The sequence below is a fragment of the Alosa alosa genome, chromosome 5, assembly GCF_017589495.1.
Source record: "Alosa alosa isolate M-15738 ecotype Scorff River chromosome 5, AALO_Geno_1.1, whole genome shotgun sequence".
In the NCBI taxonomy this organism is placed as follows: domain Eukaryota; kingdom Metazoa; phylum Chordata; class Actinopteri; order Clupeiformes; family Clupeidae; genus Alosa; species Alosa alosa.
Genome location: NC_063193.1, coordinates 12,098,016 through 12,386,373, shown reverse-complemented (window position 1 = coordinate 12,386,373; position 288,358 = coordinate 12,098,016). Strand labels below are relative to the sequence as shown.

The following is a 288,358-nucleotide window of genomic DNA, read 5'->3' as shown; positions in this document are numbered from 1 at the left end:
CCCAACAATATTGTTCTGTCGTTATAGTTATAGTTTATGTGTGGACGTCGTCATTCATATTAGATAGAACAATATGTTTTGCTGTTATCGTTATAGTTATCGTTCTTGGTGTGAACGGCCCTATAAAAATAAACAAACAAAATACTCTGCAAAAAAGAGCTGATGAGTATTGCAGTGATCCAAGGAACGAGATCTCTGGATGCATTCCCAAGAGGTAAATAATCAAACTACAGAAAAGTAATATAAGCTTAACAACCAAGGCAAAGCAAGGAAAAAGTTTTGCTGTGCTAAATGGAAACTGTTGAAACAGATGATTGGCATGGAAAATCGTTTATTGTCATTTATCATCAAAAAAAGAGTGGTATACGGACGGGTTTTGCATTTTTGTGCCGGTAACAATTTGTGCCCTGCAGTATAGCCTTGATATAACTGAAATACGGAAATGCATGAGTGGCGCTTCACCAGCTTTCATTTAATCAAATAACTTAGTAAGTATTACAGGAGGTCATTTCACACTTGCTTTAGCATTGTTGGGATGCCAAGAGCTGCCTCACAGAAAGCGTCTCCATTAACAAAATAATGCGTCCACCATGGCGGCCTTGCTTGGATTTGTGAAAGACATTGTTAGCTTTGTTTCCAGTCAGTGTATACGGCTTGATATTTCATGCGGGTACACCTACACACAAATAAACAGATATACTGTGTGTGCACACATACTGTACACATTTACACACACACACACACCAAATCAGTTACACATACAGGCACACACAGACACACACACACACACACATACACCCACATACATACAAACTCAACACTGTACCTCCTAAACTAAAGTGTGTCATCCTGTTGCCCTGAAAGGGGATTGGGGGTGTTGGGGGTATTTCAACTGCACTCTGTGGCCAGGCTGTACCACAGACCATATGGCTCACGTGGTTATGGACCACCTAAGGCTGTGCTGGTAATCATTGAAGACAAGAGCCACTTGACACCAGTGTGACAGATGGCGTTCCTGGGAGCCGGCGAGCGAAGGAGAGAGAGAGAGTGAGAGAGACAGAGAAAGAGAGAGAGAGAGAGCAAAGCGAGCGCCGCTCAACCTCAGGGGCCGCTGGAGCGACAGTGGAGGTCCCGTGTCCTGCGCCGGTCATGGTGGAGAAGGCACAGGCGCGAGACCGACGGCATGTCAGGGACGATTAAACCTGATTGGCCGTTGGTCTTTCTTCCTTGTTTTTTTCCCGTTGAGTGCGCACCATGCCTGAGGCCATAGCTCGGAGTGGACTTTGACTCACGTAAGGGCACTTCTTAAAAACAAAACAGAGCCCGGTAGCAATGGCTTTTCAGAGAAGGCCCAACAGACAGCAGATGTGAGCGTCAACTCTAAATAAGGTGTCAAAGATGAGCTGGGCCGGGAGTGGACAATGCCTTTTTAGTCTGTGTCCACTCTTTTCCTGTGTGATGGAGAAGTCCCATGTTGCACGAGAAGTCCCATGTATCTGACTAGCTTGGTCTCGCTGCTTAGAGTCCCAGTTAATTATGCATCCATGAAGAGGTGCGGATTAAGCAACTCAGTCTGAAGTATATTTCAGGATCCTCTCAAGAACAAGTACCTAATCAACGCTTCACTTATCTACTTAGCGCCACGATACAGGTATTTTACAGGCCTTGCCGTGGAGTGAGGGTACTTACCTTCTGCTCAGATTCCTACCACACTCACCACTGACACAGTATTCAGCTGCAGGGGCCCAGATGAAAATATCATATCGCTCACACAACATGGAGCTCTTGCTGAGACTCAAGAGTTTGCTAGAACTATTTTCTTTTTCATTCCCGCAATGTGAAATGTATTTAATTTTTCTTTTGAGGTTTACTGTAGTGGAATGAAAAGTGCAGAGTGGAAAGGGTTTCACTCTCACCATGCCGCTTGCTTCTGAGAACAATGCTCAATCAGAGAACTCTAATCATCTCTGAAAGGATTCGCCTCCCACTGACACCGCTTGGCTGGAAATAGTAAATGATAGCCTTCGCATATGTCAGCTAGAGGAAATGGCTATGCATCTAGTGGGTCATTGTTCTAGCAGTGGTGCAATGCAGTCAGAATTGCTTGTTTAAGACACCCACAGCCAAAGTGAGATTGTGGCTGATTGACTGAATGACACCAAGGCAACACAAAAACAAGGTGCACTTCCGTTGCTTAAACTGGTTTGAACCGCAGCATTTAATTGAGACTGAACTTAGATCAGGACCTTGAGGCTCTGTTTGTAAAAAAAAAAAGGGGGTCTTCTTGAGCCAAGACTTCTAGTGTATGTGGGAGACAGGGGACTCTCAGGATGTAGGCCTGTAAGCGCTTCGATTCAAATAGGACAGCTTGCCAGAAGAGCATGGAGGAATTACTCAGCATTAATAAACAATGGAAATGATGGTGATGGGTTGTTCCCGTGCTCCCAGCAAGCGCTCTACGATGGCAAGCAAGAGTGTTTTCAAAACAATAATAGCTCTCCGGACATGTGGCATGTTAATATTTATGTCCAATATTGTCAGAGGTCCCAGGGTTGCATGGGAAGTGCTTTGTGGGTTTTTGGAAACAACACAGTTGAACAAATGGCCATTTGAGCAGGGACATGCTGCCACTTTAGAGTTGGCGATCGGACAATTAAATACATTAACACAATAGCATCATATCATATCAAACAGTTGAGCATGCAGGGAAGGGGCCCATTTGTCCAACCTTTGTTCAGTCAGGTCCTATTTCAAATCCAATGAGGTTTTAGCACAACAACAAATTGATTTAAATCGTTTTTTATTTCTTTTGTGAAATTCTCATCAAATTACACTCATAAATACATAAAACGGTCGTTCCATTATGAACAACAATTTCAACTGCCCTAATGTGGGTCTTAGTCAGTTTAATGCAAATTGATCTAATATTAGTTAGGTATGAATATCATTAGGGTGTCCATCTCTGTAAGCTTGCTCTTTCAGACCGTTAGTTTGATTTCCCTTATGAATATGACATATTGTTCCAACTTTGTATTTTTCCATTCCAAGGACTACGCTTGTTTACTGAATCAGGAATCAAACTGATGGGCCACATCAAATGGACAGTAAATCTGCCTGCTCCCATCAGATTAGAAGGGATTTGTTTTTTCGACAGTAAATGGGGGGTTTGCTTGCCATCTGACAGACAGGAAAGCAACGAAAGCTTAGTCTGCTGATGTATGGAGCCCTGGGAGTGCAGTGTTTGTCTTCTGGCGCCAAACGGCCCTCGGCGTTTGAGTGTCTGTCTAGCCATTAGTGGCTGGTCATCTCAGCAAGGTGATTTTTCAGTGTCAGAGGGAAAGATGAGAGTGATGTCTCTCTTCCCAGGTTGACTGCATTATGCCCATATAGCAAACACAGGTAAAAATGTGGGGTTAAAGTGATTTGTTGTAACATGAACCAACTCTAACATTGCAGCTTGACAGTGGAGTTTCATGTTACTTTGTGTCATGGTGTTTACATTTTATATTTTTTCCCTTCAGACAGAAATACCATTTTTGCTTCATAGCACATTTTACATGTAAAGCACATTTTCATGAACATAATCTTTTCCAGTCTTGTGTACATGGATTATGTGTGATTATTAAGTGTTGCACAAGTGCACTGCAGATCAATAGCTTGCAGGACAACAGCTCCTGAATTGTACAGGTTCACCTCAAAGAGGTGCGAGTATTGGAGAGATTGCTGAACTATACCATACATTGCTGAACCATAAATACATATTTACAGCATCAATAATTATCTAAATATACCACAATAATAATTAAAAAAAAAAAATTCATAAAAGTAAGCCTTTTCTCAATATCATCCAGCTGCAGCCATAAATGGGCATTACCATGCTGGTGGGGTTGTGCAAACAGGAACGCCCCCTTCTTCTTCTTTTTCGCCTCTTCTGCGGAACTGCTAACTGTCAACATCCGGTCAATATTAATAATATTCACTCATTAGCTAGCTAGTTAGATCAAACACATGTTTCAAAATAAGATCAAGTAGTCTATAGGCTACAGATAGATGTTAGCATTGACTAACTTTAACCGGCATAGGCAGAAGTTTTGCCGCTTTTCCACCAAGCTTCGTATCCGACTGAATGCCAAGTTACCCATTAATTTCAATGGGAACCTCTGTGAGAGCCTGTGACCGGAGCTCACACAGATTCCCATTGAAATGAATGGGTAACGTGGAGTTCACAGTCGGATACGAAGCTTGGTGGAAAAGAGCCCTTAGCTAGTATCGAGTAGGGTTGCCACATGCACTGGATTTCCCGGAATTGTTCTCTTTTTTGAGTGACTGTCCCGGATAATTAATAATATTTCCCGGGACACGAATTGTCCCGCTTTTTGGTGAAAATTAACTTCTCATTATAACTTCTGCTAGTTTCAAACAGGGTTGTTCTTGGTTGTGTTTATCGTACATCAAATCTCGTGCACCGACATAAAAGGCATGCTTTTTGGTGATTGCCAGCAAAAATAGAGTTTACATTATTACCTAGCAACTGCCGCGCAACCACAGACCCAGACCCCACTTTGTAGTTACACGCCTGTCCTACAGTAGTTGCTCTGTAGGCTAACAGTAGGGAAAGGAGTCCAAAGCGAGGGCTTGTGTCTGCGTCAACGAGTGCATCAGGGCAAAAAAATAGGTAAGAAACTATAGGAAATGTTTCAACATCGTATTCACCACGTGCATCACGCACAAGGGCACCAAGGGACAGAGGGGGTACCAAAATGTAGCCAATAAATAGCTTTACTGCTAACTGCTTTTCTCTTTTTGAGAATGTTTACGCTGTCAAAATGCACCAACTTCGTGTTACATGCAAGGATGATCATGCAGCAGCATCTAACTTGAACATTACTTACTCGGGAAACGCATCTTGAATGCGCACCAGAGAAAGAGAGACTGGCAGCAGGTGTCATTGTTGATATCCCCTTTTAATATAGGGTGACCAGATGTCCCGATATCCAAGCAGTTGTACCGAATCCCGAATCCTGCCCTAATTGTCCCGAAAATTATACTCAGAATACTTAGTAGTTAGTTTCTGATAAACATTAAAAACTGTCCGTACAGAGGTTGAGTCGACTGCATGCAGCCCCAGACGGCAGCTAAGTGTCTGGATGCAGCCCGCTACTTTGTTTCTTTTGACGCTCTATAATTAGGCTAAATATGCACTGATTTCGCCGGGCCGGGACATTGAATGTGCAGGCAGTGCAGCAGGCAGAGCCAGCGTGTGTGCAAAAAAAAATACGTCGGAAGTTCGGCCTAATGTCCATGTCGTTTTAACATAATCTACTTAATCTAACAATTATTTTGTATTCTTACTTAATGACCCATAATTTTGGCAAGGCTTGTTATTAGCGTTAGGCTATTATCCTTATTCTGAAAGGTCGGATTTGCACTGTTACGCAGTCATTGCTTTTTTTTGTTTTTTTTCCCACAATGACATTTTGAGTTCATGATTTTTCTGTTGTATTTTGAGGCAGACTTGATGTTTGAATAAAAATGTGTTTTGGTACAGGTTTGAAAATTAGCTGTAGGCGCCTACCATCCCAAACTCCCCCCCCTGTAGCGCAAAAATCTCAGCCAATCTCGAATTTCAGCCAATCTCATCTGGTCACCCTATTTTAATATATGAAACTTATAACTGCTTATAACAACTTAATATGCATAGTATAGTTAATATTGTGTTATGTGTTGTACAAATGGTTATCTGTTGAATCTAGAGCTCACCTAACCTACGCAAGTGGCCTTGCCTTGCGAAACTGTTTCCGATTGATCAATGAAACGCTACCAGAAACACCCATTGTCATAACAGGAACGCCCAAAACCACAGTTGGACCCTCCTCCCTTTTCTAAAGAAAATTATTATGCTTTCAGCCGCCATCTTTGTTTTTGCCATAGTGTGGAATCACAAGAATGGACGATTAGCATAGTTTTATGTGATATGTATCTGATATCTGTGTGATGAGTACTTGTTGGCCCCATAGGGATATGGAATGGTAAAACACTGCCTGCATCAAAGATTAATTAAGACTTGCATGATGAATCTGAGTGTTTATTCCATCAAACGCATCTGTTGTTTTGATATTTTCTTATGGTATGCACATCAATATTAGCGCCATATTTTCACCTGCAACCATGTTAAATTCCACACAAGCAGAACCATTCTGGTGACGTCACTATATGCCTTGATCAAAGATAGATGCAGACATTTGAATTAGTACCTTGCTTTCCAGCAAAACCACTTGAATTTCAGGTGTGACTGCAAAACTATATCTCACCCAGGATAAAAAGCAACCAGAAAATGCTTATATTGTTCATTGCTTCATCTCCACGTTTAAAGCAGTTCTCAGGGGATGCTGGGAAGACATAAAGATTTTTTTGCCTCTTTCGACGCCTGCCTCAACACCCATACCTGTAGACAAACAGAGCACCAGAGCAGAAAGAGAGGGGGAGAGAGAGAACGAAAGAAAGAGAAGTGGGGGATGGAGCGAGAGGGAAAAGAGAGTGAGAGAGTGGGCGACAGAGACACGGGAGCTGCGAAACAGAGGGGTTTAGATACTTGACAGCCTGAAGCGGTGCGCTGTCAGCCCATGTCAAGTGTCATGGAAAGTCAGTGTTGCATCCCAGTTCCTCTGTTTAGGAGAAGAAAGTGTGTAACGGGGGGAGAGCAAGAAAGAGAGGGAAAAGAAAGGGAGGAGGGTAGATGGTTACAGGGTTGTTGCCCCCTTGTTGCCCCCTCTCTCTTCCCCCCTTTGCCATCTTCCTAGTGAACAACAAGCAGCTTTCACGCTCCACGGACTCTGGGTGAAATCGACACCTTCTTCAGCAGAACGACTATCTTGCCCGGGGCAGTGTCCCTCTTCCGGCCCGCTCCCTTCTTTTGTGAGTCGGGAAGGAACTCACAACTCACCTCCCTACACGCACCCCAGCAGGGCTTGACTTCTTGTGGCTTACCGACATGATGGATTCATTCATCACCAGCTAGCCCTTGTTTGCACCCATGGTGTGTCATGTATGTGTTCTCCATGTTGGATACCTTTGGCTATGAATCATACAGGCTCTTGCTATTTTCATGCCTATACTGCCCATGGTAACTGTGGCTTACCCCACAAGCAAGTGTGTGTGTGTGCAAGGTTGTGTATGTGTGAGTGTGTGTGTGTGACTGTATGCACATGTCTGTATGCAGATATGTGTATGTTTGTGTGTATGCTATGTATACGTATGTATTTCTCAGGAACATCCTGTAGAAGAAAACAAATACCAAATTGATACATTTCATTACCGGTAATTAAAGTCAATTCAAATGTCATTCTAATCAAACAATTTCATGTCAGACATAACTTGATTTATGGCATCATATACGGTACCTGTATGATCTGAGAAGCTTAAGTTGGTCCTTTTAGTGATCTTATCAGTCAGGAAATGGCAGTGAAAAACTCCTAGGAGTTCAGAGGCCTTCAGTTTTTCACCAGGTATGTCCACATACCTATATAGTTGAATTCTCAATTTATGAAAGGTTATTTTCCCAATCATTGCATACATATTATATAATCATTATATGCATAAGAACAAAAAGACCACTTTATATTACACACAATGTATGACATTGTAACCATGTCATTAGGCACAACATAACACAGTAATTATCAATCTGTCACAGGTGTTTGATAGCATATGATTACAAAGATAAACAAATCAGAATGTTTCCAGAACTTAAGAACCTTTCACAAATTCAAATGAAAAGACAAATGTAAAATAGGACTGCAATTGCAAATTGTGTAGTACAGTCTTCAAAATGGCCTGCAAATGACCCTTCAATGAAATGTAAAGCATCATAAGTGTCTCATATCAATTAACCACAGCCTGACATTGCTCAGCTCAAGAAGTCAACGGAAGGCCAAGACACTACTCAACAGTCTAATACATCTATGTCTCGTAGACAATAGCAGAACACTGACACGATTTGACTGTGTTTTGGACCGTGGCGGAGATCTTCATAGCTTGAGTACAGGACAGTTCTGCAGCAACTCTCGAGTTGCATGCTAAATACACATGGCAAGAGACCCCTGTAACTCTAGAGTTTCGTTTGTGTGTTCTGCCTGGCGTCAGAGAGACCACACCACACAACAATAAAGGCATACCTGGCATTTTTCTCTGGCCTGCTCACTGAGGACAAGTGAATTGGAGCCTGCCTAGCACAACAACGGAGCCACTACGGTAATGAATGAGAATAGCCACCCCACCCCACCGAACCCATCACCTAGCCTCTTTGACAGACAATCCAAGTGTGAAGTTGCCCTTTGCAATGCCCAATTACCCGTATTTGAAGTCTGCGCACTGCTCCCACCCCAACCTCTTTCATGCTACAGTAACGCTACAAAGCGCGTCTTAAGCGGACGACCTGACCTTCTAGAAGAAGTCAGAGGGCACTGGGAGCCACTGCCCCCCATTTCTGCCACCACCACCCACTGGCCACCCCCCAGCAAGAGCGGTGTTTTCCTCTGCGTGGACGACAGATGAGGCCAAGGATCAGGCAGAGGTATTGAAAAGTATCAAGGCTCGCCGCTGCTTGGGCATGTCGAGAGAGACGTAGAGGAGCTTGGTCCGTGCGTGTAGTGTTACCAGTTTGCTTAGGCTGCTGAGAGAGTCGATGGTGTTTACATTTGACACGTTAGTAGAGTTCCGGATGGTTTCCCACATGCTGTGAAGAATGAGATCTTTCTGTCTCTCCATGGTGAATGCAAATCTAGAAAGAGTGAGATTTATATGACCGCAGTGCAGAAGTCCAGAGTGGCCTAATACATTCACGTTGTGATATTGACAACATCAACATCACAAGTATTGCTGGCTGGCATTCAATCTATGCATGGCTAAATATTGTCTCACTAAAAGTTTTCATACACAGTACCCCTTTATTGATAAATGACTGTTATTCTAGAGGAGTAGCACATATAAGTTATTTTTTGACTCATTATAACTGGGGATACCTACTAACAATTGCATTACATGTAATATCAGGAAAATAATGATTAAAACATAAAAACATAATTCAATCCTCAGCATATTTCATAGCATGTACCTCTCCTTGACGCGTGAAAAGCAAAGAGAACATTTGATGAGAGATCATGGTAAGGCTGTAAAATGAAATAATTAAAATGTGACATTTTTCCAGTATGGCAGAGCTGTGGGTAAAATGACTCTTTCAAGTCAAAAGGCATCGGGGCTGTGGCGATCAGAGTGCTCTACAGGGAGTAAGACAAGATGATTCTGTTTGCATGCGTTATATTCATCCCTCTGCAATTATCATGGTGAATAGTGCCTGGGGAAGGTAATTGCTTTGTTTTTTCAATTATTTGGTGGAGGCTCCGGCAATTTACTTCATTCTATGAAATATGCCAATTAGACATTTTAATTACAGTTTTCACTGTATCACTTTGCTCTTCTTGAAAGGCAGTAATACTGCTATTAGCTGGAGCTGAATGTGGGGAACGGTTTAATTTTTCACTTGCAGGTTGAAATAAAAAAGATTCTTTTCATCAGGATCCTCAGAACAAACCTAGTGGTGTTGATATGATTTTAATTTGTTTTATATCGTTATTGTTAAAAATAGAAAACAACAAATTAACTATCAATGTGTTAGGGTAGATGTATTTAATGAATACATAAATTGTATAATCATTCTCTGCTGTGCTATTTGCTTGTGATTCTGTGTGACTTTAGGTGAAAATATAAAACCACCCACCAAGACATAAAAACATGAAATAGCTAAAAACAAATGTATACGTCTGAATTCTTCCATAGCTTTTTTTATTAATTTCAGTACAACTGGATGCCAAGGGCCAAGCACAAGTTGAATTGGCCTTTTAACTGTACCACTCTCGTAATCAGTTGTTGCCTTGTCGTGGCACAAAGTCCTTTTACACCTTACATACTCAAAGAAATCCATTGTCCGGGCTTTGCTGGTAAACTGTTTGTGTCTTTTGAGTTTAAGAGACACCACGTGTCGTGCACACATACCTAAAAACTCTTTCTGCCTCTGAGTCCATCACTTGTCCTTGTGGCCAGTGCTTTATTTAAACTTAAGATAAAGTCCTCCATTTCACTCCATTTTGCACCCCCAACCCCCCTCCAGTGTTTGTTCTCTCTCTCTCTCTCTCTCTCTCTCTCTTCCTCCCTCCCTCTTTCCCTCATTCTCTCCTCTCTCCCTCAGAGCACTTAGCAGTGGGGGAAACAGACATCTATCTTGAATATGGCCATCTCTGCCAACCAGCAAGGGCAGAGGAGTGCATCATATGTCTTGAGGAGAGTCCAGAGCTTTTGTCTATACATACTGTAGCGGGCTGTGATAAATGATAAAAATCGCTGCCCCCAGTCATACATAAAGTCATCCCACGGTGCACCTTGCAGTAAATTACACTCACTCAATAAGGGCTGACAGGTGCGGGTACCGCACTGCTCCCTTTTATTTTCCTCAAGCATCAGATGTTCTTTATTCATCAATAGCCACCTCAGTGACTCCTTTCCTTTCTTTCTTTCTATTTTTTCTCCTCCCCATGCTTTTGTTTTTTTTTCTATCATTCTTTTTTCATATTTGTCCTAAACCTCTCAGAAGTCCTTGATGTTAGAGTCATGACACCATTAAGGGCCATAAGTTTGCAGCTGTATCAAAGACAATGTATATTCAGATAATTAAGAAAATGAAAAGGGAAAATGTAGCACCCCCCACCCCTCCATCCTACATAGTTCAAATTGAGAGTGGAGCCAGTTTGACAGCAAGACTGTGGTATCATTGTCAGTGATGCATTAGAGGAAATTCTGGATTAATGACGGCATAAACATTCTGCTAATCTCTGGAACAAGGTGATGGCTCAGACGAACGTTGTCTTCATGGACAACCTTTCACGAGTGCGATTATATCTCTTGGGCGCGAGGGGAAAGCTAAACTTTCCGTTAAGCACTGTCCATTTGACTCAATGGTTTATCCCCTACATGTGTTGGGAGCTATAAACATCCCCATCGCTGTGCTACACAGTGCTCAATTTGATTAATGTTTCTGAGGCTTTGGAGAACACAAAAAACTGTTTGGTCTGACAAATATGGCCTTTCACAAGAGCTGCTTTTAAGTTTTAAAATGATCTCTGAAATGCTGCTTTCCCTACAGCAGATGCTTTGAGGTATAATGTATTTTACACTTACATTTACACACACACACACACACACACACACACACACACACACACACAGTATCTTGTGAGGACATTTTCGCCTTGTGAGGACTTTCTATCATTTTACCCCCAGTATGAGAAAAACAAAAGTCATCATTCAATAAACACACCTACTAACTCAGACTTGTGACCAGTGAAGTCACTGTCCCTAGCTTTTTAAATTAAGAGTTTTATAAAATATAACCACATCAGTCTCCTAAGAAGACCTGTTATTTATTTGTCAGTGTGTGTCAATATTTTCGTCTCAAGCATTCCATTAAGGTATTTATTTGTTTTATTTGGAGGACAGACTTCAGAGGTGTACTCTCTAGAGCAGAGACTGTATCACCTTAATGACAGCCTGTTAACTGTAGAGCAGAGTACCTGACATCCTGGGCTTTGACAGGTGAGCTTGTGCAGGTTAAGACCATAACAACATCATGGAAAACAGTCCTTGGGGTCTTAATTAATCACTGCAGTGATTTGTGTTTGCCTTTTAGCCATCAGCTGTGAGCTAACAAGTCCTCACGGCCCTGAGGATTTCCTTTAGGAGCTAAGCAAATGTTGGCTCAAAGAGAATGGCAAACCAACAGGGAACACAAAAGCCCCACTTATAATGTGCTTACAGCCTGCGGTGTTACACACAAGGCCGTCTGGAGATATAGGCATGAGGGACTGTACTGATTCTTGGATAAATAGGATGAATGCATTTCCATTTTAATGTTTGACATAAGTGTGTTATACAGTACGGTACCCTCCAGAATTATTGGCACCCCTAGTAAAGTTCACTAAAAGTTCACACATTTTTTTAAATTTATTTTCTTTTTTACTTTTTATCATTTGTTGATTTGTTTGTTTTCTGTCTTGTAGGCCTATGTCTGTGCATCAATATCTTGTATGTAGAGCGCTTTGGGTTGCACATTAAAATGTGCTATATAAATAAAAGTGACTTGACTTGACTTCACTTAAAGCAACCGTATGTAAGAAATGTATTTCAATTAATCATAAAATGGCCCTGATATGTCACTAGACATTAAGAAATCATGTACATTTCAAATACTTATATCACTGACAACAGTAATCCGGCCAGGATATTGTCATTTAAAAAGTTGCAGCCCTCAACTGATGTTGATGTTGTGTTTTGTCATGTCATGTTGTGTTTTGGCCTGATGTGCCACCCTCTACCTATCTACTAAGTCAGTAGTGTTTCGGCATCCGGGTTGGCAACCTCAAGTCGGGGGAGGGTATACACCGCTCTACAGTAATTCGAAAGTTGCATGTAACCCTTTTTTTCCCTCCCCTATGTCTCAACATATACTGGAGTCACATTCATAAACAGACTAGACATAAACAGGACCCTAGGTTCTCAATTTGCTGGACTTACCGTCTACCATTTAAGTTAGGGAATAGTAACACTAGTAGAAAAAGGTAGAAGGAAAAAAAAATGTCAATAGAATAATTAACTGTTGCGGTGCCTCCACTGAAGAATTACTATACCAGTGCCCTGATATAAATGTGTAAATCCTCAGAAATGTAAAGTGATTAAAGTTACTTCTACCTATATGGCTTATCCTAAATGAAATACTATGCAACCATGTAAGGGGACTTGAAACATAAAACATTTATTGTACCCTTTATCTTTTAACTTTTAGAATTCAGTTTAATATGACATAAGAAAATAATATGGCAAAAAGTTTAAACCCTTTTTAAAAGTTCAATCACTATCTTTCAATTAAGTTTTAATGAATTATATGGTAGCCTTTCCTACAGCATACTTCTAAATAGTAATGTATGGTAATTCAATTCAATAATAATTCGAACTCTATGCAATACCAGTTAGTTTACATTTATTAAACTTTTACCCTGAACAATGCTACATGAAACACACCATAATACTGTCAATGACAATTCGTGTTACTCAATATGTGTCTTTGTTGCACAACAAGTGAACCTTCAAATAGGCCTATTAGTTAAAATAGTACCATATGACACTAAACCAAGCGCTTGGATTTGAAACTAACGTTGGGGCCCAGTCGTCACGTTGGTGCACATAATGTATAATCCAAGGAATGTCAGTAATCCATGTTAGTAAAGAAACGATTAACGCAGGCTGCTTTTACACAGTCCCATGTCGCTATCTTTCCTTGGCTTCACTTTGGTACTCACGCAACCTCGAACTGCTGCAAAATGGTGTGACCTCACCCGCTGGCCAGTAGAACGAAGTCCCAGCAAGCGTTTGGTATAGCTGGTTGAGCAGGCTACCTCAGCTTCACTCGTTGTCTGTCCGTTGCTTTCCTCACACACACACGGGACCGGTAGTCTCTGGCGAACCACAGTCCAGGCACACAGCAAGTCAGCTACTTAACTAGCCTCAGCTTCAAGTTAGCCTCAGAACTGAGTGGTAATGGAGACCACGCTGTTGCCGTTGGTCGAAGAGAAACAGTCTTAACTTCGATATAAAACCGAACTTGTTGGACTAAAATGCATAAACAACAAACTAGCTTTTAGAGTTATTAACTGTATACAATATTTGGGCCGAACATCACAGTTTCAAGTCTCCAAACATTACTTCTCCTCCCGAGTAGAAACGTAGCTGCTGCTTCACTTCCTCTAGAGGAAAAATCAGAGCTTCCTCCCTCCAGCGGAAACTATTATTTTTACCTAAAAAGGTAATCTAATGTCCTATTGATCTCTAGCCAACCACCATGAACAACATGAATTAGAGATTGGTTTAATCATAGAAAGAAAATATATATCTAGTGCAATTAACTGCTAGAAAACTAAATTAGGGGATTCTGGGAAATTGAGTCCTACACCTTAAATGTAGAGAAATAGGGAAATAGTGAAACGGGTCCAGTAACACATATTTCTAAAGGGTCCTACATGCAGTACAAGTTTTGTGATACGAGTTGAGCTTTTTTTAAGTTGCCAAAAGTTTGAACTAGCCAACTAGCTCCGCTGGTGGGAAAACGCATGGGACTCATGAGTTGTAGCGCTATCCTATTGCGTGCAGAGGGAGTTTGAAAGACAACCGATTATCCCGCCCCTCGGACTGAGCACTGCGAATGGTGAGTTCCCAGACCCTACATCTTGATGTGGGTCTGGCTCGTCAGGCTAATAAAACTAGGTATATGGTTGAAAATGGCCACATTTACAGTTAAAACAATAATTAAAAGGTTCTAATCAACCGGAAATATCACAAACATGCTTAGACTAAGACCTAGCCCTAGCCCAAGACCTAGCACACACAGTATGGAGGATGGTGAGAGAGGCAAACAAATCCTTAAGAACCACTGTTTGAAGGTTAGAGAAAAATGTGTCATCTCACCATGTCTCCCAAAAAAATCTTCAAAAGTGACCTCACTGCTAATAGATTATGTAGAGGGCATGCCAGGTTAAAGCCTTTCCTGTAATTTAATTTCAAATGTAAATGTAAAGTGACTTTGCCTGGAGTTGTGGTCTATTGTCAGATTAAAGGAAAATTGCGCTCATTGGCAAGAAACACTTTAGATGGGTTTGGTGTACATAGAAGAATGACTATACTGAAAATAACTCCATGCCTAATGAGAATTATGGTGGAGGGGCTGTGCTATTGTGGGACTGTTTTTATTCCCAAAGTGCATGGTATCATGAACCCCAAGAAAAACCTTTTCTATGGGAATCTGTCAATGGGGTGTCATAGGAGAATAAGAGTTGTTTTTTTGGCAAAGGGAGGCTTAAGAAGGTATCACAAGCAGGGGTGCCAGTAATTGTGGGCGACATTTTATATATATATCTTTATGAGATTTTTCTTTTTTTCAGAATACATTTGCTTCCTTTGAAGGTTGGATTTACAATAAACCAAAAATTACTTTTTATACCTGTTTTAGTCAACTTTAGCAGAGGTGCCAATACTTCTGGAGGGTACTGTATGTGTTTTGTATGTGGGTGTGTTGACGCAATTGTGTATGTGCATTTGTGTTTGGTAAATAGCATGGGCAAATACGGGAAATGTAAGTCAAATGCAGTGTAGACATGTAGATGGTAGAAAAAGACAAGGACAAATAAAACAACACATTTGATAAGACAAACAACACAATTTTTTTGTAGTTATACCGATAAAAGGCAAAAGAGACTGTTGACAAAGCCAATTACACTTAGGCTTGACATAAAAGCTTCCTATTGGCTAGCTCCATTGCTCATGAAAGGCGAGAAATAGCCTCGGAAACATGGAGACATGTCGGGCTATCCTCACTTGAAAGAGAGAGCAGGCCCACAGCGAAGTATGTCCACGCGTGTGGACAAATAGAGTGAAGAGTTAAATGGTAATGATATTATTACAAACTCGATTAATCTGACTCCATTTAATTAATAATTTGTATCACCATTCAGTTACCAAGTAACTAGTTTATCAGCTATGGAAGAGCATGCCATTAGCCTAGAAATCTAGACGCGCCCCTAGCGGCAGCAAATTACATTTGCTGCCAGGGCTAGTCTAGCAACTCTCCGTTGGCTTGTGAGCTCCAGAAATCGAAACTCAATCAGGCCAATCAAATTGTGTATAGAGTCGTTAGCTGGGCTTAACATAATGATTGATGGCAGAGTTGCATCGTTGCATGCAGAGTTGTTTGGCTTGAATTCCCTGCTGCTTGAAAACAAATAAGGTAATGTTGCTGTTGGCGAACAGTGTGACAGGAGTTAAGCTTTTATTAAGTTGGCAAAAGTTTGAACTAGCCAACTAGCTCCGCTGGTGGGAAACATGGGACTCATAGCGCTGTCCTATTGCGTGCAGAGGGAATTTGAAAGACAACCAACTATCCCGCCCCTCGGACTGAGCACTGTGAACGGTGAGTGCCCAGACCCTACATTTTAATGTGGGTCTGGCTCCTCAGGCTAGCATGCCATGGCATACTACGAGAATTAGAGATATACGATTGGTGAGCAAGTTAACAATTTATTTGGCACTAACCCTTAAAGGTAAATTTAACCAATATCACTTCAGTTAAATGTAAAAGTAAACTTACATAGTCTACTGTAACAAAGTAGTAAGTAAGTAAGTTTGTAAGTAACAAAGTCGCGAACAAAGTACAAAGGAAGGCTTATCAAAACACAAACTTATGCTTAACAAAACTAGATGTACCGCAGAGCGGTACAAAATATGACCGCCGCCCTGTCCAGCACATTTTTTACACAAAAATAAGTCACGCTGAAAGGCATATGATTCTAACTGTCTCACTAAATTGCATTATGCACACTCAATTCTCACTGGTATCTGCTAGACAACAAGTACCAAAACATGATTAGTTCATAGATTTCACATGAACAATACATTTTATACAACCCCACCCCCATCTTGCCTGTTCATAATTCTGAGAAATTCTTGAATTGTGCGCATGACTGTAACCGGAGAGTTGCCGGTTCGAACCCCGACTAGTAGGCACGGCTGAAGTGCCCTTGAGCAAGGCACCTAACCCCTCACTGCTCCCCGAGCGCCGCTGTTGATGCAGGCAGCTCACTGTGCCGGGATCAGTGTGTGCTTCACCTCACTGTGTGTACACTGTGTGCTGTGTGTGTTTCACTAATTCACAGATTGGGATAAATGCAGAGACCAAATTTCCCTCATGGGATCAAAAGAGTATATATACTTATACTTACTTATACTTATGTGTGCGTGTACATGTTTATGTTTATGTGTGTGTGGGTGTGTGTTTGTGTGTGTGTGTGTGTGTGTGTGTGTGTGCGTGCATGTGCTTGTGTGTGTGCTTGCGTATGTGCCTGTGTGTGTGCATGTGCATGCATGCGTACATATGTCTACTGTGTGAGTATGTGTCATACGTATGATTACTGTGAATGTATGTATGTGAATGTATGTGTGTGCATGTGTATCTGTTTATGCACATGTTTGCATATGGAATGGGTTAACATGACCCCTGGAGGCCTAATTGGTCATCTAATCAATTCTCAAGATATTCACAGAAAACTCTGTTGGTGTACGGTCACTAAATGTACACATAAATTATTTTATTGTATGGCCCCCCATGAACGAAAGTTCATGAAACTTGGCATGCATTCGGAGGGTGTCATAATGATCTTACACTTTCAATTTCATGCAGTTTTGACCATGTCAGCCAGAGATACTGTGATTAAAACACCTATTTTTTTATTTTTAATTTTTAACTAGGTGGCGCTATACATGAAATAAGTGGTAATGGGATGGGTTGACATGGCCCCTTAATACCAACATACCAAAAAAAAGTGGTCCTCCTAGGCCCTACGGTTCTCGAGATATTCACAGAAAACTGTCTCCGGCCACCTACAGGCCAGTTGGTGTATAGTAATATAAATTAATTTATTGTGTGGCCCCCCATGAACGGAATTCCAAGAAACTTGGCGTGCATTCAGAGGGTGTCATAATGATCCTACACTTCCAATTTCGTGCAGTTTTGACTATGTTAGGTCACAGATACCTGCTATTACAACACCTAATTTTTACTTTTTTGTTTTTAACTAGGTGGCGCTATACATGAAATGAGATATTCACAGAAAACTAAGGTTCTCGAGATATTCACAGAAAACTGTGTCTGCTCTACCCTGCTTTCGGGGGGTCCAGTCCAGCGGGGGCTTCGCTGCGCGGCGGTCATAATAATAAGCTGAGAATAGCAGATACACCAGAAACAGTATACCAAATTCATGAGACTACAAACCCATATTAGAGGATAGAAAGATAGAGGGAATGAGAGGAAGAGAGAGGAAGATAGAATGAAAGAAAGTAAGAGAGTCAGAGAGAGAGAGAAAAAGAGAGAGAGAGTGAGGAAGTAAAAGAAAGAGCCAGAAGAGCAGAGACAAAGCCACAAGAGCCAAGAAGAGAAGAGACCAAGACAAGAGCCTCCACTTTTGGGCCACCCCCGACTCATCAGAGCCTTTGTTGTCTGAGGGGGATGGGTGTGGCCCAGGTGGATATCATAACTTTATGCTACACTGTAGTTCTTAGTCTACAACTATGCACAGATACATTAAATTGTAGTAAAACCATGATCAGACTGTTGCCCACATTACAAGTATGAATTCAAGACCAAACATGAATGTATTATTCACAACATACATTTACAGACCAATACAGTATGATAACGAGGTTGGCCTAGTCCCCTGGGCAGTAAGAGTTTCTTTGTTCAAAACGGAGGTGTGGAAGAAGTGTGGTCTGCACACTACAATTGCTCCAAAGATATAAACTTTATTACTTTAAAAACATAGCAACGTTTCGATTACCCCTGGATCTTCGTCAGGCATGTGGGTAACAGGAAGAGTGTAGCCTACAGTATATGACATGACCATTCATTCAGCACCCGCTTAAGCAGGGCACCCAAGGGTGCCAATGATGATGACTGACAGGCGGCTCGGCCTATGTGTCAATAATAAAGAAAAAAAGCTGTATCAATCAAATATTGTATCAATAGGCATAGGCCTATGTGCAAAGTCATAATGTTCATGACAAAGACAAATAAAAAGAGAAAAAAAATACAAATAAATACATACAGTGGGCTAGTCATCATCCAAAAAGGAAAATCATAGAAAAGGCTTGAGATCAAAATACATATTGAGCCCCTTTGGTGAAATAGTGTTTAAGGGGTATATATAAAAGGCCTCTTTTCTTAGGAGTAAGTTGTCGACATCACTGCCCCGTGTAGGAATAGTGACCTTTTCGATCCCGATATACTTAAGGGTTGTGAGATTGTGTTTTACTTTGTTAAAATGGACTGCCACTGGATTCTTTTCATATTTGAGCCTTATACTGCTTCTATGTTCAGCAATATGTGTTTTAAGGCATCGTGTTGTCTTTCCAATATAAGCTAGACCAGTGGTTTTCAAAGTGGGGGCCGGGGCCCCCTGGGGGGCCGCGAGGGGGTGCCAGGGGGGCCTCAGCAAGTTGGAAAGAAAAATAAAAGCAACAAATAAATACATTTGAAAAAATTTAAATATACCCATTACTATGAGGGTTGTTATACAGTGCCATTAATAGTAATTTGTCGCATATCTGAACATTATTTTCCATGATAATGACTGGGAATAACAGTAGAGTGATAGCTCTCATATTGAAGAAAGCCCCAAATGTAATTTTACACACTGTATGCTCCATCACAAAGTGCTTGTGGCTAAAATAATTATTAGGATTAGCTTAATGTATTTTTAAATTTGCTGTAGTATTGTCGATGGGTTTAAAAACACATCAAAGGGTCCTTGGCCAGAACCTAGTGGTATTTGGGGGGCCTTGTCAAGGAAAAGTTTGGGAACCCCTGAGCTAGACCACAAGGTGGAGGTGGCCATGTGGCAAACCTCTTCCTGCTTTGTCCTGAAATATTGGCCATGGCAAAAGGCATTCTTTAGAAATTCAGAAAGAGTTAGCCAAAGGACGGGGCTTACACTCACAACACCATGACAGCTAATGTCAGTAACATCTGAGTGCCCACTGCCAGCATGCACTCACTTTTTATTGTATTCTTTTATTTCTGTGTGTGTGTGGGGGGGGCAATTATAGTTCAGTGCACTTCAGCCACTCTGGGGAACCTCTCCTCCATCTTTGGAAAGCGGGGGCACCTCCCGCTGCACCTGGTGGGGCTCTTGTGCGGCTGGTGGCAGAGCGAGGCCTAAGAGGCTGCTGAAGGCCTCGGCAGTGCAGCAGGTGTTTGCTCTGTTCTCTTGGCCACTTACTGGCCTTCAGGGATCTCCCTCCATAGCGAGGTGAAAAGGTCTCTTTACTCCACTCAGCTCTCTCCTCTCTTTCCTGTCCTGCCCTTATCTTTCTCTCTCTCTCTCTGTTCTCTCGCTCTACACCCCCCACCTCCCCCCCACCCCCACTTTAGCTGTGGAGCAACTATGTCAAATGGTTTGGAAGCATGTTGTGTTGTTCTCCCCCCCCCCACACTTCCTTGTCTTACCCCACCAGGAATGACTGACCTCGGTATATTAGCGTGGGCAGGCAGAGGCGAAGTTAGTGGCCTGGCCCTAACCCTACTGTCGTGAGTGCTTGAATATGACAGCACTCTTGTCCATTTCCCCTCAACCTCAGTGTTTTCTGTCTCTGCTCTGGATGGGGCTCATATGCTCTTCCTCAATGCACTGAAAGATGCCCAGAAAAAAGCTTTTAGATGTTTTGCCTCATAGTGTGGTCATTCCTGGAACTACCTACTGTATGAGCCATTGAGATCTTGACCTTGGTCATTTTTTTTTTTTTTCAAAATTCAAAAATGAAATTGGAAGTCAAAATGCCAAAAAGTGTCTGTTCGCAAGTAAGCTAGGAAGTGGAGAAAAATGTTGGCTCCACACTACACACAAACAATCTTAATCACTGGCCTTTATGATATTATCAGACCCCCCCTCTCTCTCTCTCACACACACACACACATAATTTTGTATATTTTTTGGGGGGATTGGGTATAGTAAGGGACTGTCTATGTATGGTGAGACTGTATGGTGAGTTCTTGCCATCCATCAATCATCCACATCTCTCTCTCTCTCTCTCTCTCTCTCTCTCTCTCTCTCTCTCTCTTTCTCTCTGTCTGTCTGTGCTTTCCAATATCAGTTATCAGGGATTTAATCAGCTTACATTCATCTTGACATAGGCCTATCAAACATGCCAAACACACAGTATGAAACACAGTATTTATCATGAAACAGACCTTGTGGCATTGACAGTCAGGTCATTCGTGTCCATCCTGAACTGAAACCCTTTCACTGCTGATCACTATTCAGGCCGTGTGCCAAGCATGACCGCATCAGTAACTGTCTCTGTCCTTCCATGTTACAAAAAGGGCCCTGTTGCTTTTTTTTTTCCACACGCCCCTCCACTGTCACACAACGCGGGGCCCCAGGGGGGCCGGGATGCCCCCTTAGCAGTTAGCAGGAGTGTCCTCTGGCCTCCGTCTGTGATTGCCCATATGGCAGCCCGCTAATCAGATGTGGCAGTGTCTGCATTTTGGGAGCAGGGTCCTCCCCCCTTCTCCTACTCCTCCCTATAGCACCTCCCAAACCTTCTCCCACTGCCCCCTTCCATCCCCGTTCTCTAACCCACCACCACCACTCCACCCCCACCCCTCACCTCCAACCCCATCCAGCCTCTCTGTGTCCTGCCCCGGTCCTCCTATCTTGGCTGGCCGGCCTCAGTGAATGACTGGGGGAGGACCACCATCCCACCTCCCTCAGCTCTGTCCAATTATCCCCGTCACCACCACCACTGCTGCTGCTGCTGCTGCTGCTGATTGCCTCTGCCGCGACACCCGGTGTGGTGTGGGTTGGGTGGGGTGGGGTAGGCACTGCAGGCGTGGGTGTGTCCATCGGGCCTCACCAGAGATGGAGCATTAAGATTAGACATCACTCGTCTCCTCCCCACACTTTAAAGAAGCCATCCACTCTGACCCGCTGCCTGTTCCTGAACTGTGGTATGTCAGAGTAGCATAGAGATAGTAGCATAATATGAGATAAGCATATATACAGTATTGTGTTGTTGCAATATTTTCTGTGGAGAAAGGAATGCAATAAAAAAATAACTTCTGTTCCGTACTGAAAGTTAAATGGCATCTGTATGTCTGTATGATTGATCATTACATTGCGGAATGGTGGCATTCGATGGAGGAGGTTCTTAACCACAAATCAAGCCTTGGTTAGGCTTTTTGTGCTTGTTATAGGTGATCATAGTGCCAGAATCCCTGTACACATGCTGTACACATTATCTATAGTACACAGTATGTTGTATACTTATTATGCCAAGCGTAACAGCTTTTCACAAGGCTTATATATCTTATAAGTTTGTTTTGATAATAAAAATCACAAAATAAGTTCATGGCAATGTTCCACTACTTTCTGATCCTACTGAGATGTTTTAAAAACTCCTGGGGTCTGTGTGTATATATATATATATACAGTACTGTATACACTTCCGGTCAAAAGTTTGGGGTCACTTAGAAATGTCCATTCCACTCCATTATAGATAGAATACCATCTGAGATCAGTTCCATTGTGTTTTTTTTTTTTAATCAGGGCAGCAGCTTTCAGATTACATTTCTAAGTGACCCCAAACTTTTGACCGGTAGTGTACAGTATAGTAGTGTATAGTAGTAAGCTAGTGTATATATAGATTTAAATATAAAATCAACATTTTAGAGTGGCCCAGCTAGAGTCAAGACCTCAATCCATAAAAAAGTGAGCACAAGGCCAGAGTGATGGCAAAGAATCTTTCCTGCCTTCAAACCCAGATTGCTGCTAATAAGGTGGGGTCTACAATCTTTGTGGAGACATGGAAAGGTTTGGTAGGTATTTTAAGATCCATTTTGAAAGCTGTGATGGCAAAGAAAGATGTTTCCATTGATTATTTAAAAGGGGTATACATAAGTTTGTACACTATTTTACACTAAAAAGAAGAAAACTTATTTTTCTGATTCCATGTTTCCATCACATTGTCTTACAAAACCTTTTGGCACGTGGCAGTATATGTAACACTGTTGTGAATGAACATCATTATTTTGAATTGCTAAATATTAAACCTTTGTTTATTTCATTGAGGTTAGCCCTCAATTATTTTCCAAAGTATGAGAAACATGACTACGGTATGTGCAAAATGATTGGATGAATACACACTCATCACACACCCCGATGCTAGGTATAAACTGGGTTGAGGCATTGAAAGTGACACTACTCTGACTAGTTCAAGTCAAAGTCAAAGTCAGCTTTATTGTCGATTTCTTCACATGTTCCAGACATACAAAGAGATCGAAATTACGTTTCTCACTATCCACTACCATCTGTACGATCCACTACGGGGAGGAGGGGTGGTGGTGGTGGTGGGGGGCAAATGGGCTAAGTACCCTGAATTTAGTTGCAGGTTGTACTCCGTATCTAATTGAATGTTGTAAAACAAAGTCCGGGCTTGCCTGGGCTGTAGGCCGCAGGCAGACATTTGGAGTGACCGTGCAGCAGCCTGCTCAGCAGCAGCAGCAACAGAAGCAACAGCATCCTATAACTTACTGACTGAGGGGGTACTTAATATATAATGCGATATTCTGTGCGGTGCCATTTGTCATTTGAACTGGGACACAGATTATAGCTCAGGGCAGTGCATCTGTGCATGTGGAGAGAGTGCTGGGGAGAGGAGATGGGTCTAAAAGCTCTCCCGGCGGAGCCCTCTGGAATCAGGCTCTCCATCAGAGGTCACCTGCCTCTCTCTCTCTCTCTCCCTCTCTTTCTCTCTCTGTGTTTCTCTCTATTTATCTCTTTTCTCTCTCTCTCTCTCTCTCTGTTTCTCTCCATTTCCCTCTCTCTCTCTCTGTGTGTTTCTCTCTATTTCCATCTCTTTCTCTCTCTGTGTTCCTCTATTTCCCTCTTTTCTCTCTCTCTCTCTCTCTCTCTCTCTCTCTCTCTCTGTTTCTCTCTATTTCCCTCTCTTTTCTCTCTCTCTCTCTCTCTTTCTCTCTCTTTCTCTCTCTTTCTCTCTCTCTCTCTCTCTCTCTCTCTCTCTCTCTCTCTCTCTCTCTCTCTCTCTCTCTCCCCTCAGGCTTCCAGCAAGCTAGATAAGCCTACACAGCTCCAGTTTTACAGAGCCCTTGTCTGCTGCCTTAGCTTTTGCTCCAGCCCACTCCACCAGCCACGGTTAGCATCCTGGACTAATTTCCTCAGACAATCCCCTGGTAGGGTGTTACCTCGTGGGTGTCTAAATGAAACATATTGGTGTCCCACTGGGGTGAAGTGCTGTTTGTTGTGACAAACCCTCTGTGGTCTTCATCAATCAGGGAGCTGCAGTGTCTGAATGTGTGTGTGTGTGTGTGTGTGTGTGTGTGTGTGTGTGTGTGTGTGTGGGTGGGTGGGGGTGTGTGTGGGTGGGTGTGTTAGTGTGTGTGTGTTTGTGTGGGTGTGTGTGTGGGTGGGTGTGTTGGTGTGTGGTTAAGGGAGTTTGGGATTGTGCCTGGTGCCTAATTCCAGTAGCTGCCAAAAAGCAAAAACAAAATCAAAGCCTCCCAGTCCAGCCCCTCTGAGGTTTATTGTAGGGTGTCAGTGCGGCTATTTAATTTGCACTGGTAAGCTGCCATGCTGATGCTCCACCCTCCTACACCAACGCCACCCACCTCCAAGGCCATGCCCCCAAAAACACAACACACACACACACACACACACACACACACACACACACCCCACCCAACCACACACACACATACACTCCTCTTCAATTTAGCGTGCACACGTCTCAAATCAAAAGAAACGGATCATCAGCCTTCAAATGCTGACATAAGTTACAAGCAAAATTTTAATTAGTGGGCCGGAAGGGGACTGATAATTCACCGTCTCTTTTGTCCGAGCCAGGGTGGGGGGTGGACAGCATGAAGGGTGGAGAGTAGAGGCGGTGGCGGTGGTGGTGGTGGAGGCGCTCGTAGCTCATTGTGTCCTCTCATTCAGTGGGGTCTGGCATCTGCATGCTGCGTGCGGGGAGAGAGGGGAGAGTGGCTGGAGAGGGACGGAGAGGGACGGCTTCTCCTGCTCTGCATTCATGAGGCACCGGCAGCTCGGGGCGACTCTATTTGCAGTGTTCATCATGGCGCTCGCAAATCTTCCACAAACAAGGGGCAGTAAACAAAACCTACTCTGCAGCAGAGAGTGGCAGTGCTTTTTTCTAGCTGTGTTTGTTTTGGTCAAATTGGCGATTTTGTGTAATTGTTTTTGTTTGTTTGATTTTTTTATTGTTAATAGTTACTTTTGACATTTGTATGCAATGGGCAATTAATCTACAAACAACAAGAAGAAAATAACACAAGGATGAAAATAAACCGGGAAACACTTTTAATTCTATTGTATTGTTCATACATGTAGTCATAGGAAAAATCACTGCAACCATATTGACCACAACATAAATCCATGTGAAATGTATTTTTGTACTATTCACACACAAATCCTTATATATATAAAGCAATCTAATGACCCATATAAAATCTAAATACTCTTGAAACCAAGCTAAACACTGTCTGTGCAACATGCATGCACCATTGTGGTGGTTCCATTGATGGTTGTTTTCTCCTCTCAGTAAATTGACTGTGATTGACAGAAATTGCAACTGAAATTGAATTAGCTCCATCAGGGCTGCTTACGCAGGCTGCCTTGGTCTTGTGTATGGGAGCCATTAATATCCCACAGACTCAAGCCTCTGTCCTGCACCAAAGCACAAAGCTAAACACACTGCATAAAATACAAAACACAAAATCCATTTTTCTCTTTCTTGTTTGATGTTTTTACTCACTGTAATAATTAGTCACTTTTCGTTCATTATGTAAATTGTGGTACTTCAAAAAATCTCAAGTATTTCCCCACACATATAATTTGATATCATTCACATAAAAGCAGAACGTATCATAGAGATCATACAATGTTTGCAGAAGCTGGTGTCATGTTGGCAGCAAGTAATCAAGATCATGAATATTTCAGCTCCCAGAGTGCTATCCCACTGTTTTTTCCCCTCCATCTAGAGTGAGCATCCTGTGCATCTCTCGCTATCGTCATCTTTTATTTACTGGTAAGTATGTCGGAGGGGCCCAGCAGTCAGCCTGTGTTACCCTGCGTCGCTGAGACGTTCCTATTAGCGACAGGCTAAGTGTGTGTGTGTGTGTGTGTGTGTGTGTGGGGGGTAGTTTGTGACTGGTGGCTAATTAGAGATGCGGATCTCTTGCCCCTGTCATGATGGAGTGCCTACATGATGGTGCATGCTCACAATGTTTTCTCTCTCTCTTTCTCTCTCTCTCGCTCTTTCCCTCTCTTTCTCTGCTTCTCCTCTCAAGCTGTGCCATCCAGCTCATGGAGAGAGGAGAGAGGGACAGATAGAAAGATTGAAAGTGAGAGATAGAGAGGATGTGAGGTGGGGGGGCTAGCAAGAAAGAAAGGGAGAGAGATGGAGAAAAAGGAGAGTGATGGAGGGAGGAAGAGGAACAATGTGTGAGAGAAAGAGAGACTGGGGAAAAGAAGGAAGAGGTAGGGAGGGGACATGAATAGAAGGATGGAAAGTGTGACTGAGAAAAGAGATAGATAGGGAAATAAAGAGGGGAGAGAGAGAGAGGGAGAGAGAGGAGGGAGGCCTAACTGCGTGCTGAATCACCTCAAGGCCTGGAGCTATGGCTCCTGCTGTCTGTGTTTGAGTCTTGGCTGCATGCAGGGCTGGTGTAGGTGACATACCGGCAGCCTTGTTAGCGACCCTGCCGCTCCCATAGTGCAGCAACTGTTGCCATCTGGCCCGCTGCCTGCTGACCGGGGAGGGGGCCTTTGTCTACTTGTGAACTCTACTGGGTGTCCTGATTTATCAAGGGTCCCCCATGCCCGGGGGCCTTCACCGGGCCCCACCAACCCACAACCCCCCCCCCCCTCCACGCCTCCCCTGGGAGCTTGCCTGCCTGCCTTTAAGTGTTTCTTTTAACAAAAATATATATGAGGTCAGGAGTGAGGTGCCCGTTTTTAATCATTATATTAAAGAATTTTTACCCAGTCGAGCCTGATGTTCTGAAACACATCTGGATCAGTATGGTGAATCTCATGTTTGCTCAGAAAAGCAGATGATATCCAAATGCTATTCATGGCCATGCTGAACACAATCAATGTCATGTAGCTAAGTAGCTTATTGTCAATGGTAGTTTGATGAAGGCCATTCGGTTTGGAAATGTCAAGTACATCAATTTCATGACCACAAAGCACAGACTGGCCATGAATGTCTGGCCAGCCACATTGTTCTCTTATATATTTTAATGGCTCATATCTCTGAATAAATACAAGTTTAATGGAGCAAGTAAGACTGGCAATATTTGCATACATTTGCTTAATGCAACAGTTTTTGTTTGCTCTCGAACGAATATTTTGTTTGTGTATTGTTTTGTGTTTGCCTTTCATCATGGCCTCCTGATGTTCACATAAAAGTCCACTCCTTTTCCCCTAATGCACTCTGAACATGGCATGGCATTGTTGGTCAATGCGGGGGAAATGCAATTTTGTTAGTGTGTATTCATTTATGAGCCGGTGTTTTTTAGGGGAGAGGCTTTGGAAAACAATGAAATATTCATCATTGGAAGACAAATGGCAGAGAAGAAGGGGTCGCTGAATTATACAGGAAAGGTTGGGATATAATTTAATTAGGTTGTGTGGGGTGCACGGGCTAGACGGTGGCAGGGGTCCCACCATTTCACACAAGTCTCCTCTCTCTCTCTCTCTCTCTCTCTCTCTCTCCCCCTCTCTCTCCATTTATCTACATACCTATCCTCCCCTCCCCCAGTCATTTCCCAGATAATCACAATCTTTCCTTTTTCTCTACCTCTCTCTTCCTTCTCTCTTTCTCAGATGATGCCCCCCATTACCATAATGTTTAATCATTTTGCATTTGATTACACTGAAATTAATGTCAGTTATAAATCACACTGAAATTAATCTTTGACTAATCTTTGTAACTATCCTTACACAATAGGTAAGACATTAAATGTATTTTCATTAATAACACAAACATAAATGCATATTTTATGTAATATATGCCTGCTTTCTCAAACACATTAGCCATTTTATGAAATTATGCCTTTTTATGAAATAAATTCCTTGTCATGTGTATGAATATAGGGAACAGCAGCAAACCAGGGGAGATGAGGCTGCCCACCTGGTTTGTTCCTTCAGATGAACCAGCGGCCCTGGGAGTGAAAGGACAGAGCAGGCCTGTGCTGGGCAGGGCTTTGAGGCACATGCAGGGGTTGGAGGCTCAGAGGCCAATAATCAGGGAGCAGGGGCTGGTCACTCCATTTCAGTATCAACCTCTGAATTTGAAGACGTCTGTGCTCTGTCTTGCATGTCATTTTGCACTGTTTTGTGTTATATAATTAAGCAATAAGCCCCGAGAGGCCGTAGGTTACACTGATTCTACAACAGCTAAGGGGCGTTGTTAGGCATGACGCACTATAGCGGAGTGCCTAAAACCCCCCTTAGCTGTTGTAGAATCAGTGTAACCTACGGCCTCTCGGGGGTTATTGCTTTTCTAAAACTGTTACTAAATACCTGGCAAAGTTTCATAAAGTGAAGACACTGCAACTAGAAATATAACGATTTATTCATAGATAATCATTCTTCCATCAAGAAATATATTTCCTCTATCTGAATGGTTGCCAAGCAACATCGAGACGCAGTTACTTTAACTTTGTTAAAGTTATGGTAGCGCAGTAATATAGAACGAAATGCGGTCAAGGTGTATGTTTATGCGGCATTTTACAACGGCATCGAACACGATTCAGTCAATTGCAATCAAGGACCGGAACTATCCGTTTTAGAAAGTGTAATTTAAAATATACACTGCCTTTTTTATTATATGATTAAGGTTTTGTTTTGTTTTTGTTTTTGCAGTGAATAACTCATTTGACGTTTTAGTGTTTGTATATTCGAAACCAAAGGATTTGTCATTATTAGGCATGACTAACAGCCAGGCCTGTTTATACTGTGGCCTGGTCATGTCCTATTGTGGTGCTGGTCAGTGTGCTGGACACAAAGGGAATAATATGTATATTCCTCAGGGATGGCACTTTTACTGGTTAACCTAATTGAGGAGGTCAGGGGAGCAGACTGCACCCCAGGAAAAGGAAAAAAGAAGTGAGGATCTCTCTCTGTCTCTCTCTCTCTCTCTTTCTCACTCTCTCTCACACTCTCTTGCTTTCTTTCTCTAACAGGTGGCTGAAAGAACATCAGCTGGGGTCAGTCTAGACCAAAACACTGACCTTGCCCACAATAAAGTGAACTTTCTCTCTCCCTCCCTCTCACTCACTTGTCTCATTTTTCATTTTCCCTCTCTCTCAATTTTTTCCTAGCTGTTGTCCTCACTTCGCTGTTTTACTCTTTCTTTTTTCTGTCACTCACTCACATTTGCTTTCCCTCTTCCTTCCTCACTCGTTCTGTGTACGTCATCTCTCCCTCTCTCTTTTCCTCTTTTCATTCCTGCTCCTCCCCCCTTCACCCCTCACATAAAGCACTTCTTTTCTCCTGACTGAGGACTGGAGAACAAGCTGAAAATTGTTACTGTACTTGCCGTGGCGGAAACAATTTGAGGATGAATAATTTCTCCTGGAGTCCCTGGAGGTCCCTTACACCCCCTTACACCCCTCCACACACACACACACACACACACACAGTCTCACTCTTTCTCTCTCTTTCACTCTCTCCCTGACACTCTGTTTTTTTGTCTACATCTTTTTTTTTGAGGGGGGATTAACATAAAGGAGCAGCAAGTGAGCGCAGCGTCCTGAAAGAGCTAACTGGTGGGAGGATTAAGTGTATCATTGAATGGAATTATGTTGTAAATGATGGGGTGGGGTGGAGGCCGCCGAGCGCTGCTCCCATCTGCCCCCCTTTTAAAGAGCACCTTGCCGTAATTACTCCCAGATGGCTTCGGGCTGTGTGCCGGACGGCCGTACGACCAGGTGCCTGCGGGCCCTGCTGGGCCGCGCCATTCACGGGTGGCACGCGAGTGGACCAGGCAGAGAGGCGCGGGGTCACCACCTGATTTTGGCAGGGTGTTAAGCAAGCACCCGCCCCCACCACCATCACCCTTTGTCACACAACTCCCACCCTTGGGTGTGTGTGTGTTTGTGGGGGTCTTGGAGTATGTCACAGACTGTTGTGGTCCATGGGGCCCCTTGAAGTTAAGAGAGGACACCGTTGTGAAATAGCAGCGGGTTAATGATGATGCCATCTGTGCATTGCTATATATACTGCAAATTATTTGGTATTATATTTAAAATTGCATTGATACCATACAGTGTGATTATAACAATTATAGAAAACACCCAGTAATAGCAACCAGTTCTTCAATTTCAGTTCATCAATTTCAGAAATGTTGTGGAATGATGTGCTACCTTCCAGTTTAGGAGGACAGCAATGCTATCGCTAACGGGAATGATTTTTGTTTGTGGTTTTCTCTCTCCACTTGTGGTGTGGTGGCGTAGCCTGCCTCAGGCACTCCTGCTTACCCGACGGAGCCAGTTGGGACGCCATTCTTCTCCTCCATCTGAAGAGTCTCTTCGCTCCTCTCTTGACCTTCCTGCCGTGAATCTCCGAGGAGAGGGCTCGATGAGACAGCTTCTTGCAGCCGCAGCGGGGATGGAGGGTGGGGGTGGGGGGCTCTGGTGGCTGGGGAAGAAGTGTGTGTGTGTGTATGTGTGTGTGTGTGTGGGGGGGTGTGTGTTTGGGGGTGGCGAGGCACTGTGCTCCATTGATTTAGTGTCCTCCGCTATCACTGGGACTTTAACCCCGGCAGCCCAATTTCGTTATCCATCCAGGAGAAAATGGGCCTCTCTGTCTTTCCCTTTTTTCTGTTTTTCTCTCTTTTTTTCCCTCTCCTATCTGTCGTCTTTCTCTTAACAATACACTCAGCATTGACTGCTAAGGGGGAAATCAAAGACCGTAATCACCGTCCCCGCATCACCCTCTGTGCACGGGAACAAAGCGCTGTTTAACGCCAACGCTGCCATTATTTGTGTCATATCAGCGGCCTGACTGTGAGTGCCACGGCTGTATGGATCAGAATTGACATGAGGCCTAATTATGCTGGTGATCATAAACAAACTACTTGTGTGCGTAATGATTTTTGATGTTGTGTATAATCGCACTTGAACATTATCTCAGTGAGGTGGGTAATAGTGGCACGATCGCACTTGCCACCGCGCCTGCCTGATTCCTGCACATCCCTGTCGAGAAGTCAAGATAATGAGTAAATAGATAAATATGTAAATAAACAAATAACGAGAGGGAAAAACACAACAGTGTTTGCTCTGGTCTGTCCCTCTTTTTCCGGCGAGCATGAAATACACTCTTTATTTATATAGGCAGCGGCTACTCTCATTATCGTATCTTTGCGGCACTCCAAATTGGCCGGCAGGCTATTGTTAGCACTTGTGTGCCCCCAAAGTATTTTTTATGTGCGGTGCCTCCTCCAAACACGGAGTGGCATTCAGCAGGCTGGTGCTCTCTGAATACGAGCGCTTCCCTATAAACAATAGGCGCTTGACCTCTGTCTCAGATGCACATAAAACTCCAGAGCCCCCCTCATCAATGGCGCTTGCCATTCACCGTTATTCATGGGCCTGGCCCTGACAAAGGTATAATGTGAAAGGGGGTCTCTCTCTCTCTCTCTCTCTCTCTCTCTCTCTCTCTCTCTCTCTTTCTCTCTCACACTCCATTAAAGCCTCCAGCAACAACTGAGTCAGCCATGCACACACACACACACACACACACACACTCTTATACACAGATACACATGGGCACATATAGATACAAACACACAGACAGACAGATAGACAGACAGAACAGACACAGACACACACACACACACACACACACACACACACACACACACACACACACACACACACACACACACACACGCATAACATAACACTTTTATACACTCACACACTTGCCCCCTTTCTCTCTGCACTTTGTGTTTTTCTCTATATAAATTAGATAATTGTGTTAGTAATACAATCTGTGAGGTAATGTTGCATGAAGAGGCAGCCCCATTCTGCCATGCAGACCTTGTGTTCTGGCAGGAACAGAAAAAAACCCAGGAAAAATAGGAACTGTAATACATTTTAAGTAATATTTGTATATGAATATACAAATAAAGACAAACAAACTGCATTACTAAATATTGTTATTCATTTTGTTTCCACACAAATGATTCTGGTAGCAGCACAATCATTGTCATGTTGTTCAGTAAAATATATTTGTAATATTCAAAGCATTATGGCAGCAAAAAGTATTTGAACTCCATGCAGATAAAAGCTACCCCCATCGCCACACATATACACACACAATGACACACACACACACACACACACACACACACACACACACACACACAGAGAGAGAGAGAGAGAGTTCCCGACTCACACACTCACACACATAGTATACACACCAATATACACAGGTCTACACACAAAAGCTTTCTGGATCAGGAACAAACCCCCATCCCGAACACAAGACGAAGCCTGTGAACACAAACAGAGGTGACAGCATCTCTGCATCTCGGGCCTCCCCGAAGTCTGTTCACAGCCGGCCCTGGCGGACTGCAACCTGGTTCAGTCATTAAGCCATTTGCTCCAGAAGCGTGCAACGCTTAGCCGTAGCAGGTCAACAGGGATGATACCGGGGGGTTTATTTCATCTGGGCAAAGACCAGAGGACAAGGAGGAGAAGGAGGAGGAGTACGCGGAAGAGGAGGAGGAGGAGGTCCGGATGCTGCCGAGCCAACTTCATCACTGTTGTGGAGTGCTATTGATTCTTTATTAAGCCAGTGAACGGTTCATAGCCGGAGCCCAAGGACCGGTGCTTACACGGTGAGCAGTCAGCCTTGAGGAGGAGGGAGTGTTTATCGAATGTGACAAAGTGCAGCTCGGCCGTGCGCAGGAGGGGGCCTTCTCCACGGGCACCACGGCAACCTACTGTCACTTATGACCCCCAACCCACCCCACCTCCATTCTCAACCCAGAACACACACACACACACACACACACACACACACACACATACACACACATACACACACATGCACACACACTCAAAAATGCACACAATCCTGCCAACAGCCCCACCCCTGGTTTCCACAGGCCTCTCCACTGCCCCCCGGCCCATTCATATTGTAACGGGTGTGATATGGGCCTGCTGGCTTTTGTTTATAGTGTGTCATCATGACAAGCTCTGTAAAACAAGTCATGTTTGTTATCATTTGTGACTAATAGGAGCTTCCTTGCAGACAAATCAGGCCATCACTTTCCCACATGGGCAGAGAAAAGACTCTTTGTGTACAGTAAGATGTAGGGAATGACACGTGAACTAAACAAGGCAACACCATGATCTGTGACTTGAGTGTTTGCATATGTGTAAACAGTACATGCAGTTAAGACAATGTTATTTTCCCCTCTAATCCGATGCGCTGTCAATATGTTCCTAAAAATACTCTGATACCCTTACCCTGCTGTTTTGCTTCCTGAAGCATTTAAGCTTTTTGAGGCTAAGCTTACACGGGGTAAGAGGGGATTGTGTTTTACGCAACAAAGTACGGAACAACCACTTCAATCTGTAGGGTTGAAGAGCTGAAATGAACCCCGTTTTTCTCTACAACTTTCCCACCCTGGCCCTCCCGTGGCCAGCTCTGATAGCCAAGCCCGCCCCAGAACTGACCCTTGTGTGGTGAGTCTTAGGCTCCAGATCTTGCCCAGATATGTTTCCCTTTGTGGGCTTTGCTCTTTCCACAGTTGCCTCACTATTCTGCTCTGCGCTCTGTTCCAGGCGAGGGGGTTTTAAAAGGCGGAGCCGGTGGAAAGGACACTATCTCACAGCCAAACTGAACCGAGACGAGGCTAATGTGCACTCAAGCAAGCTGATGAGCACAGACATTGTGTTGTGGAGTCATCTGGAACAGTGAGAGTTAGTGTGTGTATATGTGTGTGTGTGTGTGTGTGTGTGTGTGTGTGTGTGTGTGTGTGTGTGTGTGTGTGTGTGTGTGTGTGTGTGTGTGTGAGAGAGAGAGAGAGAGAGGACCTCCACACCACCCCACCCCCACCATCAAGCAAGGAGAGGAGGAGCAGTCAGCTAAAGTGTCGCCAGCTCACTGGTGTCCGAACATATGCCAGAGCAGGGGCCTGCTTCATGAGGCGTTCCCCAGCGAACGTGGCCACTGATTACTGCATACTGGAGTAGGACAATGAAGCACCGTGGAGGGGGGAGGGGCAGCATGTCATCCAAACAAGAAGGTGCTCAACGACGTGTAATTACCCTTCTCCAACAAGGATGTCAATTTTTTATGACAGGTTGGGAGGGCCGCGTGGGTGGTGCGGTGCGGTGTGGTGTGGTGGAGGTGGTGGGGGTGGGGGTGGGTCTGGTGAGCTGGTGGAGACCCTTGTTTGTCATTTTCTCACTCGCATTTTGCATTCCTGTCAGTAGCCAGGGGAGAAGTGCTTGGCCATTGATCCTCTAAAGAGGAACTTACACACAGGCTTTACACAGACAGGATTCTGTTGGTCCACTATAGACATTAGTTGGTTTTTCAGTCCACCTCCCAACCCCCACTTCACAGTTCTAAAAAACTTTGTATTTCGACATTAGAAAAAAAATGAGACAAGAGCTAAATGTATTAAACATGTTCTCGACAGAAAAGTACTGAAAAAATATATAAATGACTGTCGTTTTACCCTTTGCCACCTATTTTTGTTGCACCACATAGTGCTTACTAATTCATTCTGTAATGGCTTCCAGGTTCCTGTCTAAAAGCATATGCGTTTGGTCTGCAAATATAAACTTTGCTGTTGTCTTTACGCTAGCAGTGCTACACATTTAAAAGTAGGGTTAATTGACGGAGAAATATTCACTACAGCAACAGCTGTGGCATAATTGATAGAGTGCTATTTACCTCGCAAAGTAAAATTATGCATGCGCCACACTTAAAAATATACAATTATAGGCTCGTGGTAATGCTGAAAAGGTTGTGTCGGTTACATTTGCCTGATGTAATTAATGTTACTTAAACATGGGGTGATGCATTGTTTGCCAAGAAAATGGGGCTGGTGTTTGGGATGGTGTGGGAAGAGGAAAAAATAAAATAATAATAAAATGCAATTAATTTGGCAAGCGGACAGCTCTAATTTTCCCGGGGTTATTTTTGGCCATAAAAACCCCTGGAGGAAATGGATGGGCCTTAGCGCGGGAGAGAAAGAGGACAAGAGCCGCTCGCTCCGATGGCATGTTTTTTACACACTCACGTCTGCCTAATGTGCCCATGCCAATCATGGGTTTCCCAATGTTCATTAGCCCAACGGTTCACTCTGCACTCAGCGCAGCTCTCTCTCTCTCTCTCTTTCTCTTCCCTCAGCCGATAATTACACTGAGTAGGCTGGGGTTTGAGAGAGAGAGAGAGAGAGAGAGAGAGGGAGAGAGAGCAGGGAGGAAATACACCAGGAGGGAATAGTTGCTGCTTTAGCGGTCCGAATGCAATGCAGCCATGGCCCACTGGTTAGCACTCTGGACTTGTAACCGGAGGGTTGCCATTTCGAGTCCCGACCAGTGGGCCATGGCTAAAGTGCCCTTGAGCAAGGCACCTAACCCCTCACTGCTCCCCGAGCGCTGCTGTTGTAGCAGGCAGCTCACTGCGCCGGGATTAGTGTGTGCTTCACCTCACTGTGTGCTGTGTGTGTTTCACTAATTCACGGATTGGGTTAAATGCAGAGACCAAATTTCCCTCACGGGATCAAAAGAGTATATATACTATACTATACTATACTATACTATACTATACTATACTATACTATACTATACTATACTATGCAGCCGTTGTGGTAGAGGCTACACTTCGCCCAAGCCACGGCCCGAGATGATTTCCTGTCGTCTCTGACTTCCCCACTATGAGATTGCTCTACTAGAGGATGAAATGCTTTCCAAGATTGAGGTGGACATCTGTGAGATAGCAGAGCCAAATGATGATCGCCTCTCAGAATGCAGTGCATCTCAGAACTGTTTGGAAAAATGAGAGAGAAAGAGAGAGATACAGAAAGAGGAGAGAGAGAGATAGAAAGAGAAGAGAGAGAGAGACAGATAGATAGACAGAGAGAAAGAAAGAGAGAGAGCGGGAGAAAGAGAAAGAGAGAGATAGGGCCCTTTTTTCCAATCTGGCGCATGGCAGAAAGCGGATTATTATCCCAGCACAATGTTTATTCTTATTTTGCACATCTCTTTTTTTGAGCAATACGCCAAGGGGTGTGGCAATTAACAACCTAAGGGGGGATCTGGCACGTAGTCTAAAAATCGCTATAACACATTATGCCAATGACCAAGACAAACCTGGTCAGAAGTTTTTTATTTTAAGGGCGCATTATCAACAGTGATATGGGCGGGTGCACAACGCACCATGCTTCTTTCATCCACGAACACACACCAGAGCACATCATGCAAAACATTACAAATTACACGATTACTATGGGAAACATAACTAGAATAAAGATATTACGAAATACATCCCACAATGAGTAGTTATTCACCATCATTTGCAAATTGGTAATGACTTATTAAAGTGATAGGCGAGGCAAGAGGCAAATGTGAAGACTGAAGTCACGAGATGTAAGCAGGATAAATGTCCTTAGGTTTTTTAATCGGTCATTCGAACATTATTAGGGTAAGTGTTGTTTTTTTCAGGCTATGTTTTCGATAACCTTTCGGTAACCTATTTTCAGTCAATAGTGAAAGTAACTGTGTATAACTGTTTTGTCGTTGACTATGACACCACGGTGAAGTTAGTTTCACTTTGCCAATGAGTTCAAATAATAGACAAGTGCAAATGCATGTAGGTAGGCTATGCTCTGCTAGGTTTTAGTAAAGCATGATTTAGTGGAATAACTGTTCAATACAGTCTCGCTTATGGAACAGTTCTCCTTCAAATGCGCCGCTGACTATCAAAATACCAATGCACTGTTTGAAGTTGCGCTGAGCACTGTTAAAGGGAATGACAGATGTCATTCTCATTGGTTTAAATTATTTTATGCCCAAAACACACCCATGACTGATTAAGAAACATAAGGCCCACCTTCTTGCGCCATGCGCCGGACATTTTATCATACTATACATACTATATCGAACAAGTAAAAAGTTACACCTACCTTGGACTGAAAATTACTTGGTAATTACTGATAATTTCAACTTGGCCGTGAATGATTTGAAAAAGAAGGCAAGAAGGGCTTTATATGTACCAACTGCAACCAAGGTGCCATAGAAACAGAAATACACTTCATGGCTGAATGCTGCCAATAGAAAGAAATAAGATATCAGTTCTTTCCTAAATGCAGAGAGATGCACCCAGACCTTCAAAACTTTAAAGATCAAAGTCTGAGAATATTATAAAGAGAGGAACAATGGAGTGCAAGAGTCGCAGCATAGATGCTTGCCATAGAAAAAGGGAGGACTTCATCAGTAAAGCACACAAAAAAATAATTGAACACATACAGGGACACACACACACACACACACATACATACCCACACACACATTTACATGCACTCCCATCCACACATGCACACCATCACGCACGCACGGGAGAGAAACAGAGAGAGAGAAACAGAGAGAGAAAGAGAGATTGAAAGAGATAGAGAGAGACAGAGAGAGAGAGAGGAAGAGACACAGAGAGAGAGAGACCAAGAGAGAGAGACAGAGAGAGAGAGAGAGAGAGACAGAAAGAGAGAGGCTGCATTGAGAGTGAGGTTTGCTCTGCAGGCTGAGCGCAGGCCTCCGCCCTGTCCCCATGCCCTCGGAGATCCCTGCATGCTGACTGGGCCCCTTCTTTATTTTCATGTTAAACAATTTCACCCAATTTGTTGGATCATTTCACCCGATCAGAACAAAACAGCAGCCATCCCTGCACACTGTTAGGCCTGTTCATCTGCTGTTAGAGACGGGTGAGCTGCTGACCTCTCCCTCTCTCTCTCTCTCTCTCTCTGTCTCACTCTCTCTATTTCTCTCTGTCTATCTTTCCCTCTCTTTCTCCCTTTCATATTTTCTTTCAGTTTTTCTTTATCTTCAATTCTCTCCTTGTGCTCTGTCTCTCTCTCGCCCTCTGTCCTTTCTGTCTGTCTTTCTGTATTTTTTCCTCATCTTTCTCTTTTCTTTTCCCCTTAAGACACCCCCCACACACACACACACACACACAAAAGTAAAATAGAATGAAATAAGATGTCTATTGTAATTCTGAAAACTGAAAATCAAGGCCAGATGAAAAAGAGAATGCAAAACAAAAGAAAGGTAAAGACAAGGTGGAAGTCCTCTGCTGTGAGCACAGCAGTGAAGGGAAGAAAGGTGGTGGGGGTTTGGAAGAGGGGGGGGGGGTGAGCAAAAGAGAAGAAACACGGCAGGCATTGGTCTCTCTATTGATTCGCAGGGCGTTGAAAAGGTCTTTGGTCATGCCCTTACCAAAGCATACTAATTTGCTCGATCAAGTCTGTCAGAATATCGACTGGGAGGAGGCCCAGCACCCGCCATTGTGTTAGATGCGGCGGGGAGCCGCTCTGTGAAACAGGATTACCAGAGGTCATGCGGCCAGTGAAAGGATGTCCATCACTTTCTGTCTGCTGACACAAAGGGGCGGGCACCGCTACATGATTGAGATGTAGAGAAAGAAAGCAAAGAAACTGTGGCCACCAGAAAAAAAAAGGAGAGAGAGAGAAAGAGAGAAGAGGAGAGGAAAAATCACCCCCTCATATGCAAATGACAGGGCCATAATATATTCATGGCCCCCTCTACTGCTTGTAAGCCCCCAAATATAATCTTAGTCATGAGGAAACAGCTCACTTATGTTTTAGAGGAAGAAAGAGATCCCTAAAGGATTACTAATATCACTGTTTTAAGCACAGCAATGGTACCAGCCCCACGGAACAGTGGTACCCCTTAACTAGCCAAACTTTTCATGGTGAACTTCCAGTTTGATTTCTTAATAAAAAAACTGTCCATTCATTGTGTGATTAAATGCTGATCTTTTAATCTACATGTGACATCCAACCCAACACATACTTTATAATGCAGCCTCCTGTGTCTCACACAGGCATGTTTCACCAGACAGCATGTGTTCTGGACAGACAGCAGAAGCATGGGTTGCTACCTTCCTCCTCATATCTCAATCCCCCTCAGTGCTGGAAATGATCCTGAATGGGAGGCAAAACCAGAACAAGTGCCCGAGTACTTATGCACTTCAAACGTCACTATGTCTATCATTTCAATGAGCACCAATTATGTTTGGACTCCAGGATCCTAAAGTCCTGGATTATTGTCTATGCATGCACTATGCACTATGCATGTTATTATTTTCATAGTTTAATTATGGCAATAAACAGTACAATTTATGTTATAATACATACTAATATAAACTATCCCTATGATGGTAGGGACCCTCCAAATATTCTATATTAAATTAATTGCTTCCCTTTTGCCCCCTAATTTTTTAGGATTACTAACTACTAATTATTTACATGTTACAATCTAAAAATGCAGAAACAAATCATAATTTTATATTCCACCTCCTGACTGGAAATAAACAAATGATGGCTAATTATTACTGAAGTTGCATTATGGCTGTGTACTGAGCGTATCATCAGCGCGTCTGTCCTGAACATTCCTCAGTAACTGAGGTATCACTGTAAACAGACAAGCTAAGGGCGGCAGCGAGAGTTTATCTAATTGTGTTTTCAGACTGTATACTTTACAGTTGGCCGCTTCCCTGAGGAGTAGAGGGACATAGTCCATCATTGCACCTGACCAGGCACACTTAGTCTCCCCACCACGCCACTCACCCTACCTTGTGTCCACATTTGGTCTCTATGAAACTCTAGACCCATGTAAACACCAGCCCACAGACATTGTCTACAGTCGAATAGTTTTTTTTTTTTTTTTGTTTTGTTTTGTTTTTCTGTCTGGTCTGTTATGATCAGAATGTGTTATTATCATTCTAACAAATGTCCTATTAGCTATTATTCAGCCCGCTATTGTGTAACTTCTCTTGTGTGTGGATGAGGTCAAATGCTCTTACCTCCACACAAACCGGGACATCTGCCTGAGCTATCTGCCCTGCTGTGGCCCCCCCTCCCCGGGTCGGGGCTGTCGTGTCGTGCGGTGAAGAGAGAGGAGGGGAGTCCTTTAACCTGATCACATAGGTATTTCCCTCCCTCCAGCGTGTGCTGTGTTTGTTTTATGTTTTGCGGGAGCAGGTGTTTTACAACCATTAGAGACTCTATTACCAGCCCATTGCTGAGGAGTAAGCAAATACAACGAGCAGACAGTCAAGTCATGCAAGTGATTTTTCCCTCAATAGAACCATCTGGTTTGCTAAGCGGTGGCAGGGTGCGTTTGTGAGTGTGTGTTTGTGAGTGTATGTGTGTGTGTGTGTGTGTGTGTGTGTGTGTGTGTGTGTGTCTGTGATTGTGCTTGTGTGTTTGAGTGTCTCTGTATATTCACGTGTGTGTTTGGGGAGAAAGGGAGGGGGGTCAGATAGCTAATGTGCAGCCATGGCTGTTTACCTTTGGCCACATAATTGTGTTTCGAGGAAAGCCAGGAGACACTCGAGCGCAGCAATGGACGCACTGCAGGTTTTTTAACAGCCTTGCCAACGTCTTCATCTGGCCTGCCCTTGATTGTCCCCTCTCCAACCAACACGCTCTCCACATTATTTGAGCAGACTACAGGAAGAGCCATCGCTCGTTTGCATTGAAAAACAATTAACCATTTAGTGGCCATCACAACAAGAAAATGGTCGTCAATATGCACGCTCTGAAAGATGAAAGATGTCAGGGCCGCACCGGCCCAGCATCAGGAAGCGAGCGTGATACAGGCCCGAGGGTATGAAAATTTCATGTGCTGTCACAGACCATAAGTGTCTGAGAAGCAGAGAGAGAGAGAGAGTAGGAGGAAAGAGAGAGAGAGAGAGAGAGAGCTCATGATCAGAAAGAGGACAAGGTGAAGAGTGAAAAGGCTTGAAAAGGAAGCCACACTGAGACAAGCTCAGCTGACAGAAAATAAAGCAAGTGTTCCAAAGGTTACAGATTACCCTGAATGTATTCACTGACTTACACTCTCATCATTGTATGAGAGCACCAAAGTGATAGAGTTAAATATGTTATATATAAAACTGAGCTGAGATGGATCTATTTATTGAGAGAGAAAAAAACAAATGTTCCAGTATGATCACCCTGAAAGTATTCACTGACTTACACTACCGGTCAAAAGTTTGGGGTCACTTAGAAATGTCCCTTCCACTCTATTATAGACATAATACCAGCTGAGATCAGTTGCATTGTTTTTTTAACCAGAGCAGCAGTTTTCAGATTACATTATGTGCTTACATAATTGCAAAAGGTTTCTCCAATGTTTTCTCAGTTAGCCTTTTAAAATAATATCAGATTAGTAGAACAGAATGTGCCTTTGGAACATTGGATGAGTGGTTGCTGATAATGGGCAATATTGCATTAAAGATTTAAAGATCAGCAATTTTGTTTCTACAACAGTCGAGAACCCTTTTGCAATTATGTAAGCACATAATGTAATCTGAAAACTGCTGCCCTGATAAAAACAATGCAACTGATCTCTGCTGGTATTCTGCTTATAATGGAGTGGAATAGACATTTCTAAGTGACCCCAAACTTTTGACCGGTACACTCTCACTGCTGTACTCACTGTATAAGAGCATCAAAGAGATATAGTTATCAAACAAATAGATATATATATATGACTATGCCTGTATAGTTATATTATTATATTCTTATATTGCACAATTCTGTGTGTTGTCCAAACACTAAAATCTGCCCGTCCTACAAACTGGAAGGGGTGGTCTCTCTGGACTCTTATCTTTGCCACACTTGTATCACACTTGTTCAATTAAACGCTTGACACTTTGCCATGATGTTCTGAAAAAGGACAGATTGCTAACAATTTATAGCTATGCTACATCAGCATGTGTTATTATGACACTGATGATAATCACAGAGCTCCTCATTAGTGCCTCATTAAACAGTCATGTCCCGTGCCTAGTGGTATGCAAACGAGCCAATAGGCCATGTAATAGATGTTTGACAAATACAGGGAATGATTGTTAGCTTTGTTATAATAATAATAATAACCGATGCTAAGTCCTTGTGCTGTTGCTTGAAGATTTAATAATAACCACAATGTTTAACACGATGACAAACAAACATACATACAGGTAAAACTAAATTTTAAGAAGACAAACAGGTATTTTATTATCGCATAAGTCTCCATATAGTAGATGCATTATATCATATTGTGAAATTGTCATTGTTTAAAATACATTCATGAGTGAACAATTAATTGCCTTTCATTTTCTCTAAGCTGTATACGAGCTGTTTGGAATAAGTTTGAAAAATAAAAACGTATACTCAGTAAGTCTGCTCATTTTTTTTATTTTCTGATCAAAACATTCTATAAAAAATATCCGGGGTAAAACCAAGAGACAAAGCCATCATAATTGGCACCAGAGCTGAACCCTTGGCTAATTGATTTATTCCCACTGATCTGGCCTTGGTGGGAAGCCCCTTTCGTGTTGATTGATCACAGCTACATGCAGGAGATTAATACCACAACAAACCTCTTTGTACTAATAACTGTGGAGACATTAAAGTGCCCAGGAAACATTTCCATTCACTTGAAAGTGTGGATTTGCTGCTTAAGTGGGCAAGGGACTTGGTTTATGTGCTCCCAAGAAGCCGACATAATGAACTATTTCTTTTAATGGCAAATTATCCCTGTTTCTATTTCCTGAAGTGAAGGCCTTGCAAATTGATGTATCTGTCCTCTGAGGGCTTTGCCGAGGCATTATGGCATTTTAAAATATTAATATGAGAGTGCATTTAGCTGAGAGGAGCTAGCCGGGTATTCTCCTGTGACTTCCATTTAGGTCACAAGAGACCGGCAGCCTCTCACAGCACCACTGATTTACTCTAAATTTAACATTAAGAGAGAGACTTATATTTTGTGTGTGTGTGTGTGTGTGTGTGTGTGTGTGTGTGTGTGTGTGCGCGTGTGTGTGTATGTGTGTGTGTTTGTGTGCGTGTGATTCTCTGTTCTCTCTCTCCATGAAACTGCCGGTCTCATATGGCTCTGTTGTGTATTGATATTGATATTATGTTGTGTATTTATGTGAGACTTTGTGTGCTGTGTGTGCAATTGTAGATGCATATATGTGTGTGATAGTAGATGGGAATAGTTTTGTTTCTATGTGTGTGTGTGATCATGTGTGTATGTGTGTGTTTGTGTGCTCCCGTATAGAAGTGAAGTCGTTGTGTGTAAGCGTGTATTCGTGCATGTGGTGTGTGTGTGTGTGTGTGTGTGTGTGTGTGTGTGTATGCAGTTTCACCAACATTACTATGCTGTGAGTGACAGTGGGAGAGGCTTGCCCAGCCTCCGCTAGCTCACAGCCTCAAACACTGATTAAAACGGACGAGATGTCACATCCTCTTACAATATGACCCTTCCTGGGAGAATTAGGGAAAAAAGGGATGGAGGGAAAACACACATACACATGTGGACTCCAGTCCCAGGATAAACAAGAGCCTATTTAGGGCTAGGTGCGCTATCTTTACTTCCTTTAAAACGACCTCCTTATTGCAACAAACAGTTCCCCATTTTTGGCGGAGAGACTAGGAGGCTAATGTGGACTCTGTGCTCTCATATTCGCAACCTAAGGAGAGCAGATGAGCTCTTACTTTCTTCACTCAGTCAGTGTGTTCCCTAACTTAGTGTTTTTTTTGTTATTGTTCTCAATACTGTTAATGCTGCTGATGTGCTTTGCTGTCAATTATTAGGATACTCTTTAATTCACACACACACACACACACACACACAGACAGAGACAGACAGACACACACACACACACACACACACACAAACACACTGCTTTCTTATACTCTTATATTTCTATTTAAGCATATATTTGTTCAGCTTATGGGGTCATTGTGCTGTGATCTTCTTTGGATCAAATAAAATATTAATCTTTTAATCAGTGTGCTTTGTGATTCACTGTTGTTGATGCTCTTGTTTTGCTCCTGTTGTTATTCTCATCATCATCACTATTTTGATGTATGACAGCTTCTACATGTTTACAAGGTCCAGTAATGATTACTGCCCATCCATAATGCATGACGCCTGCTGTTGTATGAGCACACCCATCATCCTGCTGATCAATATGTCCTGATAGCCACTTCCTGTTTTGATCCCATTGTTGTTGTCTGCTGTTACAGTCTCACTCTCATCAGAGGCTGTTTGACTTGAGTTGAGAAAGCGCCCTGAGAGCATTACAGCATTGCATACAGAGTGCATGCAGCCATTGCTCAGTGCTGAGATGCATACAAACAGGCTGGGGGTGGCGAGGCGAGTCTTTATATGAAGGCTGAGAAAGGGTTGAGGGTCGTTTATGTTGATGTCAGATTTAAAAGCGTCGGCCCAGCGCCCATCACTTAGGGCCCCGTGTTTAGGTCTGATATTTCATGGCCGTCGTGCGTGGCCGGAGGTTAGAGAAATATAGACAGGTCAGCGGCAACCCCTCCCCGTCGGCGTGACAGTTGTTATGGTTTGTGTGAAACACTGTTGATAGAATTGCTCTGGCGCAATGTTGAAATATTGATTAGGGGGAAAAACTTTGATGCTCCACTCTTGACCACAGGCTTCTCCGAAGCCTTTTAGAGGGAGGTTGTCATAAATATTGTGCCAGCTTCTTCACCCCAGCTGAGGCAAGGGGGGAGGAACTGATTACAATATTGGTTATATGTTGCTCACAAAGGTATATTCATAGACTGTTTGTGCAATAAATCACATATGCTACCTAAGTGCCAGGATGGTTGGCCATTGCATTATTGCTTTTGCAAATTTCAGTGTGTTTATAAAAAAATATATATTATGCGTGTGGTATTAAAAACAGTTTTTAAATCACATTTTTAAAATACAGTATGAAGGAGAGCTGGAACTTATGTTGTGTTAGTATTATCATTATATCATATTGTGTGTATAATTATACGGAATAACAATAAATATTTTTTAGATCTATTATAAGCACCGATCTGTTGGGCAATATAAAAAAGAGTAATTTCATATCAAGATAACTGAATAATAGATGCACTGAGAAAAACATTTTCAGATATTTTTTTATTCAGGGAGCAGTAAACCTCAGTCACACAAATAGGCTGCATAATTTAAACTATATCTACAGAAAAATATAGTAATCCTATTCATCGAAAACATTTTCACCAATGTACATAATAACAGGCACCAGCATTGTTGAACAACAATATAAAACCTATAGATTAGTGTAACTTACAACAAACAACATATTCTCTGCAATATACATCTCTTCAACCACATAGATCTTATTTTTTCTCCTTTTTCTCATAGAACAGATAACTTACCCTCTTCCGGTGGACCTTATTCTTTTTCTCCTTTCAGTCAGGCTAAGAGGGGAATACAGTGACAGCACTTATAAATGCTACATGGTCCAGTTGAAAGGGCAAAGCTGCTCCAAGGTCACTGGCTCAGTTGATATGGAACAGGGATGTGAGTTTAGGGGGCAGGAGCAGGGACTTAGGGCAGCAGCTACACACACACACATATACACAAACACCCACACACACAAACAACATAGTCCAACAGATAATCATTCTCTCGAACGCTAGCGAAGAAGTGTTGGTGGCCATCGTCTCTCCCAGGTGCCGGTGTAGGTTGAATGGCCAGTCAGTGGTCAGGTCTAGGTTCTAAGGGGGGATTTTAGTAACACAAATGATTTTCACTGTTGGATGTCTGTCACATTCATATACTCGGTATATTTTAGCAAACAAATATTATAATCTTAAAGGAATGCAAGGAACATTGTTATCAGTAGAATCATATCATGTTTTCCATATATTGGCCTATAGGTATATAAAGAAATACTAATATATTCAGTATATCTATACAATGGAACGAGTTTATATTAGTGTGCACAGCATTGTTGTTTCTGCTCTATTTTTAATATCAGTTCTGTTTTCAGGACATTTGTTTTTACCAGTCAGATACTGGCAACAATTTCCTTCTTGATTTTATTTGTTTGTTTATTTGTTTATTTATTTACCAGTATGGCCCTCCAAAACAATCCCCTGGCAAGAGTGCAATCTCTTGCCCTGCCAACTCCTTTATTATATTGCATCCCTGTGCGCTGTGAATAGCAATCTAAAGCAGTGCTGTAAAACGCCAGGGTCTTTGATGTGCTGTGCTAATTTGATTAGCATGTTGCCTCTGTTTTTTTTTTATTCCTGTAATGCTTTGCCCTCTACTTAGCATTGTAAACACAAGATGCTTAATACAAGGGAAAACCCTCAAATGCTCCATTTAAAAACAATGGATGATTTGTAATACTTTCAAGGCTGTAAACAGACATAATTATATGCTTATTTATCTGTTCCTTTTTAAGTAAACAGTAAACTGCATTGACTGAGATGAATGACTTTACAAATAGTGTACTAATTTGTCCATTATAAGCTATTGAACTGTGATAGAGAAATTAAATCACAAGCAGGAATTATTTCAAAACAGCTCAGTGTTTGAATTTTCCACATGTAAGCCATGTTCATTAAATACATCTACAGCCATCCATTTACATAAAACAGGAACAAAGTTGACAGAGGGATTTAAAAAAACATTTTTAGAAAGTAAAATGTATATCATACAGAGCAAAATCCTCAACTTCCTCATTTCCCTCTGAATTTATGCATGAAAAATAATACATATTTAATATAACAATGGTCACAGTAACTTCACTGATAAAATATATGTAATCTCCTCTCAAGAAAGCATTACCTCCTGGTAATCAGCTATAATAACTCTTTCACAGCCACTCAAACAGAACTATAATGATACAAATTACAGTTATGCACAGCATTTGTAATTATTTTTTCAGGTTTTTTTTTTGTTGTTCTCTTACCAACTCATGTCCTGGTAACTTTTCTTCATTATTACTTTAAATGAGCCGCGGGCCATCCTCTCACCCCGGTGCCGAGTGATGCAGGGAGGAGGCCAGAAGAGATAAAGAGAAGTAAGGGCCATGGCGGTCCCAGGAAGCCCATGGGCTTGTTTTAGAGGTGTTTTTGAAGTGTCTCCTCTCTGACTCACACGTGGGGAGACAGGAGGGTTGGAGGGGGCAGACGCTGGGCCACACACACTAAATAATTGAGTGGTCATGTCGGACCAGGGTGGAGGGGGTGTGTGGAGGGGGGTAGTGTGTATGTGTGTGTGTGTGTGTGTGTGTATTGAGTGGGGTGGTGTGTGCGTGTGTGTGTGTGTGGAGGGGGGTGGTGTGTATGCGTGTTTGTGTGTATGGGGGGGTGAATTTATTTACAGCAGTGCTGAGCAGCTGGAGTCGAGCTTGTCATACAACGCAGTGGAGTGACTTAGGAAATTAGCGCCAGTGCTCATTACACTCTGTGTTCCAACAAGGGGGAAACAACCCCTCCCAAATCCCCTCTCATACACTCTTTCAGTCACGGATACACGTGCATGAACACACAGAGAGACACACACATATACACACACTCACATATATTCACACTCACACATATAAACACACTCACACATATAAACACACACACACACACACACACACACACACACACACACACACACACACACACATTCCAAACATTATCACCACCAACACCACCCCATCCTAATGCACGTACAAACACAAACATATACACATACAAATATTCATACATTATTCTCTCTCTCAGACACACACAAACACACACACACACACAGACATGCATATTGTGGTCTTCGCACAGCTTCATCCAAAGCGCCCAGAAGTTGTGCTTATGCTGTGTGCTATTCCCCATGCAGCCCTCCTCTGGCTGCCTCGCCCAGCGGCAGCCATTAAACTTTCAGGCGCTCCGAGCCACGGCTCCACTCTGACGTCGGGCCTGTTCGACACGCCGCCTCCCTGAAGGCCTACCGCTGGAAGGCAGCCATGGGCAAGCGTGTGTCACATGCCGGACATGATGTCTCAAGGTGAAGACGTGGCAAAGACACTTGTTCAATTAGACGCCGCTGAGACACACAGGTTTCCCTGCGAGTGGTGTTCGGCTTGTGAAATTAGCCTGATAGTCAGTAGGAATTAGATAAGAGAGGCCTTTTGGTGTCAACTGTCTCATACGTAGAACACATACTTTCCTATGTGTATGAAAGCCAGGGTGGATGGGATATCAGAATACCAGTGCTACTTACAAGGCATTCAGTCTACAGTACGCACTTAGACTCACTTAGTCTTGGTGAATACTTTTCTAGCGAAACCTCAACAGTCTCACCACAGCTGAATGAAGTACCAGCTGAATTGGATGGAATGCCGATGTCTTTGGTCTTTTCTGACTCCAGGTGAGCCATTAGTCAGATTGTATTGTTCGAGCCTTAGAATGGTACTCCGATGGTGCCAACGCAGAGCCACTTTGCGTTTTGCTGTTGTATCCGCAATGGGAAGAGTTGGCACCAGGACTTAATGGAATGTCTTAATTAAAGAAAGTCATGATTTGAAATGTGCTCTAGTGAATATATAAGAAAGCATCCCACACAAAATTGTGTTTGGGAGCACAAGATAAGTGAAGAGGCGTTGTCATTGAATTCTTGTTCAATGAAATGTGAGGTTTATTATTATGCAGTACCACACACGGTTGCTCAGTGGGTTTTTAATTGAAAGAAACTGACGTGGGCATCCAGGAAAGCGCGTACCTTTTTAACACTGGCACATTTAAAGGTTGTATCAGCGATAGCAGGGATACGTCACTTCTGTAAATGTTCAAACAAAACAGAGAGCTAGCTCGCTACTCCCTCCCCCTCCCGTGCAATTTCCTGAATTTCCCCTTGGGGATCAATAAAGTATCTATCTATCTATCTATCTATCTATCTATCAATTAAAACTCTCCTAAATGCGCATCTCCTCGGTTATTGGTTGAAACACTTTATTTTGCCTTTGAGTGGTTGCCAACCCTTGTTGGTGGCAATTGTTTTTGTGTACAGATCTCGGAGCCTAGGCTGCCTACAGAGACACGTTTTTTGGACGGCCTGCTTATGGGGCAGGCAGCGAGCAGATCGTTAGGAAAGATTAGATGAATTTTATAATTTGGGCCTGAAATCGCTGATACAACCTTTAAAGCTCAACATAACTATTACTACGGCTGTATTATCTAGGCCTCGAGCTGCTGTGTGAATGACTCAAGAAGTTCGAGTTCTCAGTCCTATTTCACAATAATACACCTACTGATATATTAGTTCTTGTGAATAAAATAGTTAAGTGTTGCCAATCTGTTGTTTTTATCAGAATTTTGTGTTTAGTATAGGACTTTGGTTCTTCTCCAGGATGTGGGGAAAGAGCTCTTTTCCTCATGGATCATTTCTGACAGCTTTATACACCGTCCGAGGCTAAAATGTCAAAAGTTTCTTGAAAAGTTACTTCCCATTCTACAAGCCATCATTAATTTCACAGCCGCTGGTGAGGGACAGACTAGGGCTGCTTGGCTCCATGTTGTTTTCATCTTCCACTGTCTTCTTTCATGCTTCTGAGGAATTTAATTTATGAAGGTTGCCATGGAAACTATCTCCCCTGATGACTTATCTGCCTAACATAGAGGCTGTCAGTAAGAAGGGAACTCCATTTAAAAAATGGAGATCCAGCTTGTTAAAGAGCATATATGTCTCCTATTGCAGGGGTCTGTCTAAACTGTTAGTCTAAACACTACATTCATCTACATGTCTTTTCAGCACCTCTAAGTGATGGCCTCAAGTTTTTCCTCGTGTAAAGTTTGAACTCGGGGAGTGACGAATGGGCTCTCTCGCGCTCCGGGGAGTGGGGGTCTGGTTTACATCACCCGCTACACCCGTCTGGAGGAGCATCCGGGATACCAGCAGCTCACAGTGAGTAATAGCAGAGTGGCTAAAGAGAGAAAAATGTGTGTGTGTGTGTGTGTGTGTGTGTGTGTGTATGTGTGTGTGTGTGAAGGGGGTGTGTGCTTACTCTGCATTTGAGAGGCAGCATAAAGAATACAGGGGTTTGAAGTCCAGGCAGGCTTTGCCTCTGGCAAGTCTCACAGTTTTTGTCAATCAGCAAAACTGACATATCAGTAGTGAGCCTCATTCATTTTTTCACGAAAAGAATGAGAACTATGATGACCCTGCACCAGTGTAACACCGTTTCCCATGCTTAATAGTTGCTTTCATAGCACTTACACTACGCAGATACAAATTGACAGTCAGAAACCCTCTGACAGACTAGCCTTTGAACAGACAAGTGGATCGCAAAAGAACGCGGCCTGTGTTTTCTTTTCAGTCTCAGCGTGACTCAACGAGAGCGAACCATCTCCAGCATCCGCTTAGTAGAGGTGACCGTACACCATGAAGCTCACAAAGACCGCCTGCTCTTTTGACCCACTGACCAAAAGCAAAGGCACTATCGGGCCAGCAGCAGTAGCAGATCAGCTGGCTTCCTTTCTTTCTTCTCTTTTCTGGGACTGAAATGTCTCCAACTTCCTTTCGTGCCAAAGGCGAGTTCAGCATGCAATGCCCTAGCAGCCAGGCAGAGGTTACTCAGATCACCTCAAAAACCAGGGCTGGACATAAAGCTGAAAATAAAGCTGCATTGTAAACTTTGCAGAGTGATTTTGTGTGTGTGTGTGTGTGTGTGTGTGTGTGTGTGTGTGTGTGTGTGTGTGTGCATGCATGCATGTGTGTGTGTGTGTGTGTGTGTGTGTGTGTGTGTCTGTGTGTGTGTGTGTGAGAGTGGGAGAGAGAGAGAGAGAGAGCTGTGTGTCACTGGCTGAAGCCCCAGAGAGCTGACATGAAAGCTTAGGCGTATCACTGCTGCCCACAGATCGCACCGGGCCAGTTGTTATGTCTGAGTCCCAGCTGTTCTGGCCATCTGAACCTGCCAGTGACATGCTTATGAGACTGCACAGCCTCCCACACCAGAGCACAAGCCCAGGACCAGCACACAGACTACTTTCTCAGGAGAACGGCCTCAACCGCTATGTGACACCATCACTCAGAATACAACCATGAGCTAGGGGTCAATTGCTAAGTCTTTTTTTTTGTTTGTTTGTTTTTTTTGTTGTTGCAGGGACTGAATTATTATTTTTTTTTGTGCTGATGTTAAAATGGACATTTTCAAAGTTTGCTTTTGAATATGGTAAAAGGTCAAAAGAAAAAGTAAATAAATATGGAGTGAGGGGTGGAAAAGTAACAATAACAACATGCAAAGACAGTAAAGGAAGTGCAACAATACACACGAAAACAAGTACGTTCAAGGTTTATATAAGCAAGGATCCATGTTCTATCCTATGTTTTACATTCATATTAGAAGATAATTGTTGATATCATATAAAGTAAAGAAATTTCGACAGATACAATGATTCTGTTTGAATAATGCATTTTGACACTGTACCTGCAAATCATGAGGATTTATGCCCATGACTGCTCTTTTTCAATATCCTATCATGACAAATGTATGTGTTTGCTATGTAGTCTGTAACTTTTAATTAGTCACTTCGCCTTTGATGAACAGACATGTTGGGATGCCAGTCATCCCCGTTGCCACGGTATCTGGCCTGCTAACTCTGTACGCCCAGTCCCTTGATAATAAATCCACAGGATAATGACATCTTCAACCAATTAGAATTCAAATAAGACGCTGATTAATTAAGATGGCTAACAGGACGTGCCACCCAGTCAGTCATGTCACCATTCGATTTTTAAAATTATGAATCTGTTTATTTATGCCATGGCCCGAAACACTAATTGGATGTTTATACTCTCCTTGGTTCATGTTTTCATTTGTGGGTGGGGAACTGAAGCCGCTGCACAACAAATTAAAGCCTAATTACTCATGATACAATGTCGCCTTTTAACCATTCTGCCATGAGATTAGCACTTACGCATTGTTTTTGAAGCTATTGATCATTGGTTGGATTTGCTGTTGCTGATCTGCTGATGATAACAGCGCATCACTGTGAAAACAAACAATAACAAACAACTACACAATGGGATCTGTGTTAATGCTATGGACTAGGAATATTTTTTCACATGTTTTATGTAATATGAATGTTACATACAGGAAGTTAAAAAAATACCTATGCCTACCATATCTAAAACTATGAAGAATGTATATTACTATTTTTACCACATATTATATATTTCAAGAGGACACCCCCTGATATTACTGAGTATTTTTCTATTTCAGCTGTGCCTGGTATGAGCCACACAGGCAACCACTTAATAAGCTGATGATTTTTCCTCAAGGCTCTACTCGCTGGAAGCTTGCTGCAATGCAACATTGTAAGTGCTGGTAAGTGGTGTGCACATAAACATAAATGAACACATTAATCCTGTCTCTCTCTCCCTCTCTCTCTCTCTCTCTTCAGCTTTGTACAGAACAGCCACCCTCTCCTCCAACATAACACAACCGGATGGAAAACTCTCAGAAGAAGGAGCACTACCTCCAAAGCGGTTTACAGGAGATTACAATATTTTAATATTCAATATAATATTCAATATAACAATATTTTATGTTAAAATTATTTTCAATTTTAAGCTAAAAACACAGGCTTCTAAACACACAGAGTTTCCTGTCTTCTCTAACAAATACATTTGGGTTATGTGTTTTATCCTGAATAAATATGACATTGAATTAATGTCATTTATTTTCTTTGAGCCAAGGCATTCTAGTGAACTGAGCTGGGCTGAGGGGCACTTTCAGTGTGCGGGAGTGTGAGAGAGAGTGTGTCTGAGGTAGGTGAACTTCTGCGCGGCGGAGAAGGTGAGGTACTTATCATCTCAGTATTTAAAAAGGTATATATTTATGAAAATTATCATCTCAGTATTTAAAAAGGTATATATTTATGAAAATGAAGCGGTGGCGGCGCTGTGATTTCTTTTGAGAGCTAAATTACACACGTGGTGGTGGCGTCGAGTGGAGGCCAGGCACTAACTGAGCTGTCAGTCAGACACACACACAACACACACACACACACACACACACACACACACACACACACCGTGAGCGCGCACACACACACACACACACACATAGCACACATACACACAGCACACATACACATACACACAGCACACACACAGACAACACTGAAATGCAGTGGCCACAAATGTGGACTCACTCGACCACCAGGTCTGTATGGCCCACAGCTCAGTTTTGGCATTTAATGGCTAAATAAAGTCCATGCTCTCAATTTACTATTGGCAGTATATGGATTTCTCATTGGAACAGAACAAGAAATATCTTAGCACTTTACATAATCCCTTGTCCAATCATTTCAATTAATAATTTAATTTTATGAACAGCACATGTTGGAAATATGTATATATTGGGTTCTCTGTGTTGCCATATAACAAGGTTAGCTGTTATAAGGTGAAATTTACTTAAAAAACTCCAAGGGTTCCTTCCCTCTTGTACTCTACATGTAAAACAACCTATATACCTTTATCTAGAGGCTGAAGTAATGTTTATCACATGTTTTATTTATTTTTTGGCCTTTTTATGCCTTTTTAATGACAGGACAGTAGAGAATGATAGGAAGCGAACAGGAGAGAGAGTCGGGGGTGGGATCCAGAAAGGACCACTGGGCAGGAATCGAACCCGGGTCGCCTGCGTATGGTGCAGGTGCCCCAGCCCAGCTGGGGCCACTATATCATGGTTTTAACAAAAAAGAAGAAGAAAATAAAGACAGACATTGCTTTCTGTTTTTCTGGAGATAAATCCATCTTTTTTATCTTGCCTTTCCTCGTGCTTACACTAAGCCTGTATAGTTCATCCCTGGGATATCTGAAACATCATCGGCTTAAAGACACCATTGTCTACAGAATGATATACCTCTCAGAGATCTCTTGCATGTGAAGGCTAACATATCGTATGGCTTCTAAACCAGAGCTATCATGTCTACCAAAATATGGACTCTCTAAATGCTACATAATGTAATGGCCAATGCAGCATTTTTGTCATTACATTTTTCAACCAAAAGTTGGGACTGTTTACTTTTAATAGTGGTATCACCCACTAGGTAAGACCTTCTTGGGCATCACAACGTCATACCAAAGAACAAGGTGTTTGGATGTTTACACGTCACAGTTGTAGCTGTTGTTTGGTAAATTACAGTATAATGTGTTTGGAGTTTTACTCAAACAGGTTAGCCTACACATTGGCAGCCGGTAATTAATTGTGACTGATTCCTAGTTTCATTTGGCTGCTAAGAAACTACATACCCCATGGATGAGGAGTCACAGAGACTGTACTGAATAAGGCTGTTTCACACATTTCTGTTTTACTCTGTAAGCTAGAAATATTTTAATATGATGACTCATTTTGGCAACAAAGACAAAGATGTCTGAGGTGAAAAGTAATTAAACCAACACCATTTTGACCTATACACACCAACACACACACACACACACACACACACACACACCACTACCACCACCACCACCATGCAAAAAACACACTCACATAGACACACACACACACACACACACACACACACACACACACACACACAGACGTACACACACACAGCAGCCACCCCCTCCCTACACCAGACACACAACCAGACACAACCTCCAACTATGTCATATTTAGATCAGATTAGTGGTGTTTTTACAGCGCTTGTTGTTTATCCTCCTGATAGACTTATATTGCTTGACAATCATATTTTCCCCAGCACTGAAAATCCCCTGTTACAGAACAGTAATGCAATACAGTTCAGATACAAGTTACAATTAACGCTCTAAATAAAAGTAAATAAAAGCTACCTCATGTGTAAGTGGGCAAAATGGTCTATGGGTTCACTATCTGTGAGAGGTCATTTGTTTACTGAAAGCTTGGTGTTGTTAACTCCAACACATTACAACAACAGTTTGACATTGCTAAATCATGCATCAAGATGTATTAGTAAAAGCTGTCTAAAGCCTATGTCTGAGAGTAAGTGAGTGTGTGTGTGTGTGTGTGTGTGTTGGGGGGGGTATTGCACAAACATGAAATGCTAAATAGGAAGAATACCAAATCTGTGACAAAAGGCTAATGGTATCTTTTGCATTTTCCATAGGCCCTCTTTATTTTGGTCAAGTTGCAAAGTGTGGGGGTGGTGCTGTGACTGCCACTTTAAAGAGCTGCCTGATCTCTTCCCTCCTCATCCTCGCTGTGTGGCCTGGATGCTTTAAAGCAGCCGAGTTTTCGTGAGCAGATTATGAATTGTACTTAATCCTCACTCGATCTGCCGCCGTCTTTTCTTGGTTCAATATTACTAATGTACATTCTATTGGCCGCATTTGACAGATGTCTAAATCTCCCCCAATCCGATTCCACGTAATACTTTCACTGCCATTAAATCCACACCAGTGGCCTTTCAGAGTGGAGAAGGGCTGCATAGTAGGCTATCCGCAGCTTCGGAGGGACATCTATTTGAAAAGTATAAACGCATATCCCTGCACCCTGCAGGAAGCTCTCGACACAAAATTCTGATGTCGTAAAAAGCGTTTGTGGAGTCAGCGGCTTGTTACCTACGAAACGTGGTGATTTCCAGCAACTTGTGAATCAATGGGGTAGGGGTGGGGTTACATAAATCTGCCAATATGTCAAGACGAATCTAAATAACGCCTCTCTTGCTGCAATCCGCGTGTTATTTCGATGTGTAGCCTATGGTATAGACCTACGATGGGATGCACGAGAAAACCAAACAAACAAACAAAATAAAAAACATGTTATTAATGAAAGGTTGTCAAAACCAACAGTGAATAATTAGCATTAAGCTGACGTTTTTAGGCGATCTGGACGTTCACTTAGTGTGTAGACAAGTGTTCCCGTGAGGTGGAGATGATAGGTGTCAAAGGGTTAGATGCACAATTTAGCCGACCCTCTCACCATGGTAATTTCCATCTCTATATTCTGGCTGAAATATTATTGTCGCCTAGCTCAGTAATAATATATGCTTCCAGGCTGAATACAATTTTTGTTTTCTGGTAGTAGGCTATAGGCTATTATCGCCGTGAGTATTAGGCATTAAGGCCTATTTAAAACAACTGTAAACAAGCATAATTTATCGTTTGTCTCATTTATTTTGTTCGATAAGACTTATGGTATCTGAGCATGGAATAAGAGCATATGTAGCCTATGCATATATTCTAAAGACCTAAAGTATTTCTGATTAGGCTATGTCAAAAAAGGTAATAATAATAATAATAATAATAATAATAATAATAATAATAACAATGAAAAGGCAACATTTATGATAAGACAAATGGTAAGCTATGAGTCATATCCAGTGGAATATAAGTGCAATATTCGAGGGAAAAAAGACCATTATCTATTATAGGCCTACTTTATTATAAGCCTAGTAAAATATCTCAAATTAAAAATAATATTTAGATCACATATGCTGTCCCAGCTGCCTATGCCCTGAGCGGCATATGTAGCCTACCATCTTAACCAATACTACAGACACTTTAATAACTTCTAGACTACTGAAACGAAACAAAAAGTTCTGAAATAATAGCATATATATCATAAATTAAATAATTATACTACTATTACACACGATTTATTTACATAAAATGTTTACGTTGATCTAAATATTTATGGCGCATATTGCAATTCAAACTAATGTAGGCTTATTTCTACATAGCCTCTTTTGTAGTGTATAAAAATGTTTGTTGACTTGGATTCAGCGTGAGGGGAACTTCACTTGAATGATCTATGCAGAAATTGAAAAGGAATAGGCCTAGGCTCTCTTTTGAGAGAAAAAAAACGTTTATCTAATTTAGTTTTCATCTGTCTCCAAAAAAAAATAGATTCCACATTAAATGCAAATATTAATATAGCCAGATGCATGCAAAGGCAATAATGTGATTAACAATTCATTAGGCTATAATTACTCTAATATAAATGGCCATTCATAATAGAACGTCAAGGTCCAAACGGAAATATAAATAAAATATTTTGTAATATTCTTAAAAGCATACCTGCTATAAAGTGCGATATATGACTTGACCTCCGTTCGAGTGTAAGATGGTCCAAATTCTGTAGGATCTCCTCTCGGGTGTATGGCTTTGTCATTGGTCTCTTTCAGCGTGCCGTGCTGCAGGTGGCTGATTATATGAATGTCCGACTGAACCGTTTCAATGGCAAAGTCCCATTCTTATTTGAGAGCCTTATAATCAATTTGAAGCAACTCGCAAAGAATCCATGCTAGCCTACTGAAAGCAGGGTTTTAGGCTACTCGTTGGAAACATTTAAACATTAGCTTTAATTTCCATTAGACCTTGCGTGCTGGCAGGAGGATCAGTATAGCCTAATCTATAGGCTACTCTGAAACACGTGCGTTTCAGACACTGATCAGTCAAGACAAAATGGATTTCTATCTGACATAAAATATGGTTTATTGGGATACAGTGCTTACAGTTGGTGTTCGTTGCGGTAGATTACTAAAGTAGAGATTTAGGTGGCCTATTGGAATCGCATGCGTATCCATAGCAATTTTATAAAAATAAATATCAGGTTTAGCCTACATTTCTGTTGGGAGAGAAGGTAGACTAGCCTACATAAACGATAAAGGCCTACATCGCCATCTAAGGGTGGTGACATAGCATAATACTTTTGCTTATTCTTAGATTAATAGAACTTTACTGACCTCTGGTGGATGGAAATCACATAGCCCACAAACTGAAAAGTGACATACAGTGCAGCAATAAATAAATGAAATCAATGATTTAAAGAGTTAAAGAATATTCTATAAATTAACAGTAACATCCTTAGGGTGTTTGCAATCTATTTGAGTTGTTTTCCTTTTTTACATTTTGGCTTGGACACAAAAAATCTGTAGGCCTACCTTAAGATCATCAGACATTTGAAGAGGCCTATATCACGTATTTTCAGAAATTAAACTCTCTGGCCATGCCTGAGCCCTGTAACATTACTCATGTGTGTATTGATAGCTTACTCTTAATAGCTGACAACAAATGTTGGTTATCTTCTATCATAATAGCCTAGGCCTACTCAGATAAATGTTTTCATATTATTATGCACTAGTAATAGTAGCCTACTGGACACATTTAGCACAGGCCAGCCAAGGAGCCTTTTAGAGCCCATGCATGTTAAGATTAGGCTATCTTTGTTGGACCAAACCATAAATAAACTTGGTTGAGACAAAGACTAGCCTATTTCAGGCTAACATTATTAAATAAAATTTAGACTAGGTTTGCATTTGCAAAGTTGATTTTAGATGTTTTAACCTGCACTATGCAGATTGTGCTGTTTAGGCTAGTTTGTCTAAATAACCGGCTGATGTTGTGGGAACAGTGTTCACATTAGCCTGTTAATCTGTGCCCTGTATGGAATAGGGATAGGCCTACTCCAAATGAGGCTATTTAGTAAGGTTTTTATTTTTTAAAACGTCAGCAGCATTATGTCAGTGTTGCAGGGTGGTGTATTTTGCATTTCATGCATCTCAAAGGATGCTTGAAGGTCAGATAACCATTTTGTAGCCATGGTGTCCGAAAATATGTTGAAAAACGTCTGTAACGTGGCCTATGATTTGATCCTAGTTATAGATAAGGCTATCAGGCGGCTTTTGCAGTCGACGACTAGTTAACTTACATAGACTGTCCATGTCAATGTCAAAGATGTGTTTTTCAAAAAACTATTAACAAACTCCACACCAGTCTCGCGGGCCAGTGCGTCGTCGTAGAGCTCCTCCCGCACAACTTGTGACCGTGACGTTTGTTATGAGTAGGCTAGGCTACTTCCTGGTCGTCGAAAGAAAAGTGAAAGTAGATTAACAGACTGTTCACATGACTGTTGAACTGTTTGCTACTCTGCTGAGCATATAGGCTAGGCATGTTTAATGTTTTCACAGTTAACGAATGGTTTACATTTGTGTAGGCTATTTATCCAAAAGTAGTATACGCTATGAGGCTTTGTAGCCTAGGCTATGATGAAAGTCGGGGGTGGGGGCAACACTAGTCTCCATAATCATCATCCTACATCGTTATGAGTACTGTAGTCTAGGCTACGGGAGGCTACACTGAACACAATGGCAAATGCGTCTGAGGTAGGTATACTGAGTCCTCATATTCGATATTGGGACCTATCTAATCCTATTGTGTCTCCATGACAGGTTTCAACGGTCAGGTGGACCAAGGCATAAGGGCTAAGTCTACATCATCACTTAGCATCACTAACTAACGTAGGCTAGTAGAGTCTAGTCCAGCAGGTGTCCTGCCCATACGCTACTAGACTACACTGTATTGATACGCTTTTTTGATACACTTTGAATGTTGTATAGGCTAACCTGTGCTACACAAATGCTTACCCAAAGCCTAAGTGAATTAGCAAGTGCCATATTGAATAATGGACAGTAACCTGATATTGTATCCTATAGGCCTAGGTAACAATAGGCTAGACCTGCTTTTGGCTTTATGCCATTGTGTGTTTTTTCATTAGCAGGATGTAACGAGCTTGATTCAGTGTATTATCACTTTCCAGGTGTTTCATAAACTAATTGTTGATGGAAAAACGTTTGGTTCATTTGATGAAGCTGAGAAAAAGACTTATGAGTTGATGGCCCGACAGAAAACTACAGGTGCCAAGTATGACAAACAAAAAGCAAATTATCACTCTACGGACCAACTTTACAAGAATGATTGTTCACCAGCAGGACCTGTGGAGGTGGACAATACAGTCATGGAATACATAAATAAAATACACTCTCAGGAACTAAAGAGAATAATCGGGGAGGATGTTCAGATGACTCCAGTAAAAGGAGGGAAAATAATGTCATTCAATTCAAAGCAGACAGTACTTGCCCAGTTTGCAAGACAGAAGTTCATTACTTTCTATCAGAAGATCGCCACAGAGTTTCAGATGAAGAGGTTTGATTATAAGCCATCGCAGGTGAAGTTGCTTGAAGCTGAGTTTCCAGATCTGCTGATTGCCCCCAATACCAATAAATCGTACATTATAGTGACGGGGGGCTACAAGAGCATCGAGAGACTGGAGCAACTTTTGAAAAATTATAAAAGTCCATCGAGAAGTGTTGGGCATACTACACAGCAGGTCAATGTAAAGGACTTTGTTTCTCCAGCAACCCAGGATTCAAAAGAAGTTGAGGAGGAAACCTGTACGATTTGTATGGACACCTTGACAGAAAAGGAAACGTTGTCCAAGTGTAAACATTCATTTTGCAAGAACTGCTTGAAGAGGGCATTTCACTTTAAGCCTGTGTGTCCAATCTGTGGTGTTTTGTATGGGGAGCTGAAAGGGACCCAGCCTGAAAAAGGCACCATGAGGGTCACTAAAGAAGACAAGTCACACTTGCCGGGATATGAAAGATATGGCACCTTTGTAATTGAGTACTACATTCCAGGCGGAATACAAGGGGTGAGTATCCAGCACTTAACACTGAGTTTCTTTAGTTAAGTTTTACCAAGTTCTGCCATGCAAAACCACTAGCAAGTGCCCTCCATTCAATGTGCTGTGCCCACTCAAACTACCTGGCTGTCAGGGATGGCGGATTGATTGAAATCTCTTGATTGGTTAATATAGCTATATTTATTTACTCAATCATAACAACCTACGAGAGGCCCAGAGGCAGTCTTGGCTGGATTTTAGTAAAAGGCACAAAGTATTGTTCTGTAGGCCTACTAGTTTACAGTTATCCATACTGTCTGTCTTCATCAGTTTAGCTGGTTCCCCGGAATGTTGGGGTAAAAGCAACGTGCATCATTGCTAATTGCCTGAGTGTCTCGCAGAGACAATTCCATTGTGCTCTCGCGAGAACTTTGGATTTCCAGGGTACTGTGGGGCAATTCCACGAAAAATTGACTTTTTGTCACATCCATAACACCAGTGAAATGCCTTGGCATTTGTATGATAACATTCATTTTTTGTGCATTTTTTCTCATGTACATTCAGCCAAAAATAGCAAATGCTCAAATTTCATGTAATCATTCACATCATACCATACAATCACATTTTATTGGCGTTATGGATGTTACAAAAAACGTAATTTTCCATGGAATTGCCCTGTGATTTAACATGCACTACCAATTAAACGGGAAGAGATCAGATCAGTGCCACTGATCCCCATATGGCAGTTATGAATTGCTGTTTAAGTTCAGTTGAATGAAACTGCCTGCCACAAGTTGATTCCAGTCAATTTTATGCAGTAGTTTCCTTTGAGCAGCATTAGAATTAACCAGAGGTGTAAAAGTCCGGCTACAGACAGCAAAAGTCCTACTATGTATTGGTTCTACCTCTGCACGCAACACAGGTGATTTCACTAATAGGCTCATCTACCTGGCTGAGGAATTGTGCCAATTAGAATCAGCTAGTTTAGTGAATGGTCGGAGTATATATGTGGTAGGACTTTTACTTTCTGAAGCTAGAATTAACCATGTTTGCTGGTGTGGTTCAGGAAGAGCACCCCAGCCCTGGGCAGCCCTATGAGGGGGCATCACGTACAGCCTATCTTCCAGACTCCTCAGAGGGCAGAAAGGTTCTGGGGCTGCTGCAGCGAGCCTTTGACCAGAGGCTCATATTCACCATTGGCCGGTCGTCAACCTCAGGCAGGAACAACGTTGTCACATGGAACGACATCCATCATAAGACCTCACGTAGTGGTGGCCCGAGCAGGTATGTGACTTGGAAATCCAACGCTTGTCTTTCATAGATATTCAGAATTATGATGGCAAATTTAACGTTAAGAAAGCAAATTTATCAGGGTAGAGACCTCGGCCAAGCGCCTCAGACCTGTAGTAGGTCCTCCATCAGGGAGGTTGTACTTGCACCCGTGTGTTCACAAACATGCTAAACCTAAGCAGTGTGTTCATTTCACTCTCAAAGTCTTCAGACTGTGTTGTAGCCTAGTGTTTCTGTGAGAATGGGTAATTGTAACAAATCCTTTGAAGATATGCTGAATTATGTACTGTGTTCTGATTCTGGTTCTGCAGCTATGGTTACCCAGATCCGGAATACCTCTCTCGGGTGCAAGAGGAGTTGAAGGTGAAAGGAATTATAAAATAACATGTTTTATGATCCATCAAATGGAGCATCTGATCCTGCATCTGTTAAACAAGGAAAGACATGGCAGCTCTACTTTCAGTTTCAGTTGAATATACCATAGAGATAATGCATTGTATGTTTTGCTGCACTATACTGTTTTGCATAGTTATATGAAATAAGAATATACTTTTCTATATTTCCAACAGTATTTGAAATATTGGATATGTAACTGACTGTACTTTCAGTAAGAAGTATGAGATACACTACACTAATGCACAAATGAGTTGCTTTAATCATAATAGAATGTAATCGTAAGTGTTCAAAGACAAATATGTTAATTGATTTTAGTGGTTTCTGTAGTAAAGATTGACAAATATGTTCATTTGAATAATTCACATGTCCAAACAGTGATACGAACTACTAGATCAATGCATGATGGGCCCAAATGTGTCTGCATATGCATTGTAAAATGGTTTGAGCCATCTACTTTTAAACTGCAGCAGGTTATATGAAAGACAGTCTAGGTAAAGGCATTTCTAAAAATAGACCAGAATACATTCTCTCGGTATTTAATAGGCTTGTCCAAATGTTGTGTAGCAAACTTTCAACGACATGTTTCGACATGTTTTTCTTCAGTAATAGAGTCATGCGGGGTGAGCATGCATAGAGGCCATGGCGGTGGAGTGCATTACCTCTTTTCTCTGTAACAATTGAACCTGCTGCCTCCAAGTCTTAGGCTACACTTCTGACTATTCTTCTGACTTCCTGGTCAGAAATCTTGTGAGGAGATCCTGTGCATGGCCGATTGATGATGCAGTGATGTTCCTTCCACTTGCAGATAATGGCTCCAATACTGCTTACTGGATGATTCTTAAGTTTTGAAATGCATCTGTAACCAGTTCCACTGATATGTTTTGCAACAATAATGTTGCAAAGGTCTTGGAAGAGCTCTTTGCTTTTACCCATTATGAAATGTTTATTGTGTGACACCTTGGTAATGAAAAACCTTTTTATAGCTCATAATATGTACTGATACATCTTATATTAATTTGCACAGATATGAGGGATAATTACTCTTTAACTGCGTATAGATTCCAGCTCGTTCCTGGCCATTCCTTGCCTTTGTGCACTGCTTTTTCTTAGCGTGTTCAATACTTTTTCCCTGTGCCATTCCACTTTTATAACTCATAACTCTACTTATGGACATTAATGTTTGGATTTTTTAACACGTGTGGATTATCTAAGTTAATACTTATGTCTGGGGAAAATTTCATGTGAATAGCCACACTGGAAGTATACTTACTGAAAAAAATGTTGACGTGTTTAATACTTATTTTCCCCGCAGTAATTGAGTCTCCTTTTGCAGAGTTAATTTCAGTAAATAGTCTACTCTTGACTGAGTTAATTTCAGTAAATAGTCGACTCTTGACTGCTGGAGGTCTGTGTGTTCAACACTGTTTTTACTTTAAAAAGGCTGTACAAATAAAAATGAACACTTTTCTGAATGAAATCATTTGCTTGTGTAATATGCAATGAAGCACTGCTAGGAAGTGATGTTTATAAGGAAATTTGAATTTAATGACCATAAACAAGTACATAAGCTACTATTTCCATAACTTGTAAAAAGCCAAAAAGCTGGACTTGTTTGCAAAATAAAGTAAAAGTAAAAACTTAATACAGAAAATATTTGGCCTCCATGTTGTGTGGCAGTATTTACATTATGTACAGTACTGTCATACATTTGCCATTGACCCACATCTGTAAGGCACCGAATGCAAAGTAGCATAATACATTTCCTTTAAATTGTGCAGAAAATATATGAAAACCATATAAACAGAACACTCTGTCACAATTCAACTAAAATAGTGATGCAAGTCCTACAACTGTATGCATGGTGGAACAACCGCATTTTAACTTTTTTCTACCTTTTATTTGGTTCTTCTGTCACAACACACAATTGCAATTGTCTTTAACGACAGACCATTGAATCTTAATACCATGTCAATAAATATTCCTGCCCCTTTTATTAAAAACAAGGTGATGAAATCTTTGAAGCCTAAGAAAGCAATTGAAAACCCCATCACTCTAGCCAACTTGCAGATTTTTTTCTCTTAACTATAGCCCATTTAAATACAATACAATTGCAATATAAGCTGATTTATTAAAGCAACTGAAACCACAAAAAGTTCAAAGTCCTTAGTATTTACATTAGATATCAGGTCTGTATAAAATGTGTTTGCTCTTAAATCTTGAAAGTAGTTGGGGGCGAACATCTTATGTTTTATCGCTGTATCAAGTATAAGTGTATTGTTATAAAAAAGAAACAACAAGAAATACTTAGTGACCCTTCCGCCATTGTCTTTCAAGTTCAAGCACAGTTTTACATATTTCTGCCATCTGAACACACTGTCGCCACATACTGAACTAAAGACTGTCTTACAAGCTGAGGTGAAAGAAAAATCTGACTATGCTTAAAATGACTTTTATCTTGTATCAAGAGATTGTATTCTGCATTAAGATTTTTTGAAGGCTATGGCTTAACTTATCCACTGTTAGGTCATTAGTTTTGCTTGATGGGAAAACTACCTTTTAAGTGAATGGTCAATATTGTGCAGATGTACTGAGTGTGCCAAAGTCATTTAGCATGTATTCTGGAGATTGTTAAGAGCACGGTGACGTATAAACAAATGCACTGCTTTCTCCATATTAAAATCATGTACAGAATATGGAATTAGAAACATCTATTCAAATGAACAGTCTCTACAATCAAAACTGGAATTGTATTCAATGTTTTTTTTTTTTGTCTTTACTTAATCTTAACCTTGTACCTCTGAATCTTTTTGTCAAACCTCAAGAATGTTCAGTCAACCAATGCTGCTTCATTCACTTCTTTAGTTTTGTCTGTTCATTTGACTAATATTTGTAGACTACTGAAATCCATTACACTGCATCTCAGGTTTTACCCGCTAGTACTGTGAACCTGCCATTTCTATGAACCAAGAACACAGCAGATACCTCAGAATTTGCCTCAGTCCAACACCTTGGCATGCAGAGCATTTAGCCTCAGGCAATGTCCACTTGTGCTTCCCCACAATTTTCATACAAGAAACCCAAATACTTTAGAGTTGTAAATAATCACAATTAAGTCCAAATGAAGGCATTTCAAGATCTAAAATAATACAAATAAAGTGCATATCAACACCCTCCTTATACACAAAATATTGTACTTTTGCAATGCGCAGCTCTTCGTAAACAAATGTGTACCTTGCAGTGTCACACACACCACTTCTTCCCAAAAGGCCAAATTACGTCAAATTCAAAATACTCAAAATCATTTCTAAGGTATGTCATCATTATTTTTATTAGAAAAAGAGAGTCACCTGTCAGTTAAACTGAGAGGTACTACTGTATGTCACCAAAAAGAAAAAAATATTATTTATAAACGGTAGTAAAGTGGACTCAGCTTCAATCTCAGAAAGATTTCTGGTAATCTTGGGGTATAAATACTTTAGCTCGTCCTCAACATAGCAAATATGTCTTAAATTATTTTTTAAATTTGTTGATTTTGTTGTTTTCAATGTTGCTTTTACCAAAAGAATACACAATTGTGTTGGCTCCCCCTTACTCAAATGGCCAGCTTTGAGATGGCGGACGACGGGCCAAGGCAGCAGTATTGCGTCGGGTCAGTTCTCATTCACCCAGTGGCTGTCTGATTGCCAATGACACGCAGGATCTCTCTGTGTATACTTGTGTCCTGGGTGTTAATGCTTGTGTCTCCAACTTGCCCATCCTCATAACTGTGAGAGAGAGAGAGAGAGAGACACTCACTGATTTTAAGTTATTATAAATGTATCAAAATTAAGATACAAACATTTGAGACGAGATAAAACTCATGTTTATAATCTTTTGATTATGAAACCATACAATTTACTGCAAATTACTGCCACAATTCAAACTGTTATAATATCACAACCACTAGTTGAAAGTAAACTGCCTAAACAGTCATCAATCATCAGTAAACAGATAAAGACCATAACAACTTGTGACGTGCGTTTGCTGTTGCCGGAGTACCGCAAGAGAAAGTGCACACATTGACAATTCACAGGGCTGCTTACTCACACAAAGAAAAATCTTGTACAGACATGGTCTGTGTTTGGAACCACCCAGATATCGCCATGTTTGTGCAGATCTTGGGAAGTGATGACTAAGAGTCAGAGGACCAGAAGACAATATCACTTAACTGCAACAAGCAACAAAACAGTGTCAGACTATTAAGCACTATGGGATGCTTACCTTCACATAAGGCTATGCACTTTAGGTTTCTGCTTTGCAGGAACTGTGGCTGCTGACCCTTCTTCTGTGACTGTGGAAGTATACAGAACATTCACATCACACCTTGCTACAGTGTTTGTTAAAGGCGCAGCCAGGGATTGTACACAGTTTCAAGCCAATAACATTTTTTGTCACATTCAGCAAACTACTTCTCACAATCTGCTAGCTACCCATCCTGTGAGTACACTGTAAAAAAAAACTGGTCTCTGTAAAATGTAAATGTAAATCAGGTTTCTAGGCCAAGTATACTTGCGTATACAAGGAATTTGGTCTCTGCATTTATCCCAACCGTGAATTAGTGAACACACAGAGCACACATTGAACACACAGTGTGGTGAAGCACACATTAACCCGGAGCAGTGAGCTGCCTTAATACAGCAGCGCTCAGGGGAGCAGTGAGGGGTTAGGTGCCTTGCTCAAAGTGGGATAAAGTGAGATGGTTGTTCACCTGTAAGTGGATGTTTGTCTTGCTGTTTGTGGAAGTTTCATCCTTTGATGTAACTTTCTGTTGTTTTTTATTCATCCCTGTGAGAACAAAACAGTACGTCTCACACTTCATGCGATTTTACAGTCTTGGTCCAAGCATCTGGAAGAAACATTCTTCAGAGAATACTTGCAAGCTTACCTGAGTAACCAAAAGATATGCTTGACAAAGGGCTAAGGTAAATTCCACTCCCATAGATGGCGCCATGGAGCTGCAGAGACAAGAAAAATAACACAGGCAGGCTATCAGAGTGTTGACTCACACTAGTTTTGTAAACAAATAAGCAAAATTTCATACTGTGAATCTTTAATGAATGCCCTGGGGCTGCATATTAATGCTGTGATTACACTGTGATTATGTTGTGCTGAAAGAGATATTTTTAATTATTTTTTATGATAAACAAGCCAAACAAGCCTTAAAAGGCACAGATTGGTGTGCTGTCAACAGTGCAGAGTGTGACTCATCTTGAATATGAGGACATAATCCTTTCTTTTAACTTAAACCCTGGCACCCCACATGGGGAACAGTGCAACACTTCTGAGGTGGCCCTTTAATTTTCCAATGGTCAAGCCATTGCTAAAAGACCATAGAGGCCAACATGGATCCAGACATCAGTGATGTTTCCACATCCTAATCGCTGTGTGCTGGCTCCTCTGTATCTTGTACTTGTGTTTTCCCCAGTGGTCCTGGTGGGGTCTGGTGCTAGAGGCTAAGAATGAACAACCACATGGGCTTTTAAGGGTATTTCTGGGCCATCTGCTTTGCAGGTGATGTAGGGTTATGGGTAACTCTAGGCTAACCCATCGTGGTTTAAAACAAGTCTACACAGCTGGAGAACTAACAGTCAAGTCCCAGAGGCCAATGTGAACAATATGCTGTAGTTTCAGTATGTGATGACCTAAATATAGCCCTCAATGGGGTTTTCTGTTGCCAGGTAGGCAAACCAGACATCAGCTTGTATAGAATTTAGCCCACACTCACCAGAGCAAGCATCTGACTCAACCAGCAGTTTGTTCAGATGCAGTACCACACTAACCTATGAGTGAAACAGCAAGGAGCTGTGTGGCCCACTCTGTTTTACACAGAGATGATGACATGCAGAAGGGAATTGAGGCCAACCGAGGATTCTTATGAAAAAGCAGTTTTCAGTGATTGATTTAAGATGCGTATCCTCATCCTGTTTTTTCCTAGCCTGACGAGCCAGACCCACATTAAAATGTAGGGTCTGGGCACTCACCGTTCGCAGTGCTCAGTCCGATGGGCGGGATAATCGGTTGTCTTTCAAATTCCCTCTGCACGCAATAGGACAACGCTGAGTCCCATGCATTTTCCCACCAGCGGAGCTAGTTGGCTAGTTCAAACTTTTGCCAACTTAAAACAAGCTTAACTCGTGTCACACTGTTGGCCAACAGCAACATCCATCTTCTTTGTTTTGAAGTAGCAGGGAATTCAAGCCAAACCGTTGCAACTCTGCCATCAATCATTATGTTAAGCCCGCCTAACGACTCTATACATGATTTGATTTGTCTGATAGAAGTTTAATTTTTCGAGCTCACAATCCAACGGAGAGTTGCTAGACTAGCCCTGGAAGCAAATGTAATTTGCTGCCGCTAGGGTGCGTCTAGATTTCTAGGCTAGTTTTTTCAAAAAATGGCTCCAAAAATCGAGGTTATGGTCAAAAAGTACACGTAATTCAAGTCCATATCTACTATCTACTCTATCCACTGTTAGCACTAGTATAGTTACTAGTGACACTTTCCTATGAAATAGATTACTTACTTGGAGTTTTGTGTTGGATGCTACAACCAGGCCATTCCTCACAATGGAGTGCCAGTTCTCTATGTGAGATCCACTGTGAGGGACAGAGAGCAAAATTACAACAAAGCTTTTCAATGACATGTCTTACACATTTCCACAGTAAGACATGCTAACCACCGTCAACAATTAGAGGTTGACCGATTGATCAGTCGGCCAATTAATCAGTTCAATTTTTGTTGTCACTCTAAAAGGCAGACCCCAGTGGATGTTGCCCAGTGCAGGCTACTATTTTTTATTATTATTTAGATTAAGGCCATTTTGGCAACAGTACCTCATTACTGTCAACAAACATAAACAAAAAGTATGCAGAGAAATTTGGGAAAGTCCTTAAAATGTTTTGAGCCATGTATTATTACAACCATTAACTACCATCATGCTACCTACTAACATTTGCCCAAAGTCCCTTAATCAACCCTCAACATATTAGATTGTAATGTGCATGGAATAATACAATCATAGAATAAATTACTTTGAAAAAATACTAACTGGAAAAACAAAAAATGGACCAACAGAAATCACCATCATATCAGGTATCATATCGGCTGCACGGATATCTAAAGACCAGCATTGACCATGGAAAAATCTGTATCACAAACAACGATCAATTACAAGTATAATACCAACACGGAGAGCATAATTTGTACTTTGATTATCATTTTTTACTGGTCACTGATCTCAGTGACAGAGTGACTTACTGGAAAGCGAAGGTGCTTCCAAAGTGTGTTTTCGCAGCTCTGAAGTTGGATTCTTTGGCAGGTGGGCTGCTGAGGAGGAGGAACTGGTGGGGGGTATGCATGAACTTCAGTTGCTGCAGCCACACACACACACACACACACACACACACACACACACACACACACACACACACACACACACACACACACACACGAAGAGAGAATGAGGTGGCATCTTCCATAAGATATTAAGATATGCATTATATATCTAATTGAATTGTACAGATGAAATCTAACCAAAATAAAATTTTGAAATTAAATGTGGGATCTCAATGACATGAAAAGTGAGTCCAATGTAATGGACAGTTTTGAGCATCAATCAACGAAATCCGTTGGAATGGGGTATATTACAGTGGCATCTCAACCAAAGCACAATTTGTGATGGGGTATTTAAAAACCTAGGTTGCTGATGCTGAGAATATTGTAGGTGCTGACAAATTTTTTTATATTAAAATAAAAAAATATATAAATAATGTTTATTAGAGACGTGTCCCTGCCAACACTTTTCGTGTTTCCGTGTATGCATTAGTCAAAACTCTAAGATGACCATCAACAAATGGAAGAATGTTTTTACAAAATGAACATCAGGTTTTCAAGAAGAAGAGAAGCTGACTTACTCTGGTTACCGGGAGCTTAACTATATGTGACCTGTTACTGGATATCACCCTGGAAACAAGAGAACATAGCTCACTATTCCAATAAAACAAACACAGACGATACACAGTATAGCACTTTATATTCAGCTATGCCATGGAAAAGCAGGCTGCTAAGGGAGCTATGAGTTTGAGGGTGCTGAGTGAAATTCAGGTAGTCATTTCCTGAGCTAAAGTGCACTTCTAACGCAATCCGACTGCATAAAAAAATTCATCACCTTGAGAGTGGAGCCTGCATGTCTTTTTTATGCATATCACAGTGTGTGTGTGTGTGTGTGTGTGTGCCTGTGTGTGCGTGCACGCTCATGTCTGTTTCTGTGTGTGTGTGTGAGTGTGTGTGTGTGCCTATGTGTGCGTGCACGCTAATGTCTGTTTCTGTGTGTGTGTGTGTTTGAACTGACTCCTTTTTCCTCTTAAAGCCCTAGACTGGCTTCCTATCTTACCACTGCAGCAGTGGGTGTGCCAGCGGGTCGTGCTTGTCCATTTGCTTCTTGATCTCCAGGTAAGGAGCCTGCAAAACAAGAACCAGCCACTTTATTTCCAAAGTTTTTAATCTGTTCTTCACTAAAAATCATAAACAAAGGGCATATTTCAGTCAATGGCCACATATTGAGGGTTACAACATGACAAAGAGAGCGACACCATCACAACATTACCATCCCAACAGTCTAGTCCACTAGAGTGTCTAGTTTACTAGGGCATCAGTGTACTAGAGTATCAGTCTACTGGAGCGTCAGTGTACTAAAGTGTCAGTCAACTAAAGCGTCAGTCAACTACAGCATCAGTCAACTAGCTCTAGTATAGAGCAGTGGTTCTCAACCTTTTTTCAGTGATGTACCACCTGTGAAATATTTTTTCAGCCAAGTACCCCCTATTCAGCGCAAAGCATTTTTAGTTGAGAAAAAAAAGACTTAAAACAGAGCACTGTGCCATCAGTGTCTAATTTATTAAACTTTGGAACCACGACTCCATCTCCATCCATAAACTTCAACCACGACTCCATCGTTTGAGTTTTGACAGTGATTGACAGGTGATGGCGGGCGGCATGTGACAGGTTGGGTCGAACCATCCTGGTATGGGGGGGACTCTGGGTTTTTAGGATAATGAAATTGAATAGCCTACTGAAATATAAAATTAATTTTGTGAACTTTAAATATTTTCCTGAAATATTTATTAAATAATTGTTTTTAAAGTATTTTTGCATGGATTCTACTTTTTAAATCTAGTATATTTTAACCCTAAGCTGTTTTTAGGGCATTTTCACTACCTTTATACATAAGGATTTATTCTGGTCATTGTAAGTGCCACACACACATATTATATATTGTTTTTTTTCAGCAGAGTCTAGGCTATCCAGATCTGCCATCATTTCATGTATTAGTACTAGCATTGAAATAGCATTAAAATATAAAAAGCGTATTATAAAAATTCTTATATTTTGACATGTATCTCACCACAGCAAGCTCATAGCTCTACATGCATTTATTTTATTTATTTATTTATTTTATTTAAGGTTTATTTAGACATGGACAGTGCACATTAATGAACATAAAAATGTAAATGCGCCAGAATTAGCCAAAATGGCTATTTTGCATCTGTTGTCCATGGGCCGATGTTAACAGGCCAGATTGGCCTACAAGAAACTCTACACACATCATTGCAGACCTAAAAGATAAAACAACACTTTACACATAAGATGTACTATAAAAAAAGACAAACAAGTGAAAATAAGTGATAAAATGAGGGAGGGAAAAGAAAAGAAGAAAAGAAAAGAAGAGAGAGCATGGGGCAGGGATGGTAAGTGTGCAGTCGCCTGGTAAAACTGGCAAGCAGAGTCAATAGCGGTGTGTTATTGTGTTTTTTTGGTTGCTGATTAGCCACTTCTTTAGGTTGGATTTGAATATGTCATACGTTTTCATGTCTCTCATATAGGATGGTATTGTGTTCCAGTCATGTGCAGCTCTAATAGAAAAAGCAGATTGGCCAAAACTACTTTTTCTCAGTTGAATTACACAGTCTCCTCTAACTGCACTACGTGTAGATCTGTAAGTGGGTGGATTTGTTTTTACAAACTGATTTAGAACGGGAGGAGCCAGTCCATTGATAATCTTATACACTAAACATGAGTTAGTGTATTTCACCAGATTTTCCCAACTTAATATCTTATATTTTTTAAAAATTGGACAGTGGTGATGATATTTGGGCTTTTTATCAAGGACTTTAAGAGTCTGTTTGTACAGTGACTGGACAGAGGTATAGGAAGTGGTACCTGACTGAGACCAGGTTGTTAAACAATATGTAATGTGGGAGAAGATCATTGAGTGCATGTACATTATTGCAGCTTCAGTTGACATACAGTTGCGGATGTGTCTGAAGTTTGCCAGATTGAACTTGACTCGTTGACAAACCTTTTTTATGTGAGGTTTAAATGATAACTGATTGTCAATACGTATTCCAAGATACTTAAACTCAGACACTACTTGCAGTCTCTCCCCTGCCACTAATACATCAGGTTCTGTAAAATGTTTTTTTGACTTGCTAAAAACACATTCACACGGTTTTGGATATATTCAATTGTAAACAATTTTGGTTTAACCATGCAGTGATATGTTGCATCAAGCTTGTTAACTGATTTGTGGCCTGAACTGCACTGCTGCTGTGCACAAAGATCACTGTATCATCTGCATACATTTGAGTGTTGGCATCGGGGCAGACATTTGGCAAATCATTTACATACAGTGAAAATAAGAGTGGACCCAATATGGAGCCTTGTGGGACACCTGTGGGTATGCCAAGCGATTGTGATTGATGGTTTTTCACTCGGACAAACTGTGACCTATTTGATAAGTATGATTCAATCCAATTAATGGCGCAGGAAGAAAAGTTAAAAGTTGATAATTTGGATAAAAGCACCCCATGATTGATGGTATCAAATGCCTTCTTTAAGTCTAAAAAAATAGCTCCTATTACCCCTCCTTGGTCTACTAAAGATTTAACTTTTTCTAAAAAAAAGCAATTAGCTGTTTCAGTTGAGTAATTAGCCCGGAAGCCAAATTGCATTGGGTGCAGAGGGGTGGGACATTCAGCAACCTTGGATACCACAGGAAGTATGCTGATCGGCCTATAGTTACAGGCGGAGAACCTGTCTCCACCTTTAAAAAAATCGAGAGATAGCTGCCAGTTTCCAGACCTTTGGAAAGATTCCTTCAGTAAATGAGTGGTGTAAGATTTTTTTGATGGGATGGACCAATGATGTAGAGAGCTCTCTAAGCATTACTGTGTTCATGCCAATTACATCCCTTGCTCTTAAGGATTTGAGAGATCCTACCACTCTCATGACATCTGCCTCAGTAATAAGTTTTGTATTGAATATCTGTCCTGTTGGTATGGATTTCAAGATATTAAACCTGTCTGGAGTGCCAAAAGACCTTCCAATCGTAGCTACTGAGTCAACAAAATAGTTATTAAGTACATGGGCTACCTCAACTGGATTATTTGTAGTCTTGCCGTCAACAATAAGTTCAAGAGTTTTTAAATCCTTGTCATTTTGTCCTTTTTTTTAAATCCTTTGTCATTTTGTCAATTGGCTCTAAATAATTTTAGCATTTCCTTTTGCTTTATTAATTATGGTTAAAAAGAAGTTTGCCTTAGCTATTCTGAGTTCTTTAATGACTTTGTTTCGTAGTGTAGTGAAGTTAAGTCTGTCATTTTTTAATTTGTTTTGAGAGCAGTTTTTAAAGCCAGGTCTCGTGCTTTCATGAGATTAACAATGCTTGGATTTATCCATGGAACTATATATTTTTTCTTTCTATGTCTTTGTTTACATGTGAATTTTTCAGTGATTTTTTTGCAATGTATTTGAAAACTGTTCACTGTCCTCTTCCACATTTTCCCCTGTCAGGACTTCCTCCCAGTTAATGCACTGAACTGTGCTTTTAAAGCCTTCGTATCTATTTTTAGGGAAACTGAATGTTACCTGTTCTTGAACTAGTGGTGTGAACCGTTTTATGGCAATGAGAGTCATATTGTGGTCTGATAGACCAGTCAGCAAGTTGAACGTTTTAATGATCCACTCTGGCTTATCATTGCCATGGTGAAGGAATTCCCTGGGGCTGAGCAATTTACAGACATATTTGGTGTGTGCCTTACAGAAATAAATGTATAAATGTATAATAAATAGATTTAATGACCTTTCTGCGCTCCATATCTGTGACACGAACTGATCTGATCAGACTTGACCCGAGTTTACGTGTTATAGCCTGTGTGTGCCTATGGTGTCTGCACTCATTATTCTCTACAACTTTTTACTGCATTGCCATGAACAAAGTCAAGGCAAAAATGGTGTTTCTTTGCCGAACAAATTGGGATGCAATATGAGCCTTGAATTGGATGCCATGATGCAGGAATTTGGTAGGATCTCAAAACCGGATTATGAACATTCTTTGCCATAGAGAAACACACAATAGTGTTGGATTATAAACATGCTTTGCTACAAAAACAGACAAAAACATGAGGTAAGTCGAGCTATATGCTTGCTGTCACTTCGTCTGTTTTATAACCCAGAAGGATGTACGTGGTATCAAATGATAGCTCCGTGTCTCCTCTTTCATCTGACATGCGTGGCATATCTATCCGATCACAGGTCCGCGAGTAATTCAAACGAGAGTAATGGGTGTGCAGCATTGGTTTTTGTATGCCTACATGACGTTATTATTTTGTAGTCACTTCGTCTGATTTCAAAAGCCAGAAGGATCAACATACTTGCTATCAATGGATAGCCCTGTGTCTCCTCTTTCATCTGATATGCTTGCCATATCTATGCGTTCACGGGTTCGCGAGTAACTCAAACGAGAGTAATGGGTGCGTAGGTGAACGCAGAGAAGTAAAGACTGTAAATATGGTGCAATTTAATTTCATGATTTTTTTTTATTTTCATACTTTAACGTACAGACAAGTGCGTTGTCTCGTTGGAAAGCCCCACTTCTGCTCTGTCAGGCAATAAAGGTTTCATCTCGCTGCGATGAACAGTTGCGGAGCAATGTAACAGAGAAGAAAGGGTGTGTTGTTTTGACACACTTTGCGTCAATCGGGTTTTAAGGGTTAAAATCTCACGTACCCCCTGGAGTGCCTTCACGTACCCCCAGGGGTACGCGTACCCCCATTTGAGAACCACTGGTATAGAGCATGAAGATCACAACAGTCTAGTACTCCCTGGGTCCTCTGTGTTTATGTTAAGAGTGAGAGTGGAGTGGAGTCATATTTATTTACTTTTGTTGATGTGACAGAAATTGCTTATACCAGTACAAATATTTCTCAACATTTACAGTCCTACAAACCCTGGCTAGGTACTATAACCCTGTTAATCAGAACACATTCCTACTCACACACATTCACATACATATATATAGGACACCTTCACTATAACCCATACTCAATAACACACATATATGTACAACTGCTGGATGCCACATATATAACGCCTCCATGAGCGCACATTAACAAAATTAAAGAATCAGAAATAAAAAAAAATCATGCACTTACACACACCTGAGTCATCTCTCTGATCGATGTAAGACTGTCCAGGGCTCGCATCACTCGATCGTAGTCTTTTTTCTGGAACATACCAAACACAGCAACGCGTTACGATGCAAAGACAATAACTGGAAGATGTAATAGCGTGGGTTAATATGATTCACACAGTTGAGCCACAACTCCCTTTTTTGTAGAGTACTGGGATTGAGGGCCTGCTATTTTGGGTCCCTGCTGTGAAAAAAGAAGCTTAGCTAATCACAAAATGTCATAAATCATAACAAGCACCATCTAGCATCAGTAGCCTACTGGAGATCACGTCTACATGTATGTCTTTTTCATATCTTATGGGCCTTTTTGGATTGCAAAGTATGGTGGAGAGAAGGACAGATGAAGGCATGGGCACATGGGAACTCCAAACCCACATGAAGGCTCAGTGAGTTATACACTTACACCCACAGTCAGCACCCTTATTCTGCATAGCAACAGTCCTCTTTAGCTGCCACTCACTCTCCATGTGTCATTACTTCTAATGAAGGGCCTCAGTTTAAGGGCTCCATTTAAATGGCTCTCTCTCCCTTTCTCTCTCTCTCTCTCTCTCCCTTTCTCTTTCTCTGCTTCCTGTGTGTTGTGTATTGTTCCATTTTATTTTTCCAGTTTTATGTCACTTGTCAGACATTTCCCATAGTGGCAGCTACAAATTTGAGGCTAGGGGCATGTGAATGTTTCCCTTTCCGGCAAACAAAACAAGTAAAGAAATACAAGATGACATGTTGGCTCTGATAAAAAAAAAACTCAGGGTACAGATGAGTGTGAGCACCACAGCGCCGAATGACTGTGTCAGAACAGATGCGCTCTCAGAGCAGGTTGCAATTCTGTGCAGATCTCTTGCGACATTCTCAGACAAAAAAAACTCCTCCTACACTACTGAGCAACTGCAGCACGAAGCATGGAGCCAGTGGGACTGAGCCTCTGTTAGGTGAGCAGTAATGAGAAGCAGCCATGGGGCTTGTGGGGTGTCAGGTGTACGGAACAGGACAGGACAGAACATACCCGTGGGTTGAAGGCCAGGGCCTGGGAGTCGTTGGGGTCTACCACTGATGGATATGGCTCAAAGATCACAACTTTCCTTGGGGACTCCAGTGCGGAGCGACACATGGACACCAGCAAATCCACAACCTGCAAACACAAACACACACACACACACACACACACACACACACACACCATTTCAGCTTCAAGGGGATTCATTTACCTCAACCATGTGACTTTTCAGCAATTGGTGGAAAATGGTGATATAGTGGTACAAACTGTGGCACCATGTTGAGATGCAACATTTGGGGTCTAAAAATACAGTGATGGAAATCTCAGACTCATTATGTCAGTGTTCCATCATCTCCTCCCTGCTGCTCTGCAGGCTGTATTGAGGAGAAATCACAGACCTTTAAGACTCTGCAATCAAGCACTGCCAATATAATGATTAAAATGATTATGACAGAAACTTTGTATCTGCTGCCAGATATTTCAGTTGTTGTAAAAGCATTCTTTGCTCCCTTTGGTGCGTAATCTCCCTTGTCTCTAGCCTATAATGAAGTCATTTAACACAGCAAGATGCTCTGAAGTGTGAGTGTGAAGGACTCTGAGTGTATGCAACAAGCAAATATGAATATATGTGTGTGTGTGTATATAGCTTGTGTGTGTGTGCGTGTGTGTGTGTGTGTGTGTGTATGGCAACCTGGCGTCCAGCATGGTGTCTGTGCTGAGACGGGTGTAGTGGGAGCTCCACCAAACTACCCCAACACAGCCCGCACACCCTTGTTAACTGCCGTCATTAAAGCAAACAGCAAGATGCTTCAGAAAACGTTTCTGATAGTGTGTTTACTGTGTGAGAGAGTGTGTTGAAGGTACCTGGGCTCCTGTGGCGATCTCATCAGCTGCTTCGTTCATAACCCCCAATGTTTGGAAAGCAAACACGCAGAGTTCTCTCTCACACACTGTGGGCTTTAGACACACACACACACACACACACACACACACACACACACACACACACACACACACACACCACAAAGTATTAAGTGTACAGATGGCACACAAATGCATCCTGATGATTCATATCTGAACAGTTAAGTGTGATGATGAGTGGGTGCACTGGCAATCTGGTCGTTTTGGTATCCATCTTCTGTGGCTGTGCGAAACGAACAGTATAAATTAGTCAACTCTTAGCCACTAACCGCTGATTTAATTTACCCCTTTGGTCGATAGGTTGGCCTTTTCAAAATGACAAAGCTAATCAGTGGCCCGCCGCAACGGGAGACTGAGGGAATTTGACATTCATTTCATAACCTGATCATTCTTTATCTGCCCATTTTAATCTGCATTCATTTATAAATCACCCGTTCACTCCATAACGTTACTGAAGACGAAAAAATAATAATCCTCCCTGAGGTTCATACGAGCGTTAGCCCTTTAGCGTGTGTGTGCAGTGGTATGTATTGGTTTGATATACTGTGAAGGGGAGCTGTTCATAAAGCACCGGATAATGAGATGAGTGCGGGAGTTACGGTACATCAGCTGGCCTTTGCCCCCGCGGAGATGGAGGGAAGATGGAGGGGCTAAGGTGGAGGCGCGCGCCGCACCTCGACCTCCCCATGTCATCAGGGAACCTTAGGTTGGGTGAGGTAGGGACGCGGGCGCGGGCGTGCCCACATTCATCGGAAACTAATTGGGGTCGCCTCGGGTCTGGCGGCAGACAAAGGGGAACAGAGGGCTCTAATGAAAGATTTAATTAAAGCCGCGCCAATCTCGGGGAGAAGTGACAAAGTCAATTAGAGCCATCACTTAACCCTGCCAGGCGAGCCAAAAGAATGAGGCCAAAGAGAATATTTCAAGGAGGCGCGGAGCACAGAGCAATGACACTAGACTACTCCTCTCCAAGTTAAGTTAGGTGAATGTACAGTTCTCCTCACACTTAGCTGCCCGACACAGACAGTACATAACGTTTGTAGCCCAGACTCAGGCATAGAAGCCTAACAAAAAGTGAACATGAGGAATTCTGGATAGTTCTAATGTAGATGTAGAGCGTTGCAGAATACAGAACATACACAGTGCAAGACAATCCATTACCAATGGAATGTCTGTTCAAACCACTTTTATAGCCTGGTGTTCAGCTCAGTTTCATGAAGGGCTGTATTTGATTTCATGTGTTCTTCCAGCGTTCTGAGATGAGGGCGATGAGAGGTAACAGAGCTGGGGCAAACTCGGACACTTACTCGGAGCATGGGTCCGTTCTGGAAGACGTGCGGCTCGTCGCAGACTACGCAGAACTCATTGAGGACCGGGATCCGCTGCTGGGCGTACTCCATCGTCTGCAAGGCGGAAAAGTGACAAGGAAAGAAATGTGTTAAGATAAGGCCCCCGCCCCGGGATTTAAATAGCCCAGGAATTAATTGCCTTGACAGCTTGGCAAGGGCAAGTTCATTCGATCCAGGCCCGGGGAGTGTAATGTATATGATGCAGCCACTGTTCAGCGGTTTAGTAATGATGAGCTGGCCATTGTGTGAGAGAAAAGCGCTGCGCTGGGTGAATGCAGAGAGCGTTTACCTGAACCAGGAAGCCTTTATCTCGCACTGGTATACACTTGGCTCCATTGTTGGGTGGCTGGAGGAGAGAAGAAAACACATACAGTAGGTGGTGCATTAAAATGACTGATAACAGTGAGCAGTTCCATGCAATGTACACCATAGATAATGCTGGGCCCCTCAAGTTATCGGTAAGAGGAAACGATCTAGAAAATGCTACGCTCATCACATTTCAGTCCCTCCATATCAATTAGCTGGTGCTGTTCTATGCAGAGAATGGTCTTTGTGCTTACACTACACACAGCCATGTGGACTCAATGTGTCAAATGAATGTCATGTTGACATGTGGCAAATGTTGAGATAAGGTGAAAGATTTAATCTGGTCTTTGAGAGAAAAACAAACGGTTACAGTATGACAGTTACCAATATTTTAAAGCATATTTCAAGGTTTTTTTTTTTTTTTTTTTAAATGTTCAAATTCAGAGAACTCCAATTCACTTGTCTATTCAAAGAACTCATTTTTTTCAGGCTTTTAAGACCATCGGAATACCTCCAAAAGTGTTTTCCAATACATATCATTTTAATTGACACTTTTTGAAGCTTCTAAGATTCTCAAGTCTGCATCAAGTGAAGAATGTTTCACAAATTACATGCCTCTGGTACCTCTGAGCAGGAATGGGAGAAAAAAAAACATTTTAATTTACTCCAGACCTGGGATGGTTCTGAGAACCCAATTTGTGATGGTTATGAAAACTTATTTTGATTTAATTGTACACATTTTTGGCAAAGCAGGGGAGATAAAACCCAGTACCAATAATTTTCATTTTCAATATATGTTGACAAACAACATGATCCCAACAGCATAACCTTGTGTGCTTTTGCCTGAGTGCCCAGTGTTTATGAGCCTTTACGTTGGTGTTTCTTTATCATGTTTGATTACCTCTATGTTTCTGTGTGTCTCTATAAGGTTGTACTGTATATGTTTCCGTATCTGTGTCTATGGTTGTGTATGTGTGTGTGTGTGTGTGTGTGTGTGTGCAGTTATAAATCTCACCACAGCTGGGGTGGAGGCCAGTGACGGCGCCAGGATTCCGATGAGGCCCGAGGTGAGTGAGAGCCTCCTACCTCCTCCTCCTCCTCCTCCTCCTCCTCCATCTCCGGCTGTGCCTGAGTCCTTGCCGAAGGGGTCGGCGCGGCCCACGCGGGTGCTGCTGGAGCAGGAGCGACTGAGCAGCCGGTGGTGGTGCCGCAGGCCGTCCAGCTCCTCGGCCACCCGCATGCTGCCGGAGCACGAGCGGCTCAGCAGCCGATGGGGCTTCAGCGCACTGCCCATACCACCTCCTCCTCCTCCACTTCCGCCTCCTCCTCCGCCTCCAGGGCTCTCCCCGAGGTTGTGGTCAGCGTGCGGGTCTCCAGAGCAGGAGCGCGGCAGCGGCTTGTGGGGCCGCGGCGGAGGCAGCGGCGGGGGCGAGGAGCAGTCGTCGGGCTTGAGGGTGGACGCGGAGGCGGAGCAGGGCCGCGGGAGCAGCCGGTGGGGCTTGAGGGAGAGGGAGGGCGTCGGGTGCGGGTGGGGGTGGTTGTGCGGCGGGAGCTGGGGGTGGGGGTGCTCCAGACGGGGGTCGCTGGACAGCGAGGACCCCAGCAGCCGGTGCGAGCGGCTGCCTCCGCTGCCGCCGCCCGTGCAGCCGTCGGCGGCGTCGCCGGACTTGACTGCGCCCGAGCAGGTGCGGCGCAGCAGGCGGTGGGACTTGGAGACGCCGTCCTGCTCCGGCTTCAGCTTCTTCTTGCTCTTCACGCAGCCTGGAGGCGGATAGCTGGGGGACCTGCAGAGACACACACAGACAGACGGACAATCAGACAGGCTGGTGTCTGAGATAGCTCCTCTAAATTCAACTCTGTAGTCACAGGCACAGTAGATACAATAAAAGAGACACTAGCCACATACCACAGGAACAAGACAAAGTGATAAGTCACACAGGAAGTACAAGTCTGCTACACAGACACTTACCAACTGTACAGAACGATATTTAATGAGATAACAAAATGGAGAGGCAAACCTGGTTGGAGACCACAAATGCTGTTGGAACTATCTTTTAGATTTTCTCTGGAAACATGAATCTACCAGTAATCAAAAGAGGCTGTGTAACTGTCAGTAGCTGTTTACCAACCTTACAAGCTCATAGGAAAAAAATGAAATAACCATAAAATGGCAAAATAGGACTCATAGGTCTTAAATAAAATAAGACCCTTAGATGTAATGCAATGATTATGTTTGTTAATTGACTTTAAATGTATCACTACTGCTGCTATTCACTACTATTTACTACTTCTTTCAGCAATTAGTCTACCCTGGAAATCCAGAGTTCTCACAAGAGCACAATGGAATTGTCTCTGTGAGACACTCTGGCAATGAGTAATGATGCACGTTACTTTTACCCCTTGCATCCTGGGGAACCAATCAAATCGGCGTATCTGATATATGTGGGCCAGATGCGAGCTAAACTGATGACGACAGCGCTGCAACGTTGGAGGTCAGTAATTGGTCGTAGTGTTATCCAATTGCGTCGAAGTCCAGAATCATTCAGAGTAAACATTGGTCTAGTGTTATCCAATTGTGCGCAGTGAGATTTTCAAATGCATGCTTGGTGCTGCCCCTCGAGTTGGGCCATTACATTGTTCGTGGCCAGACCCTTAATCTTTCTAGATTACCAGGGTCTGGAATTTTCAGGCTACAATTAGTCATCATCCATCAAAAATGGAAAAATGAAAAAGTTGCCAGACTGACTACAATGAACCAGCCATCAGTTTCAAAATGTTATTGTCAGTGCAGGTAAACACATACAATTTGACAGACATTGCAGGTATTCTCTTGGTACTTGTCTGCCACTCTGATCAGTAAACAAATAGACACACAAGAGAGTCTGGAAACAAACAGGATGTGTATTTGTGAGAATTTGCCTGATGAAATTATCAGTGGCACAGGATGTGGGCTGACACGATGAATGTTGCCCTTCATGCACACGCACACACACACACACACACACACACACACACACGCACACACACACACACATACACACACACACACACACTAAGACATCAGTCAAGGTTTCTCTCTCTCTCTTTCTCTCTCTCTTTCTCTCTCTCTCTTTGCCCTCTCTCTTTCTCTCTCTCTCTCTCTCTCTGTCCTCTCTTTCTCTCTCTCTCTCTCTCTGTCCTCTCTTTCTCTCTCTCTCTCTCTCTCTTTTGTCCTCTCGCTCGCTCTTTCTCTCTCTTTGCCCTCTCTCTCTCTCTCTCTCCCCCACACTCTTGTCTTTTCCCAGCCTGTCAGGTCTTACCTGCGAAGGGTGGAGAAGATGTGCAGTGGGGACTTGACCTTCTTATCGCTTGGCTTCTTGCCATGGGGGCAGTTCTGTTTCTCTTTGCCCTGGTGCTTCCACTGCTGAGTGACAAACGTCTGCATGATCCTGCGGGAGACACACACACACACACACACACACACACACACACACACACACACAAACACACACACACACAAACAACTATTACATCAAACACTGGACACATCTAAGGGAAGTGGCACTGGGAATAGCTCTCTTTTTCACTCTGTTTCACTTCACTTTCACATAAAGAAAATACTGGGAAGGTGACAGAAACTTTGCTGGAATCGCTGGTGCAATACATATTTACACAAAACCGTACACACAGCAATACAGGGTGCAGCAATACAACTCTACTCTGAACATTTGACAGTTTTTTTTGTGTGTAAATAAAGAACACAACATTTATGCATTAATATAATAAGACATATTTCAACATAAAAAGGCTTAAAAAGCGGAACCTACTTTTTCAGTTGATGTCCGAGTCCAAAGCGCTCTTTCCTTGACTCTTGAAAGACGTCCACGGTTGGAACTAGAAGTGAGATGATGCCAGAGTGCTACTTCAGTTTAAGTGAGACTACAGCCTTTACATCTACATCCAAGAGTACTCTCTAATAGCTAACCACTGCAAATGGCAATACCAGACACTCCAAATCTGGACTTGGCTTCATGTAACACGTCTCTTTAGCTATATGCATCAATGATAATCACAGTAATACCAAAAAGCATTTCTATCAGATCTGAATTAATACATACATAATGGGCCAGCTAATTTTATCTCACCACATCAGACTAGCTACAGAAGTCACGACTCAACCCGCCCCAGCTCTACATCAGGCCTTTGACACAGATAAATACTGTTGTGTCCATTAGCCGTGCAAAAGACAAACTACCTTGATTGATTAAACGTCAACGGGGAACTGATGGGAAGTAGCTGAGATAAACTTTTAAGTAGAAAAGGAAAAAAACACACAACGCTCCTTCATCCTCTAAACTTTTAATGAGCGCGCTCCCCAGGGGGAGGCAAAGCCACTACCAAGGGCACTGCCAGCGTCAGGTTTGCAGAGTAGCTCAGAGAGTCTGGCAGAGGACTGACAGACAGCCAAAGCCTCGTGGGAGTCCTGTTTACCTGCTGTGTGTGGGTGTGAGAGATGGTGTGTGTGCACCTGTGTGTGTGTGTGTGTGTGTGTGTGCATATGTGACTGTATTAGTGCATCTGCATGTGTGTGTATATATATATTTGATCGTATGAAAGCATGTGTGCAATGTGCATGTATATGCATTTGTACATTGCATACACTTGTGTATATGTATGTGTGTGTGTGTGTATGTGTGTGTGTGTGTGTGCACAGATTGCTTCAAAAAAAAAAAAAAAAAAAAAGACGGTGTGTGTGTGGGAGAGCAGGTGTGTAAATGCGTGCAGGAGCAAGCTGACCTGGTCCATTCAGGTACTGAGTCAGAGAGCAGTGTAGGCGTACGATGACAGGCTCCATCCTGATCACATCCCAGGCCAGAGCAATCTCCTCCTGGGGATGGTGAAAACAGAGAGAGGGGGAGAGAGAAGGAGGGAGTGATGGAGAGAGATGAGATGAAGGAGTGATGCTTATAAAAACTATAAAGCGTTCTGCATACAGTATAGACGCAGTATAGACATGACCGCACCGACACTCTCTGTCACTTGCCTATGCAACCCAGCGCCAACATTTTAAACTGTCAAGCATTCAATAAACAATGGATTTTACTGAACGGCACAGACAAAAATAGAACTGATTCGCAATCAAGACGGTGGCGGCGGTGGAGTTCTAAGCTGGTGTGCAGGGTTGTGTTGAAAAGAATGGAATCTAATGCAATCGAACACTCATGGCGAAGCCTGTGTGCGGAGACCTTAATGAGGCAGAGTAAATGGCTCACAAAAAGGAATGAGTTCCGCTAACGCCAAGCACATGCCAGGCAGGCTCCACATGCTCTCTCCAGTTAGTCCAAAAACTCGAAACAAAGCTGCCAAATGAAGCTCACCTCAGCTGCCTCACTATACAAACGATATCTATGGCACGATCAAATGACACTTACATCCAGGAAGCTGACATCTATGTGTAAGTCGATGTCCACGTCGTCAATGGCGCCATATTCCCTGATTAGGGAAGAAAAGGAGGTTAAATGTCATGAAAACGGGTAAAATGTCACCCTTTTTTGTAACATGCTATGAACGTCATCCTTTCGCCAGTAACATGATATTTTGGGTAAAGGAGCCTTGTTGTGGTCGTTATTACAGAGCATGACATTTGGAGGACGGGTGGCGCCAGATGACTCATCCGCTTACCAAGGCGAACAGCTGATGGGAGTAAAACACCCGGCGTTTCTGCAGCATACTATCCACATCATCATCACGACACACGCTGACACACCACCGTGGGCACGCTGGGAACATGCATTACGTGTCAGTGGGGGTGTGCAGTGTGTGCGTGTGTGTGTGTGTGTGTGTGTGTGTGTGTGTATGTGTGTGTGTGTTTCATTGGCTAACAGCATGGTACTGAGAGGGCGGTACAGTATGGAGCTTTGGTTTTGCTCATCAGCTCTTGGCCAAACTGCCGATTTGTTTCTGACAGGTGGTGCACCTGCATCCATTTAACACCTACAGGTACACACACATACACGCGCACACACACACACACAGTCACTACCGTGTTTTTTTTTATGCATCTTTTGCAATTTTGGGCCTGAACTAGGGCCAAGACAATATACTGATGAGGTTAACACATGGGGCACACACACACACACACACAACACACACACACACACACACACACACACACAATGACACCATCCTTGCAGAATCACATTCAAAAACACTATGTCACAGCTAACCCAGAAAGACAACCTAATGATGAATGGATGCCCTCCAGCATTTATGTTAAGGAGCTGTAAAGCTGTAGTTGTGGAGAGCACTGCCAAAGACCCACAGCATCATAGAGCAGGGTGAGGCCCGTGAAGTTCCCAGAAGCCCTGGACTGATTCACTGCATCATCCCAAATTTACACCAGCCCACCACGGACCAACCCCAAGCAGCTGCTTATCCCGCAAATCAGAGGGTCCCAAGGCTGGCCATGCAGACTGTAAACACCTCAGTCCGTCCAAGCTTAAGATAGATGCCTGCAGAAATGCCCTCGTTGCTCACTTCTGAGAAAACAAGGGATGTGTCTAACATTTGTCTACTGGCTTGTGTCCACCAGGGTGTTCGCAAACAGCAGAACTGGTCAAAACAAACTTGTGGACAAGTGTGGACTGCCTTGAGAGAACATCTTCGGTACAGGGGACTACAAACCAGAGCAAAATAAATCATGTGATCATATTATAACAAAAGCTGGGGGTGGCCCTTAGATAATGCGGTCAACCCCAGATCGTAAAGTCTCGAGACACCTTGTTTTATGAGCGGTGTCATGAAGTTCACAGCCAATCAAATTATTCAACAGCAGCGGGGTCTGAGTTATGAAGATTGCTGTGGTTCCTGTTTGTCCAGATGCCCAGAGCACAGTCCACTCACACAGGGCCTGATGAGAGGGGATGAGAGCCTTTAGAGGGTAGACCAGTCATCTGGTTTGAATCAAGATGCTGTGCATTTAGCGATACTGAGTGTCTGTTGTTTGCAGTTGTACAGTATATAGATATGATGAAGCAGTGGTAGCATTACCGTATGACAATCAGTCGGCTTGAGGTCAATCCCTGAACTCGCAGTAGCAAGTCTGTGTCACTTTGGATAAAAACAGTTACTTTACTTTGACATATAGACCTGTTAGTTGTCCATTTCTCCATGTCTGTCCACTATGGTCTTCATGATGTGATCATGAATCATGATCATGAAAGGGACAGCAGATATCATTGGTTCTAATAGAAAAGAAGATCAGCACCAGTGCTATGAACCTCTGACGCAGGTCACTTGCCAATAAGGTTCCAGCGGAGGGGCATTCTGACCGCTTGTCATCAGATCGCTACTCTGACTCCCCTGGGTTGAACTGTCACCATGGTTACCCCATTTGCAAAGCCTGGCCGCTCGAGACAGCTAATCCTCTCCTCCGGCCCTCAGAGAGACTTTTCCACACTAGGGCTCGTGAACCCTGAGCCCTGTCTGGAGCCGTGTGATCCTGTACTGAGCCAATGAACGCCACTTAGCATAGCATTAATACCCGCAGCGCAGAACTGAACCCCCGGTACCTTATTTCTGGCAATGGTGGGAAACTGAGAAAAGAAAACTGACGCGTTACCTTCTGTTGAAAGCAACACATTAAAAATACAAGAAGTTGAAGTGAGAGAGATCTTGACAGGGGAATAAGGTGTGAGGTAGTGATGAGGTGTTCAGAGATGACGCTTTTGTATCAGCCAGGAAGCAAGAGAGAGAGAGAGAGAGAAAAGGAGAGAGAGGGTAAAGGATCTGTCTCTGACTCCAGGTATTTTTATACATGGTAAGTGGGACACAGATTTTATATTGCTCTCAGCACAAGGACGTAGCCACACGGAACGCTAAAAATCACTGATCTGCAAACATCGACAGATCCAAACATCTAAGCCCAGACACACACACACACACACACACACACACACACACACACACACACACACACACACACACACACATACAGTACAAGCAGTGCTGAGACCAAAGCGATGCTTCTGTGATAGGCAAACTGGGAGTGGTTATAAATAGACTGAAACTCTCACACTCGTCATTCTGCCCGGCCGTCACGGCTGCTAGACCATCGCCACGTCAGAAGCAACCAAAGCAGAGGCTGAGGTGTCCTGTCTGCTCTCGGACTGAGGGAGCGGAGGACGACTGTTACGGGCTACCGGACTGCAGTGCTCCAGGTGGGGCCCCCCACAGATGCCATTGGAGTGCCATTCGAATGAGACTCTCCACCAATACATACCAGATAGCCCCCAGTCGATCATTCGCTCGTTCATAGACCAGCGCAGATTGAGACGGAGCGTGGAGAGGGGTGAGTGACCTCTAACGTGGTAGTCATGACCTTGAGAGGACCCCGTCCACTCCCTCCCCTGCCCCCTTTTTCGCAGGATGCTGACACACACATGAGTGTTTTGGAGCAGCCAGTTGCCCTGTAGCACATTAATCACTTGGTGGAGGTGAGCCGGGGCTTCCTGCCGGCCTGTGGGGCAGGGAGGCTTGGTGGGCTCCCTGGGGGTTGCTGGTCATTCGTCTCCCTGACGTACAGTACAGTAGGGGGCCTGTCATCCCTCCCTGCTGCAGTCTTTCCCATACACTGACTTTTTTGTGGCGGCCCACCACAATATCAACATTGACCACCACACAATGATTTTCCAGGTTGTACTAAATTGTGCTTAAATCTGGTTAGCATAATAACCACGCTGTGCTAATTTGTTAAAAACTGTTGTATTCAAGTTAATTCTGCAAACCAACCACCACAAATGGAATTCAATTCTGTGGGAAACACTGTGCTGGGCCAGGTGGGAGCAGGGGAGGGGAAGCAGGTTATTTCCTGCTGTTTAGTTCCTGGCTCCTGCAGGTTCCCCATGGCGGCAGGCCCGCGGGAGGTGAGACGGGCCATAGCCCAGCACAGGCACCTCCTCAATCACAATCAAAAACACACCCATCACTTCCTCCTTGGGCACTTGCCACAGCCAATCCTGTTTACTCTCATCCTCAAGCCTCTTGTAATGCAATTAGGGAACATCTGTGGCTGATTACGGCAAAGCCCGGGTCTGGGTTCCTAAATCCTCCGACACTAAGCCCTGATTGACTGAGGCTGAAATGCACTCAGCTCGGGCAAGATTCGTCAGGATCTCAAGATGTGATGGCAGTCCTGTTGCATCAGTTCAGCTCTTCAGCTTTTAGCATGGTTTCCCTTCAGCTCTCTAAAGCAGATCTGGGAAGTGAGTCATAGTACACTTACACATACAAATACACACACACACACACACACACACACACACACACACACACACACACACACACACACACACGCGCGCGCGCGCACACGCACACACACACACACACACACATACACCCCATCCACCCACACACACACACACACACACACACACAGCTGCTTGTCTTGTGGAGGTAACAGCAGTGCATTGCAGTAACTGAGGAAAAGATGGGCAGAGAATAGATGAAGCAACGGTCATGTCTTGCAGACAGTGAGGTGGACAGCTAGTGGCTGGCCATAGGTTATAGGTGCAAGTTTACAGATGTGGCCTCTGGGGAAGTAGTTTCAGAGGCAAGAGGCATGTGTATGTGAGGGGTTACAAGGTTCGAAGGTGAAGTGTCTGTGGTGCAAGAGGAGGAGGGTGAGTGATGTGTTTAAAATGGACAGTTCTCCATAAAGTTCTCCACAACGGCTGTTTTTCTATAACCTGGCACTTGTTTCTTTAGACTGGACATAAATGGTGGAATCCATTATTTCTAGTCATTTAGTTCAGTTGCATAACTCATTTTATATCATACTTACAAGTAAATGTGTTTTTTTTTTCTTCTGAAATTGGCAATAGCTTTGAGTTTGAGTAAATAGGCTTGTTTTTTTCTTGTTTTATTTGAAAGGGGAACTGGCTGGCATCCTACCTGAGAGACACTGCGTGATGTCCATACACCTCTCTCACCGCTGCCAGGTCGGCCTCAAGCTGTGGGTGTTTGTGGAGCTCTCCATCATAACTCACCTGTCACAGATAAACACACACACACATACGCATACACACACACACACATACAAGGTCAGCTTGACGCCTCCTCAAGAACACAGTATAAAGCTCTGCCTTCCGTCTATTTTGTTCCATGCTATTTTATCCTTGAATAGTTCTACATAGACTAGCAGATGGCTCAGCATATGGAGCTAAATGTCCCTGGCACCATTAGATGAGTCCTTGTGGAGAGAAATGGTGCTCCAGGAAAAGCTAAAGAACCCATTATTTAGGAGTATGCCTGCCCAAGCCAAAAAGGACGACGACCAAGGCCATTCACAATGACCAACCCCATCCCCCGCCCCCCAAAATATGCACCCACTTGCCTGTATTCCATCGGCGGGTAAACTGCTACAGAGCAGGTTTTGTGTGATTGAGGACATTGTGTAAATTCCCCTGCACACATACAGTAAGCAAATAGATTAAGCAAATGATGGAGCCACTTTTTCGCTTCCCGATCTACACTCTGAGCCTAAATGTCCGGGGAGCTCTGTTTTAATCAACAACTTTTTTTCTTCCCGGAGATGATTAGGGGAAGGCAGGGAGATTTGAACGTTTTATTTATTTATTTATTTCATTTTGGGGGAGAGGGGTCCTCTGAGGTGTCTGCACAAATTAGTAATCAGAGGATCTGTATGAGCTTCGTCGGCAGTGAATCCCTGAAGCTGTCAGGATGGCGTTTGAATATAGGCAGCTGGGATTAAAAAATGGCTTCTTAAACAGAGTCGGACCGACCAAAACACTTTTTATTTGTCTGTCAAGATAACTCCCACAAAAAAATAAAAATGAAGAGATAGCATATCTCTCCTGCAGTTCTCTGGGTGCCTATCCTGTAATCACAATTTCAAAAACACTTGTCAGGAAGACCAAAGCACCAACTTCGAGGGTAGTGCAGAAATTGCATAAATAACCTCCAACGGCTACAAACTCATCTCTTTGTACTCTGTCTCGCCGACCACATCAATATCCAGGAAAATATGTGATTTCAACTCCTCACAGCGCTTCACGCACAAATGAGCAGGTAATGGCTCATATATAAAAACGTCCAAGACACAAACACCTTTCTATTTTAAATATTTGTGAACTTCCGTTCAACTCCACTTGCCGTTTGTTGGTAAAAATATGGCATACCAAAGTGAGACACAAGATCCAGTCACTGAGAAGTACAATCAAAATGAAGAATTTAATTTGCCTGTATACAAGAGAGAGGCACATATGAAGCACAATGCACTACAGAAATTGCGTCTCTGACTTGACACAGAATTATCCATGGTTTAAAGCAACACCAAAGAGATTTTTGTACCTTAAAATAATGTTTCCAAAATCGTAACAGGGTGAACGGCACTTCTGCATTTGCTTCACAGCCCTCTATCGGCTATAAATGGGAGTGGTGGTAGTGTAGTGGTTAAGGAGCTGGGCTAGCGTGCAGTAGCCTGAAAGTTGTGGGTTCAATTCCCGGCTTCCACCGCTGTGCCCTTGAGCAAGGCACTTAACCCCAAGTTGCTCCGGGGACAATGTGATCCCTATAGCTGACATATGTCACTTTGGTCAATAAGTTTCTGCTAAATGTAATGTATAACCACACTATGTACTGTAAGTTTGCCAAACCGGGTCAGTTCGATGGAATGAGACATAAGAAACTACAAATTTGACTTGCTTCTGATGTCGCAATACATCATACTTTCATAAAATCATCAAACATACTCTACCGTGTCTGTGGACATCGTTATTTGCAAAGCCGGTGCTGGATAAACAAATAGCGTGTGTGCAACAGAGGAAAAGTGCTTTACCTGTAGTGTTGCTTTAAGTACGCAACAGCAGAGGATAGATAATCATACAGTAACAGTGGCAGAGTCAGGGGACATCCAAGCTACCCTGATCAATGACGCCAATGGCATTTGACACAAAACAAACAACAAAGTGATATCAACCCTGGCACCTTACATTATCCATGGTTGTGACAGATATCATACAATGTCATGAAGTAGGAGTACACTTTTAGTGTCAAAGTGACTTACCGACCTAAAATGAGAACAAAACAATAGCACTCATGACAAAGCATTTTTGAAAGCCACAGCTCTCTTAAAACCGCCATATTTCCCCCAAAAGGACCCCCAAAAAGACCCCCACTTCTGTTGGAGAGCTCATTTCCCCTACTCTATAAACAATCATTAAATCACCTTGTGCTCTTCTGTCTGTCAACATAAGTGAGTTGATTTTAATAAGCTGACCCTACCCCCCACCCTTCACCCTATACAACCCTCAGTCACAGTGTTGAACTAACAAACTATTATCCCTAACTGCATTTCTCACTGTCAACATACTGTCAAAAGATCAAAATAAAGTGGAAGCAACAAATGTTCCAAAGGAATGTTCTAGAATACTCATGGCATACACAACACCCTGTACCAGCCCCCAGCAGCACTTTCCAATAATCCAACACTTGCAGAACAACAGAGTGCATGTCAGTGGGTAATGGGCACATTACAGTGATTGACTGCCACGCAGTGGCACCGACAGCGGCCAGCAGAGCGCCCGACCGCCATGCATCATCATCTAGGAGCTGGCACGCTAATCAGTCACGGCAGGGCGCCCCACGCCCCCGAGCACGCGTCCGGGGAGGGCACGACGAGTTCAGGCCTACCACTAATGGAGCCACCGCCGCCGCCACCGTAACTATCCCCACGCCGGCCACACGACTCATTTAACGGAGAGGCACCCGCGTTGGCGCGGACGCCTGGGCTGTTATGATGGAAGCCTTCCCCTGCGCTCCCTCCCAGTGATAAATTGCCACATAACTCTCCCCCATCAAACGAGAAGCTGCGCAGAGAGAGAAATGTCTCTCTCTCTCTATCTCTCTCTCTCTGTCTCTCTCTCTCAAACGCTCTCTCTCTCTCAGATGCTCTCTCTTCTCCTCTTTTTAATGGCATTCACTTGTTTTACCGTCGCTATAATTAATACAAACCTGAAGACTGAACGTCCAAAGATCCCAGCTCTGCATTCTCAAGTGCTACAGCAAGGTGGGGCACTTTCTTTTTATGCCCACTCCGCCCCCACCCCGAGCCTTTTGAATCAGTGGGCACCTTCAATCAGAGAGAATTCACCTCAGAAAAATATGGGCAGACACACAGGGCACAATGCCTGAAGAAAGGGGATGGGTTGGCTCTGTCTAGACTTTAGTGCGTGGGGTGCGGGATGGTCTGTCTAGATTGAGTGCTCATGGTGTGCACTTGTAAAAGAAAGTAAAGAGAGAGAGTGAGAGAGAGAGAGAGAGATTAAGTACCGCCTTTTAAGTACCGCCTTTTTTTGAGCAGCAGTCACTGCAGAGACACCCCCCCCAAAAAAATAATTGAGTTAACTCAAAGTTCTGCGTAGATCTACATTCACCATTAACTTTGGGAACAGGCTGAAATGAAGGATGAAGCCTAGGAGTGTTTGAGAAAAATAGATCACCTTTTGAGGACTGAGGATGGCTTTTACGCCATACGCTTTCGAAAAGAAATATATGAATGTCTGTGACGATCAAGAGGAAATACAGTACCTGACCGCCATAGTAGAACTCCTCTGAGTCATTGTCGCCCTCAGAGTCCTCCTCTATGGCATAGGGGCACTGAAAGAGAAAGTCCAAATTAGCAACGCTGCATAGCTTACAGGTTTTGCTGAGGTTTTGTGGCATTACAATGCCTTTGAATGTTGACCATACTGTGCTTTTCAGATACACATTTGGTAACCAAATGAAGCAAACACAAATAGTTTAAACAGTTAAGCATGTCGCCAAAGTGGCTGCGGAAAGAAATCTGCCCCCTCTGCCCTCACAGCTGCTGTTGTCTGTGCATGTTTGCTCACTCACTGGATGTTTATGTTGTAAACACCGAGATGATAAGCCCGTCTATGATTCATCGGCTCACAAAATGAAAAACACACTGAAAGTACAGTAAACACCATGGCTCGTGTTTCGACAGATTGTGTTACATTAATTTACCCTTTAGATATGCAAATATGAATGCAAACAATTGACCTTTTCCCATGGTAAAAATGGTAAACGGTTCTCCTCTGAGGACGCAAAGCACTTTAAAAAGTAATGCCTCTCATTCATCCATTTCTACACACACCAATGGCCACATCGGGAGCCGTTTGGTGTTCAGAGTCCAGCTCAAGGACACTTTGGAAGGTTCAAGAGGAGACAGGCTCCAGCATCCTTCCAATTACTGAACAACTCCTCTGCCTCTGGGGCCACCACCGTCCCATGCCAAAAATGTTTCAGTATTGAGTCACTTGGCCAATCACATCCTTCACACTAGTGTCCATTTGGATGCTGATAACACAGTGAGCACAAAGACCTGCACTAAGGGCGGGGATCACATCAGCCAGTGGCAAGCGGCAGCGGCAAACTTAATGCAACGCTCAGACCATAATTTTTTCTCGTTCTAAGCAACACAAACGGTTTGTCAATTAAATACGCTTACGTTCAACGCTCAGCTAGCTCAGCGCTAGCGCTACGCCAGCGTTGCCACCGTTCTGCTCCCGAACCACAGAGAACAATAGGAAACCTGCCGCTAGCCACTGGCTAATCTTAATCCCCCTTTAAGAGGGGACTCTGAAACAGCAGTGGCCCAGATGTGGGTCAGATGTGTCACTGCAGAGAGTCCGTTACTCTCCACAGAACCTTTCACACTGTCATTCATTCCTGATGTGTCCGATGTGGCGCCGGGATTCTCCGGGACAAGACGCTTACCGGGCTTTTGTCAATCTGGAGCTTTGATCTGTTGGAGAGGCAGCTGGTGGCATCGTTACTGAATCTGATTTCTGTGTGGAAGAGAGACAGCAATAATCAGGCGCATAGAGGGGAGATCGTTTACATGCAGCCACCTCGTCTGCAGCAGCACAGCATATAGTACGGCTGAGCAAAAGCACAGTAGAGCATGGCCTAACCCACACATCTAACATTTCAGTGGCTGAGAAATGAAAGAAAGTTGGGGAGAAAAAAAGCTTTTTAGTCTAGACTGCGAGAAATTGCTGACATGTGGCTTTGACAGTGAGAGAGAGAGAGAGAGAAACAGAGCCAGAGAGAGAGAGAGCCAGAAAGAGAGAAAAAATCACACCAGCAAAGGCATTGTTTACAGATTAGAGCGGTCGTTTAGAGCTCCAGGAAAAAAAGGTGCAGAGAAAAATAAATATATAAAAAATAAGATGGAAAAACCATGAGGGGATGCTTTCTATCGAAAAATTGCATATACCCCAGGCCCAGAGCATGACACAAGCAGGCTCATCCAACCGGCCTGCCCTGCCAACACTTTCACTAGTCCTAAATATATCCAAGTGTATCTGATTATTGTTAGCGGGGATTAGGAGAAATCACGGGGCATTATGCTGCTAATAAACACTGTCGACTATTGCCCATTAAAACATGGCTAGACTCCTCATCAGTAAATTCTTGAAAGAGGAATGAAAAGGTTATCATTCTCCCCATTAGGCTTGTCAAGATATATTACTTTCTATCATATCTAATACGGGTTTGGTTGAAAGTTTGAAGTTATACTAATAGACCTATGGTTGTCAACAGAGGTGCCGAGGGACACAAATGTGCTGTGGAATTTTAAGGAATCCACCGTGTTTTTGTCTAGGCTTTGTCTAGGTTTTTGTCTAGAGAGGTGTTTCTAAATGCATCAATGACACAGCTTCTTACTAAAAAATCTGGTCTTTAGTAGGCTACCTTCTCAGTTTGATTGTATGATGGGAAACTGGGATCCGTCTTATGACTCATTCTAGGCAGGCCTGCCACAATACTTTACTACTTACTGTATGTTGCAATTGCTAGATTTAGCCATCCAGCAACAGCTGAGGAGTGAGAACAGAATTGGACCCTTTCCCTTGTTGAGCAATTGCATAAAATCTCCTTTCCCAGACTGTGAACAACGTTATAACTTGCCTTTCTTTTTCAGCTCTTCAACACTCATTTGTATGGAACAAAATATGGGCATATGAAGACTGAAGACCCGGCTGTTATGGCTTATAATAATGTTTGTGACGTTCAACATAATCATTAGCCATAAGTCGGCGCGCCTTGGCGTTTTGGTTTGACCTTTGGTGTGCTCAAAAAGGTTGAGAACCTCTGCTAGACAATTTGAGGACAGGAGAAAAGCAGGTTAATTGAAGCATGAAAGCACACCCTCACACTTCACTGTCGATATTCAAGGTCTGAATTCAGGGAACAAAACATTTCAGTCAAAGTCATGGGCCTCCAGTGGTTTTCATACAGTACTTTGGGAGATAGACATGGGCTTAGAATTCATTTTTAATTTTTAAGAATGCAGTCATCTGTTTGATATTCCAAAGACGTCTTTTTTCAATATTTGCAACTCTGATCAGCATTATGTGCTTATGGTGTACCCTGGGGGGTTGAAATTACAAATTAGTCCAGTTTGTAAGAGGTTATTGAGTTCTCCCTGTTGAGGATTTATCACCATTTCTAATCATTTACATGCATAGGCAAACCATTCCTAACATATATAGGAAATGGGGAAAATATTTAGTACTAGCAAAAGGACTGTTAAATTGAGAAGATATGTGGGAAAATATTTTCAATGCATAAAAAACACCAACCACACAATAGATATTCAGAAAATAAATGCCTGTTACACTGTCGAGTTAAGTATAAATCTACATTCCCTTTCAACTGACTCTGACAGATGAATGATAAAGTTTAAAGCAGCACAACATCTGGCTTACAGACTTGAGGAAAGAAACCTACAGTAGGTGTTTGTACCCACATACAGTAAAGTGCCCACTGGAAAACAGTTGTCATACGATCTGATTGGATGAGAGGCATGCCATGAGTAGGGATATCCCAATATATCCCCACTTGGACTCTTCCCTGCTAGTAAAGCATTTTGCATTGAATTGTTAAACATGACATCCCATTCTTTCATATTGAGAGAGAAGCGAATTCATAAGATCACATTTGACAGTTTTGGAGTAAATGGAGTAGGGTGAATGTTCAAATTAACATGTATTGTAAAGATAAGCAAGTATACAAATTGTTGTGTACACATAGCCTCTGTCACTAGACTTGGCTGAAGAGTGACATTTGCATTGCTTGACAACAGTACACGCCAAGACGAAGATTGAAACTACAACCTACGGCCAAATCACAGCCATGGGTATATCCTTTACCAACCCCACTCTCTCTCATGCCATATTGCTTGATTATATGTATTAAAATATGTATATAAGGAATAAGTATGCAAAGTATACATGTAGGAATTTATGAAAGTATGTAAAACATGACAGCTTGGCAGCTGTTTTACAAGAAAGAACTTGTATTATGTAACAAAATAGAACCTTCTAAATTAGAAACATTCAATAACATAGACCTTTTAGAGATGATATGTCACACCTTAAAGAACAAAAAAAATGGAAACCTGGCAATTGTCATATTGATATAGTGTGTGTAGTTAATATTATTCAATAACATCAGTGAAAATCCACACAGGCTGTGCGTAATATTGACGCACACATATTTAAAAATTACAAAGTCCCAAACCCAAATAGTCTCCCAGGGAAAAGCAGAGGGTAGCACATTTCCCTTCTGATACTTAAACATGCTGGATGCTTACTAATCATTTTCAATAACAGCAGTGCATATGAAAATGGAGTAGGGGAGCCGTGTCTTGTGCCAGAGTTTTCCTGCTAACTGCCGACTCATAGCCCGCAGCAAGCAGCACAAGAGCTTGCTTATGAGGGGAGCCAAACAGCAGCAGATTCACAGCATGCTAGCACACCAGATCTATGATCTCCTCCATATTTTCTGCTTCCATGTAATATGAGCATAGCCATAATAAAACTGTGAGCACTTTCGTGTCCACAAGGCTATGTTGGCTCTGACTGCTATGTAAGGAACATATGACACTATGATAATTCACCTTTCATCTAACTACAACCTACAACCATAAAGACAACTAACACTAGCATAAAACCAAGAAATTCTAAATATTAATAATAAGATACAATGCATCTACATGTATATCTCAATTTCTCATGTATGCATCATGCTTTGTCGTCCATTTTGTTTTTGAGTAGTGAGAAGGGAGAATGTGATGTTTCATATGTAATGGTGAGTGAATGAATATGAATGTTGATTACCTGTTGTGATTCTATGGAATATAACAGGAATGGGATCTCTCATGACTAGAACTTCATCGTCATTTTCAGAGTTGGACACATATGTGTTGTCTGAAAGTGGAGAAAGATGCACTTTAGTATTTCATGAGTAACACTTTCCTTATGGCACTGTGGCAATGTCAGCTGAGACAGCCAGGTTTCCATCCAGTGTGAGGTCAGAGCATTTGAACATTTCACAGCAATTCCCCACCGTTCATGTAAATCGCCCGCATTGAAAGGGCTCTGAATTCATGCTGTGTAATTGCCCTTTTCTCATGGTGCTCTCTCTCAGGCCAAAACAATGCCTGTGAGACAGGATTAAACCCTTCCACACAGGATCGGAAGAAAATCTGTGTCCACTCTTTGTTCCTCGAAAAAAAAATATAATAAAAAAGAAATAATAAAAACAATCCGTCACTGGCTGCCCCAGTCAGAGGAAGGATATCTGGGACTTTAGACTCAAGGCCCTTTTGCAACAGCCACTCTCCAAAGCAGGACCAAGAGTGGCCATCTCTTGGCTGTCCCCACAATTTGCATTTAACAGCTCAAGGGTACCAACATGAGAGGATGGAGTAACTGATGAGACGGTCGCCACGCTGGCAACTATTCAAGCAACTGAGCGCTTTGAGTTGTCATTCTCCGCATATTCATTTATTTATTCTCCCAATCCAATTAGCTATTATCATGCCATCAAATGACTAAACGAACTGAAACTAAGTATTTAAGACACACAATTCCAAACCACAAGGGTGGCAAAAACATAAGAACTGTGACGAAGCTGCTCTGTGCCAGATGACACATCCTGCGTCTGCGTGACACCCAACAGTACCGTGACTGTCATTAAAGCAGTGATACTTCATTGAGTTCACTGGAGCTTGAACAAATGAACATTTGATTCCAATCTGTGCGGTGGAAAATGTACCCATGTCATGCCATGCGTGTGCACACTGTAGGGGGGGGGGGGGGTCTGTGTTGACAGTGTTGGATGAGGTTACACTAGCTCAGCCTCTGTAACATTAACAATTTTACATTTAAATCCAGATCCAGTGTATATTTCTGGGTATATATGTATGTATGTATGTATGTATGCATGTATGTATGTATGTACAGTATGTGTGTGTGTGTGTGTGTGTGTGTGTGCATGTTTGTGTCTGTGTGCATGTGTGTGTGTGTGTGTGTGTGTGTGTGTGTGTGTGTGTGTGTGTGTGTGTGTGTGTGTGTGTGTGTGTGCAACCCAAAGCGCTCCACATATAGGACATTGTCATTGACACATAGACTAACAAAGACAAAAGATGCTGGACGGACCGGCGTAGTCGCCAGCGTACCCGTGACACAATAGATATGTTTTTGTGTGACTTAAGATTTATCTATGTTTTCTTACATACCTGGATAATCATCTGAGACATGCACAGAGTAGGAAACCCTGTGGAAACAAAGACAGAAGAATAAGTGTGCTGATCAAAAGAACACGATGAGGTCAATGAACATAACGATTCTTGGTCCACTGTAATGAAACTCATCAAAAACATAATGGAGAAATGATGCAGTAAACAAAATGATTGTATGTGTGGTAAACAGTTTTGGTAGAAGTCATCTGATGTCAACCTGTCAACCACTAGTTATGGGAACTTTCAAAAAGGAGGAATGAATCCTCCATCAGCCTCACACACACACACACACACACACAAACAAAGACACACTTATTCCCTCATTGTTAAAGTCAGTGATTGATCTCCTAGTAATCTCCTCCAGGGCCTTCTACTTGGTTTATTGTACCTCTCCTTGCCCCAACCTGTTCAGCACACAGGGACTCCACCAGCTCTCCTTCCGCACCGTTATCAGTGACATTACCAAACTGAATGGCTCAATAGCGAAAGCCCTGGCTTCAGAGTGTGTGTCCTCAGACGCCTCATCAGGCTACAGAGCAGGTGACTGAGTGAACAAGGGAGCACATCACTCCACACACTTACTTCCTCTCTAAGTTAAAACACACAGGGTTTCTTTTTGCATTCAGTATTGTCTGTGTCACTGGAGCAAGAAACCAAAGACAATACTGTACATCAGTGGGGCTTTTGTGCTAAATAAAGCACAAGTATATCTCTCTCTATCTCTGACATTCACTTTCATTCTGTTACTTGCACTCTCAGACGTCTGTAGGCATACCAGAATACATTATGTAGAGTCTGAATTTGTAATTGTTTTTGTAACTGTATCTGATGAGCGTGCTAGGGCTTATTCTCCGACTCCAACAAAGGTGGCAGCAAGAGCAATGAAGCCATCACTAACTTAAATTATTCAGCTTAACACTTCTCTTTTGGGAGGCACTGCCAAGAGAAGGGAACAGATGGAAGTTGAGGCTGTCTGAAATGGCAGCACAAATGTCTGATGGCCCCTTTAAGTGTGGTGGATATCAGGTCACGCACAATAACCGAGTCCAAATGGCCGAGGAAGTTCTGCTATTCATTAGCTCTCAACAGCTCAAAAAAGGGGATAATGAAGTCAACGATGGGCTCCATTACACATTCAATCAAGTAAACGAGGTCGAAGTGTGTACAGTGTCATGTGCTGGAGGGCAAGGAAATATATGAGTCAGGAGAGCACAGAGTTGAACAATGCAGTGAGGAGCTTGTGAAGTACAAAAGGTACAGAACTCTTAGCAGTAAACTTTAAAATTGTTTTAAAGCCTTTTAATGCCTTGTCCTCGTTAATACAGATATTTAGCAAAACAAAAATTTCTCTCTACGTTTGGACCTCACACACACACACGCAGAATCCATTTGAATTTATTCAAAGCAATACATTATATATTTTTATATCGAAGTGTTCTAAAGTTAAGAATTTTTTAAAACCCTGGTGCACATGTATCCACATGGACATTTAACGCCAATCAGAGATAGTTTCTGTTTTAAAATGTCATTTTAAAAGAAATAAAGTACATATTAGTGTGGACATAAGGTGATTGATTCCAAAAGACGAAACAGGTGCAGCATGGATCTTTCTTTATAATGGCCCACTTCATTTTGAATTTTCGACTTGTTTCAAGATCCAAGATTCAAGAAGCTTTATTGTCACTCCTTTATTGTCCAGTTGATTAAACAAAGCACCCCACCACCCCATAAATATAAATAAAAATAGTAAAACAATGAAAAATAGGTAAACAAATACAATAAATTAATTATATATATAAAAAAACAAATGTATCGTCCTATCTAAGAAATATCTATTGTTGCAGTATGCGCAGTGAATGACATCAGTGTTCAGAGTTAGTAATGAGAAAGAAATTACTAAAGTGCAGTATGTCGGTAGCAGTCTACTGTATGGTCAGATCAGAGCAGAGGTGATGAATTTATCAGTCTAACAGCAGATGGGAAGAAACTGTTCCTCATTCTTCTTCAACAGAATTTTCAACTGACTTGTTTTTTACAAGGCTCACCACCACCACTACCACCCCACCCTGTGTACCCAAACGCTGATGGGCTCATGTCGCTGACACCAGCGAAATTTACATGACAGGATGAGAAAAGGGCCGAAAACCTCAGGCTACCCTGGAACACACACACATACACGTCTGTGCTGCTTTTCTGTGATGCCGACTTTGTGGCCTTTCCGATGTGCAGAGCACGTAGATCTGGTGGGAATACTGCGAGGAGCGTGGCTGGGACCTATGTGCTGAATGACAAATGCACAGCAGGGTCATCTCTGACTGGCGCTCGCTCTGTCACGCTCCAGAACACCTCCTCATGTCCCCATATTATGCTCTTTTGATTCAGACATTGTCAGTATGTTAAATAAGAAAAAAGACTAGTTTACCTGAAGTAAAATTAGTCAAAATGATCAACGTCTCAATGTTCCGAGTTAAAAAGCAGCTCCTAAATGTCGATGAGGCATATTTACTGTTGTCCAAGCTGTTGTGCATCTGTCAAAGGCTTGATTTAGTCTTCCCACCTGTCTCACCCAGACTAAAACATCTGGCTGCTGACAGACAAGTGACAACGCGGTGGGTTTTGTTATCTCTCAGCATTTAGGAGAGCGCATCCACTAAACAGACATTTTGGAATTCCCAAACCTCTCAAAACAAATCATAAACAGTTTCATCTCTAGGCTTTTGGTGCCTAGTGTCTTCTTAATTCCAAATTCCAAAATAGCTATCACTTTCACTGTTTCTGCCATGAGGGAAGAACATCGTTGGGAAAACGTCTGGACCACTGGTGTGCCAGCCCACTGTGATGTCTGTGGCTTGAGAGCCGCAGCACTACTTGAAGAGATAACACCCCTGTAGAGTGTTTTTGATCCAGTGCTGAGATGTGTCCTATTTTAGACAGACAATACCCAAAATCAGGGTTTCACATCGATCTGGCCTGTCTGATAGACTGCCCAGACGAAATGTGTGTCCAGCCCGGTGCAAGGGTCTGCAGAAATGTGAGTGCAGCTAGGAGAGCCAAACAGATTCACTGACTGTTCATCAACCTTTGTCTGTCAATTGGTAGGCATCCGACATCTTAGATCACAAAGTACATGGCAGTGATACTGTGACAAATAGGAGATAGATACCCTATATCTCCAATGCCTGACTGAAAAGGTTTTTCTACTAAACTAGGGTTGCAATCAAATATCAAGGGAAAAAATAACATGCAATACAATATTTAGCCTGGGGAAAAGGAAAAGCTGCAGTTACAATACCTCTGTTGACTAGAGGTGTCTAATCCATGTTGATGTGTGATGTGCACTGGAATAGTTCTTGTAATACCAGTTCCAATTCTTTATTTGAATGTCATTCAGCCTTAACCAAAGTAAAAGGTAAATAAATCTGCAACAACACAAATCTAGGTTGAATAGTTTCCACCACACACTGGAACATCTGATGAAGCCTGCACAAGGCACCACGGCGTCATGACATTCAGCCGCAGGGAAAATGAAATTAACTGTGACTACTGTATGTGGCAGTGGCACCTGGACAGAGCGTTCGGTAATTTAACCCCGAGGAGCACGGCATTAATCTCCTGCCACATCAAGCAGAGGGCACAGACTGGCAAACGAATGACTCAGGCTCATTTATGCTAAAACAAATCACAACGGTAGGTGTGGGTACACGGTCGTGGAAGACTGGTGCTAGTCTTCCACTGCTCTTTCTCTCTCTCTCTCTCTTTCTCTTCCTGCCTTCCCCTTCATTAAGCTCATCACAGAAAGGACAGTAGACTGCTTGCCCTTTATTATCATGCCATCATGCCCCCCTACCCCCACCCCAAACCCCTCACACACACACACACACACACACACACACAAACTCCTTCAGCAAGACACTCCAGAGGAAGCTAAATGATTTGTATGTCCTGTGCTTTATGAGCCGAGCTTGTGTTCACTGGAGGCTGTTGCGTAATTGTTTGGAAATTGAAGGCAGGCTACTGTCGACTCTTAAGGTGAAAATAAACAGTCCGTGCTTCTGAGTGAAGTGAAACTTCAAGGCAACTTGAGGAGCAATATGATGATGACATTTTGTCCCTTTCAAGGTGTAAAAAGATAATGCTTATCATGGTAACCAAAATGGTGATATGAATAAAAAAAACATCCCTCAATCTCCATTTACAGGTCAGTCACTGAGTTTGTATCAGTTGGTGAATCCAACTGAGGGTTAATGGCCTTTCGCGTCTGAAATGAACTGGACGGCTGCATTTCTGCAAAAGACAGGAAATGTGTAACTTCCCCTTTACTGCAACCACAAAGATAGAAAGCCTCCCTTCACAGTCACGCTGAGTGTCATGAGCAGACGAAACATCCCAGTGTTGGCAACGTGTGAAGCTGGTGCCTCTTCACAGGCTTGCTCCCATAACATCACGAGCCAAACAAAGGCTTAGCATTCTCTCTTTTAATGAAAACTGTCAAAGTTTGAAGCATGGAAAAACACAGAGGTGCATTCAGTTATTATTTTAAAATATCTGGGTTTAGCCAATGGTGTGGCTATTGACATGTTTTCCTCAGGCCACGCATGAAAACAAGCACTACCAGCTTGGCTTACTCCCAGATTAATCGACGTAGACTTCAGGTTAACTTTGAAACCATTGGCCATTGGTATTATCGGACTGGCACTAAAGGTGGATGTCTTAGCTTTCCAAACCTCACTGTCAAGAGAAAAATGTCTGCTCATGATGAATGAATTTACATATAATTCTTGCTGTGGCATCAATTACTCATGTGCTAGCAGTGGTACAATTGCTTGTATGCTCTCTCTAGCTCTAGTACTGCCACACATTGTGTTGAAACCAATATGTGACTTCAACATCACTGCACTTAGTCACCCCCACTGGTCGCTAATTGGTCTGTCCTTCAGAGTCACTAACAGATTAATTTTGTGAAGTGTGTCCAAACAATAGTCTATAAGCAAAAAGGCTATCGACATATGATTCTCTTCAGGCTATGAAGAGGGTTATAACAACAAGAAAAAACACTCCCAACAGGGCCTGCTCAAATTTACAATAACATCTTCAGGCATATATATATATATATATATATATATATATATATACACACACACATATATATATATATATATATATATATATATATATATATATATATATATACATATATATATATATATATATATTTAAGACCTGGACAAAAAACATATTGTGCAGTAAAGAAAAATACTGTGCACTTTGCCCTCTGATTTACAAGCAAAAGCACAACAAGCAAACCATAGCGCTCGCCATCTGTCAAGTGAAACAAAGGCCAAAGCTGGCATTTAACCATAATCCTGGCAATATGTCCTGTCAGTACATCTGGACACTGCGATGGCATGGCAGACTTGGCAGACTTAAGCAACGTCTAGTCAAAGGGTCCATTCTTATTCAGACAAAATTAATTAAAATATTGGGTGCCAACGGTATGCATGCATGAACCTTGTCGGGACCTCCTTATCTGTGCCGGCATTGCCCCAGTGAATTGACAGTACATGCTTGAACACCTCATCTGAAATTATCATAGTTATCACTGAAAATGTGCATGACTGGAGACAGGAGTCTGAAATCCAGCAATAAAGCCCTAATTTCAGCCACAGTGGATGGGCCTCAGGAACCCTCCATGCACATTAAAAGCTTGCAAAACAGGGTTTCAGCAAATTCATCTACAGGTGCAGAGTAAATTAAGCAGTAACATCATTATGACATCATTTTTTTGTTAATTACATCCATCCAGCATTTCAAGAAGTCTGGTGAGGGTCAGGCAGCTACATTTTGTGATGAAATTAAAAGCCTACGCAAACACACTGAAACTTGACAGAAGCATACTGTGAGCATTCCTCGGTCCAGGTTAAAAACACTCCTGAAGCAGTGGTGCCGATTATCTGGAATCCTGACCTGCTCTACCCAAGAAATGTTGTATGTTTGCCATTTGCAGTGCCAGGCCTGTATGTAGTTACTGTATACTGCATAATTTGTTGACCACATACACAGAAAGGACAGCTAGAGGACTGTGAGAAGATATACACTAAATTTCACAAAAAAGTTAATTAATACAATTTTTTAAAGCTAATACAGATGCATTGAAGTAGTATGCATGTCAGAGAGATTTTCATTTAAATTAGATGATGTATTTTTTTTTGTCCAACAGAAATGTAAAACAGCAAACAAATCACCGGTCACTAAGAGCTAAACTGACCATTTTACTGGTGATTTCACTGGTCATGCACTATGCATACATAATTTAATTCTGAATTCTAGAGCTATCGTTTTGTCTGAGTACATCAAAAACCTAAAATTGGAGGAGATAGCTCTGGGTCTACATAGAAACTCTTACAGAGGTTTCTGATGTGTGTTTTTTTACTATGTTACATCCTCATTTTAATCAGATTATGGACCTTTAAGTTAAAGGACAAGCAAAAGTGTGCAGGGAAGAGGAAGCAGACAAGCTACTGTACACGTCTTGTTGTCTGTGAAAATGAATACTGTCTAAAGGTGGGGAATGTGAATGTGAAAATAACATGCACAATGGGCACTGGACATTTTATTGATTGGAACCCCCATTTTATTTTTTAATGCACAGTCATTACTTTCATTGGAAGCACTCATCACTGGCTGGTGGCCATGTACTCCCTTGAATTTGGAGAAAATGATGGTACAGAATGTTTCACAAGGTTTCATGTCTTTGTTGGCTAATTCAAAGACTTCCCTCACACAGACTCAACCAGACTGTGAGACAGAGAGAGAGAGCACGTGCTTAGTTTTGTCTACAGCAGCCCAGCATTACATAATGCAGTTTAATTACAAACACATGTACAGTCTAACTATAGTACTGGTATCATCACGGGCAGCCTGTTGCAGCGTCTTAAAACTGTTATTACAGGAAAACACCTTCACAATTACATGTTAGAACACAAGTTACAACTCAATACTTCCAATTTTGTTAGAGCAGATAGTAGGATGTGTATGCTATGGAATTAAAAGGACCATGAGATGTTCACAGAACAGCCAAGTAATGTGAGGGCGACTATAGCCTAACAATTTCTGACGGTCAAATGGGGGAAATCAGGTGGTTCTAAAAGTTACCTTTTGGATCCCTTTGAATAGGTGAACGTGAACGTGGCGTCAGTGTATCGGAAATCTGTAACAAAAGGAGAACAGTGATAATGTAAGGGCATACCCCCATAGATATATCTAAGCATACCCCTAGTTGTCATGCACGAATGAGGCTACGACGGCAGAATGATCGTATCCTATTCCAAAAGAAAAGTCCCTTTCAACAAGTGCAGTCTCCATGGCAACATCAAGAGGGATTTCCACTGACATTGGATATTAAGGAAGCAAACTGATAGCTGATAAATATTTACAAAACCATTATTGTTCTTTCACGTGCTTGATCAATTCTGATGCGTTTGTTCTGGTTCACGTAGATGAACACAACAGTAAGAACACTCATGACAAGCATATTAATGTATTGTTTGCTTTCCAAGCTTATTCAAGGCTGCTGTGAGACAAACAGGTAGGCTACTATTCGACAAAACTAACGTTATATAAGCTATTAAAGTATGGCTGTAATGTAGGCAATTTACTTCTCCAGTTAAACCACTTAATTTAGGACCATTATGTTAGGTTACCAATTGACAATATAAACATAACCAAAATAGCGCACAATGTTGCGCACACGTAGCCAAACATAATATCACTAATACTCAACATGTAGCTACATATAGGTTACGTTGTAGTTTGGTGAAAGAACAGAGGAATTATTAGGCGTGAGTGTTGTGTAAATGACAACGCTGGTTTAATACACCTAGGTAAGCTGTCTGCGAAGAAAGCACCACACTTATTATGGAAACTCACCAGAGAAAAGGCAGTCTTTTTCTGCCTTACACCTTTGAATTACGATGTCGACGTCTTTTTGTATTCTCTCTTGCCTTGAACACATCCCCATGAAATAACACCCACTGAAATGGCTTCTTTTTACTAATTTCAGCAAATATTTCCTCTTGCTGGCACGATGTATTCCAGAATTGCTTTTCGTACGAGCTTGAATGTCTGGAACAGCTTTAGAAAAAGAAATCCCAGGTGTGTCAGCTCCGTTTCAGTTTCTGAACTGTAACGTTATCATCTCCGGCAACAATGGTTTCTAATCACAAGCAATACGATTCGTGAGCTCATCACCTCGGTAAATTTCATATAGATAGCTGTTTTACCCCGGAAGCTCCGTTCTCCACTCCTCATCACTCTGCTAAACCCAACAATGGCGATTTCGAAAGCTACAGCAAGAGCTATTTGCTAGTCTTAAAGTGAAACCAGCATCGCTTTCAGTGTCATGGATGAACAGGACTTGCAGTTTAGTGTCGGAATACTAAAATAGAATCGTTATCAAAGGATTAAACGGTAGCGGTCGTCTTCTTTCGAATCCACCTAGTATCCCAATGGTCTCTTGGAAACCTGATTTTGATTGGGCAAAGCCCGATGTAATGACAAATGATCGGTGGTTGCCAGTAGTTCTGCAAAGGTCTGCCTCTGCTGACATCATGTGAAAGTCTGTATTCAACTCGTTACACCCAGGACTTCATTCGTCTCATAAAGGTAAAAGAGGAGCCTGAATCTCTACAATTCGAAATAATCTATGGTGATTGTTACCTCTTTAGTCCTATAATATTCATTTAGATGTCAGCTGGTGTTTAATTAGGCATTGCATCAAGCCCCTCTGGTGAATAAATAACCACCTTTGAATTGCATACATAGTCTCACAAAAGTCATCCAGAGGCTGTCGAAGCAAAGCAGTTTGTGCACATAGTTACTGTGCACCAGAAACACCATGTTTGCAGGTTGAGACAGGTGGTAGGTCCCTGGTCTCCACATGAAACTCGACTTGAGAGTTAAAGGTGAATGCATACTGCTCTGAGCAAAGCTGCCTTGGCAGATGGTTGGCACTTGTCTTGGTTCCTTAGAAAGTCAATTGAATCTTGAAAAACACTTAATCCAAAGAAGTCTAATCTAATACAAGGCAATAATGGACCTGGGAAGTCTTTTTAGGTGGCGGCTGACTTTCCGTACTAGTCCAGGACCAGATGCGCTCTACTAACTGCCCTCAGGAATAGAAGGTAAACCCTCAATAGCATTGTATGGTGGGTTTCCAAAATACCATTGCAATACTTATTTTCTATAACCTCCCAACATAGCATCTCAGATAATTATCTATCCTATCCAACAGGGTAAGATGGAATCTCTACACTGACTCCCTTCTTGTAATCGTTGCTGTTAAAGTGATACTGACCATTTAAACACGGTTTTGTTTCTTTGAACTCACAGTGTGAATCGGCATGGATCGGCTGTACACTGTGGTGCAGTGTGGGAAGTCCTGGTTGCACACAGAGAGAGAGAGAGAGAGAGGGAGAGACATCAGCCCATACATGCTAAAGCTTATCCAGGGAGCCCCAGTTTGCCTGTGTGGGTTGAGCGCTCTGAGAGCCAGGTCAGACAGGGCTCCTGTGATGAGGCCGTCCCCTGCATTATTCATCGGCCCTCGGATCTGGCAATGATTACCCACAAAGAGCTCTCTCTCTCTCTCTCTCTCTCTCTCTCTCTCTCTCTATCTATCTATCTATCTATCTATCTATCTCTTGCTTTCTCTCTCTCTCTCTCTCTCTCTCCGTCTCTCTCTCTCTTTTTCTCTCAAACCTCATCACGTCCACATGCTATGAGTCAAAGGTGCCTGGGTCTCCTCACAGACAGTCAGCCATTCTTATGGTCTCATGGCGTTAGGGTGAGAGTACTGCTTTGTAACGCACAAACATTAGCCATTTTTTCCCCACATCTGTGTTTCTCAGCGAGGTACAGGAACAGGCATGATAAATCATGGGCTCATGGGTCCGCACCTGTTTGGGTTCCATCCGAGTTAACCAGAAAGGGCTGAATAGAGCAAAATGAATGCACAGTAGTACTTAGCATCTAAGTGTCTTGCAGTCATAAAAAGCTATGCATTGTCTTCCTCAGCGGGAACTTACAGCGGTGCAAATCAAACCCATGGTCTTCTGTGCTTGAAATGAGTGTCGGCATGCTAGGGTAGGGCAGGAAGACTGCCAGTCAGACAGGAAGAAAAAGAAAGGAGGAGGAGGAGGAAGAGAACAGAGAGAGGGAGAGAGAAAGGCTGCCTGCTTGGTCTCAGGGCTGGGAAGTCCCACATCATTTGAGAACTGACTGCAAAGTGAATTTGCCTCATTAATTCCAATTTCATAGCCAGGCACTCTGTTGGCCACTGCAGGAGCTCACATGTGCAAATGTGTTTTTTTTGTGTGTGTGTGTGTGTGTGTGTGTGTGTGGTGTCTGTGTGTGTACATGTGCATATGTGTGTGTGTGTGTGTGTGTGTGTGTGTGTGTGTGTGTGTGTGTGTGTGCATCTGTGTGTGTGCATGTGTGTGTTGTGGGCGTGTTGGTGGGTGGGTGTTTGTTTGGTTGGTGGATTAGTTTTATTTCTAGATTTACTGTATGTGAATGTGTGTCATTAGATTGTCTTGTATTTACATTTCTACTAGGTGCATTATTTAGAGGATGACAGTGTTACCGCTTAAAGTAACAACTGCTGCACCATCTCTTGCTGCACCAGTTTGGCCCTGAATGAACAGGAAACATCTTTAAAACATGCAAAAGCATTTCCTGTTTCTGTTGTTTTTTTGGGAAGCAGCTAATACGTTTGCATAAAATGTAAATGTTTTCCTCCTCAGCTTGGACCAGGAAGACGGGCTCAGCACTTACATTAAAGAGCTGTTATCTCCCCGGAAGAGGCTCATTGTACTAAACAGGCCATATTTGATAACTCAAATAGCCCTTTTAAAGTTTAAAAGTTTCTGGCTGAGAGATAGCGACTCTGAATTAAATTGGATCAGGGAGGTCTGTCGGCAGCCATTACAAACGAATATACATCACAATAACATCTCTATCCAATTTGAGACACCGCAAATCACATTCACTTTGGTCGGTGGCTGGGTTAGTTGTGTGTTATTACTTGTTTATACAATGAAGGGAAAACAGAATTGCACTTGGGTGTCTCATGCCTAAACTGGTTAGCCTCCTTGGATTCAGAAGTAGGGAATTCATTTGAAGGTCTGTTTGTGCTATCCATTTTTGCCAGGCTGACTAGAATAGCATCAGTGATTTGCAGCTCTCTCAAGGGGGAAAGATATGAGCTGTCAAAAGAATGAGGCAAGATCCTGCACCTGTTGTGTGCTGGAAAAGCATATTACAAAATATAATCTATCTATCTCTCTACCTTTCTATCTATCTATCTATCTACCTATCTATCTATCTATCTATCTATCTATCTATCTATCTATCTATCTATCTACCTACCTATCTATCTTACAGGATTCAGTGACAAAATATTATTTACTCTGACAATCAGCAGTGTTTTTGTGATTGATTTTTCAAGTGAATCTAGTGAATGGATTGCCCCTTCTAGGCTGGATGCTGACACCACAGGACAGACGTGGGCAATGGAATCTTCCAGAGTGTGGATGAACTATTGTGTGTGATTGACTATGTTAGGTTAAACCTGTGGAGGTCAGGAGTGACAAACACCCCATAGTTTGAAGGCCTTTGCAGGGCCACCCTCCCAACCTAACTAACATATGTAATGGAGATTCATTTCCGCAGAGGGCAAATCAATGTGGAGATTTATTGGATGCGCACAGAGCCATTTTTTCTGCAGGTGGCAATAAGTGTTCATTCAATCAACCTGTTTGCCGTTGATGACTTTGTGTGGAACCTCTCCTCCTCCCCCAGCATATGAAGGCCTGCATGTGTCAGTGTGGACATATAAAGTTATGATTTGTAGCATGCACAACATAAACAGATTTGTTTTTCATCCCTCTGACTTTACCATTGGCTAATTGCAGAACCCAACCACACCATTGCTGTAAATTACTAGCAGTTGTGGAGCACATCTTACAGTCTGTCATTACAGTATGATTACAGATCGTCCAGGGAATGAGTCATATCAACTTTCAGATTCACTCTAACTTTGTGGTGATTAAATTAAGTGGATATTCCCTCCCACCGATTCCCACTCCTCCACTTCATTTTTCATGTGTGTGTACTAGAGGCAACAAAAAATGCTTTCAGCTGTGAGAATTCTACAGATGTCAGTTATACTCATTGAGTTTCTGAGTCATGAACTGTTTCGATGTTGTACAGTATACAGTACATGTTTTCCTCTCGGGCGCAGTATGAGAAGGATCCTGCTTCCTCCACGGCTCAGGAAAGGACACTCCTTTGTTTGTGTTTTAATGGCTGGGCTTGCACTTTGTGGGAACATGCATATTGTGCAGAGGAAATTCATTTCCTAGACTCTCAGAATAGAACACATAAGAAAAGCACTGAGGTCGTGTTTTCTGAATGCTAAGAAAATGGTTCTTTCTGGGCAGCAGAGGAAATGTATAATCTTTCTCTGCAGTTCTCGTCCAGATTTCTTGTAATAAATAAAGAGGAAGAGACTTGCTTTTGAAGATGTTCGGATGTTTGGGTTTTTGTTTTGAGAACTGTAAGACTCAAGCTGTCGCTAGAACATCCCAGCCTTTCGTTTTTGGCCTGGATGTATTTGTGTTTTAGGGTTGGGGTGGATGTTAAGGAAGAAAGCTGCCAAGTTCGGCACCAAAAGGCCAACAATCACTCACTTTACCAAAAGCTGACTTGTAACCAAAATACTATATCATTTTTATGTTTGCAAGCCTGTGTGTGGGGATACAGTGGATTATACTGTAGTTGACAGTGAAGGAGCAGCCTCATTAAAAGCATACACATTTTGTTATTTTCTTTTAGAATGTGAATGTTTAAACTTAACTCTTTTACTACCCACTAGTCACTAGACGAGTGTTCAGTCAAGAGAAATAGTTGTTTATAGTGTCAGTACTGTTTATTTGAGCACAAATATAAGTATACAAAAATGGTCACGAAATAACACCCACCCAGGCAAGCACACCAATACCCACACACCCAGCCACCCACACACACACACACACACACACACACACACACACACACACGTGAATGTAGATATATTTCTAACACCTTCTATGCAGCAAAAAGAAAAAATCATTTATTCTATTTTCTCCGAATATAATTGTCCCAGGGACGGATGGAATGTTGGGAGGAGGGCAGCCGAGTGAAAAATGAAGCAGCAGAAGCTCCAGAGAGCAAAGACAGATGCCACTGTGGCGGCTGCTACCTACTCTAGCTTTCATTTTGAATTGAAGGATCACAGCTGAACAATGAAAGCCACAAAAGAGGAAGAAAGTTTTGAGGGGATTCCAGGGCCGGAAATAAAACAAGGTGAATTCACTGAAGGTAATACAGGACAGTGCCTGAATAAGTCTGCCATTACAGCAGGGAACGACAGCCAGAGCGGTTTGGCTTTGGTCACTGACAGACCAAGGTTAAAGTCTGAATGATGCCAGCCCCAAAGCATAAAAACAGCCTGCGTAAATGTTATTATATCCACTTAACAAACATGCTTTTGAGTTCTCCTCCTTCCAAAGATCATTCAAGTGCTTTGGCCATGTTTACAGTATCGCATAACAGATATAAAACAAGTTATTCTTATCTTGGCATTCATAACTATTGTATGCACAATTTACTTTCTTTAAAACATCTATGTTGTTGCTTTGAGATCCTCCAAGGGGCCATTTCCTTTGCCAATGTTATTTTTTTATGGATGGCTTAATTTACATAACCTTTTTTTATTTTATTTATTTATTTGTTTGTTGGAGTGTGTTGGAGAGGCAGTAAACCCCCAAGAGAAGTGGCTGCATTGCGGATGTAGTGTCAAGTAAAGCTTTATCTCACACCCTTCCAGCTGTGAGTACATTTACGAAATAACTACCAATGCCTCCTAGCACTCCACATTCACCCTAATCACTCTAATGAATCATGTTTACAGTTAAGAGGCTAATAGATTCTGTGTGCTGAGGATGCCTCTCTTCTGTTTGCTCATACTTTACTTGGATGGTTTGGTTAATGTGGCGTTCAGTTACCGTGGAAATCCAGAGTTCTCGCGAAAGCACAATTGAATTATCTCTGCGAGACACTCTGGCAATGAGTAATAATGCACGGTACTTTTACCCCTTGCATCGCCAGGAACCAATTACATCGGTGTATCTGATATAGGCGGGCCATGAGGTGACCTAAACAGATGGCGACAGCGCTGCATCGAATCAGTCAGTAAACATTGGTTGTAGTGTGATCCAATCCAAGATTTTCAAATGCATGCTTGGTGCTGCCCCTAGAGTTGGGTCATTTTCATTATTTGTGGGCAGACCTTTAATTTTTCTAGATTACCAGTGTCTGGTTTTTCCAGGCTAGTGTTCAGTGATTGCTTGACAACTTTTTTTAAAAGCTGAACTTGAATTTCCACAAATCATCTGTCAAGTCTGTACAGACTATCCAAGTAAAGTGTTGCTGGTTCTTTGTATGCTACATGCATCTCCGAAGCCCCTAACCTTCATGGCAGGTGAACAGCAGGTGGTTTATCAGCGACTCAGTCATTTTCAGAGGATAATGTGGTGGAGAGCACAGTCACTGTATAGTTGAGGATGTCCACTCACTAAATACAAGCTCTTAGTAGTGTCTGTCTCTAAAAGGTCAAGCTCTGATCGCTGCATCTTCACTGAATATGATCACTAATATTCACCTTCACCTGTATTGGCCAGCCTGTCAGCAAATAGCATTTGAGCTTGTTAACAAACAACAGGTCTGGCTCAGGGATTCACTCACGGCAACAGTAGAAGCTACTGTTGCCGATTGTTAAGTCATGTTGATTTAATCAAAAGTGATGTGATGTTTTGAGTTGATGTTAGGCAATTCATTTTGTACTGTTGACGTTGGTTAGTCATAGAGGTCATTGCTACAAACATGGCTTACATTTATATGAAAACGATGAACGAAGGACAGTAAACTTTCTGAAAGTAAAGTTAAAGACATCTCTCTCTCTCTCTCTCTCTCTCTCTCTCTCTCTCTTGTTTGGTCCGTCAGTGGCATCAGTAACTGTTTATTTAGCTTCTGTGATCATGTGACCACAGTAACAGGAAATGCAGACAAGATGGAACTGTGTGACATTTGGAACATTTTCAACGCCCTCTTGCCACATTCTACTAACCTCCATTTCCATTTTTAACCCTGACTCACTTTTTTTCACATTGGTCACCTTCATACTTTTTTCTTCCTGTGCCAGTGTTTTCTCTGAAATGATTTTGAGAAGGTTTTTTTAGATGGTGTTTACTGGAAACTGCAGACACCATCATCATTATTAACAGTTTTGTTTGTTTGTTTTTTTAGCAAAAGTGAGAAAGTGTCATCATGTATCATAACATGCAGAGAGAAGTGTCAGTTTTGGCCTTGTTTGTCATTCTTATGGTGAATAAATAAATGTCTTCAAAAGTTCAAAATGGCTGCTGCAGTATCTGTTTCTCACAGTATTGTGACTGGGTACATCAGAATCTAAAAAAAAATACAGACAGAGACACATTCACATAGACACACTCCACACATTCGTTTGAATATCTTGCTCAAAGACAGCATTTTCCAGAGCCACAGGACATTTGGAAAGTTCTTTCTTTCCATCTCTCTCTCTCTCTTTTTCTCAGCCGCTCCCTTCAGTGGTCTTCTCTTTTGGTTGAATCACAGCCTCGTATTTACAAAGTACACGGAGTGATGATGAGGAATGCAGTCTCTGCCAGGTTTTAATGAACGCTTGGCAAACAAGCCGTTTCTGATCTCAGGAGGATGCGCCATCCATCTGGACAGGGCCAGGAACTAAACATAGGCTCAATAGGTGTATGTAGGAGCACAGGGGTCCAGGAACTAAACATAGGCTCAATAGGTGTATGTAGGAGCACAGGGGTCCAGGAACTAAACATAGGCTCAATAGGTATATGTAGGAGCACAGGGGTCCAGGAACTAAACATAGGCTCAATAGGTGTAGGAGCACAGGGGGCCAGAAAAGAAACACACACACACATGCACATTACGCATACAGGTAGATGACCTGTTAATTACATTCAGAAAGAGATGAACGTCTTGATCTTTCTGTCCACAGTCTGCCAAATAGCCTCGTCCTCTAGTGCCCTGTGGAAGCCCATTGATTTTCTGCTATTAGTTGCCAGGTTGCAGTGTTTCATTGTGGTTACATTTAGATGCAGCCTAAATTATAACTGTAATCGTAATAACTGTATTTTGGATATTTTGGATGAGGAGTTTGTCACTGAGGTGTTTATATTTTAACAATAGTTCAAACACTGAAATCTCAAATCTCAGTAGTATTAGTCAAGAGATTCACCAATCAGTGATCTGACTGGTCAACCACATATCACAAGAAGCACAGGGACATATCTATAATCTCATTCAGACTCCTCTCATCATTACCTGCAGTTCACATTTCGCTCTCAGTCATCCATTTTCCCACAGACCTGAAGTATTTATTAGCATCTAATGGAATTAGACCCGACCTGTAAAGGTCAAATGGCTAACCTATAGACCGCCGCTGAGAGTGATATTTCACACAAAGCAAGCAGTAGCACTACAATACATTTGTACCTGTCAGCACACAGTTGTATTTTGTGCACATTTTGAGCTTATCGTATGTGACATTTTCACATGGAGATGGTTTTAGTGATGCTATAATTACTAGCTACATTCAGGCCACATCACACCACGGCTTGCTCCAGTTGTGCAGTATATAGTATGTTAATGCACCTCCATTCATCTGGTCTGCTCTGAAGGGCCCTTCTCAGTTTGAAGGATCTTGTTAATCAGCTCCTCCATTTCTCCACTGCGGAACACCTGTGCCCTTCAAAGGCACTACACCTCCAGATTATTTATCTGGGAGGGGATGATGTCGACATAAAGTAATTGTTCCTCAGACACCAGTCAGAGCTCATAAATACCACCTAGCAGAAGAGGGGAAGGGGGTTGATAAAGGCAACCGCCCCCCCTCCCCCAAATATCTGTCAACATGCCCTCACAATTATTTAATGCGCTTGCAAATGCTTTAAATACATACAAAGCTTGCCTTACTTGTACTAACTTTCTTTTTAAAGAAATTATTTGCCTATTGCTGTCATTTCTGACATTTTCTTTAAATACATACAAAGCTTGCCTTACTTGTACTAACTTTCTTTTTAAAGAAATTATTTGCCTATTGCTGTCATTTCTGACATTTTTGCTATTGCTAGTGGAGTGTGGCTATGTCCTTTACATCCCAGCATAGCGTACATCATCGCTCCCTTCACGTCCCCGGTTAGTAAATATTTAGTTGCAGTGGCTCCACTTGTTGGCATCTGCGGTGATTACGGGGGGTTGAAGTGTCACTACTCCTTCAGCCTGAGTGACTCAGCCAATGCTAATAAGTCCTGCCATCGGCACTCTCCGCAAAAGCCTCACCCCGCAGCGCTCCGTCCGTAGGCAGCTGACAGCAGTCAGGCCTGTGTGTGTGTATGTGTGTGTGTGTGTGGGCCACTGTTTTTCGTGTCATTGTAGGGCTTGTCATTACAGCAGTGAGAGCGGAATGCTTCAAGGAAAGCCAGGAGCTGGAAAACTATAAGGCCAGTTTTGAGCATATCTCCACTCACTGAGCATTGTCTCGCCATGGGGGCCTGTTTTTAGGCCAAGTCGAGCTGTTTGTTGAACTTGAACACATTGCTATGTATTGTGCACAAGTAGTCCAATGTATTTGACCACTAATACACAACATGAAAAATGCCTATCTATAATCAGCTTTACAGTAATGACTGAATTGACTCTTAAAGGAACCGTATGTATGTTCAAAGGCACTACACCTCCAGATTATTTATCTTATTTTATTATTTATTAACACAAAAACGTTGCCTGGTGTCCCTTTAAAAAGTGAAGTTGCAGCCCTCAACTGATGTTGATGTTGTCATGTTGTGTTTTGGCCTGATGCGCCACCCTCCACCTATCTACTAATCACAAAGTCAGTAGTGTTCCGAATCCAGGGTGCCAGTTCTGCTAGTCAGGGGAGAGGGGGAGGGGATACACCCAGACCCGGCGGCAGACACAAATTCACGGACGGGCATTACACCTTTCCAGGGGGGGCACTGGAACTTAAATTGATCACGGTAGTTTAAGCTTACACTTGACAAAACATTCCAATATGAAAATGTAGATCCAATTGTTGTAAAATGGTGCAGTTGAGACTGGAGCTAGTCATATAAAAAAAAAATGCAAAAATAAATCCGCAGATAAAACCAAAATCCTCGTTCATTTGCTAACCACTTTCAGATAGAGTGTTAGGGAGTTAGCCCCGAAGTTACGGATAACTTCGGCCCTGGAGTGGTAAGCTCCCTGTTCTCCAACTAGGTCAGAAGAAAAAAACTGTAAAGGTTAACGCTATCAAACAAACCCAGAAACTACTAGGCATACTTCTACTAACTACGATATGAGATATAGCCTACCTGCGAGCCGATAATCTATATTTGTCATCGGATGACAGGGGTTAGTGCAGAAGTGAAGTAGACTGCGCCACGTAACCTCCTCTCCATTTAGGTGATGGGCTTACCTAATGTTCCTGATTGATTAGCTACAGAATAATACAGATTTGACCAGTTTTATTTGCTTGCTAGACTGACAAACGTATAGGCTAGGCCTACATTTAATAAGTGTTCAAAATCAATCTATGGGATTAGGGTTGGTTGGAGCAACCATACTCGTCCAGGGCGGGCACAGATGACTTCCAGGACGGGCCTGGCCCCCCAAAGCCCCCCCATGCCGCCGGGACTGGATACACCTCTCTACAGTAATTTGAAAGTGATTGCAGTACCAGTTTTGGCCACAATCTTACATACGGTGTAAAGTCCAGTTCACACCAAAGATTCGCGACGAGAAGAGCTGCAACATCTTTAAACCAGTAGGCCTAACTTGCTGCAACGTTCTAAAACCTTGCAACTGCGACTAGACATGGTGAATGCTTTGCGATGGCTTGCAACAGCTGGCAACGACGTGCAACATTTAATTCACACCGCTGCAACTCCTTTCTGCAACGGTTTCGTCTCGTCACGAATCTTTGGTGTGAAGTGAGTTTACACTGTGGCCTGTTGTACCCATGATGTATCATGTGTTCTGATAATTCACGGCCTTCTGCATAGCTTCTTCTGTAGACCTCTGGCTTAGGTGATTGTGCTATGATTTGCAGTGCAGACGTGGAAAGGAACTCAAATGTGACCTTTTCAGTGTTGGTAAGTGTTCAGCCAAGCAGTTGACATTAATAGCATTTGGCCACAGCAATGCCCCCATACGGGTTTGACATTTTGCCATTGTAAATGTTGTTAAATCCCATAATATTTCAATTAATTTTTGTGGATCTGGTGTGAAGTTATGGAAGTTCTCTAATTAATATCTGAACCTATACTATACTTATGAAAAAAAGTATAGGATTGTTGTGATTATTAAAAATGGGCTATAATTAAAACATATTGCATTACACAATGCCTACTTGAGAATTCAAATGCATCAAAAAGCAGAAACAATTCCAGCAGGAAAAACTAATTAATGTATAACTGTTGTTTTAATGGTTGTACAAGACACAGCAGGCCTTTAATGATTTATGCACATCTCTTCAAATAAAGTGTTACCAAATAGTTCATTATTATTCAATGACAAAGATGTTAATATTTTACCATGTCTTGACAATATCTGATGCCAATTTCACAATGTAGTTGTTTGGCTAAAAATAGCTTTTCTGGCTATTTATTTGGCCTGTATACATGTTCTTACACAATTAGATACTGTGAGAGGGGTGTTTTCATCATATAACAAAAGCATCAAGGCTGTGTGTGGAAAAGAGTATAATGCTGATGGTCTAAAGCTGGGCTACACATGTCAGACTCACTATTGCTTGTGATCAAGGTTATACCCCTACCATTCTGGCTCAATATTATGCTGGACGGCACTTTAAAATTACTCACCTGTGAATTTTCTGTATATATTAATACTGTCATCATGCTTTCAATAACTGATCCTATGGTTGAATGAACTTAACTGCCTATCTAATAGCACTGCGGAAAATGAAGCTAATCTCTACAATGTGTAGGTTTATTACCCATATGACTGCAAAGCAAATGTATGATGTTTTAATTTAATTTAATTTATTTTAAACACAATTATCATTTCTTTGTTATGATTTCTACTATTTGTTGTGAGTCATCACTCTCCTCTATGTTCTTATGGTTTTCTTGGGAATAGCACAATGCACTTCATTTAATGTTCCTATCCACTTTTGAGAGTATTGCCTTTAATTTGTTTAACCTTATGAATGCATTAATTCTCTTTACTAATTACTAAAGTTTGTTTTTATAGTTATAACTTTTCTTTAGTGCTCACACTGGAACCTTGCAGGAAGAATCATAAAATCGGAGGCTAAAATTTTGCTGCATTCAAAAAGGATTTAATGATTCACAACAGCATAGTCAAGCTCCAAGTCTTAGACGCACAGTATAATTTTGAATTCATGATAGCTTACTTTTTCACACACTGTCATAAAAGCAGTGATGCTCACAAGCCCAGATAATTAATTTAATTCATCATCAAATGGGACCATAATATTTACACATACACAGTTCAAGTACAAGATCACCACAGCACTGGTGCAGTATTAAATCCTAAAGGGGAAGTTCACACAAATGGTCGGATTCTTTGCAATCACACCCCCCCCCCCCCACCTCAATTGCAAATCTTGCGAATTGCATTTACTCTTATTGTTGAATGCTGCGTGGCGGCTAATAGCTTCACAAGCTATGGGCTGCTATTTTGAACCTTGACGGCTTGAATAGCACAGGAGGTTTGAATAGACCTGATGGCCTCCAAATCAGCATGGCAAAGTCCAGGCAGAGAATGGCATGAACTATTTCACACATGAATCACTGTCCCTGTTTCTTCCTCCTGTCAGTGAGGCTGCTGTCAGGTTGCCTCCAGGTTGCTCCCATCCAAACAGGCCAGGCCAAAAAGCAGTCAAAAACAGTGGTGCCAAGAGAGGGAAAATAGCAATTCCTCACAAATCTTATTTGCAATCCTATTTTTTTCCCCGCAGTAGCAACCAGTTCTATAGTAAAATACATATAACAAAAAGTGACCACTGTAGGTTAAGGGACTCTGAAATGTAAAATAAAAAACAGTACTGTATATGGCCCTGAAGCCACTGTGCGCTCAGTGGAAAACTCTTTTGGTCTGTTCAACAGGACCAGAGGTGGCCACTGCGAGGAAGACTGAAGAGGCAGTCTGAAGACACAGTTACACAGTCGGTTAAGACGAAACACAATACGTCTGTCTTCCGGTCCGGTCACACAGCAGGTGATTTACGGCTCTGTCTGCTATTGAGACACTGCTTAGAGGCAAAGAGTCAGACCCTGACTGCGGTGAGGAGGACACTTCAGAGAGAGAGAGAGAGGGAGAGGGAAAGTCTGTTGGATTTGTGGGTGTGCGCTAATAAATATCAAATGGTCAATAACTTCAGTTTGGGGTGGCTGCCCACTGTCTCTGTCTGGGAAGGTTTTCTCTCATGGACAAAAAAATTACAACTGTAGAAAAGTGAAGTATCAAAAGATAAAACTGAAGTCCTGTTGTATTTACACACACTGTACACACTCACACACATGCACGCACACACACAACCAGTTTGTCCTCTTGTCTCCAATTTGGCACTCCAAAATCTACTCAGGAGAATCAGACATGCGGTGCGGCCAAACTTGGTCATACGGAGGTCCGGGGCTTCCTAATGACCAGCTGCACGGGGCCCTCGGACACTGTCTTGATGATGTTCCAAGCATCATAGTGCATCAGGCCCTGCAGGGACCTGCCGTTGATGGCCAGCACCTCGTCCCCGACGTCTATGACCCTGGACTGCTCAGCTGCGCCACCTGTGGGGGAGAAAGGAGAATGTCAGTCAGAGTATGTATACAAGGGGATTTGATATGGCACTTGTAATACCAACCGGATGACACCAATGGACTGTATTCCTGACTGGTTAGTGTTAATTATTGAGCTATTTTTGTTTTATGTTGATCATTGGTAGGTAAATATTATTAATTACACAAGGGAAGATACTGCTAAAAAAGCAAGTCATTGTGATTCCACGGAACTGTAAACGGGTCCTAAGCGCTATTCACAACCTCCTCACAACCTCCTCAGCAAAGTCAGTGGATGACTGATAAATAATGTCAGTTGTTTGACTCTTTTTATAAAGTATTCACAAATGTACATATTTAATATATAATTGCATTGTAGTCTGATTAATTCACGGAATTCACAGACTTCATGGAAACACCGCTGATCCATGCAAGGCACTGGGTTGCTGTCGAAATCGGCGACTGCTGCTGTTACCCCTGTGTGACTGTGCCCTTGCCACAGACTCTGTGGAGTCACAGGTGTGTGTGTGTGTGTGTGTGTGTGTGTGTGTGTGGAGGGTGCGAACCTTCAGGGCAATCCAGCCTAATCTGCTTAGCTGACCTTGTTGTGTGCCGCTGACTGTCACCCCTGAAAACTGATCGGTGAGCTGCAGGGCACACGTCTCTCCCACCAGAGGAGCCCTCGGCACCGTCCACGGCCACCACTTCCGATGCAGTGTGACGTTACTAAATTGACACGTTGTTTTTGAGTTTTGGGTTACAACCTTGCTTTCATATTGAGCTGACCTCCACGAGGAAATACTGCGTTTGCATTTAACTATTGTCTCTCCATGTACTCTATACTCGGAAAGAGAAGGATTTTATACTGAGTGCGTATGTATACGTACACAATTCATAGATTTCTATTTGACGTTACCTTTAAAGACACGCTTGATGTTGAGTGGTCTGTCACCATGGGCGGAGGCCTTGCCTCCATCTAGACTGAAGCCAAGGCCAGCAGAGGTCTTCTGCAGCTCCACGCTAAGCACCCCGTCTGCCCCCACCTCCACCACTACGGCACATACAGAGGGACATTTCAGTCTCAACAAACTAATAGAACACTGAAATAACATGATCTTTTGTGAGATCTGTAAGTGTAGATCTATCAATAGAACGGCTATAGCACTGTGAAACATTGAATAGCAGAATATGCTAGCGTGCTAATCACCTGCGCCTGTTGCCCTGCTGTGGTCCCTGCAGGTCAGAGGTGAGGAGTGCACAGCGTGTAGGCCGGGTTCGTGTCTGGGGGATGGCGGCTCGCTGTCCTTCCCCCGCTGGATGACCACCAGGGCCTGTCTGGGGAGCCTGGTCTGGTGCAGACAGGAAAGGGCATCGCCGTGCGTCAGTCCTCTCAGGCTGGTGCCGTTTATGGACAGGATGGCGTCCCCACGGTGGATGGTACCTTCCAAACCGGCGGCACCCCTGGTGAAAACGCGATGGACCTATCCAGAAGAAAGGTGGAGAAAGTGCCTTTAAAGGTCTCTGAAATAAGCCACTCAGAATCTTGATCAATTAGTGCAGTGTGAAGATATCATGTGTACTTCATATATTCAGCACTAGGGGGCAACAGAGAGTGTTACTCATGCAACATTATGCAGGTACGTGTGTGTGTGTGTGTGTGTGTGTGTGTGTGTGTGCGCGCGCGGGTGGGTGGGTGTTTGATGTTCAGGATAACACAATTGCTTTCCTGAGAGTAAAGCACTTTAGGAAAATGAAGGAAGATTCAGGACACATTCAGAAAGTCATTATTTAAATATCTGTCAAAGATAGGCTTGGTTCATCACATGCCCATTTGGTAGGTACTGTATAGGCAAAAACAAGTCATCCCACTTACTGTCACTGATTTCTGTTCCAGGTCGATGCCTCCAGCGATACTGAATCCTAGGCCAGATCCCTCCTCCTTGGTAAGCACGACAAAGTAAACATCCTCTTTGATCTACAAGGGATGAGAGAGATGTCAGTGACCTCACACTACCCACAGTGAAGGCAGAGAAGGCAGAGACTTTCATGGGCTAAAGATGCTTATTCTGGTGTTAGTCAGTTCTAATGAATAATGAACACCTATTTCAATGTCAGATAAAAAATACAAGTTGTATTCTAATGGTTTGTGTGTCTTGAAAAGCGCTCACACATTCTGCATCTAGCTGTCTCTACTATTACAGACACACGCACACACACACACACACACACACACGCACAAGGAGACAGTTGAGAGGAACAAATAAGATTGCACTTCAGACTTCAAAGACCTCGCTATATGAAAGCTTTTGATCACCCTGACAGTAAAAGCATAATTCAGGATGCAGGGAAGTAAAGAATAGAAGGAGAATAGGTACGACTCATATGTTCACTGAGGGCTGCAGGTGTCCTACAGTATGAGAAAGGAAAAGTGTCAGGGGAAATGAGAAATAGCACTGACTCCAGATCAGTTCAGTACCTCTGCCTGGGCCTTGGTGTCGTCGATGAGGGTCACCGTGTCCACTTTCGCTCGCAGGGAGGCGAGCACGTCCCGTAGCTTGCTCTGCTCCAGGGAGGCCGCCGACAGCTCGCCGAGGCTGCCAAACAGACACGCATCATTGGTTTTGGCCGCGGCATCGCATAGCTCCGTCAGAAATAACAAGCCCCGCTATTCCTTCAGATACAATCTACCCCCGTCTGCATGCTACAAAGAGAGACATTATACCGGAGAGCACGTTTAAGGCTGACACACAACACCAGTATTTTCACGCTGGGTGTGGAATTGATGGATCCACTTAGAGGGGAACAGGAACATCCCACTGCTCGCAAACTCCACAGCCACTTACTTTCCCCTCTCACGTACTATTGAGTTACAGTCACACAGAGATGGCTTTTATCATGCTGGTTCTTACCTGACGGACCAGCTGGGAAAGGCTGACGTCTGTCCATTAGCTCTGGGCACTTGGTAGTGGTTCTCATCCAGTGCTGGCCCCTGCAGGCCGCCTTCACTCCTGCTCACCCTGGAGGTCACCAGCGTGTACGGCAGACCCTCGGAGGACAGATCCGCGGGTTTGCGTGGTCGCACCTCCAGCTCGGTCTTGAAGGTGACACTACTGGCTGCCTCGCCAGATGAGGATGACGAGGAGGAGGAAGAGGAGAAATCCTCGGTGCAGAGCTTGTCGAGCTCAGGCATACTCAGGGCACGCAGCTCCCTCAGCCTGGAGCGAGACAGGCCGGCAGGGCCCCGGGAGTTACGCTGCCTCAGCACGGGGGGTGCTAGAGAGCAGCGGTCCGCTTTGGGTTCCTCCAGAACCGGGCCCATGCCACAGCCGGAGGCCCGAGAATCTGAGGTCGTGACCTTGCGCAGTTGGGGTGACGGGGGCGGCGAGACAGGATCGTCTGCGTACGAGCTGAGACTCCGTCTTAGCGAGCGGGAACAGTCCATTGGACCGTTACCATTGGCCGAGCCCACACAACCCGACAGCGTCCGGTTGAGCTGGGGCTTGGCGGTGTAGTACGGAACATCAATACAGCGGACCACTGCCTTGTCAAAACTGACCAGGTTCTCAAAGGACTTGATCCTCTGGCGCACAGAGAATGGGTTGGGGTCAGCCAGACCTCCAATATCTGTGGAGTAACTTCTGCGATCCATTGCTTTCAGGTACAGTTTGGACCTGTTTGACCTCAGGTGATCGCCAGCATCCAGAAGACTGGCCATTCTGAGGCTGTGATCCCCTGACCCATTGCTCAAGGTGCTAGGGCTTTTGTCAACAGTTTCCGCAAAGCTAACAGCTGTAAATGTTTGGGGTGAATTATTATTACATTTGGGGCTCGGTGTTCTTGACCGATTCGGCTGAGCCTCGGATTTTAAATGACTTGAGATCAGGGCCCCAGCTGTCACCTTGCTTTCTGGGACTGGGCTGGAGGTGGATGGGTTCACAGTTTGTTTGCGTGCGAGGAGGGGTGTGGAGGATGACGTGGGGGAGGATGACGAGAGACGCACCTCGATGAACGTCCTCTGAGTGGTCGATGCGTCCGACTTGTCCTTATCGTTCTGCTTCGAAGGTTCCTGAGATAATGTTGCCGCCTGTTGGACAATACTAGTCTCTTTCGAACTGCTTGCTGCATTAGCCTGCACAGAAGATGCATTTGTTCCTGCAGCGCTACACGTGTTCTTCTCCTGAGTTCTTTCACACAGTCGACCCGAGGAAGAAACGCTACCCTTCTCTGAGGTCCTGGTTATTCGTGGGCTGCCAACAGAGACGACTCTTTTGACCTGGACTTTGGGGGACTGGAGTGGGGAAGGGCTGCTTTTTCTCTGCACTGGACTTTCAGAACGTGCAGGTTTGGTGAGGGACTGGTCACTGTTCTGTGCTTTGCTTTTACTCTTTATGGTCAGGCCTTTCAATTTGGGGGGGTTGCTCTGCGACTTTAGAGTTTTATTATCTTGGGGCTTTAACTTACAGTTGGCCTGAGGATGTTCCTTCACTCCAGGACTTCTTGGTGAGTGAGCAGAGGAGTTATTTTGTGTAAGAGTCGTCCTTGACTCGCTCTGACTTGTCTGACCTTTCTCTTTCTCTTTCGCTGTCAGTACTGATGCTTTTCCACCTGATTTGGCATCATTGCTGTTGGGCGCCTTCGACTCAGCTCCGTTGGAAGCGGGCGTCGGTGAGGTGCTGCGCACTCTCTCCGAACTCTGTGGGGAGCTTGCCAGCAACCTTGCTGTCCTCTGCTGACTGCGTGGGGTGATGTGGTTCTGAGTGACAGGGGTGCTAGTGATGCCCGACTGGCCCGTTTTGACAGGTGCCAAAATCTTTTCATTAGCCTCCGACGTGCCGTTGACAGCATCGGCATCAGACGTGGGCACAGTCGTCCCAGCAGAGGTGCATTCTGGGTCTGGTTTGGCCAAAATGTTCTGGCTTTTGCCATTAACAGCTAAGCTGCCTGAAAACTGGGTGAACTGGGCACTTGGAGATCCAGGGAGCGAAGGGCTGGAAGTTGCCTGTTCAAACTCAGCTTTATGGAGAGTATCTGAGGCTGGCAAGGGCTCTGTGTTTTTTACGGAGTCGTCCTGAGGAGGGGGTGGTGGAGTATAAGGTGGAGGAGAGAGAGGCCCGTTGATGTTCGACTGATTCTGCTCTGTCCTTATGGGAGCATCGTAGCAGATTTCCACCTCTTCCTCCTCCTCGTCAGTGTCTTGGGGGCAAGCACCAGTGCCCGTGATATGGTCCGGGTCTTTCGTGTTTTCCTGAACAGTCTTTTCAGTGGTGGAGTCGCTCTCCGAGTCACTGTCCTCCACCGAGCCGTACATGCGCTTGGGTTCCGGCCCGGGCCCAGACTCGGGCTTCTCACCGTTGGTCTCGGACGGAGCCGCCTCTGTCTCCGTCAGGTGGCTGAAGTTCCGCGAGTAGCTGTTCAAGAACGTCTTACCTGCCGGCAGCAGGCCACCACGGGTTCCTGAGTCGAGTGTGGAGAACTCCAAGAGGCTGGGCCGTGCTGGGGCCTGAGGCTGACCCTTGGAGCCTCTCTCCTCGTCCTCTCTCTGCTGCGTGGTGCTGCCGGTGGGGTCTGTGGTGGTTTCTGGGCTTCCTGCCTGATGTGCGCCCATTGAGTTGTCCTGTTGCTCCTGCTTGGAGAGCTCGGTGATAAAGTCGTCGATGTCGGTGACGGGCACATCGCTGCTGTGGTTGTTTAGGCGCTCCTTGGAGTTTTGGTCGGAGGAGGTGCGCTCCTGAGTTGGTATGCTCTTGTCTTCCAGGCAGCCATTTTCCTCCAAACTAGTTCTCCAGGAATCTGGAATTCTGGAAGGTCCATCACAGCTTGATGACATCATCAGGCAGGAAAGTCGATCTACAGCTGTTGGAATTGGAGACTAGGATGAGAATCTGAATACACAGGAAATAGGTCCACATTTCTCATATGTGTCTTGCACTGCAATAAAACGGCAGGCTGAGTTAGAGAAGTAGTATAGCACGATTTTAATGGATGTCCATTAATATGAGCTGTTACTTAAATGCAACACCACATAGAAGGTCAAAGTTAACACAAGGCGTCTGTTTTATAAATTCACACCAATCTCTAATCCATCTTCTAAATGAAAACCATTGCACATTACACCCGCCTTACCCGATACCTCTTCTCATCCAAACAGGGCTGGATTTGTTATTGTCTCAATGACAAATACTACAGTCCACTGCACTGAGGAGTCCTGCTTAGACCATTATACTGTCTGCCTAGTGTAATTCACCTCCTATGTGAATATCAGGTAACTGGGAAAACTGCTGCAGACTTCAGTAAATGCCATGTACACATCAAGAGTTCAGCTTGACGTCAAGGTGAAATAGACCATTTCCAATTCTTACATAATCCAAAGCTATTATCCACAGTGTCAAATGATATTTCATACATGGTCTTTGGATTATGAATAAGCTCAAGTTGCATAGTGTCGGTAGGCACACTCTCTAAGAGTCCCACACATATTGAGGTACCATATGTGTGTGCATGTGTATGACATGATGGACAATGTATGCATACTGGTATAGCATGCATACATATAAGCTACACATGAAAACGCTCAAAACAGACAAACATGCAGGGACAAACAAGTACAGGCAGCGCTACCAGGCTTTTTTCTAGTCTTAAATCTACTGCTGTTATTGCTGTGAGTAGTTCTTTCAGTAATTGCCCAAGACTTGACATGACTAATGATTACAAATGGCAAGGCTGCGATGGGAGTGGTGGTAACTCTCTGCTCATATCAATCACTGCCTAGCAATAATGCCTGTGTCAACTTTCTCATCAAGCCAGCCAAAAGAGAGGATAATATTTACCACCGTTACAAATTACGCATAGCGCGGTTTTCAGTTTGTGGCCATTTGGGACAAAATCACCAACAGTAACTGGATTAACTGTCAGAGGGTGGGGGAGAAAAGCCCTTCTAATGATTTAATGATTAATAGAATGATTCAGGATTAATAGCCTCTAAAATATTAATTGCATAGTATGCAACTTGAATGTTTAAATAATCAAGTAAAGAACATTTAAAATGACTGTTGTTTCTCTGCTGAACTACGCAGTGGCCACTGCTCAGACACTACTCACAGCAACAAAGACTCGAGCTGAGCTGGACAAAGTACGAGGAGGACATAAAAGAGAAGCTAGTGTGCAGTGGGAACCGTCGACCTACTCCTACAAATCTACTGTCTAAGGTAATAAGTGAATCAATAGTCACCATGGATACAAAGCCCGCTGCTTGCAGTTCCCTTTGTGGTGGAGAAGGGTACTGCCAGTAAGAAAGAGGCTGCTGTGCTCCTACGTCTTAAGGCAGCGTGAGGAAAGACAGACTGGTCTCTTAAGTGCAGCTCGGGGAGGTTTGTTCACAGTATACAGTGGTGAGAAGGACATTAAGAACAAAACAAAAACCAAGACCACCAGCAGTTGGGAGTGAAGCTAGAATGTGGGAGTTAGGCTTGGTGAGGGGACTGTTCGTATTGGTGTTTCGATGATGAGTGTTTTATGGGGTCGGGGGTTATTTGTGACACACAGCTGGGGGTAAGGGGATATTTGACGGAGAGATTGATGGAGCACTGCAGTCTCTTGGAAGGGGGGTGGGGGGTGGGGGTCGTTTTTAAATGGAAGCTTCTAAAAGCTGCTCTCTATAGGTATTTCATAGGTGGTGAGTGAACCCTTCAGATTAAGATTCTGGTTATAAACAAAGCTAACTGAAGCTCTGATACAAATGTGTTCCTAAGATGTCCATAAGTGTTTTGACATTTCCACCCAACAGCATCTATGGACCCTTTCAAGAGAGTTCCATTATCAGCATCACAGTTGGCCCCACAAGACTTCCTTTTTAACATTCCATATGTTATCTTAAAGCAGAGGAAGTAGATTGGGGCCCAAATAGAACGTTCAAGCATTGTTTTTGTTTACCTTGTTGAAAGGGTCAATAGGATGACACAAAGTAGGGGGAAAGTCCATTAGTAAGATCTGTCAGGACACACCATCGTGCCACCACAAACCACTGCTGTCTTTGTCACAGCGCTGTGGTGGGGGCTCACCTGAAACGGGTTTCTGAATCTCTAAGGTCAGTGTTACGGGAAGGTTGTGCATCAGATCGCAGATCTCCTGATAGGACGAGGAGCAGACCAGTGTGTCCCCGATCGCCACGATCTCATCGCCCACGCTCATCTTCCCCATGGATTCCTGGCAGGACGCAGAAAGGAGAGAGATTGGAGAGGGAAAACAAGCCTGCCTGGAAAAACCACTGAGGATGAAGCAATGTCTTAGACACACACACACACACACTAACAGAGGCATGGAAGTACACTTAAACACACACACACACACACACACACACTAACAGAGGCATGGAAGTACACTTAAACACACACACACACACACACACACACACACACTAACAGAGGCATGGAAGTACACTTAAACACACACACACACACACACACACACACACACACTAACAGAGGCATGGAAGTACACTTAAACACACACACACACACACACACACACACACACACACTAACAGAGGCATGGAAGTACACTTAAACACACACACACACACACACACACACACACACACACACGCTATTTTATGCCGCTTCTTCTATTTTTTAACAAGGACCGCGACTTGTAAATCTGTTATGTTTTTATTGCTTTTTACTGGTGTGCAAAGGTTTCTCAATTTGTGGACATCCAAATCCATCCAAGTACACAGAAGAAACATTATAGAGGACACAGCGGGATTAACTATTTTTAGTTTAATGTGTTTTGCAATTGTCTGTAGAGACTGTGTGTGTGTGTGTGTGTGTTTGTCTAAGAGAAATAAAGTGTGTATATGTTTATGTGTGTATGTGTGTGTGTGTGTGTGTGTATGCATATGTGTGTTTCAGACCTGGACACAGAGATATAGAGTTTAAGAAAGAGAGAAAGAGAGAGAGAGAGTTGTTTTAATTATCTGCTGTGCACGAGATAAAATGCAACATTTAAGCTCATTATATGGGCAATCACTAAATGTCTAAATGTTAAATGGGGAGATAAGTCGACAAGACAAGACCAATCAGTAAACACAGACAGATAAGAAAAAAAGAAAAGACAGACAGACAGACAGACAGACCAACAAACAAATGGAGAGACTGAACATATTGGAAAACTCCCACAGACTGACAGACAGACAGACAAAGACGGATGGACAGAGAGACAGACAAACAGACAGACAGACGGACACTCGGATGGACGGAGAGACATAGGAGCATGCATACCCTCTCTGCGGCACCGCCCGGCCTCAGGCCAGTGATGATGACCTTGAGAGGGGACGACTTGATCTCCAGGTCCAGCCCAAACGACTCGCTCTCGCTCCTCCTCAGGACCACCGTCTCGATGGTGCAGATGCCCGCCAGCTCGCTGGGCTCGCCGCGCCGGCAGTGGTGGGTGCCGCGGCAGGCCGAGCGGGTCAGGGTGCCCGTGTGGCCGGGCAACGCTGGCGACGGGGTGACGGTGACGGGCTCGTCGCCCTTGGCGCGGTGCGGGGGATTGGGGCATTCGATGCTCATCATGCTCTTGACGCGCGTGACGGCCTTGTGCTCCAGCTTGGGCGATCGCTTGGGCTCGGGGGGACCGTCGCGGTACGACTCCTTCTTCACACCCAGGTTGCTCGTTGCTCCTCCTGCGCCTCCTCCTCCTCCTCCTCTGTCATGGTCGAAGCAGCGTATGGGCATGAAGGGCGACTCGGCTCCGGGCGGTACGGCACCTCCATCCTCCGACTCCAGAGAGCTGTTGCCTACCGTGCCACCTCCACCGTCCTGGCTCTCATCATCCACCTCCACCGACGACGTCGCCACCACGATGCCCGAGTCGTCCTCCTGCAGCCGGGCCTGCAAGTCTGCGGTGCTCCCCGATGCCGCCCCTGCCGCTGCCGCCTCCCGGTGCGCTGGCCTTCGGTAGAGAGGCAGTCCCATCGGCGTCATGGCATCCTCAGGGTCGGCATCATCGTCGCTGGCCTCGTCCTCATAGCAGAGGACCCGCCGCTGGCGGAGCAGGGGGCTGCGGACAGAGCTGGGGCTGCTGCCCACACTGGCCTGCCTCGCTACTGGTCCACACGCCTTCCCAGCGGCCTCGGCGTACACGGCCTCCGCTCCCACAGACCCGTTGGGCTTATACCCTACAGGAAGGGGCGGAACAGACAGGGATGTCAATCATCTGTTTTTGATTTCAATCATTTTCATGATTCCATGAACCATGAATGAATAAATGTAGTAATGAACTAACAAAAATAGTTCTAATCTTAATCATGCCGTTCCCCATTGCCAAGCAACATAACACACTTGAGAGTCATGTTCAGTGAGAGGCTTTGTGCTTGCACATGCAGTAGCCTGTATAGCCAGCTTACTTGTCTATTCACCGCATATTAAAATTAAACATTCACATGCTCTTCATTTACACCATTTTCTTACTCAAATGGGATGTATGAAATCGCTAAGCTGAGTGAACCCAGCCTGATCTGACGGCGGTTTCTTTTTTCGCCCTGCAGCTCAGTATGGAAACCTGTAAAAATGTTTCTCCTGCTTCCGTTACACTTTTGCGTGGGCCAATCACAAACTGGCTTATCCACCTGGCACGCTGGCACGCAGGCACGCAGGCACGCAGGTTTAAAACGATGACGATAGTGGGACAGCCTGGAGTTTTCGCGTCGCTTTGCAAACTTCACCTGGTTTGTTGGTCAGATTGGTGAATGACCAATCCAATTGCGTACAGAGTCATTTGAACTATGCCCGTTGATCACACCTCTTGTGCAGTAGAAAATACATAGCGGACTCCTCAGACTAATGTTCAATCTTAAAAGAATAAGCTTGGTCTGGTGAAAGCCAGACTATGAAATCGCTGCTCTCTCGATTTGAATGAATGGCATGTTCCCGTTGGATAATTCAATACAATATGCGGAATGATTACTAGCTGCAAAACGCCAGAGAGGGGATGTCCTGGGATATCGCCACTCCCGATGACTCATTGAATGCCTTTCGTCCAATCAGAAATTAATAAATAAAGCTTTTACATGTGTTTTTTGCCGATCCTGAGGTGTCTTTTAAGTATAATGTTTAAAGGTTGACATTCCAGATTATCCTGAGGAGGAGCTGACATTCCAGATTATCCTGAGCAGGAAACTGAAACTACAGATTATCTGATAGGAGGAGGCTGATGATTGGTAATTTTTATTGAAAAGTCCAAAGGGACAACTGATGCCATCTCAAAACATGACAGTCTTGTGCAAGGGCCATGATTCATTAAAAAAAAAGATTTACTTGAGTGTTTTCACAATACAGATGTATTATTTATTTGTTTCTTACCAAGGGGCTGCACCCCTGACTCATCCAGTAAGGTGCTGCAGCTACGGTGGTGAAGCATGTCGTCGTCGCTTGATCCCATCGCCATGGTTTCGGAGAGCGAGGACTGGCTGGGAATGTCTTGGGAGAAGTACTGCGACAGCTCAGCCTCTGAACTCAAAGACCCTTGCTGCAGGCAGCGTAAACAAACAGAGAAAGATGATCAAACCCACGGTGCAGCTCCTCGGGGGGACTCTGTGACAAAATGGCTGCCAGCAATGGGAACCAAAAGGGGCAGAGCACAGGGGAGCAAGTTGCTTGTTGGGGAGAGGAAGTGCTAGCAGTGCGGAGAGCTCAGTCACAGCCGCTGCCTCAACCTTCCTCTGACCCCCAATCAATTACCGGTGTGGGAGTGTGGGCTCGGACTCAGGGGTAGTTTGTATTAATTAGGCACTCTGGTTGAGCGCCTCTCAAATAAAGACAAAAGGAGGTGTGTTGAGGGTCACAAGTGTTTGTGTGTGGATGTGTGGGTATATGTGTGTGTGTGTGTGTGTGTGTGTGTGTGTGTGTGTGTGTGTGTGTGTGTGTAGATTTGTGTAAGTGTGTGCAAAAGTGGAGCATCTCTTCAATAAAAATTGATAGCGAAAGAGATAACTTGTGTAAGTGTGTGTTTTTGTCTATATGTGTGCAAGTACAGAAAACATGTGAGAGTACACAAAAATGCCATCTCTCTATAAGTATGAGTGTGTTTGTGTTTTTGTGTGTGTGTGTGGGTGTGTGTTTGTGTGTTTACCCTGCTAGCTGGCTCCAGGAATCTCTTCATAGTCCAGCTAAGGTTGCCCTCTACCTGCTTGGCTTTGACGGTCGGTGATGGGCTCTTTGATGGGAGACCTGGGTGTACACACGAAAACACATGTAGAATCAAGGCCACGAAGTGAAAACACAAATCACACTCTGTACACATGTATTGACCATGGTCAAAACCAAATCAATCAATTAATAATAACCATGTCTGATTGACATTACAGTGAAATTTCTTCTGAAGACAATTCTTATTGGGCACGGCGGTATTGTGGAAATGGCCTGTATGCTGTGAGCCACTGCTGGGCTGGACCTACCGAGTGTGTGTGATGAGTGGCTGTCCTTGCTCAGGCTGTCTCTGTGTGTGGAGCGCGCAATAACATCATCCATCTCCTGCTCGGAAACCTGCAGACAACAACACAAGAGTGAGACTCCGGGAGTCCACCCGCCCTTCTCAGAGAGGCACACACGCAATAACACATTTCCTGTCTCACCCGCGCAACACATTATTGTTGGAGTGGAGAGAGACAGGCGTCAGGGTTAAGGCCTCAGAGCTTTCTGCTGGTCCTATGATAGTGTGGCCACCAGATGGCATTAAGTGGCTGAGATAGCGTCACGCGATCCTGTCACCCTGTAACTGGTATACTGAGGCACATGTGGCTCCCTCAATAGAGTCTAGTATTATATAATTTAGCTCACTTTGGACAAATGTTATTTTATTAGTATGTTCATTCAAAACACAAGATTGGAGCCTTGTGCAATTCCAGCTAGTGACTGGTACAGTTTGGATTCATTAAAATGCCGGATGCTGTGCAGGTTATTTGCAACTCAGTATGAAATAATGCTGACATGTTTGTTTTCCTTTAGAGAAGGGAGATCTTACATATCCACACTCTGAAGTTTTTTGCTTTAGTTAGCATATTCTGGTGTGGAGTTATGGGGTAAAAGCTAAGAATGTAGCTTACCCTAACAGATCAAGTCTTCAGCAATGTGTGCTAATTAGTCTGTTGTAACCATCGTCACCTGACTGGTATCAACCAATCAGAATGAGCCTCTGCTCAGGCATGTGGTGCTTTGCTTTGAGATGCGTGCCACTGCGCTGCACCACCTGATGACTTGGGCGGCCAGACCGCAGCTCCCGAGGCCACACTACAGTAACAGAACTTTCCAGAATGAGCCGGATAGAGAGGGGTGCTAGGGAGTTGATTGAATCTGCCACAGCGGGTGCAGTAATTCATTGGTGGTGGAGATTTACAGGCAGGTACATGACAAATTTGCTCCGAGGTATAATGAGGTGAGGGATCAGGTGGTATGTTTCATTTAAAAAAGACTCAAAGGGCCTCTATGTCTAGGGATTTTTTTTTTTTTGACATATTATATGAAGAAAATTAATGTTTCACTTCCTGTCTGGGAATCGCCAAAGGACAGGCATTTCAAAGGAAAACAACATTCCAAGACTCCCCCTCAAAATGAAGTTCCAACCTAAAGGAAACCACCAGACTGAGACCAATGTCAGTTTATAGAGCCGATAATTCAAGGCATTAGCACACAGGGCTAAACTATTACAGCGCTCTCCCTTCCACTTCCTGACACGAGCGAATGGGACGAAAACCCTCAAATGACAGCTCTGCAACTCCCCCTTGTATCCCTCCACTGGCACGCTAGCCGGCCCAGGTGTTGGGCTGAGCATAGCCACAGACCACCTTTCCATCTCTAGTAATGCTAACATGACAAGCGCATTCATCTTGGGCCAAACGAGTCAGCACATTCTTCCCAGCCAACCTCCTCTCTCTCCAGCAAGCCCCAACTGGCCCACCCCCCAGCCCCCACTCCATTCTGGCCCCATGATTAATTAGACTGAGGCCGGGGCCCGCACACAAGTCGAGGCGGAATGTGTACATTTTTTTCGCTAGCGGGCCTTAATGATTCATGCTAGGGGCTAATTAGCAGGTTAGCAGGTGTAGGGAGGGTTTGATGGGGGCCCGGTCCATCTGGTAGAGGACGTGTGTATGAACGAGAGCCAAGCCAAAGAGGTGGCGGCCACTCTAGGCCTAGGAGAGTGACACGATGACACCTTGATTAAAGTCAGTAAGGCCTTCTTGTGCATGTGGGAGTGTGTGTGAGTTTGAGAGTGTGGCCGTGAATGTGACTGCATGTTGGTGTGTGTGTGTGTGTGTGTGTGTGCAGTGTGTGTGTGTGTGTGTGTGTGTGTGTGTGTTTGTGTGTGTACATGTCTTACTTTAGCGTTTGGATGTCTGCTGATGATGAGGCCGACTGGGCCGGGTCCACACTCGCTCAGGATGGCATACGCTTCACTGAGGGCTGCGTGCCGCAGACTCACAGAGTCCACCTCCAGCACCTGGTCTCCTCGGCTGTACACACACACACACACACACACACACACACACACACACACACACACACACAGAGAGGATGCCAATGTTACAGATGAAGTTGATAAAACCTGCACAACAATAAGAGCCGCTGATAATCTACCTCGAGAAGAATCCAACCATCAGTACCCTGAGATGTTCGAGTTACGGAAGGCTACAGCACTTTGGGGGGGAACAACAATACAGGCGAGTGTGTGCTTTGCAACCTTATCTCCCTCTGCGGCCAGCTGGAAGTACTTTCGCAGCAAGATCCAGCATTTAGTACCTATAATCTGTCTGCTGACATAAAGAGCTCATTCATGTGTTACTGGCACGAATGGCACATTTTTTGGTGTTGTCTAAAAAAAAACTGGCTCTGGCTGTGAAATGTTTCATCTTTAGCACACAGACACACACACAGAGACATAGACAGGCACATATGCGCATGCACAAACACACACACACACACACACACACACACACACACACACACACACACACACACACACACACACACACACACACACACACACACACACACACACACACACACACACACACACACTCACACACATACATCATACATACAGAATACAGACACAGAGAAGCACATGTGCGCGTGCACACACACACACACCATCACATACAGACACAAACAAGACCATATGCATACATACACACACACACACACACACACACACATCAACACAGTTGGACACACAAATATGAAGTCTCAAACAAGCCCAGAGAGAGGGAGAGAGAACTGCACAAATAAACAGTTATCATATGAACTCTTTAACATACACAGAGACATGTACACACCCACACAGACACTCCAGAAAAACAATCACCCATGCAGGCATGCAAGCACAAGCACACACACACAGACACACACACACACACACACACACACACACACACACACACACACACACACACACACACACACACACACACACACACACACACAAACAGAGAGAGAGACACACACACACACACACACACACACACACACATGTGCAGGCTCTCAGTGCAGCTCTGTGGCAGTCTGGTCTGGTAAGGAGAGACTGACTGATGGGTTTGTTTTCCCTTGTGACAGCTGATTCCTGCCTCACCCTTCCTTAACGATGTTCAACTGATGCAGACAAGCCAACACTTCCAAGGCACACAGTATCTGTGTGTCCAAGAACATGTGAGTGTGTGTGTGTGTGTGTGTGTGTGTGTGTGTGTGTGTGTGTGTGTGTGTGTGTGTGTGTGTGTGTGTGTGTGTGTGGTGTGTGTGCATGTGTGTAGAGCAACCATCCCCAGTCTCGGACACACTCTTGACAGGGCTTCTCCACTCTCACACAGAACCTCTTAGGAACCTATTAGTGCTAAATGAGAACTAGAGCCCAGGGACCTCTGCATTAAGTCTGATGTAACAGTTCATCGGAGTATTTCGCCCGCAAGCAGACTTTTTAATCAGCGCGTGTAAGACACGTTTCTGGGTGACATCAAGGCGGTGGCTTCCAAGAGAACAGCAATGACACTAACAGTGTCAAGGGAACAGCAGCTTTTTCCTCACATGAGGAACTTATTCAAAGTTATTTCACCATTGCAATTAAGGACGGGTGGATGGCTGCTTCTGGACTTCTTTCTCATGTTCAGTATAATCACTTTATACAGTAATTCTCATGTTTTCTCAGTATAATCACTTTATACAGTAATTGTTATGCTGTAGGGATGGACTGCTGGCTGGCCTTGAAATGTTTCCACTTAATAATCTTTGGAAAAAGTTGAATGGACAAAAAGACACTAAAGATAGTGACTGCTAAAGATAAAGACTGCTAAACTAACTGCACACACACACACACACACACACACACACACACACACACACACACACACACACACACACACACACCCTTTTGGCACTTCTACTGATGATACCAGTGACTGACTTCTTTCACTCTGTAATGGATAGCTGAACTTTACCAGAAGCAATGCAAAGCATCTGAGAGGAATGCACTAGCAAAACATCTGAGAGGCCAGCATCAGCCAAGCATTTGAGATAAACCTTCTCCAAACACCTGCACTGAGATTTGGTGCTGGCTTTGAAGAACGTGTGTGCGTGTGCTTATGGCTTGTGGGTGTGTGTGTGTGTATGCGTGTGACTGTTTGTGAGTGTGTATATGTGTGTATGTGTGTGTGTGTGTGTGTGTGTGTGTGTGCGAGTCTATGTGTGTATGCGTGTGCGTGTGTATGTGTGTGTGTGTGTGTGTGTGTGTGTGTGTGTGTGTGTGTGTGTGTGTGTGTGTGTGTGTGTGTGTGTGTCCGTGTTTGTGTGTGTGTGAGAGAGAGAGGGGACTAAAAGCATTGAGAGTATTAAGTTGGGAGGTAGAGAGTGAGAGGAGGCCAAGGTACCTGAGTCTGCCGTCCATCTTGGCCACAGAGCCCGGGGCCAGGCTGTGGATGTAGATCCCAGGGCTGCCGTTCTCCAAGGTCAGGCAGCAGGCACCGATGCCAAGCCCCACACCCGGCTCTGAAGACAAACACACCCAAGAAAGTGAATGCAAGCACACACACACACACACACACACACACACACAGACACACACACACACACACACAGACACACAGACACACACACACACAGACAATGACACCGACACACACACACACACACACACACACACCTTCACACTGTCAAGACATACACACTGAAAGACACAGAACGAAAGGTCATGTGGTCATTGTAGCAGCAAAATAACTTATTCACTGAAGACCATTTCATTTTAATATTTTGATTTGATAAACACAAATAGAGGCTTTCAGACATTAACAATTCTGGCCTGTGCCGGGTTTCAAAGGAAGGGACTCATTAAAAATAGATCAGATGTTGAAAAATAGATCTGAGGGTTGCAGCATTTAGCAAGCTTCCTCTCTACACAGGCAACTCTCTCAGCAAAGTCTTCCGAGACTCCAGCGTTTGGCATGACAGCGCCTGAGCACGGGAACTCAATCACCCCAGCAGAGAACCCATGACCCAACAACACACTTATTTAGCTGGAAGCTGGTTGTCTAAATATGTTCCTTGGCACTAAGGCTCAGAATCATGAAAGGTTTACCGATGCAAACAAAATATCCTCAGCAAAATATAATATCTCATACAAGCTGCACACAGCTATGAGAATAAACAGACACAAAAAGCTTTTATATTTTGTGCATCTGCAAGAGTGTCCTTAATATAATCTGGGGGAAAATAATCTATTGTAGGTGATTTCTCCAGTGCGTGTATACAGAAATACTGACAAATTAGTTGTGCAGAAACTAATTATGGTCTTTGATGCATTTTGTAAGCCTTCCAACCAGGAATAGGCTTGTCCTTAAACCTGCACTGTGCAAAATAAATTGTTGTACAGAAACTAATTATGGTCTTTGATACATTTGTTTAGCCTTCCTACCAGGAATAGGCTTGTCCTTAAACCTGCGCTGTGCAAGAAAAAAGACCTTAATGGGAAAGCAAGCCTTGATGGGAAAAGCATGCATCCTCAAATCTCTCGTCCTCTCAGTCACACGGTCTACAGTCCAGCAGCCCTCAGCCTTTCCCAGACTCTAAAGTGTCTTAAAGCCCCATCTAAAGCCGCAGGTCTGTCTCCACCCGCTCGGTCACCTTTGTTGAGCGAGACCTCCATGATGATGCGGTCCTTGGGGCCGGGCCCGCGGCGGGCCTCCGCGTCCTCGAAGGCGGGCGGGACGGGCGTGCCGCCGCTGGTGTTGGAGTTGGGCGAGCTGGAGCGGCTCAGCAGGGTGGGCGTGGGGCACGGGGTCAGGCTTGGGCTGCGCAGGCGCGTGCGCACCGTCAGGGTCACCACGCCCTTCTTCAGCTGCTGCAGGGTGACAGAACACCCAGCACCCAGGGACGTACACGTTTTAACATAGGCGAGACAAAAGACCAACAAACTGCATACAGACAATAAATCTGACATCTGTTATCTTATACATCCATATATACATATACATATGTTTCTATTATATTTGTCTATTGTCTCAATTACCACTATTAGTTTGTCAAGTTTTTTTGTAAAAGTAACAGTGAAAGAAAGCTGTTCCTGGAAAGAGACTTTGTAATTTAGCATGGTTAGACTTAATATTTACAATTTAGCTTAAAATGTTGTAGCCTAACACTATGCAGATAATATCCAGAGCAACAGAGCCAACTGAGACAAAAACACATAAAATATCTACAATGTTAATGTCTGAGCCTCAGATGAATATTTTCTCAGAAACTGAATTCAGAAACAAAGTAATAATTTCTCTCTGTTGGGACAGCACTAACGACAGTTTGCTGAAAACCTTCCAGGTCTCAGTCAAGCGAGCGAGCGAACAGACGAACAGGCGGGCCGACACAACAGAGCAGCGGCCCTGAGATGCAAGGAGCAGACTTTCAGAGTGCATTACGGCCAAGGCCATTCTGCTCTGTCTGTCTGTCTCTCTGTGTGTGTGTGTGTGTGTGTGTGTGTGTGTGTGTGTGTGTGTGTGTGTGTGTGTGTGTTTGACCCTGGGAGATGTGCATGACTTAGTACCTTAAACGTCTGGATGGCTTGCTGATGAGTAAGGCCTTGGAGAGACTCCCCATTCACCTCCAGTATCTCATCACCTGTGTGGATGGGGACACAAACAGAAGGGATGCAGTGTGAGAAGATAGTGTGTGTGTGTGTGTGGCGTGGGGGGGTGAGGGTAAGGACAACATAGATATGTCATAGAAAATGAGATGGGCAAACTTTATATAATATGACTAGACAACAATGTGAGGAATCCCCAGAGATCCCTAGACACCCCAGAGAGCTCTTGTTATTTCTCAATACATATAATTTCGTAAAAGCCTGAGGTTTGAGACAAGCACTAGAAAAATATGATTTGCTTATTACGCTGATTACTGTCTTCCTTCTCAAAGTGCCTGGGCACTGGCCCTGACAGCTCCAGGAGCAGCTCTTGTGCTTCTGCTGCAGGCAGAGATGCGCTCACCCTCTTTGAGGCGTCCGTCTGCGGCCGCAGCTCCGCTGGGGAAGATGGTCTTCACAAAGATGCCCATCCTGCCCCGGGCCGAGTCCTGACCGCCCACGATACTGAAGCCCAGGCCCTGAACACACACACACACACACAGAGAAACACAAAAAACAGAGGTTACGGTACTCCACTGGGCACAGACGATACACCTGTCACACAAAAGCAAAGGGCAAGGACAGGGATCCAAGGCACAGGACACCAAGGCTGCAGAAAAGTGTCTTCAGATTTACGAGATATCTTGTGATATAGAGAAGACCTGAACAACTAAGCTCCTCAACATGTCACACTACATATTGGTAAAATACTAATCATTTGAGGGGGCCCATGAGGAATGTACAAGATATCAAGATTCTGCAAGGAGGCTGAGACAACAACAAGAATAAGCCCAAACTGATAGTAGTATACAAAAAAACTGTAATATACTGAAAACACATACAGACACACAATAACACTAGATTAGACTTTTTATGTTGGCTCTCTGACTGTCTTATTATTATGTGCAAAGAAAAGCCTTTTGTGCCAAGTGCCAATCATCCAGGTCTTTAGACCCCCTCCCTTTTGTGAACTGAGGTGCTTTGTTTAAGTACCAGAAGAAACCACCACACAAATTATGATAAAGGCAAAGAAACAGTACAAATGCATCTCTGTATCCCCAAAATGGACTTCATCATATACACCCCGCCCACTCCCATTCAGTGTGTGTGTGTGTGTGTGTGTGTGTGTGTGTGTGTGTGTGCGCGTGTGTGTGCGTGTGATTGTGTGCGTGTGCAGAGGAGGCTCACCTTCCCCTGTCCTTTCATCAGGACTATGTTAGAGATAATAGACGGCTGGGCCAGTCGCCATGGTGACTCCACTTGAACGGTGCTCAGAGATCGTGCCGATTTCTTCACTATTTGATATTCCTGCACAAGAAAGAGACAAGAGGCGGCGCCAGTGACCAACTGAATACACTCTATTGTTCCTGATGATATTCTGAGGTGACACACACACACACACACACACACACACACACATAACAAGGACTCTCTTACTCACACACACACAGATATACACACAGTAGACAAAAACCTTGTCACTCTAATTTGAGTCTGAGAAAGAGCTGTTATACGGTTTTAGCACTTATTAGCGTTAGTCTAAGATACACTGGATTCTTCTGGGGTTGTGGGGGTGTGTGTGTGTGGGGGAGATACACAGTGGTGGATGACACACTTTTGACACACTTTTAACACAGCCTCTCTGTGCACCTCTCTCTGCGCCACAGGTCCCTCTGTCTCCCGCCAGGCTCCTGATTAGCCTAGCGGTTAGCGAGCGCTCTTGAGACCTTTAAGACGAGAACTGAGCTGAGGAAGGGGAAAGGGAATTGAAGAGCCAGAGCTTGGGCTTTGATGTGCCACCACTTGGGTTATTATCTCATAAACAACCCCCCCTGGGCTGCCTGGTGCTAGTTGGCGACTCCCAGGAGAACGCTGCGCGACAGGGGCCACCGGCTCTCAATCAGGAGTATGCGCTGCCAAAAGAAGATGCTCATGGTGGTGGAGGTGGCCGTGGTGGGCTAAAAGGTATTATGGGGGAACCAGGCAGGATGAAAGAGATCTAGAACTCTAGAACTAGGAGTCCTTGTTATGCGCTCATAGCTGCTCTTTCTTTTAGTAACTGCTCCATCTTCATCTTCAGTGTCACCCACAGAGATGAAGGAGGAAGTGAATGGATATACTGTATGTGCTGGTACTTTTGGAGTTTACAAGCTTGTGGTCTTCACTGTATTTCCACTCTTTTTCTAAAACGGAAGTGTTTGAGATGGAAGGTGTCAGCTGTCTTTACTGTGATAGAAATCCCTATCACAGTCTCTTCAGTTCAGTGGGCCTTGAAGACATTTCACATGCACACAAGACTAACTGAAACTACATTTTCTTTGGTGGCTGGGAAGTGCAAATTCAATGTGGTCAGAGGTTATTAAAAATGGCATCACTGTCAATATGTTATGCAACTAGTGAGGTGCAATGAGAGAGGGTGTGTGCGTGTGTATGTGTGTGTATGTGTGTGTGTGTGTGTGTGTGTGTGTGTGATACCTGTCTAACGCCTGCAGTATCCAGCTGCTGAGGCAGGGAGTGCTTGCGCCCGCCTCTCGCTGGCTTGTCTGCCACATCACTTCCTGTGTCTCCGTTCTCCACAATCAGTTCGTCATCCTCCCCTACCGACTCCAAACGGCTGCCTCCTCCTGATATGTGTGTGAGTGAGTGAGTGAGTGAGGGAGAGAGGGAGAGAGAGAGTGAGTGAGTGAGTGAGTGAGTGAGTGAGTGAGTGAGTGAGTGAGTGAGTGAGAGAGGGAGTGAGTGAGTGAGAGAGGGAGAGAGAGAGTGAGTGAGTGAGAGTGAGAGAGTGAGAGAGACAGAGAAAGAGAGAGAGGGAGAGAGAGAAAGTGAGTGAGTGACAGAGAAAAAGAGACAGAGAGAAAGAGAGAGAGAAAGTGAGTGAGAGAGTGAGAGAGTAAAGGAGGGGCTTAAATTACAATTATATGATTGTTGAATGTGATATTTATAGTGAACAAGAACAACATCATCAGATGCTATACTCTTCATTGCTATGATTAAGAACTTATTTTCATCACATTTTGTGATGAATGACATAGATGCTTAATTAATGTTAATGAAGAGGTTATGACACGTGTGTCCCTGACCTTGTGACCTGCTGCGGAACTTCATGGGCGTGGGGCTGCGGCAGCTTCCCTTGGACACCTCCATGCGCCCCCGGTCCTCAAGCTTGTCTAGATCTGAAAACTACAGCAGCAAGAACACATTTTCAGCAAGGACACTTGACAAGGCCTGCGCTGGTATCCTTGCCAAATCACATGACTGACTCGATCACATCAGCTTTCTCAAACATCGCTAATCAGCAATTACAGACAGTTCTGCCAGAAATACAAATCATAAAATGGTATGCTGGGTCTAACATCACTGGCTATGTCTCATGACACCATGCTATGTCTCTGTTATTGTTTTGTATTGGAATAAAGACTTATGTTTACAAATGGTTTCAAGTGTGGAGTGGTAGTTTATCCAGCTGTGGGAAATGAAAGGGGTGCAGAGGTTAGAGATGTGAACCGCTCTCCCCCACCATACACATACAGACACAGACACAGACACAGACACAGACACAGACACAGACACAGACACTCACACTCACACTCACACTGACACTCACACTCACACTCACACTCACACTCACACTCACACTCACACACACACACACACACACACTGTGGCTGTGGACAGGGAGGCCTTGGCAATTTCTCAAGCAGCTGCCATGTTTCTGGTATCCAGGGAACACAGAGAGCCTGTGCTTGCTCTCTGCTGCCTTTTCAAACACTTGCTGAAGGCTTGAGGAATGTCACACGTGTCTATTGGTGAACCCCAGGGCACAGTCTCAACGGGAGATTCCATGCAGAAAAAATAGGCCCAACAGCGATAAGGAAGCTTCTCCTGGGGCACACTTGCCATCAGTGCAGTTAAAGAAAAAAAAAAAAAACATATTTTCATGTTTTTTCAGATAAATTTGCTTAGAGGATCATCCCCTTTTCATATGGGGCAAGTGCTTTTGGTCACTGCCCTTAGAAAGTGCAGGTCAAACGAGAGTTGGACAGAGGATGAGAGGGGAGCCAGGGCAGAGCCAATGCTTCCATATGTCTGCCATTAGCCCTCGCAATCTATTTTCCCCGCTCCAAAGCTCTCTCTCTTTCTCTCTGGCTGTTTACTAAATTAGTTTTTTCCATTCTCCGTTTCCAGCCCCAGAACCCAGGCTCATACTGCGACCACATGCCTGAAATCAACATCACACCTGCCACAGAGGAAAACAGTCTGTGCCTGAGAGCACAGAGCTCTGAACCGCACCGGCCCCTTTTCATTAGAACTCTGTGAGAACCCCCCATCCAGCTTTTATCTGCCTTCGTTTTTCTCTCATCTAAAGAGGTGTTCTCAAACTAAATGTAGAGCAGTGAGTGTCTGAGGCCTTTAGGTGGTGGTGTTGGTGGTAAGGGAACGGAAAGACACACAAAATAGAATTATAAAAGCTTGGTTTGAATGTAAAATGGAATGCAGAAAAAAAACTGTACTCTGTATTTAAGAGCAAAACAGGTTGTTATTAATTTAAGAGCAAAACAGGTTGTTATTAATTCATGATACTTTATCTGAGGAATTATACTGTGCTGGGATTTAAAAAAAAAAAAACTTTGAGGGATTACAGCAAAACTATTATTCAACTATTCGTTATTCTGTCCTTCAAGTAGTAATTTAGTTCTGACAAAATTAACTTTACCCTAATTTAGGAAATTATTTATTCTTGGATGCATTTCAACATCAAGAATTTATGTGCTGAATTACCAACTCTGTGTATAAATATCCACCCAGATTCTATTTTGCTTCAGAGTGATGAAAGCAAGCAAATAAAAAAGGTGGAATGAAATTGTGGAAACCTTGCCGACAGTAAAGGAGAATGCAAGCCTTCTGGCCAGTAGCCATATGCGAATGGCAGACTCCTGAACGGACTCTCACTCAACCGTGCTTGGAAATCCGACTGCGTTAGTCCGACGTTTCCAGCGAGACACAGGAATTTCTGGGGAATTTCTGGAATCTCCACTGCTGCTCCGAACGGAAACTCTCAGTCATCCAAAAGGGTTGGGGGTTAGTGTGAGACAGGCAAATTAGACCACAAGATGCAGATAACAAAATAAATGCTGATGCATTCTGAAAGGTGGCCTCACATTTTGTCACACGATTGTATTTGCTTAGGGTTCATTTCTGAGTTATTCGTCTGCCTCCAAGTGCAGATAAGGGAGCAGAAATGACACACCAAACGGACAGAGTGCAGGAGCCAAGGGTTACACAAGGGTCACAGCAGAGATTAAGCAGCCCCTCTGCCTGTGCATGCTGGTGTGTGTGTGTGTGTGTGTGTGTGTGTGTGTGTGTGTGTGTGTGTGTGTGTGTGTGTGTGTGTGTGTGTGTGTGTGTGTGTGTGTGTGCGTGTGTGTGCGCGCGTGTGGTGTGGTGTGTTTCTGTAAGTATGTATGTTTGGTGTGTGTGTGTGTGTGTGTGTGTGTGTGTGTGTGTGCCAAAGTGCTAGTGTCAAGTGAGGCGAGTGGACTGGCCCTCCACTGCCCCAAACAGAGGCCTTGTCTCAAACAGAAGGCCAGCACCCCATCAGCCGGGGCCCTGCACAAAGGTCAATCACTTCCTCATAAGTACACACACTTTCAAAGATGGATAGCCCAGACCTGCCACATCATGAATGACACACACACACACACACACACACTCTCTAACTGCAATAAGTTGTGCCTGACCTCTCCTTCACTACTGATAAACTCTCAGCAACTCTCCCTCCTGTCGGCTCAGGAGCTGCCGTACCACAGCAATGGCTCAGCTGTCAAATCTGCTGAAAGGGTAGCCAAGGACTTCCTCAAGCTACATGTTTAGGGGTTCTCTGTGGTCTCTAGAGCTGTTCACCAGTTGCCACAGTGGAGCACTCATAAAGCACTCTACATACTGAAGATAATGAACTGGATGTGAAATTGTGTGGAGCGGCTGCAACAGTGCAGTTTTGTGCATTGCACAATTCTGTAGCAGCATCAACCCCCCACACACACACCCTGAGCCATGCCCACCGCACACACCAGCCATGTCATAAACACGCCATCTTTACAAACCTCCTTATTATCTCTACACGACAGCCTGCAGCATTCTTCAACGCTCCTGAACGTACGCTATTGTCACCGTGCGTGACAACAGCACCCATGGGAGCTCACGTCTGGTGTCGGGTTGACACTCCCGAGCTGCTGGGTGGGTGGTGGAGGAGGGGTGGTTCAGGCGGGCTGACGTGAGCGAGTGAGCAGCAAGCATGGCTGGTGTGGGACCCATCTCAGCTGTCAGCAGTGCAGGCTGTCTCCAGCTCGAGTGCCTGGTGAGGCGGCCCGCACCCACCCACTCCACCCCCGGTCGGGAGGGGAGACTCTGACGCTTGTAATGTGTGGGGTGTCTGTTGGTGTTGATGCACACCTCTACCTTCACAGCAGCTGAGTGGAGCAGAGGAGCCTGCTGTCACACTCACACAGCTGTGGGTCTGTCTTCCTCTTTCCTTCCCTCTATCCCTCCTTCATCTTTCCTTCTTTCATTCTTTCTTCAGTTCTTCCCTTCTCTTTTTCTCACTCTTTCTCTCTGTCTCTTTCTCTACAAGGCTTTAACCTGTTACTTGAAAGGACCTCACGACTCCCCACAACAGGCTGACAACTTCTGCCTGAGCCTCGGCCCACAGAATAGCAGCTGCTCCATCCATCTTGGACAAAAAAGAAAAAGAAATAAGAGAGGAGTGCTCAGAGGGGAAAAAAAAGGGAATGTGTAGAGCAGACCAGGATGAGTGATTCACATGCATAAGAATTACGCTCATGAGTTTCAAGGGTACAATAGAGCGTCAGGGGGCTGGACAAGATCCCGCTGAATGATGACAGAACAACCAGCCTGGATTTTCTTCCTCATCCACCCATCCTTTATGCACTTCGTCTTCTTCGCCCACACACACACACACACACACACACACACACACACACACACACACACACACACACACACACACACACATACAAACACACACACACACACACACACACACACACACACACACATACAAACACGCACACGCACACACACACACACACACACACAGACACAGACACAGACACAGACACAGACACACACACACACACACACACACACACACACACACACACACACACACAGAAACCATGTTTGCATTTATCATCCGTCCTCCTTGATCTCAATCATCTTTTTGTTGGCCGTGCAGCCCACTCCAGTCCAGCCGCCTGATCAGGGCAATCACAAACTCACCGCCTACACCTTCAGAGAGCAGTGGAGAGCAGTGGAGAGCAGTGGAGAGGGTTCTACAGTGTAGGCAGCTCTCAGGTTTGGCCAGTGAGAGAGAGAGAGAGAGAGAGAGAGAGAGAGAGAGAGAGAGAGAGAGATGGAAGAGAAAGAGAAAAAGGGCGATAGATAGAGAAAGAGAGAGTGAGATAGAGAGAAAGAGAGGAGAGAGAGAGCAAGACAGAGAGGGAGAGAAGGGGAGGAGAGAGAGGGCGATAGATAGAGAAAGAGAGAAAGTGAGAGAGAAAGAGAGAAAGAGAGGAGAGAGAGAGAGAGAGAGAGAGAGAGAGAGAGAGAGGAGAGGAGAGAGATGATTCAGTGTGTCCAGGCTGACCCGAGGCTCCGCTTACTGTACACTTCCCTCAGATGCATTATATGGGCACCAGGGGACTGTAAAGAGGGGGAGTTTTATTGCTGCGCCCGCTCCCAAAAACGGCACACTGGCACCGGAGACCGCCTGATAGCTGACCCGCGCTAATGCCACCGCTATCAAATGAGAGCCGGCAGGCAGCAGCGGTGGCAGATAAGGACTGGATGGTGAAAAAAATATCTGAAAAAGCACAGGAGGAGGAGATGGGGTCTCACGTTCTGTTCTGGCACTTTCTTGGCTCCGGTGGAAGCCGTGCTAAAATCATCTCCGAGATGGGGAATGTGTTTCTGCCACAGACAGCATCACAGGGCTACGGCTTCAAAGTGCATGGGAGAACACAACAGTGAGTGTGTGCGTGTGTGTGTGTGTGTGAGAGGGTTTTGGGCTGGTGCTCTTCCGCTGAGAACTATTTGTGTGATTGTGATGGTATGTGTGTGTGTGTGTGTGTGTCTGTCTGTACATTTTTGTCTGAGATTTTTGTATGACAGTGGTGGTAAGAACACTCTCTGATGAATGTGTGTGTGTGTGTGTGTGTGTGTGTGTGTGTGTGTGTGTGTGTGTGTGTGTGTGTGTGTGTGTGTGTGTGTGTGAATGTGTGTGTCTGTGTCTGTGTGTGTGGAGGAGTTTCAGCTGTGCTGCTTTGATGGCAGAGTGTGGCAGGAGCAGAATCAGCTGTGCTTAATAGCCTTTCTTTCTCTGTCCCCCCCTCTCTCTTTCTTTTTCTTTTGTGCTCTCTCTATTACTTTCTTCCTTCTTTTTAGCAGACAAAAACAGTAAAACTGCTCAGCAAGGAGCCGGCAGGCTGTGTCTGTGTGTGTGTGTGTGTGTTTGTGTGTGTGTGTGTGTGTGTGTTTTTGTGTGTGTGTGTCTGTGTGTTTAAGAGTGATTCTGTGTATGCATGCTTCTGTGTGTGTGTGTGTGTGTGCAGGGAAGAGATTGACCCACTTTACTCCTGACTAACAAGCCTCTTGAAGCAGAGCAACACTGGCACCCTCTCCTCTCTCCTCCACCATCTCCTCCAGCAATTACACAGCCCAGTACGCCCCAACCAAGCAGCCCAGGACCACCGCTAACAGGACAGGCCAAGGCCTCCCGTGCTACCCTCCCCGCCCTGGACACAATCGATCGGTCCAACATCCCACCGTCCAGCCATCGCTGAGTTTGCCTGTCAACTCTGCTCCCCCGGCTCCGTTCTTCCTGCGTTCCCACCACGACGTCGGGCTCGCTTAAACTTTAACGAGGAGTAACAGGGCTAGGCGGATGCGCGGGCGTGCGGCTGCTCGCCGAGGATGAATAATTCCTCACCCGAGCCGGCGCCGTGGCAACACACAGTTGAGCGTTTCCGTCGGAGTCAGAGGGACAGTAGTAATGTCACCACAAAAACAGGCGACCTGAGCACCTGAGAGGCACCTGAGTGTAGTGAAGGTTTTCAGGTGATTCGGTAGGTCATTCCAAACTGTCCACATGTCAGTTGTTGTGCGCTCAAACAACAAAACAACAGCTGCCTTGTTCAGAAAGACTGAAGCGGTGAAAACTCACAAGTCACAAGTAGCAAGCGCCAGAGTGGGCGCCATGTGAGAAAGCCTTCTGGGGGAAGTGGGGGAGGTTGGGATGGGGAGCGGTGGTGGGGCTTCATGCATATGTGTCCACGTACACACACACACGCTCAACAAAAACAAACATTTACACCGTCCAACACTTCCCAGGAGAAAAAAAAACAAAAACAAAACGTTTTTTGGAATACTACTGTACACACACACACACACACACACACACACACACACACACACACACACACACACACACAGATGGAGACAGCAGATAGCAGGTGTGTGTGTGGTGCAGGCAGGCAGCCCTCTCCTCTCCTCTCCTCTCCGCTCTGCTTGGACGGGGCAGACGTACCGTCTGGTGTGGTGGCTGTGAGAGGCTGCTGGCCGTCACGTCCTCCACTTCCGGCTCCATGTTCTCCTTGTCCTCGCTGGGGGAGGGCGAGGCGTCCTGGGCCTGGCACGTGCTCACCAGGTCGGGCAGGCTGGTCGACGGGTACTTGTGGAAGTCCACCTCCGACTCGTCCTGGGTGGCGCCATGGAAGGAAAGGAAAGGAAAAGGGTGAGTGGAGAGGAGAGACTGGTGAAGTTGGTGTGTGTGTGTGTGTGTGTGTGCGTCTCCCTGGGCCTGTGTGTTCGAGCACATGTGTGTGTGTGTGTGTGTGTGTGTGTGTGTGTGTGTGTGTGTGTATATTTTTAACTCTTATCTCTGAAAGCTAGCTGCTTTTCTTTTTTTTTTTTTTTTTTTTTCCTCTCCCTGCAGCCCATTAAAGATTTCCTCTTGAATTTTTCAGATCTCTCAGGCAGGAACATGGGCAGCAGCCACAGCCATCACAGCAGCATCACAGCAGCAGCAGCAGCAGCAGCAGCAGCAGTGGCTGAGGCTGGGATGCAGACTCCCCATGGGCCCGAAGCAGAAACCATGAAGAAGAGGCCATGTCTAAAAGGGCTTCAGCTGAACACTATGAGACAAATGACACCCTTGGAACTCAGTGCTACTGCACGGCACCATCTTGTACACAATATGTAGGCAAAAGCGGAGGACAGAAAATGGATTGTCTATGATCAGATTCAAAATAGACAGATGCAGTTTGCTGAGGGAATATTTGAGGGAATTCAGTGAAACAGGAAGTTGACCAAGTTCATCAACATTAGGAAAAGCACATAAACTGTCAGTGAACTAAACAGTGAACGCCGCCCAGTCCAGCACATTTTTTCCACAAAAAATAAATCACGCTGAAAGGCCTATATGATTCTCTCTATATGATTCTCTCTAACTGTCTCACTAAATTGCATTATCAATTCTGCACACTCAATTCTCACTGGTATCTGCTAGACAACAAGTACCAAAACATGATTAGTTCATAGATTTCACATGTAAAATTCATTTTATACAACCTCACCCCCATCTTGCCTGTTCATAATTCTGAGAAATTCTTGAATTGTGTGCATGTGTGCGTGTACATGTTTATGTTTATGTGTGTGTGTGTGTATGTGTGTGTGTGTGTGTGTGTGTGTGTGTGTGTGTGTGTGTGTGTGTGTGCGTGCTTGTGTGTTTGCCTGCGTATGTGTGTTTGTGCATGTGCATGCATGCTTACATATGTCTACTGTGTGAGTATGTGTCATACGTATGATTACTGTGAATGTATGTGTGTGCGTGTGTATCTTTTTATGCACATGTGTGCACATGGAATGGGTTAACATGACCCCTGGAGGCAATCATACGGAAAAAATTGGTCATCTTAGGCCCTACGGTTCTCAAGATATTCACAGAAAACTGTGTCTGCCCTACCCTCCTTTCGGGGGGTCCAGTACAGTGGGGGGGGCTACAGATCAAACCAAAAAATGATGGTTCCATGCTATCAATGAGGGGTTACATGCCCACCAAGTTTCGTGTACCCCGGTCTTTCAGTGTCCCGGGAATCCTTGTTGGTGTACGGTCACTAAATGTACACATAAATGATTTTATTGTAAGGCCCCCAATGAACGAAAGTTCACAAAACTTGGCATGCATTCGGAGGGTGTCATAATGATCCTACACTTTCAATTTCGTGCAGTTTTGACCATGTCAGCCAGAGATATTGTGATGAAAACACCTAATTTTTTGCTTTTTAATTTTTAACTAGGTGGCGCTATACATGAAATAAGTGGTAATGGGATGGGTTGACATGCCCCCTTAAGACCAACGGTGGACCTCCTAGGCCCTACGGTTCTTGAGATATTCACAGAAAACTGTCTCCGGCCACCTACAGGCCAGTTGGTGTATAGTAACATAAATGAATTTATTGTGTGGCCCCTCATGAACGGAATTCCACGAAACTTGGCGTGCATTCAGAGGGTCATAATGATCCTACACTTCCAATTTCGTGCAGTTTTGACTATGTTAGGTCACAGATACCTGCGATTACAACACCTCATTTTTACTTTTTTGTGTTTAACTAGGTGGCGCTACACATGAAATGAGTGGTTATGGAATGGGTTGACATGGCCCCTTGAGATCAACATACAAAAACAAAAAGGACCTTCTAAACCTTACGGTTCTCGAGATATTCACAGAAAACTGTGTCTGCCCTACCCTCCTTTCGGGGGGTGCAGTCCAGCGGGGGGGCTACAGATCAAAACGAAAAACGATGGTTCCATGCTATCCATATGGGGTTACATGCCCACCAAGTTTCGTCTACCCCGGTCTTTCAGTGTCCCGGGAATCCTTTACGGAAATTTGGACATGCGAAAAAAAAAAAAAAAATCTGACTAAACCTATATGACCGCCGCGCAGCGAAGCGGCGGTCATAATAATGAGAAGGTAGCTATGATAAAATAGATAAAATAGCCTGTTTCAGGGCATCGCAGTGGATAGAGGCGGTTTCACATAAAACATACGAGAACATAAAATCACATTCCATCTGAATATTAAAGGAACAGAGCATATGCAATACATAGAAGTAAATCCATAGGGCTTTATGTTTTCATAAAGCCTGCATGGCAGGATATGCATTATATCAACACTGACAGATGTGCATTTAGATATATGGATGCATATGGGGTGCATTATCCTTTTCTTCTTCTGTTGTATATGTCCAGAATATCACACAGCCATAACACAAATGCACACTGAACACTTGACCATTGGTACGCATAACCAGATGCATTGCCCACTGAGGCACACACTTCCTTAAACTTCCCCCATCAAGTGCAATTGAAGGGTCAAGGGTCTGGTTCTAAATCGGAACACCTTTCTAAAATTGCTTTATTGATTGCACCAAATGCAACTGCTTTGAGAAAACCTATGTGTTCTTGGATTGTCCTGTGAGCACAGTCTAAACATTGTTATGAAATGTGATTCTGTGTGTGTGTGTGTGTGTGTGTGTGTGTATGTGTGGTCCACACTCACCCTGCTGGCCACCACCAGCTGAACGAGGCCAGCGGCGGTAAGCGCGCAGGATGGCCACAGCCTCGTGGTGCGAGAGCCCCACCAGCGACTGGCCATTAATCATCAGCAGCTCGTCTCCGGCCTTCAGCCTGCCGTCCCTGTCACAGACAACAGACACACGCACACAGTCAGCACTGTCAGGAGCACACGGCAGCAGCCAACACATTAACCATTTACATGGAGTCATTTGGATATTAACCAAAGTTACAGTAAGGGTCAGGTAAACAGTTCAGTGTGTAGGCTACCTGAGAAACAAACCACTTATTAACCTGGTGTTCATACACTTAACCTGGTGTTTAAACCATTCTGTCCACTGAGCTAACGCAGCCGCTCGACTGTTTTGGCAACTCTTTTGGTCGGTCTTCACATTGTTGCAACTCCCTTGGTCAGTCTCCACATTAAAAGACCTTGCTATAGATATAGACCCTTTCAATCTGTTCCTAGGGGATTTCCGGTTGAAACATTCAAAATCAAAGTAGATACAGACAGAAAAATAATCAGACTACTAGCATAATGCTCTACAAACTGTCAACATTAAAACTTGATTTTGTTTGTTTGTTTGTCACCAAGTTACCATTAGCTCAGTGTTGTTTTCTGTGCCACTGGAAGTGCCTTGGGAATGCACTTGTTTGTTTATGTAGTTGAAAGGGTCTATACTTAAGATGTTTCCTGTTTTTACATGTGAAATTAGGTGTAATTGCTAATGTGTTTTTGTCAGCTTGCTTAATCATACAGCAGCTCCTCACTAGAAACAGATGTTTCTGTTGGAGTCTCCATGGCCTTTTCTCCACCACTGATTCTTGTGATTAAATCCTGCACCCTAAAAAAAATGGGCCAGACTTTCTAGTGTCAGCCGGCGGTGTCCCACTGACTTTAATTGAGGAGTGTTAACGCTGATGAAGTGGTGGAGAGAGATGTCACAGTCACTCGGGCACACCTAACACAGATCCGTTCCAGCGTGGAGGATTGAAGGGAAAACCGACCATACAGCTGCGCACTGCGCCTGTGTGCAGCGTAGCTGCTCTCTGATCTGTAATCTGGGTCTCCCGGGGTGGCACTAGCCCTCGGTAATGGCCCGTCTAATTCATCATCACAAGCCAATGAACATGAAATGAGGATGGGGAGGGTAACTTCAAACAAGCTGCGAACACATTATCAGTTTTGGATGCTTTCCTTGAATCCAAATCACCCTGCATCTCTCTTCTCTCCTCCCTGCCTGATCACCTCTCTCTCTCTCTCTCTCTCTCTCTGGACCCTGGTGCCCTGACGTGAAGAAAAATTCCACTGTGGCTTATATAAGACAGGAAGCAAAACTTTGCATCCTCAATGTCCCTGCAGAGACCTCCTCTTATGACCACCCACTCTCTCTCTCTCTCTCTCTAGAGTAAGAGAGAAACTAGGGGTAGAGGGGAGAGAGAGAGAGCGATCTGAAAAGCAGCCTTCGGCTTGACATTGGCTCAGACATACATGACTCACTTCTCTCTTCATTCCATCGAAAAAAGGCAAAATTCTCATAAACTCCCACATTGGTGGGTCATATTTGTACTTTCATTGTTTGCCATGAGCGCCTCAGTTTCAACGCAAAGCCACAGTGACATTAAATGTTTGATTCAAGTCCAGCTCAGCCATGCTCCCTCATTCTATTAGCTGTAAGAGAGACAGCCCACCCTCATTCAGGGAGGCACCAGGCCTTCATCAGGCATTCCTCTGGACAACCCAGACATTTCAGGGCCACATTCATCCTGGTCTTATTCCTAGTGGGCGTAGCGGGGAAAGGCCATGCAGGCCTCTTTTTCCTTACTAAACGTTCCCTATTAAGCTTAAATATCACCCAGGGGGTCATTTGTGCTGCTTGGAAATAAGTGATGTGCGTCCAACTTTAATGTCTGGCTCATTACCATAAAGTTGTTGTGCTTTCCACAATTCTGCCAAAGGGTCTTTTAATGATTTGTGAAAAAGGAAGCCAGTCAGCAAAATTCTCTGACATGTTTGAACATTATCATGCCAAAAAATGCAGACTGCAGAACAATTTGTGGTGAGCTAACATCCAGTTGAGAATGTGGAGTTTATCTGATTCTAGATGGCATGATTCTACCTGCTTTCTAGCCATACACTGCATAACCCTCCTTAAGACTTGTGGGAGCAAATGGAAGATCCAGAAAAAATGTATCCTTGAGTTTGCAATGAAAAGGGACACACTCTTTATTCCAGTTTAAAACAATCAGTTCACTATAAAATCCCCCACATCCCCTCACACGTGCACAGACACAGTGTTGTGTGGTGATCTCGGCAACTCCTTCGCCTATCTGAAGAGGCTGGGCATCACTGCTGGCTCTGGCTCACTGCTGGATGATTGATGAATAAGACGACTGAAGAGCCCTTAAGAGACCACCACCGTCTCCAAGCGTCCGTTGCTACAACACCATGTGATTGTGATGGTGATGGGGGTGGGGGGGACGTACCTCTGAGCGGCCCCTCCTTCCTCCACGTGGGCCACGACGATGCCATGGGGGGAGCGCTTGGAGCCGCGGCCGCCGGTGATCTGGATGCCCAACCCATCCTGCCCTTTCACCATGTGCATCTTCCATATGCGACTCCCTTCTCTGGGCTGAGAGAGAGAGAGAGAGAGAGAGAGAGAGAGAGAGAGAGAGAGAGAGAGAGAGAAAGAGGCAGAGGGAGAGAATAAAAGAGAGAGAGAGAGATTTAATAATTTAACACAGAGCCTCCTCTAACAACATAACCATGGAACATAATATAATTCCCAATTTTGTCAGTATATCAGCACAGAGGGGAGATGGATGAGGGAATGACAGAAGAAAGAAGATAGTGAGAGGGAAAGAAAATGAAAGGAAAGGAAGGAATTTTCACAATTTCTCTATACAGTCTCTTTGAAATAACACTAGACACTGCTCTAATGCAGGTATGCTAACCCTCTCACACACTCTCAGGTCTTCACATAAATCTAGCCTTAAGGTAATGTAAGACATTTCATGACATTCCAAGCATTACATAAAGTCTCCCCCAGACACTTCATAGCTTTTTTTTACAGACAAACACATCGCTTCAGCTACTGTAAGACAAGAAAAGGCTCCTAACTAAAGCCTCTCATCCTCAAAGTATATCAGACTATTTATTCTGTGATTCAGGGGGCTGTGTCCCCTTTCTTTTCTTGTCCTTTCTTGACAGCGTATTCTCTATTTCCCCCTCAGACACTTTATCCGTTTATTTTTATTTATTTATTTTTGTGCAGATTTGAAGGCGTGGGGTCTGATGTCTTTTCCATCCCCAGTTGAGATGAATCCATTTGATCTTGTAAGCTTCTTCTTCAGGCAATCTATAAATAATACCTGAAGAGCATTTAGCAGCAACTGTGTCTGACAGCCAACGGAGTCTGTATGGCTCCCACTGTTGAGTTTCAGTCTGAGCCGCACATCATTAATCCCAATCTGTCTGTCGCCATTAACATCGCCAACCAAGAGAGAAAAGAACTCTGGGAAGGTCCTCTCATTGGGTGCCATTAACAGGAAGTGAGTTTTGACTGATTAACAAAGGTAGCCAGGGACAGATTTGAATGTACCCAATGACACATCTAGGAAACATTCCTAAAAATATTATAGGTGGGAAGTTCAAGTTTTGAAACCTTCACATACGAGCTAAACTTTCATAGCCAGCATTGCTAAGAATGAGCAGTTGGATGTTGCACACATCAAAATGCTAGAACCTAATCTCTGACCTATATTGGTAATCATTTAAACACATCAACAAAAAAACAGCATATTTAGTATGTACTATATCATACTGTCTAATGTTAAATGTTTATGTTTTAATTTATACAAATATACTGTATTCACTGCACATAAAAAAGCTCAGCTCACACAGCTTGCTTGGCACTGTGCATCACCCCGCGCCCTCTCTGTTGAAGTGGAGCAGGGCGCAGCGAGAGGCAGGGCTGTGATCTGTGTGATGTGATGTGCGAGCTGAGTCACTGTGTGCACTGTGACTGTGGCCTGTGGGCTTCCCTCGCTCTGCTCCACTTAAGTCAGTCGTACTGCGGTCATGCCTGCCGTCACTGAGCTGGCTAACGCCAACAGCCCCTGCACTTCTTCATCCTCCTCTGTGACAGATTAGAGGGCCAGCTTTTGCTCTTTGGTGGTCATGTGTGTCTGTTCATGTGTGTGTGCGTGTGCGTGTGTGTGTGTGAAGGAAGAGAACATTCAGAAACAGGACGACATTTTCGAACTCTGTGACCTTCTATTTCTTTACCCCAAAGGGGTCTCAGTCTATTCCCTAATTTTCTGTTCCTCCTCTAATCTCTGTGTTTATGCTTAGTTCAGTTATCACCCAGAGAGAAGAAATACTCTCTTCTGATCGGCTGTAGGGTGGCTATTAATTCTGAATAACGGGACACTTATGACATAGATCTGATAAAAAAGTTTAATTACCATTCCATGTCAATGCTCATTGAATGGTAAACGATGGTTGGCTATGCAACAATGGAATCAACTGTAAACAAGCTAACTGCCCACCCTTATCACTGTCAGGACAAAAACAAAAGTAGTACAACAAGCTGAACAAGTCGGCTTATTTTTAAACTGAGCCACTTGTTCTCTTTGCGTGCTATAAAGGCATGACTATTGCCTATGGCAACTAGCCGGATAACGGCCTTCAAGGTGTGGAGGTGGCGGAGGAAACTCCCTTCTTTGCCTCCGCCTCGTCCATTAATTTCGGGACACCTCGGTGACCATTATCCCTAGTATGTTTTATTATTTAAAAAAAAAAAAAAACATTTGGGGGGGGTTTGCAAAGTCATTGGCTTCTTAGGTCCCACCTCTAGCGTTATTGCCTCCCACCTACTCCTCCCCTACAGAGATCAGCAGTACGTTTAGCAAGCGTCTGCTTACAGTCCTCTTCATTAATGTACCACGTTGACCACAATGGTCATCTGGGCCACATGAAAAGGACACAGAGCACTGCCAGCCCCTTTCTGATGCTAATGACCGCACATCAAACACATTCAATTACACTACAGAATAGGAGGGTCCAGGCGTCCATTTTAACGTGTCCCCATAGTGAGGGGTGCATCATGGAAAAATCTGAGTGCTGTATGTCTACAGCGTACATAACACACAACAAATTTGTGAATGAGTGTACGTCATGTAAGTTAGTAACAAATGTGCAACATGAACTCTCAAGTAATCAAGTCATGAGTAGTCCACTGACACCTCCATGCGTGAGGGGAAGAATATGAGTGCATAGTGCGTGCACTTAAAAAGGCCACCTTAGTTAAACCCCAGGCTGGTTTATTATCTCTAACTGACACTTATGTAAGCTTGGGGTCAGCATAAAATTAGAGCCTCTCTCACGGTGATGTCAGAAATAGAAAACATTTCAATAACAATCAAAAACAAGAAGACAAACACATCCTTACAAAAATAGCCTGACTCATCATGCTCCTTCCCATGATCTCCGTTGGTGGTGTGCTACAACCCTCCCACCAGGAGTAAAACATAAACTGATGCAGGGAAGAGGAGCTTTAGGGGATTTAGGTGTTTGGCTTCGCTATTTAGTTAGCACGCTAATCCAGCTGCGTGAACAAACAAACCCTTAGAAAGCGGCCAGGACTTTGGAGTGGGGCTCGCGTGAGGCGTGCTTGGTGGAGAAATCACCTCGAAAATCCCCAACCCAGGGCAGGTCTGAGCTCGTCCAACCTTTCTGGAGGAGAGGCAGCAGGGCAGAGAGGCGAGTTGGGAGAGGCAGGCCTTGGAGGAGCAGCAGAGACGAAGGCAGGCCAGCAATTAGGACCCACGGGCGGAGGTGAGTCATTGACAGGGAAGAAAAGGTGGTGTCAAATGGGAGATCTTATTCCCACGGTACTCCTCCACACCTCGGCAGCGGCAGGTCGTCCTCCCTGACAGTTATATGACTCACCAGGCTTTAGCATGAGAAAGTCAATGGAGGATCCTCAGAGGATTAGCTTTGAGGCTCTGCTCCTTCCAATGTGCGTGCTGTGTGTTTGGAGTCAAGAGTGAAGTGATGTCTCACTGATGTTCTACCATTGAAATGTCAAATTCTTAAATTTGACTACACAGAATAAGATGCAAGGGCTGAAGACATACTATCAATCTCCAGCCAAATCAAAGAGGTATTACTACACTCTTAAAATGAATGTGTTAGAAACAACACAAACTGTGTTGCCCCTATCTGGACATAGAGATGTGTTATTTTCAACACATTTGTCATAAGAGTGTAATGTTACAAAGCTACAGAAACAGCCTGTATTCACCTGAGGGACACAGGGCACCAGGAGAAATGCTCTGAGCTGTTTGGTTGAATTACAATTACCACAAAATAAACGTCTCACACGTCTCAATCAATATACGCAATGTAATGGCCACTGCTTCACTCACTGTTAATGACTCATGCGTGTAAAAGGGAGAAGGATCAAAGTAGTTCAGCCAGACTTACTTGTGGAGTCTTGAGTCATGCATAACAGAGCTCACAAAATCATAAGCTTTTGGGTTATCATGCAACCACACGCCTCTATGTAACGAAGGAAACTCCTCTTGCGCTAACTTGGATTGAGTGTAACAACATCACCACTGAACCACTGAAGTCCACCATACTTAGCTCACTAACCAATAGCAAAGAAGCATTAAAACCAATAAAATATATATAAAACATCAAGCAAGGAGGCTTTCTGAGGAAGACTGTGCTTTGTGCTGTATTTACAACCAAGGCTAGTCATACCAGCACTGCAGAGCTCTGATCCCCCAAAACCTCCCTCTCTGATGTGGTTCTGAGCAAATGATTTAACTCTGGGGCCCCCTACACCAGCCCCTCCGCCTGGCCTCTGCAACTAGAGGGGAGCCCACTGGAGCAGCTCAGGCAGCAGGCCTCCCACAGTGGAGCCCAGGATACAACCACTCCGATCTGGCCCAGACCTGGAGCAAATCAGGGCTGGATTGGAGCTAATTCAGGAGCCATTTTAGGAGGACCAGATAAGGGCCATATCAGAGCCAAATCTTAAAAAATAAGAGCCACCTTAAAGCTGGATCAGGGTCAGATTTGAGCTGAGTCAGAGCTGATTCAGGGCCAGAGCTGCGCCAGAGTTGGCTACCATCAGAGTTGCTTCCACCCCTCTCCTGACATGAGCGACCACAGACACATGAGAGCATCTGCCTCTGGGGCACACAGCGGCTTTATTTAGAGCCGGTAGCCCCACTGCTGCTGCTGCTGCTGGCCCATCTGGGGCTCAGAGACTCAGAGTAACTGGGAGCCTCCTCCGGGGCAAGAGGTGCAGAAATCAGAAACACATGTGCCATTGGGCCGCAGCTCAGAGCCCAAACTACAAATTAGCCCCGACCAGCATGGACCAAACCCTCCTCATGTTCCGAGGGCAGCCATCTCGGGCAGCGGTTATTTATAGGCCGTTTGCTAAACATGAAGGGAGCTGGTTAATGGGTCAGACCCATCACTGGGAGCTGACCACCTGGTACACAGAGTTAGCTGGGAGTCAGACCAGTGACCGTATCCACACAGATATCCTAAGCCTTTCACAGCACAGAGGTCCAACTTTTTCATTTTTCATAGGATTAGACACAGATGGAGGAACTTACACTGAGGCCAGCTTGTCTTTAATGAAATTGCTTTTAAGGGTTTGAGGGTTTCTCCTTAAGTTAAAGGACAGAGACAAATTAGAATGCATATATTAGTGCGTTATGGCATGCTGGCAGTGTGCTTGTCAGATTACTCATCACAGACTAATCAGCTGAATTGACAGCCTTAAGTACTCATTCTGGGGTACTCAAGGCCCTAATAGCAAATATGAGGCTGTCAAGCTATCCAGTTTTAACTAGTGAGAGCTGCATGAGGGCTGTTTATCTCACCTGACAGGTGGGTTCACTGTTCAGAGACTCAGTCTTGTAGTTGTCCGAAAGTCGTGCACGGGGGCGGGCCGGCAGAGTGGCCGTGCTCCCTATAGCCATGTGATTGGCCAGAGGAAAAGACGGAGGGCCAGGAGGACCAATCAGCCGTCCTGTGGGAGTGTCCTCAGTGGGAGTGTCCATGGGGGTGCCGGGTTCGGAGGGCGTGGCCTCGGTCTCCGTGGAGCCGTAGCCATTCTCGTGCTCAAAGTCGCGGCTGTCCTTGCTGTCGCGCGTGAACGAGGAGCGGGAGATCACGCCGAACTTGCGTGTCCGCTTGCCGTTCAGCGTGGGGCTCCCCACCGACTCTGGCTGGGCGCTGGGCCGGTGCTCACCGGGGCCGTCCACCACACCCACGCTACCGCCACCACCACCGCCGCCACTACCGATGCTGCCGTTGCACGGAGGGAGAGGGGCCTTCCGCTTGATCCTCCGCAACATGATCAGGTAGATGCAGCCGCCATTCCAGCACTGGTCTGCCAGGTAACTGCAGAGTGACAGAGGAGGATGGGTATGGAGAGAGAAAGAGAGAGAGAGAAAGAGAGATAGAGAGAGAGAGAATGATAGTAGATGGAAATGAAAATTGGAGAAATAGGGAAGGACACAGAGATGTAGGCCTGTTAGACACTGAACTATAGCTATGAGTTAAAACTATAATTTTTGCAATACATTAAAACTCTAAAAAATAAAATTGCATTGCCATGTATTACACAATGCCTCATTCGCCTCTATTTGAGTTTTTAAGCCAAACTTCAATTTCTGTTTAATTTCAATAGATCACATTTGGACACGCCTAAAAATCTGTGATACATATTCCACCTTTTAGGCACTCGACTACAACAGATTCAGTTTCAATTTCATACAAATTCTGGCAGACAGTATGAGTCATGTTTCCCCTTGTGTGTCTTGGCTTGTTCAGTTCCCATTCTGCTACAAGGCTGGGACACTGCTGTTTGTGCAGGTCATGGGAATGAAGGAAAGCACCAAGTACACACAGGCACCTGTCAAAGCTGCTGGTGTGGGAGGTGAGAGGGTCATCGTCTTACATAATGTCTCATAACCCGCAGAACAAAACGTCTTTGGCAAAACCCACTGCGGTGCTATTGAGCTATCTAAAAACAGGAAGTGTAATAATCATAAGGAAAGCTGGCTGATCGGTGCCAAACTGCGTCTAGACAAGCAGGACAGAGAGAAACCGGAGGAGAGAGGAAGTGATTTCACTGATATGCCCTTGAAAATTATTTGGCGATGAAGAGGAGGTGTGTCCCGAATGGTGCAGTGGTCTGCCCTGGAGTAACCCGGAGTGTTGTGCTTACTGCTGCAATTGCAGTGTTCACAATCACACACACTCTCTCTCTCTCTCTTTCTCTCTCTCTCTCTCTCTCTCTCTCTCTCTTTTTCTTGCCCTCTAGTCTCTCTGCACTAACTCTGTTTATTGTCCCTCTCTGTCCCTGCTAACTGTGGTCAATCGATTGTTACAGAGATTAACCGAGTTTACAATGGACTCTGGGCATGCCACGTTAGGAAACTCTGTATCATTGTTAATGCCTCACACAGTCTTTGACAAGAAAGTACCAGCACTCTTTACCGTGGGTACATTACTTTTTTTAGTCCAATGGCTTCCCAAAGCAACTAAAAATGGTTAATAATTCATGCTACCTGTTCAGACAGTTCATCCTAACCACACCTGAGGAAGAGCCCTCCAAGTTCTGTTGAGTTCTGAGTGCTGGAATGCCTTGCCACCAAGATGACACGTCAGCCACTGCAATGAAAACTCTCAGCCAGTTTCCAAAGCTCCAGGCCACTTGCCCAATTCAGATTTGAAAAAGAACAATACACTATCAGTCCAAGCATGTCTGCCAGCGACAACAACAACAAGTGAAAAACAGAAACTAGAGATGTTGAAAGAAAGCTAAAAAAAAGCAAAATGACTGAAAAACAAACCGCTTCCCCCAGCTGCCTTTTCTGCACAGCACAGCACACAGCACAGCAGGAAGAAGAGCTACACACCTTGAACTCAGTTTAGGACACACACGCGACGGTCCCCATCACTAACAGACTCTCTGTCTGTCTGCAGGCTGTCAGAGGTTGGCCTCATCCGTCTCTCTCTCTCTCTCTCTCTCTCTCTCTCTCTCTCTCTCTCTCTCTCTCTCTATTTCTCTCTCTCTCTGTCCTCAGAGGCTGCCTCCTCTTCCTCTCAGGGGCCAGACACACACTAAGCCCGCACATGGAGTTCAGACCCATAACTGTGTGTGCTGTAGCCCACCCCTCCCAAACACACATGCACTCGCACACATAATAGCACACACACACACACACACACACACACACACACACACACACAGAGACCACCTAGTGGACAATCCCAGGCTGGCCACACGGTGGGGAAACACAAAAACCCCTAACCACCGGGGACGTTATTCTCTGCGGTTGTGTGACAATGTCCAGACAGGCGACGCACACCACCATGACGCGAAGCCCTGACAAAGCATTTGCTTACACCTCAGAAAAAATCCATGGCGAGACAGACAATGAAAAGGCCAAAAAACAATCAAAACAAGAAAAGCGACCGCATAAGAATCGGCCGCACCAAAACAAATAGGGTCACTGCCCATCTCTGAGAGATTGACTAGAAAATACAAAGGCAAAGACTTCTTTTTGGAGATCGATAAACATGCTCAGTGGATTCCAAAACTCATTTACTGATGCAGATTCCTTCATGGAACTTTCTGCAACCATTTCAAAAATTCTGCCCAATATGAACTCCAGCACGTAGACAGCCCATGACGGCTCACTTCTCAATAACTTATTTAAGACCTGAGGATGAGAGATAAATCCTTTCACTCCTAAATAGATGCCAGTTGGCCAAGCAGGGTGTGTTGGCCTCCACCCCTCCTTCTCTGGTCATCCATCATCACTGACCGACAAGGTCTTTTCTCTCTTTTCCATATCTCAGAACCAAAGTCAACCCTCCAAGCCTCGGCTGTGGTGTGGAATAACTGTTTTTATACCATGATCTAGGTTGAAAAGGGTGTTGTGATATCCTACACCTATCCGCTTTGCGTCGGACGGTTCACGCCTCGGCATCATCCATTTATTTCTGATAAAGGACACCTCGTCGGGCATTATCCCTTACGTATTTAATGAGTGCACAGTCTACAAGCAGAGGCTGTCCTGCCTTCAACTCTTGTGTCATGTTTCCCCCCTTTAATGTTTCACAAACTTCCCTTCCCCTTTAAGTTTACTTACATAAACTACTATATACTTTCACTATATATACTTTTACAGATGCAATAACCTGCATCATGACAGCCAACAAGTTCTGCTCTGCAACTGACTAGGATTATGATGGTTACATTTTGTCTACTTAAGTGATCCCAGCATCCAAGCAAAAACAATCTCCACCCAACGGTCCATGCCCGTGTCACCTGTAGGCCTACAAAAGGAATACCAAGACATCAACATACCATACCCATGACGAACATCTGTCTGAGTAGCAAGTGCCTTTAGTCAACACAGTCTACAAATGGGCAGCATGTGTTTATCAGTCACGGATGCCTTGTGAAAATATGCTGTTAACAGAGGACAGCATGCCAAAACCATGACCAAATTACACGCTACCGAGGGCCTACTGGACGTACATTGGCCAGGCACATGAGTTGGTTAATGAGAGAGAGCTGTCCCCTGATGAGCAGGGAGCGCACACACGCATGCGGCAAATGAAAGGGCATATGGAGACCAGAGTCTGTGTTTGAGGACGGCCTTATGATGACAGGGAATATTTCAGGACAAACTTTTTTTTCTGAGCGTTTTTACACAGTGTTGTTTTGATACATTTTTCGGAACTTCCTGTACACACACGACCTGACTTAATCCACTGGGTGCTTCCCTGTTTGCAGGCGTAGACTTAGACTGGAATGTGGTATTCAGTTGCCTAGCAGTGAACCACAAGAATCCATTCTGATTACCGTAATTTCCCGAGTATTAACCAAGGTTTATACATGATATTTTTTGCTAAGCTATGAGGTTAATACATGGGACATGTACATAGGAATGCATTACTTTTGGGCAATTCCGCACAAAACTGTCACATCCATAACGCCAACACAATGCCATGGTATTTGCCATGGTGTTAACTAAATTTAAAAACTAACAAGTCGAAGACAATCTTTCTGGGATCAAGTGTTGACGTGACCTGAGCTAGCAGGGTAGTTACCAAGGAACTCTTTCCAGATGTAAAAGTTTGCCATGGTTGCGCAGCCTATTTGCGTAAGCGCAAAGTGGATCTCTCTCTCTCTCTCTCTCTCTCTCTCTCTCTCCGTGTGTGTGTGTGTGTCTGCGTCTGCATGAGGCTATGTTCAATTCAACTCGGTAGTTGATCCGTCCGGTCAATAGCACCGCATTCACGCCAATTCATGATTATATTAACGTCATCAGACAGGCTGTAAAAGTGTATGCGGGAATTTCTCGCATTATGATGGCTAGAGTTGCGGAACTTGAACAAATGATGCACAATACCCGCAATCCCGCAGTGAAATGTAAGCCCTGAGTTTAGTTAGTGTTATGGACCTGACAGTTTCACATGGAATCGCCCTTTTTCTTTATTTCTTCTTTATAAGCACGATCTGATTCTGATTCATTGGGCTATTGGGCACTGCGGTTACTGTAATACACAGGTGCGGTTAATATATGTGTTTTTTTTTATTTGCATAAAACACTGTCCTGCGGTTTATACACAGGAAATTACTTTACATGTAATCAATTAGAAGTGATAAATTATTCAACTGTAGTGGATTTCCATAAAACCATGATATGATATAGACTGTGTATCTTGTTATAAGCTAGAAAGCTGTTTCGTCTCCTTATTAAAGTCACCTACTGAGGGCTACACCAGTCTAGACAGTAGAGTTAAATCAAGCGGCGATAAGGGACTTGATAAGAACACAGCATCCGTGTCTCTTTAAAACTGATGAGCTTTCATGTGCGTCTGCAGAAGTGGAATGTGGCCGCCGCTGCTGTGTTTGTCATTCTCACTTTGCTGTTTATTTCTGCCTGTCATACTGCTGGAAATGACAAGTCTCTGACCCATTTCTGGGGTCCCTATGACCCTATTCAGCATCACTGACTGACTGTGTGTGTGTGTGTGTGTGTGTGTGTGTGTGTGTGTGTGTGTATTGAACTTTCAACTTTCAAAAAGCCGATTTTAGAACTCTACTGTAATAAATATTTGTCAAAATCGTCCTAAAGGCTAGATGAAGAACACACAATACAGGAAGCCATTAAATACCAGAGGTTCAGCTACTATAAATGAAATCCTCTCAAGAGAACATTTCAACTTATGGCAGACCTACAAAAAGATGTAGAGAATTCCTGACATCTTATCCTTAGCAAAGTCTTTCATAATACAGTAGCATGAGTATTTTTAAATCGTAGAGGGCTGACCGAAATAAGCAAAGCTGGAGTGCTAGTTAAAAGTGCACTCACAAAGAATACATTGACTGTTGCAATCTGCCCCTTCAGCGTATTGTCCCCCAGAGGATCTATTTTTAAAGGTTTAATCAACAACGATACTCTAGGTTTGTCAGGGCCATGTAGGAAAATGCCGGTTACCTTGTTTGGTTTTCAAAATGGGTGGGACTACATTTGATCACTATCATGGGACCCATCTGTTTGTATCATGTCTAGTTCAGGAAGAGAAATTCATATTGATGCACGACCTAGGTGGAGCTCTGGTCTGGCACAGTCACATAAAGACCTTATCTCTTTCCGGGACATTCCATCGTCCATCTATAGCTTACAAATGTTAACCATAGTGGTGGGTTTTCGATGAAGATTAGACTCCCCTTGGAATAGAGAGATTAGACAGGAATCCTCTCGGCCGCATGCCTCTCACGTCTCATGTCCCAGGCCTACTGAAGCATGGCCACTGGATCTTTCTGATCCCTTAAAAGAGACGCTTTGAATCCACCGACTCAAAACAGTGAGTCGATGGATTCAAAGCTCCAAAGACGTCTGGAGCTCTGTGTGAGATTAAATGTGCTGGCAGTATCAGACTGTTTGTTAAATTCACACTTCCTATGACAGTGTTGTTGACAAACCAACCTTCAGAGACATAAATTGTTATTGGCATAGCACTGCATGCCCACTTGAATCTCTAGTATGAGATCACAAACAAGCATGCTCACAATAATTCTTCTGTTTACAAATACACACACACATAAGCAAACAAAACAAAACAAAATAATAATAAAAAAAATCTCTGAAGCACGGGCCGACTAGGAGACCCGTATCCACAGACCACCAGGGCAAGCAGTCAAGCAACGACAGCAAGGCTGACACATGTTCACCATTACCCTCCACCAGCGAGAGGTCACCCATGAGGTCACTGATGCTGCTACTTCTCTAGAAGCCCACCGCAGCACAACAAAAAACGTAGCGTCCGATAAAGCACAAACAAGAGGATAAAAAAAGACAAGCGTGATCTCAGGGCTGGCAGACAGAGCAGGAATTCTAGGGCCATAAAAGCTAATGGGTGCCCATAAAATCCCAAACACCCCGCTCAGCTACAACCCTCCCTCCTCTTTTCCCACTCCGTAACTCCCCTCTCCACCCCCAATCCAACTACAGTTCCCTACTCTGAGACGCACACCACTCATATCCAGAGCTAGGGTCGGGGGTGAGGGAGTGGGGTTACGGATGGGGTCTGGGACGATTTCGCCGTGGTTTGGCCTTATTCGGGCCACATGGAAATGAGAGCTTAAAAGCCCAAGTGTGCTCATAATCTGCCCACATGCTTGACAGATAATCTGCCCACATGCTTGACAGCTATGCCTGAAAGCCAAACATGACGTGCTCGAACTGAGGAATGTCATCGAGAACACACAGAAAGCCCCCTTTCTGCAAACGGACCAATAAGGAGAAGCACACACACACATACATATAATGCGTGGCCTGAGGAATTCCTCGGCAATGCGCGACAGATGATCTCATGTTTGCTTTCCCCGCACGCTCGGATTTGGACGCGGCATCTGACAAACACAGATGCCAGGGCAGGGTCGACACCCGCCTGCCTGCCCCCGTCAGCCGCTCTCCTCTCACTTCCTGCCTCTCTGTTCCCATGGCCGCCAGCCATCTGGATGTAAACAATTTCACATGTGTACAGTGTATGTGTGTGTGTGTGTGTGTGTGTGTGTGTGTGTGTGTGTACGTGTACGTGAGCACCTGGAAAATGTTGGCCGTGGGGAGGCATCCTCAAAGCATCACATTGATAATGACAGGATAAGCATGTGCAAATCAAGACCTTTTGTGAGAGAGGCCAGGTCCGAGCATCCCAGTTATCCAGGGAAAGAACTCAAGCCAACTGAACCTGACCACAAACAACGACCATCCCTGTAGTCCCAACCCTTCTACTCATCTGGGATTCCCTGTGTGCGTGTGCGTGTGCGTGTGCGTGTGCGTGTTGTGTGTGTGTGTGTGTGTGTGTGTGTGTGTGTGTGTGTGTGAGTAAGAGAGAGAGAGAGAGAGAGAGAGAGAGAGAGAACGAGAGAGAGAGGGAGGTCACGGATCGGTGCTATAAGCACACCTGCTATGCCTATTCTCCCTGCTCTCCCACCCCAGCGCAGTACTTTAGATGAGGAGAGCGTTGGCTTGGTCACACTTAGGTGCCTGTGGAGCTCCTCCTCAGCCTCAAGAGGGACATTCCCCCGGGGCCTTCAGCCCAGGGACCAGCTGCTGCCTTGGCTGACGTGCTGGACCTGGGCTGGAGTATACTGGCTCAGGAGGAGTCCGTGTGGGGAAAAGATCCTCCAGAGCCGCCTTTTGGACCTCCTGCCCTCACCTGCCTGATGATGATTTGTACGGACATCACTGACGTTTGATTTACCAGTGGAGGAAAAGAAACATCATGTGGATTGGAACACAGGAACTTTTCAACACACACACTCTCGCTGACCGAACACATGTGAAGAAATGGGAATATGGAAAGACGCTCTTGTACATTTAGTCATTCCTGAGAATACAGAGTATGTCTAATATCACCCATGCCTTAGGAAACCATTAAGTTTGTTTCTAATCCACATTCCGGCTTCATATACGTTTCTACTTTTCCCTGAAATCTGGTAAGGCAATGCAGTTTGCATAGCATATAACCATCAGCCTGAGCAGGTTTATGTGTGCCACACATGTAAATGCCCTTAAACAAAGACTCACATTGATTAAGCAGCCCTAGAAAAACAGGGGATTTGAACAAGCTAAGTGCCTTACAGTTTATGGCATGAAATAAACATTACTTCGAAATGTGCTAATCTCCAGCTATGATCGGTTTAACTAACTCAGCTAAATTGTTTAACACATAGAGTTCAGACACTTGTGGTAACGGCTGTCTGAACTTTTGTTGCATCTTGTGGTGTTAAGATAAATTGTTCCCATACTCCAGCCCTGCTGGCAGTTATGTGGTCTCTGCACCAGCCGAGATGGAAGAAGAAGAAGAAGAAGAAGAAGAAGAAGAAGAAGAAGAAGAAGAAGAAGAAGAAGAAGAAGAAGAAGAAGAAGAAGAAGAAGAAGAAGAAGAAGAAGAAGAAGAAGAAGAAGAAGAAGAAGAAGAAGAAGAAGAAGAAGAAGAAGAAGAAGAAGAAGAAGAAGAAGAAGAAGAAGAAGAAGAAGAAGAAGAAGAAGAAGAAGAAGAAGAAGAAGAACAACAACAACAACAACAACAACAAGAACAACAACAACAACAACAACAACAACAACAACAACAACAACAACAAAAGAAGAAGAAGAAGACTTTTTTTCCAGTTGAGAAGCCCACACTGTAAGATTAGAGGGTAGAAGAATTGGACAAAAGGTCACCTTTTTTGGTTCCATGACTGAAAACAGTACATCAACAGACAAAGTAGCACAGTGGAGAAGGGTGAGCGTGTGTGTGTGTGTGCATATGTGTGTGTGTGTGCGTGTGTGTGTGTGTGTGCGCGTGTGTGCATGTGTGTGTAAGTTATTAGTGTTAGAAGTAAATAGCCTTGTGAAACAACAACGTTGTCTGAAAAGTGACAGGGAGGCAGCGAGAGGGGAATTCGGGGAAGACAGGATTATGAGGAGTTATAGTTTAACCACAGAACTATCTTTTTTATGCCACAAAATGGACTGTCTAGAATGGTAATGAATGCCAATCACTGAAGGTCAAGAATTAACTGTCTGGGAAAAGACAATATGATCGTGCTCAAATCTTAAAGTATAGGGAGGATTTAGAATGTGGCATAGATAAACTTTCTGCACACACCTACAAACACTCTGACTGGGTAAACTGAGTCAGTTTTTCAATGTGACGATATCCTAAAGCACCAAGGACTGTACAAGTAGTGTGTCAAACATGCAATAATCTGCTTACATAAGGTTTGACAAGGTTAATTGTCAAACATGCAATAATCTGCTTACATAAGAATTGCATGCTATGATCTATTACTGACGGTGCTAATAATGGCACTTACTAAGTGGGACCGTTTGGGCAAAAATGTCCAAATCCAAGAGTCCCGTTCCAGCACACCTGGTTGGCTGAGGAAGCGGAGAGCAGCCCTGCAGTTTCTCTGTGTCTGGCAGGCTGGGTATGGGCTGCCACAACGCTCCGACCCGGGGGCCAGACACGAGTGCGGGGAGAAAAACATTCCAGAGAGTGGTGGGGAACAAGGCAAGGCAGAGGAACTACCTCTCTCAGCACTCTGCACTTAAAACAAGCACTTGCAAAAGAATGAAAAAATGAACAGGGGGGGGGGGGGGGGCTGGGGGCTGCAAACCACCCACCCACCGCAACCCCCAAAAAGGGAATTGAGTCCATCTGAAAGTGCTTGGATAAGGAGTCAAGCACCCACCCCACCCCACCCCATTCCCTAGCAGATGCCAGGATACTCTGGAGTCAGTATCCTTCCTTATGAAAGCATTAGCATTGCTCCTTACATTCCACCAGCAACTGCCATCCACCACCTGCCATTAATGTGTCCTGCACAGAAGGGAACGACAGGCAGGTAAAGATTGCCTATCTTCTAGAAAATTCCCTGACTGTTATTAAGACTTGCATGTGTTTACCTGCTGATTGCAAAGCCTAGGGGCTTCCCAGACATATTTGGTTTTCTCTGTCTCTGCTCTTGGTGGCTCCCAAACGTCAAGGCTAGCAAACTAACATACCAAAAATGAATGACTTTCCGCAGCAAAGACCACACAGACCAGAGGCTGAAAGATCCAGACGTTTATACAGTGCAGTATGTTGGATAGGGTTCCCAAGAACACATCAGCTTATATCTACATGGTAAAGAAAAAAACAACAGAAAAGGTCAGAATGTCTTACTTACATTTCTGACTAGTCACATGTCCAAAACAGCCCTGAATAAGTCCTTTAGTGTGATCTGTCATAACCTATTGAAGATCTATGTATTGACACTGACAGCAATTCAATTTTGAACCAAAAGGCCTTGACCTCACATTTATTTATCATGACAAATACAGAAAATCCATATTTCAACGCAAGAGGTCATACTCAATATCAAGAGGTTTAAATGTGTCAGCAACAGACATATATCTCAAATGTTTGGCTTCAACAGCAGTGGGGAACCAAACCGCAAATTCAGGCAAAGGGAACATCATCCAGGGGGGCTGAACTGGCCTCTGCTGGGGCAGGGCCTTCATTAGCCCCCAGGGATAGATGGCTCCCCACCTAGCCAGTTAGCCCCACCGCTAAAACAAACAAGCCTCTGGGCTTGGCGGCACAGGTTGTTGGTGTGACCCGAAAATGACCTGGGCTTTTCTGTGTCCACAATGGACACATTGTTCATTGTTTTGTTGCTGCAGAGTGTTTGCAACATTTCACACTTTCTTTCTGGTCATGCACTCTTGAGTTGCTTTTATTTCTTTTGTTACATTGGCTTATGGCTGACTTATGTCAGCTTTCGTCTCTCAACATCTTCCTCAAAACTCCCGCTTGCTTGTCATCCACATCCTTATCCTCCTGCAAATGTGTTTATGTACGGACTTATAAGGGCTGAGATGTTACACAGGCAATGCGCAGCACTGTTACACACACACACACACACACACACACACAGACAAAGTATCCCCCTAACCCTCTTTGTGTGGCACAACAGACAGCCAGTGTGACTCAGAGATAAGTAGATTTGTATTCTCAGTTTACACACTGCATACGCTCCCACACAAATAGCATCCTGCTCTCATTGTGTGCTTCACAAACTGACAGCCTGCCGCTTCTCTCTCTCTCTCTCTCTCTCTCTCTCTCTCTCTCTCTCTCTCTCTCTCTCTCTCTCTCTCCAACTGCACATGACAAGAACTCAGCATCACATTAGCAATCATGGGAGCCAAACCGCCATTGACTCCACGCAATGAAATCAACCTGCCTGACTGACCTAACGAAGAGAGACGATAGGGTTGGAGTGGTGTGCAATTTCCCATGGCGGCATCGTGATTGAGAGACCGTTGGGGGGAGACGATGATGATGCGGGACATTTACATGGTAGTGAACTGGATGTTCGAGAACAAAGTGAATTTGCATAATATACCACACACAAGTGGAGGAGCACACAAAGGCCTCCCAGCCTGCATCACTGTGGGATAATTAGAGCACACATCCCCTGTGAGAGAGGCTTTTCCAACTACAATGAAGAGTTGTGAGAAAACAGTGCACCGACTTGGTGCTGCATGCACTACACATCACAGCACAGTGCACACATGAGGGATACTTTTTAACTGCCCATTGTACACTTGGCCTAATTTCAGACTGAATCCACTCTAAGCTTAGATTCATATGTCTGACAGATAAATATTTCAAATCTACCCTTTGTAAATCATAAATGGAGTCTGTCCGCCTTAGAATTTTACAATTTTCTTAGCAGATAGCTCCATCTCAGAATATTGTCTACACAGGTAACCTTACTAATTTAGGTCCAGCATCAGTTCAGAAAAACATTGTAACAATGTACAATCCTTCCCATTGCCACCAGTGTTTCATTCAAGAATGCATACTATTCACAGAGTTGACATCCAAACAGGCCTGAGCACAGTACATGTGTGAGTAGGTAAGGACGGATTAACCTCCAATAATTAGCACAAGCAAACCGGCAAGGCAACGCCATGGACACCTGGTCCAGAAACCAGAGAGGGAGGAAAGTGTCACTCTTCACTGCCAGCTCACTCACAAGATGAGGTAACAAGCACACACAGATAAGATTAGAAAAGATTTGTTTAATAACAAAGATAAGTGAAACCAGTGATATGCTGCTGACAGAAGAAATGACAGTTTCTTTGCACCCTCTTTGATATTTTATATGCAGAGTTGAGTGTGGTGCTGCCAGGCATAAATAAGAATAAAAATAAGGAAGGAAGTTTCGAATCACAGAAAAACACAGAAAAACTGAGCGTGAACACTTTCACAATGCTCACATTGCAGCCCATATCTGAGACATCTGCTGAAGATCAACTCAGAAGAAATCATAGGCTGTAGTGATTCCACAGAGAGGAACGAACTACTAATTCACTCTTCAATTCAGCGCTTAAATTCCAGCATGTTACAACTTGATTTTTATCACTCATTACAGGCGTTTAGAGGTTTCTACTGTGGACCATATATAATTACAGTGTCCTACATTTTGGCAGCGGTCTTACAGACCTGTCAAAGTCTTTGCGCCTGGGATTTAAAACCCACAAACAAACGATGACATCTGCTGATGTATTTATGATTTAAATAAATTACAGTTGCAGGGTAAACGGTAGCACAAAATGTTAACTACCTGAAGTTTTCACTTGCGTCTCATCGTCTCGGTTCCCCGGCGTTCCGATTTCTATGACAGCATGTTGGCAAAAGAGATTAATCTAAACTCTCTACGATTCCTAATCCCACGAGGTCGGTAATTGGTTTAAGGTCTTGGTCGCGAGTTGTAAAAGAATGCACCGACTTGCTGTATCATGGAAGGTACGGTCCAAAAATGAGCGCAAATGTCTCCGAGTTCTCCATAGCGCTCATTGCGCGACGTCGGTATTTTTTTTTTTTTTTTTTTTTTTTTTAACGCACGTCGGTATAGAAGCTCCGTTTGGCACTGGTGACTTCCCAGGTACTGGTGCGCAATACTCCGCTGGTGAATCTTCACTTTGTGTACTTCTGAGAGCTTACTTGTCTCTACGTCCCGTCTAATTAGTCAGAAAATGGTGGTTTCTTGACATTTGTTTTTTCTGTTGGCGTTGAGAGAGCGGCTGCAGCGCGCCTCTTGAGTTAGTTTGGGGAGGCTGCATTTGACTGGCATTAGTTGAAAACTCCTTCCTCTCCCACCCACTTCAACTTCTAACCACCCACTCGGTTCAGGTGATCTCAGATGCCATTCCCTTTATGTGCCATTTATTTGTCCTTTATGTGTTGTCCCTGTCTGGACATAGAGATGTGTTAAAAAAACAACACAAGTTGTTGTGAAAAAAAAATCAACACATACTGTGTACACTCTTAAAACGAATAACAAAAGCAGTGTGTTAGAAACAACCAAACTGTGTTGTTTCTATCTGGACATAGAGATGTCTTAAAATTAACATAAGTTGTGTTATTTTCAACACATTCATTTTAAGAGTGTATAAATAACTGAAAGTGTCATGCTGATGTGCTGATTTTGTGATTATAGAAAAGGAAATCAATAAAAAGGATTACACATTCACCTATTGTCCATTTGCAGTAGCAATTTGGCCTCTTGTGCTATCTCTTTCCATTGAAAATGGCTTTCCATTCATTCACAATGGGAGGGCGCAATCCTCCAGCATTCCATGGACTCAAACCACTGGATTATAGCAGAATCAGATAATGCATCCCAGGAGGATTTCGCCTCAGACTAGATACATTACGCAAGTACCTCTTGGCCCTATACATGTAGTAAACAGTTTGTTCTTCACACTACGCCTCTGGCTCTCTCTCAGCCTTGGCCAGTGTGGAGAGTGTTGTGTCAACTAAGCTCCAGAACGTAGAGCTTTGCCACTTCAGTCATGCAGATTGGAGAAGGAGACATTCAGCTTTACACACACACACACACACTCAGACAGATTTCTCCATCACACTAACCCTCCATATCTCCAGAGGAAATGATCATGTGGACATAATTGAATTAAATGTTGGCATAGCAAATGTGATAGCAAATATCAGTATTATTCATAACTGTATCCAAAACATTTATGTTGTCATATAAGGACTGCTGTCGTTTAACGTCATTGGTGTGGTTTGATGTGCTTTCAGTTATAGTTGACAGACTTAAGGCTGTTAGATTTTTAGGCTATAGTGAATACCTGAAGAGGCTTCACCTGGGACTGGATTTCTTCAGTGCTTTAAACAGCATGTACAGACATCTGTGCTTCCTGTGCTTCTCCAAGGTCAATGCTAAGTGACCTGAGATCTGTCACAGCCTATGAGCAAATTGACACAGTGAGGGTTCTGCTGGGTGCCCTCTGAACATAACATACAGCATGCATGAGTCACCTGGAGATGTTTCAACACAGAGGAGGAGAGAGAGGAAGAGATAAGAAGCAAGGCAATGGAATAAGAGAGAGAGAGAGAGAGAGAGAGAGACAGAGAGAGATGGACTGAAAGGATTACCCTGCTAGGAGTGACCAGGTCCCTCCAGTTGAAACATGGATGAGCTTCCCCTCTCTCTCTCTCTCTCTCTCTCTCTCTCTCTCTCTCTCTCTCTGTCTATCTGAGATCTCTTCTCTGAGCACATCACCCTTTACCCTTGATTCCCGAGCCTGCATTGGGACGCTGGATCTGGTTTGTCCCAATTCCCTTTCCAGAACAGGAGACATCCGGCCCCCATTGGCCTGTCTAGAGCTGGCATTCCTGACATTCCAACGGGCGGATTGCGGAGAGAGACGCGGAGAGAGACAGTGGCATCATTCACAGCGCTAATGAGCCTGTGTAGGCCTGAGTAGGATGTGTTTCCCTCTTCAAGGCTCATCTGCACACACACTCACACACACACACACACACACTCTCTCTCTCTCAAACACACACACACACAGCAGGCACACACACACACACACACACACACACACACACACACACACACACACACACACACACACACACAAAGAGCCTCTTTATCTTAGCCTCTTTTTTCCTGTCATACCTCTAAGCTCTCATTCTAGTTTGATATGCTTCTTGTGTTACCACTGGTGTGAGACGTTAGTGAAAGAGCTTCCTTGTTTGTTGGATGAAAGCAACATACTGTATTGCCACCTACTGTCTCGCTCGACTGGTATTTGATAATGCAAACTGAACAGCAAGTTGTCACCTGTCTGGAAATCGTTTTGACTTAAAAAGGTTGTGTTGCATTGGAATTGCATTGGCAGATGGAATTTCGTGCCATAATGGGGGGACTGAATGTAGGTAGCATGAAGGTGGCATTTGTAAATGAGTAAGCTGCATAAGGAGTAAGGAGGCTCATTTTCAGACATATGGCAACATCATGTATATCCCATTTGCCATTAAGGCATTTACCTTCATGTTACATTTGTGACTCAAATAATTATGTTACTGAATTATAAAATTTGTAATTGAAAAAAAAAACAGAGATGCAGCCTCTCTGACAGTAAGCTAATCCAGAACACACAAACAGCAAGTGCTAAGTTGTAGCACTGATATGAAGTATATGGTCATGTCTGAACAATGCAGGCAGTGCAGCATTTACAAGGAAAACCTTTGCTATTACTGACATCTAGTGGACAATGTCCCAAACATTCGAATGTGTTCTTACACAAGTCACTCAAAATTATGAAATGGTAATAGTGTATGTCTCATATAATTGTTTATAAAATAAAAACAACCAAGGGCACACTAGTACAATCTTCATTTGCCATTGTGGATTCTATTATCAGAGACATCACTACAGACCAAACCCAGTGTATTCACATGCAGTCAAGACAAATAAAGAAGCACTCCTGACAGTTGTACAATGTTAGACAGTTTCGGCAAAGCTACCTTAAATGTCCTTTGGCTCTAATTCCCATGTTTATTTGGGAGCATATTCAGTGTTGCACATAACATAATGTTCTCCATCTGCTCCCTCTAATAAACATACGTCCAGTCCTACGAAACAACAGCATCAGTGACCACCAACTGTGCCACATTGGCCTGCACGGAGAGCACATAGCTGCCCTTGTGCCTTTGGGCTGGGAAGGGCCACTTCAATGGAAATAGTGTGACTCCTTAATATATTCACTTACATTTCTCATTTGATTTCACAGATTCCTGAGATTCCGGGGCAGAATTAGCGGCGCAGTGTGAGGACCACAGCTGACCTGTGAGAGATGACCTGGTTTTACCTCCACGAGGATTAGTTAATGGGACACTCGTGCCTTTTTTAACCCTATTTACCCCCACAGCTGGGGCCTGGCTCTCACCTTTTTCCACTAAGAGGGAGAAAAATGGAAGAAGAAACGAAGAAAAAACTAAAATAAATATGACGCCACCAGCAGGAGCTGGGAGAGGAATTTAATTTGGCCCCCTCGAACCCGAGATTGGGGGATGCTTCACAATCCAGACGGTAATACCTGTCAATCCGGATGAATGGGCATGTTTAATCCAGCGCCCATCTGTGAGTGTTCGGGGCAGGAGAGATTTGGGGGTGGGGGGGGGGTGGAGAATCCTGGGGGTTCACAGGGAGTGGCCAACAGACCAATCACACACACACAGACGGGCCTTCATTTCCTACACAAACACACACACACACACACACACACACACACACACACACACACACACAAACGTCCATTCTTTCTGAATCTGATTCAAAGGCCTTTGTAAGCTTCCATGTTGTTTTCGAATGAGATACTCGGAAATGCTTCACAGTTAACCGGAGCCTGAACCCCCAAAGAGAAATCCCAGGCAAACAGGGCTAGACTGAGGCGAGGAAACTGAGACCTGATAAACGGAAGAACAGGGGGCAGGAGGTCAGAAAAAAAAAAAAAAGCACACAGGCTTTCCAAGAGGGTATTCACGGAGGATAAAGATTTGTGCTGTCACTGTTTGTTTCCAGCGCGATAAAAAGAAAAGAAACATCCTGAGGCTTTACATCCTGAAGGGCTCCAGTGCACAACGACACAACAGATTGAGAGACACTTAGAAGCTCGGACGCCGATTAGAGCGACAAGTTTAAGTCCCTTCTAAAAAGCTGGGGACAGCCGTTGATTGGGGACAGACTGGAGGCAGTAAATTGATTTGCCCCCTGATCACATCCGTCAAACCAGCTGGGATGAAGAGGCCTCTCTCTCTCTCTCTCTCTCTCTCTCTCTCTCCTTATCTTTCATCTTCTACTCAAATAATCCTCAAGTGGATGAGCTCCCCATAAGTTGTCAGTGGAGGCCCACCTCACAAGAATTTTCAGAGGGGCACATCCACTGCCGCGGGAGGATTTGAAACTGCGTAATGCGCTTGATGGAAAAGAAACGACGAGACGTTAATCTCCCCCTTGCTCTTGTTCTGTTCACAGTGGGACTGACTGAGCAACCGGGCTATGGGAACGTCTTGCTCACGCCAGCAGCACCCGAGGAGGTTCTGATTCACTCTGTCTGGGTCCCAAGATTAAATGTGAAAGGACTGAGATCTGAGAGTCTGGGGAAAGAGGAAAGAAAGAAGGGGAAAAAAAAAAGATGGCAGAACTAACCCCTTCTTTCCGACACAGCCAGCTCGCAAAAACCACTGCAAACTGGGCCCGAGATCTCCTGACTTCGAGGGGAGAGAGAGGGATCGCAGTTCAAAGACAACAGCGAATGTAAGTGCTAACACACAGAGGCGCTTTGATGTTCTGCGTGTACAGTAAGCGAAGGCCAGGCTGGATGCCAGTGGTTTGGAGAGGATGAGGGCTGCTCTGGTGTAAGTGCCCAGCCAAGCCGGGACTGCAGTTCTCGGGAAGAGAAAGAGCCGCAACCGTTTTGTGATTAATCATTAAGTGACCTATAAATCACTTTCCACAGATGCACTTGTGAGGGTCTCAGTCTTAAAGATCTGTTATATTTTCTGTTGGAGCATTTTTCTTTTTCTCAAACTCTTCAATCCCTAAGATGACTTGATTGGATGGATACAGGGTTCATTTGTTAGCTAAAGTTTCGCTCCCCTCCTTCTGATGTTATTTTTTTAACAATTTCCATGGCAGTACTTTCATGAAAACCAGTCTAAAGCCTTGGGGTTCAATTCACAGATGCAGCTGGATCTCAGTTTCACTCTCTCTCTCTCTCTCTCTCTCTCTCTCTCTCTCTCTCTCTTTGTTTATGTGTGTGCTGTGTGTATGTTTTGTATTTGTATATGTGTGCCTGTGTGGCATGAGGGGTGTGTACAGCACTTTGCATGTGTGTGTGTGTTAGTGTGTGTGTGTTAGTGTGTGTGTGTGTGTGTGCGTGCGTGTGGGTGCATGTGTGGTATGTACGCTGTGTGTATTTCTCTCTGTGTGCGTAAGCTCCTCAGCGGCGGTCAGCGTCAGTGCCCTGGTGAGGCGGTGGAAAGCAGGCCCTCATTCTCCACGTGGAGAGGCACTTTGCCGTCTTGGACAGAGGCCACTGAGCTTTTTTCCATGCAGCCGTACGGCCAGATGCCGAGGCCAGGCCGTAAAGCAAAACACTGAGGGAACCAAAATTACAAGAAGACACGTTAAAAACGCGGAGAGAGGGGGAGATTTTTAGTGGCCAGTGTTTTTGGACCGGTGGCTTGTATTTATTTACTCGAGACCTTTTACGTGAGAGGCCCTTGGTGATAAATAAAAGTCCTCCGTCATCATGCCTGCCTCTGTGCCTCTGCCTCTCATTCACAGGCCGGAGCTCCACCGCGTGCTTGAGCGGCGTCCAGCCCCAACGGGCCACTGCCAGCGCGCCTACCCCAGCCCAGCCTGCCCCTGGCAAGCCCTCTGTGGGAACGGCAGCTCCCTGAGCTCCCTCGCCAACACCAGAGGAATGAGTGGAGGGGAGAGGAGAGGAGGGAGGAGAAGAGGAGAGGAGGGGAGGGGAGAGGAGGGGAGGAGAAGAGGAGAGGAGGGGAGGGGAGAGGAGGGAGGAGAGGAGAGGAGCGGAGGGGAGAGGAGAGGAGGGGAGGGGAGAGGAGCGGAGGGGAGAGGAGGGGAGGAGGAGAGGAGCATCCTGTCTGCGGCTCGTTTGCCTGCTCGTTTGAATTTTCAGGCAGGCCGCAGTCCTCCTCGCTTTGTCAGTCGCGTCCACTGTGTTGGAGAACCACAACGCTCTGGGGGGGGGTCAGAGGCCAGAGAGGCGCTGAGTGGCAGCATTGCCACTCCTGTTGATTTATTTAGTCATCACGCACAGCATGTATTTGTCCACATCACACCTGTTATGACACATTAGCACAGTCCCAGATGGGCAAGGCTGTGTTGATGTCCACTCACATAGTGTTGAAGGGGGTTTTTAGATGTCGGAAGAAATCTTTTTTTTTTTTCAGGCACGGTTTATGCATGGGGCTCTGTTCTAAGATGCTTAGACAGCAGTGGGCTCTGGGATGGATCAGGCCCTCACGTGGCTCTCATCTGGCACAGATCCGTCCGACTCAAGCCAGATTAGGGCTCGACTCTTCCTCCAGTCTGCTTATGTTTGGGTGCTCTGTCTAGGAGGCCCAGCGGAGGTCTAAACTGCCCACTAAGCTCCGAGACCACCTGGGTGTCCACACTTAAGGGGCCTCATCTTAAGAGCGCCTTGGAAGAGGTGAAAACTGTGACCTCTGTGACACTCAGTGTCCTGCACCTGCCACAGCCCTAAGTCCGCAAAAAGAGATGACTCTGAGAGCTGAGAGGGACCTACTTGATCCCAAAATTAACTTTTCTCTCTCCTAATGACCATATGCCAGTGAAGAAGACTTGGTTTAACACTAGCTTTAAGGGAAAGACATCTATGAAAACCCTTCTAGTTCTAGTTTGAAAGCCATGCATTCTGTGTATTTCACGGGCAAGACCAGGTAGAGTGGATGATGGGTATACAAGGTTGTTTTGGGTAACACGGGCAGTAATCACTGTTCCCACATGGCTTGTACTTCATGTTTGTCTTTGATACGCACGCCATCAGGCTGTTTGTCCTGAGGGTTGACAACTGTTGTTTTGCTGTCTCCAGCAGTTCTCAAAATAAATTCACCATCTGACCTTTCTGTTATGTCTCTCTCTGATAGACGGAATGGCCAAAGCCTGAGAAAATGATACGTGTGTATATCTAAGTCTGTGGCTACATCTTTCATTGTGTGTGTGTGTGTGTCTGTGTGTGTGTGTGTGCGTGTGTGTGTGTGTGTGTGTGTCTGTGTGTGTGTGTGTGTGTGTGTGTGTGTGTGTGTGTGTGTGAGGGTAACAGAAGCTCTGGGCAAAAACCACCAACCCCTCCCAGGAACCTCCTCCCTTCCTCGCCGGAGCGTTGCGTTCTATGCTGAGACTGAAGAGAGCTGATGTCCACTGACAGGCAGAGATGTCGTGCCCCTGCGGCCAAAACATCCCAATGTTTGTCGAGGCAACACGCAGATGAACAATCGTGTGACAATCAGCCAAACAATCTCGCAACCATTTTTCCCATAAGCCCAATGGAGTGGTAGGATGACAACAGCAAGGCCACAAGAACTGTTTTTATGTGCAATGTGTACGCAAGAACTGTGTGTAGTGTGTGTATCTGCATGCAAGTGTGTGTGTGTGTGTGTGTGTGTGTGTGTGTGTGTGTGTGTGTGTGAGTGTGTGTGTGAGTGCGTGTATGTTAGAGAAACTGTGGTTGGGAGTGTATTTTTGGGCCCATGAAGTCTGCATGTGGCCGCTTGTCTTTGGACCATAGAGGCTCAGTGGCAGTGGTGGGGTGGGTGGGGTGGGGAGGGACCCATGTGGTCATGAAACAGGCTATTAGACTGACCATAAATACCCATGCTGCATTCTGTCACCAGCAATGAATGAGAGCACATGGGTGCGAGCAGTTTATAGGGTTTACAAAGGATCTTTCATTTGTCTGATTCGATCTGCTTGAGAGAGAGACACGGCACCCACCACCACCATACCACAGTGCCCTTCATTTTCTCAGGGATGACTAAACACAATAGAGGATGGCAAAGGAGGAAGTAAGAAAAGACAGACGTACACACAAACATTTCCCCAATTGTTCTGACAGAGGAGACTCCACCAGCTCGACAAACATCGTGGCCGACCCCAATCCATCGAAAGGAAGCAGTGATTTATACATGTGACTGTCTCAGTAGGCTGCACTGTCTGGAACCAGCTGGATCAGACGCCCTGTTTGGGTTTGTACAGTCCAGTCTTCCCGGCAGTTGGGGCAGAAAATGTGGAGCTCTACCACAACCCCCTCCTCCCCGTCCGAACCCCCCCACCCCCCTCCCCCTCCACCATCCTCAGACAGAGGGCCAGGCGTGAGGTTAGCCATCTGCAAGTCTCACGTGAGCTACTCTCTCTCTCTCTCTCTCTCTCTCTCTCTCTCTCTCTCTCTCTCTCTCTGGACCATAGGACACATCGGGGGCACGTCCAGTCCTGGATCCTGTCCAGCTCCCCCCCCACTGAGCCCCAATCTGCTCGGGGGCCGTGAGGCAGACCCTGGGGGCACAGCAGGCAGTGTGTGGGGCCATGCAGCAGGGCACTGGGTACTCCCTAACACGTCTGTCTGCGCCTGTATGTATGTATGTATGCATGTGGCACTGGTGGTAGCACTGATACAGGAATACGGGGGGGGTATTTAGGGGCAATAAAGGGTCACTGGTATGTGAACCACACTTGCAGTTATACAGGAGCTAATGGTGGCTACTGCTGCTGCCAATGAACATGTGTATAAAGAGTGCTGCTGTTCCCTCAGGGCCCAGCTGTGTCAGGGACCCAGGGCCACCCTTCCTCTCTCCCTCCCCACCAGAGCAGGTGGTGCTGGGGGGGGGGGGATACCGAGCCTGGGGAAGTCTGGGTCTCTGGGCTCAAATAGAACATGTGGCTGTCTCCGTCTCTGTCTCTGTCTCTCTCTCTGTCTCCTATGCATCCCCCCATTCATGTCACGTCTGACAGCATGTTAATTGCAGGGGTGGGGGAGGGTGGCATGTTAATGACGTCCCTATCCATTCATATCTCATACTCAGTCCGACAAATAAAACTCTAATGCTTTACGATAATGCTCTATGGGTCTCAGCTGGAACAATAACTAGTCAGTCAGTCACTCAATTCAGAGTCTATCCTGCTATTGAAATGAGGTCAGCTTTAATCTAGACAGGGTCAAGTAATTTTAAGTTCAACTACACATAACAGTGAGTATGAGAGGAAACAAAGCAAAAAAAAAGAACTGTCAGGATAATATTAGACTGAGGGAAAATATAGGAGAGCAAAAACGTATTATATATTCTCGCCCGCTTTCCAAGGTCATTCAAAGCTCTTTTCCCAATTGAGAGTGAAAGAATAATTTGTCTGGATGAAATGCCAACTGCCTAGGCTAAGAGTGTGAATATTTAGTTCATGCATATTTCCATTCAATACCTATGTTGTGAGAGCTTTTTAGGTGGTTGCACAACCTTTGAAACCACTATAAATTTTGCTGTAGATCTGCATACATTTTTAAAGGATGTTTGAGCACTGGTAAACTTCTTTGATAAGAGACTCGTAATACCAACCAGTACATATCTGGATTGACCATGTGAGAGCTGTTAAGCTTAACTTAACAACAACACCAATCTAAATAACATTCTACTTTGAGTGATATGAGGAGAATGACATCTTCTACATAATATGAAACAATTTTAGGATCTGAACTTTCTCTCTAACTAAAGAGACTAAGTAGCTGTCAGAAAGAAGCAGTGATTAAAACAGAATGAGTTAGCGAAAGGCCTTACCTGGCTCCAGTGACGTCCACCCCGACCATTAGCTGACCGTTGAGTGACAGCAGCTCGTCCCTGAGCTTGATCTCTCCACAGCGCGAGGCCGGGCTCTTCTTCTTCACCTCTGTGACCCAGATGCAGCCCACGTCCAGCACGGGGCCCTTATCCCCCTTCCTACGCCTCCGCCGCCCGCCCTTCTTCCGGCCGTCCGGGTCCCCGAAGATGGGGATGTTCCCGAAGCTCAGGCCGAACTCCGCGCTCTCTCCGTCGTCCCCGTCGCCTTTGGTCAGGTACACGGGGCGCACCTCCGCCTCGGACTCCTCCCTAAGCGCGGGCTCCGAAGGTGGCGGTGCCTCGTCCCCCTCCAGAAAGTTCAGCTGGATGTACTCCGCCAGCTTCCGAATGGCCGCCTGGCAGTGGGGCAGGCCAGGGCCCAGGCCGCCTGCAGGCCTCTGCTCCTGCTCATCCCCATTCTGCTGCCGCTGCTGCTGCTCAGTCAGCCAGCGCTCCAGCAGCAGGAGGTGGCTCGCCGCGTTCTCTTGGGTGATGGGCATCCTGGCTGGACGAGCCCGGAGCTCCACCGCATCTCCACCGGGCCGGCGCGCGGCTCAGCAGAGGAGCCGGAGGACACGGGGCCCAGCGGGCGCTACCACCACGGCGAAGTCACAGCACGTACTCCTGGGCATCTTCATCCCTCTGTCCCTTTCCTCCTCCTCCTCCTCCTCCTCCTCTTCCTCTTGTGTTAGTGCTGGACGCTCTGGGTGAAGCTAGCAAGCAGCGATGTGCACACGCGTTAGACCCAGAGAGCTGGGGTTGGATGCTGTTCCACACAGAGCTCGGAGCGACATGATGTCATTCCGAATTGGAAAACCGAGGAAGGCTAGCACAGATGAGGGGCGGTGGTGGAGTTGGAGGGGGGGGTCTATCCTCTGAGGAGAAACCAGAGAACCGGAGCCATTAGCCACACGGCTCGGTGTGGAAAGTCGCTGATCCAATCACGACGAGGCAACCGGACACTTTTGAGGGTCTTTAGGACTGTGGCGCCATGCAGTTTCACCTAGAGAGAAAAAACACATAAATAATCGTCCGGTTAGATATAAAAAGGCTATGGTGTAAGCTTTTTTTAAAACATGAAAGAGGAGGCTCTTCCACAGCATGCCTCGGCTGTGTTCCCCTTCCAGTTAAAAACACACACAGTGCCTCGCCGGGCGAGCGCAGAGGTCCGCACAAATCCACAGAGGAAGCAAGAGCTGCAAAAGTACTTACTGACACAATATGTCCGAAAGAAGCCAATGAAAAGCAGTTGAAAAAAAAAAACAAAAACAGTGTGTGTTTCCCTTAAGCCCTACTGAACCCGGACTGAATTTGGTCACATATGTCACACACAGAGTCCCCAGCCAGCAGTGTGTGTGTATTGAAGCTCATATGTCTTTGACCTGGCTTAAGGCTTCGTCCAGATGCTGAGTGGTCGAGTCCAGCCTCTTTTTTTGGTTGTCTTTTCTTCTTCTTCTTGTTCTGTACTCTAACCATGCAGCATGCATGAACAACCGCATTGCTGACATTTTTAAGTACACAGCATTGGCAGTGACCGCTGTAAAATTGCTACTCTTGGGCCCCTGGCGGCCGAGAATAGCTGCAGGGATTGGAGGCTGCAGGGTGGAAGGCTGAACACCAGCAGAGCAAACCCCGGCTATTACTGCAGCACCTCCTCTTGTGCCACTCACTCGTCCACCCTCTCCTAGGGACAGATCTAGGAGCAAATCTCAGTTAGGCACACTGCGCTCACATCGTGATAACGACACGGAGATGCTACTCGACTACTCACTGGATGGAAACAAATCAAATTGTATGTCGCGCCTGGTGATGAGCAAGCAAGCCCCAAGATTAAGATTTATGAAGACAGTCTGGGATTAAAATAGTCCAAGTTCCAAAGTTGTGTTAAAAAAAAAACCTGAAGTGATGGAGTGACACAAGAGATGCAGGAAGAAATAGAGACGGGTTGTGACAGACTGCTGAGTGTATTAACCATCGTGATAGAGCTGTGTGTGTGTGTGTGTGTGTGTCTGTGTGTGTGAGACGCTCCTCTGCAGAGAGCCAGTGGATAGCAGACTCGGCGAAGCCCTCAGCCAAAGAGTTTAACCTCAATCCATCTTATAGTGCCTCATGGCACTACACAGAGAGAGTCCACAGCATGCCAAAGGCACTGTGCCTGTGCCTGTGGAAACAAACATGGCTTCTTCTTCTACTGCCACTGCTTCTCCTGTTTGTTTCTGTACTTGTAAAACTTCTTTGTTGGTGTTGAGTGGAACACTTTAGTCAAAGACAAATGGTTCTTACAGAGATGCCAGCTACATTTCACCACAGTGTTGGCATGGGGCAGTCTTTTCTTACACCACAGCTTTGCCACTGTTATTTAACTATTGTCACACAAACTATCCATTATAGTATATAAATAATCCATATAAATCAAAACACAATAACAATTGTGTTGTATATGTAGCCTCACTATATCAATACTAGCAAATAAACTTATACAATAATATGATTCTGGAAAAATGATGAAATAAATTCTTAACCCTATCAACTACAGTAAAAAGAAAAACATCAGACCTACAGTGATCTGTCACAGTTCAAGTTTACCCTCCACGTCTGTAAACAACTCTTTACTACAGGATACACACACTAATAATATCACCTCACCATCCTGGTGACCTCACAATAGCAAACAAGTAAAAATAGTGACCGTACCTCCCTCCTTTTGACCCCCCTCTCTCTCTCCCTCTCTGTCAGTCTTTGTCCTAGAGGAGTGGAGAGCAGTGGCCGTGCGGTTGCATCCTGTCCCACTCTGCGGAGCGAGTGAGTGAGCGAGCAAGCGTGTGTGTGTGAGAGGGAGAGAGAGAGCGGGCAGCCCCCAGACTCAGTCCTGTGGAGGCCAGTAGGCTGACTGGCTGGCTGCCATGTAATAGGATTACTGCCTGCCCTCCCTCCTGTCCCCAGTAGCACAATGACCTCGCCGTGCTCCCCTATAGACTACCTACCAGTTCATCCGCCGTGCGACCAGGGTCGCCCTCACACACATTAGCAAGCATGGATCTCCTCAGTATGTGCACTTTGCGTAGCATGTTTAATGGGGGTATGAGATGTGTATTTTTTATGGTAAAAATGGTGCTTTGTGTTGTGTTATGTGTGGCATACAACAATGTATAGAGCATTATGTTTTTGCTGGTACGAAGAACAGGGATGCTCTACAATCAGGTCACATTCTATGTCACAATGGCCATCCTCTTTAATCTCTTTTCGTAACGCTGTATGTTTCTCAGCTTGAGATGGATGGGCTTGACGTGCTAAGCTGACCCGGGAATTCCACTTCTTCTGTTAAAGTGTTAGCAAACAGCCTGAAGCCAGCAGCAATTTATTGTTTTGGTCGTGGTAATGGGTGGGGAAGGGTGGGGGTCGGGGGGTTGCTTCTGCCAATGCGGACATCCTCTTGAACCGTAAATGAAAGAGCTGGCGGCTTTGCAGCCTCCTACTGAAACTGACCCACATCGGGGACCAAGAACGTGGTGTGGGGCGGATTAAAAGCTCAAGAGGACACTTTTGCCGAGATTTCCACTCATTGATATTCATTGCAAATGCCATATCTGCCTAATATTATCCCACGCCGAGACACAATGGGCTAAAGCCCAGCAGAGCGCACGGCGAGTGTCATCCCTGCCTGCTTACAGTGGCATTTATCCCATCAGCTAGTGTAAACAAACATAGAGAGGTTTTAAGTATGTGTGTATGTGTGTGTGTAGGATCTGGCAGTGTTCCGACAGATCTGATTCTGCGCTGAGCTCAGCTCATCTCAGGTGAGGTCACTACGTCATTACGACACTCAGGCGGAGCACGTTCTGCTCCCCAGGTTACGCTGGGCCTGCTCGGGTCATCATCATCTCCGCTCCACTTCACTTCCTCTGCCTGTCAGGATCACACAGCTCACGCCAGAGCCTTCCCTGCCCCTTCTGGATTGAGTTTCAGTCAAATACCTTTCACACACAACTCTACTCCTGCCTTACTTCCCTCTCTCTCGCCCACTCACTCTTTCTCTCAGCCTTCACTCTGTCCTCCTCTCTCTCTCTCTCTCTCTCTCTCTCTCTCGCCCTCTCATTCTATTTCTCTCAACCCTCACTCTGTCCTCCTCTCTCATTCTCTCTCTCTCTCTCTCTCTCTCTCTCGTCTTCCTGTAGGCCCCCCTCACAAAACTGAGGTAATGCAGACAAAAATAAACCTGGACTTCACAAAAGCCCCTGAGCGTGAACTGCAGACTTTCAAAAGGAGCTGTGCAAATCCAAACCCTGCTCCGCTGCCTGCCAGAACCGTATGAGCTGGCCTCCACAATCACATTTGTCAAAACAATGGAGTCCAATTCTCTTCCTGAACTTTGCGACTATTTTTACCACTGCAATTTGCTTATTTAATTAGAGGCTTTGTCTGTATTGCTTTGTGTCCTCTGACTGTTTGGCTCTCATGTGATTCTTCAAATGAGATTGTGTGGAGGCAGGCAGGGTGTGTGGCTGGGGAAGAGAGAACAGCACTGTGGTGAGACTCTGCTGATTGACAAATAACAAACTTGGGAGCCAACAGTAGGAAATGCAAGTTTACTCTGAGCCTTTCAAAAGTAGGGCCTTGAGCCTGCCACTAATGACAGGGGACATATCTGTAGTAGCTTCACTCAAACTCTCTCTCTCTCTCTCTCTCTCTCTCTCTTTCTGGTTCCCACTTTCTCTTTCTCTTACTCCATAACTATTTTTTCCTCATCTCTGGAACTTGTTTACCTCCATTTATGATGCTCATTCTATTTTTCTTTCTCTCTCTCCTTCTCTCCTCTCTCTCTCCCTCCCTTATCCATAGCCCACTCTAGCTGGGGGCCAAGGCTCTCCCACAGTGGATTCATAGTTAGTCATTACAGGGCGGGATCGAGCCTTTGATTGCCTCTTGGCTTTCAATCTCACTCTCTCTCCTTCAGTCTCACACACACAAACACGCACGTCACCATATGACAGCTCTACATGTCATCAGCTGCTGACAGGCAGGGCATACTCAGCAGCCTGTGGTGTCCCAGATGCAGTGGGAGATGGCTGGATGGATGGGCAAAAAAGGAGTAAAAGGAAACAGAAATCAGACCCCTAATTTCCCTAGGTCATATTATGCTCTTTTTTCTAATACTTTATCTGTGGTTCTCTAACTGGTTAACAATGATGATATTCAACAAGTTAATCCTGCCCAAGTATCCTATCTGTTACGGTTGAGATGCAGCTCTTGTGATGCTAAACAGCCGTGTTTGATTAGCCAATGACGCCCCGTCAAAGAGGAGGAAACAATCGCAGGTCTCCGGGAGAGACTGACCTGGTTCACACCACAGCACAAAAGAGCCAGCTAATAGAGCAACAAATCACATCTTTGAGCCCATCAAAGACACGGGGAAGAATAAAGATAAAATAGGTCACAGGCCCAGTGTCCTGTTAGGTACGCCGCCTCACTTTAGCTCACTCAATCACACCACATCCCATCACTAGCCAGAGAGAGAGACAGAGACTGATCAAGGGTAGAATCACATGGCAAATTTGCTTCTTTATTTGATCAACAGAGTATATTTGTGCAGATGAGAGGGGGGGCAAGGGAGGTGGGGGAGGTGTGTGTGTGTGTGTGTGTGTGTGTGTGTGTGTGTGGGTAGCTGGTAGTGTTGTCTGGGGGAAAGCGCTGAGGGCTGCCCATGCAGATGGCCCGGGCACCACACACAATCTGTTCATGGCACAGAGTCCTAATCCTGTTCAGTGTGTCTGAGCGAGGGGAGAGGGGGGGGGGACCCCACAGTTGTCAAAGCCATTCTGAGAGTAGCGAGAGGAGTGGAGTGTTAGGTGAAAGACGGAGAGAGACAGTTGGGGAGAGAGTGAAGAGTGAATAAAGAAGAGGGACTGGGCTGTGTGAAAGGACAGAGATGTGTGTGTTAAGTGGGTTTAAAAGAGAAAGGAGGGAGATGAGATGGCAAGGAGAGACAAGAGAGAGTGAGAAGTGTGTATACTGTATGAAAGTGTGTGTGTGTGTGTGTGTGTGTGTGTGTGTGTGTGTGTGTGTGTGTGTGTGTGTGTGTGTGTGTGTGTGTGTGTGAGAGAGAGTCATATGACTGTATGTGTGTGGGAAAAAGAGAGAAAGAGATGGACACAGAGAGAGAGATGGATGGGGGTAGGAGGGCAAGGTTCAAACCTACCCTGGAGGTGGGCAGAGCTCTCTCTGGCTGGGAGGGGAAGATGGATGCTCGTTGGACTCCAGTGGTTTCAGGCCACTGACATTTTTCCAGTTTGTGCAACAAATCCGAAGATAGCTGCAGGACCACAAGCGTGGAGGGAAAAGCATATGTGCAGGGAGTCGTTATGGTTTTCTGCACTACTGACTGGGGCCAAAACAGACCCAGTTAGCCCAGAGCACTACCAACTCTGAGATCTGTTTATCTCTCTCACAGACACACACACGTGTGTGTGTGTGTGTGTGTGTGCATATCTTGTCATATCTCCCTTCTCCCATCTATCTTCCTTCCTATTTCTCTCTCTCTCTCTATCTCCTCTGTCCATCTATCTATCTCTACAAAAGTACTTTGCAATAACACATTCTGCAATGGTCTCACTCACAAGCAACATTCATGAGCCAGTAGAGACTTCTGTTCTGTTCTGTTTAGATTATGTTCTGCTTTCTCTATGGACCCTTTCAAGAGAGTTCCATTATCAGCATCATAGTTGGCCCCACAAGACTTCCTTTTTAACATTCCATATGTTATCGTAATGCAGAGGAAGTAGATTGGGGCCCAAATAGAACGTTCAAGCATTGTTTTTGTTTTTATTGTTGAAAGGGTCTACAGTTCTAGAGCTCTCTCTGTTCTGTTCTACTTTCTCTATAGTTCTAGAGCTCTCTCTGTTCTGTTCTGCTTTCTCTAGTTCTAGAGCTCTCTCTGTTCCGTTCTGCTTTCTCTAAGAAGGTTCTAGAGCTCTCTCTGTTCTGTTCGGCTTTCTCTAAGGTTCTAGAGCCTAGCCTCTGACCTGATTTAAGATGGGCGAGTGTGACGGTATGATACCTTCTCTTTCCCACACTCTACCATATGAAACGCGTAAGCGCATGTGTATCAGTATGGCAGAGGGAAGTCCATAAAAGCATAATTCAGACCAGACCTCCATCAACCTCATAAATTCATGCTAAAGAAATCCATGCTCTCCCTCCTTTCGCCTCCTCCCCCCAAACTAAAGCAAAGCCAGCCTTGATGAGGATCAACTGCAGCTTGATTTGTATTAATGCCTCCCCCTCACACTCTCTCTTTTTCTCTCCTCCCAATCATCAGTACACTCGCCTGTCGGGCTGATGTTTTCATGCTTAAGAGAATCATGTTTTCTCCTCAATGTCCTTTCCTCACCCTGAATCTAAAGCCAAAGCCTTGATGAAAATGACCCCCCACACACACACACACACAAAATACACTATTTTCACTCACTTTCTTTTTTCTTTCTTCCTCACCACCAGCACACCCTTCTTCCAGCACACCCTTCTTCCAGCACACTCTTGTCCTCAGTAGCTGGTGCATTTGGTAGCATTTTCATGATAAAGACAATGATGTTCTCCGCCCCGCTCCTCCCCCAAAATCTAAAGCCAAAGCCAAAGCCTTGCTGAAGATCAACTAAAGTTCAATTAGTATTAATGCCTCCCCACCCGCCCACAAACACTCTCTCTGTTTTCCTTTCGGCCCGATCACCAGCACACTCATGTGGTTCTGCCAGTGCCTGGAGTGTTGGTGGCATTTCCAACAGACCTCTTGTGCGGTTTGTTCGCCTCCCGCTCCCCTAATTAGTTTGACAGAGCCATTTCTCCTGGCCGTGCGGCGAGGCGTAAAATATGCGAGCGGCAGAAGTGGGTCCTGCGATCGCTCAAACGGACATAATGACCCGCCCTCTCACCCCGGCTGTCCTCAGCGTGCCAGCAGCGGAGCGGAGGAGCTGAGAGAAGCTCCAGGGCCACTGGCCAGCGTCTCTCGGCTGAGTCCTGCCAGTCAGCGGAGAGGCACGGCCAGACAACTCGCCAGGCCAGACCCAGCCTGATCTCAAAGCAGCCGAGTTCATGCAAGGTCCTGGTCCCTGGTAGTCTGTGACACAGTGGTGTAGAACTAGGATCAGTTCTAGCATAAAAGGGGTTCAGAGAAGCCTTTTTTGAATAAATGAATGAATGAATCAATGAATGAATTTTACATTTATATAGTGCCATCACCATCGATGTGTAGCACCCACCTGGGTGAGAGTGTGAGGTGGACAGTGATGGAATCCCTTTTGTGTACTTAAAAACGACGGTGAATAGAAGTGGACACTGAATAGAAGTACCAGAGTGCAGAATACGGAGCGCAGAGAGCTGCTGTCTGCCACAGTGTGGGGACGCAAAAGAGCTGGAGTCTGTCTTTCTGGCGTCAACATTTCTGTAGCCATTTAAAGATAGGCCTTTGCATTGTAGGGTTGTTGGCTCGACGCCAGCCACCTCCTCCTTTTCTCACCCAGGCTTGAGACTGGACTGGTCATGGTGGAGTCCTGTCTGGTGGAGTCTGGTGTATATTCCTGACACTTTGAGCTCCCTAACACGGGTATGTGGCCTAAGGAGAGTGTGCGCAGCACTGTTTGCCTGTGCCATAGAGTAAACAGGGCTCTTTTGTTCACAAAGAACACATGTAAACAAACACCCTTTCACCTTCTTTTCTCACATAATCCACACGGTCAACAAGACCTGAGTGAATGAAAGGAGTAACAGCGTTTCGGCTTTATTTGTTGTTGTGGGACTGTGAATGGAACAAATGTTACTGATGGCAGGTTTTCACTGGGGTGTCATTTTGGCTTTTATCTCTGACAGCACCTGGGAACGTTTACAGGTTATTGTTGGTTTGTGTGTGTGTGTGTGTGTGTGTGTGTGTGTGTGTGTGTGTGCGTCCGTCTGCGTGCATTCGGGACGGGTGGGGGCTAGGGGCATGGTTGAGTATGTGTAGGAGTATACATGCATGTGTGTCAGTGTGTGCGTGTGTGTGCGTGTGTGTGCGTGTGTGTGTGTGTGTGTGTGTGTGTGTGTGTGTGTGTGTGTGTGCGTGTATGTATGTATATATAAGTTTCTAATGAGGTCATTACAAATATTCCACGTTCTCTGGGTCAGCTGGCTGGACAGAGACAAGCTGGACAGAGACAGAGCTGCAAGAGCAACATTGGCATCAGTGCGTGAGAGACGACTAGCCTGCGAACGACAGAATCATCGGACTGCTGACATAACAACTGTGTGAGTGTGTGTGTGTGTGTGTGTGTGTGTGTGTGTGTGTGTGTGTGTGTGTGTGTGTGCGCGCGTGTGTGTCTGTGTCTGTGTCTGTGTGTGTGTGTGTGTGTGTGTGTGTGTGTGTGTGTGTGTGTGTGTACACACAGGGACAACAGCCTCATACATCCAGCGGAAACCCTGCTCACCCACTCAGGGCATTAAGAGCTTCAGCAGCTCGGCTCTGACCCCTGCTCCAGCGCAAGCCCTCTTTTCTGCCCCACACAATGGGGCAGATTCTTCCCATGCTGGGCAGTGGGGATGAAAAAGAGTTGGCCTTATCTTTCTGTAAATACCACTATCAGCTCATTTGGAACGTGGCGGGGTGGAAGGGCAACACCTTGATACATCAGAAACTCATTCATCTTCCAACCACCTACTTCACTCCCATGTGTACTTGTCAATACATTGTTGATTGTATTGAGCGAGGGCAGTCCACGTGAACTAGATCCATGACAGATGGACAATCTGATGTTTCTGTACCTGAAAGTCATTCAGGAGAGAGAGTGGATCTGGACAAAAGCACAGTATAAGCAGGACTGTGATTTTATGTGCAAAAACAAAATTATTTTCTCCCAACCCTAATTATGCATCTTGCCATGCTGATCTCCATATTTTGTTGTATATCTTTACTGATTTACTTGTTTATGAGTGTGTTTTGTCCTCCCACAGACTTGCTGGCTGCTACTAGCTGACAAGATTAAAGCCCGGCCCCCAAATCCCACGGCCACTGCAGCCTGGCACCCAGCTCCCACCAACTCAGCCAAGCAGTAAAAGACAATTTAGGAGTAAATAAATAAACGCACACATCCACACACTCACACACACACACAGGCACACACAAACAAACAAACACGCACACACACACACACACACAAACACACACACACACACACAAACAAGGACACACACACACTTATTCGGTGGGAATAAGCCCAGGCTGATTACAACACTCAGGACACCTCTCTCTCTCTCTTTCTCTCTCTCTCTCTTTCGCCTCTCTCAACAGCCATTGGTAATGAAGAACTCCCATCAGGTAATGAGAGATGTGCTATTCTATTCACAGCTTCTGCTACTGATGCCAAACTCTACCCCAGGCCTGGAACTGGACAAAAAAAGAAAAGGGACAGATTCCAAAAGGCGAGGAAAAGGATGCCAACAGAAGCACAATTAGCTCATCTACTCAATAATCTCCACACAGTGAGTACCAGTAGGCATTCAGGGCCAAGGCTGTGTGTGTGTGTGTGTGTGTGTGTGTGTGTGTGTGTGTGGGGGGGGGGGGTGCTGACGGGACTGCAGAATTATGTTCTCAAGGGCTGGGGAGAGGATATCCGACGAGGGGCCCTCACGCTGAAGAGACTGGTTCAGCGGCCTTTGTTTTCTGTTTAAAATCAGCTGGAGAAGCCCACCCCTTCCCCCAACACACAGACACACATACACCCCTCCGACAGGCCATATGGCAGAAGATTACAGAATGCCTTCTTCAGTTTAGCTCCTAAACGTTGCACGACACAGAGATGAGTATCAGGGAAGTTTGGTACAGAGTATTTTAGCAATGAAAAGCATGAGAGAGAGAGAGAGAGAGAGAGAGAGAGAGTGTAGGCTGAGAAAAAGGGATTGCTGTGTTTTAATGGCACTTAATCTGAATAGAGCTCTGCAACTTCTATTATCCCCAATCAGATCAGAAAGATTACAAGTTAAAAGCTCACTAAAAGGCAATCTGGGTTTTAAAACAAGGCAATGCCTATGAGATCTACCCAGCAGCTATAAAACGTTTCACCATGTGCACAGCATCACCATCACAACAACATGATCAGAAAGATAGATAGATAGATAGATAGATAGATAGATACTTTATTGATCCTCAAGGGGAAATTCAAGATATGCCATATGATATGGGAAGATATGGGATATGGGAAGATATGGGAAGATTTCCCATATGGCTGATCAATGGCCACCATTAGCAATACCAACTGTGTGCTGTGTTCAGAACTGCAACATATGGACCACTCTAGTTCCACAGGGCTTCTGATGGTTGTTCTAGGCCAGGTAAAATTAAAAAAATCCTCCATCCTGCCAGCACGGACGCACGCACCTGAGCTGCCACCAGCTCGCTATTGCCGCCCCTGTTGATGGATGCGAGGGGAATGGCGCTCAGCTGCGGAACCAGCCACGTCCACGCCCGCTGTGCCAACATGCTACCCGTCAACAAAGCCTTTATGGCCCACAAGGGCTGTAAATAACCGGTAGCCTCCGGCCGCAGCGCGGTTATCTTTTTTCCATTAGAGAGTGAACGAGCTTGATCGACTTTTATGCTTCCTTTGTTTGTTTTTCTTTGGCTTTATATTTATGCTAGCGGGGGAGAGGTGGATTGAGGGGGGGGGGGGGGGTGGCCTAAATATGTAGTGCTGCTGGAGGAACACAATAATAACAACAACAACAACATACTCATCATAGATGTTGAGTTGTACTGTAATTTCCAGTGTCAGCTTGGTATCAATCATGTTGCATTCACAAATGTTTTTCCCATATGGCTACTGGTCGGGGCAAGCATCCTCCCAGAGGGAGAGTCTGTAAACACAGGCTAAAAGACAAGGCCTTGCGGTCGTGTCGGTGGCAGGAGGATGAAATACGCTCCCAGGCGAAAGACATCCAAAGAGGGCCAGGAAGGATGACTCAGGGCCTTAGAGTCCCACCTCTGCTTGTCCCAGACAGGGCACAATAAAAATATATAATAATAAAACAAATAAAATAACAGGACGCATGACTTTTCTGCATGATTTAATGTGCTCCCAAGGGACTGTGGTCACATGTGGGCAACAGGGCTCATCTTGAGGCACCATGGATCAAACGGAGCAGGCCAAACCAGGACAGGATAGAAAAGGCCACTGAGTCAAGTCACATGCGATTGAATGCTCACACCCTGTGGGGCTGTCTGAAGAAGAGTGAGAGCGAACAGGAGGGCATGTGTGTGTGGAGGAGGAGTATTTCTGGGGGAGGGTGTGTGTGTGTGTGTCTGGGGGGGGGTGTAGAGAAGCACACACAGATGTCAGAGGTGAAGCTGTCGCCTCACTCGCAGCTTTGTGGCCCCCAAGGAGATGAGAGACAAAGGCCTGGTACTTCCACTGGGACCTTCTCATGCTAATGACACCATCAACGGCACACAATGGCACAGAAGGGACCGCCACGCTCGCGGCCCTCTGAGGAAGGCTGCAGCTCTTGGGGGTTTGACAAATTAATGGCTGCCCTCTCCTCCACACCCACAAAGACATCTCCAGACACCGAAAGGTAGGTTTAACAACACAGTAGCACAAAAATGCTATGAATCCTATGGGCTGGTATTAAGGACACACACACACACACACACACAGAGAAAGTTCAGAGAAATAAAGGAAGTACAAGGTCTGACTAATAAGCCCATGCAACTATTAGAAGCAGCGTAGGAGTATGCTGGCTGACTTTCATCGTTTTGTCAAAAAGAAATTGGATTAATCTTACATCCTGTGTCTGTTTACATCTGGGCTTTTTACCGAATCATGGCCAACCAATCAATGGTTACAACAAAAGAAAGAAATCTCCTTTCTAATTAATTACATCAATGATGCTGTCTTTAAGGGCTGTGTGGAGAGTTCATCCCTGCCCCTGGCCAGTTTATTTTGGACGTTAAGGAGGCTTCACTTGTGAGCCCCATGATACGACCCAGGCCCTCCTCTCCCTGGTAACAGCCTCAGTGTGAGATAAAACACTTGGCTACGCAAACCTGCTGCCCTCCATTCTGCCCCGAGGAAGGTGCTGTTAACTCAACTAGCCATCCTCTCCCACCCCTCTCTCTCTCCACCATTAATGGAACGGAAACATGGGCTCAACCTGCCAGGATAGACCTGGTTTATGTTTTAAAAACACACACACACACGCACATGCACACACACCCACACACCATTCTGGTTTTCTTTCTCCTTTGTGCTGATTGGTACTACAGTGTGTATACTGATAAACGAGGGTGGAGTCGAAGTTAATGCCCCTAAGGTGAAGGGTATTTACAGTTAAACATGCTATCTACTGCCTTACCCTAGCTGTGAATTAAATGTACCACTAACGACCATACAAGTTTAGACAAATCAAGCAGCTTCTGCAGAAATGGAGAAGGGGCAAGTCTGTGCACATAAGAGCCAGGCAGATGTTGCATAGATTCAACCGCACTTTCTCAACGGCATCAGTTTCATTGGGCAGATTTTCTTAAATTAAAATGGATTCGAACGCAGCTTTCACCTGACACTTTTAGGAAAGAATCTCCACTTCTGGTTCTCCAAAACCCAAAGACAAGTTAAATCCCTTAAACTAATTCCAGACTGCACATTTGAATTTTGGCCGTGTTGATCCCGACGCTGAGTCAGCTTGATTTCTAGCCAGCAAGTGCATTTTGGTCAGAAACACACGCTGACTAAAGAGCACCGTGGCATTTTTCACTTGGCCAACTGCAGTCGAGAATTAAATGAAAGACCAAAATTAGTCTCTATTCCGGATGCTGCTCCAGTGGGTTCCTCCAAAACAGACTCTCTTCTTGCAATATCACTAGGAAGTCTAAAATGTTTAATAGGTTAGGTTTTCAGTGATTCTCCTCCCTTGTCAAGAAAAAAAGATAATGGGACTTGTTTGGTGCCCATTATCAACCTTTTCATGGACAACTGAAATGTCGTGTGGAAGAAATTAAATTAAGGAATGGGAACACAGGGACCAGACCTGGATGTTCTAAGCTGAAGTGATTTGCTTTGATTCAGAGAGAGAGGGAGAGAGAGAGAGGGAGAGACAGACGGAGAGATAGAGATTGAGTAAAATATCTGTTGGAGCTCTTCTCAACAACAGCTTTATTGAGAAGAGTGTGTCAGTGGAGTATCTCCAAACAGCTGACACACAAATGGCACTAGCTGACTTCCTAGGTGTGACATGGGTGTGGATTGCTGTGGAATAGTGTAGTGTTGTGGAGAGCTGTTCACTGTGCTCATTTGTGCAGGGCAAACCCAATACAGTCAATATTGTTACTGCATTTCGGACCCTGTCTTTTAAGAAGCCTAAGTCGCTGAAATACCACTACAAAGGTCCATGAGCTAATGCTCCTGATGCTAGTTTTTAGAAAGAAAAAAGGGGGCAATTAAGAGTGATTATGCAAGCCATAAGATTAGCCTTCTGCCCAAAACGAGCATCCCACCCTTAAGACCTATATGCCTAATGAGGACTTAAAGTGCACCCTTATCCTATTAGAGAGGGCCCCCAGTTGAGTGGGTCTTAACACTCTTTGGCCCTCACTAAAGGGAAGATGGCTACGTTCAAATACAAACATAATGCCAGGAGATAAAGATTACGTAACTAGGCCAAAGTGATGCCTTTACGTCATCATCAATGAACACTTTACTTCAGTGTCGTCACAGAAAGATGTTTGCATGCACTTTGGTTCACGTCAATCAGAGTATGGGCTCACTGTCAACATCTTTGGTGGCACATCAAAGAGTTGGTTCCATAAACCTTACAGCCACACTACACTAGGAGCACAGCTACAGTGCTCTATTTGCAGAGTGTAAAACTAGTTTTAGAATGCTAAGACCAAAAGAAGACCGTTTCAATGTCTCACGTCTGGTGTAGCCAGTTCTATTCCAGTTGATTACAGTCGGTGGAAGCTAATTGTTGCGCCATTCGCTCGGCAAACGGTACGCTTCAGTTGCGCACCGGCTGTAGCCACACTGTTACTCATGCCAGATGACTTTTAAACAGTTTAATGGACAAAGTGGAAGTACTAAAAGAGATGTCGATTTAAAAAAGGCAAAAATACTGGCACAATGCATTACAACACAGTAACGTTAGTGTGCAGGACACTGGTAATCCCCCAAAGTTCCCTTAGGCCTGGTCCTGGCACTGCTGAGATGCTGGGGAGTTTGGTATGAGTATTGCACCATGGCTAGTCTGCGTTGCTCTTTGGCCTTTCCATGGACTGAGAATATACTTTGCATGAAAAGTTTCTTTTTTGTGATTAGTCTCTGGTTCTATCTCTGCAAGTTTGCCCCAAAAGGCCACAGAGAGCTTTAATCCATTGGAAAATGAATGAGCACACAATCCAGTGGCTCTTATTATGAATGCACACATGCTATGATGACAGCACATAAGCCACCGCCTTTAGGCCCCTGTCTGCAGCCAGTGCTTCTAAACACAGGAGCCTTTTCTTACCAGACAGATATAGGTACAACAACACCAACCAGGACCAGATGACACATCACTGGGCGTAAATATTTCCCCCAGGCAGGCAGCACCCGGTGTAAACACTGGGACATTTCTAAGAGGCAGTATCCCTTCACCACTCTCTGTCTCCAAACACACAGCACGCGCAAGGACAGAGTGACTAATTTTGTCTCGTCTGGGACATGTTTTCGGTCTGTTTGTTTGTTTTTCTGCTTTCCACTGAGGGTCAGTTTGAAGTAAAAAAAAAAAAGGAATAAAGGCTGTGAAAATTAAGGACCCGAAGTGACTATTCATCACCGCTTCACTGGCCCCAGGCTTTAACAAAGCATACTGTATATCACACAGCAGCATCAAAGCTGCATGCTAGTCATGCCGTCTGATCAGGTCCAGAGAAAGAGAGAGAGAGAGAGAGAGAGAGAGAGAGAGTGGGAGGGAATGTGAGACATGGAGAGAATGTAAGAGAGAAAGACAGATACAGAGAGAATGTGAGAGAGAGAGGGAGAGAGAGAGATAGAGAGAGAGAGACAGGCAGAGAGAGAGAGAGCGCTAGGTAGGATTTTTCGGCTTGTGTTTGGCCCACTGGATGAGTATTTATGCTTCTGGGCAGAACTCCAGACTCGAGCTCAGCCCAAAGGCAGCTACTGCACCGCGGCTTGTCGACTCTCTCTCTCTCTCCCCTCCCTCTCACTATCTCTGTCTCTCTCTCTCCCTCTCTCTCTCTCACTCACACACACAAACACAGCGGCGATGGAGTCCACTCCGAGTGCCGCCCCAGCACTCCACAGGAATGAACGTGGAACCTTCACCAACATTCTCTCCACCCGCCTGCTCTCCTTCACCATCTGTTTCTCTAGCACCACCTCCCTCTAACTTTCTTTCCTCAGTTCAAAGATGGATGGTCTTTTTGTCCTTGGATATAGCAGTTAAGCATCACAAATCGCTGAACGTCTCAGAACGTGATGTGATTTATTTGCCTTCACCCCACACATAGGCACAAGAATACTGCCATGGGGGCAAGGAATAAGCACAATCCAAACACACACACACACACACACACACACACACAAACGCATTCAAAAAACACACAAGAGGAATACACCAAGTGCTAATGTGATGCAGCTTTCCAGAGAAACTCTGGCATCACACTAATTACAGAGAGGGCATTGTCCTGAAATGTATTTGAGATCATATAAATAAGAGGCCACCACATGACAGACATCTCTGGGCACATGACACCAGAAACAATCCGCAGGCAATTTGGGTCCAAAGTAGCATGCCTAGGACCTTTGGTCTTAACCAACAGGGAAACAAGGACAGTGAGAGAGTTTCTCAAGAGTTTGATAAAGTACTGAATCTCTTAGCATCTTGATGGGGGAGAACCTTCTCATGTGTCATTTGGTTTTTAAGGCAGGGGAAGCCCAGGCAAGTGTGTCAACACAAACACAAACACAAACACACATTAGACTGTTTTAGAGTATTCAACGTGCTTAACAGCTTACACTGAGTGTTTTGTATCTTAAGACCACCTTGATTTGTTTGTATCCATTTCAACTTCTGTCAAAGTTCATCCTGGCAAGCCTCTTGCAAACTATTGACCATAATGATATCTCTTTGTCACATGCTTTGAAAAACCATCAGAAGCCAATACATTCTGTGATATGGGTTAAGATTAGCACAGTCCAGTTGTAATGATTTAATCTTTTGGACTCATAGCTCTTACATTTACGCTTATCCCAGTGAAAGTAAACAGTCATATGTGGTCCAGTGAATTGTGTTTTATTGATATGAGCCTTGTGTCCTCAGACTTTTTAAGACCTTGTCTTCTTAAGATCATTACTCCTCGCCATATAAGAGGAGGTGGCCATTGATACAGAAGAAGTGAGTTTTCTGTCTCAAATACAAAAGAGTAGTTAATCACTAGTGTAATGAGCTTGACAGCTGAAGTGCCACTGAAACGGAACTCACCTCAGTGGGACGCGTGAAAACAAACAAAAGCGCGTAAATATGTTCTGTGGGTATCACATCCAGAGCTCTCCAGAGATGACGTCTTCATCATGGTCCATTTTCCCTCGTAAAGCATGATCAAGAAAAAACTATCGGTGTTTGTTCGTCTGTTAAAAGCATAGGCCTACGTTTAACGCATTTCTTTCACAATTTGAAGTTTGTTAAAGTCACTAAAAATAAGAGTCCGATTCATTTGAATGAATTCTTGATAGTACCGGTTGATTTTAAGCGAGAAAAAGGTTTGCAATACGTTCCAGGTCGTTCCTGCAGACTGTGAAGTTCGATTCCGTTTTTTCTCGTACTGAAATGTTGAAGATTTGTGTGATGACGGGTTTAGCTCGGCTTCAACTCCAAGCTGTGATCTGGATACAAAAAAATTGGTCCCTGAGGTCTGGCTGCCGTGAAATTTGGACACAGAACCAAGGTAGAGTCAAATTAGGAAAGTCTTCAGACGTCTGGCTGAGACTCTATCAGAAAAAATACAGTTTCAAAATGCAACCCCATCTAGATGCGGGATAACAGATAGTCAAAAGTTTCTGAGCAGACGTGTATGCTGTGCGCTTTTACGCCGCCCTCAGCTTTTCCATGCTCGGTCTCACTGAATCTCACCACGCGTAAAATCAATGCTGGTCTCGGGCCAGTTTTATAATCGTTCCTCCATAGTATTGTTTGAGAATTACTTATGGGAAAACTGACCGCAGATCAGAACGAGTTACTTTCCCTTGCCCATTACAAAAAAGAATAGAGGAAGGCGTGTCTATATTGCTCGCGGGTCCGTTGTCCAATGAAAAGTCAGTGGGATGGGTTTTTCTTCAGTTCCCCAACACCATGCACAATACCATTCAGTGACTGATGGGTTTTGACTTGTGGAAAGCCAGTTTTCCACCCACTTCTAGGTAAATTATCAAAGGTATAATACACGCGGCACAGCTTTGGAGGGGATTTATTTCTAAGCTAATAAGAAATTAAATATGTATGCTAGATTCTCTCATGATTAGGCCTATTGATTATTTATTGGACATACAGTAAAATATTGTTACACCTTGTGAGGTGCTGTGTCGAATTCAGTAGAATAGTTATTGGAATGAGAATGGAAAATACTGATCAGTAACTTAGTTTAAGAAATCTATAAAGAATAAAACACCAACGTGACTTTTTATCCACTTGAAGTCTTCAAAATATATAGTATAAATGTAATTAGACTGTCAGTTAATCAGATGTTGATCAAATAGCTTACAATAGCCATTAATTGTCCTGTCTCATGAGGGTCTTCCACAGTATAACAAGAAAAAGTGACTGTTTTTAAAAAAAAAAAAAAACATTAAAAATAAAGTATACTGTTAATGTGGCCAGACACCATGCAATAACATTTAGAAGTAGATTAATGCACCCACTGGAGGGTTTAGACACAATACAGTCTCTAACAAAGCCTGATGTTTTTATTCTATCTGGTGTCTAGTTCCACACAAACTTTTGGTTTAATGTAGTCATGTGGTCACTATAAAGTAATAGTTTATGGCTTTTTTTCCCAATCATCTTTTCAGTTATGTCTCTCCCAATACTTTTCAGACATTCGTCCTAAGCGAACGGCAAGTAAACAAATTTGCTCAAAGCACTGGCATTAGTCATCTGCGTGAGTCTGAGGGAGTGAAAGCACTTTTGTTGGTACAATGGGAAGGATCTGTAAAACTTGCTTGGAGAACGACCGTCCAAATAAATTTGATACACACTCATTAATTTGTGTTTATGGATGTGTTCTCGGTGAGGTCACTGGAAACCCTTGGCCGGCTGAGATCACAGCATTTCGTGCTCAGAGATTCTCTGGAATTGTCCATTATTTCACATGTGGCACTGGAGACAAAACAGGCATCAATGGAATGAACTAGAATTCTACAGAAGTTGCAGGAGCCACATCTATGCCACACCACAGTGCATTTAACAAAAGCCGTAAACAAAGGGTCCCTTTTCTCTGCAGTTATTCGATTGTTGGTTTTGATTCTTTCTTCAAACATACAGTATGATATGAGAACAGAGCCTTTTTAATTATCGCTGTAAACTGATCTGAACATCTCAGATTATCATCTCAGTATTGCAGGGCTAAGACTGCTGGTATATGATAGAGTGGATTTAGAGGATGTTAGTGCAACAATACATTTAAGGGATATTCTCATTATCAAAACATAGACACCAGCGTGTCAGTGGTTCTTGTCAGAAATGCTGTCGTATAGTGAATGAAAGCAGAGCCGCTGAAGCAATATAAGCATTTCAAGAGCTGTTTGTTCAGTGGCCAGGCTTATGCCTGGCAATTCATAAGCTTCATTGCCCCTAGTTGCTCTCTGATGGGAAATTCTTCTCACATTCTTTGGGATTCCCCTTCTTTTTGTCCCCGCAGGGCTGCCTGGACATGAAACCCAGCCTTGGGTTTGGCTGTTGCACAATCTGCTCATGTTTAATTTGCATTCAAATGTTTTTCAGTTTCAGCGTTACGACAGAAGTACCCCCTGTGAAAATCTGTGTTATAATCACATCCTTACTCCCAGATCCGACTGTTGGAGGCTTGCACAATGCTCACTATAATGTAAAATCCACAAATAAGACATCAAAAGGGGTGAGCTAGGTGCCTGGGAGGACTGGGCACATCTCCACTTGCTTCGAATGCTAATATGGCGCAAGATCCCCCTTTGCTCTTTCAATAATAGACACGCCAACATATGACTCATACTGACTGAAAATTCTCTAGATCTCTTGTTTACATCTCCCGCTATCAAACACTAAAGACTTCTCTGCACCTCCACAGGGTGAGTGTATCACATCCTCTAACCCACACTAAAAATATACATGCAGGACCAAGCTGACACATGGTTGCCACACAGGTCCAGGTGGTTCTGATTAGGGGAGCTTTGCTGCATTTAGATCATTTATTATTTCAGAGGAAGTGAAATTAAGTGAGCAGGCGACACTACTCAGACGGCTAAACACCCCTCATAATGACAGCATTCCACAGGCAGGCATGGCTGAAGGTATATTGAATAAGTCCATTTAAATAATTTTAATTAGTTGCATACAATTTGGAAATAAATTACCTGTTGAATTTGTGCCAAAGAGTTCTGTTTCAAAATGGCTATGTAATGGCATACTTCATAAAAAACCTGAAGGGTTCAACGTTTTTGATTTTCAATCAACCCAGAAGGTACAACTGCTGATTAGAATCTACCAAATTGACTCTCCTAATGTGTTTGAGTAAACTACCAGACCAGAAAAAAGATCTAAAGTAGGCTACAAAGCTTATTAATGTGCCGCGATTCCACTGTCATAACAGAACAACCTTTCCCACACTGAACAGTAGGCCTACTGAAGACCGCACATCTTTAATCCCATTTTGCTTTTCTCATCCATTCATCTTACCTCTATGCTCAGCAAGCAAATCGAACGAATTCATATCATCTGAGGGCATGTTACCCACAGACAGAGCGTCAGAATGAAACGTCGACACATCTGCCTCCCACGTGTTGTCAAAACAATCCAGCATAACACCAGGCAAACACTTCCTCCCCATTAGCTGGCTACTGTGTCACCCACACTGTGTCTGGTCTTGTCTACAAGAGACGCAGTGCCAGCAATCCAGTCTCACTCACCTGAACATTTCTCATACTGACTCACTATCAACATCCTCAACATAACGTGTCTTTGCAGGAGAATACTTTTTGTCCAGAACCATGAAACTTTGGCGAAAGTGCAGTAGACCCCTACATTTTAAAATCAGTGTCCTTTCCAACACATCCAAAGCCATCTGTCTCGGTCAGAAGAAAATATAAACATCATTAAAGTCTGAAACAAAGAAAATAGCTGCAGGCTGCATAGGAATTCTACTTTGAGAATTACACTGTTATAGGCTCTAACCTCCAATCTGTTTTCCCCTCATACACCACGTTGGGCTACTGTTGGACATCCATGCAGACACACATCTGGGGATAGTAAACAGTCTGCCACATGAAGGGGATGTGTGCTTTCTCGGGACTCAGGACAGACAAAAGGAGAGCTATAATGAGAACTGTGGTGAAGTGGTATGATGTCATCACCTTCCACTTCTATGTTCTCACTTTACAAAGGGATGCCCCTGCCTGGAGTTTGTAGCCTATATGTGATCTGGTAGCTTCACTCTTTGGATACACAAAATAGCCTTGTGAGTGTTTATGGGATTTATTTTCTTTGAACGAATTATAAATTGTAAGTAAATTCACCAAACGTACCACACTGTGTGTTATTGAAGTCACAAACCTGGCAGGCTCAAGAGAAGACATCAGTAAATAGCACCCCTCCCTCTGCCAATGCCAATACACGGAACGTTCTAGCAAACATAATTCCTGTGGCTCTTATTTTCATATTCACTGGCAAGAGCAAACATGAGTGGGATTCCCAATCCACAAGAGCCTTGTGTGATTGTGAAATCATTTTAGGTTACATTCAAATTTACACTCAACCTTACTCAACAAAAGGGACTTCCATGCTCTGCTGAATTCTCTTCCATGCTCTTTAGAATCAGAAGTAACATACATTTGCATAACACTGTCATCCTCAAGGTAATATATCTGTATAACAATGTGAATAGCAAGACAGTAGAATTTATTCAGAAAGCTCAAAAACACTGCTCAAGGTCCATTGAGCCATGCATCTTTGGGTGGATGTGAAACACAAGTACTGTAGATACATCCTTCCAAAAGTCACACATTCCATACTTATAAACTAATCTGCTGGCATGAAAACAACTTAGTCTCAATGAACAAAAGCATTTAATTGTGTGAATGTCTTTTCTGTCAGCTGACTCCAGTCTCAGGAAATATGGATAGACATGGATAAAGAGTGCATATCATTTATCAACAGCATGGCTCAGCTGTTAAGTACAGCTGTCCCTTCCCAAACCCAACTGTAGTCCTCATGATAGCTAGCACTTTTCTTTTACCTGATAGAACTCATCCACTGCACTGAAAACACTTTCAAAGTGCACTAGACACAGCCAACCAATACAAGGACCCGTGTATGTGGACAGTCATTTTAACAGTTTTGTGTGTGTGCCTGGTTCAGTGCACCGAGCCCATCTCTTCCAAAGAGCCTGGTGGCAAGTCACCTTGGGCAGTATGGTCGCCTGCTTACTGCTGTCTGCTCACATTTGCCAGCATTTGAACTGACAATAAACTCAAGCCACACAACAGGCAGTCTCAGAGTACAAGACACACTCTGCCTCCCCGGCCACCCCCTCCACACACACACACACACACAATGTCAGAGGAACCCTTGGCAGGGGCTGTAACTGTTTCCAGGTGGAGGCCGGGCCGAAACCAATCATCGACAGTCTATCCCAAAATGCTGAGCACAGGAAGTCCTTCAGCGTCCACTCCATGAAGGTGGATAAGGGACGGTGAATGAGTCGGTCATGGCACAGCCAGCCTGCCCTCCAGCCTGAGCACACCTTCAACGCAGTCATGGTGGTGTGATGGACGGATGAGACGCAAAGAAAACAGAAAGAGTGATTGACGGGGCGCAACACAGCGAGCAGAGAGAAGCAGAGAGAGTGATAGACAGGGCTTAAAGCAACAGACATTTCTGGGCCTGAAGTGATCAGACATTTCCCAAGCTTGTCATTGCAAAAATGATCCATTTTCAAATCTTAAATGGTCTGAATTCCAACCCAAGAAGGCCTAAGAACTTTAAGTCCGGCATAGAAAATGTAACCAAGAGCGTTATTAATCAAAGGGATGGATTAAAAGGTGAAGATTGGGGGGATACAAACATGCAGTTATACAGACATGCCACAAGTATTTACACATAAAATAATACAAATAAAACATGACAGATGAATGGTACAATATGTTTAGAGGCACTTTCCAGAACAATGTTTATTTCATGGCAAAAACAAAGTGTACAGATTAAGGGTCCCTTTGCGAGCATTCATTCATATTTTTTTCCAGAGGTTCTCTGAACACATACATATATAAAGAAATATATAATATATTTATATATAGCCCATCACAATATCCATCATCCCCTTTGCTGTAAGTGGATTAAATCAACAGAATCGTCAACCTGTCTATTGTCTCTGCTACATACAGTATATGCAAAAGCAGCTAGTAGGTAGGAGCCAAGCCTATAATATCTATTACTGATTTAAATGAAATGAAGCAAACATAATCAAATGTAATATCAAGTGATTACATTTCAATTAACCAAAGAAATAAAAACAGTAACAAAGAGTGAAAAAAAGACCGAAAAAAGTAATGCAACATGAAAATATTAGGGTATAGACTCTGCTTATAAATTCTTTATAAAAGATGCTTACAAGTCCAGAAACATTGGGATACACATCTGTAACTGAAACCATGCCGCGTGAGGCAGCTGGTTTGAAGAGGACAACCACACGACAGGTGAGAGGTTACCACGGAGATATTGGATGCTCCATTTGCAATGCTTATTGAAATGCTATACACAAAGCTGGGCTGAAATGTGGTTGACTCCCTTCAGTTGTCACCGTGCAGGTCATCCTTTCAAAATAGAACGTCTACTGATTATCAGATTGCTGACAGGATACTTGTGTGGAGAGTTGGACACACCATAGAATTAACAATTAGAAAAATACCCATTTGAGCTGTTGTTTATTGTTGTTGTGTATGAACCAAGTTTAAGGACGAGTATACATACCATAGCAAAACATGGAAATGTAAAGGGAAAATATTAACAAAACAAACAAACAAACAAAAAGATCCAAATTTTGATTCTTGTGGTAAAACGAGTCAATTTCGATACGTATCCATGTTTTACGTACATAATAACCAAGCAGTCTGCGTTAGCCAAATAATGAAATGACAGCTTGAGAGCATACTGATGACCATGTCAAGACCAACTCTACAGATTAAGGTTAGAGTTCGAAAACAGATCTACATAACATGTGCATGAGGTCAGACAGGAGGGAGTTCATCATATCAGACACGTTCCTTCACCTCTTGCTACGTGGCATTAAGCTGGTACACCAATGACAAGTCTTTGATTAGTTGATTTTGGGTCAATTAAAAAACAGCAGAGGCAGTCTTGGAACAACTGGCCTACCAGAGACACACAGAATGAAATGAAAAATGTAAAAATTAAAAGAAAAGGAAATAAAAGTGTTCTGAGAGGTAGAGCATAGTGTAAGAGGCGTGTAATGATAGAGAAGAAAAACAAAAGGTCAATATTGTAACTGAAGCCATTGGGCTGACCGGCTGTTCACCACATGAACAGCAACAACACGAGGACAGCTCAAGCACTGGAGAAAGGTATAAAGCCCTCAGTTATCACGTTCATCCAGAACATGGGCCCATCAGACCTGACAATGTTCCCCCTAAAATCTTATTTCATTCCTCCTCACCAATTCACTCACTCCTTCCTACTCGGTGTCTCCATCATGCTGAAGCACAGCAGAAGGCCAGGTGCCACCACACCCCAAACCCCTTCCAGTGTAGGGAGATTCAGACAGGGGGAACTCTAATTAAGAGAGGCCGTTTCAAGTGTAGAGGGTCACCTAGGGTTCCTCCCAGCAAAACATTGGATGTAGAGGGCTAAAACCTTGGTTCCCACATGTCCTGGGCTTTCTGCAGCACGAGGCCCTACAACCATACTGAGTAACCTGGGAGATGACAGTTTGACCAAGCAACTCCTGTGCTCGGGTACCTTTCATCCACCTAGTTTAGAGTTCATCCACCTAGTTTAGTTTAATTATAGTGATGTAAGGATGGATAGAAGCCAAATTACTAGTTATTTTTGGCTGATTGGTTTTGCACAATGCTACACACACAAATGCATTGCTGAATGGAACTATTCAACTTATCATTTTGAGATTTTTTTTTTCCCCCATAATGAATTTACAGTTCACAAAGACACTTCCTTTATTGAAAGTTTTCAATTAATTTTAATGCAGGTGAATTTCTTTCGAGTTGGGTTCACGATCAAAGTATTCCTTTAGGAGGTGACTGAAAACGGTCAGGATTACCACTGGCAGTCCAACTAGATCGAGCAGGCTGTATTGTGCACCCAAATCTCATCCCTACTTGGTTTTTTTTGTTGTTGTTGTTATTTTTTTGTTTTAAATCTTCTCTTACTTGGTGATGCTGCGATGTCAAACCCAAGCCTGTGGGGAACACAATTGAAGCACATGATTAGTCCCATGGACACTGTAGGGCCGAGCCTACACACGGCAAAGAGTTTACAGCTAGGTGGCTCCCAAACGTTCAGGCGTCCTGCACATTCTGATTCAACAGGAACTGGCATGCTTCTCTCTCTACCCCCACAGCCGGGGTAAAAGGAAGAGAAAGAAAAAAAAGAAAAGAAATCAACTGTGATCGTTTCAGTGATATCTCATTGAGGACCGATGAGGAGGGGGACAGATGAGGGGGGGTTTGGGAGGTGGGGACTTATCTACAAAGGAGAGGGGGAGAAAACCAGAGAATGACAGCCAAGTCATCCACCCCTTCCGAATGTTTGGGGCGAGCGGCTGAGATGGGGCGGGGCGGGAAGGGGGTGGGGAGGGGAGGACGCAAGAGCAAGAGTCTGAGTCAACTGTCCACCTCTCCCCTTCCCTCCCATCCCCAAATAACATCAGCCGGTTTTCCACTGTGGCCAATCCCAAGAGGGGGAAGGGGGTGGGTGGGTGGTTGGGTGGGGGCAGCATGAGACACTACCCCCCAACTTCTCATTTGGTGAAGGCGGCCACCACGGCCCAGAGCAGCTCGTTGGCGTTGGTCTTCATGCTCTCGCCCTCGGGCTCCAGGTCCAGCAGCTGCCGCACGCGCTTCATGGCCAGGTCGTACTGGTCGTCCAGGAGCGGCGCGAAGGCGTTCTCCAGCACGTCGGACGAGTGCGCCAGGAAGATGAGCGCCAGGATGCGCTTGTCCATGCGGTGCGGGTCATTCACCCACTTCTCCAGCACGGCCTCCTGCACCTTCTTGATGAGCCGCTGCTTGATGTTGCTGTTGGTGAGCGGGTGCGTGGTCATGTCGAACAGCAGGAAGTTCTGCTTCTCCGTGGTCAGCACGCCCTTCTCCACCAGGTTCTTGGCCAGACGCTCGCGTACGTTCCGCAGCTGATAGTGCAGCTTCAGTGGGTTCCAGGTTTCACCTGCCGGGAGGAAGAGAGAGAGAGAAACAAAAAGATGGAGGGAGAATAACAGACTGAAGTTTAGTGGCCCATAATTATTTCGGTCCTTAAATACTTTAAAGCTGATGCTAGCTTTTGCTAAACATAGCCTCTAGTGCTCACTCCCCGCATTCAACCTCAAATAATTGGGATAGCCATCTGCATTTCTTGACTGGACAACACCATTATATGAAAGTGTCAGTTCAGTAGTTACAAGCAAGCTTGGTGCTGGGCGGTATACCGGTTCACACCGTATACCGGTGTATATTTTCGTTATGATATGAATTTTTAATATACCGCCATACCGGTGTATTTGATTATACGTTTGGAACGCTGCGCCGCGCGACAGTGTTTCAGACGGGACATTTTTCACACGCAGGCATGGTACGACTGCAAGGCATAGTGAGGGTAAACATAAAACACCCTAAGTTTTTCCCCTGAAGTATGACCCTTAAGGCTTAATTTCTCCTTAGGTAAGGGGTTTATTTAAGGGTGTTGCACAGAATACCTTAAATTGTTTCTTTAGTTAAGTAAAAAAGTGAAGGTATACTGCATTGAAAGGGATTTACCGTCACGAAAATTCTATTGAGATTGTTCAACAGCTGTAACTAGCTGGCTAGTAGGTGATGATGTTAGTTAGCAACCCACCGAACACAGTGAAGTTTAATGATCTTATCATTCATTTCACCTTAAGAATATTCACTGAAATTATCCAGGTAGCAGGTAAAGCATGTTATAGACATGAACTGAGCAATACGAGCTGGCTAGTTAGAAATGATCCTGACTGTCATCAATCATTTTTTGCCTAGTGAACCGAACTGAAGCTCATGGCAGGCTAACAAGACATCCACATGAAGTTAACGTTAGCCTACCACCTACCACTAACGTCATGTAAACCACACAATAACAATAAGGCATGTTTCTGATAGGCCTATTTGACAGAGTAAGCATATTAGCAGAGAGGTTTTATTTTAAATTGTATAATTTTCAAAAAAGTATAATTATTGCAAGTTGCACTATTTTTTGTATTGGTTTTATACAAGATGTTCATGAAATTTGCACAGTAAAAGTTCTGTATTTTGACTGCAATTGTCTTTGCATTCTGATTAGATTCTTCATCATGAGTGGCTCTTTGTAAACAGCATCATTTTCTGGGGCCATGCAAAACTGCATTACCTGAGTTACCATGAGTTATTCTACATCATGACAGTAAAATAGAGCATCCTTAGTCAATGTACTGCAGCAATTCCTCTCTCAACCTGTAGAAAATGCTGTGAACATCTGATTATGCATGAAAAAAATACCGTCATATACATTTTTGGTCATACCGCCCAGCACTACTAGGGGCTAAATACTTGAATAGTAGACACCACTCTGTAAAAATCTGCAAGCTACATCTTAAGTAATCTGATGAAGTGTTTTCAGTAGCTTCAAAGCCACATGAAAAAAAATAAATACAAGTGTTTGGTCACAGGTTAGCCATATGTAAGCTCATCATATGAAGTGAACACACTGCTGACTTTGTTGGAGGCTCAAGTTCCTGTTCCTGAGTTTGCACTGGCTAATGCTTTGGGTGATCACAGGGTCTCTCCACTCCCAATACATTTACAGCCTGGGGTCTAATTCCCAGCAGATTTGCCCTTCATCCCCTGTCCTCTCTCCTTGCTTTGAAGGCACCTCTGACCCCACAGCTCCCTATGGAGAGCCACTTCCTGCTCAGCTCGTAAGCCCCGAGCGACTGGCCCTACCTCTCCAGATCAAAGGCTGGTCTGACACTAGCAAATCTCAACTTCAAGTTCACACACTCCTCAATATACTGCTTCAGTGATAACAGGGAATAAAGCAAAACATGTCCAATATTATCAGTCTTTCACTATAAATTAAACATCTGATCAAATGACTTAGCAAAAATCTAAACGAGCTCTGTGTGTATAGTAGAGGCTGAAATACAAGCTTGAAGGGGAAGAGACAGAGAGGCAAGGAGAGCCAGACTGAGAGGAGGGGGAGAGAGAGAGAGAGAGAGAGAGAGAGAGAGAGAGCAAGCGAGAAAGAGAGAGAGAGAGAGAGAGCGAAAAAGAGAGAGAGAGAGAGAGAGAGAGAGAGAGAGAGAGAGAGAGAGAGCGTGTCTAGAGCTGCTCTCAAAACTAAAGAGCTTGATCTACCTCTGCACGGTTCCTGGGGGCTTGATGTCCCTAATGCATCTCAGGGGTTTGTGAGGTTGTATGTGCATGTCTTGAGTGGGTCTAGTGCTTCACTCACCACTGAGGAGCTCGATCCAGCTCTGCACAGTCTCGGGGGGCTGGGTGTCCTTAATGTGCTTCAGGGCCTCGTCCAGCAGCACGTCTCCTGTGGGGGCGTCCGACTTGCAGATGACCTGCACACAACACACAGCTCTCTTAGACCCAGTTCTCTGCTGAACTTGAGTCCTGACTGAATACTCAACATTCACCTGTAGTTTCAATACAGAGGTAGTAACAGTGGCCAGTGTGGTAAAGAAACACATGAAAAACACTGGAGACTTACAATGCACTTGTATCTAGAGTAGACTATAGGCAAACCACCTGTCGGTATGCTACAATGAATCAGTATGGATGCATTTAAAGGAGAACTGATACTACCTAGCTTGAGTTGCTGCAGCCAACAGCTAGAGTAGTCAGGCAGCTACAGTGGTACACTCTGGGGGCATCTTTAAAATCATCTTTCCTATAGGTGTGTTTCTTGAAACTGGGGGAATTTTTGGATAATTGCAAGTGAGTAGGCCAATTTTGGGCAGCAGTATAGTACAGTATAATGTTACATCCAACGTTGCCTAAACTTTACAAACCGACAATAAACAGCATTAACAGTCAGGAAACAATGCATGTAGGTCTACCTTTGCTGTAAATAAATTTCTGCATTCTGCACTGCAAATTTCGGTTTCGCTGATTGGCCTGAGATTTTTCTTGTCTGGGGGAAACGGTTATGAACTATGGTGTTCCAGACTAGAGCTCCCTGAAAGATTTAGATGGGCAGGACCAAGCTATGAACTGCTAAGTTACCATTTGCTTCAAACTGAGTATGAGTATTTACATTTGCATACTTGCTGAGACCAAGCACCGATGCCAATATTTCTACTACAAAAATAACTATTAGGCTAGCATAAAAATGCAATAAATTGGGAGACAGGTGTACTTTTATCTACTTTGGTTGTTACAATAAGCCAAAAATGAAATTATTATTATTATTATTATATAATTAATAATAATGTGCATAAAACATATATTAGCAGGCTATTTCAAACCAAAAATAAAGAAAACTCTCAGTGAGAAACAAGTCTCCACACTGGCACGGTCTCCTCCTTTCACTTGAACACATTATCAATAAGACCATTTTGCACACTATCTCTCCCTAGTCACTAAATGATGGTGATGGGGCAACTAAAAAGGACAAGACATCCTAGACAATATACACTCTTATGAGTGGTGTTGCTCCATTCAGAACAACTTGGTGTAGACTGTGAGTGATCTAGAGAGATAGAGAAACGCAGCTGAATAGCTAGAAGGTAGGAGATGGAAGCTTGCAACCAAAGCAAAGTTAATGAAGGAGACTTATGCATAGCTTAAATTATTGGTCATTGACTAAAGCTGCAATCTCTCGCACTTAAGCCATGTCTTGAGTCTGCTTGTTGCACTCGACCTGCAGTTGAAGTGACCTGGGTGCTGACTTCGGTCTAGAAGCATCCTATAATGATCTGACTACGGTCTGGAGCTGAGGCAGGAGAGGCTGTATAACGAGTGTAAAGTGTAACCAAACAAATCGCTTTCCAAATTAGATTTATAAACTATGATAAATCTTTATCTATTTATCTACTCCATGGAGTTTGTTAATTTTCCCCAATAAGCACGGTGAAGTGCAGAGCTACACCAACACACCAGTCATGCACCAACATAAACACTCAAAGTGTATGACGCTTGCATAGGTTTGGTGAGCTATAGATTCAATGGAGAACCATTTGTGTGAGGGGACTACGTTTTATGTTTTTGAGGTCAGCAGTGCAAGACTGAAATAAACTTAGCAGCAGCATATGAAAGTAAAACGGCAGTTTCTCAAGGGTAGTAGCTACACTACTATGCTTTGGGGGAACTAAATAGTTTAAAACTAAATAGCAATAAAAGGTGCAATTAAATGATCTAAGAAAGAACGGAGTATATGAGCACAGTATTGACCCGATAACCCACAAGGTGATACGAGCCATATTATCCATAGCACATGCAAAACAGAGAGGAATAAGCTTCCATCACGTCATGTCAATACAGCTGAAATACTTCAAAAGACAGCTGAATAGAACAAGCCATTTTAAACTGGTCAATTTCCTACTCATCTAACAATTTTTTTTCAAAAGCACATATTTAACAAGAGCCTCAAAAACACATAACATTCTAACATCCTGGCTAATAAACATCCTATAACTCACAGCTCATAAACGTTCTAGAAGTCGGGCATCTGATATTCTAGAATTTCACACCACAGACATTTTCTGACAGCATCCCCTTGCTCTCTGGAGCTAGCAGCTTACAGTAAGGCAGGTCCGCACAGCTGGCCAGCATTATACATGAGGGAGCCTGTGAGCAGACCATCCCTCACAGCTCAAGGGTGGCACGGCACAGAACATCCAGTACTATGGCCGAGACGCTTAAATAATGCACATACACCACGTACACACACACACACACACACACACACGAGATGTGCATCCACCACAGCTAACATAAACATGCTTAGAATGAAATAAAAAACAAAAAACAAAAGAGAGAGTGAAAGAAAAAGGAGAGAACAAGAGCAGCGCAGATGGCTGATGGCCGCCACTTCATAAATTCAGCCCTAGTGGAGAGGACAGGAGGCTTGCTGGAGCCTGCCGGAGGCTCCTTTACAGGGGAGGTTCACTGCTGGAGGTACTGCCTCTAAAACAGCACTGCTTCACACTCCTAAAGGCCTACACACACGGCCGGCGACCAGACGGCGATTTATGGTGGGCGACTGGCAAAATTGAATAGAATCTATTGAAGTGAATGAGGCAACACACACGGCAAGTGGAACGACGGGGCGACCGTTGCATCGCTCTAATTGGCCCCTTTCTCTTTTTCAGGGCGATTGGTCAGTACATCTCCACTGAATCGATGGGTGACCGTGTCGCGTCGCCTGGGTGATTGCATCGCCAGTAGTGTGTGTAATAAAGCGACTAACAGAATCCCAATGTTGCGTTCCACTATCGCATCGCCGGCTGTGTGTGACGGCCTTTAGGCTCTCATCACTCGAAACTGAAGATGTGGACATCCCATATGCTGGATACCCAGGGAGTGCACACACAAATGAAAATACATATTTCTACTCAAGGTCATTTGTGACAAAAGCGTCTGTTCATGTGGACATTCACTGTTGTGGGACAGATGTATAGATTTCTTTGTGCATAATGGCATGGAGCAGGACTAACTGGCCTTGGAATAGCCTGCTGGGACCTTTCCACATGACCGATCCAAAGAGTGTGAAAGCAGGTTTGACCTGGAAGCTTTACCAGGATTCAACCAGCCGTTTCTGCTTGGCTTGTGCCAACCTTTTCCTTGACCTCCATCCTTAGATGTTCAACAACTCCCCCTAGTGGCTCACGGTGCACATAGATGAATTCTCCATATTTTCTAGTGGTGAGGCAGATGAACCTTCGGCCACCCAAACACATTTCGACTGCGATCTAAACACGAGTAAATATTGTCAGAAAGTACATTTTTCAGTCGTCCTCTGCACTCCCTCATTCCAAAGCAAATATCCAAGCCTCCGCAAATACAGGAACCCGTCCACTGTCAAACAGTCTGCGCAATTTGTACCCCCTGAGCCTTGCAAATACAGTGCTCTTTGCTCCTCTGTGTACAGTCAATACTCCGCAGGAAAGAGTATCTCAGAACGTTCAGTGACACACGTCCTCTGGTAGCCTGGATGCCAGCCGAACTTAGTCCCGCCCACAACATTTGAGGTCAGGAAGTTCGGTCTGGACTTGTTCCGTTGTGGAGCAACTATGCCTGAACCAGAGCGGTTCGGACCAGAAGAAATGTTTTGTTCAGAGCTGAAAATGCAACTGTGTTTGACAGAGGACAGATGTAGGTTGCTAGTGACAAAATATTAGCTTTCAGTATGGTACGAAGTATTTGTAAATGACGTTTAATTACAAAGTGTTTCATTCATCCCTGTTCTCCCTAACAAAAACGCTGTTGGTAGAAGGTAGACATTTAGATTTCGCCATTGCGTCTGTTGTAGAAGATATTAACAGTGCAATAATGACCAGAAAACAATGTTAAGGCAATAGTGGAGAAGAAGGATGGTTCAGGTGTTCTTCCTACAGGATTCACCGCCTGTATTGGTTGAAACATGCCCCATAATCACATCCCAATGGAGCAGTATCAGACTCATATTCTGACTAGAATTTGAGTATGACGACATCAGGCTAGTCCTCTGGATTCTACATTCCAAAAATTAAGCCCCATTCAGATTGTAAGAGATTAGCAACAGGAGACCACTATTAATGTTACTTCACCGATTCACATGCAAACTAATAACTCACAAAATGCCTCGCAACAAAGTTGAAATTAATTCAACTTGAGTTACAGGTAAAGCACAAAGAACTAGTAAAGATTGCTGCCTTGTTAAGAAAAGAGATCTTTTCCTTAAACTCATCCAACTCTCCACTATATGACCAGAATTGAACCCCGACACACAATCATCTACCCTGTCCTAGTCTTCTCTACCCGTCACTTTGTCTGTCTGTTTGTTTGTATTTGTATATATATTATATATATATATATATATTTTATATATATATATATATATATATATATATATATATAAATAAATAAATAAATAAATTAACTCATCCATTCAAACTGAGAGTAAAAACTATCTGAAATGTGGTTTGTGTGAGAAAACCAACTCTGGATCTTTCAAGAAATGAATTCTGGGCATAAATTTAGTTACAACACAGTGTAACATGAGATGTCAGCACTGACAAGACCAAGTCCAAAACCTGGAAGAGCGCTTTCTTTCCCCAAAGCCACACATTCCCAGATGTGCAGTAAATGACAACATTAGCAAAAGGAGAGACGCAAACACATAGCTGGGAGGGGGTTACATGCACTGGGCTTTACTGAGACAGAGGCACTGAAGGAGAGATTTGCAGGCAAGACAAGAAGAACAGCCTGGTAGGAATTATGCCCATACATGTCCAAAAAATTCAGAAAATTCCTTTATGTATTTCACACCCCTCGTCAGTCCAAAGACGGGATTTATCAGAATATTTCTCTAACTAACAATAAATTACACTTAACATAACATGAGGTGAGTGTGAGAAAGTTAAATTACACTGATTTTATAAACATAACCTGATGTGAGTGTAGGTGTGTGAGTGTGAGAAGTGAATAGAGAAAAAGACAGACCGATAAGAGGAGGGAGGGAGAGGGATAGATTGGGGCAACAGAAGCTTTGTACCTTGTGAGGCTTGTGAGTGAAACAGGGGGGTAAACAGAGACGGGTGGGGGCAAAAAAACCAAAGAAACTAAGAGTCCGGCTGTGGCGTCTCACCTTGCGGGACAGCAGGCTTTTCCTCCTCATGCCACAGGCCTCCAGCTGCAGGCGGCCTCGGATCGCCAGCTCGATGAGCATGCAGCCGCGCAGGCCTGACGAGATGCAGTCGTTCCAGAACGATGTGTAGCCCTGAAGGCCACGCCAGCAGCAGCAACCATGCCATGTGAAAAAGACACAAGACACACGAAAGAACAGGCGTTTGCATTGATTTCATGAAAGCATGATGGCTCAATGTGTTAGCATCTTAATGACCCTGTGACCCTATGCAAATCGTTGTGCTTCTGCTAACTTAAACAGGCACAAAAATAGACATTCTAGCATGCACACATCCACTAATTGGTTGAAACAATGCCAAGGTCATACATAGGTTTTACCCCCTGGGAGAGCATGGATGGACTTTCACGGTCCTGTAAGTTGCTATGGATGAGAGGGGTTTGTGCATGTAGATGAGGCTCCTGTCCGGTTTCTACAATGCGTCTAACAGGCGGATGAGGAGGGATCTAATGATGCCTCTCCTTGTAACAGATTAGTCCCTGGGGCCATAGAAGAGATATGCATCAGACAGCAGTTGTTCCCTTTTCTCTGTACAGAGTACACATTCTAGCTACAATTTTACCTCTGAGCTGCCTGCTACTTTCTTGAGCTGTACGTTGACCCGGACATCACAGGTTTTTACAGCCAGCTGGAGCACTTGTGTTAGGCCTCCGACTCAGACATGACTCAACTCAACTCAGAAAAAACTTGAAAGATCTTTAAGCGTGAGGTCAGACATATCTGCTGCGAATGCTCTGATCGTGTCAGATCTTACGCTTTAGTTCTAGCACCGCTCGCTAAAGACCTAAACACTAAATGATGCATAAAAGTAAACTTGATAATGACACCTTTCCGTGTACACAGTGTAAGAAATACTATGATAAAAATGACATAAAAGTTTAGTATTAGGCCTATGGCGGCCTACAACGGCCCATTCAGACTCGGTACACTGAGTACAGTACATACTGTAAAACAGTGCACTGTAAAAGGAGCCCCTTCAGCAAAGCTGGGAGGCGGCTTGTGGGGAAACGCAGGCTCGGGGACAGCTCTTAATCTGTCTGCGCCGAGCTCGTCCAAATACAGCGTCATGCTCCCGGCGCGTTTTGCCTGCTAGGCCTAACCCTTTCCACCCTTCAGAGGGAGACAAGGCTGGCTTTGTAGAGCAGGGAAGGCTCCAAGAACAGAAAAAGCCCTATGCGCAACACGGCCTTCATTCAAGGCCAGGGCTAAACAGCAGCACCGTGGCCTGCTCGCACATTCAGCCAAACACATGGACTGCACTCTGCGGTTTCGGGTTCGCAGCATGTTCATGAGCGATTGCCGTCGAATGTGTCAGACACGGAAGCTCACTGTTCCTACTGGAAAGTGCCACCCACACATCCCACCGTTCAGTGCACTTCTTACACTAGGAGAGGGAAAAACTTTAATTTGCTAATTTAAAACCATTTGCGCTCGACTTGGATGCTTTTAAAGAAATGTTTATTATGCTTATTTTACTTTGGTGGTGAATGTATATTTTCACTCAAAACTTCTACACCCCATCTCATGAACTCTAAAGGTGCTAATACATGGGGCAACTCTTTAAGCAATGTTGCTAGTCAACCACATAACCGGTTTCATGTGTTCTGACTGGATGATCATGACGATTATTCTCCAGAAAAAGACATTGTTGCCCTTAGGAATGCTAAAGAACAATACTCATTGCTCAAAACGTTACCTTGACCAAATGGTCTCGGAGGCCAGGCGACATACTCATATGGTGTATTTAAATGATGCTGATCAGGCCTATGTCCACTCCATTTATTGGGAGTCTGTGTCTGTTTGGATAAAAGCTTTTGCTAAATACCAGGCACGATTAAATTCAAATAAATCTGAGGAGCCATCTCAGCGTGGATCACCAAGATTCTTTTGGAACCCATTTGAAAAACAACTTCCTGTTTCAAAAGCTCACTAACCAATACAACAATAGAAAACAATATGCAACACATCAATAAGCTATTAAGTGAGCAACGCTGACCTACATAAAAACACCGCAATATGACTACCTTCTCTTAATCCATCCATATCACCATTCTCTTCCATACATTACGAAAACCAATCTGTAGTTTGGCATCATCTGGTTACTGGCATGGTCAGTTCAGCTGTACTGCTAGTTCAGACCACTAGCATTGATCTCAAAGAAAGGGTGCCTACTTTAATTCTCCATCTTGACCTGTATATAAAGCACAGGAGAGGACTGCTGTGAGCAGACTTTCCAGTGACAACTGTGTGTGTGTGTGTGTGTATATTTAAGTATGTGAGTATGTGTGTGTGTGTGTTTGACAGAGCGAGACCAAGACAGAAAGTGTGTTCTCGTTTAGACCACTCTACTGACGTCATGCAGAGTCATCCAGACATCCCTTTACAACCAGGGCGTTTGCTGAATAATCACACCTGACATAATTGCCCACACCATGTAGCATTAGGTCAGTGGCTACCACGTCTGCTTACACCTGCTAATCTTTGTTTACATTCAAGTCTGTTCAATCAGCAGAGGCTTTTGTCTAATGTGACTTACACCATACACACAAGACCCCTCCCCATCACAGGATCGAGAGTCCCTGCTCTTTCGGGGTTAAGTAATACAGTTTTACAGCAGTCTAATGAGGACTTCAACATTGTTGATATTAGAATAATAATCTTTTCCTTGCAGATAGAGATTCAGATGTAGAATGCAGAAGCAGAAGCAGAACCATGTGCCAATCCCCCCTGGGGTCCCACAGAAGAAACCACTGGAAAGGCTACATCTGGCAAGGATGGGGACTCCTACTCAAACTGGGAAGCTACCCTGCAGATCTTGATGTGCTCATATTCCGAGTGTTAAATTGTGGGGGGGAGAGGATAAGATAACAAAGCTTCATCCCTCAACGGATGTTTGTTTGACAAGAGTCTGGGAGATGCCATGTTGAGAGTGGTTACATTGGGACTTATACAGAATATTTCTTCTTTCTGAGGCGTTGTGCCCTCAATGTCTTTCCTGCTTGCATGTCCAGTCTCACATGTAATTCAGCATTCTGTTTGTGTCGGTTTAGTCGGTTTACTTGGCTATCGGTGAACACTGCCATGATCTATGAGACTTCACAGCAGAAGAATGCTAGAGTATTTTTAAGTTAGGAACAGTAAATCAATCCAGTGTGGAACAAACGTTGACTAGTTACAGAGTAGCAAGCTACTAATGACAGTCACCGAAGAACTTATTCAGCAGCTTCTAAGCCACTGGCCTTCTCAAATGAAAAGGTTCCTTCAAAACCACTCATATGGCACTATCTTGTTTCCTCTTGAACGCGGAAACATGAAAGACTCCTATAAGTTTGAGATAAAATCAACTTTTGCAAAGGCCATGTCAAACAAAACAATAGATTAGAGGGGGAGTATTTAAAGTAAACTAATTCAAGACAAATGCAAACCTACACTCAGTACACTGGTGACCATGGGTGTGAGTCCTGCCTCTTCATAACAAAGTTATGGTGAGATATGACACTACAGGTTACATGGTAGCTTTTGGCAGGGATTGTGTGATCAGGCTCAGATGAAAACAAAAGCAGTTATGAAAGCAACTTCAAATATTAGACACCGTGACAATATGACTAAATCATGCAATGCATCAATTACTTTCGCTAAATTACACATGTCTAACCTGTATTGGCTTGGAGCCTACCCACGCGACCTAATACTAATGGCAACATGTGATATACTTTAATTCGAGTCCTGTAAATATGTCTTTGCGCATTTAATCTTATAAATTATGTAATGTCATGAACAGAATGTAGTGAGCTACAGTTTACAGTACAACTCTGAGTTTAAGTTACACGATGTACAATAACGTTACATCTTGCAATAACAGCTGAAATCGCAGTATGAATGCATGTTAAATAGACTTGACGTTGATCAGCATGGATTAAAGCAGTTATTTGACGCACATTCACTTGTAATCTCTTATTTCGAGTATTGACATTGCTGTTACGAAATTTCACTATCGTTAACTTGCCACACGATAGTGAACTTTGTGTGTCTGGTTAGCTAATGATACGTTTCCCAGAGTGCTAACCAGCTAATTTAGCGATCTTACTTGCAGGCAAAATTACATTTAGGCTGTCAAGATCACTGTTCATGTTAACTATTGCCAGACATATACAGATCAGTGCTTTACTGTATGGTTACCTTTACTTAGCAATTCACAATACACGTCATGTCAGTGCGAATTTGCCAAGGTTTTGCTTAGGGGCAAAGCTTACTGAAAAGATTGTCGTCTCTGATATGGGATGTAGCCTAGCATAGCAACTGGCTAGGTAGCCTAACGTCGCTTGTTTACCATCTTGCTAGCTATCTGGCTAATGAAAGTAAGCCACTTATCATTACAGAGTCAGGAATTCTAAAACAAATATCTCGTTATCTACAAGTAATATAACGTAGTTTATGAAACCTCTCGGTCCTTCAGTCCCAGAAGCAATACTTCTTCCATAAGAGTGAGTCGAGTTTCTTTGGAATCTCCGCTGTCATCGTCGTCTTGTTCATCCCCGCGTCGAGCCTCGTAGTCCTCGTCCCCAGATCCCCTCTCCTTGTCGGCTGCAGCAGAACGCGAGGCTTCAGTCCGCCTTTGCACCAGGCCCGAGCTCCTTTGGGTCAGGGAAGTCATCATCTACCGAAGTCCTTTTAACGAGGAAGAAAATAACCCCCGAACCACGTCCTGCCTCAGATCTGGCACTTTATTAATTGGTCCAATGCATAGATATTTAACTCATGTAAACTTTAATCAGCCACACGTACTCAGGTCCTTCCACCTATTCCCTCAGCAGCCAGTATTCCTGTCTTCGGTAGGTTTGTCCAATATGGCGGGGTGCGATGACGACAACAGTGGATGTGGCACCTCCACTTCTCAGGTAATATTAGTTGACATTTAGTTGGTCAACTCATTATGCAATCAATGCTAAGTCTACATGAATCCTGGATGTTTTATTTTATTTTGAAATATTATTGTTTTGCAGACTATTTGAGCTATATGGTACTTAAAAAAACACTAGGAATTGTACTTTGGTCAGTGAAAGCTGTGTTTATGTTTATGAATACATTTGACTTACCGGTAGGCCTAGGCCTACTAGGCAAAATAAAATATTAGGCTGACAAATATTGTTTTCACAATAATTGGCAGTAGGCTTTCCAATGTAAACCTGACCTTAATTTGATAGCCTAGCCTACATTAAATCACAGTTTATGGAGTCATTGTACAGGATGGTGGCCTATTGCATGAAGCATGGCAAAAATTATGCAGGAAAAAATAGGCCTACTGGTGCATGTAATTAATGAGAAAATTTGATGCCATAGCTCTTCCGGAAAATATTTTCTTTTAGATATTTTACTAAGTAGCCCTATGACTATCGAATTGAAATTCAAGACGAGCTAAAATCAGGTAAGAATTTAGTGCCCAAAAATGTTGGTGGTAATTGTTTGGTACAGCAAGGTAGCTAAGTACAGTGGGAGGGATTATGAAAAAGTACAAGGAAGTTTATTGTCACATGCATATAGTTACTGGAAGTAAGAAATGCAGTGAAATTAAGTCTGGTGTCAGCCTATTTGTGCAAAGTTGGGGGGGTAAAAAGTGCAGTAGAAGAGGGGTTTAGTAGATTAAGTGGCAAGGGCTGCATAAAAAAGGGGGGGGAGGATTGGGATTGGGTGGGGGGCACCAACAAGGAGCACCCAAGAGCAACAGGGGCAAGGAAAAACTCCCTTACCAAGGAAGAAACCTTGGGCAGATCCACGGCTCAAGGGGGCTAACCCAACTGCCAGGGGTCTTGGTGTGTGTGTGTTGGGGGATGACAGGGGAGATGGGATAGTGTGCTGTGTATGTGGGGAGAGGGGGCAGTGTGCAATATGTGTGTTGGAGAAGCTTCCTCATGAGACAATGTGCTGTGTATTGGGGGCAGTGTGCTGTAAGTATGTTGGGGATGTGTGTTGGAGAAGCTTCCTGATGAAATAATGTGCTGTGTATGTAGGGTAGGGGGCAGGGACTTACTATTGCAAGCAGAGTACTGTATGTAATTTATGTGAGTGATGACAGTGAAGATGTGTGTGAGAGGCAGTACCATCACGCAGTCATGCAGCTGCCAACACTATCAGAATGACAAGGAAAAGACCTCACTCTTCCTTCTCAGATGTACCTTGAAAGCCAATAACAACAGTATGGGCATTAAGACAACATTAACACATCACACTGTTGACTCCAAAGGTCACCTCATCCCCCCAGGACACAGTGCACGGGAAAATGCACATTAAATACTCAATAAGATTCACCACAACACAAACAGCACAGATAAATGCATGTGGCATATAAAAAACACTCCCTTATACAATCCTACCTTGTGGCAACAAAGTGTCGTAATTGTTTAAAATTGACAAACCAAACAAGGCACACTAACTAACTAAACACAAACAAAAATAATGAAAACATTTCAAAGACCCAGACATTTCCCTGGGCTTGAGAGCTTCCACCAGTGTCTGAGCTTTAGTGGTTGTCTCCTGTACGCCTCTCTTCCTCAGTGTAGGAATAGCTGGGAGCAGATGTCTTCAACCTCTCAGAATGTTTATGTTTATGTCATTTAGCAGATGCTTTTGTCCAAAGCGACTTACAAATATAACAACAGTTAAAATTAAAAGTAAACAGTAATAGATTGGTAAGGCTACATTAAGGATAGAAATGACAACAGTAATGTCGATTCAATATCAACGATCAATAATGAAAATAAACAGAATGTGAAGGCCTGGGAGGCAGAACAGCCTCTCTACAACATCCCCTGCTTCTTCAACTGGTCTGGTCACTGGCACTTCTCCTTTTAAAGTATCTACCACTACGGATTATGTGACAACTAACCCAGGCACACTATTCTACAACAGAGGAAAACTACGACCAATGTCCAACTATCTGCCCCAAAACAGCTACAGTAAGCGGTGTAAACCCAGGTACTCGAGTACCTGTAGGTCACCATCATCACTGTCTTGAATTTTAGAATTGGCCTCCATACAATTCATGGAAATTTTATTGAATTGTCTCCACCCCACAGGAAGTGGAAATTTTAATTTGAATTGGAATGACAGGAAGTGGAATTAAATTCATGGTAATTCAATGAAATCCCACACAGTCACACAACAGAAATGATGTGTTGAATCTCACATACATTGAGTGTTGGGAATGTGTTTTCTGAACACTGGCCTACAATTACTTTACCATGTGTAAGCTCAGTTTCTATGCAGTTTTGCAAACATATTTTTTGATGGTTGTGCTAAACGTTGAAAGAAACACCTCAATGATACTTTGAAAGTCTCTGGACAGTCACTGTCATGGTTTCTTTACTCAGAAACTATTGACAGATATAATAGTATGTTCAAAGAGCTACAGTATGTATCAGTAGAAGTGTCATGCATCAGGTAAGGAAGCTTACAAGTGAAGAATAGTGGCCAGTGTGCAGGAACCCAGGATAGATGTATGACAAAGGGTTACAGGTCATTGGAGATTAATCTGTTAAATACTCATTTAGTATAATTGGTTGTTCATCAATCAGTGTCACTACAATTGTTTGTTTTCTATATTGCAAGTATAGTACAATATAGTCCATATTTATGCAGTAAACAGATTTGATAACCACATTTGTGACAGTCTGCATTTAAAAAGCAATTTTTCATATGTATTTATTTTGCCGATGAGCATGAAGTGAGAATAACATTTCAAGAGGCAGTCAAACATGATCTAAGTATATTTTTTGAGACATAAGGGGTGAAACAAAACATGATTTTAGTACATAAATTAAAAAAGTGACTTTGAAATTTTTAAGTGACTTAATTGATTTTACAGGCATTGTGAATAATGGCGTTACAGGTCAGTGAACAAAGTTGGTTTATTAAAGTGACTAATTCAGTGTCAGACAAACGATTAGCAATAGTGCAAAAGATTAAGACAAAGAGCAAGTTAGAATGACCTATCTATTATTAGTTTCATAACACTCCTGTTAATTAGATTTACTCAATCATAAATCAGTGCTGAAGGCAATACAGTAACATTTTACAGAAGGCAGCAGAACCATTGGTCTTCCAGGCATCACTACTTCTACAAGCATGGCATGGATTGGTCGAAGGCATTCAGTGAGTAGTAAAAGGCAAACAGTAAATATTAAAAAGAGCTTTTTGGCATTGTAATGTTTAGTTGAGTAGTTTATATTTTTTACAGAGGTAAAAATATTATAAATACATGTGTATCATGAAGGGCCTGTGCTGATTTGAGATTTCAACAAATTCACTAAAAAAAAAGTCATATGTGTTAAGTGCATAGCCAGTCTGTAACAATTTGAGAAATTAAGACTATTGAAAATGTCTTCTTTTTTCAATCTAAAAAAAATCTACTGACATTCAAACTGAATATTAATTGGTTCAATGAGTTCCTTCTTTGTACATTTTCAATACAACCCGACAAGCAAAATGTAAATATTCTAATGAATAAATACTCATTGGACAAACAGGAATCATTATCAATGTTTCTTTCTAAGGAATTCAGCCACTACACATGCTTTCTAAAACTTGTTTTAGGTCCATGGTTCACCTCTTCTCCAGTGGATGGCGCTGAAAATTCAACAGACCCCAAAGAAAAACCTTACATACAGTGATATCTCAGAGGAAGATAAATGGTTGACATTGTGGACTTGTGGACAATTTCCAAAAAAATAAAAAATAAAGGTAATAGAAATTACGTTACAAGAGAATTCTCAAATCAAGGTGAATATTTCAGACAAAACACTTCATGATATGGAAATGTCCCTTCATAAGGCATTAATTGTCTTCTGTCCTTAATTTAAGACACTGTATTTTGTTTCTGCTTTGCTGTTATGATGATGAGCATTACTGCATCTCACATAGATCCAAAATGATTCTTTGCATCAAGACTGCTTGAAACAAAGATGGCAAAACCTCAGTTTTTCCATTAAACAACACTGATTGTCAGTGTTTTCTGGTGTTAAAGAAATCAGATGTCAAAAATAAGTTTTTTGGAAGATCATGAGTTGTCACACAATTATTCACACAAATTGTGATGTTCCCATTAACAGTTCAAGAACAATATAACAAAAGTCATGTCTAAATCTTAGATGTCAATTGAACTACATTCTTTGTTGGTGAAACCAGCTATACTCAACAGCACAGTGACTTGGTAAAAAAAAACAAAAAAACATGTGTTCCGAGTTCAGCTCTTTTACAGTAAGGGCACAAATAGCAGGGATTCGACACTCCCCCTTCCCTCGGGTCCCTTGGGTCAATGGTATACACTAGCATCCAAGTCACTTATAATTCTGCAGCTTCTAACAGGAAGTGGAGGCCTCCATTACCCTGTAATTAGCACCACAGCGATCATACCCTGCGCGCGTTCACAGTACATCCCTATACCAAGCTGATGGTCTCTGTGTACTCATCCTCCCTGTCCGCCATGTTGTCGGGGTCTGAGACGATTAGACCCTGCAGCATACTCGTGGGGATGGCCGGCTTGAAGGGCCAGTTCCGGATGGAGGCGAAGGGGAAGGACGAGGAGAGGCGCACCGAGGAGCGCAACAGGTGTGGCGGCAGCGGAGCGACGTTGTCATAGAGGTGGTGGTGGTCGGAGTGGTAAGGCCCGCCGGCGTCGATGCCGCCGCACTGGCGCTCGAGCCGGCGCAGCAGCTCCCGCACCTCACCCTGGAGCTCGGCCAGGCGGTTGGTGACCGCCACGGTGCCACCGCCGCAGATCTGCACCTCGGGGATCCAGCGCAGGTAGCGCTGCATCCAGACGCGCACAGCCGGCCCGTCCAGCAGCGGCAGCAGCACGCCGTGGTAATCCAGCGGCCGCCGCAGCCAGGCCTCGTAGAACTCGCTCGTGGACGCCTGCGGCGAGGCGTCCGGCGACAGCATCCAGCGGCTCAAGCGCTTGACGCGCAGCATCTTCTTCAAGCTGTCCGTCTCCTCCTTAAAGAAGCCCTTCTTTGAGGGCGTCTTGAATGCAGAACTGGGCAAGGAGAGTTGCCTCGTGTGCTGCAAGTAGGGTTACGTTTTTTTATTGTCCGTTTTTCATAAACATATTGTAATGTTTGTATGTGACAAAAAGACAAAAACACAAGTGGTGAAGTTGACTATAGTGTTCAAGGCTTTAAAATTATGAATCAAACATGTATTTCAACAGGGTGCAGATGCTTGAGTGCCACCCTGGGCAACTTGAGCCTTTCAGTGCTTCACTATGGATTTATATTTAGTTGTTCGTTTACCTTTGGTCGATGTGACTTCTTGGTCAACTTGTCCACCCTCAGCTTGTCAGTGTACAAAGGGTTAATGAAGAACTCCTGCGCTCTGCAGTCAAACTGCACCGACCAGTCCCATACCGTGGGACAGTTCAATGGGCCTCTTTGTGTTTGCGGCGACTCGGCCTGCCAAGACAATCAAGCCTAGGCAGTTAGCGGGAGGTACAGCGCACGTAAGAGTACACGTCAGAGGTGGTGGAACTCGTGTGGGCAGAGGCTTACTCCACACACACCGCCGCCACCCCCCCACCCCACACACACACACGCACACACACACGCACACACGCACACACACGCACAAGACCACAGAGGAGAGCGCTCAGCCATGCTCAGCAGGGAAGCGTGACACTGAAAACAAAAGCAGCCTGCAGAATGTAAGAATGTATATATATGATGAGTGGGTGTGACAAGCCCCGACCCGGGCCGTCTGAGATGGAAACCAAAAGCAGCGCAACCACAGCATCCTCTTTGTTTGTACATGGATGACTTGCTGTGTGAATTCATTACAGTGCAAAAGATGTTTAATGCTAGCGACAGCTTTGTGTGCACCTAATATTCCTTATTGGCAGAATTGTTTTCTTCCAAACTGGGGTACTTACTTTTATATTAACCTGAAATATAAACACATATGTAGTAGTGCTGCCACAAACGACTACATTTTCTAAAGACTAATTTTTCGACTAATTTTTCAATTATACCATATTAGTCAGTCTGGACTAGCCTACTATGCTTAGCTTAGCTTCCCCCTCTTAGCTCTGCCTAATAATGAATCGTGCTGAAAGCAGGCAGGCACGCAGCTATGCTGCTCACTCGGATTTAAAACATTACTGCCAAAGTCGAAGTAGCCTGCTTAACATCCAAAGACAGTCATTGTACGGTCATTGTAATTTTTATGTTCGATTACGTCAACTAATCGTGGCAGCACTAATATGTAGTAGTAGTCAGGGTTGTGCACAATTCTGCTTCCTGTTTGCTACCTCAATTGAAATGCAAATGAAATTCAAGAATTGAATTGGAATTTAAGAGCCAGTTTCAATTCAATTCTGGAATTTTGCACAAGCCTGGTAGTAGAAGTAGTAGTAGTGTACAATTCAAATGCAGCAACAGATTTGGACTGTTAGAGGAGCGAAACTCCTACCGTCATCATGCTGACTTTCTGTTGGACGGAGTTGAAGAGGAACGTGGAGAAGACTGGAACATGGACGCTGTCGGACAGAACCGTCAGGTAGGTTTCAGAGAACTGGAAGGCGGGGCTGTGCTGATGCAGGAGCTGCCACACACACTCCAGAAAGAGCAGGAACACGGGGGTCTGCAAGTGCTGTTTGAAAGCATGCACACACACACACATTAAAATCTAAAAGAAACTGTACAGATATTCAGCATCAAGTTAATATTTGACAAAAATAATGATGAATTATGATTGCATTGATATGAGGCATTGTGAACTTCCAAACACTGGCATTTCAATATCCAATTCTTTGCCCGAGTAGTTTATCAGCAGATGCATGCCCGAATAAACAAACCTCTTTATCTTTATGGTGCAGATGATTGCAGCGGTCCTGGAAGTTGTGGCCGCCAGCAATCCACTCCTTCTGGACCAGGCTCTGGAAGCCGGTGAGGGTCCTGTAGTAGGGGTCCAGCATGAGCTGAACCAGGCTGGAGATCACACAGCACAGGTCCGACCCCTCCTCCTCTAAAACAACAACGCTAACATTTATTCATTAGCTGATGCTTTTGTCCAAAGAGACTTCCAAAAAAAAAAAGACAACATTCAAGGTACAGTGCGATTAGGAGACAATTGTGTACCAATGTGAAATTTGAATCAAAGTACTATCTTGCATAAGAAATAGAATGTCAGTTCAAGGGTCTAGTCAAGTGAAGAGATGTAGAGAAGAGGGATAGACTTGATAGAGAAGAAGTGCATGTTAAGTGCAAGTTAAGTGTGTCAGGTTGTTATTGTTGTTAGGAGAGTAGGTAGTCTTGGGTCTTCAAGAGGTTTTTTTTTTAGATAGAGAGGGACGCCCTTGCTCTGGTAGCGCTTTCCACCATCGGGGAACTACAGATGAGAATAGTTGGGATTGCTGCGAGCGTGCAGGTAGCAGTGCCATGCGACATTCCTTGGAGGAGCGCAGCAGTCAGATGATAGTGGTATACAGTGCCTATAAAAAGTATTCAACCCCATGCTAAAGTTGACTAAAAAGAGGAATAAAAAAAAAAAAAAAAAAAATCATCTTTTGGAAATGGATCTTAATGCCTTAATTTAAAAAAATGAAGAAAAATCCATCCTTTATGGACACCAATTTTCTTTGTGAATGAATAATGTATCGTAAATAAATAAATGTTCTTCATTAAAATACAGAGTGCATAAGTATTCCTACCCCTGGGATAGGGTTTCATATACCCTGACTGACTGACTGACTGACTGACTGACTGACTGACTGACAGGATCAAACACAGACGATTTAGATATCCACTAAGAGGTTCCTGGCAGGTACATTTATGAAAGCTAAAAAACTTGTGCTGCTCTTTGGAGGACAATATGAGGGGAGTTTTACCAATTCATAGCATAAATACCATTCATAGAAATTAAAAAAAAAGAAAAAAATATTACAAAGAATTTGTTACATTACAAAGGCTCCAGGCTCTAAATATCTATTACAATTTAATATAAAATGACACACTCAGCTCTTAGCTCAGGAAGTGTATCACAACCACGTCATAGCCTTATCAAAAGGGCAAACACAGTCGACTGAGTAACAGACAACAGAACGGAGCTGCCGTGACGCACCCATGATGAGGACATTCGTGTTTTCCTTCTCCAAGCATTCAACCACTTCCACAGCTTTCTGCAGACATTGCCTGCAAGGGATCACAAGATGTTTACAGTGAATGAAATGAATGAAGAGAAGTGAAAATCTGGTTGATCTGACGTTGTTGACATGCAGTGAAATTTCAACTGACCGAATGATGTCAAGCCACCCAGCATTTTCAAGAGATGAAAACCACTTTACATCCGACATCCAGAATTCTGTTGAATTATCTATTGAAGGAAAATATTTTGGTTTTAGATTGTGCCCATGTACAAACATGGGATATACTTCCATGCAGCAGGGCTGTGTATGGACAAGAATCTGATGATGCACTTCCTTTCAATGAATGTCTTTATTAAACACTTCTGTACACCTTTAAGCGAAAAATCAAAAGTCCAAAATGAAACCGTGATATGTTTGTTTGGAGAGTTGACATTTTGATCTGCTGCGGTAATTATTTTAGTGTGGCACTGTTGTAGCTGCAGTAGTCCTATGTGGTAAACCCACCACACGGAAGGCCACACATATTTGCTCACCAACAAAACAAATAAGCTTTGAAGCAGAGATTAACTAGGAACTGTTCTGGTCAAAAGGCAAAAAATGTGGAATATGGTGATCTACGATAAGGGTGACTCACCGATGAGGAAGAACTGTTTGAATTTCGTATAGGAGAGCTGCACCTCCTGGAGAGAGGGGAGTGTGTCACTGAGGTCCTCCGTTTTCACAGAGTAAAGGTAATTCTGCGCCACGGCATTGAGCATTCTGAAACATACAATATCATAAAACTCAAGAGCATGCACTTGCATTGAGAAAAGACCAGCAGCACAGCTTGATTGCATTTAATATCAGTGCACAAAGCAATAAAATGCCAAGTTATTATTGCACTGTCCCCTGTCCCTCAAGAGTTTGAGTTCTTCCCCTCTCCAGGCTGGGTATTGCAAGTTTGAATGGCCTTAAAGAGTCACAGAGCATTACGTAAGGCACCACAACAAATGTTCTCCTTTTCTCCAACTACTGGCTTGCAAAGTCATGTTTACTGGGGTTTTTTAACGGAGATGAGATAGGAAAAAACAGAGAGACTATCTGGAGTCACAGCAGATGCCATAACACGCAGTGACAGTTTCCTACAGGAAGGAACTGGGGTTGAACAAAGCCTTTTTGGGGACTTTTTCTGCACGTCGTACACACCCTTTGGGTGCAGACCAAGATTAAGAGCCTTTAACACAGCACTTAACTGCCTTTAATTAAAACTCAATTAAACCCACAATCACAATCTCCTCAGAGGCCCTTCGATGGTACACAGATCTAAGTAAAGGCCTCATTGCAGCACTCGTGCCGTGTAGCTCTGAATCTCGTCCAAACACAACCACTCAGCTTACGTACACACACTTACACGATTACACACACAAGAAGATTTGAAAGTTTCCTTACTTTTCCATATAGGCCTGGGGGATGGTGTCCTCCTGCATCAGAGGCAGAGCTGCCGTTTTAAACAAGGCACAGCCAGTATGATGGGACCAGCACCAAATCTACAACAGGAGGTCAAGAGTCAGGAACGTGGCATTGTGAGCAGTTAAAACTAAATTCAAATCAAAACCGTCTAAAACTGACTACATGATATACCAATCCCAACTTCATTTAACATGCCACACACTACCCGTCAATAGACTGTGGTCAGAGGTAGTTATTACGGAGTGTCTTCATGTTAGATATTAGAGATACCGGTAAGTAAACGTTTAAAAAAAAAAAAAAAAAATACCCAACTGGTAAACCCTTTCCATTGAATTTTCTGGCATTCTGGAAGTCCTCCTCGGTCACATTTGCAGGAACGAAAAAATACTGTGGCAATCTAGAAAATGCAAATTCATGTGTAAATGACGCTCAGAAACACATTACATTAAAACTTTATTACAGTGTAGGTATGACATTAAATGCAGTTACAATTTAAGCAAAGCAAAGCAACAATTAAATAAGCATACATTGGCATAATTTATTTCACACTTACATTTTTGAATATTTTGTATATTCAGAGGGAAATGTTGGAAGGATAAAAGTACCTTTGAGAGAGTTCAAATGACTGATTTTCTGCTACCAATCTACAAACTCCTTTTGTCCTTTTCATCTCCTGGGTCCAGTCATCTATGGAGTCAAACATCACTGTTCTCCCTTTCCTCTGCATTTCTGTGAGGGAGATTTGGAGAGACCATGTTGTTTATTTTTCCCATAAGCTAGGAACAATCAGCCCACTTCTGTGATGGATACACCTTCGATAAACAATAACCTAATACTTCCTTTGTCCATATGACACAGTCAGCTTCCTTACACAATGTGGGACTGTTTTTTCCAAGTCATGCTAGCCGGTGACATGAGACAGCTGGACAGAGGCACAGATTCAGCAGGATCCTGATATAACTTGACAGATAGAGTCCTGCTGTTAACAGAAGCTTTTTTTACTGTCAGATGTCCCCCCTACCCCCAACACACACAGGCTCACTTTCTGTCCCCCCCCCCCACCCCACCCCTCTCTCACACACACACAAACATTAGCACTGACTGTTGTCTTGCTAGACAAAGGGAGCTATTGAGCTCCAGCAAAGGGACTGTGACACAAGTCTCCAGTTGGAGCCATGACGCCTGTACACACCATAGAACCCCATATCCAGACAGCAGCTGGAACAAATTGAGCTGGCCCCAGGTCTGAGATCTCTTTACCCACTGGCGCTAACTTTATGTCAAGCCAACATCAGGCTCTAGCATTCCTTTAGATTTCAAACAGACATAGCAGACTATACGGTGCAGAGTGCAATGTGCAGAGAGACACATGTATGGAAGAACATTACTGTTTACATTTAATTTAAACACAGAACTTAAGTTAAGGTCATCTAGATTGTTAGGCTATCTTGTATTATTAAGGTCATCTAGACTTGTGTGAGACTATCTACATGTATCTACATTTCAGTAGAACTACTGAAGGTGTTTGGTGTAGTAAAACAGATTCCGGTACCTGCATTGTTGGCATTGTAAGAGAAGGCAAACACACACTTGAGAGACTTGGACTCCAGGCAGTGGTGCACAATCCCCTGGAAAATCTGCAGGATAGACGCAAGCTTAAGTGTACCCTTGACTCTTGAAAGAAACACTGCAACAATTTGCCACTCTTTGAGGTATGAATCATCTTCGAATTAATGTAATGTAATATAATATAATATACAGATAATCACAAATACTGTTCCCCTAGTCATCCAGACTATGCAGTATATAGTTCCGGTCAGAGCTTTCAAGTGGGGAAAAAAATAGGAAAAGCCCTCACAGTCAGATAACAACAACTTCACTAGAGACAGCAATTAGCATGGTGGCAAGGTCCTATCAGAGTGACAACTTGGCTGTTGGTAGTGTTGACAAGGTTTGAGCATTCTTTTTAGGTTGGTAGCTTGCTAGTTTTAGAACAAAACTCCATAATGCCAAACAATGTTCATTACTTTACTAGTAAAGACAGCAAAGGTTAGATATAATACCTTCCTAGCATCTTTTTCATCTGTGTAGGTTAAACAATACTGAAAAACACGAAGATCTTTGCAATGAATTATGATTTTCGAGGGACACTTGTTCTTCAACAGGGGACATGTTATCAGTTTCTTCTTGTCATCATATCCTGGAGATTAAGTAAGAAATACAACAATTGTCAGCTTACATATGTGGAACACGTATAGATTAAACTACTACTACAAAAGGTCAACATGTAAAGAAGAACTTTGGTGATATACGTATTGTAAGTATGCCTTCTTGCCTCCATAAATGTTATCCACACACATCAAAGGAATGTCATTCTCCCCATACAGCTTATTCTTAAAGTGCTGGATCTGACAAAAAAAAAAACAACAACATCAGAACGAGAGAAGAGCATGATCATCATTCCTTGGTTAAAAGTACCATGTAACTGCAACTAATACAGCTATAATACACTTATAATTAATAATACATACATATATTCACACTAATAAGTAAAACTATTCACAAAATATCAGAATCAATAACTGCTCTTTATTGTCTTTTCCGCTGCACTGTAATTAAATAGGCTTCTGCAAGATTACTGTTGTGATAAGACAAAGGTCCTACTATAATAGTGGTAGGCTTGCTAATATACAGTATTTAAATGGCATAATAGTAGGGAAAAGGCCACTGTAGTCTACTTGTCTGCTACTTGAATCTTCAACCTAGTAATACCTTGTAAGTAATACACAAACTATGACAGCTAGCTTACAACAAACCATGATGCACTTCCTGTATTTGACAGAGATATCTCTGAATCTGTTTTTAAACATCGGCCAAACACTACCATTTGCTGCTGCTGACAGCACTGAAAATAGCACACGCATGCACTGGATGTATGTCTGCCTGAATGACTAAAAGGAAACTTCAGCGGTCTAGATAAGAATGTGGATGATAACATAACGATACTAGCACTGTGTGCACATTCCCCCTGAAACACACCACTGGAGCATTATGAAGTTTACTGCATAGCCAAAAGCTCTTCTGGGGAAAGGGTCAGACAGTCTGACAAAAAATGTTCAATGAGAAGTTCTCTCTGAATAGACAGCGGGCAATCCAACTTGACAGGATGCACTTATTTAAGAGCTGGGCTACCAACCCTGCCCATAAGCCTTAGAGTGGAGTTCCTCAAAAAAAGTCTCTAAAGTGAGAGCACCACAGAGCCGTAGTTCCTCTTTCTGAGGTCAGCTACTGTGAGCACCGGAGATAACCTCCTTGCAGTAAGGCAAGGCAATGAGATAGGAAGTCAGAAGCAACGAAGCAAAAACAAGCAGAGGGAGTCAGGGGAGGTGGACAGGGCTTAACAGTCAGCGTGTGAAGAGCCAGAGGGCTGCTAAGAAATTCCACCAGTGTGTGGCATGCCGGGAGTCCGTACCGTATCCTCCACTTGCACTTCATCACTGATGAAGGAGACGCGGAAGTTGGTGCAGACCAGTGTGCCGAAGACACCGCGCTGGGAGAGTTCATCCTGCGTGTACTTGAGGATGGGGCTGGCACTGCAGAACACCACCTCACCTGTAGAACACAGGGCCACTGTATCATCAACCACAAGTACATGAGATACTGATAAGAGTGACACACTAAACAACACTGTTGTGGGATCTAGTGTCCTAGTATCTATTTAAATATGATCTACTGCACTAAATAACAATATAATTTTAGTGTAGTATTATAATCCTATAATATACTAGCCTGGCGGGCCATCCTATATCATTGAAATGTATAGTCTGGAATCGAACCATTCACCTCGCTTAATCCAAAGGGCGGGCAGAGAATTGTCTTTCAAATTGCCTAGGCATGCAATAGGCCAGCGCTACGACCATATCCGGGTGATTCTCACGAAATCAGACTCATATGGTGGCATTAAGGATTGTGATGAACAGATAAATGCTATCAATTTGGGAAACACTGGTTTATAAACATCTCATCATAGGCTATATTGGAAGTGATTAAAAGAAGACATTGTGATATTTTAAATTATGTATTTTTTACAATTTAATGTGAAATTCTCAGTACCGCAACGCGTCCATTACTGAATCTCGGCTCTTCAACTACATAATTTTAATATTTAAAATAAATAAACTTAAATGTATCTCATAAGGTAAATTGTTACATTCAATAAAAAGTTATTGCTTGGAATTCACTGGTAAAAGAAAAGAAAATATTTAGAAAAAGAACTTTGGTCACACCCAATATTCTCAGCCTCCGCAACAATTTTCAAGCACCATTTAAGACCACAAGGAACAGACAAAAAACAGCCATTTTGAGAGGGGGGACACCTTTTACTGTAACACCCAAGATGGCTACCAGGTAAGCACCTCATTTTATATCTCTCCAGATAAATGTTAAAAACTTGGTTGTCAGCGAGCATACACAACTTTTTGTTTCTCATTACCGAAACAGCAAGTTTTCAATGTTTAAAAAAATGAAAATTTTATTGTGTTTTGGGAATTTTAAGGTTTTAAAAGTCTAAATACAAAAAGCTAGCAAAAGTTTAGCCTAGCATCATGGTGGCCCCAGAGAGGCCCCAGAAGGTCAAGGTCACTCAGGCTCCGCAACAGCTTTCTCATACACCGCAACAATTAAAAGCCTGTTGCGGTGGAGAGATTCACTGTTGCGGTAATGAGAAATTAATGTTTTAAGTGACATGAACTTATATTATTTATTTATATTATTTATTTATTATTATTTATATTATTTATTACTCGTTATTTATTTACTTATTATTTATTTATTAATTTACTTGATATATAGTATAGTATATAGTATATTGTATATTATAGTATCTATGTCATAGTTTATTTATGTATTTATTTATTTACAAAAATATTTATTTATGTATTTATTTATATATAAAATATTTATTTATTTATATATACACACACACGTATATATCATCAATACTTATTAACAGTTTTTTTTTTATCTTATTCGGAAATTATTTGGGTGCCGCTGTGGTCCTTTGTAATTGAGCACTGACCTGCTATATAAATCCGTTTATTATATGAATTTTCATCATTTCATGTCATTGCATTGTATCATGTCATTTTGAGATAAGTTTAATATACATTGCATAATAGAATGTGTGGTTCAATGTAACAATTCTATGATATGGCTATCCATATAAGCTGTCTTTGTAAATAGTAAAGTAATATTTTTACCTTTTACATTTTAAAATCAACTGTAATATGCAATGTCATTTCATTTCCTAACAGACAGGAATCTGTTCTGAATAAAAAGGCATCCGCAAAGGACAAAAACAAAAAAGTCAGGCAGCAGAAAGGTGGCATTTCGCTCAACAGCAAGAGGAAAGGCCTGTTGAAAATGGTACATTCTTTCCTCCATAGGGATGATGTATCCACTGTGGTCAACGGAAAATCTGGGGAGATCCGGCGGAGAGGAGTGATCCATAGGAAAAGGCACTTGTGTGACACAATGGCTAACCTGCACAAGAAGTTTTGTGGTGAAAACCTGCATCAAAATGTGTCTAAGGCGCATTTCTTTAAGCTTAGACCGTTTTGGATTGTCAGGCCAAAAGTTGCTGACAGGGATACATGTGCATGCAAGCTGCATGAAAATTTCCATTTCAAAATAAAAAAGTTACACCAGCTTGGAGTTTTGGAATCATCTTGCGCAGGTGATGTCGTACAGTCAGTTGTGTGCAACACCAACAACATTGACTGTATGTACAATCGTTGTAAGGCCTGCAAAGACAGAGTGATTCCAACAGCACTTGATGTGGAGAACAAGGGCAACATAATCACCTGGCAGGAGTGGGTGACCAGGTCTATCACAGTGGAGAGGACTGGGAAAGCTGCAACCAGGGAGAAAGAAGTGAAGAACACCGCACTTGAAACCCGAAGTACTTCCATTGAGAGGTTGGTAGCTCTTACCACGGAACATCTCCCCAACTTTGCCGCACATATCTTCAACATCAGGCACCAGTTTTCCGCTCTCAAGACGATGAAGGATAGCATCCATGATGATGATGTGATGGTCCATATCAATTACAGCGAAAATTGGAGCTGCAAGTATGCGCGGGAAGTGAAGGATACCCATTTCGGAGGTGGGAACCAGCAGGTAACCCTCCACACTGGTGTGTTCTACAACAGTAAAGGTAGGGTGGAAGCCTTTGCATCAGTGTCTGCCAGCCTCCAGCACAATGCAACAGCAACATGGGCCCACCTGGAACCTGTTTTGAGGTACATCCGCCAACAACACCCCAATGTATGCAACATACATCAACATCCCAATACAGAAACAGAAATTCGTTCTACTTGGCCTCCACTGTACCATTCCTCCATGGATTTAAATACGTGACATGGAACTTCACAGAGGCATCTCATGGAAAAGGAGCCCCAGATGGCGTGGGGGCAGACTTAAAAAACCTGGCAGACCGAATAGTGGCATACGGCCAAAGCATCCCAGATGCAGATACTCTGTTTCAGCAGCTGACCCTGAACTCCTCGGTAACTCTATTCCAGGTGTGTGTGTGTGTGTGTAACTATGTTCTAGGCTATATTGCACATTGTAGATTGTTTGGTTGAACACCATTTCAATCTTCTGTGAAATGCCTGTGACTTAAGAAACTGATAATGAAGTTCACTGTGACTTTGACAGGTGTCTGAGGACAAATTTAAAGAGAGGGGTGAATTGCTTCCTCCACACCTTAAGCCAGTCCCAGGGACAATGAAAATCCACCAAGTAGGTCAAAATTAATATATTTAAGTGCTCACATAACAAGTCACACTAGCCACATACTGTAAGTTAGTACATTCAAGATATCATTATGTTGCCATCCTAATCACATTTCCATAAATTAGTAAATCAGTAGATAAATTACTAAAACTGTTTTTGTTAATCTACACAACAGCTGATGTCCACCACTCCTGGGGTAGTTCACACGAGGGAAGTGTCATGTTTCTGTCAGAAAAATTGTGAGTGCTTCAGCTCCATCACGCCATGCATTTCTTGAGGAGGACGACGGCGTTTCCACAAAGCCACCAGAGGCTTCCATAGAGGTTGGCCAGTGGGTCCTTGTGGAATCTGGCCGAGATCTGTTCCCGGTGTAGTTACACAGGTAAAAAAAAATATTTCAAGGCATTACTTTCAGGTGAAACTACATTGTCAGGCTTGTTTAGTCGCCAAGTTTCAAATGAGTGCTGGAGAGGCAAGTTGATGGCACTCTCTTAAAATTATTCTTTCTAAAATACAGATTGCAGATGACCAGTATGAGGTGGACACTATGAACTGTGCTGGGGAAAACCGATTTTATGTGCCATCAATTAAGTTTTCTGGGGAAAAGGTGTGGTACTACCGCCACGACATCAAAGACCAAATTCCCGAGCCTCTGCCAGTCACTTCCTCTGCGAGGCATTTTTGTGTTTTGCCTGATATTTGGGCTAAACACAAGCTGCGCACCTGATGCATATTGTGATGTATGAGATGAGATGAGATGAGCACAATGAGATGTTGTAATGATCATTTTGTATGTAAACATTCCATTTCGATTTATATCTACATTGATGTGTATTGTTTTCATGAATTTAATGTTTCACAGTTGTGTAATGAGATGTATTGATTATATTGTATTTAAACATTCCTTTTCCATTTATGTCTACATTCATGCTTATATTTTTAATTAATTTATGTCTGAGGTACAGTATGCTGGAATGTGTTTTATTAAAATACACAGTTCAAAATGGGATATTTTCATTCTTTCTGAGAATAATTTTCAACAGAAAATGGCACATTTACTTCTCCATACAAAACTCTAAAGGTAAATCTCAAGAATTTGTTATATATTCCCAGCATTCACACTCTGTGTTTGTTGTGTAAAGTGTTATGGTGAATTAAGTAGGAATCTCATTACCGAAACTTTGACACTCATTTCCGAAACACCTTTCTCTTTACCGCAACACAGGTTTATTTACTTATTATTTTGCTGTTGTAAAACAAATTCTAGTTTATAATGGTATTTGGATAAATTGTATTTCTTCATTTGTCATCTGTACTAAATAAGTAATTATACATTTGAATTTTCAGTTAAATATCCTGAAAAAACAGGACATGAATCATGAAATATGTTGCGGTAATGAGACAAATCATAAAATTGAAAAAAAATGGGAAACTTATAAATATAATATTTTCTGGGCTATATACACATATGGGCACAACTGTTAATAATATCTATTAAAAAATTAAAATAGTTGTAACTTTTAAACCATATCTATTCTATGTTATCATGTTGCGGTGCTGAGAATTTATGTGCTCTGACTGACTAAAATGCTCCAAAATATACGGAAAAAAATGAATATATATATATATATTTAAGTGTTTTAAGAAGTTTAGACCCTAATCTTGCATAACAAAAAGAAAAATTGTATTCAAATGCCATTTTAAAATTTTCAAGTGTGAACCGTTTTAAATCTGTTTTTCATGAGAATCGCCCATCCGTATCCGGTCGGCAAAACGGCAAATACATCCTTCTTCGAAAGGAATGACTTAAGTGCATTGTGTTGCTCAACTTTCAAAGAAAAGCACAAGTTCAACTCCTCCAAAGTTGACGCCAACGCCGATTCAAACAACCGCTCTTCGTTTGCCATAGCCACCTTCCTTGTTGTTCACCGTCGCAGGACTGTCGTTATCCTGTTAAGCCCGCTTAAGACTCTCTAACAAAATAGAGCGCTGTGATTGGATGACGTCCACAGCGTCAGCCAATAGAAATCCCTATGGTTTGGTACTAGACGTACAGGCTGAGCAAATTAATTTGCCGCTGCTAGGGTGCGTCTAGATTTCTAGGCTAATAATATACTAAAGAGATAATGGAGCTCAACAATTACCTGGCAGCAAATCAGGGTACCTCTCTTTTTTGGGAGGTTCTTTTTCTGGATTAATTTCCTGTTCAAAGGATAGAGAAGTCAAAATTAAGACAACAGCAGCAGAGATTTATGCAAATACAGCAAAACTCCTACAAAGCATGCGCAAACATTTGTGCATACATGCAAACAACTTTTCTGAAAATGACATAAAAGTGAATAAAGAGAATCACACACACACACATAAAAAACAACCACAAACCACTAAACTTCAAACATGAACCAGCAGTTTCAAGTTGTGTGACGAGTCTGAGACATTCAACTTCCTTCTGCTGATTTTCATGCAGCCCGTCAAAGGTATATTCTATGACAGAGACTAATGGAGCCAAATTCTCAACAAAGGCAAAGCTGTGAAATGAGACTGGACTAGAGTGTAGTGCCAGCACAGCATATTTGTCCCTCAATGGGTATACTGTGAGGTGGGCTAAGTCCTCTTAGTCATTTCTGTATAATTACCCCAAACATCAGACCAAAAGAACAGTTTGCATCTTATGAACTAATAAAATCACACAGTAAGTTTCCCACGGGCATTGCGACATCTACTTGCTTTCCAAAGGAATCCAAGAAAGATAGGGAGCAGGATTTAGCAAGATTTAAATCACCTCTTTCCGGTGTGCCTTAATATTAGGCACTCAGGGAGAGAAAGAAGGGAGGGAAAATATAAGAGCTGATTCATACAAGTCACTGTCTTTGAAGGAGCACACCTGTGGTAGGCTTAGGCTATGTGAAATTGGGGTCATGGGCTACAATGTTACTTTAGTGTTGCTGAACTTTTGTCATGTGTACTTAAGTCAGCACTATCCAACAGTGGTTTCTGTATTCACCATCGCTTCACAAAAACTGTACGTGAAAAGATGCACTAACTCGGAGCTTGGTCTGTTATCTTTGTTAACGTTACAATACTTTCACATTGATAGTTAACGTTACTACGTATGCTAGTGTGGTAACTTATAAGAAAACAGAGGTGCTGTTAATGCTACATTACTTCCATACTGTTTCTCAACTGCAACTGGCACTTGGGCTGATGTGGGCACGGAGTTCCACAGGTCAGTGTACAAAAATGACCGATACAAAAACTGTTCTCTGTGCTTTGTAACTTTACTGCGACCAATGGCAAACAAGGCAGAATTCCCACATGGCTATCAGCCCCCTCTACAAAGGCATGTCGACTGAATAGACTACTCCACGAAGAAGAAAGCCAATCTGTTGGCAAATTATATTGTCATACAATCAGTATGTAGTCAAGATAGGTCCATTGTCGATTTTTGACGTAATCTAAAATACGTATCTTTTCCAGCTAACGTAGTTTGTATGAGTCCCGCCTTAATCATGTTAAAGAGTAGCTAGCTTAAGTTTTCAGCGCCAAAGTGATAGAATAATTTGCATTCCTAAACAGCCTCATCAGCAACAACTAAGAATGAGACACAAAAGAAAATCACCAACCTCGGGCGTAACATATGACACAAACGACGCTTTGGGAGGTTGTTTCGCTCCGCCGCTCCCCAAACTCAACATTTCGCCAACTTCAGTCCACCTCTCTCTCCAACCAGGTGGAAATCCGGGCGAAACAGAGGATTAACCTGTTTTGACAGCTAACCGCGCCCATTCTAGACTATTGGTTAAATTTAATCAAGTCTTCTTTTTGTTGGATATCCGGTTATACTCTTCAACGCCATTGGACGACACACCAGTCGATCAAATACTAGTGAGAAAACTTCCTGATTGGGACGATAGGATGAGAAGAACCCATTTGATACATACAGTGAGTCTATGTATGAGAACCAAAACAGTTGGGACAACAAAAGAGGTTCAACTACATGGGCGTCAGTGGGAGGCCTCGGTATCTCGTAAGTTTTCAGTACGAGCTAGTAAAATAATTGTATTCGAAGCGGTACCGGCAAGGACACGTTTTAACAAAAAAGTCAGGGATATTTCAAATAGGCCCTTCTACCCATAATTGGGTCAGTGGAGCTGTCTACCATTAATGACTATGTAAGTGTGTCCATGGTATGTTTAGAAAATAAAATCTGCTCACAATTGTGCTTACTTTGCCAGTTACCCAGAGACTAGAGATCACACAACTTCCTTTACACTGTATCAGGGAACAATCCCCACACTTCCTTTTCCCTTCTCATGGTGAACATTTCCAACATCCTGTGTTAGTGCAATTCCCAAAATCCCACAGGGAGGTCACAGGTCCTGTCCAGCTTCTGGAGGTCATTTGGTCCATTCAGTAGTTGTAAACTTAAAAAGACAACATATTGAACTCAAGCATCCGTCATTCTGGAAATGTCTTTATTTTTTATTTTTTTTATTGTAATGCAGTAGCACTTTGACAGCAAGTTACAGGCATCAAAGGGGTGGTTTTACATCAAACTGCAAATTACAACACTGGTGTTACATGGTTCTCCCTCCAACTTATTTCCATTTCAAGAGATCTGAACAAACTACTTTTCAATTGAGATTGAGGGCAAGCAATTGTTCTATTAAACCAATAAAATCAAAACCAAAACCACAGTAACATAAAAACAAAGCCATAAGAACATAAAATGGGGGAAAATGACACAGCCATGCTTCAATAAAACATAAATGAACACTTTGAATATCCATTGTAAGATATAAGCTTATGCGTGATCACATATATTAGACATCATATATAGATATATATATATATATATGATCACATATATACAATAGAGATACATTTAGGGATAACACTATGAACACAAAAACTTAACCAGGGATCAGTGTCTTTTCAGAAATGCATCACGACTATCGTCACAGTCCCCCTGTGAACATTTAGAACACTTGTAGTCTACTATTTAGACAAAACCTCAAATTTGCACCATTGGCATGATACAGAAATGGTGTTCCGGTGACAACTTAAAAGAACAATAAAAAATAAGAATGTAAAAAATATACCATGAGCCAAATTATAAATTTCATCATTATTATATGCCAACAGCCAACCCTCAATGTACTAGAACTAGAAAATACATGCTCATACGCATTAGCATTTTGTCCAGGTTGATCATAACATGACTACAAGACTAACATACACATCATTTCACTTTTAATTATATATATTTTTTTCTTAGAATTATAATGGGATCAGGAATGTCTCCGTTGAAATAAAACACAGGAATAAAAAGTAGGAAGCCAGTCATGAAGTAGTTCTAGTTTAGACATTTGGGGTAAGATGGCGTTAGCTAGATGAGTTTAGGTCCAAACCACAGTTAGATCAATCTACTGCAAGACTGTTTTATTTCAATGCCCTGTAAAGCTATGATCTGACGAGTTTGCTCAACATCAACAAGACCCGACTGCAGCAAACCAGAAAAAAGAAAAATATTACAACCATAGTGTGAAGTGTAGTGGAAGGAGGGGGGGGGTCACACCATTCCTGAAGGGTCATGTCTACACCAGCACTGACTTGAAAACAAATGGCTTCTGCCCTGGCAGCTCTGCCATGTATTTTTCTATTTCTTTCTTTTTGATAACAGACTATAATCTGCAAACTGCTATTTTACGGTTTTCCACTGAAGAGCTAGTCACAGAAACTTTGTGGAATTAACATTGACATCAGAATTAGATCGGTTGTTCCCTTGGACCACTGAACTTGCCAATAGATGGTAGTGCAAATAACATAACTGGCACGCAAGCCAGGCGAACGCTAGCCTTCACGCGACACGACAGGAAAGGAAAGGACTGCCACCCTTGCAACAGACTACGGTACACAAGGAAGAGGGGGCATTATTACGGGGTTTCATCGTTTTGTTTGTTTGAATTTGCTTTTTTTAGAAGCCTTCGTGGTCCTTCTTGTCCTTCTTCCCCTCTGCTTCGAAGCCGTCCGTCCCGTCGCTGTTGTCGCGTCGGCGCTTGCGGTTGTTGCGCACGTTGAAGCGGGCGTTCATCTGGGGCAGTGGGTCCATGCCCAAGACTTTGTAGATCTGGCGGAATGCAAGCAGCCTTAGGGCAAACTGGAAAAGAGGTTGAAAGCATGTTATGGACGTCATAACCGAGGACACAGATTACTCAGTGTGGACTTCTCCAACAGCCACAACATGACAAGTGTCAGGCAAAGCGTAGAGAATAAATATGTAGTCTACAGCAAAAGTAGCAATTGCCTACGTTGTCTTGACATAACAAATTTCAGTCAATAGTCTAGACAGATGAGAAATACACTTGTTGTTCTTGACTACCTAGAAAATTAAAAGCACCTGAAATGTACATTTTGGGCAAAGACAAAACCTTTGTGTATTTTAAAGTAAAATGCAAATTCACTGAAAGATACTTGGTTTCTATGAAACATGATGGGTGAAAAATGTTTTCGTCATCACAGACTGTCAGTGTATCAGCTGGGTTGCTTAATACTAAGCTTCACTAATATCCTGAAGATACCATTGGGCAGTGCCAGTATTTTTTTTTATTTTTTTTTTATGTGAAATCCAGTTAATAATACCTGGGCACTTGAGGTTATATCCTCTCTCTGCTGCTCCTCCATGGCTGCCAACGTGTCTGTGGGGTTCTTCTCGCATGGGTCAATCAACCCAGGACCACCTGAGCACAAAAGCACGCACACGCACACACAATTAGAGCATCCAATAACGTCATGCTTCTTAGGTTCCATACCACACTTCCCCCCAATGAATTATCTATGACCTCAGTCTGGGTGTTGGTTGCACACTGGTGTGACCAGGCCATGCCTTGTGCTGGCTGCAGTTCAGGTTTTCTTCATGCACCAGAATCACTTAAATCTTCCACGACAACAACAACATAATCATGCCATTACAAGGTCATTGCTAATTATTTCATTTAATGCCATCATATGATATGTCTATTTGAATGTCCAAGGGCATTACCATCGTTCGTTAGTAACATTCATGATCAGTTCCATGATAATGGCTGCCACGACAGCTGCTAATCAACTAACTGCTAATACATTAAATATGAACATCTTTCACCATACAACCCCCTCCAATACAAACAACAGAATAACCAACAGTATCAATGTATTCAGTCACAGTTTAACATTTTGTTCTGCCTTCCAGCTAATCAGTTAGCACTGGCTAAGTGATCTGGTGAGACTGAACACCTCAGCAAATTCTATGACAGAACAACCCTCATTCATCAAGGTTGCTTAATGGACGGATTAATATTTAAAAGAGCCCTGACAAAATTCTTGTTTAAAAAAAGATGAATTACACAACCCAAAATACATCAAATGCATCATCATGATGAACGAGTTTCCATTTTTGACTCCAAGTCCTCGTCGACACTAGGGTGGATAAAAGTGTGACAATCCAGCAGTCTTACCAGGGAGCAAGATGCCGGAGGAAATACATTCAAAGACTCGACGCAGGGCATCTCCGGGGCTCAAGGGGCCAGACGCGCTGCTGATGGCTTTCTCCACCAGGAGCTCCATGGCCTTCAGGGAACAGCAAGTCAGGGAGGCTAAGAACTTGATGCACTAACTGGGCTTTTCCATAGAAAAGTGTAGAGTGTTTAATGTGCATGTTTAAGCCAGGGTTTGGCACATGATGAAAGCCAGGGTTTGGCACATTATGAAATGTAATGTGTAATGTCTTGTGCAACATTGTGACAATTTACCTTGGTAATTTTGTTTGTTGCATAAAATCTTGCATATTGCACATTTTACATTAACATATCTTACATACTCTAAACAGCTGGGTTGCTGGAGGGGTCTGGGGTGGCTATTAAAGAGTTTTGTTTTTTTCCTCAAAAAGATACTCACCCAGCTTGGAAAGGCAGACCACGTGGGCACTCGCTGACACAGGTCCCGTAGAATGCGAATGATTATGACACAGGACTGGAGTCCGTTAGCTCTAGCCTTTGGTGTGAAAGTCACATTTGGTTAATCATTAGCACAAAGAGCAAAGAGGTGTGGACGTGTGCGCACGCACACACACACACACACACACACACACACACACACACACACACACACACGTCTGCCAATGCGGTGTGCAACAGGGATCGGTTCTGGCCATGAGGTGTAACACTACTGTTCCCAATGGAAGCTTATGGATAAACTTTTTTTCAGTTTTGCTTGGTTTTTCAGTATCAAGAAGCCAATCCAGATCACTTTTTTCTTTTTAAAACCATCTTTTTTTTGGTGCAGCTGCCATTTTCAGCAGTATTTTACCTCTTCGTTAGTATGTCAGAGTTCAAAGTTTGCAAGATGCTTGAGGAAGATGCTCTCCAGGTCATCTTACAGACCTTGACCTCTGTTGTGGCAAGTACTTTCACAAACAAATACTTTCACTTATAAAATTACAAAAAAAAGAAGAAAACAAACAATTCAGATTGAAGGAAAAGCATAAGGACTGACAAGTCAAGGACATCTGCTTGATTTAGCCTGTGTGTTGACAGGGGATAACCAACAGCACAGTAAACTAATCAGATACTCCTCTCCTCTCAATCCCTATTCTTATTAAGAAAAGAAAAAAAATATATAAATATCTTTCCTTAGATCACAGAACAAACGCTCAACATGAAAGCACTTATTGATGACACTTTTATGCAAAGATACTCTGCAGCCTTATGGAATTTGCTTATGTACTAAAAATTAGAAAACCAACTTGTGATTTCGAAAAAATAGAATACAAGGATGCCAGATTATTTTTAAGAGACCAGATAACATTATTTAAATACAAAGAAAATCTAAAAAATATAAAATATATGTAGAGTTTTTTTTTAACTCTGGTCTTGCTTGTAGTTAGGACATCCTTGGATGTTTCTTTACATTTCAAAATTGCTGTTTATATAATTTTAAAGTATTGTTATGGTGTTTTAAGTCATTTTCATTGAGTAAATAAACAAATATTAAATGAAAAAACACAAAATGCATCTCATAAGGCTACAACAAGAAAGTAAAATGATGTTCCGAACCTGGAACCACTTAGCGTGGCGTAGAGCAGCCAGAGCGTCAAGGCATTTTTGCCTGTCCAAGACGTCCGCTGGGTCTTTCACCATACCCGAGGTTACATCTAAAAATGGATCCAATTGTCAAATGATGCTGAGGAATGGGTGTTTGACCAGGTGTGTGAGAGAGAGAGAGACCGAAAGAAAGAAAGACAGAAAGACACACACAGACAGAGAGACAGACAGAGAGACAGAGAGAGAGAGAGAGAGAGAGAGAGAGAGAGAGAGAGAGAGAGAGAGAGAGAGAGAGAGAGAGAGAGAGACAAGAACAAGAAAGAACACATTGCCACACATACCAAGTGTTCCCCAGGTAACTGTTGTCTTGGTTACGGCATAAGAATGTAATGTGAGCATAGCCGGACACTCAAAGAGGGATGCAGAGGAGGTGGTTTTGTACAAGGGTGCAAGCTTTTCACGGCTTAAAAATAGTCTCGGCTCAAACCGCGTATTGATTTGGGTCGGGGAGGATGCCACGAACAGAGCAAGAATGTACAGCTGAATACAAGAAACGCCCTGATGTAAGTAGACAGGCCCTTGGTATATACTAGAGATGGCAACTAAATTAAAACCATCCATCAAGGCAGCCTGTGTCTAATTATACTGTCCTGTGCATCAAGAGTGCAATATATTAGGGCCTTGGTGTTATAACTACACAACTGATGAACTGCTAATTTCAACGAGAATTAATTCTATGGCATGGCGCCCTTAATTGTGTGGCAGACAAGGGTTTTCTAAATGTCTATGTGGTTATTAAGAAATGACCATGGGACACAACTCAGACAACTTAAAACCATGTGAGGGGGACCAGAGGCAAGGCAATGGGAAGTGCTTGGTGGTAACCCTCTAGAGCAGCATGGCAATGGCAGGTGTGGCAAAGTGTTTGAGGTGAGGGAGGGGTGGGATAAAAAGAGAGCCTGGTCAAAAATCCTTCCGGAGTCGTAGACGTAGCCTCAGATGGGACACAGGTTACTGAAAAATGTCATAAAAAGGAGGGAGGCTTTGGGCTGGACTTGTGAAGCTTTTGATACATGGAGGCAGCAGTACGTGCTGGAGAGAAAAAATAAACATGGAAGCTCCCAGCAAAGAGGGGTTAGGACATAACTGCATGCATACCTGGTCAGCAGTGGGTCTTAAAAAAATAACCAAAAAAAACAAAAAAAGACCAAACCCAGTCACTGTATACCGAAAGGCTGTCCACCCAGGTCCAACCAAAGATTCCCCTCATAGCTGCTCTCTAAGTCAGACTGATACTCCCCCAAGGATCCAAAAAAAATAATAACGTAAAATCTTAAAAGACTAGAAGATATGGAACATAAAACAAGGGCCCATATAAAATTCTTGATTGCCAAGTTACAGCAAAATGCTGTTACATATATAAAGGCTTTCAGGTTAACGCCTTTATTTATCATTTTTGGTAAGAGATGTAAGGGCCTTTTGCTTGTTATATAGACAAATGTTTGATATTCATTAAAGAGAATGAAGAAAGGGGAACAAAAAGAGACGGTTTCTCTTTAAAAGCAGTCTGGTGGAGGTCAGACCAGCACATAGACTGATGCACTTAGGGGAGCTCTTTCAATTCTACAAAGGGGTAGTCGGGGAGGAGGGGGTACCTCAGAATGGTGAAGTTCTCACCGCCAGACAAAAATATGATTTGTTTCCTGTGGGGACGGACATGACCAACTCTTCCCAGCGCTGCACATATCCTGATTGTGCAAACGTCCCAAATTCACTGCCCAAACCCTCAGGTTTTACTTTTTTTTTTTCTGTGTGCAACTTAAAATACATGAGTACACAGAATTACTTTCCAAGAGAATTGCAAAGGCATATTCACAGACATAACATCTAAAATTTAATGGAGGTAAATAAAAGGGGAAAAGGTGCGTGAAGGGGGAGGTTCTTGGTTGTGCAAACTATCCCCTGGAACACAGGAAACAAAAACCAATCTTATCCATGACTAAAAACTAGACTGACACAATGCAAAAACACTTATCATGCGTTTGTGTGTGTGTGTGTGTGTGTGTGTGTGTGTGTATGCGTGTGTTCAGGAGAGCTTCAAGAGCACTGGAGAAGTGTTACAAAGAGCGGGGAGGGGGCTTTCCCTGAGCAACACTGCTGACGGGAGACAGGAGAGCCTTTGCAAACCCATGGTAGTGCCCAGCTCAACATGAGTACAGGGCAGGAGCATCCATGTACCGTAATCTGAGGCTAAACTTATCAATTAAGGACAAAATGTCATTCAATGTAGTGTATCTAAGAGAACAGAAAGGAATAACTACATGTATAATATGTTGTGTATATTTATGAATAGATACATATATCTAAGAATATTAATAACTCCTCTGCCTTCAAAATGGGTGCCTTGGACACAGAAGGGTTTTTCTGCTATTATGTGGATGGCATCTGAATGGCATCTGAATATGATTAAGCAAATAATATATATATATATATTTTTTTTATACAGAGGATATCTGGTTCAGCAATGTAGAAAGCATCAACAGAAATTTACAGAGGAAGATCTGAATGATGAAAACCTAATATTATATATTTAAAAACAATATTCCAAGGCTTTTGAAGGCAAATAAAGCAACAGATGTCTTTCAGAGACTCAAGCCTCTCATGAATAAGCTCGGGCACATACCAGGACCGGTTTGAAGGCTAAGGAATTTTGGAGATCAAAAGGACTCCTATTCCTGGCATCACTACAATAGCTTTCTGACTCCTTGTTGCCAGCAGACATGCTCAGTTGCGGACAAAATGAAAGGAATAAAAGAGAAAAAAAAAGAAACAGTAAAATTAATCTCATAGATGGGCGAAAAGAAAGAGGGGCGACAGCCTTCCCAACCTCCGTCCCGGGCGTTCTCCTCTCGGATGATGGGCGACGTCAGGGTGATTGTCACCTGCATCTTGGGCTCGGCGCCGGAGGTGAGGATGATGGCCGCCTCCTGGATAGAGCCCTTCACCTCGTACTTCTCAGGTGTCACCAACTGCAGAGGAGCACAAGTGCATGCTTGATATGAAGCAATGACACTAGTACACCACAAGTTTGAGATGGAGGAATAAGGCTAATACACTGAAGATTTATTATGCCGTTTCAACTATGAAGTTCTACTGATTAAAAGTCTCTAATGAACAATTCTTGGTTTCTGATGTAAACCTCATCACTCCACTGCAGTCAACTACTCACAGACCTGTGTACCACAAGGACATGTCATGTCCACTTTGGTGGAGAACACAGTAACTTTTCAAAGCTGTTTGCAGTATTAAAGTTATGGGTCTACTGTGTGCAGTCATAATGCGGAGGTACTGTGCTGATGATTTCCTACCGCACTGGGCATTCTTCACACTCCTCCTGTTTTATCTCTTAATTCACAGCCTTTACTCGCAGTTCAATTTCACCTTCTCTAAACACATTTTCCCCTCTGTACAAATCCTGCTTCTGCCGGTATGTTTCTTGTCTGCTGTTGACATTGTTGATGCATGATCTTGTCCTATTGGCATTACTCCGTTCCTTCTGGACACTATTCCAATTAAATGCTCAAAACATCCAGAATTTCATTTGTATTTACATGTAAGAAAACCATTTCTAATTAATGATTTGAGATAAAAACCACGATTAAATGGTTTTCTATTAAATTTAAGAACACTTTAATCTCAGCCCAGAAGGCCTATTTTGTCAGGCAGGATCATTCACCAGATGAACACTACAAAACAGTTGCTTTGTTTAGTGATAAGTGAGTTTGCTGTGCTCTTTGAAGTTGATCATTACGTCTAATATAGCCACGAACTGCAACCGCTACGCGGTCGAGACCGAACGCACACGCCACGCATCTGGTGTGAATGAGGGGTAAGCCAGAGGAGAGAGCAGCCAGAGCCTGACTGATGGCTTTAAACACCCGGCCTGCTTTTAAATTCACAACTTGGGCCTGAGTGTTTGGACACTAATGAAAAGGTTCTCTGCCGTCGCTGCCAAGTTATTGTGAAGTAAGCTCCAGCGCCAAGACGCCCCCACACACACACACACACACACACACTTTCAAGACAGCACAGACATATTAAGTAGGGACAGCCTGCGGAAAAACACTGCAACTAAGCCTTCAAAACACTGAAGGCTGTTGCCTGAGCCCTCCTACTGGGAGAGCATGTGGTGGTGGATACCGTGAGCTGCTTGGGAAGGTGCTCCACGATGCGGGTCAGCAGGTTCTTGGTGGGCTTCTCGGAGCAGAGGAGAACCAGGTTCACATTTTTATCTCCACGGAGGAGCAGGCCTTTGGCCAACACGCCAACTCTCATTACACCCTTAAGAGCTCTGCAACACAAACACAAACACACCGGACAATGCAGCAAAGTTATTACACTAAATAATCAACATTTATTAAATGATCATTTTGATGATTAGATGCTACTGCTATAAATCCGACACAGTACATGGATTTGTTCTTTAATTCGCTCCGAAATGTCCATTTCTCTATTTCTATTCCTCATTTCTATTCTCACTCCAGACCTTGTTACTACCGTATTTTCCGGACTATAAGTCGCATCAGTCAAAAAATGCATCATGAGCAGGAAAAAAACATGTATAAGTCGCACCGGACTATAAGTCGCATTTATTTAGAAATATATTTCACAAAATCCAAAACCAAAAACAGAGACTATGTAACTGGATTATTGAGGCCAAAAAGATTAATGAAGACGAAGGAGTGAAGGCAGCTAAGGAGGGCAGGAAGGTAATTGCAAAGCAAAAGATTCACTGAAAGAAAATGCCATGAGGTGCACCAAAATGTTACTAAAATGTGGAGAATACAATGCAATCAAGCATTTTGGGCGATGTGGAGTCACAAGCTGGCAGCAGATTAAATGCTCATGAGAGAGAAAAAGATGCAGTTTAAGACGTGACCGAAACGATAGGCCTATAGGCCCGACGGTAATTGTAAAGCAATTTACAAAAGATTCACTGAACAAAAATGCTGATATGATACATGAAAATGTAGCTAAAAATGTGGAGAATACAATGCAATCAAGCATTTTGGGCGATGGAGTCACAAGCTGGCAGCAGATTAAATGCTCACGATAGAGAAAAAGACGTGACCTAAGCTTTAAAAGGACGTGACCTAAGCTGAGGAAAGCCATGGCAATTGGCCAATAGGCCCGACGGTATTTGTAAAGCAATTTACAAAAGATTCACAGAACAAAAATGCTGATGTGGTACATGAAAATGTAGCTAAAAATGTGGAGAATGCAATCAAGCATTTTGGACGATGTGGAGATACAAGCTGGCAGCAGATTAAATGCTCGAGAGAGAAAAAGATGCGGGTTTAAATGGACGTGCAGACCGAAGCTGCAGCAAGCAGGTGATATTTAGAAATGTATTTCACAAAATCCAAGACTAAGAACAGACAGACTATGTAACTGTACTGAGTGAATAGTGGCAAGAGGCAAGCCGAAGGCTGCTGACAAGGCCCGACGCTAATTGTAAAGCAATTTACAAAAAAAACACTGAACTCAAATGTTGATGTGGTACATGACAATTTAGCTGAAAATGTGGAGAATGCAATGCAATTAATCATTTTGTACGATATATTGGCACAGACTGGCATGCAGCAGAACAATTGCTTGGCTGGCCACCTCCGAGAGAGCGATAGAAAAAAAGATGCACATTTAAAAGGGTCTAAATTCCAGCGCGGAATTGCGGGTATTACGAATAAATTATTACTTAGTATTGAGCATAATAATAAAAGTCCCGCAAATCTAGCCATCATAATGCGAGAGATTCCCACACATTTTTAAGATATCCGCGCTTTCATTCATTCGTGTGCTGTGCTGCAAGGGAAACCTTATTCCGTATAGCCAAAGATGTCTAAGATCTAAATGTAGTTATTTTTTAAATTATGCATGATTTACTTTTTTATAAAATTCATAGGCTGATGCCTGGCAGCAACAATTGTGTTTAAATGTAGGCTTCAGCCTCTAGCTCAGAAGGGTGCAGCATGCGACTAGCTTGAGAGCAATGAGAGCAACGTGTTGGAGACTCATGGTGTAAATTACTTTTCATTGGCAACAATACCAACCAACAATATAAAATATTAAGAAGAGCTCTTTTATGAGTTAAATTGAAACAAAATGATACTGGCTTTTATTTGTCCAAATCTGAGGCCCGGCTATAAATAGAATCCCTGCCGTAATTTGACATTTAGGTATGCACGTGTGTTTCAGGCATAGTGCAAGCACTAATCTCTGACTGAAAGTGCACAGGACTTGTGCATTTGAGAGCGCTCTCTCGTGGCTGTAGACATAATGTTTCACGTAGGGTTCATGTCAGTTAATATAAATTAACATTTAAAAACATGTTCAATTATATATAAGTTGCAGGACCAGCCAAACTATGAAAAAAAGTGTGACTTCTAGTCCGGAAAATACGATATAAATCGTATTTATAAACCCATCTATTATTTCAGCAGATAAAAGGGTCAGCATTTTGTGCCGTAGTGGCGTACCGGTCCTTGGGGATCTCCTTCTTCTCTTTCTCCTTCTCTTTCTCCTTCTCCTTGTCCTCCTCTTTGCCCTTGTCTTGGTCCGTGATGATGTCGGACACAAGCTTGAGAGCCCGCTCAGTGATGGACACAATCTTCTGGATGGCCTGCAGCTCTTCCTCGGAGGGGTAGATGGCCGCGTGTTTGGTCATGACGTAACGGTCATCCGAGGTGTCGGGCCGGCGAAGGGGCTGGAGAGGGAGAGAGGTCAAGATGCTCAGACCTAAATAGTTGTGTTTTTAGAGTTGGGCCATTTGAACAAATGAACATTCCTGACTTTAGATTTTAGATGAATGACACTGCATTACAACATTTGCAATGCATTCTTCGAACAATTCCTTTTGTTTAATTAAACACTCATGACAGATGAAGGGGCTCATGATATTTCAAGTTTGACTGAAAACCCTCTGAGAAAGACCTATGGACCTAATTCAATCTATCTCCACACACACACACACACACACACACACACACACACTTCTTGAATATAAAAAGGCAGTGTGATGCCATGTCTCACCACTGGGCCCTGTGGCTGAGGGATGGGCATGCCGGGTCGCACGCCCAGGAGCCCCGGTGGGCCGGGCGGGCCCTGGGGGTAGCCTCCGTCGGGCATCCGGCGCCGGTCGTCCCAGTGGTGCTGCTCCTCTTCCATGCGTCGCCAGTACATATCCTCCTCGTACCGCCTGCGACAGAACAAAGGGACCGGCTTTTAATGCTCACTCAATAAACACACACTGATTTAACTACCTCATTATTTTGCAAGCCATGAGAGTACATCACATCCAAATGAACTCCTGAGGACTTCATGCCTCACTGCATGGTGAAGTGCCTTTGAAGGGTGGACACTTTTCTGTCAATTGTATTTAGGGCTGAAACGATTCATCGAGTTACTCGAATAACTCGATTACAAAAATTACGTTAAATTCCTATGACGCGCACTATACGCGCAGGGATCTGATTGTTCCACACGGACCGTTGTTCAGGAAGCACACCACTAGCGCGTGAATCGTGATACATTCTGAATTTCACTGGCGCGATGGCGGAGTCAAGATGTCCATAAATGGCAGAGAATGTAAAGTAAAGTTTTGGGATCATTACATACTCAAAAAGGAAAAGAACAAGCATCTGAACCGAAAACATCCACTCCATGCTGTTTCACCAAGCGTCAATAAAGTAGGCCATCTATCAATCTATCTAGCCTATCTATCATCTACGTAGCCTATAGCCTACATTGATGTTGGCTGATTTTAATCACATACTGTATTTGTAGCGATGTCGTGATATAATGTTTAGCTTTGATGTTTTTAAGTAGTAAACTTATTCATGTTCAATTGCAAGACAGTATGCCTAAAAAAGAACCCCTTATACACACATGCATGCACCCTCATCTTCCCTCACGCACCGCACGCGTGCACACACACACACGTTGCTAGGTTACCATAGCAAATAGGCTCAACCCAGAAATTATTTTTTAGTAGCCTAATAGTAAAATTATTTGTTAGTAGCCTAATGGTAGGCTATTTTTTAGTAGCCTAATTGTAAAATTATTTGTTAGTAGCCTAATGGTAAATGCTGCAGGTGTAGAAATCTACATAAAACAGATATTTACTTTGATGTCAGGTCTAGATTACAGCATGAAACTTGTTGTGCATATTAATGCATTAAATTGCTTTCCCTCTTCTCCCTCCGAGCACTTCACAACATAGCTGGGCGAACAAAGCTGTCCATACTAAGTCATGCACAAGAGGCTGCAATTTTACAGAGAGCATTTTGAACATTATTTAATTATTGGCACTGGCACTTATAAACACTAAATAGGTAAATTGCAATAAATGGGCTTAGTTTTGTAGCCTGATGTTGGAGTTAGAATAAGTACCTCTGTGCCAATTGCTTGATTTTACAGCCATGTCATTTTCGTTATGCATCATTTGTTTTGGTTGTTTAAAAATGCAAAAAAAATAAAAAATATCCGATTAATCGATCGATAAAGTGCTAGATTAATCGATTACAAAAAGAATCGATAGCTGCAGCCCTAATTGTATTTGATGCAAGTGAATCAAATTACTAGTCACAGATGTATTAATCTACACATCCACTAATTGCCCATAATATAGAGACCTGTGGAGTAGTTTTAACTAGTCTCTTGAATACAGTGCTTTCTCCATCAAGCCCTTCAGTGCACACAGCCTGGAACTATAGAGGGAAGGTCCCAATTCCCACAAACGTTTTTAATTTGACTCTGGCCCCTGGATCCCACTTGTAACGCATGTTTTTCTCTTGCAAGACAAATAGTCCTTTTTTGTTTTCTACAAAGCAATTTTCCGTCCCATCTACTACTCCCCTGTTTACATGGTATACAGAACTTTTATTTTAAAAACAGAAACCGAAAATCCAGTTTTCCATGGTTTGGGACACTCTGATTGCCTACCATTTCACCCACCCAACCCTTAAGCTCACACCCACCCCCATACAAAAACACAGACCACAACACACACAAACCAACACTTAACAATATCACACACACACAAACACACCCACCCACCCCATATATTTCCATCACACACACACACACACACATACACACAAACCCACCCACACCTCATCTCCATCCTCCAGCGCTCCTCCTCCTCTCTCCTCCTCCAGTACTCCTCCTTCTGCAGCTGCTTCCTCATCTTCTCCTCCTGGATTTTGCGTGCTCGGATACTGGGCTTCACCTCCACCTGGAGATCTGGGTTGACCTTTTTCTGTTGGATAACGAAGCGGCAGCGATAAAGCTTAACGCCATGTTCAGACCATAACAATTCAAAAGAAGTTCTAATGGCCTGACCAAATGAAGGACGAATGAATCCACAAACCTTGTACTGAAGACGATGTCTTCGACCCTTTAAATGCATCTCCTTGGCGTTTGGATCGTTGAAACTACATTCACACAGCTTGCAATGAAAGCGAATCACCCTGCCTTCATCGTTACGTACCTAAGAGGGAGAAATTAATCAACTTGTTTATTACATAACAATGCACAATGTGCAAACTGCCATCTATTAATAGGCTTGTAACATATGGCATGTCAAACGCATTGTAAGACCAAAAATAAGAAAGGTCACCTCTTCAACATAGTCGTGTCCGACTGGTTGGACATCGCTCTGCAGGGCAGCCAGGGCGGACTGCGCCGACAGCGAATCAGAGGACTCTATCTTCATGTCCGGAGACTGTGCAGCCAATGAGGCTGGGGCAGGTTTTGCAGTCTCTGCTTTGGAGTCATCGGCCTTGACACCTGTGGTCTGTAACTTACTTCCTCCTGCAACAGGAGAAAGAGGTCACGTTACCTCTGCCAAGACGACTATTATCATTTATTCAACAACCTCAAGTTTCTTATGCAAGTTTTATTCAGATAAAAGCAAAAGCCAAGTTCCAGTATGCAGAAGCTGAAATATTGGGCAATGACTTGTTCCAATAGTGATCTATCTAAATACAAAGGTGAGTACAAGAGGACCGATATAAACAAACATAGTGGAACAAACTTCACTGGAAATTCAAATAAATGAATACCAAAAAACAGGGAAACATGGAGAAAACAGGAACACAGAGAAGAGAAGAGTAGAGAATACACTACTATAAGCCAAGTGGATATAATTTGCCCTTCATCCATGGTGTTCCACCCCCATTGCTTTTGTTAGGAGTAAGAAAGCAGCCTTTGTAAATGTTCTCCTGTAATTAACATCAATGAGATTCCAGCTAGTATAAAAAGCTGGTCTGCCAATACTGAGCACCAAAAAAGAAGCCTTTGTTGTGTATTGAAAAAAGAAATAGCATGTTTCAACCGAGTCTATCCAATTAGATCGCAAATGATTTACTGTTACTGTTTGAGTGATTCAATGTTGGCTCTGTTAAACAGTTTCGAGTTTAACTCCTCCAGCCAGATGGAGCTTATAGCTCTTGGGCTGGGGGGTGGTCTGATGGCGCTACAAAACAAACATGCCATTCTAGCGTGGGACAGCAGGAGGGGCAACTAAGTCTCAGGCATGGAGGGACAGAGTAGGGCCATGGGAGTTGGACTAACACGGCCTGGAAAACAGGCCTCCCTCCCTCTGTGTCGGAAAGGAGGAGCTGGCAGACACAGCCCAGAGCGCTGGCGCACACACACCATGCAAAATGAGAGGGGGGTGGGGGGGCAAGCAGTGCCTTTCAAGTACAAAAATAAAAGGGAGAGAAAATTTGCAGGAATGCTGCTAAAGGGTGCCATGAACACGGTAGCATGAACACGCCATCTTGGCCTAATCTGAGCCATCAAATCACATGAGCATAGAACGGATATCAAATGTGCAAAAGAGAACACAGATTGCCTACGATTTTTCACAAACGTCAACTTGTGATTTCAAATGGAAGAGAAAAGGCATATCTTTTGCACTCACGCTTACCAACGAAGTTGATCTTGGGAGTGTTGGCCTTCTTGACCACGCTGCCGTTGGTGGGCAGGCCACTGACCGCTGGGCTCTTGCCCTGCACCGCGGCGGCCGCCGCCGTGCTGGCGCTGTTCACCATGCTGATGGGCTTCAGGTAGGACGAGTTGGCGGCGCCCGCCGCAGACGCTGGAGCAGGAGATTGCACGCTGGTACCCATGGCCCCGCCTCCGCCCGCACCGGCGCTGCCTGCCGACGCAGAGCCGCCCGCCGAGGCCTTGCTGGGAGCCGCTGTAGTGGCGCTGGAGGTCTGGGTGACCACGCTGGGCTCTGTGGAGGGGATGGGCTTGCCCAGTTTGGTGTGTAGCTTGACGACCTGAAGTAAAGACAAACACAAGAAGAACAAAAAATATAGCAAAACGTAACGCACAATGTAATAACAAAAGTTATGCAAAATAGTTATGCAAAAGGTCGGGTACAGATAGCCAGCCTCTACAAAAGGATTGGCTCGCCTCCAGGATTTTCATATGTTTGGTGCCTATTTGGTCATACGTCAGGTTACAAGGAAGTTCAGCAATCTGCAGTGGAGTGGCTATTCCTGGGTCAGTGAGACTGGTGGGGAAACAGGACGGTTCACTGGTAATGGGCTGGAAAGTTTGAGAAGCTTGGCCTCATATGACTCTTGGGCAAGCTTCATCATGTTTACATGTAGACAAAGACAAAGAAAATGACTCACCAGAAACTAACTTCCAAAGATCGCCATCAGGAGAGTTACTAGCATTTACTAGCTTCTAGATCAAGTTGCAGTTACTGTTTATAGTGGCAAACTAAGTTAAAACAAACTGGAAAAAAAACAAAATCTATTTTTGAGCCTGTACCACCCAAAATCCTCCTGACAGGAAGCACTATGCCTTTGGGAGGGCAATAATTTGGAGGACGGGGAGAGAGAAGAATGTTTTAAACTTTTTTGGGAGACAGAGCGAACTTTAGAATCAACCGGAAAAACAAGGTTACACAGACATTATTTTTTTAGTACAAAATATAGGTATTATTATTAAGAATGTTTTAAAAAAAGAAAAAAGGAGATTTGTTAATTATTGCTTTGTTAATTATATCAATGGATCAGAGAGGGCTGCCTAACTCTACAGAGGTACAGATTCTGAGAATCTAGAGAAAGTTTGTCATACTGTTTTGTTAGAAGATTAAAATCTATTTTGTGTAGTCTAGTCACGGCTCATCAGAGCAAAAGCATGCATCAACATGCTGCTGACTACAGTCCCTGCACTGCACACGTGACGCCAGCCAACCTGGCACGGGGGAGGGGCGGTGGAGTGTAGGGTGCCAGACGGTACTGCGGTACCTTCTGGTGCTTGGCACCGCGAATGTGCGCGGCGTAGGCGTCGGCGCCGGTGCAGGAGACGTCACAGAGCTCGCAGCGCAGCTGGTTCTGTGTGCCACGGGCCGAGCTGCCGGTGCCGCCCGCTCCGCTGCTGCTGCTGCTCTGGGAGACCTTGAGGGCTGCCTCCTTCTTCTTGTGCTTCTGGCCCTCCAGGTGCTCCTTATAGGTCTGCAGGAGAGATGGAGGAGAGGTGGAGGTGGGTAAAAGAAAGAGTATTATGGACTATTAACTCGATAGGTGCACAGTGGCATGGAGGACGTATTACTTGACCAGACATCAATGGTGACAAGGACATAAAACAGTGATAAACACAGGCTAGAGACAGACCATCAGACTATGCCTTAACCTACTTGTGTGTAGATTTCTCAACAAATAATTTACTGTTACGGACACCATTTCATCACCATCGCAACACTCGCACAGGAAGTGGTCAGGGGAGGCGTTTGCGTTTGCCTCACCTGCGGGCCGGCGCAACTGATCTTGCAAACGTCGCAGTAGTGGATCTGTGGCGGCTTGGGCGGCTGCTTGGGCTTCAGCTGCTTGTTCTGGAAGGGCGTCTTCTTGGTGAAGGTGCTGCCGGTCCAGGCGGCCGTCGCCGCGGCAGCCGCCACCGCCTGCTTCTGCTGCTGTTGCTGCTGCTGCTGCTGCTGCTTGTTCTGGAAGGGCGTCTTCTTGGTGAAGGTGCTGCCGGTCCAGGCGGCCGTCGCCGCGGCAGCCGCCACCGCCTGCTTCTGCTGCTGTTGCTGCTGCTGCTGCTGGTAGTAAGAGGAGGCGGCGGAGTACACGGCCGCCTCATAACCCGAGTATGACGTACCTGAGGGGAAGGACCGTTACCTCTCCATTACCCAGCATAACCAGCTCAACCGGCTCTCTAATGCATCGCCATCAAAGCACAGTAGAACAGAACAGCCCAAACTTCACAAAAATGGGCATAGTCTTGCACAACAAATTCCATTTCCAAACAACCACACAGTGTGTAATGCAATTCACACAAATTTGCAGTTTCCTCCTTGTGCATTTTCAGTAGATTAACATTTCCCCTACAGCTGGCTAAAATCCATGTCATACATCAAAGGAATGCAATTTTCTGAATCAATAGCAGATCTGATCTCCTCAGGTCAACTGTGGCTGATAGCTGGTAGGTGCTAACTGCAAACCGCATGCCCTGGCATGCCATAGAGCAGGGGTGCCCAACCTTTTATGTACCATGGACCGGTTTGATTCCCATTTTTTTTTTTTTCACGGGGGGGGGTTGGGGGGGGTTCGGGGTTCCATGGTCCATATGTGTTGTGCATGCATTACTTGAAAAGAACTAGCTCCAGTTAACAGTGAGTGTAACGGACTCTTAAAAATGTGAAAAACGTGAACTTGAAGAAGTGAAAATTGAACAATATGAACTATGAAAATTGAACAACTTGAAGCTACATCTATCAAGTGTGAACATGCTTAACAAAATATGGGAACAAAACGTGCATTACGAATATAATCAGTGGGAGCCCTGTGCTTGTTTCCCTGCAACAAGAAGGTTCCATCTTCACCCTCATACCCTCAGTGTGTTTGAAATGTCCAGTCGATTGCGCAATTTGGTCTTAGTTGCAGTCATTGAAGAAAACCCGGCCTCGCATAGATACGTGGTGGGAAATGGTAGCAACATTTTCAGCCGTAAAAGCGCTATCTCGGGATATTCTGCTTTGGTTTTGATCCAAAAACCCGCTAGATAGGTTTCCTCATACACACTCTTAAGACCACCGTCATTAGCAATTTCGATCAACTGCTCTTACTCCTGCGCTGACAAGTTAGGACTATTCGGGATATTGACAAATGGGTTGCGGACCCACTCATTGGTTTGCCGTGGATCTTTGGAGGATGGGAAGTAGCCTAACGCTCAAACTCATTTGAAAGCGCAACAAGGTGATCGCGCACCAGCTGCGAGAGAAAGGGCCCTGCCTCAGTCTCTCCCAAAACCCCCACTACTGTTTGGAACATATCAAATACAGCCCGGTCCCCATTCATCCCCACAAATCAAGCTTGGCTTTAAATGCAGCGACTTTATCTGCCAGTATAAAGACATCATCGTCATCATTCTCCCCTGGAGTGACAGGTTGAGGTCATTAAGCAACCCGAATATGCCACACAGTTAAGAGAGTTTTGACACCCAGTCCTCATCACTAAAATGTGCAGCGGTGACTTTTTTTCTGTAAGAAATCTCTGCAGCGGCTCTCGAACACTCTGGCCAGTGACCTGCTAAAGATGCTTGTTTTTTGTTACTCATTCTAGCAGTTTAGCTAACTTTGTGTGACACTACCGTTCGCCAAGAACTGACCAAATGAAGTGAGCTGACCTGAGGCTGCGCAGCGCTGAAGGCAATATGTAAAAGTGTTGAAGGCGGGACAGACAGACGTAAGAAAATAGACCTTGCAAAATGCAAACATGCGTGCAATCAAACAACTGCATTTAGGCCTATGCCATGTAAAAACGTGACATTATTGCGAATTAAATTGAGTTCAGTTTGCATGCATTTTTTTTTTAACTCATGTCGTAGGCTACGGCCCGGTTAGGAATGTCCGGCGTGGCCCGGTGGTTGGGGACCGCTGCCATAGAGAGTGGAGGTTGTTTATTTACTCACCTGAATAGGTGACTGCATTAGTACTGTAGGTGGGACTCTGAGAGTAGGACGGGACAACGGAGGCAGCGGCGACCGGCTGCACCGCCGAGGATACTGGGTAGATGGAGAAGGTGGAGGTGGCGGGGCTGGGGGTGGCTGGCTTGATGGCGGTCACCTGACGCGTCTGCTGGGTCTGGGTGTAGGGGGTGACTCCCTGCGTGTAACCGGTTTTTGGAGCTGGAGTAGGAGTAGGAAGAGGGGTTGTGGGTGGTTGTCACAGTAAACAGGAGAATGGTTATTGATTTTTCTCCTCCCTCACTGCTTTTTTCTAAGTAACAGTGCAGTGGTTCACTGCCCAAGGACAGGGAGGGCATTAAATTACACTCAGAGGGAAACATTCAGCTGCCAGTGCTAGTGAAGATTTATATTAAGGACCGGAGCTCACGGGATCCTGTGAAACCAGTGAGGGATGCGGGCTCAGTGCAAGCATTTTCAAGAGCACTTTTTAAGAAATTAGGGTAACTACGTCACAACACAAACAAAATACAATGTTGGACGTACCTGTACCTGAGTGTATGTTGGACGTACCTGTCTGGTAGTAGGACTCTGCCACGCTGGGCTGTGGCTGGGCGGCAGCTGCCACTGCGGCGGTGGCTGTGGGCTGCTGGTAGTACTGCTTACTGTCGTAAGCCATGGTTGGAGCCGTGGAACGCACATACGAATACGTGTCCTGGAACAGACATAGCACCACAACGCAGCAAAACAGAACAAGGTGTGTGAGTGTGAGTGTGTTGGGGGTGGGGGTTTGTAGACATAAGTCAGAAACTACTAAAGGGCCTATAGTCTTGAAAAAAAAAGCACAAATCAAATTAATATCACCAATTACTAGGTAAAACTAATAAGATAAACAATTCCAATTCTGTTTGCATGCAGGGGAATAAATAGTAGAAGTTCCTGTTTGACAGGGCTTCAAACACAGCCATTTGGAGACCAAGTGCAGCCCAGGGAGGGGAAAAAAAAAAATCTACAGAAATTAGAGCAGTGTAGTGAGCCTGCACGAACACATTCCTCTCACAAAAGCACTGACTGTGCATCTGGCCGCCTCTGCGACAGCTGAAGATACATAAGGGGGGGGAGAGAGAGAGAGAGAGAGAGAGAGATTGAAAGAGATGGAGAGAAGGAGTGTGAAAGAGAGCGAGATAGAGAGCAATTGAGAGCGAGCGAGAGATGGGGAGGGATGGAGAGAGATGAGAGGGAGTGTGAAAGAGAGAGCAAGAGAGGTATGAAGTGTGTGAGCATGTGGGGGTGGAAGGCTCGTTTCCCTGACAACAGCAATTGCAATAGCACCCCTGCAGCTGCGCTGTGCTCCCGTAGTGGCCTTCTCTTACCTGGTAGTTCTGGGACGTGACCGGGGGAGGGGGCGGTGGGACCTCGGGCTGCCGCTGGGCAGCGTAGGCGTAATCGGTGGCCGCGTGCGCCGGCTGATACCCACCATACGCCGCTGCCGTAGCCGCCGCGGCTACGGCAACGGGCGCAGGTCTGGCTACGGCAACTGTGGCGGCCGTTGGGGCATATGCTGCCGCCACCGTGTGGGCCGCCACTGGTGCTTGGTGCACAGTATAGCTGGCCACTGTGGTGGGGTGGGTGTAGGCAACCCCAGCGGCCGGCTGCTGACTGGAATGGGGGAGGGGAGGGGTGGGGTGGGGTCAAGCATCAGAGGGGGGGGGGGGTGGGGGGGGAGACAAACACGGGGGAAGGGCACCAGTTAGGCAGGGCTTCATCTTATATTACAGAAAACTAAATCTAAAGTCATGATCTAACACATCAAGAAGCAGGTCTAGACTTCGACTAATATAATTAAACACACACACACTAGGCCATTTAGCCATTGCTGTAAGGTGGATCACGTTTAGAGGAGAGATTTTCAAAATGCTCTTATTTGGTATGTGCTCGTAACATCATACACATGCTGGTAAGATGTCCTATGGTTGGTAGAAATATATTTTTTTTCAGAGACAACAGAGGCCAACCGCAAGAGTATTCCTTGTGTTTTTAGCGTTTAAAACCTTTGATAATCCCGTCAGGGCTTTTCAATTTTGGGGTTTAACTGACAGATACACACACACACACATATAAAAATGTAAATATAAATAAAATGGATTAAAATAGTCAGGTAATGAGCCCAACATGTGGAAAGAAACCCTGAAGACCTCTACTTAGATTTGGCTAACTGGAAATAGGCTAACTGTGGCAAATAGCAAGGCACCTCACTGGCAGGGCAGGAGGAGGGGGGAAAAAACAGCCTAATCAGACACAGGCAGCCAGCTGCCTCAGGTGTTGACAGGCTGAGACCGATCCGGCCCAGCAGTGCAGAAGCATGCAGTGGGAACCCTCTAAATAAAAAGAGGAGATCAATAGGGCACGAGATGCTCGGTTAGTGGTGCTGTCTTCTTCAAAATCAGACTCCCACAGTAACGAGATGGAGGGGTACCCACTTTCATGGGCCGTTGGCCTGCAGTTAAAAGAATTAGAGCATGGTCTCATATCCAGACCTGCTTGGGAGGAACCGACGATGGGTTTTTGGATGAGCAAGCTTAGCACTTTTCACTGGTTATAGGAGTGAGGCTGCTGGATTAAATAGCTTCCGAGATGCTCCCATTGCAAACACACACACACAAACACAAATACAGTAATTGTATCTGTAAATACAGCAATTCTTTAGTCTAATAGTTAGTGGTTATAAAGTCAGCTAGGTCTTCAAAAATGCTCATTTATTAGCCATTCAACTAATCAACTAGAATTTCAGCTTTGGTGCCCATTACAAGGTTTGTAAATTTAACATAATCCCATGTGCTAGACACTATATGTGCCGTGTGTAAATTATTACCTCATTCATACCAATCTGACACCGGTGTCCCTAAATTCTAGGTTGCTTTTCCATTCCAATGTTTACTTATCCTGAGTAGTGCTTATTATCCAACCCTTTTGTCAGCAAGATCTGAATGCAACTGCTAACTACTTGCTGCCTAAACCTGACAATCCTATTCAATAATAAGTTTCAAGTTCCAAGTATGGGACAAATCCTTTGTCATGTGGAGAAGCGTTATTGATCTACACATGAGACTTCTTGTATTAAATAACCAGGGGCCATCAATAATACACTGAGAGTGTACAAAAGGCATGCATTACTGCCCTCTGACTGAGGATGAGTTTATGATTTGATAAGCCACCCCCCATCCCCATGCTGCTGCTGCTCAGAAAATAAAAAGATTTTCTGAGAACCTAAGACCTGGAGAAGAAACTGACGCCTTTACCTTTTAAGCATATAGCAAAGCTTTTGCACAAAAGCTTAGCACATACTTTGAAATACCAGTAAATGCATTTTGTCACAGTGACTACCACAACATTCCCTCCTCCTGATGTCAACGGTGACCCTAGTACACGGTCTTTTAATCTCAAGTAAAAAGAGTGGACACTGCTGATGCCACTCAAACACCATTTTCTGCTGTGACAAAACATGGCTAAGCACTTTGGCACCAGCAGTTGAGCTATAACCACAATGGTTGGGAGGAAAATATGGGATTCAATGTATTTTGGCAAAAAATTAAAAAGAAGGCTATACACTCTCTATAAATGGAACTACTGTTTTTCTGACTACTGTCCTTCTGGAAGGACTCATTCAAACCTGTATAGACCCTTCCAACAATAAAAACAAAAACAATGCTTGAACGTTCTATTTGGGCCCCAATCTACTTCCTCTGCATTAAGATAACATATGGAATGTTAAAACAGAAGCCTTGTGGGGCCAACTATGATGCTGATAATGGAACTCTCTTGAAAGGGTCCATAGAGCAAATGGTGTGCACTCTAACAAATAGAGAACAAAGCAGTCCGTGACTAATTTTATTCAGTTTACAGCTTTTAGTTTCTACACACACCTGAGCATAACCTGTCCAGACCACACTATATCCAGGTCAAACAGTGTGGGACAAATCCTGCTATTGTTTTCAGCTGAAATTGCTAATACCTTTCTATCTAGAATCTTCACAACATGCCTAGAACATGCCATTGTAACACCACCGCTGAAAAAACAACAATATATTTGCCTGTGAAAGTTATAACCAACTTTGAACCTACCATTCCTACGTGAAATACTGGAAAAGGTTGTATACATTTAACATTATGCCCTCAATAGAGCCCATAAATTAGCAATACAACAGTTCTTATCACTTATATGCTGATTACATGCCAGTGCACCTTATTACGGTATGTTTTTTATTTAAAAATAATAATAATAATAATAATAATAATAATAATAATAATATAAGCACCCTTCACATACAATATAACTCCTACGCTGAAGATATATAGATTTATTTTATTATTATAGCAGCCTCTTTCATTATATTAGCCTTATCTTCTTTGTTTGGGCATGTCATATGATTGTTGTGTAATTCTGTTACTGCTTTGAAGCACATGGTATGCGCTTGTCATATGAAATGCGCTCTACAAATACCAGATAATCCAAAATGCATATCTGTACACATCTCTGCAAGAAACAATATAGCAGCACAAACAAAAATTATTTGCCTATATATAAGGCGAGAGAGAGAGAGAGGTGTTGTGCATTTGCATACACAACATAACAGAACTTTACCATTGATTAAGTTTCCTATGGTCAGCTGGACCCGTGCACATGAAATTGCATCCTACACTTGCACCTGATGCAGTTCCTTGTATACTTCATGAAAATAGAGTTCTCATTTGTGACCATATCGTGACAGATGAGGCAAGGTGACTGCAGCTACAAAACCTTGTTAACTAAGCTAGGCTTTGGCAGGAGGATGGGTCCTGTCACTGAATTGAGTCCACAGAACCTATATCTTCCTATATAGCCTTGACAGGGAAAACTGGGGGTGTTTATGCTCAAATTATAGGTTTGTGTATGTGCAAAATTTAACACTCATCATGTCTGAATAAAAAACCCTGGATTGTTGTTACTGTCTAGGCAGCTAAACAAAACATTAAAAAAAAAAAGGTTATGCAAAATACGCCATGGGAAATTTCAATCAAAATTCTTTCCACCGTTGGACAAAGAAGTTTAATAAGCTTAGAGACTAGAGTTTAGAGACAGAAACGAAAAGTAGACAATTCCGTCTGAACACAGAAACTCCTGCAAAACAATACCGTCATTAAAATGTTTGACAAGTAAATCAACATTTCCTGGGATAATTTCGTTCGGTGATGAAAACCAGCTGGTTTGGTCTAACTATTATATACCGTAAATATCATTAACGTTAATTAAGTTACTTTTATGTTTCGGCCGATCTATATGGCTAATCAACACAAACCGTAATCTCTTACTCGGGCCAAAAAGAATAACACCGAGCTGTCAGTGAAAAAAATAAAAACACTTATTTAACGTTACCCTAATCATTATGACACCTAGCTGCTAACGCGCTGCATCGACACCATTTACATGGGTGGGCAGCTGATAAACGCTGATAGCACGGTTAGCTGCTAAACACAACGCGACCTCACGCCAACATTAGCGCGAGAGCTATATATTTCTGCACTGATGATAGGAATCAATGGTTTTTTCATGCTCGATGAGTGTACACTCGGAAAATGCAGCAGGCTGGCTAGCCATCTTGCATGAGCTCAAGTTCCTCGCAAGCAAGCAGCTTCCAACTGCAAACCCACTCCCCCTCCACCCCCTCCCCCAATCATGAACAATACAGTGAGACAGGATAGGACAACGTTTACCAATGTTGTCAACGGATGCGGATTAGGACACACTGAACACCATCGGCAATTTAACTGATAAAATTGGGGATTACATTCACCTCCTAACCATTAGTTTAGTTCGGGACACTTACCTGTACTGCGCAGCAGCACCATGGGTAAATCCAAAATAGTTGCCGGTAGCCATTTTGGCATCTTCACCTAGCCGGCCGGGCACTGCGGAGGGACAGATACATCGAGGGTGAGCGCTAAGCTAATGTTGGTTAGCCTGTTAGCCCATATTATCGTGAAGACCCCGCATAATGCGAGGGGATCACACAGGCGTCCAAACGAACATGTGTGGACGCATTTACCAAACGCAAATCACCCAAAAACATTCTACGTCGTGTTTAGAACGTTTCAGTGCATATTTCCTGATCACTAAATATGCATTTTATCACATTTTACTCACCATAGGTGAAGGAGACTACTGGACATATGGGAATCATTGGGTTCCTGTTCTCTGACGAACTCTCTCTCGTCACCCTTCGGTTTTATGCGAGGAGGTTGTACCCGGAAATCCATTTTGAAGGACATGCGCTCTGCTGATTTGTGAAGTCGGGAACTGTAGTTCGGAATGGTTGCTGTCCCTCAAGGTCGAAAACAAGCTTCAGTTAAGAAAATTAAGATGATTATCGCAGGCTCTGCCAAAGTGTGTGCTTGTTATCGTCCACTTTAACATAATCTCCTCTCTACAGTTAACTTACAGCACGTTTATGTTTGTAAAGCCATTGTTGTAGCAAAAGTCTCTATCTGTAGCCTACATTTAATTGAATTTCCCAGACATACATGTTTAATATTAACAATTCTTCTCACATACGCAAACTTTTAATGAGCACCGTAAACAATTAGAGGAAATTAGAGAAATCAGGCCGCAAGCTGGATCAGTTTGCATGTTTTAATAAACTTCAATACCCACAATGCAAAAGGCAACAAATTCTCTGGCGACAGCAGTCGCTTTCCTCCAGTTACTTCCTGTGCGCTTCAGTCAATCTATTGAGTCATAGCAAATCCATCCATGTAAGTTGAGTTTTTCCATTTTCTTTTATTTAATGCACTGTGTTCAAATCCCAGGGGTGAAAAACAAATCCACGGCTAAAAAAAAAGAAAACGTCAAAAGATGAAATACCTCTCGGGCTTTGTCTGGTTTTAATCTATGACTGCACCTAGCTTGATGCTGCTAGCCAGCCAGCCAGCCAGCAAACAATCTCGCAGGAGTTGGTTGAAAGGAAAGCATGGCTGCTAGCTAGCAATGTATTTCAATTGTACTGCAGTTAGAGAAGCCCAAGTAGCAATGATAAAAAAAAATGTTAATATTTCACATAGTAATTATAAAAGTTCACAGTGTAAAATATGTACATGACTATGAAGGAAATGTTAATAATGTTGCAAATAATAGCTGCTGAGTTAGCTTAGATAGCAGAGTCATGTATTCTTAACTAAACTTACTCGCAGTTAGGCTATCAGCAGGCATCCATTTTTATTTAAGAAGGTTTTTGATGAGCGCAGGCCCAAAATAAGGCAATTGCGTTCTGGTAGACATTTAAGGCAACCATTATTCTCTATCTACTAACATGAAGTTTGGTCAACATGACTTGTTAATTTATTGAATTGTGGACCGGTGTATTTAACAGCAAAGCAGGACTGATACGCATAGCTCAGAGACCAACCATGTTTTGCCTTTCTCACTGTAACAGAATAATACCAACGTGAATTATGTACTATATATGTCAAATATTGTATAAAAGATGGCAGAATGATGAGTGCCTAGGTCTTTTAATCAGCTCATGAGATATGATGTTTCACCATTGGGTGGCAGTGTTAGTCAAGTATTTGTGTTTCCTTCTGAACAGCATGCCCAAGTCAAAGGAGGTGCTGTCCACCACATCAGGAAGCGATTCAGACAGTGAAGTGGAGAAAAAGGTATTATTCTTGGGAGTTACATGCACAGTTCATATGCCTCAGTGGCTTGGCGAGGAATGTTTTAATTATTGCTTTTTATATGGTAAAAAAATGGTACTTGAAAAGTGCAATTCTGGTTTACTTTTTCTGGGTCATATAGAAATATGCATAATTCTCTGCAAAACCATCACAAGAGTAATGGAGTGTTTTTTTTAATGGCACTGTTTCTGAGCATTAAAACACACCCATGTTTTGGAAAAACAGGACCTGTTTAATCGTCTGGGAAGAGATTTTGCAATTGAAAAATTGACAGTTCATTTGTTGCAACTTGCAACCTGCACATGGTTGAAAACCCGTTGGGTGTTTATGTAACTGGAAGAGATAGCATCTAAAGGCAGCAAGCAAATGTGTTTACGTACTTGCACAACATTTACTGTGACAACCGCAATCACTTTTTCCGTTATTATTTTCTTCCATCAGGATGCAAGAGACAATATCCTCATTGAGAGCTTTAACACGCAACATGTCGTTATGTGCCGTTCAATAAAACAAGCATACAGGCGTAGCGCCTGTTGTCTACACATGTTTGCACCAGGACCATAAATCTTAGAATAGTTTCTTAGTCAAATTCTGAGAATCGCACACAGACTGGTGCGTATGGCCACCTTACTGAGGCGGCAGCCAGCCGAAAATGGATCCAAGGCAGGCACTTATTCATATTTTCCATGTTGCATGAGCTCTCTGGGAAGTTTTACCACCCACTGAGAGATGCCTGAGAGGCTGAGCCCATCTCCCCTCAACCCTGTGTGCTCTCCACAGGCAAAGAGAAAGAAGCCAAGTGTCCCTGAGAAACCTGCGAAGAAGCAGAAGAGTGGAGGAGAGACCTCCAAGGCCGGCGGCTCCTCAAGGGCTGATGGAAATAAAGACGACAACTTATTCCAGGTGCAATGCCTTTTTATTTATTTATATATTACCAGGTAAAGGTACACATTGGGGGAACTCCAGCGATTCCATTGTTTTTCACCTGTTTTGAAGTAAACAGAACTCTTTGAGGTTATAGATATAAAATAGGCACCTCAGAGATGCTTCACTCTTAACACTAAATTGTGGAATGAATCCATACCTTTATAGCCAGTTGATGTGTTTGCCCAGCATTATTTTTGCATTAAGTGTATGTATGTGTGTGTTTTCTTGTATCTGTTTCAGATTGGAAAGATGAGGTATGTCAGTGTCAGAGATTTTAAAGGCAAAGTCCTGATTGACGTTCGAGAGTACTGGATGGACCAAGCAGGTGAAATGAAACCTGGCAAAAAAGGTAGGTCAACTCCCTAATCCTGGCATTCCATTCTTATCATCAAAGATGGATTTGGACATAAAGAGTCTACAGTGCATTCACTGGTTTAACTTTTAAATGAAAATGTATTGAATCTTATTTAGCAACAAAGTCATTCTACCATAAGACTACCTTTGAAATGGCCAACCCTCTTCCAAAATGTGTTTTGATCAATTATGAAATTGTATTAATGCAGCATAGCAATCATTTGATATCACACCAGTAGCTATCAAAATGGCCTTTTAAGATGTGTGGACACTATTGGGTCTGTATCTCAACCCAATGGTTCCCGAGTTGAATCATCCACTGGTATGATGAATTGCTCTCACTCTGATTCTTTGTTTTGTCTAAGAGAGTTTTTTTCGTCCCACTAAAGAAGCAAACATGCTATGCTTAGGCTTCCAGCCGTTGACCCACCACCTCATTCAGCTCAGTGCAAAATTTCCATGATGATCGTGTTTGGTCCCTGTTTCCTTTATTTATGTCCCTGCAGTTCTGTTTGTTCCAACAAGTATGTTAAATTACCTTTAGGTATTTCCTTGAACCCAGAGCAGTGGAACCAGCTGAAGGAACAAATGTCTGACATCGATGATGCAATCAGAAGATTATAATGAGCTGTGTAACTGTGCAGAAAAGGTTGAACAAGTTTTTAAGAGGTTGCCTCCCAACTTTTGTAGGCACTTTGGTAATGGACCATTCTTACTTGTGCTGTAAGTTTGCACTAGCTTGTTGGAGTTAAATTTGTTTTCGTTTGTGATGTGACCTATTGGGTGTAAACCAGTTAAAAAAAAAACCTGTTCATTATGTCATGTACCTACGCTTGTCCCTCAAGAGTGTGTGTGTGTGCGCGCGCACGTGTGTGTGTGCGCTTTTGTGTGTTTGATCTGGATGTGGGGTTGTTTCTATTTCTTTTTTTTCTGATTATTATTTGATTTTGACTTGGACGATGGTGGATTCCTTTGTGTTCAGCTCCATGGTAATAAATGCCGTTTTGTGTGGCGGCTCCGTGAACGCTCTCACGGCTTCATCTCATTTCCTGCGTGTGTCTCTGACATTATCCTGTTTTGTGTCTAAAGTGTGCTGTCCGCAATTCAGAATCATTAAGTAAATCGGTGGTCTGATAGGGGTTTAATTCTCGACACTGAAAACCCTGGAGGCAGAGGGGGCATGGGGGCAGTTCCCGAGGAAACCACAGGCTTGCTGTTTAATTAAGAGTCTGATCTGGACCTGCACATTTAGGAAATAATAGGCTGATTGAAGTAGAATGGCCCTGATTAAAGGATAGAACTTGTACCACGTGGTGCTCTGTTGTTTGTGGCCTTGTTTGTGTCATTTGTACACTTATTTTTTTGTTTTAATTTTTTACTTTTTTACTTTAGGTTTATTCATATAATGGTGGGCGATATTAAAGGACTTTCCCTTGACGTGCAAGAGATTTAGACCAGACCTCAACAACAGCTCTGCCTGTCGAGTCCAGACTATTCATCTCGCAGCCAATTGCATTTGCTGTCAAAATTGAATCATGTTTTTTGCCGTAGCGCCTACACGTCCAGCACCAGTTGTGACTGAAGGGTTTCGTGTGACGTGCAAAACCAGACATCTGTGGTGTGTCTAGAACAGTTCCTTTGCCTTTGCCTGTAGTTGTCAAAAACTCATGGGTGAAAAATCAAAACGACACCATTTGTTACAGACGTCAAAACATTTTGTGTAGGTCTTTAGTGATGCAGTAGATGAGTACCAAGGACATGTTAGTTAAACCTTACATGTCTGACATTAAGAATGTTTAAAGTACTCTGCAAATGATAGAAATGAAAGCCTTTTTGAACATATTGCATTATTGCAGCTGTATCAAATCTATTTTATGCAGTTGTCCTTCCGGTACCATGCAAATATGCACATCTTATTTTATATTTAAGTTTAAATTATTAATACTTATTATATAATTATTAATTATTAATATCACCAACTAGGCAGCTTAAATCAAACCTTGTTACTATGGAGATGTGTAGTTGCTATGGATGTCTGCAAAAGGCAATTTACAGAGTGATGATCATGTGCTCTACTTTTATGGTCACAAAGAAGCAATTGCCAAATATACCCTGTACTGCTTGTCTCGTCTAAAGTGGTTATTTATATGTGAAGTTTGAAATCCCTACATACAGTGAAGCAAAGTTTTACTTGAGTTATTTGGTTGCCATGATTTCATGAGTGTTGGCCTCGTGTGTGACCCTTTTTAGGTTAATTATTGTAGGACTAGAGTTTGATATGTTCCAATACTTCTGTGTAGAGCATGAAGGCATCATAAGCCAGAAAATAACCAAAATGTGCATCACAAGATGGCGCTAATCGCTTATTTTTGTCTGTTGAATGTCAAAACATGTTTAATAGGAGCAACTACAATACCAAGACTAAAACAATTAAAGTCCACAGATTATAACATGCACCCAAATACACATACAGCTGTAAGCACATGCCTGTTACCTACACCTTTATAAAAAAAAAAATTATACTACTTTAAAAACAAATCAGCATGGACTGCATACAATTAGGTTATGTTTACCACTAGACCCTAATCTCTTACATTTCCCTATGTGCCTTGTCCTTTACAATCGAGAGCTTAGGTTTTAAGATTCTCTCAAGACGCAATGAAGAGCCAAGTCCCTTTGTTCTTATAATCTTGTCCTGTTTTCTCTATTTTGGTTGTTATAGCCATGTAGTTGTGTGTGGGCATGTGTTGCTTAATGGAATGGTATCCATTTCCTCTTGAAATACCCTGGTATAAACATCTATGCAAATATGCAAGGGTATGCTGTATGTTCTCTGACAGAAGTGTCTGTGAAGCCATTCCAAGGGGGTGGGGTGGAAGGAAGGGTCTGGCCCTCAAAATGATGGACGTTATGATGTGTGAAATCTGCCGTCTGTACATATCGTAATGAAAAGGAGATGTCCCGTGTTCTGCACGCAAACGCTTCCCTCTCACATCCGTCTCTTTGGAAAGGGATACTCCCTCACTGCTGGAAGTGGTTTGGAGTGTCTATGAGACCTGCACCTGGATGAGAGACAGGACCAGTCTGAACTATCCTCCGCCTCCTCAGGAAACCGAGCACAACCAAACACTTTGATGGTTTTATGATGGATTGGGGGATGCAGGGAGCATCCTGAATAAACGGTGGGTGGGAGATGATGGTGGAAGGACAAAAAAACAAAACAAAAATACAATAAAAGTGAGCAAATTTAGGGCGTTCTCCAATAGTCAAAGCCACCAATGCCTTCTGAAGCCCAAACCTCCAACATCTGCTTCCATTTGGAGTGTCTGAAACACGCCTCGTGCTCAAACGTCAACGTCTGTGGTTCTCCCTTAGAGCCGCGCTTGTCACTAGAACCTCTGGTGTTTTCGTTGCAGCAGCAGCAGCCCGTTGCGGTTCCGCCGAGTCCGGTTTCTGTTTATTTCTGCAAAGTGGGAACATTAAGAGGAATGCAGCTCATCCTTACGCCGCTCTCACGTCAAACTGTCTCGGGCTTTGACGAAGAAGAGGAGGTGTGAGAGGAGAACTAAGGGGGGAAAAAGCAAAAGCTGCACTGCTTTGATGGATGTCTGTGTGCAGTTGTTTTACTCCATGGTGGCTAATAGAAAGGATCCTGTTTCCTGGAAGGAATTTGGTCCTCCGTTGAGATGTGAAATACATATTGATTATGGGGCGCCTCGAGTTTCCTGTCCGTGACTGGGATGGTATTGGCTGAGAGCGTATATTGGTTAGGGTCTGGCCAATTTGTCTACACTCATATTATCTTTACAGTGGACAAATGATATCCAGAAGTGAGCAATCTAGGACCCACCTCCCACAGTTCACGCCAAATGAATTCATTCATCTTAAAACACACAAGGGAAGTGAGGTTGCTTAGACTACAACTGCATGATCCAATTACGAGTTAGGGGGATGGATTTAGTGGAACACCAAAATTCCACACAAATGGTTCCTCAGGTCTACTTGAGTGTAAAGCAGACTGAGTAACAGGACGCATATTTTTAAAATTACTGGGGTTGCGCTTGAAAATTAGTAATTTAGAAGGGAGATGTGACGCCAACCAAATGCAAGGCATTTCAAATAAATGCCAGGTTGGTGACCACCACAGCTGTGGATGGCAAGCTTGCAGACGGGGCTTGAAGATGTACTCTGGATGCTTGTCAGGTCAGATAAGCCTAACGGCCAGATCAAAACTGGCCCTCATCCACTATTGATGAACATCCTCCCCAAATACTGTCAAACACTCAGCCGAGGCCTTCTGATGAGATGCTGTTTGAGATTGCCTAACGACCTCACTACAAAGGGCCCTACAGACAGAACTCAGGAAGCATATGGAAGATTCTGTTTGATCAAACCTGGAGCTTCCCTCTGATCCAAACCAATGTTGAAATAGGAATCTGAAGTGAAACCATGACCTGTTAAAGGGGAGTGTCTGTGTCTGCATTGCTTTAAGTCTGGTATTCTTATTTGTCCGAGTCCTCGGCGGTGCCAGAGACTTCCACTGGGTGAATGAGTGTGGAATGCCTAGTGACAGGAAGCCCTGACCAGGTATCCATGTAACACCACTGTGTGGAATTCTTTCCATATCCAGTGCTGTGAGCTGTTTTTCTGACAAATTGTTGTGTCACTTTGATTTAGGTACTCCACTGCATGCTTCTCTATCAACACTGCCATGTGGGACAAAGGTTCATAACTTCTGCTGTTCTTATTATGGTTTGCAAATGAAATAACATTTCTGTATTTAAAGCACATGCTGGGTTTCTTTTGCCCTGGAGTTACATGCACAAGCATACACACACACACACACACACACACACGTATATATCCATACACATACAAACACAGAGCGACATGTCAGTGTTGCTGCACTGCTGCTCTGCGTAACACAGGGCCCCGAGTCGAAACAGCACATGTGGTGATTCTCACGTTGGGGGATTTTCGCAGTCGGCATGGCGCGGTGCCGCAGGCGAGGTGAGTGCTGTGAATCTCTCCCCTCTCTCCCGCTCGCTCTCTCACTCACTCTCTCTCTCTCCCTCTCTCTGCCCGCAGCTGTTTGCGTTGGCCGGGATGGCTATGGAATGCAGTGGCTTGTTGATAGCTACTCCCCCCCCCCCCCCTCAGCTGGGGCAGGGCTGCCTCGTCGCACTCGCTGCGCAGCCCCGCCGAGCTGAGACTGCTCAGGGTCATCTGGAGGTGCCCTCAACCTGCCTCCAAAACACACCCCCACCGAACGCACCCCGCCCCACCTCAACCCTCGCCACCCTCCCTCGACTGTCCGCGGTGGGGCTGTAAATCTGCCCAAACAAGCCCCCTCTTGCCGTACGCCGCATGAACAGTGATCATTCACGCCGATAGTGGACGGCTTGTTCGGCACCACACCTCCACGTCCCCGCGCCACTCACCCCTTCACCCCGTCTCGACGAGCCGGCCGAGAGGCGTTCTCTCAGACCTCGCTACGCACTCAGGCATTTAGGAAAGTGTTCGTCTGCCTCAGGGGCTGGAGATGGATTTGGGGGGGGGGGTATAGGGGATAGGTAGGGGTGGGTGGCAAAGTTGTGGAGGGGAGGTGGGGGGGTTATCAACTAACGAGCCAAGGTTTTCCTCAGAGTCCAGCTCAGTGGATTTCACAGTGGGACAGTGTGTGTGTACTGGCTAAGCCACCACGCCGGGGGTGATGCTGTGCTGTGCTGTGCTGCGTTGTGGGCCTCGCATATCTCAATGTCTCTCCCCAGATGATGAGGCATCTGAAGTGAGCCATTATGCAACCAGCCCCAACAGTGCCGTCGGAGTCGGAACGACTCGCAGAGCAGAACAGAGTTGCCTCCGTGCCACGGATCCCCCCAGGATGCAATTAAAGGAGTCATGCTTGTAAATATTTATAATTCTTTGCCACTGTGGTCCAAAGTGAAAAAGGTAATTCCTGATACAAGTCTCGGCTCTGGCTCGGGAGCGCTTCGGTGCCAGAGATTTGCAGTCAAGCGGTCATTAATCAGCTGGATAACGCCACAGTTTTTCATATTTAATCGTATCCTCTGTCATCACACTGTATTTAACAGTGGAAGATTGCATTATGGAGCAATTGTTGGCGCTAAATATTTTAAAGCACATAAACAGAACCGAGCATTGACCCTCCCCCCTGCTGTGACTACGAAAATAAATTATATCACGTCTTTTGTTTAATCACCATGTAATAGCGGGAAATGAATTCTCCCTCGCATGCGTCTTGTCCTCCACTGGACTCCATGTCGTGTCTGGGGGAAAATCCACCGTGGTTCATGGAAAAACAGAAAGTTTGGAATGAGGCGGTCATTAAATATTCATGGTCGTGTTACCTCTGTTTTGGCTGTTAGAGGTTATGTCAAATCTGTGAGAGCGTGAGGGTTTTCCACTCGGCCCGCTCTATTCTCCCCAGTTCAGGAGACTGCAGCTGCCCCTTAGCTCAACACAATCTACGGAAATTCTTGGGACATTGTGAATACAAACCCAAAGTTGTTATGTGGTCCATTCTGACCGTGGGTCCTGTATTTTGTTCTCAGTCACCTAAACATCAAGGCCTTTCTAACATTCTTTTTTTTTGTTGAGAAAATAGTTTGTCAAAAGTAAATTGGAAGAATTTTCCACTGTGTCTTCAGTGATGAGAAACAAACCCTTTTGAAGTATTTTATTGACAACCACCTCACAGCACACCCGCAGTCTCCTCATGCAACATGTGCACTGAAGGCAGACAAGGGCACACAATGGCATGCTAAGATACAACATTTAAACAAACCAAGATTTGTGAACTTTAAAAAAAAAAAAAGATCTCTGACGTACAACTGTCTGCCACACACACGCAAAGTCAACATGTAGTGTTTCTCTTCGGTAGGGGAAAAAAGGCTTGAGACAGGGCTGAGTAGAGGATGTTTGAACAGTGATGGCCCTGTTGCTTTGTAGCAGGACTAGGCACTATCTGTTCCCCAAACCCTCCTCCTCAGAGACAATGGTGGGAAAATCTGGGATGTGTCTGTGCTCCATCTGTCTGTCTGTCTGTCTGTCTGTCTGTCTGTCTGTTTGTCTGTCACGTCACTTAGAAAGTGTTTCCAAAGCGTTTGAATCACTCAATTTTTTTAAGCTTTGTAGGAGTTCTTAAATCTGTAAAACTTTGTCAAATCTGTTAAGCTCAACCTATTTAAAAAAATGTGGACGAGTTCATTCAGTGACCGTGCAGTTTACTTTCCCAGATGACTTCTCCTGGTTCTTGTCATCTGATTGCACTTAGGTCATGGTTTCTGGGAGTTGAGGGCCGTAATGGCCTTGTACGAACCTGCAGAGAAATGCAGCCTGTCCAATGGCTTAAGCTGACGAACGGCGCAAGCAAGCGGTGTGCAACGATGGCTATACTTGTACCCTCACGCTGGGCGATTGAACCATTTGCTGAGAGATTGCCCAAGGCAAGCATCCTCGACACTAATTAAGTCACAAGCCCTATTTAATGTTTCTCTCTTTTTTTTTCGCGAGACTTCACATTTCCATTTCCTTTAAAATGTTTAATAAATGGAATATTTTGGACTAAAACGCACCCTTAATGACGTGGAGGGATTTTTAATGTGCTCCCACGGGGACTCGAGCCTGTGTCTGCACTCGGGAGGTGAAGGGAGGTTTAGTGGAATGTCTGCAGCACAATTTGGAGTAATAATGTGGGTTTGTATTATTATTTTGTTCCGAAAATCATTACTTTTACGGTGTCACATTCTTCGTTTTATTTGGCAAATGGCGAGCTTATAGAATAACTCCTGAGGAATTTTCCTTTGTGCAAATCAATACAGTCCTGTCACATCTATGGTTACAATTAAGTCATCACTGATTGATGGCACTGTGGAACAGGGACCAGCACTGTAAGTGTTTTATAGGAAATATCAAACGCTGGATCAGCCTGGCCACTTTTAAACCATGTCCATAAATGAAACAGTGACAGGGGTATTTTCCTTCAGCTGCCTGCCGAAGCTCCATTCATCATAATATCAAGGACAGCAGTCAAGAGTATAGGGCTTTTATGAATGTCAGAAAGGTGTGGAAATGCCACTTTAAGATAAGGGCTTATGTGTGTGTGTGTGTGTGTGTGTGTGTGTGTGTGTGTGTGTGTGTGTGTGTGTGTGTGTGTATGTGCTAGTGTTGCCTTGACTCCCAGGCCTAGGGCATTATAACCTCCCCCACCCACCCCCCAATGTGGACTCTGGGTCCTATTAACCTGTCCCCGAGAGTTTGTTTTTACATGCCTGTGTGTGTGTGCTGCCATGGCCCCCTTTTTAAAAGCTGGGAGGAATGTTGCCAAATGAGTTACACCACGAAGGAGATTGCTCCAGGAGGAAGAGGAAAGACACAACAGGGGGTGTCTGCCGTACAACAAGGCAAAACACCCAACTCTGTTAGGGGCACGTCCAAATATGCGCTCTGTAAGTGTTAAATATTTGCAAAGCATGAAACCTGACTCTTTAAAACATTGCTGGCTCTGCCCCCCCCCCCCCACACACACACACACCCTCCCTATCACACACAGACACACACTCATTCCTACCCCCAGTACCTGTCACTGATGCTTGCATTCCTCTCGCAACAGGACACAACGGTTATGTTTTTTTTTTTTTTTTTTTAAGAGAGGTATATGTGGACCCTGGGCGGTTTCACATTCTGTGCTGCTAGTTTCTGGTCTGGGCCACAGATACAACAAGCCAGTGTCAGTTAGCGGGAAAAGCCCATCACCAACTGATTTTCAGCTGAACAGTTCTGTGTTTGCAAACTTAAACAGAGCACTGAGTGATTTTGCACCAACGTTTAGCATCTAATAAAGATTCCCCTCCCAAGGTTCAGGTCATTTATTATTATTATTTTTTGTTTTTATTTCACAAACATTATTAATTAGTGCTTTATTTAATTATATACCACAAATGCACCATAGGCCACTTCTGCAGTGACAGACAAAGTTCAGTGACTTCAAAAATGATCTTTTGACATTTCCCTGAGCCAAGAAAAGTTAGGAAATGTAAAACAGACAAATGTCTGCATAAACCATGCAAGCTTTCTAGTATCAGTCTCTTGCTGGTCACTTGCATTGCTAAAGCCAAGCACTCTGTGAATTTCAAAGGCCAATCATTACATCTCGGAGGAAATTGTTCCAGGGAGGATGTTATGACAGCCCTAACATGTTTGTTGCAGACCCAAGAGTTGAGATGACATGGAGGAGATAGAGAGCTGTTGCGTTTAACTTCAGGATTCCCACAGGACAGATTAGGTCTTAATCTTATCATCACTTTGGCATGTGTTCTTCCTCTGGACTTTCACTGTTGTTTTGTGTTTTTTTTTTCCCCTCTTCTGTTGGCAATTCCCCACACATCCACAGGTATAATAGAAAGACAGGTTCTTTCACCATGATTCTTGCTAAGCATTGTGTATGCATTATGTTCTATACAGTACATTGTATAGCCTTTGGTGGAACTACACAGAAAAATAAAGTTTGATGTGTCTATGTCAAAGTTCAGCTAAATTGATCTAAATACCCCCAGAGTGTAGCACTGTAGCTGTCTGGCTGCTCTAGCTGCTGGCTGCAGCAACTCGAGCTAGGTAGCAATGACTTTTCATTTTTTTTTCAGTACTCTGTGACCTCGAGAAACAGATTTATGTGAAAAATTGCCGTAATTCTCCTTTAAGTCAAAACTTCAAAACAATCTTCACACATACACCATCTTTGGCCTCTGTCAGTGAATGTCCTCTGCGCCAGGCTTTTTATACTAACATTTTTGTATTCCCACCAAATTTGATCCAAGCTTGGCATATGACATATAATAGTACAGCTACAAACAACTGAAATATGTATGTGAAAGAAATGTTTACAGAGGAACTGAGCAGGCGAGAGTATGTGTGGTGGGGGGAGGTTATCTGAATAATTTATCATATTTTGTGTTGTGCCTGTGTTCATTTGACATGATATAGACTGTAGATGACAGCTGTTGATTGATTAATTATTGATGGGATCGTGCATAATGTATTTTACCCAGCACATCTATTAAAACAACATCTTTGCATCCATTTTTATAAACTCTGCTTTTATGTTTTGTTTGATGATATCATCTGTACATGTTGTCAGTATGAACAGTTTTGTTTTGAGATCATCTGTACATGTTGTCAGTATGAACAGTTTACTGGTTGGTAATGTGAAAACTATCTCTTGAGACGTCTTTCACTTTTATGTTACTTGTACATGTTGTGTACATTTTGTCCTCACTCTCCTTTCCCTTTTTCATCTGATTTCATTTAAGTCCTCACCGAAGCAGTTGATAAGAGCTGACACCCTTTGACCTTGTCTGTTAAAAGCATAGAACACAGCTGTTACGCCTTTGATTTGCCTCTTGAGTTTCAAAACAAGAGGAGGTGAACCTGAAGAGGAAACTCTGAAGGACCGATTGGGTTCACGCTATCTGACAGAAATCACATGACAGGCCTGTGAGGGTTATCTGAGAACAGACTGAAGACTCATAACCCCCTAAATGTACAATGCTGAATACGCTCTGATCAAAGAAATAAAAAAAAAACACGTTTTGTACTCTTTAAGCACTTTATTCCATTCATACTTGAAGACTTTCATGATCTCTTCCATTCTTTAATTCTTTTTACTACCCGCATACTCAGTGAATCAGTGAATCTAAGAACAAGCTATCGTGTATGCACCCTTAGTGAAGTCAGATCCATTAGGCTGTTGACTCAAGAGACAACGATGTTGTTCCATCATGGCAACATACTGTTTGTTTCGCCCTCATGTGAAAACTATCCTACCAGCTTCTGTTGAAACATCTGTAACACCTTTAGTCCAACCAAGCAGACACACAACCCAATGACTTTGTTTCCACATGCAGTGTTGCTGTAATTCAATATTATTTTGTCACACTGCAGTGTCAGTTCCATGATGGGTTTTGGGTGAACAAATTTGTAAAATGCTATTGTAGAAATGCACGATAACCAGCATTCAACAACATGTCTGTGACAGTTTAAACTTAAATAAAGCAGTTAGTTTGAGTGCCATTGCCTCCTGCTTGTACCTGGGCTCTATTGTAAATGACTGATGGATGCTGTTGAGTCAAGTATATCAGTTCATGTAAATGTTGGTATTCTGTTTGTAAATTATACTTGCTGTGGGATGTAGTGGTGTACTTCTTTCGAGCACAGACTGAGAACATGATAAATGATAAAAATGTAATCACCTCGTCTTCTCGTCTTTTTAATACTGAGGAGTTATCTCTTTTTCTGAATGTGCCATTTTAAAAGCACATTGCAGTACACAGTTGTTCAGTGAAGTCTAGACACACACCACAGACATGCTCAAACACTGCAGCCATGACATATCTTTGGCTTCAAAAGGATTTGTTTTAATAGATGTCCAGGAAGCCACTTTACTTACACATTTGAATGAAGTGCCAGGACGTCGCCTCCTTGGTAGTGGCCTTTCCAGTAACCTTTCAATAGGGTTGGTGTTTGTTGACATTTCCCAGACTTTCTCTCCCCAGACCACACTTGTGTACATGGTGGCCAGTGTGTGTCCAGAGAAGAGTCTGGCAACGTTTTAGGTGGTAAATGAGGTCTTCTGAGGTCAAAGAGTGCTTAATGAAACAGCAGACTCCCCCATATCCATTGAGTACCCAGCCCCAACTTCAGACTATAGTCAGAGGGACTAAGGTACTGCAAATAATTCAGTGGTGATCTCCAGTGTTGTGCCTGAACGCGTTCATTGAACGAAAGTTCATGGACTCGTTCATATTTTGAGCGAACGTGAACTGAACGTACTGTATTACTGCCTGATGAACGTTACTGTGAACTCGTTAATTCTGGTGTCTGTGAACGGCACGCTCTTTCAGTTTAACTTCGTTCAATAGGGTGCCAGATTTCTACAGAGCCTTCCACGCGAAAACCCGGCTAAAACACACCGTAAAAAGGCCTTAATATGGCAGCATGCAGGTCACCATTTCTCAAACTATGGGCCGCGGTCCACAGAGTGAAATTATTCCCGGGGCATCTTCTGATAATTTGCTGCGCAATTGGTCAAGGAACCGCGGACAGAAAAAGAAAACAAACGTTTCTGCAATTAGTAGGAAATACTTAATTTGGTGTCATCAAACATAGAGGCATAGAATTAAGTGGTGGTATGAATGTTTATTCAATGCATGCGTGTGCACGTTGGTAGCAAAGCTAAGCTTCAACCTATTGGAAGGCTATTTAATTATGAAACGACATTTAATAGAAGGACGTGGATTTATGCAACTTTCATAAAAAACAGAGCACAGACTATATAAAACACTGTCTAGCATTAAGTAGGCCTATTAAAGTCAGCCAAAAGCTATTAACTCATTGAGTGCCCCATGCGTTGAGTGCCAAAAACGTAATATTACGTTTTTAGCTTCTTTTTTTTTTAATTACGAAACTAGACACTCTAACACACCTTATATGTGATTTTGGGAACTCTGTGATTAATGGAAATGAAATATATGACGATCGAAAACTCATGAAAACGCACAATCTGGACATTTTATCTGGATATTTTATCATAACTCGGTTGCCGCTTTGGGTCGAATCAGTGACACATGCACGTCAGGTCAAAACCAGGCCATTTTCGTGGGTCTATCACTAGGTGGCAGTCTCGCCAGGTCTCGCTGATCACTTCCCGGAAAGGTTACACAAGTAAGTAACAGGCAACACTTCATATTTCATGAAAGACGTTATATCTCCATTGCTAGAGGGGAAAAAACAGCGATTTTGATGAAAACAAGCCACTGTTTAGCTTGGGATTTCTCAGGAACAGAGGCGTGTAGAAATACACGGTTTGCACCCACCGAGAGCTTAAAGTCTCACCTTTTAAACGAGCCATTGTATGTGTTCATAGCTATAACACAGAATATGCTGTGGCTGTACAAAAATCATCAACAATGGTCTAGATTGCTGGCACTCGGACAAAGCTCCCGAAAACAGCTGGGCATTCAATGAGTTAATTAGTCTTAGTTAAAGATAGTTAAAGATCTCCTGATCAGTGATTTACGCATGATCTGATCCACCATTTGCCATTCACAAAAGCTGGTGTTGTGTTTCCTGAATTTTTACATTCAGGTATTCAAATGAAATGTAATTAAATAGCATATAAATATTCTATCAGTGTATGATGCGTGCATGAGGGAAAGGCACCCATATAATTGCTGTTGTTTTAAGAAGTATTTCTCATGCAAGCATCATGCAACAATGCAAAAACAATGAAACTATTGTAGGCTTAATTATATTTTACATTAGTAAAGCAGTACTCTGATGTGCATGTTTTCACAAACTTTTGTGAACAATCTTAGCTTAGCACTTTAAACATTGACTGTTTTGAAGTACATGTATAGCAATATAGTATAAAAATAATAATAATTGTGATATCATTATGATAATTTGATGGGGGGTGGGAGGAGGGTGTGGGTTCATGTAGGTGGGCCCTATGACCCCAAAGTATGCCTTGACTGGGCCTCAGGTCAAAGAAGTTTGAGAAAGGCTGATGTAGACGACAAAGCAGCAAGGAGGCGTCGTATGATCATTTAAACAAGTTTTATGACAAGGTCGGTTAGAATGGGAAAAATCGTAAATTTCTGTGCAAACTTTGCCCGCACTTCAGTCACATCCACAGCAAACCTGAAATGGCACATTAAACTGAAGCACCTGGCTAGCCTTTCAAGGTATGTGCAAGCCAATAAAAAAATCAAAAGACTGTCAAGACAGATCCTCAACCCAAATTAACTGCATTCTATATGGGCTGTGGCAATAATTTTGAAAAATAATAGCTCGCAGCAACATATGAAAAAAAAAGAACTATGAACTAGTTCACGTAGAAAGTGAACTTTCCCAACACTGGTGATCTCTTTGATTACATAATATTCTCCACTTCATATCAAGAGAGCTTTCCATAAGATAGAGGCTGTCTGAAATAATTGCATTTGGTACCCCATTCTTTTCCACTCTTCACTCGATGCATTTAATCATAACCTCTCACTAAATTCTCAGTGTCAAAGGGGATCTTTTAATAAAGCCATGAAAGCTTCTTAAGGGAGTAATGCACATTGCCTGCACCCCTACTCAAGATAAACCCAGCGTACTGGAGATTGGAGTGAAGTGAGAGGCAGCCAAAAGTCCAGATTACATTTCACTTTCTCTTTTTAATTAAGTGGCTCCCATTGGAGTTGCTAGGCGTCAGGGGAAAATGTGTTAACATTAAACAAAACAGCCATTGGAAAGGAGAGTTAAGGGCCCATCCAACTGCAGAGATGCTGAACAAGGCGAAAAGGAGTAAGCCAGGAGTCAAACTACGAAAGCAAGACAGCAGAACAAAGGATGACATTACTTGAAGAGTGACTCCATTGTGACCGTAATAAAGACATTGGAGGGCTGACAGATGAATAACGCTTAGTGTGTTCGGATGATTTATTGAGGCCTCATATCCTCGTTCAGACTGGACTTTGGCATAGAGTGGGGGCCTAATAGTGTCAGCTGAAGTTAGTGTTTGAGGTGTATTCCAGGAACGTCACTGTTCAAAATACACACAAGCTAGCATTAGTTCTGCTAAAACCACCTCTTCTTTCTTTTTGTGAATTACTTGTTGAAAGTACTCAGTTCCTTTCAGGATAGCTGTGAAAACATTCTCCATTATCTCACTTTTCAACCTATTTATTATTTTATTTTAAAAAATAATAATAATAATATATATAATAACGCTTTATTTGTATAGCACCTTTCATACACAGAATGCAGCTCAAAGTGCTTTACATTTGAAGCATGTAACACAAAAATAGTCAGTCAGTCATTATCAATCACTTTTCTTTGCTGTTTATGATATACTCAGCAACATATCAAAAATATAGAAAATGACGTCATAAGACTGGCAGCCTTAACCCTCTTACCCCCCACAAGCACGCCATATGGCAACTGTGGCAAGGAAAAACTCCCATATTCCAGGAAGAAACCTTGAGCAGAACCTGACTTAATAGGGGAGCCCATCTGCTTCTGGCTGGCTAAGCCCCCTCCAATAGTAGCAGATGTAGAATAATCTGAAAATGTAGTCTACAGGATAAGATGAGTTAACTAAAAGCTTTCCTGTACAGGTACGCTTTTCAGATCTTTTTTTAAAATATTTATTGAACTCGCCTGCTTGATGTACAGAGGCAGGGTGTTCCATAGTTTGGGGCATAATGGATAAACGCAGCTTCTCCACTTTGTTTGTGGAGCACTTTGGGTAATGATTAAAAGATTAGAATTGGATGATCTAAGTTTCCTTTGTGGTTGATAAGATATTAAAAGCTCAGAGATATATGAAGGTGCTATGCCATTCAGAGCTTTGTAAGTAATTAACATAACCTTAAAATCAATTCTATAGGAAATAGGAGCCAGTGCAGTTCAGCCAACACAGGGGTGATGTGTTCTCTTTCTTAGTCTTAGTTAAAAAGTCTAGCCGCAGAGTTCTGTATGAGTGCCAATTTTTTTTAGATGTTTTTTGGGAAGACCAGTGAAAAGTGCATTGCAGTAGTCTAACCTGCTAGTGATAAAGGCGTGAATTAGCTTTTCTGCATCTTGTTGAGTTAAAAAGGGCCGCACTTTGGCAATGTTTCTCAAGTGGAAATAGGCTGTCTGAGTAACTTTACTGATATGGGGCTTAAAACTTAACTCTGCATCTAAGATGACACCGAGGCTTGTTACTTTTGGTTTGACCTGGTGTGCCAAGTTCCCCAGATTACTAAGAATAATATCTCGCTTTAGTTTTGGTCCAACCAGAAGTACCTCTGTTTTGTCATCATTTAGTTTCAAAAAGTAAAAAGTAAATAACACATCCATCTGAATTCTTACGAAATGACCATGAAATTACTGGACAGAACAAACCAACAGCAACAAGCATATCATTTTTAAAGCATCCATTTAATGTAATGTTTCAAATACAATCGTATTTATAGGCTAACAAATGGTGCTTAAATGAATTCCCCACCCAGAAATAATTTCAAGGCTTTGTTGAGACTTTGTTGAGAGCAATTATCTCATTTGACCTTATGGTATTTGTCAACATATTAAACTGAAGGTGGATTTCCAGTCAGTGGAATGGCATGTTGTGACAACAAACAGAGCAGCGACAAAATAGTTTCCAAATTGCAGTTTGCTGCTGGCTTTGAATGAAGTATGAAATGTCAAATATCAGTGACAGAGCAAGATGTACATTCTAAATGACTGGTTCACATCATATCTGATCTTGACATTATGTGGAGAGGC

General features: G+C 43.6%; 7 protein-coding genes and 1 long non-coding RNA gene across 11 annotated transcripts; 3 read left to right on the top strand and 5 right to left on the bottom strand.

Moving 5' to 3' along the window:
• Window positions 1–58,591: 58,591 nt before the first annotated feature.
• On the top strand, window positions 58,592–62,497 carry si:dkey-3h3.3 (uncharacterized protein LOC100144568 homolog). The gene is made up of 4 exons (XM_048243626.1): window positions 58,592–58,899; window positions 59,334–60,227; window positions 61,264–61,481; window positions 61,799–62,497. Exons 1-4 carry the CDS (start codon window positions 58,882–58,884, stop codon window positions 61,869–61,871), a joined length of 1,203 nt encoding a protein of 400 aa, XP_048099583.1. The 5' UTR covers window positions 58,592–58,881; the 3' UTR covers window positions 61,872–62,497.
• A 904-nt stretch (window positions 62,498–63,401) lies between these two features.
• parp8 (poly (ADP-ribose) polymerase family, member 8) lies at window positions 63,402–107,174 on the bottom strand. Of its 4 annotated transcripts, XM_048243320.1 has the most exons (27): window positions 106,862–107,174; window positions 106,541–106,744; window positions 105,767–105,821; window positions 98,612–98,649; window positions 97,209–97,298; window positions 93,802–93,872; window positions 92,608–92,676; window positions 88,951–89,045; window positions 84,432–84,492; window positions 83,797–83,887; window positions 82,827–82,893; window positions 82,320–82,448; window positions 80,036–80,804; window positions 79,004–79,060; window positions 78,673–78,768; window positions 77,309–77,401; window positions 76,454–76,579; window positions 75,413–75,484; window positions 70,315–70,382; window positions 69,836–69,884; window positions 69,180–69,292; window positions 68,446–68,518; window positions 66,808–66,877; window positions 66,631–66,707; window positions 66,144–66,213; window positions 65,970–66,054; window positions 63,402–65,647 (listed from the first exon to the last, which is right to left on the bottom strand). In XM_048243320.1, the coding sequence occupies exons 2-27, from the start codon at window positions 106,629–106,631 to the stop codon at window positions 65,545–65,547; spliced, it is 2,778 nt and encodes a 925-aa protein (XP_048099277.1). In that variant the 5' UTR covers window positions 106,632–106,744; window positions 106,862–107,174; the 3' UTR covers window positions 63,402–65,544. The 4 variants fall into 4 exon arrangements, with proteins under 4 accessions (XP_048099277.1, XP_048099276.1, XP_048099278.1 ...); XM_048243319.1 differs by having other exon boundaries at window positions 106,541–107,174; XM_048243321.1 differs by having other exon boundaries at window positions 75,419–75,484; window positions 106,541–107,174.
• A 12,229-nt stretch (window positions 107,175–119,403) lies between these two features.
• Window positions 119,404–201,316, bottom strand: pdzd2 (PDZ domain containing 2). Its single transcript, XM_048243232.1, is given in 26 exon segments — window positions 119,404–120,606; window positions 121,511–121,645; window positions 121,802–122,075; window positions 122,468–122,569; window positions 123,071–123,188; window positions 123,504–126,447; window positions 128,652–128,796; window positions 129,870–130,768; window positions 131,952–132,117; window positions 132,721–132,818; window positions 133,046–133,133; window positions 134,968–135,100; window positions 137,504–137,621; window positions 138,753–138,969; window positions 139,666–139,739; window positions 140,108–140,222; window positions 140,932–141,051; window positions 142,219–142,367; window positions 142,827–142,926; window positions 149,348–149,518; window positions 152,384–152,425; window positions 152,427–152,520; window positions 154,885–155,030; window positions 160,309–160,831; window positions 183,194–184,235; window positions 200,729–201,316. Coding segments are annotated over 25 exon segments (7,677 nt in total). The 5' UTR covers window positions 183,733–184,235; window positions 200,729–201,316; the 3' UTR covers window positions 119,404–120,439.
• Window positions 185,947–193,750, top strand: LOC125294462. Its single transcript, XR_007193530.1, has 5 exons — window positions 185,947–186,278; window positions 186,976–187,029; window positions 192,386–192,505; window positions 193,208–193,323; window positions 193,602–193,750. It is a non-coding gene; the product is annotated as an uncharacterized LOC125294462 (long non-coding RNA).
• An 8,163-nt stretch (window positions 201,317–209,479) lies between the features above and the next one.
• golph3a (golgi phosphoprotein 3a) lies at window positions 209,480–222,456 on the bottom strand. The gene is made up of 4 exons (XM_048243258.1): window positions 222,027–222,456; window positions 217,529–217,660; window positions 212,186–212,300; window positions 209,480–209,908 (listed from the first exon to the last, which is right to left on the bottom strand). The coding sequence occupies exons 1-4, from the start codon at window positions 222,240–222,242 to the stop codon at window positions 209,484–209,486; spliced, it is 888 nt and encodes a 295-aa protein (XP_048099215.1). The 5' UTR covers window positions 222,243–222,456; the 3' UTR covers window positions 209,480–209,483.
• A 2,797-nt stretch (window positions 222,457–225,253) lies between these two features.
• Window positions 225,254–242,718, bottom strand: mtmr12 (myotubularin related protein 12). Its single transcript, XM_048244278.1, has 16 exons — window positions 242,585–242,718; window positions 241,106–241,163; window positions 235,639–235,778; window positions 234,502–234,574; window positions 234,230–234,366; window positions 233,719–233,803; window positions 232,772–232,895; window positions 232,479–232,563; window positions 232,146–232,243; window positions 231,352–231,476; window positions 230,866–230,944; window positions 230,693–230,763; window positions 229,428–229,597; window positions 229,043–229,222; window positions 227,872–228,030; window positions 225,254–227,641 (listed from the first exon to the last, which is right to left on the bottom strand). The coding sequence occupies exons 1-16, from the start codon at window positions 242,654–242,656 to the stop codon at window positions 227,018–227,020; spliced, it is 2,280 nt and encodes a 759-aa protein (XP_048100235.1). The 5' UTR covers window positions 242,657–242,718; the 3' UTR covers window positions 225,254–227,017.
• Window positions 242,719–244,905: 2,187 nt separating this feature from the next.
• zfr (zinc finger RNA binding protein) lies at window positions 244,906–269,318 on the bottom strand. Its single transcript, XM_048242791.1, has 21 exons — window positions 269,214–269,318; window positions 268,897–268,978; window positions 264,406–264,691; window positions 263,606–263,747; window positions 263,039–263,254; window positions 261,135–261,226; window positions 260,871–261,032; window positions 260,374–260,580; window positions 259,032–259,389; window positions 257,718–257,911; window positions 257,469–257,588; window positions 257,212–257,357; window positions 255,131–255,296; window positions 254,578–254,804; window positions 252,242–252,392; window positions 250,929–251,070; window positions 248,054–248,151; window positions 246,897–246,992; window positions 246,458–246,569; window positions 245,604–245,701; window positions 244,906–245,121 (listed from the first exon to the last, which is right to left on the bottom strand). Exons 1-21 carry the CDS (start codon window positions 269,248–269,250, stop codon window positions 244,939–244,941), a joined length of 3,315 nt encoding a protein of 1,104 aa, XP_048098748.1. The 5' UTR covers window positions 269,251–269,318; the 3' UTR covers window positions 244,906–244,938.
• A 400-nt stretch (window positions 269,319–269,718) lies between these two features.
• On the top strand, window positions 269,719–273,068 carry sub1b (SUB1 regulator of transcription b). The gene is made up of 5 exons (XM_048242790.1): window positions 269,719–269,821; window positions 270,655–270,724; window positions 271,523–271,645; window positions 271,910–272,018; window positions 272,568–273,068. Exons 2-5 carry the CDS (start codon window positions 270,656–270,658, stop codon window positions 272,645–272,647), a joined length of 381 nt encoding a protein of 126 aa, XP_048098747.1. The 5' UTR covers window positions 269,719–269,821; window position 270,655; the 3' UTR covers window positions 272,648–273,068.
• Window positions 273,069–288,358: the final 15,290 nt, after the last annotated feature.

Excerpts from the sequence above, each read along its gene's own strand:
- sub1b (XM_048242790.1), top strand. The coding sequence starts at position 270,656 with ATGCCCAAGTCAAAGGAGGTGCTGTCCACCACATCAGGAAGCGATTCA. Across the intron at positions 271,646-271,909 it reads AAGACGACAACTTATTCCAG|ATTGGAAAGATGAGGTATGT; the intron begins GTGCAATGCCTT and ends TATCTGTTTCAG. Across the intron at positions 272,019-272,567 it reads AATGAAACCTGGCAAAAAAG|GTATTTCCTTGAACCCAGAG; the intron begins GTAGGTCAACTC and ends AATTACCTTTAG.
- zfr (XM_048242791.1), bottom strand. The coding sequence starts at position 269,250 with ATGATTCCCATATGTCCAGTAGTCTCCTTCACCTATG. Across the intron at positions 255,297-257,211 it reads CGCTGGAGGATGGAGATGAG|GCGGTACGAGGAGGATATGT; the intron begins GTGTGGGTGGGT and ends GTTCTGTCGCAG. Across the intron at positions 251,071-252,241 it reads ACCTTCCCAAGCAGCTCACG|TTGGTGACACCTGAGAAGTA; the intron begins GTATCCACCACC and ends GCTCCTCTGCAG.
- golph3a (XM_048243258.1), bottom strand. The coding sequence starts at position 222,242 with ATGATGACTTCCCTGACCCAAAGGAGCTCGGGCCTGGTGCAAAGGCGG. Across the intron at positions 217,661-222,026 it reads TGGGACTGAAGGACCGAGAG|GGCTACACATCGTTCTGGAA; the intron begins GTTTCATAAACT and ends CGTGGCCTTCAG. Across the intron at positions 209,909-212,185 it reads CTGGATCGAGCTCCTCAGTG|GTGAAACCTGGAACCCACTG; the intron begins GTGAGTGAAGCA and ends TCCTCCCGGCAG.
- si:dkey-3h3.3 (XM_048243626.1), top strand. Across the intron at positions 60,228-61,263 it reads TTCCAGGCGGAATACAAGGG|GAAGAGCACCCCAGCCCTGG; the intron begins GTGAGTATCCAG and ends GGTGTGGTTCAG. Across the intron at positions 61,482-61,798 it reads CGTAGTGGTGGCCCGAGCAG|CTATGGTTACCCAGATCCGG; the intron begins GTATGTGACTTG and ends CTGGTTCTGCAG.
- mtmr12 (XM_048244278.1), bottom strand. The coding sequence starts at position 242,656 with ATGTTGAGTTTGGGGAGCGGCGGAGCGAAACAACCTCCCAAAGCGTCG. Across the intron at positions 231,477-232,145 it reads CCCCAGGCCTATATGGAAAA|AATGCTCAATGCCGTGGCGC; the intron begins GTAAGGAAACTT and ends TGTATGTTTCAG. Across the intron at positions 229,223-229,427 it reads TGCACCATAAAGATAAAGAG|CACTTGCAGACCCCCGTGTT; the intron begins GTTTGTTTATTC and ends GCTTTCAAACAG.
- parp8 (XM_048243319.1), bottom strand. The coding sequence starts at position 106,631 with ATGGGGATGTGTTCAAGGCAAGAGAGAATACAAAAAGACGTCGACATC. Across the intron at positions 92,677-93,801 it reads TCCAGATTGACAAAAGCCCG|TGCCCCTATGCCATAGAGGA; the intron begins GTAAGCGTCTTG and ends TTTCTCTTTCAG. Across the intron at positions 89,046-92,607 it reads AGTTCTACTATGGCGGTCAG|GTGAGTTATGATGGAGAGCT; the intron begins GTACTGTATTTC and ends TATCTGTGACAG.